Below are 288,358 nucleotides of genomic sequence, written 5' to 3' on the forward strand. Positions count from 1 at the left end.
GGTGAACCGCCTTTCAAAGCGACCACTTCATCGACAAGCACATTTTTTGTCTACTCTTACAGGTAACATGAAGATGATAAAATAACTGTTAAATGTTGTTTTGTTTGGGGTAAAATAATGAATAAATAAAAGAAAACTTGACATGATACCTACCCCAGATGCAGATACTGCATAACCACCACAGTTAATCACTTTTATATGATCACATAAGAGTTATTTTATACTGTTGCATCACATCACGCAATACACAAGGAATTTATGTGCATTAACACACATGTAACTGTGTATAGTATAATATGCATGCTCTATTAAATTTCATCCCTGCACTCTTTACTGCTGTTTTGCCATCCGAAACAAATTCATAGGGCCAAGCACAGTTCATGTTTCACACTCGTCACTCAATAAACTGGTGTCCCTGGGAACTCACTCTAATCTCCAGATCATATCGCAGAGAGAGAGAGAGAGGGGGGGGGGGGGGGAGAAAGCGCCATAGACGGGAAATGGTCGCAATACTAACTCCTACAGTAACGTTAGCATTGTCCCCTCCGGAATCCCTCACAATGCTTGAAGTTATTACGATCTCTTTATCAACCTTGCACATTAAACACTAACCACAACGTACGCCGTGTCGTAATATCCCCATGACAACTTAGCATCATCTCCGTGTGATGTGGAGTTATATCTTTCCTCGTTTTTAATGGCTTTCGAGAAATGGCAACCAACGATATCCGTACAAACTTTGAGATTTCCGTGGGTACCCTGTCATGGTGAGGTATGCAGCGTACTACGTATCCTTTTCAAACAAAAATTAATAAAAACCCAACAACATAAATTCTGTAGATATCAAAACGGAACCATTAGGAAAACAAACAGTTTTTAAGGCACAGTTTGATTTTCTGAGTCTTGCAAGCTACTGTTGGTAAAGATGATGAATGTATCATGATAACAGGTGTCAATTTATGGGCATTGTCTTAGACTTAATAAAACACAGCAACCCAAATTAGGAGCAATATGTTAAGTACACTTCATCCTACATACCTGAGGGTACGCTTGAATTAACATTCTAATACCACAAGCATTGTATTTTTTTCTTTCATTCAAACAAAGAAATGAGCATGCGATTTGCATATCACGCTTTCAATTTTGATAATACTACACGACATTTCTTTGTTCCAACGCCTATTTGAGACCGAGATTGTAGCATGATAATTTTTCAGGATGTTCTTTGGTTGCAAACACTTCTTTGTTTCCTTTTTACTTTTAACCACATGAACATTCAATGAATTAAATCAGTTGATGTATGATTGCTTTCTAAACAAGCGTATATGCGCATAGATTGGTCTGCAGGCATGAACGTGCATGTGCACGCGTCACGTTCTTACACTTTATTCTAAAGCGAGATAAAACGAAATAAACACTTTAGTTTTACCATTGATTTCAATGTCATTGATATGTAAAACAGTCAAGACATTGGAACTCTTCATCATTACCATACACAGTGCTTCCATTTACCATTAAGATCTGAGGAAATATCTATTTAGTAGACCATGAACTGCGCACGTGGCACGTGTCGTAACAGGTTTGGATGCAACGCGTTTTATGGAGCAAGCTAAGGTGCAAAAGGTAGCACAATTCAGTATAAAGCGGGTCACATGAAATCTACTCTGTAGCAATGGTCATCACACATTTACAAAACTACCGGCAATCTGTATTTCTCTATTAAAACGCTATAACACCTGAATTGTACGTAGAAGTAGTCATGAGGTGACCCCGCGTACTATAGATAAAGGTTCCGTAAAAAACAATAATGTAGGATAACACAACAGTGCAAAATGTTCAAATTCCATTAATCACAAGTATTCTATTTGGGAAGCGCTACAATTAAACAACTCGAATCTATCCGATGTCAAAGCAACAACGCCCGTAAATTCAGCTGGAGTTGAATTTTACCCTGCGGGTTAAAGAAACACACCCTGTATTTATTTAGCGAATGGCTTCATTCAAAGTTGGTTTTTTTTTTTCATCTTGTCACTTTACTGGAACAATACAATCAGGCGGGGTCATTTGCATATCAATAACGTTCTGGACCTCTGTATTGTTCTCTCGTTAACTCTGTCTTTCTCTCTCCTCTTTCTAATAACCATCAAGTTCTGGGCAATTTCTTCCTGCAGAAATGATCATTTCCCACTTATCCTATCATATTGGGGAAATACCACATACAATATTTTGAATTATTGCAACAATCTGTACTTAATCAGAAAGTAATTTACTAAAAATGTCAGAGAAATAGAGGGAGAGAGGAGGCAGGAACGTCTTTCTAATTTTGAATGCACTGCAAATTCAGCAATCAATCAAAATTTTTAAAGCGTTTACAGTGATTGTATAGCTTTTGAGATGGGGGATTAAGTATTTAACTTTTTGCGAGTTAATTACAGATCATTTTTGAAATATTACAGAGCATACAATTCTAAGAAGATTTCAAAGATTATATGGCTGAGGTATCGAAAAACAAATTAAACAGAGTCGTCGAAAAAAAAGATGGGTTCCATCTGTTATTAAGATCTCTTTATTTTTGATAACTCAGCCATTTCAAAGCCGATTTTCATCAAATAAACATTGAACTCTTCTTAGAATTTTATACGAATTTAATATCTTATAAGTGGTCTCTAATTATCTCGTAGATAGCTAAAAACTGAATCCCTCATCTCAACGAAAACTTACCATCCCTTTAAAATGTTTTAAAAAACATGCAACTGAAACAATGTACTATACTTTATGGCTTTTGTAACTCTTTACTTCTTCACTTGTATACGTTTAATTATGTATTACCTTTGAAAATAAAGTAATTGAATTGATGTGATGTGATATAGTGGAAATGCTTAAATATTTTTTTTTCTTCTTTTGCTTTACCGTATTAAAATACTAACTTGGAAACAAATCTTGTGAATAAAAATAGCACCAAATAACAGCAATGTGTTTTCTGGGACTGGATGAGTTAATGCATAGCTTCCAATGCATAATCGTTGTGTACCAGCAACTTGGAGAGAAAAGAAAGAAGCACCATGAGGTGAATCAGCCTGCTGGATATATAACGGTCCAAAGGTTGAAGAGGAATAACATAGCACCCATTCATACCCAGGCATATCCTGTCTACGTGCTTAATTATTCCATCACGATTTCGTATCACCTTCGAAAGTCGTACGCCCCCGCGTCTGATCCTGCTGCACATCGTTCTTGCGCATGATCGTGGTTGGAATGCCCTCCATACTACGAACGAACTTCTCCGAGTCCTTGAGCCGGAGTTGGGTGTAGACTTGTAGAGATCCACACATACACGCTTGTATCGTTCCGACGGTGGTTTGTGGATGACACTCAAATGTCACCGCGCGTGATTCAAGAGTGACCACCTGCTCCATGAATAAATCTTGGCACATCCTGCTATGTTGCCAGTTGACGTCATACACTTCAGTCGATGGATATATGTATATACTCATATACATCTTTCTTCTTTTTTTTTTCATCCGTCGTTCGACTCCAAATTCACTACACTGAAAGGAATAAGGGAAGAGAATCGAGAAGTTTCAGCTCAGGGAGGAAATCCCGGAGGAAGTGAAAAATCGACTTTCGAATATTTGTAGAGAATATCTCAGTTGAGTTCGTTTGAAAGTGCGCACACACTGCACATACACACACACATACACACAAACAAGAAAACAAATAATCGAATCATTATTTCACAATTCAAAGGTATCGTAATCCCCATCATTATATCTTAAAGATTTTTAGAGAAAAATATCCGACATAATAATATTTTAAGTTGTGTACATTCAATCGCTGCAGAGTCCTCTGAGAATTAAAAATAACATTTATTGTCATGTAAGAAACTGGCAATCATTCAATATTCAATGTAATTTTTAACTTGATTTCTTTTCTAAGCTTCATGACCACAGTTATAAAAAGTTTTAATTTGTTGTCAAACAGCATGCACGTTCGAAGATAATACTAAAGCTGGTCAACACTTTAATCTGAAAAGCGACATGGAGGGAGGGAGGTTAATACTTAAGTGAAATAAAAAATAGAAGTTTCCTCTTAAATTATGCAATCATAGATTTTTCAAAGATTCACACAACTTATTGAAAAAACTCGACATTTGCCATGGTAGCGTAATACGTTTGTGCAAGTATCATACACGTCAAGTCTTACCAATGAAATTAGTCAGTTCAATTTGATTAAAAAAATAGAATGCGTGTGCAAGCTTATGGAAATTCTCACATTATGAGATTTGCTTTTGTAAAAAAAAAATATCAAAATTGAAATTACCACACCATACTTCACTCTGCTCGTAACCATCGTCTTGCAACAATCGCTACATCGTAAAGTGTTCATATTTCACGCTGTATCTGTTCCTGCAGATATTGCTGGACACAGACTTTATCTGCACGTATGTTTCAAATACTTCAATCATATACAATAAACACAATTAGCAACAAGGAGATTCTGTCATACACTCTTAAAACATCCGAGTCAGAACTGACCCGGAACTGGGTCCGTTGGGGTCATACACCTTTCCGGGTCAAAAATGACTCGGAATTTGGTCATGAAGACCCCTAATGGGGTCACCCTTAGCCATTTCATGACTGGGTCATATCTGACCCCATTCCTTGTTTCCGTCCGTGAGGCTCATTTTACTGAATTTTTAGGTCAGCGTAATTCTGATTCTATATTTTTCATACCAACTAATAGATTTGAAATCATTTATATAGTTTCCTCTTTTGAAAATAAGCGAAGTTCTGGTTATGATGAGATAGATAATTTTATACTTAAGGGTGTTCAATTGCTGATCCACTTGCTCATATATTTAATTTGTCAATTTTTAATGGTGTGTTCCCTGATAAAATGAAATTAGCTAAAGTAATCCCAATATCTAAGACAGGCGATAAGTTTGAAGTCAGCAATTATCGCCCAATTTCATTATCATCGTCATTGTCTAAGGTCTTTGAAAAACTTATTTACAAGAGAATGATCAATTTTTTGAAGGTACATGACGTTTTTACGAATTCTCAGTTTGGTTTTCGTGAGAAACATAGTACTACGCATGCTCTTTTGCATTTTGTTGATAGAGTTGTTCACGCAATCGATAACCATTCTCATTTAGTTAGTATTTTCTTGGACTTCTCCAAGGCCTTCGACACTATCAATCATGATATTTTACTTTATAAGTTATCGCATAATGGAATACGTGGGAAGGCCTTGGAGTGGTTCAAGAGTTATTTAGTTGATAGAAAACAATTTGTTACAATTAAAAACAATGATTCCGTTGTCAGAGAAGTTAAATGTGGCGTCCCACAGGGAAGTCTTTTAGGGCCATTATTATTCATTATTTATATCAATAATTTCTGTCGCGTATCCGACGACCTCTCTTTTATTCATTTTGCAGATGACACTAATGTATTTTGTGCCCATAATGATATTGATTTTCTCGTTTACAAAATTAACATTGAATTGAAAAAAGTGACAAACTGGGTCAGAGCCAATAGGCTATCACTTAATGCACAAAAACGAAATATATGCTTTTTAGTAATACTGTTGATAGTTTAAGTACAAATATAGTATTAGATGACTCTCACCTAATACCGAATTAACCATTTGGCCTTTTTCTTATATACTGATCTGCGCACTTTGTACCCTCTTCGTAGAATTAATGGTATTTTTTTCCTGGATGTTCGCAATGTAGTCATCTATGCCTCTTCGTAGAATTAATGGTATTTTTTTCCTGGATGTTCGCAATGTTGTCATCTATGCCATTTTGCCCATAGCGTCTTGAAGTTGACTTTCCGTATGTTACTCCTGTTCATACGTCCCTCTATTTTCCATTTCCTTGTCTTTTCTTCAGGCGTCAAAATATTACTTTTTCCCCACAACTATCTTCTGTTTTTCTTGGCATGCTTCTGCCGAAGATCGCTGTTTCTGTTGTTCTGTTTCTGTTTCTGTTGTGCATTCTTGTCTGCTATTTTGTCTTCAGTTTGTCAGCCTTGTCCATCCCGTTTTGTCCTGTACAACCTTTTCTTCAGTAGTTATCTTGTTGTCTAGTCCTGTTTCATGTTCATTCGCGTCTATGAAAGTGTATATCTGGTAATCTAATTTTCAGTGGGCTTCCAGACTTCTTCCACTTTGTTATTTTTTGTATCTGCGATGATTCAATTTATCTTTCCATCGATGTTCTTTTTCAGAGGGGCCCACATACTACAAACTCTGTCTTTTTAGTGGGTCCCTCCATTTTTCGCACTTTATGCAACGCTATACATGTACTTCACTTTGATCACTTCTGTTTCTTTTGTACTATACTATGTATGATTACTATAGGTCCTCAATTGTTGTACAGTCTTTTCACTTCACTATGTTCTATTTACCTCATTCTCTGTTATCAAAAGAAGTGAAACATATGTTTTGTCGAAAAATGAAATAAACTTTGAATTGAATTGAATTGAATATATGTGAATTGGTCGATTGCAGCACTACTAGTAGAACACTTCACCAAAGAGTTATTACCTTATACTTTTAATGATTATTTCATTTATAATTTTGATGTGAATATGTATGTTACTAGAAATTCCCATAAAATGTATATTCCTTTTTTATAGATATAAATTCTCAAGAACAGTGATTTCTTATAAAGGTCCTGTACTTTGGAATGATATGTTAGATAAGTTTAAACAGTGTTCCACTTTAAGTGATTTTAAAAGGAAGTATAAACTTTATTTATTACAGAAAAAATAATATGCAATATACTATGAGGTATCTTTAAGTTTTATTGATTGCCTGTTGTTTGTTCATATATTGTTTGTTATTGTTGTTGTAGCTCATTAGCTTGTTTGTATTTGTCTTTTGAGTTTAGTACATGTAAATCTTGTCATTGCTTCTCTCTATCCTATTCTTACCATGTTCTCTCCTGTCTTTCTTTTTGGCTCCGTTTATGTTCTGTGATTTAAACACAATTTTTAAAACGCAAACTTGTAAGATGCAGTCCATCAAGGGTTTGACCTTTGACAGGCCAATGGCCTTTTGTCATTCCCACACATCTGCTACAGATCTTACTGTTTTTACTGCGTTTATACTCCATTGTAACTGTCCTTGTACTGCTTATGCTTTGTTTTGTGTATATTTCTGTGTTCTGTTCTGTACATTTTATACATACATGTATGTCTATCATTGTGGTTTTTTTTGAAAGATGTGAAATAGATTGAATTGAATTGAATTGAATTGAATTGAATTGAATTGAACACACCAATGAATTTTGAGAAAAAAAATCGGACACTCAGTTCAAAAGTCATGACGTTTTAAAGTTTCGGTGCCGCTGGATGCGAAAATTACAACAATTCACTGCAGGACAACAAGGATAATACAAAGAGAACTACTGAACAAATATTCACAAAAAAATATAAATTCCTTCGTTTTCTTACTGTCATAATTATGTATATAAGTATAAAAGTGTATAGTTATTCCCTCTGCTTTCAAAAGAGGTTAAAAGCGCTTTCATCGTGTTCGGGAAATGAAAATAATTATGTAAATTCTCTTTCATTTTCTTTATTTCTAGACGAGCTTTTCGATAACTTTACGTATTTGTTTGCTATTAATATTTTTGAATTCTCTCAATTATTTACTTGGGTATAATTTCCCTTTATCATAGAAATACACACATATACGCACACTCGCACACACGCAAACACATATACACGCAAACACATATACACGCTTGTAAGGCATGAATATATGCAGGGATCTAATTTCGGCTTCGCCGAGACACCAGCAAACACGCTAATACCATGTAGATTGTTTTACTTTATTTAAAGTGTTGCGTTGAGTTTCGTTAAATGTAACCAATCCTTTCTTTTTATACATTCCTTTTACTTTTACCTTTACCAAAATGGTGCGTGTTGTTTACCTAATACGCATCATTTGGGTATTCATAATAATAATAATAATAAGGTCTTATTTACCCAGGGTAGCCTCTTCAGTGTTGCCACTGCTCTACCAGAGGGCCCTGCTATTATTATTACCCTAGCGTCGCCAGGTACCCATTTATACACCTGGGTCGAGAGGGACATTGTGGGTAAAAACATCTTGTCCAAGGATGTAAGCACTGGGCGGGATTCGAACTCACGGTCCTCCGTTCGGGAGTCGGAAGTCTTATCCACTATGCCAACTTGATTCATAATCAAGTTATTCTAATAATTGGGAGGTTCCAGCTGCAGCATGTATAAGGAAACAAAATTTAAATGTCTAAGCTTAGAATTTTAAACTCTGAAGGTTTCAAGAGAAAAGTAAGCGGGCAGCATTATAAAACAATGTAATAAGGCAGCTGCTGAATTATGCGTGAGAACGTTATATGCATGAGCAAGCCATGCAAGACTTTAATTGTCAGTTTGTAATTGAAAGTACCCTGTTTACAGAAGATTTGGTAACTACCAAACCGACTAACTGAACAAATAGATAGATAAATACAAATATAAGTAAATATGAGAAAAAATAATGATAATAAATAAAATACATAAATAAAGATAATGTTTCCGCATTGTTTGAACGTTATAAAAAAGACGATCTCTTCTTAAGGTTTTATATTTTTACATGTTCGTTTATTCTCGTGTCTTCTTCATCAATTACTTTTGTTTATTGACTCTTATGTACCTGGTAAGATATCCCTACCGCTCCTGCCTCCGGGCTTATCATCTCCAGCACTGGTCCGATGAATCACGGGGATCCCGGCCCCACAAGCCCCGCGCGTACCGGCCGTCAGGTGTCCCGACATGTCGTAGTTGGTAGTCGGTCGTCGACCTGCACTCGGCAGTCTGATATCAGCTCGACCTCCCTGTTTGAGGAGGGGGATTGTATAATTACTTTCCTGAATTATTTTTTCTTTCTCGATTTTTTTCTTTTACTTACCATGTAAATATATGTGTAATTTGCGTCATCTACTGACACGTATACAATACACAGAAATATAAAATGATTATGAACATTGAGACATGTGTATTTAATATGAAAATCATAATTTGAGGTCTATGTCATTGTAAGCATTTATACACGGTACAATTGAAAGGCACAATCAGCAATCTTGTATGCTTATCACAGACGCTTTGATCTTTTTGCTTACCATTGCCTATATTAATTTTATATGATTAGGTGTTTTTTAACACCTTTATCAAGAGCTCGGCGTGCAACATTTCATATAATTTTGTTATTTTTATGATACGACTTTTAAAGCACGACTGTTTCCTTTTTCGGTAATATGTGAAATCTTTAACCAAAATCAAATAGTATTAGGTTACCTACAGTATTTCAATTCTGAAAACGTCTATTCATTACCTACGAAATATTTCCACAATATATTTTCCCCAATACCATTTAAGTATTCAACTTTCGATAGTCATTCCATGTAATGGAATATGCCTTCTTTCTCATGTTACACACACAAACACCCCCCCCCCCCCCCCCGCCCACACACACACACGTCCCCGGTCGCCGACAAGCGACGATAACTCCTGTGTGTGTTTAGCTGTTCATGGTTTTGGCGGTACCGAGTTGCATATTATACAGTGCATGTATCTCTTCAGCTGTGTAAAAAAGTGAATGCATGCATTGCAAAAAGCACATGGCCATTCACCCCGAGATCTCAATTTCCGCCATCAACAGCCCAACACATTGCCCTCCCCTAGGCTATATAGTTCTTGCGCGGAAGATTTAGTGCTGGGACTCCGAAAGCTCCTTACGACTGATGGATACGTTCACTCCATCAAACTCTGCGCACGCATGATTGAAGGGCATTTTGCAACAATTAATTTCTGAAGCGGCGAACGGCAAAGCTCACAACATGGCTCGGCTCCGCGCTAAGGCTCCTTAACTCAAGGGAAATTCATACATCAGTGTGTCGTCTGGTCTGTGGAAAGAAATACGGCGGGGGATAATATTAACGCGCGTTGCGTCTTCTATAGTCACCTCCTTTAACTCGCTGTATGACACAGGAGTTATACTCAATCAACATAGAGTCTGTATCATGCCCATGTGCCTAAATATGAATCGAAGGTAGGTATATAACGGGCATAGTGATGAGCACTCTCGTATGTAGACCTCTACTAGAGGTTCACAGAATGAACTGTATTTTTGTGAGTCACGGCGCATCACAATCACAACATGTTCATTGCTACACATAATATTTTCCTTTGAAGAGGTATCACTCCCTGTGATATCTGTCTCTCCCCCCCCCCCCACCTCTCTCTCCCTCTTCGTTGCCAAGCAAATTGGAAATGGTCATCTCGAGCTTTAAATGATGTCTAAGCAACCAAACCTCGCTCAAGTTTCCATTAATGACCGAAGGGAGGTACTTAAGTGTAAAACACGCCCTGTGTTATCCTTCTTAGTTATTTAGTTATTTATTCAAGATTCCATGCGTGTTCACAAAATAGGAATGCATACAAATGTATGCAAGTACATCTCATATAGCCAAGACAGAATATATACAATAAGTATACATTGATAAGAAGCAGTTACAGGATAGTATACAACTCCACTAAGAGAGCTACATTATTCAAGGTAACGATCACGCAAAGGAATCGCAACATAAGCTTAAAGCTTGAAAATCTCTCTTCCTCTTTCGCTCTCTATCTCAATTCATAGTTAAAAAACCCTTTTTATTATCTAAAGAAATTGCTATGAGATATGCACTCTCGTGTTCTGTCGTTCAGCCAAAAACGTTAAAAGACAGAACAGGTGACTTTCCATTAATTTTTCAGAGAGTGATATTGTTTATTTTGTTTGCCTGTTATAGGCTACATATTTACGTCAGAGGGGCAGTAGCCATCGGATGCACGCGTCTTGTAACTTTAAAGGGACTGTATAGTACTGGTGAGGTGAGGATTCAGGTTTATAACATTTTTTCTTCTTTTTGTGAGATTATGACAAACCTCTTATGGAATGTAAAAGCGGGTTAATTTTCAAGAAGGATTCAACGTTTATTTGATGAAAATTTACCTTGAAATGACGGAGAAATCCAAAAAAGCGATCCTAATAAAATTGACAGGCCACGACTTTTAGTAGGATCTCTTTGTTTTTCCTTGTTTTTAGATATATCAGTCATTTCAAAACCGATTTTCATCAAATAAACTTTTGATTCCCCTAAGAATTGTATGCTCTTTAACATTTCACAGAGTGGTTTCTAAATATCTCACAAAACGTTACAAGCTGAATTCTCACCTCAACCAGTACTGTACAGTCCCTTTAATACTGAGAAATTATGGTGCTTTCTACAATGCAAGTTGAACCACACGAGTCAGACAGTATATTATACATGCATAGTCACGACTAATGTGACTCATAATCACACTTAAGGGTAATTGCCAATAGTAGTATGGACATTGTAGTTGTCAGCAGATCCAAAAGTCCAAACAGTATGCAATAACATAATTGAGGAAATGAGGCAATATGAATGGACATGTCAATCTTATGAGTACATAATAGGTATACAAAGCCTTTTGACTGTTTGCTGCATTACTGCAAGACCCGCTATTTCCGTTCGTGAAGTTATTTCCTTTATTGCAATGTTGTACTGAGTTTGCATAACTGTGCCTATGCCAATGGATTGCTGTAATTGATCACTATACCTTCATCTTCCTTGGTCAGTTGTTGGTGGAGGTAATGCAAATTCCAAACATGTTGCTAATCAACCCATATTTTTTTTTTTCGGTTTAAATGTCATGATGAATATCTGTGACGTTAAAAACAGGACGGGCATGTCCTCGTACATAGATGTAAATGTGTAATTATATACCGAAAATAGTTGTGTGTGTGTGTGTGTGTGTGAGAGAGAGAGAGAGAGAGAGAGAGAGAGAGAGTTTAGCGAGAGAGAAAAAAACATTACTTATAATTATACACTTTCATATGCTAGCGCATTTCCTCTATGGACTGGTCCTATTGTTTCATTCGTGAATACAATCTCGATGTGATGTAACATTCGAAATACAACACGAAACAAATGTAAAATAAAAAATGAGTTTGAGAAGAGATCCTAGGGGAATGCCTTTAGCTGTCAGGACGAAAGCTATAGTAGGCCTATTTGAAAGTTCGCACACTCTGGTCCTCATTAGTCATCAGTCGCACCAACATTTTAAGATCCAATGTCCGCCGATGACGGTGAAGATATTGATGATGGATGCATTGGAGGGGCATACTAGTATACCATCTGCTTACTTCCATTACGCACCAAGGAGGTTACCCCGGCTGCTCCCTCGCTATACCACTTACGAGAGGAAAACCAAGGTGAGGTCATTTACATACCAAATGATGCCCGAATATAGACAATGCTATGTGATGGAGGGACTCGTCCTCTTGTTTTGATCGGAACTGCGGGAGCGAGGCATACTGGTAGCAATCCTCCTCTGTGTGATTACTGTTTAACTTTCACGACAGAGGAGTCGAACAGCTAGCAAAAGGCGATGCAAACTATACCACGTGGTGTCTTTTGAAGATGTCATTTATCAATATACAGACCAGCCTATCACTGTTTTCAAGAACCGTTTCATTCTCGCAGAAACATGATTATTGCACAAACATTGGGATAACATGCAAGGCTGTCAATATTATATGATTTGTCTCAAGACGTTTGCTTGTTCTGATAATTTTCTCAACAACATGTACATAACCAACACTATGGATCGCAAACAAATTGGTTATGTGAATGAACGTCGTTAGTGTGAAATAATTCATGATTTGGAATTTATGGTGGGTAAAATCTTTAAAAAAATCTCTGGATGCAGTAATATTGATTGGATCACAGCAAATCTAATGCATCTTACTAACGATGAACAAAAAGAATGGAGGACACATCACGAGGATTATGAGCATGCATTGGCATGACGATCACGATGGCTTTGGGAAAAAAAAGTACACGAGAAAATTCATTAGGTGTAGAATAACCTGTTTGAAACATTTTTTTTTCCTCTCTCTCTTTCCCGAAATTCGTTGCCCTGTACTGAGACAAGTCGAATTGTTGATTCATTGAATGCAGTATTTTTTTTTTTTTTTTGGGGGGGGGGGGGGGGGGAGGGGGAGATTAACCTTAAAGCTCCCCATTAAACACTGTCCGATGAATAAACAAGGTTGATGACACACGACACACCTGACACACATCCCATAATTATCTCGTTTGACACCTTAAATATTCCAACATACACAGACGCTGTAAATAAGTTGATTTCTGTCGTGTCACATGAGTTATACAGCCAAAAAAAAAAAATCATCATAAAAAAACAAACAATAAAAAGCATGTATGTGACCTGAAGAGTAAGTGTTGAATCTTTCGTTGACACATTTTGTTTGATCTAGAACCCTTCACTTCAAAATCCTCTTGGGCAATTCCGCTTCTCGTCGTAGATACCGGAAGATCTACCGGTATCTACTGATTCATCAAAACATTCAGTAATGACGTTTGGTGCAGACTTTTCAAAAGGGGAAAAAACCCTTGAGTCCGAATTCAAATGCAAAAACCATGAAAGCAGGGAATTGACGGTGTCCATTATTTTTGTCTGTTATGTTTTCAAAGTCATTCTACATTTTTACCAAACCTGGAGAGAATGATGATGCGCAGTTTACTTGCGTGCATTCTATGTGCAAGGAAAAACTACACTATAAAAGGGCGGAGAGATAGAAATGGGTAACTTTAAAATTGTATCACTGACTTGCAGTGGCGGAAGAATCTACCTGCATGTACCAGTGACACAAAAGAACCCAACTTTTTCTTTCCATTGCAATGGCAAGAAATATCTTGATATTTTTGATTATATAGTTCAACAGATAAATTTACATACATATCTTATGTCACATACTTCTCAATTTAAAAAAGAAATGACATGTATATTGAATTGAAATGGTTTATTGATATCAACATCGTCGCAGCCAAAGGCCGAATTGTGATGCTTTACAGCAAATGATATAAAAGAATACATAAAAAAGCTCAAAAGAGGAATACATGTACAAACAGATGAACTATACACAGAAATATCCATAACAAACTCAAATGAAGTGTACGACTTATTCTATAAAATATAAAATATTACAGTTGAAAAAAGAATCGCGAGATTAATATTGCACAATATCATGATATACATTTCAGATTGCAAAAAAAAATCAATCTTTTTGTTATCTTACTTCCCATTTCTCTCTCTCTCTCTCTTTCTGTCTTTCTCCCTCACTCCCTCCCTATCCCTCTTTCCTAGGTATGTTTCACTGTGTCTATGTTTCCCTCCTTTTCTCCCTCTCTCCCTCTCCTCTCATCTCCCTCTCTCTCTCTCCCTCTCTCTCTCTATAAATAACTCAATATTCATATCAAATTAAAATCATTCGATATCAGCCAATATGGTAATTCTTCTAATACCTACATATATATAACAATAAAAAATATTTTCTATATTATATACATTATCATAGATATCTTATAACTTTGGATATTTCAAAAGATACACAAGCCATTATCAAAATCAGTGACAAGGACCCGAAAGTGTGAAATAATTAAAAAAAAACCCAAGGATACCACTATTACATGTGTACAAAATGATGTCTTAACCCGTGTATATCATTATATCTATCAATTACACACAAAAAAAGCACAGTATACATTAAAAAAAATGCTAGGTATTGACCTCTATTCTCCTTCAATATCCTATGATATCGTCGAATTCATATAGGATACAACATATTCTTTTAAACAAACACAAAATACAATACAATACAATACAATATACAATCATACAAAACTGATAAACAAAATTCACTGTAATTGTAGCCATACAAAAGATTTGCCGTGATCAAAAAGAAAGAACAAAAAGGAGAAAGAAAGAAAAAAAAAAGAGGGAAAAGACGGGAAAAAATGAGGGAAAAATATGTAAAATCAAAACATTATTATACCCTGAATAATCTCAAATCACTAAATAACCAAAAAGATTAATCAATATTGTTGGTATGGGTAGCCCTCCTGTGAAATCCATAACATAACATATACATGTATAATCTTACGCATAGAAAACTCTTGCTGAATTCAAAATGCGTGTGAAGTGTGGTATCGGACTGTTTCTGAATCTGCTTGTTCTCACCGGGGCTCTGAGCGTTGGGTGCCGCTCCTAGTGTTGTGATCATGAGTTTTGATGGGTGGCAGGAGATGATGCAGTTTGGATGTTGGGCGTTGCAATGAATTGGCAAAAGTCGTACACAGCTGCTGTCTGCGGTCGGCCAAGGATGACAGGGTGCACTTTGCCAACGATTCAGAATATCGGGTATATGTGTTCCCAAGAATGATGCGACATGCTCTCTTTTGGATTTGCTCGATCACCTGGCGTTGCCGCTCTGTGTATTACTCATGCATACACCAAACTCTGGTATAGCCTCATTGATGACATCACAGCGTTTATGACATGTGACTTCTAAAAAAAGAATAACAACATTGTTGTTCTTTTTTTAATTTTGCTGTGTATTTATGAGCACTCTGAGCATATTGAGCTCTCTAAAGAGTTGATTTCATTATCATTATTATTGTTATTATCATTATCATTAATATGATTAGTATTATTATCATTATTACTATTATAATGCATACACGTGGAGAAAAAGGGAGATTACGTTTTGTTACTTTTGAATTAGTTCTAGCACTTGCATTATCTCATTAAAAGCTGACTGTTGACTGAAATGGAATATTTCATTGAAACTACGCATAACCTACTTTTCTTTTCTTTTCTTTTCCGGATCGCCTACATCACTCTCTCACTCTATCTGTCTCTCTCTCTCGTCCTTTCGTTTAGAATCAAAGTGCATCGTTACTAGAAAGCTGAAGTTGCTGTAGGTAGTCCGGCATTCAATCCATGGCACCCCTCCCCCCCCCCCCCCCCAAAAAAAAAAAAGGCCTACCGGCAGCTGACCGAGGTAATTATTATTGGTCGACCCTGGTAGCAAACTTGACAAATGAGAGCAACTCCCTTTAAAGGGATAAAGGGATAGTATAGTATTGGTTGAGGTGAGGATTCAGCTTTAAACTTTTTGCGAGATACTTAGTAACCACTTTATGAAATGTTAAAAAGCATACAATTCCAAGAGGATTTCAGAGTTTCGATGATGAAAATCGGTTTGAAAATAGCTGACATATCCAAAAACAAAGTAAAACAAAGTGATCCAAATAAAAGGTGAGTTCCACCTTTTATTAGGATTGCTTTGTTTTGGATATCTTCACCATTTCAAAACCAATTTTCATCAAATAAACATTGAATTACTTTTAGAATCATATGCTCTTTCATATTTCATATGAGGTTTCTCATTATCTTTAAAAAAATCCTCTTAAAATGTTGGAAACCTGAAACGCCATCTCAGCCGAAACTGTACCATCCCTTTAAGTCTGAAAACCCAAATATTTATGTTGAAAGATCCCAACGCTATCACCGGTTCGCTATGTTAAAGATTGATGATATGCGACTCCCTCATGTCATATCTTATAATTTCTAACCTCCACGTTGAGTTCATTATACACCATTATAATGCATGTCTGTCCTGTTTGACATTTGTATAATGTGTGTTATACGTATGTACATGTATATGTGCCTGAGTGTATGTGCGTATCTTTGCAACGCAATGACTAATAAGTAATAGTGTAATAATATCCAAGATGACAGTGCTTCATTGTGTTATAGAGTGTGGGTGATAAAATCAGTCATTATTGATCGTTTCGCCTGCGTAGTTCATTAGGCATGAGAGATTCGAAAAAGATATTTACTGGTATGTTCAGAAAATGTTCCTAATAACACCTTTGATTAAAAAAGTAAAAAAAATCATGAAGAATATTTCCCCTATCATATGAAATGGGTTGCGTTCATTTTGTATAAGCAAATGTGATACTGTAATTACACTTTTGTTGGAAATTAATAATGAATAAAACAAAAAATGAAATAAATGAAGGGTGTGTGTGCGTTTGTGCGCGTGTGAAAGAGAAAGAGAATTGCGTACTCGTGGATGCTCGACAGCAAAGCCAGAAAAGGAAGGAAATGATGGCACAGACGTTTGTGTTTAAATCCATCTGTCACAATGTGGAAGCTGAGCCGCGGGCCGAGCCGACTTCCACATTTTTGTAACAAAAATCAACAAAAACGTGTTGTGTTCCTGATGTTAATCACAACTTACTGCCTTCCGACGTATAGTTTCAGCAGATGTTAAATAGTTCAGCTACGCAGCGGAGTTCAGTAGTTGATAATATGTTACATACTAATATACCTAGCACTTTTTCAAGAGAATACATTCACTCTCTGGCCTTTATTTCTGTGTTTAGTCCTCCTCCCTCCCCCCCCCCCCCCTATGCTCTAAAAATGTACCACTCGAAATTTAAACGGAAGCTTAGCCCTTTTCGCAATGATAAAAAATGTCAAGTTATGTTTCACTTGCACTACAACAATGCGATCAAGAGACATCTCGCTTATTTGTGTTTTATGTTATTATCATTGTTATTTTTTATGCTGTCATGATTCACTAAAGCAATATTTAAAGACACTTTATAAGACGGATTATTAAACGGGAAATGAGTACACATTATTCATTATACACAACTAATATATATATATATATATATATATATATATATATATATACATATATATACATATATACACTCAGCAAAAAAAAAAATCTTTTCAAGTTTATATTTCTCATAGAAGATTTGACTAAAAATTAAGGCATTACATACCATATGAAAGTTGATTTAATTGGCTTTCAACCGGAAGGTCAATAAAAAGGGAAACTTTACGCATGAATGAATGAATACCTTTGTTTTTCTCTTCCAAGGCACAAAAGTAAAAATTGCAAAAATTGAACAAGGTATACTTCATTTGTAAGTGCTCTTCCATGTAATATTAAGAATAAAATACGAAATTAACACCCCCTCAGGAAACAAAACAAAACAAAACATGAATTACGTTGCACAAGTAAAACAGTGATCTGTGTAATATTTTTGAAGCCCAAAGATCAATAAAAGCTAAAAATAATGGAAGAACATGACGAATCTTCAATCAAATCCAAATTCATATGAAATCAAATCAAATCAATTCAAAGAGAAAAAGCTATATTTGCAAAAAACGATAAAAATTTCAACGAATTTTTCAAAATTAGGAAAATTTTGAATAATATTTGGTTGCTCGACTTTTCTCATGAATTCTTAGATTACTAAATAAAATGAATGAATTGAAGATATCCTGTTCATTTAATAATCTTGATGCATTTATTCCCTGTGTCATTTGAAGCTTGAGTTGACAGAACATTCTTATTTTGCCTCTTTAGTTTTCCCCTAGAGTTTAGTTTGATTTTGTTTGAGGTCAATTATAAAGAACCAAAGAGATTCCATTAATGTTTCTTATTGTGCTAAATTGGTCTTTTGTTATCATTGTTATCTTGAAGGGCATATTATGCAAATGAAAGACAACATATCAAGTTTTGCAATTTTGACTTTTGTGCCTTGGAGGACAAAAACGAATGTGTTCACTCAGGCGTAAAGTTGTCATTAATATTGACCTACTAGGTTGATATCCAATTAAATTACATTTGATATGGCATATAATACATTGATTTTCATCACTATCTTCTATGAAAAATATGAACTCATAAAACATGTTTACTTTTTTTTTGGCTGAGTGTATATGCACACATATGTACAAACATATTCACAATTGTATAATTATTTTGTATCTATGTGAAAATATTTTATATGGTGCATGAATAGTGAAAATATATATTGTGTGTATATTTGTATATGAAAATATATATGCATGATATACAATTGTATTGAAAGAGAAAAGACGATAGAGAGAAGAGAACAAGTACGTATCATTTCCCTTTAATTGGTTCCATCACCTGCAAACATCCCATTGAAAAATTGGAAGTCTTTGGCAGATTTACTATAAACAGAACATGATGCACCAGACCTTAATTGTTGAATGCTAGTTCCAACCAAAATCATCAACTTAATGGGACGGTACAGTACCGGTTGAGGTGAGGATTCAGCGTGTAATGTTTTGCGAGATATTTAGAAATCACTCTCTGAAATGTTAAAGAGCATACAATTTAAGGGGAATCAAAAGTTTCTTTGATGAAAATCGGTTTTTGATCGGTTTTGAAATGACCTAGGTATCTAAAAACAACAGAAAACAAAGAGATCCTAAGAAAAGTCGTGGCCTATTTTATTTTATTAGAATCTCGGCTATTTCAAGACAAATTTTCATCAATAAACGATGAATCCTTCTTGAAATTACATGCTCTTTCATATTTCATAGGAAGTTTCTCATTATCTCACAACAAAAAACTTATGCTATGAACATGAATCCTTACCTCAACCAGTATACTGTACAGTCCCCCCTTGAGGTGAGCTGGAAATAACGTCTTCCAAACTGTCTGGAATAGGTTATTCATCCGCAAGCGACTAACAAGCTGGCCACACTGACAAGCTGGCCAACAGGTCAAAGGATTTGTTTTGTTTTGTTTTGTTTTGTTTTGTTTTGTTTAAACTTATCTTCCCTCAGTTCTAATGTCGAAGTGCTATGACCTCTAGATGCTTTCTCCTGTCAGACTTAAATTATTGAATTGAATTAAAGAAAAAAAAAAAAAATTAAAAACCAGACATTCGACTTCATGATAATAATTATGAACTCATGACACCTTTTTCCTCATTGACCTCATCATTTATTTCACTCGTTCTCTACAAAACTGTTTCTGCTATCTACATTTTTCTATATTATGTTTACATTTTCTGCACATCATATCTCTCTATCTCTCTCTCTATCTCTATCTATCTATCTATCTTTACCCTCGTCATTGTCAGCACACCCCATTTTTCAGTTGCCGAGCGCATCATGTCCCCCCCCCCCCCCCTCATCTCACCCACGTCCTGACTGCAGCGTGTGGAAGATGGCGCCCACGGAAGCAGCCTACGTAAGCATGGCGGCCCACGAGTCATACTGACTGAATGACACACGGGTCAAGGTTTGTATAAGCGCCCGGGGACCCTGGGAATATCATTAGCCGTTATTATTATACAATATGTCACCAACCACGCAAGTGCTCTCTGCAAACCACGAGTTTTGTAAAGAGGTACTCACACTATCACTCTTGACTGTCTGTCTTCATTGACGTATGCAGGCCCCCTGGAATTCGCACAGGGGGAGGATGGCAAATTGCATTTGCTCCTTAAGTAAACTATACAAGAAGAGCCCTCTGTTTATTGATATAGATCTCATTATACGAACAAAGGGTCCATAGTTACATTTTAATCCAAGTATAAGCATAAGCACGCGCACCCATATTGTAATATTCAATTTTTTTTTCTTCAATTCGATCTATCATACATACACGTGATTTCATTGCCCTGAGGTCACTCTGTCACAAAAAGAAAATCGTTTAAGCCATCTTTATGGCTGCATTTTCATAATTGTGGTGTAAATGTCATAACATAGGCCTACATAAGAAGTACTGAATTACATAGCAATATTATGTTATACAATACAGAATTTTGAGTGAGCCTAAGAGACAATACATTGCAAAATCTGTTCTACACGATGCATCATGCAAACCGTGAGCTTCACCAATTAAAGGGATGGTACAGTATTGGTGGAGATGAGAATTTGGCTTTTAACTTTTTGCGAGATACCAAGGAAACACTTATGATACAGAGCATACCATTATAAGAGGAATTCAAAGTTTATTTGATGAAAATCGGGTTTGGAATGACTGAAACATCCAAAAACAAAGTAAAACAAAGCGATCGTAATAAAGTGTGGGTCCCACACTTTATTAGAATCGCACTTTTTTGGATATCTCAGTCATTTTAAAACCAATTTTCATCAAATAAAAGTTGAATTCCTCATAGAATTACATGCTATTTCATATTTCAGAAGAAGTTTCTCATTATCTCACAAAAAATGTTAGAAACCTGAAATTAGGTCTCAACCAAAACTATACGATCCCTTTAATATAACGATAATACATGCATACACGAATCTTTACATGACGAAAATGTGTACACAAAACATTGCAGATGATTCACCAAATCCGATATGACATGGCAAAAAAAAAATAACATTCTGATCTTTTGACCAAGCTAACATTCAAATTACATTGACTTGATGACATTACGGTACAATTCATTACAGGCAACAGATATTTGAATAGTATTTGCTTTCAAACCGGATGTGTGCCTTCCAACTCATTGTGACAATCCTTTGTTTTTGCACTCGTTTTCCGAGTCTGCTATCCTCAAAGCAAGTTCGTCCGTGATTACAAAGTTATACGAGCACTCATTTATCGATTTGTGCAAAAACAGAAATTAGTGGTATTCAACACAAGTTTATCACAATCACTCACTCAATGATTATTTATTCATTTTAGTTTTCATTGATTTCCACACAATATACATGCATATTACAAACAGTATACGGTCAATGTAACGTAATGATATACGAAGACTGAACATGAACACGAACGGGCTGCAGTGCTAAAAAGCGAACTTGTGAGATGCAAAATGTAACTTCGATACAAATACAAAACTTACGAAGAAAGTTGACATAAAGCACGTCAAACAATACAAAACTACACGGTCCTATAATCATACAATCATAGGTACCTTGATGGAAGTACAAGCACACACACACACACACACACTAGCGCAGAGCAAATAAGAAAAAAAAATACATTTTGGACAGTTCATTATTCATAAGAGTAATCAAGTCTCAATAATTACAAGAAGCACAGTAAATACACGTTTTGTCTGTAAAACATTTTTCCCAGTAGCATTTGAAACAGTACCATTGATGAAATTCGCTAGAAAATAACAAAATAGTTGTCTCATAAACAAAACGCTACCTGCAGATGGGGTTGCTCTGGCACACTACAAAACAGGTAACAAAACAGTTTAATTCCTACACAAACAAAACAGAGGGCAAAGCTCTTGCCACTTTTCAGTCATCCAAAACATGATTTGCAATAACGGCATGATGATTAAACTTATTTCCAAAGCTTAAGAAAAATACATCTTTTTAAAAGGAGCTCACGACAATGCGTGATATCTTTCTACACAATTTAGCCTTGTTGATTTATCGCTTTAGATTTTACCGGTGAAACACCTCACACATCCTTATACAGCAGACACTTGCTAAAATCATATCCATGTGGCATTTTGAATCTCATCAAGTACAAGATGAAAAACATAATATGATTCAACTAAACATTCGGCTTAACTTTACTGACATGATAGCATACAGTTTATTCTAATATCATATCCACAATCCCTTTAGGGCTGCATGACTTTGTATGCATCTACCATGGAGAAAGTCACACGCGACTTCAGCGTCGGATTCTGTGAGGATCTCTGATCAGTGCGCAAGTTAGTCCGGAAGTGTGCTACAAAAGTAAAATTGAATTTTCACTTCGGTATTTGTCAGCTGTATTTCTATTGACCATGAGAACGATGACAGTCACAAAAATCTAACAACACATAAGACAAAACAATACACAAAATGGTACAGAGGAGACAAGTTAACAGTTGGACAAAACAAAAACGACGAAATCCAACGGAAAAAAGTTAGTGTGCCATAGATCTAAATGTCACACGTAAAATACTAAGGCTCAAGTGTTATTATTCAAAAGGTCTGATGAAACGTCAAATCTTTAGTAGGATGACAATTCAAAATTACTTCTTCTATCTATCTAAATTTCTTTTTAAACAGCAAAGAGGTCAAATGTCATGGGGCACATTGCATCTCCCGGAAACTCTTGGATGATATGCTGAGTCACGCAAGATAAAATTCAATCTCTCCTTATCCATATCTTTGCCATTTCAACCCTCTTGCATACCTCCTTAAGCCTCTATCGAGCGGCCTTAATCGCAATAAGCACTGACAGTTCATTTGGCCATTGATAATATAACGTCCATATAAATTAGTTTTCCCTCGTTTATAATGTGTTTATCACGTATGTATGTGTGTGTGTGTGTGTGTGTGTGCGCGCGCGCGCGCGTGCGTTGAGGGAGTGGGCTGGATCTAGTCATCGCGTCACACAGGAAGAAAAACCTCTTAAAAGTGCATAAACCTTCCAAACCTTCCAACAACTATTCATTAACCCATTGTCCACATGAACCGGGTGCCCCCTGCTTTGAAGCAATGGGAAATCGAGTAATCTCGGAAGCAACGGGTTAAAGATGGATGAGAGTAGCCATTAAACAGCGTTTAACAAGTCTTTGTCACTGCAGTCTCGCATCTTGTGATATAGGTTTGCGGTGCACGGATGGCAAGCAGCATAAGGCTATTAGCTCAAACAATTTTTTTTCTGTTCATCATGATCATCTCCGAGAAGAAGATCCAAAATCTAAAGCGTTTGGAACCAGTGCAATCAGAACGTCGCAATCACTCAGGACCTAAGGGAGGTGAAATAAGTAGGAGAGGCCTGCAGCTACTTACCCGCTGGTTGAGATTCCGTTCCGTGAGCATGAATAACTTTTTGCTGATGTCGCTGCCGATAAGGTTGTCGAAGACCTGTTTGAGGTACGGTTCGGTGTCGAGGAAGTCCTGCAGCTGGTCTCTATGCCACGTGATGTACCGACAGTAAGTGGTGGCAGTCAGGGTTACCTAATGCAGACACATACACAAAAGAAAGTTTCCTACTCTTTAGGACAATTTTGACGATGATGATATGTATCATGCGCATTCGAATATAGTTTAGTATAGTTGTCTGGTTGATTGGATCTGAAGTAGGAGGTTTCTTTTGATCGACAATGCTGAATTCACGAGATTTTGACAAGACCATTTTAAAAAATGTATATTGATATACGTTGATATATTAATGGGTCAAAGTTAGCGAAAGTAAAAGAAACATAGTAGAACCTACGCGTGGGCTAAATTGTAGACCAATATGAGAATATGAAAAGAAATAACAAACAGTAATATGACTATATCATAGTTACCTAAAATATATAGTTAAATAATTATCTATAATTCTCTCAGCAAAAAAAAAAAGAAGAAGAAATAGATGAGCACTTTTTCTAGAGCATATTTTTCATAGAAGATTTTGATTAAAAATAATTATTGTCATAAAGCATAAAAGGGTTTTTCACGCATGAGTGAACACACTCTTTTTGTCCTCCAATGCACTAAAAGGAAAAATTGCAGAAATTCACATTTCGCCATCCATATGCAAATGCCCTTCGTGATATGATAGTAATGATAACAAAAGAATTCAACACAATGACAGACATGAATGCAATAGCAAAAATAAGTTTTCTTTCCCTTGTATCTCTTTATATATTCAATCAAAAACAAAGTGGGAAGCTAAAGGGGGAAAAAATTGTCAGTTAACTCAAACTTCAAATGACACACAGAGTAAGCCACAAATGTGATAAAACGGACAGAACGTCTTTGTTTAATTCCTTTAGTTTAGGAATTTAAGAATTAATGAGACAAATTCAAGAATCAAATATTATTTTGAAGTGTCTTAATTTTAAATAACATTTTAAATTTTTACCTTTTCTTTTAACATTGCATGTTCTCTAATGCCATTTGAATTTGGATTTGAAAGAAAATTCCTCATTTTCTTCCATTATTATCATTATTATTTTTATTATCTTTATTATTCATTATCTTTTTTTTTGGGGGGGGGGGCTTTTTTATCTTTGGTGCTACAAACACAATATACTAGATATCATAGGTTGATTTTTGCAAATTGATTTGTGTTTCTTGTGTGAAACATATCTGTTGTTCTGATTGATATGCGGAAGAGCACATACGCATGAATGACAACTTGTCCATTTTTGCAATTTTTGTGTTTACTTCTTTTTTGCTGAGGAATATGTGATAAAAAAAGTTTTAGGATGTCTTAATAGACAAGAAAGGGACATTTAAATAATGAAGTAAAAGATTGATCTTCAATCATACCATTCATGATGGATGTGGGGGGGGGGGGGGGGGACCATGACAAATATGATCACCGCTTTGAATTCAGGAGAATGAAACCCAAACTACATGTTGATTGAGTGAATTCTAGCCTTATTAGTAGAATACGTCAGTTTGAGGAAAATCGGACAATCCGTTTAAGAGTTATTAATCTTTTAAATGTTAGTGATGAGACCGCTGGATCAGAAAACTGTACAACGGATCATGACATCTTTTATGGACTATACCATTGAAGAAAATATAAAGAAAATGTAAAATTTGTTTTACTTTGATCTAAGAACACAAGCAGGGGAATAATATTACCCTTGACATAATGTTATGTCAGTAACAAGTCCAGGGAATATGTAGGCCTACTTTTCATATGACAAAATAATTTGTGGAATTTACTGTATAGTATTTTCTTTATATAATTTTATATTATTTCTTAAACTTTCACTGATGTGTTCTACTAATATTGCTGCATTCACTCAATCCACATGTATATTTGTTGTTTGTTTAATCATGACTTTATTCAAGTTCAAGGCAGTGTTAGAACAACATGTATACAAAAAACCAGGTCCACCGTTTCATTCAAAACCAATGGCAGGTTAAGACACGTACATGGGGTACAAAAAAAAAAAAACCTATTGAAGTCTACATTACCGCAACACAAATTCCCATTTAATACCTGAAAGACCTCTGTGCCCTCCGTCTTCTCGTAGGAATCCCACTCCGGCGAGTCTAGGAACTGTCTTTCCATTATGTGATGCAGGAACTCGCCTTCACAGAACACCTTCACCCTATATCGAGATAATCATGATTATGGTTGGTGAATTTCCATAATCAATGGGCCTTTAGCGATCTTGTATCTGTTCAGTGCGTAAAACGAAATTCTAGATGATATTGCTATGTTTATATTCATATGTAATTATGATTTTGTGGATCAGGTACTCTTTGACTATACAATCCCGTTGTTTGATTTTCAGTATTGAATAAATGTTGCTAGTTTCTCTGTCTTCATATCTTGACACGAAATTATAAGGGAGTCGGATATCAACATGCGGAGATTATGCACTTATCATTTTATCTAATTTTGCATGCACACACACACACAAAATAAAACAACATTGATAAGATAAGAGGACTGTAATTCATTTTAAGTATTATCTGCTGCTTGTTTGTCATAGGACGTAAAGCTGTTTCAATCAACTATTCCTTTTGGCCCTATAACGTTTTTCGAAGTCACATCACTTCTTTTGATGAAACTTTTATCCAAAGAATGACAAACATATTCCTTCCGAGTTTCATGAACAATGTCATATGGAGCGTTGTATGTTAATATATATATTCATATAGAGAAAAAAGTAAAACTATACAACCAGTTAGCTGAAATCAGCGAGTCATCTTTGTCATTCCAGTTTTTCTATCAGAAATTGTTTATTGACAAACTTAAATATACTACTATATTGATTTTAACGGTTTTTATTTTTTTTTTTGTGAGGAAATCCAGTCCAAATATTATTTAGTCTGATAAAAAAAGAGTAAAATCTTATTAGTTCAACAGTAAAAATTTGACTGAAATCAGATAAAAAATAAGAAAGTTATGACATTTTGAAGTTTTGCTAATTTCTGCAAAACAGTTCATGTACAGTGGATCTGAATTTGCAAATGAATGAGCTAACCATGTCATACCCTCACAATTTTCCATTGATCGTGTGCAAAAAATGACGAAAATTCAATGTTTCTGTCATTGAAGTTTGAAGCATAATGTTATTCTTGGTTGAATAATTAAGAATAGTGGAAAACTGGAAATTTCAAAATTTCATGTACAAACTATATGGTAAGTTGTGAGGGAATGACATGCTCACTTTGCCATTTACATAAACATATTTACTGTTCAAGAACTGTTTGCCCAAAAATTAATGAAACTTCAGAATGTCATAACTTCCTTATTTTTTCATCCGATTTCGATCAAATTTATACCATTGAACTCGTAATATTTTATTCTTTCTTATCAGACTAACTTACATTTGGACTGGATTTCCCCTTTAATGGGAAAATGTACTTTTATTAATGCATTTGTTCTTACGTATAGACATTATAATCTTTATAGCAACCTGCTTATGGAACATTAAATGAATATCAGAAGAAAATGTATTGAATAAAACTGTGAATTAGGAAATATGAACCCTTTCTTATCCTCAGCTCTTCTAACACTTACTTTCCGAATAAAAGTATGGACAGTCTGGTGCACTGAGTTTTACCCTCTTCCGAGTAATGTTCCCCGATCTTCAGGGATGTAATCTTACTGTAGTAGCAGAGTTTCTTGAACACGTGGCGTGGCACTTTAAAAGGTTTGAACACCTTTTCATACAGGTCGCGCTCCTCTCGGGTCAAGTTCACGGGTCTCATGGTGACAGCGAGGTACACCATGTGGAAGAGATTTAAAGCGGCAAAGGCGAGGCACCAGCCGAATATGTCATGAGCACAGATGTACACCCAGGCCCAGGCTGCCATCACGGCGAAGCCAACAACAAGCAGCGAGTGGGTTAGCAGCATGGCGGCGCCGCTGGTCGACGGCGCGGCGAAGGCGAGAAGGAGGACGAGCGACGCTAGCTGGAAGACAACACCCTGGGCAGGCTGCCATGGCGGGCATGACGAGTAGCTCGGACTGGGGGCCGACGATGAGGAAATTGTATTCATCAGTTGCGTGGCGGTGATCAGCCCGTCGGTTACCAGCGTCGGACCAGCCGTCGGCTGACCAGGAAGGGTTGTGGCCATGTCTACCGCCCGCTACTTACGACAAATGTGGGGTGAATATTTCCTCTGACTGTTCTTAGCTCTCAGTCCCACACAGATCCATCAGGTTCCATTTAGAAATCACTGATTTCTGCATGTGAAGACAAAATGACATCAAATCTTTAATAATTATCTTAAGTTTGTGATTCTCGTTAGCTGCAAAATACGACAGAGAAGATGTAATATTAAAAACCTGGGCGGTGTTTAGACGCATTCAGTAGAGAGTATGCCGTGATTACCGGAAGTGACGTTACCAGGTAATAAAATATAATGGAAATTTAGATCACGTGACTTGGCCATGAATTGGTAATGAGGCTTCCTAGAAAGAGAAAAATTAAAGAGCCAACAGTGTGATTACATGGGCTCATTATATTGATGTTAGTAAGAAAAAAACTGTTGTACTTATCTCCCGGTAATTCGGACATGTTCTGAATTAATGATTCATTCATGCACAAAATGCGGTTGTGGTTGCTGATGGGTGTGTTTGTTTTGTTGTTTGTTTGTTTGTTTGTTTTTGACAATGTGTGTGTCATTCGCAATAAATTCAGCAGCACAAGTACCTTCCAGTACTGGAACAATAATTGCAGCACGTCATGAAAGAATGGTGTTAATATTGATGTAGGAACTACCAGGTGAATGAGAGTACATTTTCATTATTAAATTCAATTTATACCATCATTGTCATTAGCATTAAACTAGAAACTTATTATTGTTATTGGTTTGTTTTTAACCATTGATTCTCATGAATGAAAACATGCCTAGAGGGAGCAATGGGGGGGGGGGGGGGCGCTTCAATCACAGTGCTTGTTCAGAACATCTGTCCATATAGGCGCCGCCATTTTTTATCAGTATATCTTTAGGAAACATTATACAGTGTATTCCGTTATGAACAGACTGATTTGGTTCCAATTGAACAGATGCAGACAGACTATACGGAGTTGTTTCACAGGTGATAATTCCCTGTATACGTAGGCCTATACTCTGCCGTTACTCTTCATTATAGTAGGACTTAATAAGTAGCGAAACAAATCATAATTCTGACACCTAGGTTACTAATGACTTTACTATACTATTCATCGACGATTTTCTCTTCACTATTTTGTTCATCCATGCGTCTTAAAGGTCAGTACACTTCAAAATTGTGTACAACTGGATAGTTGTAAGTGTAGAGCCTACTTGCAAGATTGGTACAGTGCCTATTCCAATCACTCTGTATGTTGTTAATGTTCAGTACGCCGTCTATCGAAACGAATGAGAGCATCAAACAAACTAGCACCCTGCAGGGTAATATAGCTGACGGTCGATATCATACACGTCATGAATTTTTTTTTTTTCAAGACGGGGGCAGGTAGAGCCATAGTGTAAATAACGTAGATAGCGGCGCGCTGGTGGCACATGTCAAAAGCCATGAAGTGTGATAACATCAATCAAGGAATTTGTTTATAATAAATGGACACACCGTTCTCGTGGCCTCTTATGGGCCTCCACACTCCTGATAGCCCTGAGTGTACTCGGCAGATTAACGGGATTCACTCGTATAAACACCCCTGACAGAAGATGTAGAGAAGTCGTATTGATTAAAACTGGTACGGGACTGTCTAGTGTTACAGGTAATTGCACTATTTTAAAGCAAAGCAATAAAGCAACCTTTCCTTATTCAAATTCATGAAATTCTTCGGTCGAGATGTTTTTATTGCAACTGATAGACAAATTGCCCTACATCGACGTAAATAAGGCTGCAAAGCAACCTTTGTTCACCTGTCGAAAGTGTATACAGTTATCTTTAGTTGTAAGTGAAAGTTGTTGTCAGGTTGTATTGCTGAAAGACAAGCCCCATTTGGTTGTGTCTACTTCCGCAGGGTATTACCACCATTAAACTAAACACAACAACAATAACAGCAACATACATGAACACGCAGAAAGACATGAGCGAACAAACAAGGTAACCACAAAAAAAAAAAACAGGGACAAGGACTTTAGCTGTAGTATCTTTGTTAGACGTTTACACGAAAGTTTGAATAATCATTTGTTTTCCAGGGTGTGGCCAGGCATGCCATTTTGGAGACATGCTGTATATATTTTGCCTCGTTTAAGATATACATGCAGGAGACAATAATCAGGAGTCTACGAATCCCTCTTGGGAGCACCCCGCCAAGATGGCGAGATGAGAATTCTGCTCCTGGTAATGAAACTGTACCAAGTTATTATCTTTTTTTTTTGTCATCTAGTTTTCCATCCCCTTTTTATTAATCGAAATGGGGAAAGTCCAGGAAAGTAATAACATCATTCAAGCGAAGATAAAACAAAAAATAGATCTATTAAAGATGACTATTCTTTGTATGTTCCGGCAAGTTCGACTTTATAATTACCTTTCAGATGTCTTCAAATTATCCCCTTCATTCGGTTTGTATTATTTTGTTGAAAGATTCCTGGTATCAATCTCAGCGAATGGCTATAGACTATTTTGTTAGGACGGAATATACGCGTTCCTCTCTGCCTCCGAATGAAAGATATGAGAATGGATTTTCATCTTTTTCGTTCTTAAGATCTCAGTACAGCAGATATGATCTAGATTACCTTTTTTTGTTCAATCTATTTTTCTTTCCTTCCTTATATCACTTCTTACTCTTGTCAGCTCCTTCTTCTCTTACCTTCCTCTCTTTGCTTTCATTTCGTTTGATATATCACTTGGCCATAGTATACAAACAATGAACCAGCTTTGCAAAGCATTAAAGGGATGGTATAGTATTGGTGGAAATGAGGATTGAGCTCATAACTTTTCGAGAGACACTAAGAAACCACTTATTAAATGTTAACGAGCATACCATTCTTCTAAGAGGAATTTGATATTCATTTAATGAAAATCGGTTTTAAAATGGCTGAGATATCTACAAACAAAGGGTGCGTTTATCAACTCCTTTTCTCGGCAGAAACAGGTTTTCCAAACAGCTTTCAAGGAATTTTTACGAGTTGATAAACGCAAAGCTGTTTTGAAAGCCCTTTCGGAAAGCCTTTTCGAAAGCTGCAAATTTGTGGCTTTCCAAACAGGTTTCCTAAACAGGTTTTCAGAAACCTGTTTGTAAAAGCCTTTTGAAGTTGATAAACGCAATGCTGTTTTGAAACGGCTTTGTAGTATTGTTCTGCAGTTACGAACAATGCACGCCTCATTATGACCTCTTCTCCTCGGGTCGAATTGCACAATGTAGCTGTGCAGTGACAGGCCAATTATCGTGTTCGCGAAGAGAGTTGATAAACGCAACTATTTTGGAAGCCGTTTCTAAAGGGCTTTGGAAAGGGCTTTGGAAAGGGCTTTGGAAAGCCGTTTAAACAGGGGAAAGTTGATAAACGCAGCCAATGTCTCATGCCGCCACTCAGAAATATTTGAAATATGTGCTAAACTGGAGCTGCCTCACAGATAGGAAGACAATTGATTCATGTGACATTGCATCATGACTCGTCACTCTCAAAGGAAGATATGTCTTTATGATGGTAATTGCTTTTCGCCGTCCCTTCTTAGAAAACAAGCGGCACATTAATAGTACAGGGCTTTGGAAAGGGCTTTCAAAAGACCTTTAAACAGGGGAAAGTTGATAAACGCAGCCTAGGTAAAACAAGAAAATCCTATTTAAAGGTGAGTAACACCTTTTATTCGTATAACTTGGTATAAATGATGAACACTGCGTTTTGATTGTTGATAGTGACACTGTGGAATATAATCTCTAAACTTTTAACAGGATGTCCCAACATCGAGTCCTGCCGTGTGTTAAGAAATTGGGCGAGATGGTTTTACCTACGATATGCCTTTTTCCAAATGTAAATGATAAGGCACCTGGTAGCGCAAGAGTTGAGATAATGGCAAGGGCTTCTAGAAGAGCAGAAATAAATCTGGAGAGGTAATTCCCTGGGTATTAAGACCTTGCATTATAGTAATATGTCTTTTACTACACTGTATTTTTTTATTTCCATAATAAGATTCCATGTCTCTTCTTTATTACAGCAGTGAGAGCCAAACCAGTACCCGTATTCCTGCAAACGCTTTGCTCGCAGCAATGGTATGACAGAGTCCTCTAAGATTCCATAAGTGTGTCTGAGCGTTCAAATTTAAATGGATTTACCCATTTACTGTTTTGAATGCTACTTGCTTTCAGTATAAATATTCTTATGCATATAGATGCAATATCACAGTGCACTGTGAGTATATCGTCATCATTCTGTACATACCGATGATGTGACAGACGTCTCCGTAAAGGTCACGAGAACTTTAAACGGGCCATTCAGCCCCCGGGGAACCTTTACACAAAGCGACAGGACAACACGATTGTTTTGCTACGATTGACGCTGTACAGAGAGTAGTCGTACTTGGCACTGTTTAGAGAAAACAGGTCGACCAAACAACCAGCCAAGCAAGTAAACAAAAACAGTCGTCTCTGTACATCTAGAGACGCAATCGAAATTAAACTGTTCTAGGCATTTACTTTTCTTGCTGAATGTTGAGCAAAGTTGTGAGAGGGAGGGAGCAAGAGGGGATGGGAAGGTTGGAGGTTCGTATTGTTTTCGGGTTACATGTGCATAATCATGTATTCCGTTCGATTTTGCATGTGTGTTGTCATGTGACCATGTGAGTGATCATGTGACAAGAATTCGCTAATGAACGACCTCGCGAATGGCTTTAGAGAATGTTACACCCACACAGCCAAAGTGACCTAAATCTTCCCACGCATGTAAATAATGTTTAGATGGAAACCGGAGATGGTGAGATAGATCGTATCTGAGAGAGAAAGTGAGAGAGAGAGAGAGAGAGAGAGAGAAAGAGAAAAATCAGACAAATTGCGACAAGGAGACAGACATTAATTGCAAAACAATAATTGTATTTGCAAAGCGCTTTACAAACTATAACTTGTTTCACAACGCTTTACATCACATCACCAGCTATAGCACAGCTGCCTACAAAATATTTTTATGATCTAAGCCGACTTGATTTCCTTTTGAATTGTAGTTATCCAAAATGTTTTCCAAGCTAAATCAGATACAACTTATCAGAATGAATACACCATTACAAACGAACGAACAAACAAACGAACATGCAAACAAACATAGACTGTAGGCCCTGCTCCATAGAGACGAAGGAAACAGGAGCCTCCCACCAACCCCCCCCCCCCCCACACACACACACCAGCGCCCTTACCGCAGTGCAGAAATACAATGTACGTCTGTTCCTTCGACATGGAGAACTGCATGTGTGAACAATGCCCCACGTCAACGTCAGTGAGATCAGACAGGCAGACAGGCAGACAGACAGACAGACAGACAGACAGGCAGATCAAAAAAAAATAGAAAATTGAAAGCGAGAGAGATCAAAGGAGAGTGTGATATTTCAGGGAAAGAGAGGGAGGTCCAAAAAAAAAAAAAACGGAACGAGAGGAAAAATCAGGAGGAAAAATGAAGTCTACAGAGCGTGGATACGCAGGAAATGTTTATGAGGAAGAAGGTAAGTTTAGTGATGTTTGAGAGAAACCGAGAAGAAGAAGCAAATTCGTCATCATATTACCACCTCGTTTCCTCAACAACTCAACCTTTTTCAAAGTGCAACAGTCCTATGAATGCCCGGCTATTATTATGAAAAGGTTAAAGACATTTTCACGCGCTTGTATACTTTACGACAGACAGCACATTTCGTTTGCACTGTTGGCACACGTGCGTATAGTATATAACACGAAGCCGTCATAGATATCATGTTCTGAAAGCGCACCACCACCAACAACAACACCATAAACAAGGCAAGTGCCAAAATGTGTCTAGCCCATTCGCGTAGAGGAAATTAATGTTTTTCTAACTCCCGGAAGTTCATTGACCCTGCCTATGACCTCTGATCTTGTGGTGACCTTTAACTCCCGAAGGGACATTTACCAGCCAAGTTTGGTCACAAACGGACATAGGGATCAAAAGTTATTAGCCATAATCGAAACGCGCCATAAAAATTTAACATCGGGCCCTAAAAATTCGGTGACCCCTGTCTGTGACCTTTGACCTTGTGATGACCTTCAACTCCCCAAGGGACATCCACTATCCAAGTTTGGTCAAAAACAGACATAGGGATCAAAAGTTATGAGCCATAATCGAAACGCGCCATAAAAATTTAACATCGGGCCCTAAAAGTTCGTTGACCCCTGTCTGTGACCTTTGATCTTGTGATGAACTTCAACTCCCCAAGGGACATCTACATGTACCATCCAAGTTTGGTCACAAACAGAAATAGGGATCAAAAGTTATTAGCCATAATCGAAACGCATCGTAAAAACTTAACATCGGGCCCTAAAAGTTCGGTGACCCCTGTCTGTGACCTTTGACCTTGTGATGACCTTCAACTCCCCAAGGGACATCCACTATCCAAGTTTGGTCAAAAACAGACATAGGGATCAAAAGTTATGAGCCATAATTGAAACGCGCCATAGAAAATTAACATTGGGCCTTAAAAGTTTGTTGACCCCTGTCTGTGAGATTTGACCTTGTGGTGACCTTCAACTTCCCAAGGGACATCAACCATCCAACTTTGGTCACAAATGGATATAGGGATCAAAAGTTTTGAGCCATAATCAAAACGTGCCCTAAAAATGTAACATTCCGCCCTAAAGTTCATTGACCCCTGCCTGTGACCTTTGACCTTGTGATGAACTTCAACTCCCCAAGGGACATCTACATGTACCATCCAAGTTTGGTCACAAACAGAAATAGGGATCAAAAGTTATTAGCCATAATCGAAACGCGCCATAAAAACTTAACATCGGGCCCTAAAAGTTCGTTGACCCCTGTCTGTGACCTTTGACCTTGTGATGACCTTCAACTCCCCAAGGGACATCTACTTTCCAAGTTTAGTCAAAAACAGACATAGGGATCAAAAGTTATGAGCCATAATTGAAACGCGCAGTAGAAACTTAACATTGGGCCTAAAAAAGTTAGTTGACCCCTGTCTGTGAGCTTTGACCTTGTGGTGACCTTCAACTCCCCAAGGGACATCAACCATCCAACTTTGGTCACAAATGGATATAGGGATCAAAAGTTTTGAGCCATAATCAAAACGTGCCCTAAAAACTTAACATTCCGCCCTAAAGTTCATTGACCCCTGCCTGTGACCTTTGACCTTGAGGTAACCTTCATGTTTGGTAAAATCTGTAACTTTGCATAACCACTCTTCCCTCAAAGTTTGATTGAAATTGAAGTCCTCAGTAGAGAGTTATTCAAGTTTTTGTAGCGTTACGGACGGACGACGGACGGACAGACGCCGCAGGCGATCCCTTAGTCTCTCCGCACTTCCGGTGGGCTCGACAAAAAACCAGGAATCACATTCAGGAGAACGCAACTATCTCGTTCGTGCTCGTTGATTTTGCGTATGTGTGCTCGGAATATACGCGATACCTTGTCAATCTGTGAATGTTACTGAGTATAGAAATTAACGTTCCCTTTTTGTTTTAATATAACCTTACCCTGAGATTGAAAATAAGCTTAATCTTAACTATCCATGGCAGACACTAAGTATTGATGTAACAATAATCTTTTTTCCATTTGATCTTATTGATTTAAAGTGTAGGATTCTTTTTCTTGTTTCTTGATGTGGAGAGCATTGTTTTCTTGGTTTTATGTATGCGTAAATGCAGACAAAGTAACAAAATGAAATCTTTCCAATTTCATAGTTGTCTGAAGCATTGCGTGTATTTTAGTTATACATAAATATTGGCCCGATATTCCGAGATTTATTTGCCTTTTTCAAGCATTTATTTTCTTTTTTAGACAGTGAATAAGTTCCAAGAAGGACTATCATAAAATGATATTCCTCAGACTATTTATAGAGTAATAGAGGATGTAATGATGGTGGGTAATAGAAAGTGTGGTATCAGAAAGAGGAAGGAAGTATCTGGATAGCACCAGGGTATTCAGCTTTCCCTTGCTCATCTAGATACAGAGTTGGCACAGGTTGCAACATGCTTGAATACACCTCGAGTTTTCTTTAATTCTAGTTTGGTCGATTCATAACAATTCGTGGGTGAAGATGAGGGTGCAGATATATGTATTACATAATAGGATATAATGTTTATACAATCATAAAATCATTCATCCGTTTGCTTTGTATTACGTTCTTACAGCTACTATGTAACTCATAGTGCAATTTTCTTTAGTGATAACAGTTCCTGTCATGAAAATAAATCATAAATCATATCACGAAATGAACACTGAATACACTTTTTTTAACATTGCGATGGCTAAAATACCCTGGAAATTAACAAACTTTGCCGACTGAGCTTTACAATTGTGTTCAACTCAATAAAAAACAAACAAATAAAACACTACAACACTAAACAACTTACACAAATTTCGAGAATTGCATGCTGTCTTTATCAAGATATATACAGTGCGTATCAACAAAACGGTAAACGAAATTGGAGGGCCACTATTTCATATTGTCAGCTATGGACAGCACAGTGTTGGTTGTAAGGAAAGGGGAGTTCTTCTTCTTTCCATTGACACCTATTATGATGACAAATTACATGTATGACTGATTACATTAACTTTAAAGACAACCATGACATTTGCACTTTTTCCAAGTTTGAGTGCCACATGAAGGAACAATGAATGCCTCACTGAATGGATGAGAACATGTCAAAGAAAGTAGTACGAATGCAGGTTTGTGTTAAGGGTTTGTGTTAAGAGTGTTTTCGAACATTGTATGGTCCATAACTTTTAACACTGTCACGCTGTCGATAACTTGATCACTCCCATTCAGGCCAACCCACACAGGCCATTTTCACTTTTCATATTTCACACGTAGCTCGCAGCGACAAACCATGACTTGAATATGAAGAGAGAAAAATTGATAATGGGTCAACCTTTGTGGGAGCGACAAAGTCATCAACAACGTGGCCCTGAAAAGTTAATGGACCATAAAAGGTTAGAAGAAACCCTCAACACAAACCTGCAGTCGTGTATGCTGGCCTGTTTATTTGATTATGTTCATTGACAGATCATAGCCATTCAGTGAGACATTCATTGTTCCTTTACGATACACTCAAAGTTGGAAAAAGTGCAAATTGTCACTGTTGTCTTCAAAGTTCATGTGCTCAGTCATGCATGTCATTTGTCAGCATAATTAGGTACCAATGGAAAGAGGAAAAGTTCCTCTTTCCTCACAACCAACATTGCGCTCTACATACATTAAGTTGACAACTATGAAATAGTAGCCCTCCTAAGTTGGATTAACTTTTTTCAAACGCACTGCCTATCAGCATGTTACCAACCCTTTTCATTAACGGCACTGTCTTTGGGAAATACTCAATAAGTTTTATCTAATCACTCACAGAATGTTACTTTATCGAAGAATTTAGTGCGTATATCTAGATCTACATAATCCAGTCTTCACTCATATTCACACTATTACAGTATCGTATTGAAAGGTTGGTCCATACAACCAAGATACTTTAAATTGGCAATTTTGTTACGTTTTGCATAGGAAGATAATCAATTAGGAGAAAAAATCGATATCAATTTTTTTCTTCTTCCACTAGTGTTATGTCCCTCCCCCAGAGTTTACTCGAAGTACTATAACCCGAAGTACTCGCACTCCCCACAAAAAATAATAAAGAGACAGACAACCAACCAACCAACCAAACAAACAAACAAACAAACAAAATGCGTTGGACTTATGTCATAAAAGGGGTAGCTTTGATGGGTAGTCGCATGTCTAAAGATGACTGTTTGAATGACTATATCGATGCCTTTAATCCTGGATTTGAAGGCTTCAAGTAAATGTGAGCTCGGGGCACTTCAGGGTACAGACTGTTCCAGAGATGGATGGAACGCCGTCTGGGAAGAACGTACCCCTTAGCATTGCGGTTCCTGTTTACATGGGGAAGACAAACCATCTGATATGTCCTCTGGCTGGTGCATTGAAGGAAATCGAGTTGGTCATCTGGAATGCCAATGAGGTGGTTGGTAATGGCATACATCATGCATAACATTTGCCTGAGGATCTTCGATGTTTGCATGTTGAGAGTGTCTTTATGGGTATTAGGCCCCGTAAGCAGCGTAGGAAGGCATACTCAACTGTTTTGGGTGTGTTTGTTTGTTTGTTTCATGTTCCATCTGAGAAGATGGCTGGATATAGCCCACATTCAGCTCCGCTAACTGGTTTTCCATGGGGTCCCATTGGATGTGAGGTGGGACCACTTCACCAGGTTACGCACCCTGCTCCTTGCGATGATGAATGAATGAATGAAGCGGGATTTTTTTTTTTTTTTTTTTTTTTTTTTTTACGTGCATGAGTTGCTACTGTCTCGCACACGGTACCTCCATTTTCTGTCTCATCCAACGGGCAGAATGGAGTGTCTTTTACTACAGGGGACGGCATGATCAGGGTATCACGGATACACGCACAAAACATTGCTCAGTGAGACTCAGGAATCGAGCCCGGATCCTTTAGGTCTGGAGGCAGACGCGCTATACCGACCGAGCTAAATCACCTCCGAACAAATGTGTTTTAGCATTTGTAATAGCAGGGAGGACTCGCCTGGGTTGCGACGGAGGATGCTGATACATTTTGTTCCTTTCTTGACGATATTGTCCACGCGTTGGGTCCTTGTAAATGACGAAGCAGCTCTAAAGTACTCTAAAGAGTATATTTTTTTTCCCAACCTTACATGTCTCTGTAGTGCGGTCCCTCTGAAGAAGCTGTGTGGCGTCAAAAGGATTGTTGATGGCTCTGCACATACACAGACGTAACGCAGTCATCGGCAAATAGCCCGATATGGAAGGACATTGTGTATGCAACCTTTGCGGTGCCACAAGGCACCCCGGATAACACAGGGGAAACGTCTGGTTACTAACCCCTGGGACTACTCCCTGGAATCACTTTCAGAAAATGCTTACCAAGGTGAGAAGGTTGCCTTGAATGCCACGGTACTTGACTTTGTGCAGTAGACAAGTCAATGAGTATCCACTAATGGTAACAGTTATTCGTTAGGATTCTTATGAGTGTCCTTTTATATGGAATCCATTCTGCACCTCAGGAAGGACGTTGCATGATTCTACGTGGCGCATTCATGAGCTAAAGATGATGTGCTCCAGTAGTTTGCAGCATTTGACTGTGAGTTGGGTCGGTACGTATATTTGGTTTGATCCTGTCTACTTTCTTGCAGATTGGTGTAACTGTAGCCGACTTCCAAATCTCTTGTACTGTGCCTCTGTCTGTATAGATCGAGCTCTTTGGTCGTGGATGGACCGATCGAGGCTGCCTGCAAGTTCTTTGAGAAGGCGTGCTTGAATGCTATCTGGTCCTGGTTCTTTGTGTGGGTCGAAATTCTTAAGTCTTTGGTCAAGATCAGACAGAGTGTCTGGATCTTCGCCCTTGTTAAACATAGAACACAACTGATCATTCAGTTCGTTTGCTTTGTGTCTTTACTTCCGGTGTAAAGTGGCGCGGTGACGAACTCAAAGGAGGGGGTGGGGCAACACCATTGTTGTTGCTACATTTACTTAAAATATGGCTCCGGAAGCCCTTGAAATTAGACTTGAGATCTGGGACAATTTTATATTTGATATAGATTTCATAGGCTTCCCTATACGGTTTTTGCATGCGTTTCTTGTGTGCTGTGTATTGGGTACAAATCTTGGCTTTCTTTCTTCTTCTTTTTTTTAGACGGTGACAAAAGTGGTCTCTGATAAAGGCGTGCGGTTTCTGTCAGCATAATTGTTTTATTTTATGATTAATCCACTGTTTGTTGACGCGGGAAGAGGTAATCGCAGAAGGTACTTCGTATTTTTGTCGGCTAGATTCAACTGCAGACCACATGGCAGGGCTTGCACAATCGCAGTTGTTGACTAATCCTTCTGGCACCTTGTTATCCTCTCTCTAAATGATGTCCATGTTACCTTCATCTGAAGGGAGTTGGGGCAGGGTAGTTTAGTGGATAAAAGTCTTGACTTCAAACGCAGGTACCGGGTTCGATTCCCATGCTTAGTGCTCACGTCCTTGCACGAGATGTTTTAACCCATGATGTCCCTCTCGACTCAGGTGAAAATATGGGTACCTGGCCAATGATGGGCCAGGTACCCATGAATGATGATTAAACGCAGAGTTCTCTGAAAGAACAGTGCTGACACTGAAAAGATATACTCTGGGTTAAGATTGCGACCATGACGTCATCATTATTATCCTTGTTATCCCAGAAATATGTTTTCCGTTTCACTTGTGTCCGCCGTGAAGGTTGGATGTCTCATATCCCACACACCCCTCATGTTATTCATTAATTGCACTGTCTTCATCTCCAACAGTGAATACTCCACAAGCTTTTGATCCTATAGTTCTTCGTTCCTTATACCCAAGCCACCTTCAGCTCCGTGAATACAATCCAACTCGATATCATCATTGCTGTCACCCTGAGAGTACCCTGTATTACATCATTCATGGGGGAAACATCCTTCACCATAGTCTGGATATCTTCTTCTTGGAATCCGCTGCCTGTGAAACTGAGAATGGAGACCCCTTTCCTAACATTCAAGAATAAGCTCACCTCCTATTTGCTTTAGTCCCGAACTCTATCGCTTTGGTTTAATGTTAATTGTACCTCTTCAAAAAGGAGAAATGTTATAAAGAAAAGATAACAACTCTCTTTTAGCTGCACCGGCTGTCCGGAAGTAACACTGACACTGACAGACACGGTACATTGTGAATACATCATTGTTGATATTACATCTGTAATTATAAATGCGATTTCATAATGACGAATATCTGTAGGCGCCTACAGGCGGGATTTGTTGACATAGTGTGGGCATGAGTTTGCGAGGGACATGCCAAGGAAATTTCCCTGTCTAGTGGGGAACATGGCAACGAGGTCAATTTCCTGTTCATACACGGAAGTGAACAACTTATTGCTGATGCTATATTCAATTCAGAAAACTATTCATAAATGTTATTTCTTCTTTCATTATATCTGTTCCATCTATAAATGATATTTCCTATGAAGATACATTATCATTATTACTGTTATTACTATTATTATTATTATTATTATTACTATTATTATTATCAGTATTACTGTTACTACACTACTATATACATTTATGTAATACGTTTATGTATTATATATATATATACATATATACATATATATATATATATATATATATATATATATATATATACATATATATAGTTATAGGGCCTTATTTATGCAGGCCTATACATGTCTGTGTGTGTGTGTGTGTCTGTCTGCGTGTCTGGTGTTAGCTGTTAATGTGTACATTATTATCTATTCACACGGCGGAAAAAAAGTCAATGGTTACTTTTTACTTCACTGAATGACTTTTCTGAATGACTTTTACTTCACTGAAAGACTCTTTAGATATGCTAACTCGTCCCAAACAAAACACTTCAAAACAGATAACTTTATACAGTCACATAGAAAGTTTCTATTCTCCATGAATATTGCGTGTGTCTTTAAAGCGAGCATGGAATGAGTGGTATCAAAGCATTATGTGCCTTATTTATCTTTCTTTTTCTTTCTCCTTCGATAAAGACTTGACGGAGGAGACATGACTGGACCGATGACTAGATGAACATTTATACACACTAACATACATACATCATTCACACCATAAACACGGCAGAGATACACAAATAGGCCTACATACGCATGTTAATGAATGAATGACTACATACATGTGCAGGCAAACACAAAAATGAATGCGTTGATGAAAAACTAGACAAGCTCTCGGCATTGGTTAGGCTTTATTTTCACGCCTGAAACGTGGGTGCTCTCCAAACAAATCACGTCTGTCCAGGAGACCTGTTATAGAAGGAAGATCAAATTCAAGTGTCTGTCTGAACTCCTTGCATTGATTCCTCCGTGACTGAGGGAATCCCAAGTAGTTTGAAGACCAAGGAATAAAACGCCTTCCTACCATGCCTACCGTCAATTCCTAGTTGCTATGGTTATGTATAAGAATACAATCCATTTGTACTTAATTGAAGAAACCATTGCCCACACCCTTCCTAGCCCATTTACTATAGAAATATTAGGTTCCATTCTTTCATTTTTCGATGCTCGATTCCTGACCGATTTTTTTTTCTCCAGCCTTTTCACCAATATTATTTATGCACCGAGATTGTTCTTTGTTTCACACTCACACTTTACTATTGTTTAATCTGATCAGTGACTGTCTACTCACCAATTAATTTCTGCACGTAGACTTCATCAAATTAGCAGCATTCTTCATAAGACTGCACTACTGACTCAGACACTACGTAGATTATCAATGGTCAGTCAACGTCTTTCCGATTTTTACATCATGATGCATAATGAACAGATAATGTGTCACCACTATTGGCGTGACATACTTCCTGTTGATATTTCCTTTAACATTTAAAGCAGACTTCATTAATGTGCCTCACCCTCATAAGTTCAAGGACGAGTTTACGAAAGGAGGCGGAGGGGGGGGGGGGGGGACGGGGGCGGTGGGCACACTAACATCATAACGTAAGGGGTATATACAAGTTTCTGCTATATACTTGTTTGCCTGGTCATCGTTTGGCATTCGAATTCGCCACACAGTGTACATAACAGCAACACTATACTACATATGGTTCACGGCGGCTTGGTCGCACAAGGTAGGCCTATTACCATTTGATTAACAATTTGCCGGAGGTGTGATATCGTTGGGAACATATTTATGAACTTATGAGTATCATTAGGTTTGTAATTCACCGCTGCTTCAGAGGTCAGCCCTATCACGAAAATTCATGTCCCTACAAAATGAGATTAAACAAGTGTGGATTTTGGAGTGAACATGCAAATCCGTGCATAATAATACAACAACAACAACAATGAGGGAGGATGTTACATAAGTTACATATCCTATTAAATACATGTATTTCATCAACGGTACGGTCATATTTGACGGAAAAACAGATAGTGTAAACAGCAAAAACACTACCATTTTTTTTTCAATTTTGGCCTTCTTACCACAGTGTAGAGTACTGTCGGGTAGAACCTCTGTGTTGTAAGTACAGGGGGGTGCTAGAGAGAAAGAGGTACGGGTGATGAACCGATTACTTTCCGCAACAATGTCTGCACGTGTTAGTCCGCATAACTTGTCATATCCGACGGTCTCAGAGAGAATTTACTGCGCACATCACCCCGTGCTGGAAGTTCATATGCCTCGCCGTCGTCACACAGCAAATATATGAATACTTCCAAGAGCAGGTATCTCTGAAGCCTGCGTGTATTACACAATCATGGTATTTCCCAACGAAGACATTACTCATTCAAAATAGATAATACGAAAGCTCTACTGATAACCCGACCAGCGGAGCTATATGCGACGAACGCTTTGGCGTTCTCCCAGTAGTTAAATGCCTGTAGTCCATCGTCTGCTCGTGAAGATGTACGTCGTATTTTTTTCCTGCGAGTCGACAAGCCTTCGTGCCCGCTTTGAACAGCGGCTTTAAGAGGAGAAAAATGTTTTGAAAATGAGGAAGAACTATAGGCGCTGCAGCGCGAGATGTCTTTTGCATACAGACGATGCGAGATGGAACCACACATACATATGTCGTGAGCAACGTACAGACATTGTGGCCGTGGCGTACAGCTTAGGAACGGTCGGTATGTCAAGAACGCCACACAGACTGCTCGGTCGTTACCAGCTGATACGTCGGATACTTAAACGTGCGGCTTTTTCCAACGCCCCCCCCCCCCCTTCTCCTCCTCCTCCTCCTCCTCTCTCTCTCTCTCTCCCCTTTCACAATTCAAACAAATATTCACTATCTCCCTCCCTCATTCCAAACTACTCAACTGCTTGTTAGATAGCTACAATAAAAAGCTGCAGGGATCCCCAAATCTTATCGCCCAATGCATGATGGTATTTTTCCATGTTTATTAAAATTTATGTTTTTAATACAGCATGATTGCATCAAAGACCCATTCATGCTATTTATTTCTCATATCGCAAAGGTAGAACAGTCGATGTCGTGTTGCCGTGATGGGTATCCGAACTATACCGAGCTCCAGTGTGCTTTCTATACCTTTAAACGATCCTCCGCTCGAATTAAAAGCGTCGGCTGCGCTTCTCATTAATCCATACATCTTCACGTCAGAACAATTAGCGACTGAGATGGCATATTGCTGCTTTTGATGTATATACCACTGCGCAGGCGACATGTTGGTATACCCAGGCACGCGGTAAGAGGTTCCATTGTAAAGCTACAACATAGAATTTGAAGCTATACAACACCAACATAGACGCTGGACAGAGTTTATACATTAACCCTGTGGCGTTAACGCCCTTATTTTTCTCAACCGACCATACGGTGATTTGTTTCATACATAAAAGTATTTCTTATATCGTGAGTAGCTGTTATGACTCTCTCACACATGGGACCTCCATTTTAATGAATAAACAAGTAAAGAAAAATATGTATGCATGTACAATAATGATGATGATAATAATAGTAATCATCATCACCATCATCATCATCATCATTATCAACATAATACCAATTATTATTAGTGTTATTATCATTATTATTATACACATTATAAACGCTTATTACATTAAAAAGTCTCTAAGCGCTGAGAAATAAAAAAAAGGAAAGAAGAAGGAACACAAACTGAACTGTAATGAACAGTTGCAAATGTTCAGATATAATCCATTATTATGACTATTGTGATTACTACATCCTAAGGCATGAGATCATTAAATGAACAGATAAGTTTCACAGAGATTTGAATTTTTCTGTTGAGTTAGTTTATTTTACACGTACATGTAGATTATTCCACAGCTGAGGGGATACTGACTGAAAAGATCATGAACCGCAAGATTTGGTATTGGTAGAAGGAACTATAAGGAGTGATTTGTTGTTAGATTACAAATTCTCTGGCAAGGTGAGTATAATTATTCCGTTATTTGTTGTTGAGGGTAGATCGGTGCAATTTCTCAAACTTTATTTCAAAAGTTGACAAAAGATTCTTAAAGGGATTGTATAGTTTTGGTTGAGACCTAATTTCAGGTTTCTAACATTTTTTGGTGAGATAATGAGAAACCTCTTTGAAATATGAAAGAACATGTAATTCCATGAGGAATTCAACGTTTATTTGATGAAAATTGCAATGCCTGAGATACCCATAACAGAGCGATTCAATAAAGTGTGGGACCCACATTTTATTACGATCGCTTTGTTTTACTTTGTTTTGTTTTTTGTGGATGTTTTAGTTATTTCAAACCCGATTTTCATCCAATAAACTATGAATTCATCTGCAATGGTAGTCTCTGTACTATTTCATACGTGTTTTCTTGGTCTCTCACAAAGAGTTAAAAGCCCAATTCTCATCTCCACCAATACTGTACTATCCCTTAATAGTGTAATCGCTGACGATTTCTTAGCATAATATCCAAGTCCCTCAGCAGTGGGAGTAACAGACTCACGTGAACGAAATTTAGCAATAAGCCTGGTAGCGTCAATGTGCACTCCCTGCATTTCATTGATTTCAAGTCCTATCCCATGGACAGAGTGTTTACTTCTTAATCGCGACTGAACCCAATCACCACAGTCGTGACAGTCAAATAGTATTGGTTGAGATGAGGATTAGGCTTCTAACTTTTTGCAAGATATCAAGAAAATACTAGTGAAATAGTACAGAGCATACCATTCTAAGAGAATTCATTTGATTATTTCTTTTTATTTGATGAAAATCTGTTTAAGAATAGCTGAAATCTAAAAAGAAACAAAAAAGTAAAACATAACAATCTTTATAAAAGTTGAACCTTACCCTTTATTAGGATCGCGTTGTTCTGGCTATCTCATCCATTTCAAAACCAATTTTCATCAAATAAACATTGAATTCCCCTTGAAATTACAAGCTCTTAGACATTTCATAAGAGCTTTTTCATTATTCCACCTAAAAATGTTAATAACCTGAAATTAGGTCTCAGCCAAAACTGTTGGGTCCCTTTAAAGTAGAATGGCACGTGAACGCGGACACTAAAAAAAAAAAAAGATGTTAATTATATGATATTGACTGGCCTCGAGGGAGATACCAGAAAATATTCTTTCAGTGCGGGCAATATTCATCTGGTATCTCCCTCAAGGCCACTCAATATCATGATTATTACTCAGTACCTTTCCCCTAGGTAAATTAAGAAAATATGTGAATAGGGCTATACACTATGATATAGATCAAACCACATTTGACTACCTGTAGATCATCACCTACATGTCGAATAATTGAAAAATTGTTCATCAATGTATATCATTCAACTCCAACTTCCAAGAAACATATGTAGTTGTAACATGCGAACTTCAAACATCTGAATGGTTTTACACTTTATTTTTGCTTCTGTTTCAATTTGGAGAGTTGTCATAACTGATGGTCACTGTGCACAAATGGACTAGTCATTATTTGACAATAGTGCTGCTGGAAGTGGTCGACCTTGTATGAATTGATTTATCGGCGTTCTTCTGCGGTGCGTGTAACTGACACTCAGCGACGTCCTTGAATGTTTTCTCTTTGTGGTCGACCGGAATGTTTAAATGTAAAGTGAATGGCGAAACCCGGAAGAAGCAAAATTCCAACGAATATTGACTGCTGACCTCCACGACCCTGCAAGATACCAACTGCAATTGCCTCGCAAAACTACCTCGTATAGGTAATAATTGTTGTCATAATCTAGTCGGCGACCATTAGCAAATTGTTGGGTAATTCTAGAGTCGGTAACTTTTTATCGACTATTAAAGGATCTTCATGTCAAGACACAGAAATCACTGAACACTAGGTCAAAAGAGTATGTTATAGAAAATCTAAAGATTAAAGATAGCTGACCAGGTATTTTTACGCTACATTTACATCATGTTCCCGGCGGCCATGGCAGTCTCGATTGCCCGTAACGTAGTGCCGTGAACAGGCATTTTTTATTCTCTGTCGAACCTCATTTCTTATGGTCCTTCCATGATAGTCTACAATCCAGACATACTCCAAGAAATGTTGCTACATCAACACTGGAAGATTAACACCAGTCAATGTAAAACCGAATTCCGTTAGATCAGCAGATCGTAGACGATTACTGAATAACATACAATCACGTCTGCCAATTTTAACGGAAAGTCTATCTCCATTCAACCACATGTTAACGTGATTAATTTCAACTTTACTTGATCACATGATGAGAGTAAATCATAGTCCGAGCAAAGGATGGTTGTGTCATCTGCACATTATACGATATAAGAAAATGCGACAACAACATTACTTATGTCACTTTTGCCACTGAGTGGTCCTGATTTTTTTTTAGTTTTTTAATTCAAATAGACATATATTCAGTATACTGAAGGCGGTTGGACAGATAATTGCGAACCAGACATTTGCGACTCCAAGTATTCCATAATGGTTTAATTCATATAACAAAATATTGTGATTAATGGTGTAAATGTCTTTGACGTAGAGGTTGATAAATACATCAGCTAGAAATAATTTCTCTTCAGCAAAGGAATCACCAACTTTGTTCGAATTGTGCATTAGAGCAAAAGAAATTAAGTAATATTCCGGAATCCATTTTTATGATCATCTAAAATAGGATTATCATTTATTTTGACTCGGTTATAATATACTGTATGTTTTCAGTTCTTTGATCAACAAGAAAGCACCGAGGTAGGGCTATAATCTGTCACCTCTATACTAGGGACGTTTGTCACTGTGCTGAAATATACGAGTTACACATGCATTTTCCATTGGTTTGGGAATAAGCCAGTCCACAATTTATGGTTGAAAATAAAACAAAGCGGCTTTAAATGTAAGGAATATTCTTGTTTCATCATCTTTACAGATATATTATAAACCCCAGGAGCTATTCTATTTTTTCCCACTTACAATATAAAAAATATCACCTTTTTTTTTTGGGGGGGGGGACCCAGATTTCAGAAAAGGAAATCATTACAAAAAGATTAGTAATGTATATGACCTGCAGCAGTTACAAATCCCTTGTAGTTCATGACCCTGTCAGTACTTTTCTTTTTATTCAACAGTTTAACTCAAATTTTATTCAAATGGAATCTCCTAATACCTATCTATATATTGGAAAGAAAGTACACGCTCTGGAAAAGTGTGGAAAGTGTATTCAAGGGTTACAGCTCGTTATTCCGAAGGTTCGTTATTCCGAAGGCTCTTTATTCCTAAGATTCGTTATTCCGAAGGTTCATCGTTCCGAATTTCATTTTCGGATTAACCGATCTTTGGAATAACGAACCTTCGGAATAACGCCACAAATTTTCGGATTAACGAAACCTTTTTCATTTTCGGATTAACGAACCTCTAGGCATAGGGAATTTGCGTGTTTCGGATTAACGACCCTTCGGAACAACGAACCTTCGGAATAGCGAACCTTCGGAATAACGAACAGCACCCGTATTGAAGTGCTTTCTAATAATCTGTACCAAGCCTTGCTAGCTGTGATATAAATAAGACACAAAACAGATGTAAACCACCTGAGCAACAATGAAGGGATGACCAGATTACGATGATATCAAGCATGCACAATTAACACATTCTGACCATGATTAATGCCAACTTTCAAAGCAGTAGCATTATCTCTTCAAAAGTTATTAGATTTGAAAGCGAAGAGCGTGCAAAGGATTTTCAAGAAATGAAATGGGGCCTCTAAAACGTAACTGGTCTCACTACTCTACAAAAAGAAAGTTGTAGAAAATCCTCTTAAAACATATCTTTTCATTCATTTTATGATTCTAAACTTAGAAATAATGTAAAAGAAGGACAGCTTATACTGAAAATATCTTAAAAAGAACAGCAACTCAAGATTGACTTGGTTGTCCTTTTTAGAGTTCGCACGTAAAATCAAGGGGTGCGACCTTTCTTGTTTTGTTTTGTGATGTGATGTTATGACACAGTTTACTTCTTCAGGAAATTGTGTCATCAGGAAACATGTCATGTTGTTGTCACTTGTAAGGATGTACCCTTACTGAATGAAAACTGTTTTAGTTTGCGTTTGACAGCTGATTGCAGGAAAATGACGATATTCCATTGTATTCAGAGAAAGGAATTTCTGGGTGAAGCAGACGTCATTGTAGCATCACGGTCCAGTTTTGTTTTGTTTTTTTTGTCGGAAAGGTGGTACCAGTAAGTGGAAGGTAATGTGCATCTTTATAGGTTAGGTAAAAGGTCAAACATTTATAGCCGACTGCTATTATATCTTTGTTTGTCCCTTTTTCCACAAGGAGAGACTACTGCATTTACCAAGTAGCTTGACGGCCAGTAGACCAAGTGCATTACATATGGCCAAACTATTCAATTCAGCAAATGCTTGCCATTTGAAAAAAAAAATAGCCAAATTTGTCAGAATTATAATGTTTCAGTTGTTTTCAAAACCAAAGAAGAAAGACAGTAGTTTTGTAGAAAGTAAAGTAGATGTGAATGTGTGTACACGTAGTGGTAGAATAGTTAAACGTCCTTTACGCCTTGTTTTGTAAACATGTTTATTTATATCTGTTATTCTAACATGTACATGCACATTAATCATTCATATTTTTGTATTCATATATTGTAAATATGTTTATACTCTCATACCCCACGAGGGTGTCGATAGAGTCAAAAATATCTTACAATCTTACAATCTTACAATAAAAGCACACACACACACATACTCAAACAAACAAAATAAGCGCAAAAATTGTATTACTCCTTTGCATTTCCCTCTCCCATGTTTCCATCCATGGGCATTATTTTAGTTGTATTAGTCGTGTCTTATCTTTAAAAATCTCCTCAATTACACGACACGTATCATGTGACTTCCCTTTCCAGATGTTCCCATTTCGGTGCACTCATTAAAGTGCAAGCTATTGTCAGTTTCATCAGCGAGGTTCAAGAAGATGGACTTCCTATTTCTTTTGTTCGATGTTCGATGCCGCCCTTCGGAAATATCTGTGAAGCATGTGCCAAACTGGACATGTCTGCCAGACGGAAAGACAATCGACTCGTGTCTCATTGCAAAATCACCAGCAACTTTACAGGGAAAACATATTTTACGTCATCCCTATACCTATAAAAGATAGATAATAATATGGTAAAGACATGGGGATGCGCGAATAGAAATTGCCCCCCCCCCAAAAAAAAAAATGAAATAGCAATAAGAATTACCCCACTGGGTATATGCTCTGTCACTAATCTTATATTGTATGTAAATGCATACGTACATACAGCTACATACATACACACACACACACACACACACACACACACACACACACATATATATATATATATATATATATATATATACATAATACAGCTTGATTTGCACTTATGTACAAATTTCTTCAAGGGATAGACATTTGTTTTATGTTGTTTATTAGTGAGATTTCATTATAATTGATACATAAACAAGAGATATTCAAAGAGAGAAATTCAAGAGAGATTCAAAATGACTGGCTGGTTGTTAACGAGTTAGAATAAGAAGCTTAACCTATTTTGGGGAACATATCTATAATACAGAACAACTAAAAGATATGAATATATAATGATTATGATAATGTTCACATCATTAAATCAAATGCTTATTACGATACATTCGTTTACCCTTTCTTTAGTTTCAGACTCGAAACAATATCACACTACACGAGATTTTGTGGACATTTTTGTAAAATAAAGCATAAAAAATTGTCAAATTTACTCAATCTGCCCCAAAATACGAAAAACAAAGTTACTAAAATTGGCCAAATTGACAAGGAAAATTACTTCAATAATTTCAAAAAGGTGTCGCTTTTTATAAAGACTATAAGGCTCAGCCACAACTTAAGCCATTGAGGGGCTCAACGGTAAATCTTCAACCGAATTGGGGCAATTACATAAGAACAGCAACAGGTTGAAGTGAAAAAAAAGTATATTTACTTAACTCTCTAAAACACTAATATGAATGGGATAGTTATTAATTTGGAGAGATTGATTATGTACAACAGCAATCAATATGTGATTTCTCCTACTCGATGAGTTAAACAGGCTGTGGGAAATGAGGTAGTCACAGCAGGACACACATCCTTGCCCTTTGGAATCAATCCGACTCAAAGAGCAGATCATTTATAAGAGAGGACCACATTTTAGCACTTGTCCATGGCTAAACATCTGCATGAGTTGTGACAGGGGGAAGGGGTAGGGGAGCCTGAGCATGCAATTATGCCAGATTGAAATTTAGGACAATGTCAATGCTTAAGACATACAAACATATTTATGTCTGAATAGGTACAAGAACTTCAGCCATGGCAGTTGCATTGCATTGATAAGATGTGGGGCCCTAGTTACTGTGTATAGCAATGGTCAATGTGAGTTGTCCTTCTCCTGCAAACTATGCGACATAGAAGTTAAAATTATAGTCTGAACAGAAATAAAGAAATATATTATCTTTAATATAATACAAATTATATATATATGTGATACAAAAGAAATAAGAGGAATTACAGATAAAGTATGAAGGCAAAGGAGGAGTAGGAGTGACTCTGAAGGAGCAGATTTTTATAGGAGCAGCTGCATTACAGCATTAGCATTTACAATAGTAGTAGTAGTAGCAGCAGCAGGAGAAGTAGTAGCGGTCGTAGTCGTGGTAGTGATAGTAAAGTAGTTGTAGTAGGAGGAGGAAGAGTGTAGTAGTTGTAGTAGTATTAGAAGAGTAACCGTAGCTCAGCGGTAAAAGTAAAAATCAACATTAGTGACAACACACTTATTAGTAATTGATGTGGCCGTCAAAAGAAGAAGAACTTTCGTGAATACAACGGAGAAGAAATGGAAGCAAAACAATGAATTTATTCAGACAAAATTAATTTGAAATGGGAGTGAGTTTCAACGTAAAGCATAAACAAGGTTACACCTTCGTCTCCTCCCTGAGAAAGATTCACCCCTGTAGATCATACTTCAGGCTTTAAAAATACGGCTTACATGTCAAATTATGAGTAGCAGCAGTAAAAATCACAAGGGTAGAAGTAACAGTACTGGCGACATCGTTAGGATGATTTACAATTGTAGAGTGTTTAAGATAGCAAAATTGAGCTGGATATAATAATTTCGAAAAATAGAAGGAAAAATACATTCTGGAAGTCTATGCTGCTGCAGCCTTATTGTTAACACGTATTTCCCTGAGGGGAAAGATATGTATACAGGGCATCATGCGTGACTGGATAATTTCGATTTCACATTTTCTTTTTCTCCGTGTAGTCTCCTTAATAGTGACAACGTGAGTACGAAGTAACCGCAAGTTTCTGCATATATATATATATATATATATATACATATGTATATAATATATATATATATATATCTATATATATATATATATGCAAACATATATATACTTTTGTAAATAATATTATACATATATATATATATATATATATATATATATATATATATATATATATAAGTAACAAAGCTGCAACAAAGTTCATGCTGTATCCACCAACGGTTTATTTCTTCACACAAATTTTTGGGCGTCTCGCCGCCCTTTCTCAAGTGTTGATACTGTTGAGTATCAACACTTGAGAAAGGGCGGCGAGACGCCCGAAAATTTGTGTGAAGAAATAAACCGTTGGTGAATACAGCATGAACTTTGTTGCAGCTTTGTTACTTATCTTTTTATCTTGCCAACACGTGGACTACCTTATCAACATATATATATATATATATATATATATATATATATATATATGATGTGATAAAAACCTAAAATGGCATTAGACTTAAAACGCTTTACCCTGGCGAGGAAAGCGCATGATTTAGAAACAAGACACCAAAAAGGAGTATACACATATTTAGGAGTATGTTTTGTATACACACATTTATATGCCTGTATACATAACATAATCCTATGCATATAAGACATAACAAGGAAAAGTAGAAATTACGCGGTGCGTAACATATGTCCCCGCCGGAAGTAGCATTTTGTAACAAAATGTGCAATATAGGTAAAAAATCAAGGTCAAAGGTCAAAGAAGTCAAAGGTCAAAATTCTGTGTAGAAGTTTTGAAGCCCTCACCTAGTGCCATCACATAAAGCAAATGGAATCGAAATTGGGTTAGAAATGGCGAAGGAGTAGCATTTTGTAGCCAATGTACAATATAGGTCAAAAATCAAGGTCAAAGGTCAAAGAAGACAAAGGTCAAAATTCTGTGCAGAAGTTTTGAAGCCCTCACCTAGTGCTATCACATAAAGCAAACGGAATCGAAATCGGGTTAGAAATGGCGAAGGAGTAGCTATCTGTAGCAAAATGCACATTATAGGTCGAAAATCAAGGTCAAAGGTCAAAGAGGTCAAAGGTCAAAATTCTGTGTAGAAGTTTTAAAGCCCTCAACTAGTGCCATCATATAAAGCAAACGGAATCGAAATCGGGTTAAAAATGGAGAAGGAGTAGCATTTCGTAGCAAAATGTACAATATGGGTCAAAAATCAAGGTCAAAGGTCAAAGAAGTCAAAGGTCAAAATTCTGTGTAGAAGTTTTGAAGCCCTCACATAGTGCCATCACATAAAGCAAACGGAATCGAAATCGGGTTAGAAATGGCGAAGGAGTAGCATTTTGTAGCAAAATGTACAATATAGGTCAAAAAATCAAGGTCAAAGGTCAAAGAAGTCAAAGGTCAAAATTCTGTGTAGAAGTTTTGAAGCCCTCACCTAGTGCCATCACATAAAGCAAACGGAATCGAAATCGGGTTAGAAATGGCGAAGGAGTAGCATTTTGTAGCAAAATGTACAATATAGGTCAAAGGTCAAGGTCAAAGGTCACGACTGAAATTCTGTGTAGAAGTTTCAAAGCTCCCATGTAGTGCTATCATATAAAGCAAACAGAATCAAAATTGGCTCATAAATGACAGAGAAGTAGCAAATTGAAGATTTTGATCACACACGGACGCACACACGGACACACGGACGGACGGACGGACGGACGGACGGACGGACACACGGACGGACACACGGACACACACACGTACTGAGCCCGTTTCATAGTCCCCTGCTCGAACTCGTTCGGCGGGGACAAAAATAGTCAACGGATACAATAAATGTCAGAATGTAATGTCTTCGTCACCCCATTCCCCCCCCCCCCCCCCCACCCCATAATGAACATCTGCATTTAATAGTATATCTTCAGTCGGGGCTACCACACACTGGACGTATATACTCGTGCACACCATTACATTACGTAATGCAGCAATGTAACAGTCGTTAGGAAGCAAACAAACATATAGATAGATAGATATACACTCACACATACATAGTTGGCATAGCAGAAAGATAAGGGTAGAGATGAATATTTCATAATTATGTTCGTTCTTGTGTCACTGATTGCAGACAGTGTAAGAGGCAGAGAAGAAGACAGAAAAAAGAAGAAGAATAAAAGCATGGGGATTGTAAGGCGTAAAATACCCCCTTCCCCCCCCCCCCCCCACCCGAAGATTCTTTCTGCAGGCTTTTAAGATTCACTTTGAAGGTGTTGGCTGCTGCGTAATTAAAAGTTGAAAGCTGACCATCGCCCGATTAGCCGCTGATGGTTAAGAAGACACGAATCACTACAATGACATGTGTAGTATAAAAAGGAAGCATAGATACGAATGAAGGAATAGAAGTTCTTACTCCAATAACGACAGTTGTTGCGAGTAGCTGTAAGGTAGACACATGATTGTAATGATATGTATCGAACATGTGTACAAACACGCATATATATATATTTGTACAATCACAACTACAACGATAGGAAATAGAAAATTATATATTTCCTCAGTTTCTAAACAATACATGATTTTTGTAACAATATTAAGACTTACATTGCAAAAAGCTGAGAATTTTTTTCTCCAGATGACGTCGTAGTTTATAGTGTAATGTATATCCTCGCCTTTTTTGTGCTTTATTTTCTAATAATATTATCACAACGTATATTGACTTTATTAACGAGTCAGCAGGTCGTTACCCTTCTTTGTAATCTTGGTCGCCATCACGAACACCCACCCACACGTCATTTTTCACCATCATGTAAACACGCTCGGCTGTGTAGGCCATGGTGCAAAGATATACCACACGGCGGCTGCAAAACATTCGCACGGCAGGGCATGTTTCCATGGCAACCAGAAGTAATTTGTCTCCCTACTCCCTCATGGCCACTCCATGGTTATCTTCATGTGCGATGATGAACATGGTCGGGAACTGTTTGTGATCTATATCGCTATACGGCCTCTTAAAGAGAAAGTGTAAAATACTAAGTACATTGGTCAACGTTATACGTGATATTAAAGCAAAAAACCCATCTAGAAGGCACTCGAGTAGGAATCTATACCAGGTATCGCTTTCTGAAACAATTTCAAGAAAAGCTGTTGAATTTATATATTTATTTATCTATTTATTGTCTTCGGTTTTCCCTTGACTTATTGAAAATTTCCAGTCATTTTTACAGACAAAATGCATATCATTTGGACATACAAATATCACACGAAATCGAGTTGTGCTGAGTTGGTATTGGGCTGAGATGGAATATCTATTCCAGCTCAGACAAACAGATAAACGGACAGACGGATGGTCATGCACACACTAACACAGACACACTTTATCTCATACGCACACATATTATGCATAATACTTTAATTCGTAAACTTCAGGAGGTGTGATAATTGGACGAACAATACGTTGATTTACTGGATTTATTGTCTGGACGTTATGATCTTTTATCTTTTTAATCCATAATTATGGGTTAACAAAGATATAGAACACAAGACAAGAACTTTTTACAGAAAGGCTTGCAACTAGATAATCACAAAAGTACGACTATCAGCTTCGCAGTTTAAAAATGCAATGTGGATAGCTAGATTGGCAGGAGATACATATGTTAACGTACAGTGTCTCTGGCTTTACTAGAGTAGTCCTTTAATAATAATAAAAAATCCAGAAAAATCCAGTGTGTGCGCGTGTGTGCGTGTGTGCTATTTTGTTATGGTTATTTTGTACAGGGGGTATATAGGTTGATAGGTTAAAAAATGATGGGCTTTGTTCGGTGAATTTAAGCATGATTTTTCTCTCAGTTCATGACAAGTTTTGGAGGAAGTTTATGTATAAATGAAACGGATATTGATTAATTTGATCAAGTTGATAAAGATTGTTTTTTTTTTCTTTAAGGGTTATGCTTAATTTGATATATTTTTTTTTGTATATAGCGTGTGTTATGCAAAAAGTGATTAAGCAGCACATTTTGTGTGAGTGTTTGTGTGTGTAGTGTGTGTGTAATATAAAAGGCAGATATGGACTGGCCTTCATTTGCCTTTTGCATTCATAGGCCTACATATTTTAACCCCCTTTTTAACCCAAATGTTTCTTACTTCGGTCAGCTTAGACGGAGTGCCTTACCAGCTTTTAATCGGTCAGGGCTCAATTCCAATTTTGAGGATGTGTTAGAACATCAAGGACGAGAAAAGGACACATGATGGCGTGCTTCGTTTTGGGCAAGCAGTTAGCATGGTACTGTCCTGACAATGTTAAATACGAAACCGAGACAATTACAAGAACCCAGTCAAACCCTCTACTACATAATTATTAAGAACAAGCCCAAATGTTTCATTAAATCTGTTTTTGAATCATTTTCTCATAACTCGAAGAAATCATATTTCATTGGTGTCTTTTATTGATCAACTGAAGATATCACCGTGTAGTATGATCTTATGAATTTCTATTTTCTTGTTTTTTTTGTGTTCTTCTATATGCATGCGTGTTATGTTCTACTAATATGGTTGTATTAATTTATATATATATAGCAATGTCTAATTCATTTTCCCTTTGATTTCACAAAGGCAAAAAGTGAAACCACATTCAACTTCTTAGTTGCTCTTTCTCAGATTAGAATAGGATACTTCACGTTAAATACAATGTTTTACTAAAAAATGACAAAGCGGTGAAGCTTCAATATCTTTTTTTTTTCAGAACATTGAAACTTAAATGTCAATGTCCATCACATCTTATAAGCAACCTACAAAACATATTGTTATGTGTTTTATCACACTTCTATTGAACATATTTAGATTAACACCATGATTGTAGTGATGAACATACTCGCGATTACTCGCATTAGGGAATTGAAATTCCTATTGGTTTGAAACGCATAACGTCCTTGAACACTTTTTATTCATCCATAAATGTTGTCATTGTGCCTGGAAAAAAAGGGGAAATGGAGAAAAAGAAAGGAAACTTTGAAGCAAAAGAAGACAAATCATGGAAATGAAAATGTAGCGATACGAACTGTGTAAAAAGTAAGAAACATGATAAAGGGAAAAAACAACAATCAAATTTGTCCTACTGTACATCGTCACCCCCCCCCCCCCAAAAAAAAAAGTTCCTTAAGAGTGTAGTATATTTTCGCACTTGGAAATAAATCATTACGGAGGTTATAAATGGAAACACACATTTCATTTTTACAATGAAAAAAGTGCAACAAAATTACCAACATGAAAAAATGGAAGTATATCATAATAAACCTATCAACCCATCACCAAAACTATTCCCCTCTTTACCTTTCCTTACAAATTCTACCTTTACAACTATCCTACTGCAAAAACCCTCCATACTTACATTTCCCCTCCCTCTTTCAATCCGCCAATTGCCAGATAGACGTATGTTATTCCTCCTCTCCCCCCGCCAATTTCCAAGTCCTAACATCCCCATCCTCTCGCCCCATATAACATCCATAACATCCTCTCGTACCTTTCCTTCCACAATTCACTCCCAACCCCATATTTTTCAAGTGACACAATATTCTCTGTACTCACTCTCAAACCACCTACCCCTGGTACGATGTATTTTGAATATATGCCGTGAATGGGGAGAGGCGTTTGACTTTATTCTATATCAAATTAGATTCAACTTAAATGGATTTAATTTTTTTAACCAATTCTGAAATTGGGATTCCATACGGTTTTTTTTTTCCTGTTCTCTTCATATTGGCATATACATTATATATAATTGTGTATATATATATATATATATATATACACACACATATATGTGTGTGTGTGTGTGTGTGCGTGCGCGCGCGCGCCTATGATTTCAACAATTCTAATTTATCAAATAGTACCATAAGGATTAGTGAAAACAGAGCTGAAAATGCTGATGTTTGAGAAAGTTCATGCGCCAACGTAATATTGCCTCTAACGTTCTGAAATATTGGACGCAAAAAAAAAAACCACACACACACTCACACACAAAAACCCGCCATGGATGTAATTAAGAAAGTTAAGAAAATTAGGTCAAATGGCTCAAAGGGATATTTTAATATGCGTGTATGTGTTGCGTGTTTGTGAGAGAGAAATTTGTGTGTGCATGTGTTAGTGTTTTTGTGTCTCTCTGAACATTGTTCTGTGGTTGACGACGAGTTTTTGTATGTGAGAAAAAGGTTTCCTGAAGAATGTTTGGAAGAATAAGGTATGATGTTATCTCATATCTAAGATTTTTGTCTAGGTTTGATCGACATATCAACGCACGTCAAACCTGAATGAAATCATGCATAGTTTGCATGAAATCCGTTCGATTAAAGGCATGGCACATTTAGGGGCTGCAATTATGTTGAGTTGTGTGCATAGTTTCATAATTATATACGTATGCATGTCCTAAATCAAACTGCGTCGTAGCTTAAATAATCCACGTTATGTGCTTGTCTTGCATGCTTGTTGTGTAATATCATAATGTTTGTTCCATTTTCCTATTCTCGATGCAAGTCTTTTATAGTGAAACAAAGGTATCATCAAGGCTGTTGTTTTTATTGTTCTTGTTGGTTACGGAAAAAATCATTAAGGCTGCAGGTCATTTCGCAGGTAATTTGTTTTCCTATATATCTATATAGGCATGATAAAGGGAACATGTTACCTAATCCTATAGTTTGGCACTTTTTGATACTTACCTAAAATATCTGTTTTCACCTATCTGTTCTATTTCTAAAAAGTATACCAAAATCAATGCACACACACACACGCACACATAAATGTTTCTTTTGTCTCCAAAGAAGACAATACCATATTCTGAAAATGTGTAGCGGCACGACAATCTGCAGATAAACAGCGCGGCACCCATAAAGGTGGTAGAGTGAGAACAACCAAGAGAAAAAGAAGGAAAAGAAAGAGAGGAAGGAGAAGAGAAATAACAGTCAAACCGACAAACTATACGCAAAAAAAATACAGCCAAATAAGTTTATAACTCGGAACCTAATTTGTTTGAAGTGAAAAGGAAAACTGGTTCATGACATGATGTTAGGAGGATCTCGTATAGTTGGAGGTGAAATTTAGCGCATGGTTGCGCTAGGGGGTTAAACATGACAAGCATTTTACAAGTGTCACGAAATATATAGCGAGTAACATCCAATCTCCCCTAGAAATATATTTCTTACCTCGCAGCTACATGTAATGGCTGGCAATCGGTAAATCACGTGGTCTGGATTAGATTAGACGAAAAAGGGGCGAGGGAATTGATTGAGTACAAACAGGTCGGAGCGAGGATTCGCGAGGGGTAAACGCCTGGAGAATTTTGACATTTCCAGTAATTTGACATCACCCTGCGTCTTCTAATTCAATTTAACTGAATATCAGCAGGTGATTCGATGTTTGTTGGGAAGTTGTTCAGATTTATGAAAGGGAAAAGAAATATATGACTTCAAATTTTGTACCACGACGTTATGATTTCAAATATTTGTAAAACGTTTTGATACTCAAATGGCTTGCTGTTGGATTGAACAATTAATCAGTTTAAAGGTTAGAATTCAGATATCTTTCAGAGCTCACACGTTAAACAAAAATCACGATAAATTGTACTTCAGTTTTGAATGTTCTTCAATTGAAATATTATGTTCAAACAATAGCACTTGAATATTGATGCATAAATCACTTAGTTGGACAAATGCCGCTTAATCATACACAATGTCCTCCATGCAGTATAATTTACCTATAACATTAAGATTATCATCTTCAACTTTGATGCGTCAGACATTTTACATTTTAGGTGAGTGCTGAATGTCTGAATTAAAATGAGAAGAAAACAGAAGAAAAATATACTTCTATGATATACGTGTTATGACATCATTTCTCATCTTATAGAGCTCTCCACAAAAACTCTCTCTTTAAAGGTGCAATTGCTTAGATTTAATTTGTTTTTTTCTCTATATTCCATTGCTTTGCACTTCCATCAATTTCCATCAATTCCATCAAACATTACAGTATATATACATTGTGTGGTACTTAACCGTGTGGTAATTTTCTACAATTTCAGCAATTTTCATTACACATTATAAATATTTAATGTAATTATATGTGTTAATTTTCATAATTTATCATCCAAAACTCTAACATAGATTTGATTTAATTATTGCGGTTGGACTCTAATAAAATAATACAAATAATCTACAGAACCATCTTTAAGCGCAAACTTTCTTTCTTTTGGACAAATATTTCCCCTGAACTGTGTTCAATTTGTTTTTGCTTGTGCTGTTTTTATTCTTGTCTATTCTCTCCCTCTCTCTCTCTCTCTCTCTCTCTCTATCTATCTATCTATCTCTTTCATTACTCAATGCCGTTTTCTGGGGGAGTAGGTATCACAAAAATCGGCAGAATTTCATATTTCTTCCTTGCTTGTGAACGATTTGTCGTGATCTTTGTCGCTCGTAAAGCTTCTTATTTCCTTTTTCAAGGTTGTTTCTTTGTCGTAAATAATTTATATTAAAAACTTCACTCGAAAAACGATACTCATATATTGTTAGAGGTATCTACAGCTTTTGAAGAAGAGCGCAAGGTAATAACATTTCACAAGTTTCAAAGTTCAAAGTTCAAATTCATTTTCATTTTCATCAAATAAACAGACAAAATTAGATACAAAGTATAAACAGAACATGTTTTGAAATAATTGCAAAAACGTATATTAACAAAACACAATAGTCATCTGATAACAGTAACAATATGAAGACAACTCAATTGTATTTTTTAAATATATATATGCATAAGGATGGGAATGGAAATTGAGGATCCCACTTAAAAGCAAAGCTTGTACGATATGGGACCCTCAGAAAATACATAAGGGAACGAAAAATGAATTAATGAAACTACAAATAGATATAAAACAAAATCAAAGGAACCGATGTCAACTGACATGAGTTGTCACATACGTCATTATCGTAGATTAAGACGAAAAGAAGAAAGGACACGTCCAAGAACCTGGAAGATAAGTCTTGTCCATAGCTCCATAGCAAGAGAATAAAACAACAACAATGTAAAATAATTCTATACTGATTGAAGACACCTGAGAAAGAGTATGCCTTGGTAGTATGGACACATACCTAAATAGCGCCACCATCGACAGATTGAGATTTGGAGATGGGGGAGAAAAGTTTGTGGCCCATACTTACCAGGCTTGTGTGGTGATAACATTCTATCTAGGATACGCTCTTCAGAGCTGTCAACGAAATGCTCCTTTTAAGAATAACGTTCACCAAGCAGTGGCAAGTATCCATTTTTCTTGATGAAGAGAGACGTTGTTGGTGAAAGACTTGAAGAGTTTGATCGCAAAAACAGCTTGAACGTCATTTCAAAACATCTTAAAGTAAGACCACCACCATGTAGCAAAACAAAGCGTTTCAACGGAAATGAAAGTTCACTTGAATCTTAACAAGGAAAACCGTTGAAATTATCGTTGAAGTTATAACTGCAAATATCACATTATTCGTATTATTTTCATTTTTTGCATCATTTTCTGTTTTTAGGAGGTTTCATCTCTAAGATCTCAAATTGACAAGAACGGAGTTAATTCCTTTTGCAAAGAAACTCTCTACTGATTGTTCATGGATGCACAGGGAGCATCTATAAAGAAATCGAACGAAGGATTCATGATAAGTTGCATGATACCCTCAGACAATTTTTGTTGGTTTCGTCGTTTGCTGTAATTTATTGTTCATCGTTTCGTGGTCGCTTCTGCTCAGCTTTAAGTAGTCCTTCTTCTGAGTCTCTTAAGAGAGAGGGAGGGAGAGAGCGAAGTTTTCTCACGAGGAAGGAAACATCATCATAGCTACGTGGCTACTAATCAATCTAATCTTAATGTGATCCATCGCGGAGCAGTAAAGTGTGTTATCAAAACACAGGGACAAGTGTTACTAGTAAAGGAATCCCTACTATGAACCCTTGGAGGTAGGAATTATCCACCTCCGACAGTGATCTAGGAACGGTCCAAAGCACACTATCCCATTTGCTCCCTTTCGTAGGTATCTCATCGTGCGAGTTCACCTCAAGTTGATTACCCCTACTTACGTCCTCAACATCGTGCATTCATCGATGACATCATCAATTGCGAAACATATCGGGTGTGATCGGCAGTTCACAATGTTATTTCTTCCTTCTTTGGGTGGGAAAGGGAGAATACGAAAGCACGTGACAGAGCTTTAAATACTGGTCCATGGAGCAAGAATACAGATAAATCAAACTACAAACTAACGATCGATTTCCCTTTTGATATCGATTACTTCTCAATATAGACGATAGTATGTCTGTATAAGAGTCAGTATACACAACTAGGTAAACAACAAAGCTGGATTTAGAAGAAACATAAAAAATAACATAAATAGAATTAACTCGCAGGCAATGTGCATGCGCCAATCTTTATAAGCTCTTAGTTCTATGTATACTTGAATTACCACCAACTATTCATATTTCTCTTTGAAAATAATGTTACGACCAAAATCACACTGAGAATGATCGCACAAAAGAAACCATCAACTAATGTTCAGGCGGTTTATTAACAGTGATATTGAGGGTACAGACTCGTAATCGGTTTCACATCAGTACAATAATGATCAATACAAACAATTACAAATCGGTAGTGGAATCACTTACATGCATCCAAATCTTAGATCACAAAGTCCCTACAGTTCCCTGGTAGGGTCCAGATACGATGTTCGATGCACAGATGAATGATCCGCGATGCACCGATGAATGATACCTCCGACGTGAATCCAGAGGCGCAGTTTACGATAGTCCACGGTAAAGATCCGGGGTAAAATCCACGATATATGTCCACGGCGAAATGTGCAGAATCCAACCATTATGACGATCACGTTCAGTTGATGCGTTGAATGATGATTCACTTAATAATGTTTAGCTAGGAATCCAGCCCGTCACAGCTTTGCTGTAGTAATGTCCATTGACATAAAAATGGAGTCTTTCTCCAATGTAGGCAAATTAATTATCTGCAGGCAAAATGTCTCCCAGGCCTTATCTCCACAAACATAACAGGTCAGCAGGTAACACAGGACTGACTATAACAAGTCGCTTCAGAGCCAGAAGTGACGTAACTCTCAGAGCAGAGGTGTTGGGTACTCTGCCTACTGCAGAATTTCTTTGGCTTATATACTATCCATTCACCCCCTTCTAGCACATTCTGTAACTCTCTCCAACCTGGGGCCACACACCTGAACATACTGGCAAGTCCAAGTTCCAGGAATCCTGGATGACTCACTGCATAACATCACTGCCAAAATTAACTACCAATCACATTGGGCTACAGGGACAGTGCCTCACTCAGCCAAACGTGTAAGCACTTCCTAGAACATTCTGGAATGGGTGAAATCATTCTAGATTGAGTGAGCTATAATGTATTTCCGGTTACATGCATGTACTGTATAGCTACATTGTATACCACCTAGAAAATTCTCCACTGTTCTGGTCAGCCTGTATGTACTATATTTATACCACATAGAATGTTCTCCATTAATCTGGTCAACCTGTGTACATACACATTAAAACAACCATGCATACAGTACATCATACATACTAGTGTGCACATATGTGACAATAAAAATAAGTTAAAAAAGGACTAAGTACGTCCGAATTCATTATCGGATACAAATTTGGACAATTTAAGATTAGCTTTAACTATTATAGAGATATACACACTATGTCGTCGCGTTCTTAAACAATTTACACTGATTAAGAACATTTAATTCAACACTACTGCTTATGTAAAATAGTTTTGGTAAAGGTTTGAGAACCCGTCTGGCACCATTTCATATTTGCTTGTAATAAATCGAAACAGTCTACCAAGAAACTTTCCTGGGTGACGCGATTTGCCAGGATGACGAGTTGTTTCGGAGTATTTTGAGATCATAAGTAAAAGTCGGTATATTATATTTATTCCAGAAGGACCAGGTTAACTCGGTCTCAGGGACAACTCGGCCCTATTTCTGACAATTTAAACGCAGTTCGTGATCGCCTTCTGTATCTGTACGGATTCTTTCTTCTTCTTCTTCTTCTTTCTTTCTTTCTTTCTTTATTTATTTCTCCTGAAATTTTGTGCAGAGGTTAACTCAAAAAGTTCTCCGACTACCAATTTTAAACTTATACCATAATAATTATTATAATCATGTCCCAAAGACGACAGATCTAATGTATCATTGTGATTGGTCGACCGTGACGTCACTATGACGTCATTATCTAAAATCACAACGAATATCTTGTCATTACAGTGTTATTCTACACATTTCTTAGGCAAACGTGTACATTTGGGGCGAAATTTGACAATTTTGCAGGCTTACCGGAACTATGTTTTGGCTTTAAAGCATAACGTCAAATCCTAAATCCGGTAAGGCATGTAAACAGTACAGTTTACCTTAAACCGTACGAGTATTCGACGCTCGAGCATTCTGCACATCTGTAGACTAGAAGCCCGCCTCCACCGAAGATCCTGAGAGATGAATGTTAGTTATTCAAGCTTGGCATGGTGGTTGGTATCTCTCTTTCTTGCAAGCATCGCCTCCGGCAACCCTCTCTCGATTAGTCTCTCTCATGTTACTGGATGTGATATTTCTGAAGTTGTCCTTGTACAAGATGTTTTATCCACTCTGTTTTTAGCCATCTTGGTGTAAAAGAAAACAAAAAATAAAATGATGGGTTCTTGGTAATGTTGGGATTTGGATAATGAGAATGAGTGCTTCATGTAGGTGTACTTCTTCCGACCTGGTATATCTCTCCCCTTTTAATGCTCTGTCGATTGTTGTCAGCCAGTTTATTGGATGTCTGCCCCGTTTCTTTCCGCCCTTTCTTGGTTTCCATCTGAGTGCTACTTAATGGGATGATGGGAGACGATGCGTTTTGTTTATTTTAGTCTCCCCTCTCCCCTCCCCCTCCTTCTCTATGTTCTTCGAAGAACCCATCCAAACCATGTCAGCCTGAACATTGCCTGTATGAACAAGGTTCGGGTGGCACTGATTGGATCGAAATTTCTAAGTTCTGCCGTCGTGATGTCAGCTTTCCAAAAGATGCTAAATTTTCTATTCCGGCATTTGCGGTGAAATATATCGAGTCATTGTTTTTCCCCGTGTTGTTATTTCTATATTTCAGAGGGGTATTTCGACTGGAGAGCCGACAAAACTGACCAACTTTAATGCCGTGAATAGTAACTATATTATGGTTGATTTTATACATATATATTTTGTTCTTTATGAAGGTGACAGAGACACAAAAATCACGACCCTAAACTTCAGCGCATATTTATTGTTCTTCTGTTGAAGATAACAATATCGTCATAATGTAAAAAAAAAAGCGCACTGGATTGCTCAGGTTTTTAACAGTAGCCATGACAACAGAAATCATGGGCATAAATACTCGGGCAGGATTAAAACCTACCACCATTTATTTCTACTTCTTCTTCTTCTACTTGTACTGTATTTCTACTGCAGGTTACCATATCACACATGTAGGCCTGCTGTTACGTTGATTATCATTACTATACTTTTGCTACTACTACTTCTACTTCTGCTTCTACTACATCTACTGTATTGGTATTTGCATATTGGGCACTTCGCATCGAGAACGTATGAGATGTGCATACAACAGTATTTGGTTTCACTGCTTGTGCAATATCATTCCTATTTGGCCTTGTCTGTTTGTTTGTTTTTTCCCCAGCTTTAATAAGCAGCACTTTTACCAAGTTTTTTTTTTTCGATAATGATTTGTCGAAGTTATGACCTTCATTACTTCTTTACTTTTTCTATGACGACCCTTAGTTTTGCTGAGAGATGAAGCATTATTTGTTCATATTTGTTCAGAATCAGCAAGAATCCAGTAGAATAAGCTGGATTGTAAGATTTTCCAGATTCGCTGACAGCTTGGTAAGAATGCCGTTCAAATACTTAGGAAACGCTTTGAACCGGTCTAGAATCATTCATTCATGCACACTCCAGGTGTATCAACTCTCGAATGCGCTTAGCATGTAGTTAGAACATTTATAGGGAATATTAAGAATGCTCTTAGCGTGCAGTCAAGCTGTGTAGAAAGCACTTCGAATGTCGCACGAGTGCGGTTCGATTGCCTGGTCGGAAGCCTGGTCGGAAGATACTCTGCAAATTCACCTCGAATGCAGTCAGTTAAGGCTCCCGGAATGGCTTCCAACTATGTTTGAATGTTCAAGAATGCAAACAGAATGCAGCGTTTAGAAAGTTCAAGGTACTTTTAATGCCTAACACGAATGTGCCGAGTGTGTATGCCGCCAGAACGGTCCTCAATAGGATATGGAATGCCGATAAATCTATAACATTTTTATCAGTCTAGGTACAGCTGCCATGGAGTATGGACCCCTGGACGATATCACTTTGCTTCAGACTGCTGTTCTCAAGCAAGACCAGAACGAGATACTAATTATGGAGGACACCAGATACGTCATAGACAACAGCCGTCTCTTGCAATCAGCCCATGGTTGCTATAGAACCCGAGGGAGTCTGGTTCAGTTTGCCAAACCTTGATCTTATATTGGCGTACCACTTTTTTTTTTTCAGCTGGTCGCTAGTCTTGCTCATCTCCCTGGCCTTCTGCTCCCACTATGAATCCTTTAGGCTCTTTTTCCCGTAGATGGCGTGATGATTCTTGTTGAGAAAGCAATCTTGCTTGGTGGCTTGAAGCCAGTCAACGATCTCCTGCTCCTTCTCCTCGGTGAAACCAGCCGCGCCACCAGCTCCGTCTTGCCCCCGCTTCTTATAGGACTTGGCAGCGTCACTGGGAGGAAGCTCATCAACATTTACCAGAGGGTGGCTCTGCTGCCGGATGGTGAGCCTGGACCACTGTGTCCATCTGAAAAGCGGGGAGAGGGGCAGTATGCACTCAGCCTCGGACTCTGAAGGTGCTGGAGCACCTTCACAGGAATTGGAGCTAGCTCTTAAGAGGCTTCTTGGGTTGCAGCGTCTCTGCTCTGTCCATGGCAGTGGCCTGTAGTGGAGATCTTGACTTTGGCTCCTTTGTTGTTGTTGGTTTTTTCCTGGCTGTATGACGTGATATTGTCCAAGTGACTCTTCAGTTCCGGCTGGTGTACAATTAGCGGTAACTGGCCTCGTGCATAATAGTTCGGCCGTGTTCCGAATTTAGACCTTCGGACTCATTCTAGAACTAATCTGGTGGTTCAGACTGCATTCGAGGCTCATTCGAGGCGTATTTGAGCGGCAGTCGAAAATTCTAACTCCGTTCGAAGTGCATTTCATCTGAATATTTTTAATGTCAAAACAGATTCTAGCAACAGTAATGGTTGAGATACGTTCCAGGTGCATTCCAGCTCATTCGAGGAGCATTTGGGATGTTCTAGCAAAATTTGAAGTAGCTTGCCGTATCGGTTCTCCTTCAAATGCGATCAGAGTGTTTCAAATTCTGTTGGAATAAGAATCATAGAATGCAGCCAAAGTGCAGTTAGAGTATCCCTCAAATGCCGTTCGATATTTTCCCACTTTGAATGCACTTAAAATGCTATAGCATGATAAAAAAAAAAATGAGTCGGCCAGAAGAATGCAAGAATGGGCCAGAATATTTTGAAGTCACTTTAGAAGGCAATCAGAGTTTTTCAGAATGTTCTTCAAATATCCAGGAATATACAAAGAATTTTGTGATGGCATTCCGGCTCATGCCGCTCTAGTGTGACCAGGGTATAAGTTAGCTGGTTGAAACAACGGGGTGCAAATCTGTGCCCTGGAACCCACCCTTGATTAAAGATGAAAACAGAATGATTCCTAATCTGCTAGAGATGGTGTATCTTTTTTATCTTGCAAGAAGGTAAACATTATTATATACTGAACTTTTATGAGTGCTACGCTGTGAACCCGCTGTGTGCCACATTATTATGAGATCGCGACACACGGCTGTTTTTGGAAAACATTCTGTTTTTCAAAGCCGCGTCACTTTTTAGGGAAATGTTTATGGCGGACATGCGATGAGGAAAGTTGTAGAGAAAACTCCCAACTCTGAAGTGATGTATGTTTATGACAAATTAGTTATTTTTTTTTTCAAATGACCAGTATAGTTACCTTATTGTCCAGGTCTGGGATGCATGCCTTTTGCACACACAACCAAAATAGAAACAGAAAGAATATACTCGAAAAAAAAAAGTTAAATCGAGAAAACCGTTCATCAGTCATCACGAAATACAAGCTACATGTGAGAGGAATGGAAGCGCCAGTGAGGCTTTCATTGTCCTGTGGTCTTTTGTGATTTTTCGATTTGTTTTAGTGGGTCTGTGCGTTTGAGCAAAATATGCGAACTTGGCACGCCGTCGACTGAATTGGGCGCAGCACATTAAGAGAGAAACATACATTCTGAAGATAAAATGAAATTTTAACATAGAATGTGGATGTAATTTTCATGTACATGTATGTGTATAATGCATGTATAATATATAAATTATGTATTTTCTATTTTGTCTGGGGCAAATTATTTTTTTCATATGGCCCCAGTTGCTCTCTTTTCGTTTCTTTTCTATTTAAAGCAGCAACAACATATTTTTATGAATGTGGGTGCGACGTTCGTGTATACAGTATATATAAATCATGTATATTTCTGTGCTGTTTGTACATATTACCGCCAAATTGGCCAGATTGACGTCAGTACATGTAAGGCCTTTCATTTTCCCGACCATGCGTCATAATATTCGCACCAATTAAATGAATCCATCACCAAGAAACGAGAAAAGATATGGAATTTGGAATCGTATCAATGAATCCTAGGTGGCAGCAGAAATTCCCGTAGTCATGAACCAGTGATAGCGGATTAACCCCGCCAGTACAAAGATGTTTCATGGCCTCCATTTACGAACAAGAAGATGTGAGGCAGTGGTTTTGAAGGGGTTAATGCCAATTTTGTTGTCAAGGATGTGAGGAGTGAGATAAGTGGCCAAAGAGAATGATAGAGCAGGGAGAGGCACGGAGACGCATTTCCGTAGCACAGCAAATTCTATAACCAAAAAAAAAAGAATAAAAAACAAACGAAACAAGCATGATAATTATATTACTGTAAGGGATATTGAGACTATTTTGAAATTCGTTGACAATATTTTAATCGTCTTTAGATACGTCGTTTTGATTAAGCATCCGGCTGATCTTTAAGAGGAAGGGCTCTCTTGCGATGTGCACACGTAAGTATTTAATTCCGCTCTCAGACAAGGACATTTGGCTGAAGAGCACAAGTCTGAACTTTGGAATTACACAGAATGGCAAAACTAATTATCTGGCTGAGATCATCCTTTCAGCTACACTACAATCTCTTTCTCTCCCACAGAGCCCCATCCACTATGTTTTTCTTGCCTTCTGCCTTCGCCTTTCCCTATCTCTTTTCTTGTAAGCTCACATGTTGTACTTGTTGTACATAATTCTTGCCTTGTCTTGTATTCTCTACGTCCTTTTGTTTTCACCTTGCTCTTCCGTTTACCATTTATTGCTCCCGTTCCACTCCACCCCACTTCCCCTCCCATCTCCTCCTTTCTCCCGTTTGTTTTCTTTATATATTTATCTCTATAGGCCCCTTATCTATCTATTTAGCTATCTATACTAAACAAATAAATGAATATATATATATATATAATATATATATATATATATATATACACACTTATGAAGTAGTTATGTAATGAAACTAAAATGAATAAGAAGATCCAGCAAAAACCAAGCTTACAAGAAAACTGGAAACTTGTTTAAACGTGTTTGTTTTGTGTGTTCGGTTTTGGGTTTTGTTTTTTGTTTTGATTTGTAAAAATGACCATGCCTAATCTGGAAGCGATCCGAATGAGTAATTACGATATGAAGGTACACACGCATATATATATATATATATATATATATATATATATATATATAAACATGTTGCGAATTCACGTATTGGCTCCAATGTAACGAAGAATAAACCGGTAATGCAATATTTCGCCAATATAGAGTTTATTGAGCAACTCAAATTTTCGGTGGCTTCCATCCACCTTCTTCAGGAGTCTCGACGCGGAATATTGGCGAAATATTGCATTACCGGTTTATTCTTCGTTATATATATATATATATATATATATATATATATATATATATAAAGAAGTTCCACCAGCAATAAGAAGGGTGTACGTTGGACATGCAACAACCTGGCGTGAGCGCACTCGTCAGTAAGTCAGATGACATAATTTTCAAAGACTATTGAAATCTTCTTCAAGAGATTTCATAATAGTCACTGTATCGCTTGTTGCATTATTTCTTTTTCCAGTTTTTTTTTTTCGCACTATTTATCTTATTGTTCATTCCATGTATTTCCAGAGAGTATCTACATTGAAGCCATCTGAATAGCTGGTATTCGCCGCATTGTTCCTGAATTATCATTCTCTTCAGCTAAACATCAGCCGCTTATCCTTAATTTAGGGTCTACAGAAAGTTTTGCAATTTTTTAATGATATTTTGCATTACCTAAATCTGTTTGAGTACAATATGACTGAAAAAAATCATAATAATAAACATTTGAGAATAATCCTACTAAACTTGTCACTGTCAGATACTGATTCATCTAAACAATGATGTCTATTCCTCTTATTAGCCTTTCTAATTATTTCTCCATTATCTCCGCCGTAGTGTAAAATTGATTGTATTTCTTTGTAACACATATAAAAATTATCTAACCTGACTGCTAACAATTGTCGTTATTATTGTTGTTAATCGTTGCGATAATGTGCCCTTATAATGTACCCTTAATAAAACGTATACTCAGAGGAATAGTAATGGCTACAATGGTAACAACAACAAAAACGGCTACGTTTCAATTTTATTGTACATTGGACTTTTTCTCGATATGTTTCTACTTTGACACGTATTGCCTTCTGCCCATTCCCTTCGCATTATTCAACTATTTCTGTGTAATGTTTCAAGCGAAAAAGATGAATAAATGCATTTTAATGACTATATGAATATACAAATATGTATTGTACGGACGAATTAGTTATCCCGCGTCATCCAGAAGCGACCCGCATGCGATTATTCAATAATTCGGGATTACAGATCATTCCCCCCCAAAAAAAAAAAAAAAAAAATGGCACGGTCATGATGGTTGACTCGATGAGATTTAAAAAGGACTTTCTCAGAAGCAATTTTGGCCCAGAATGAGAAGCTATCCACTTGTACTAGACACGTTGAGTGAACGAACCATGTAATGCCCACATTTTTAACAGCGTTTTTATATTAACAGTTACCCTCATCCATGTCCATATACACATTCAAAGATGGTTTCGAATAAACTTGGAGTTATTATCAGATATTAGTGTGCTTTCTCTGGTTGCTTTTCTTTTTGCTGCATGTCATACTCATTATACAAATGATGCACAGGACAGAGTGGATCGGTGAGAACTGGATGCGTGAGTTTAACTTTGAAATTTGTTTAAAGATTGTTTTAGACTGTTTTAGACTGTTTCCAAAGTTAAACGCGAGCATCCAATTCTCATCGATCCACGAACTAGGCCTGTGCATCATCGGCGTTCTATAAAATGGGCCCATAGATTCATGAAATTCAACCTTTTTCCCCATCATGCGTCCGCTACACCTTCAACACTGTACAAGGCTTGAGCCATTTGGATTTTACCGGACGCATGGCTCTGTGTGGATCGCATGATAATTGACCAACAGTTTGCAGATATTCTATATACCATTTTATAATTGTTGTTGTTGATATGTGTTTGGTACATTTTTATCGTTCTTTTTTTCTTTGCGTGGAAACTTGGGAACCACTTTAATATCTATAAGGAACTACCACAAGACCGACTGCTTAAAGTCCCCTTGTCAGAGGAGTGGGCAGCAAAGATTGGAGTGTCTTGCCTGGGGGCACAACCGCTGCTTCCAGCGGATTTGTACCAGGAGCATCAAGACTGAAGGTGTGCGGTCTTACCCCCGCCAAGCTACAAAAGCCACTCTAGAGATAGAAATACAAAACATAAAGCAAAGTGGGTGTGCGTGCGTGTGTGTTAGCGTTCATCAGGTCAAGAGCAGAGTGGTATGAAGAGGGAGAACAGAAAACACAGTATTTTGAACAGTTGTTGAAATCTAAGAAAAGGAAAAGTGTTATCAAAGAAGCATACAATGAAAAGAAAGAAATAGTGTCAGATAAAAATGAGATTTTGAAAATCATTAGAACATTTTATGAAAAATTGTATTCTGCTTGTGATACTCTTGAAGATGAAAAGTTGATGTTTTTATCTGGTATTCCCAAATTAAATGAAGAAAGTAGAAATTTATGTGAAGGTGAAGTAACTAAAAATGAATGTTATGAAGTTTTGAAGGAAATGAAAGTTAATAAGTCTCCGGGAAATGATGGATTCACTGTGGAGTTCTATAATGAGGCATATAATAGGGGGGAACTGTCTACATCTCAAAAGCAAGGAGTAATTACATTTATAGAGAAGGAAGGTAAAGATGGTATGTATGTTCAAAATTATAGACCTATTACTTTGTTAGATGTTGACTATAAGATTTTATCGAAAATATTAGCCAAAAGGATTCAAAAGGTGTTACCGGAAATTATTCATCATGATCAAGTAGGCTATATGAAAAACAGAAATATCGGAGAAGCTGTAAGAATAATAGATGACATTCTTTTTCATGCATTGGAACATCCTTGCGGTTATCTAGTTGCGGTGGACTTTGAGAAAGCATTCGATTCGGTAGCGCATATCTTTTTATTTAAAATTCTGCAATTATTTGGTTTCGGGAATTCATTTCAATTTTGGGTTAAAGTCTTGTACACAGATATCAGTAGCTGTGTTATGAACGGTGGAAACTCAACGGGGTACTTAAATATCAAACGGGGTGTGAGGCAGGGTGATCCTCTGTCTCCATATATATTTTTATTAGCTATGGAAACTTTAGCTGGAGTTATTAGAAAAGATAAGGATATTAATGGAATTCAATTTGGTCAAAATGAAATAAAACAAATTTTATACGCGGATGATATTTCTTTGTTTGTGAAAGATGAGGGTTCAATTAAAAGGTTACAATTTTTATTTGATGAATTTGGGAAAATAAGTGGTCTCAAAATAAATAAAGGGAAGACTAATTTCTTATGGTTTGGGGAGGAAAAAGATAGGCCAAATATTCATTTGTTTGGGAATCTTGTCCAAGAAATCAAAATATTAGGAATTTATTTTTCTTTAGATGTCAAGGTGAAAGAGAATTTAAATTTTAAAGAAATATTAAGTAAGATAAAAAGCTTTTAGGATGGTGGAAAGAAAGAGATTTAACACTTATGGGAAAAATACATCTGATGAAAACATTCGCCTTGTCAAAATTAAATTATGTAGCATCACTTATTGTTGTTCCTCAGCGGGTATTTTCAGAAGTCGAAAAAATTACCTTTGATTTCTTATGGCATGGCAAAGACCGTATAAAGAGAAATATTATGTATCAAGATTATGAGTTTGGGGGTTTAAGAATGACGAACTTTCGGTTATTTGTTAAGGCACAACGTATTATGTGGCTAAAACGCCTTCTATATGGAGAAAAAGAAGTTGGGTGGAAATTATTTTTTGACTTCTGTTTTAGTACAGTAGGAGGTAGATTCCTGTTTATGTGTGACTTTGATTCATCTATTATGACAGATAATGTACCACCTTTTTATTCGGAAATATTGAAGGTTTGGCTTGATATTTATAAATATAGACAATTGGAAAATGAGGTTGTAAATCCAATAATATTTAATGATAGGAGTGTACGCATAGCAGGTAGGATGTTTTTTCATAGAGACTTATTTGATGCAGGAATAATTACAATACAAGATATATTAGATAACGGTCATTTGAGATCTCAGTCACATTTTCAAAGTTTGGGTCTTGGTTTTAAGGTAGAAGAATTGCTTAAACTGAATGATATAATTATTTAATGCTATACCCCAGGAATGGAAGGACTCTATGAGAGCAGGTACACTTCAGCAAGTTGATTCCACAAACTTTGACTTAAAATTGATTTTTTTCTGGTCAGAGAGTAAATTTGTAAGTTTTAAAATCGAGAAAAATATATGAGGCTATGGTGGAAGATTTACAGTCATCTTATGTTTTACAAATTAAAGATGACCACAGTAGCTATGATTATACAAACAAAGAAATAAAAGATCTTTTTATTAAACCGAGTAAGTGTACATTGATAAGAAAATATAGAGAATTTCAATTTATGATGTTACATGGTGTAGTTTGGTTTTGTAACAGACAGCCTTTGTTCCTTCTGCCAACATGAGCCTGAAACTTATCTGCACTTATTCTTACAATGTGTTAAAGTGAAACCGTTATGGGAATTTATAATTAATTATTTTGATATAAATGAGTTAAGGAATATGGATTGGAGAGATATATTTGGGGGAATCTCGGGTTATTCAAATAGATCAAAATGTGTAAATACTTTGATTATCTTAATAAAATACATCATTTTTAAATCTAGAACGGGAAATAAGTTACCCACTGGAGAAAAGATGCAAAAGATTATTGTTGAATTAATAAATGAGGAAAAAATCCTTGCGACCAAGGCTGGGAAGCTACATGTACATTTACAAAAATGGGAATATTTTGAGACTTCGTTGAATAAACCAGTCTGAAGCTACGTGCAACGTCTGTGACTTTTATGAAAATAGTAATGTTTCCATAGTATTCCACTCTTTCTTTTCTTCATTTTTTTTCCTTTCCTTCATTCCTCCTCTTCTTCTTCTTCTTTTTTTTTCTCTTGTGTTGTTTTGTATTTTCTCCCCCTCCTTTCCCATGTGTTCCTGTCAGCCTGTTGGCGGGCTGATTATATAACTATATTTACTATATTGTGATGTGTAGGCAAGAGCAGTTAACCAAATTAGGTGCATGTGTATGTGTGTGTGTGTGTATGGGTGTGTTTGTGTGTGTTTGAGTGTTGCATGTGTACAGATAGGGGTGGGGGAGGAAACAGGAAGGGAGGGAACTGGTGGGGGTGGTCATAGGGACTCAGGAAAGGATATGAGTTAGTAGGTGGGCGGGTATTGGTTGATAAATAATATGGTTCCATTATTTATTACTGTATAATTTTGCTGCATAATTCATTTGGATGATTATTAAGATTAATGCTAGAAGAATTGAATCATCACTGTTAAATTTAAGCAATTTTTGAGAGCATAGGGGAAGTGACTGTATATAAATTGATAATTGTTCATGAAAATGTAATTTTTGTTATGTCATTATGTACAGCAATAGCAAATTTGCTATTATGATCACAAATGTATATTTTCGTCATTTCAATTGTAGCAAATGAAAATTGTTATTTTTTTCTATTACTTTGAATGGAACAGAATAAACATCGTAAAAAAAAAACTGCGTGTGTGTGTGTGAGAGAGTGTTGGTGTGTGTGTGTGTGTGTGTGTGTGTGTGTGTGTGGTGTGGTGTTAAAGATATACTGGACTTGTGATTACCAGAAGGAGCAAAACGCCGCTCTTTTGTAGTTTATTGTGACGAACATACATTTCTTCTCTTCACTCCATCGTCATACTGGAGATATGAAAACGGCGGTGATTTGGCTCAGTCGATAGCTCGCCTGCCGCCAGATCCAAAACGGCCCGGGCTCAAATCTCGAGTCTAACTGAGAAATGTTGTGTGTAACCATACCGTCCCCTCTATCAGTAAGAGGCAGAAGCTCTTTTCCTCGGATAGCATAATATGAGATGGAGGTCCCGTGTGTGAAGGAGTCACAACTTATGCACATAAATGATCCCCCTTTATCATATTCATCGCCAAGAGCAGGGTGCATACTAGTAACCCGATGAAGTGGTCCCATCTCACATTTCACCTGGATCCATGGAAGACCAGCAAGTGCAGCTGAATATGGGCTATCCAGCCATCGTCTCGGATGAAAAAAGAAACAAACAAACAAAACACATAACTTGATAAGAGGTTAATCAATAAACGTCTATCACAGGAGAGGATATGTTCAGATGTTGCGTCATCTCATTTATAGATGTACATAAATAAATCAATAGTTAACATGTAAAAAATGTACACAAATAAATCAATAGATAGCAAGTAAAGAAAATATAATATGGAAACTAATGGATATCTCCTGTCCCCGGCAAAATCTCCAGATAAGCGTGCCCAAAGTGACGACCACATTATACATATATATAATTTTAATCAAACTTGTCAGCGTATATAGTTAATCACAACCCACTCTCGTAATCAGTAGCTGATTCCTGGTCGGTAAACCTAATACCCATAGATATCCGCACTTGCGGGCAGGAAAGGAAACCAAGTCTGAAACACGCGTCGCCATGACAACCCATCTCTAAATCAAGAAAAAGAGTAAGAGAGATAAGAGAAGAAGAAGAAGAAGAAGAAGAAGAAGAAGCTAAAATGAGATTTTATGAAACCGTCCTATCATGTCGATGCAGTTTGGCTCTCCTGGGATTTCGCTTATTGTCTTTAAAGAAATCTTCGGCCCTGGTGTAGCTACTCGGAGGAAGGGCACAGGGCAGATCTGAAGCTGGGGAGTGTTTGACTTTGATGCATTCAAGTGGTACGTTCCCATGACAACCTGTGGAAACTAATTGTGTTGAGTACACGGTCGCCCACTTGTCTCTTTACCAACGGTGCAGGCATAAACCAAGCGCTTTGTCAATATAGCACGGGATGAGTAGCCAGGATTTAAAAGAATGAAATTAATTCAGTAAGTCAATATTAGGAAAGCATTTTCATCAAATTCATTTTATCTCTGAACAGTTTGTGCATCCCACACGTGAATAATGATTACATATATGCGAGTATAGATATATATATATATATATATATATATATATGTTGCGAATTCACGTATTGGCTCCAATGTAACGAAGAATAAACCGGTAATGCAATATTTCGCCAATATAGAGTTTATTGAGCAACTCAAATTTTCGGTGGCTTCCATCCACCTTCTTCAGGAGTCTCGACGCGGAATGTCAATGTCAAAACAATGTCAAAATGTTTTGACATTGACATTCCGCGTCGAGACTCCTGAAGAAGGTGGATGGAAGCCACCGAAAATTTGAGTTGCTCAATAGACTCTATATTGGCGAAATATTGCATTACCGGTTTATTCTTCATTTATATATATATATATATATATATATATATATATATATATATATATACATATATACATACATAAGGTGAAGCGGGCTTGGCCTCGTACGTTGTGGGTGCTGCATTATCTTTAGGTATATGTTTGACGGAGGAATGACTCGCAGACGTTGCAGTAACGTTCACTATGGCCTTTTATTCTCCCAAGCTTTCGACTGTGTAACCAGTCTTTTTACAGCGTGTGTGTGTGTGTGTGTGTGTGTGTGTGTGTGTGTGTGTGTGTATGTACATTAGGCCTATAAACATCTCATCAGGGGGCACTTGGAAGGGAGGGTAGATGAAAACAAAATGACTCCACCCCGGATTCCTGAACCTTCCACCATTTGAAAACAAAGGGTATCACGCCCCTCTCTAGGCGATAGATTAACTCAAATTATTAAAAGAAATGCATCAAAACTCTTTATAAAGTAAACCGATCTGGGCCCGACACATCATGATCCACGGTAAAAAAAAGAAAAGAAAAGAAATGTCTTCTGTATGTGCTTCAATGTGTTTTCATGTGGAAACAAATGGAATGAAATTATGGGTAGCCAGTTTACTGTGCGTAAAATACAGCTTTTGCAGCTTTTTTCAGATTACATTCTTCTTCTTCTTCTGATGATGATGATGATAATGATAATAAACGTTTGGACAGTAAAACAAATTTCATTTACAGTTTCCAGCTGTTGCTCTCCCTTGTTAAAAAACAAAACAAAATGGCATTATAGTCTTTTGGCTTTTCACAGGGCGCTCATTACTGCGCTGAAATGATTCCAGAACGAAGACAGAGAGGAGATTTTTTTTCTATTCCTATACTAGTACAAAAACAAACAAACACGAATTTGTTTGTTTCTGTTTTCTCTCTCCCACGCCATCCCACCCTCTCTTCGGTGAACAGTATTTGGAAAGGACAATATAAAGACACCCAGAGCTTACAGGCTGTATCTAATATGGCATTACCCATTCTTTAATATCCTTCATTTCACAAGACATGACGAGTAAGGTGCGCATGAGCATGATGAGGATGTACATTGCGGATGTTTTTATGTGGATATCACCTAGAGTTCATGATGTGTTGTTTGAAATCAAATGAGTAAAAGGGGACGAATCGTTCAATTCCGATGCTCTAGAGAAAGACAAAATGTCGTCGCCCTTTGCAGGTAATGTATTGATTTGTTGTTGTCGTTGTTGTTGTTGTTGTTATTGTTAATGTCGTTGTTGTTTTCGTTCATCCACGTATAGTCGTACATAATCACACTGACGGAGAAATACGTGTGTATCGTATAATCATGATAATAGGTATTGCATTATGTCAAATAAAAAAGGATATATTATTCTCATTACGAAGGAGATGCACGCGGATACATTTTGCTGTTGTTGTTGTTGTCGATATTTTGGTTTGGTAATCGCTTTGGCAGTGACTACATTTTGATAAACATTTCACACGGGTGATAAAAAATAAGCGTTAAAGTTTCTTTCGTAATTTTTGTCATCATTTTATTCGATTTTTAAAAATGTGCTTCCAAGTTTGTATCGGACTCCCTGGAATAAGCGAATGCTCGTCTAAATTTCGTATTTTGTCGATCAATTCTGAAACATTGTCCTTCAATTCCGTGCGTTGCCACCTGTTTTAGTTAATTGTAAAATACAGATTCGTCCATCACGGTAGCTGAGTGCGAGTTCGTTTATATATTGGCATTCATTTTCGCCAAGTACAGTCAAAATGACCCCCAGATACCTTGCTATGAGTGTTACCTTAATCAAACCGTTTACTCAACACAATCAAATCGTCTTGATAACACATCAAAACAAATGTTCTTTCACACTCACCACTCACTCAAGTTATGCATAGATGATATGTCCACCCACTGGCACACAGAAATAATTGTGCTAACGCTTACATATTCAGTGGTGACACAGTGATATAGATAGATAGATTATAAACATCATATAAGTGAGAAATAAGCTAACATGTGACTAGTATTAGAGTAGAAATGTGTTCTCATATTCCAGAAGGGGGGATGTATTGAAATACAGCAATAATCACTGGGAAGGCGGTTCACAACTACTGCAGGAGTTTAGGTCTGAGTGTGTGCACTTCTGTTATATAGACAAACACGATAAAAATTTGCGTGTTGGTGTGTACAGTGTGAATACGGAAACATGAACACAGCCCCAAATGCCCCCAAATCATTAAGTTTGCAGTTTTAATTTCACGTTTGTCATGTTTGAGCATATTAACGGTTGACCATAAATTCTTATGACGACGGATTAACTCCTATTAACCATTATTGCTCAATTTGTCACTTTTAATATGAAGTCTAAGTCTAACCGTTATGCATACAAAAACTTATAGCAGAAACAGAGTCAAACATCGGATAAACGAAACAGAAGTCAAGTATAGAATGGATGGCGTCTATCAAGCAAAGTATTCATTACGTAGATATAAACGCAGCTACCCTTAAATCTATCCAATAAACATTTCCGTATATGGATCCCTTTCAATAAAAATGTTCCGGCCTTGTTGTTCATTGTATATTTTTTCTTCTGACTCGACTTCTCTGACTTGTTTTCAAGGACTATGAGAACGAAAACTCAAGTAAATCATAGATCTAAAAGTAGAAGAGAGCATATTGAGCCAGAATAGGTCTTTCTTGAGACAAGATTGATGAAGAGTATATAGCTAATTGTAAGTTCACACAGACAAAGGGCCCTCCCTGATAATCATACTATCTGACACATCAAAGTGACGTTGAGTTTGATATTAAGCTATCGCTTGATCAAAATATGGAAATCGCGAATTTAGCCCGCGACAAGATAATCTATATAATCACCGGAGAAATACTCTCAAAATCAATTCATTTTGAACTCAACTTGGTGCATCCTCAAGCCAACAAATGTATTAATAAAAACAACGAAAATCTTTTTAACGTAGATAAGGTGAAAACGTTATACTGCTTAAAATGCCCATAAGAGGCCTCTCCAAATCAAGAATATGGAAAATAGATAGAAACCTGCAACTGACGCGCTCTCAAAGTAAAATGAAAAGAGAGTACTTCGGAATAACACTGAATCGAAAGTGAGTCTTTGTAGTGTAAATTCCCGTAACAGCCATTTGAAAACATAGTTTGGTAATTTTGATGATATTAAAGAGGATCAAAATGCATTCCTTAAGAATTTTCTTGTATCGTTTTCTGTATTTTGTTTGAGTGTAACTTTTTTTCCTTCCCAAACGAAGCGTATCTATGCGAGATAATTATGTTTTTTTTTTCTAAAACCAGAGAAGCTTTACTAGCACCTTCTCCCAGCATGAAAGTTGTTATGTTAAGTAAAATTTAGAAATCACCCAAACGATCTTCGAGATCAAGCAAGCTTCGTTTTGTCGTCCGAGAGCTAGGTGATTTTGCTGGTTGCCATGGAAATCACAATGCGCGTCGACTGGCAACAAATTCGTCAAATTCTAACGACTTGACGGAAGAGACAGACGAATCTAGGGTTGGCGACAAAAGTGTTTTCAAGATAATCGTATTAATGAGAAAATGGCTGAGAGCAACAATGAATACATAAGCAGCTATATGTATTTTCTGTTTTACTTATCCACCTTCTCATGCAGTGAAATGTTCCAAACATGTATTTTCATATATGAATTGTTGTAAAACATTTTTTTATTCTTTCTGTATATATGTGATAGAAACCTCAAGCGTGTTAATGCCATTTTCGGTTTTTATCACATATATCATACAGAAGGAAGAAAACAAATGTTTTACAACATTCACGTGGTGATGTATACGGTCGTACAGAAGATATAATCATCTTTGGATAAAAGAGTAAGATATTTGCAAATGCTGCTATGAGAAGAGGAAGGTCACGAAAAGAAGGTTGATAATAACACCAGCCTTGACCATGTTGACAGACCGATGAAAACAGCAATGAGATGGTTTAGAATAAATCCTAGTTGTCAAACATTGTTGCAAATACGATGATTTTCAATATTGGTATATTTAAGGGAGAGAATCACTGAAAGACAGAATTCAAATACTACTATACGCTTAACAGGCCATCATTCTTCAAGGGGATAACTTATAATAATAACTGTCATTGTTTTCCATTTATGCAAAATAGTATTCATCCAACGTCTCGATTATTGATGACGTTTGACTTGATTACTCACTAATGTAATTTTCATTCCGTAATACCCCGCCGCTCCATTCTTTAGCCATCGCTGTGCAGACATATGTACATAACCTTCCAAGACTGACTCTGCTGCCAAGGCTGTCGCAAGATTTAAGCTGCATCATTTCCATCCCAATTTAAGTGTGCATCATTGCTCGCATTCGACAGGCCTCTCAGTCTACTACGACTTTTTCTGTTGGTCGTTCGCATCATCTCTGGCGTGAACAATTCCTTTACGCGTTCCCCAAGATATTCTTAATCTCAATGTAATTTGACCTCGAGTTTCTAAGGGCGTCGTAGTAACATTTAAAGAGCCATCAGGGAATGAAGTGTCGCGCGAACGTCAGTGGCGTACGTGCGTGTGACCGTAAATATTGAATTGGATAGAGTGAGTACGTCTCCTTGCCACAGATTGCTGCTGCAGCCGTCTGCTATGAAAGTCAGAGCGCAATTTGTATCTGTGCGCGCTCTGGGAACGCAAATCGGGAACGCGGCGTTCACAGATATAACACTGTCGCCACAATCTGTCAAATAGGAGGAACATCCGCCTGCATATCGAGAGAGTCTCGGTTGTCCTAAGATATAAAGGGTAAGGATTGGACATTATTACCTGATGACTTATTTGGGAGTTTTATGTGTGCTATGGTCAGTGGGGACAGCTTTTTCGTTGTTGTTGTTGTTGGTGGTGGTGGTGGTGTTGGTGTTGGTGTTTTTGATGTTGTTTCTTTTGTTGTTCAGAGTTTTTTTTGTTTCCTGTTATTTTTTTTTACAAGAAATTGCATATTTGTCATCTTTCATTGTTCAGGATTTTTTTGTTTGTTGTTTCTTGTCGCTTTTTTTTCTAACAAGAAATTGCATAATCATTATCTAAATCTCCGCTATACGCGGAATTGCAGAATGCAATAATAACTGCAACACGAGACATTTCTCATAATTTTCCTTTCGTTCTCGGATTGCTCCCGATGTTATCGACAACCCAGGGCCATGAAAAGAAAAAAAAAACCCTCACAAATGCAAAACACACACACACACACACACACACACACACACACACACTCCTTCTCTCTTTATTTTCTCTCTCTACATAATCAGCAGTAGCAGGTCTCTTGCCTTGCCGACAACCCTTTATCTGTCTTGGGCCTTCCCTCTTCAATCCGATTCGTAGGTTTACAGAAGACAGCTCCTGAACATCGTCGTCACCGTGCCACTAATTGGGTGGGTCGTGCCTCGTAAGAGCCACCTTCCGCCGTGCCGTCCGGGAGATATCGGGGGAACAGAGAAAAAGAGAACAATCGGGAAAGGTGCTTTAGGCCATCGACGAAGTCGTACCGTCATTGTCCCCTTCTTGCCTCCTGGAGGGATGTGATTAGTCTTGTTCAAGGTAAGGAGAGCTTTTTTTCCCTTAATCGTGCGTGTGATCGCTTTCTTGTGTTGAACGCGCAGAAATATTTGAACTTGACACAGTATGACATTTCGAGGTGAGAGTCTGATGGAAACTGTACATTGCCCTTTGTTTACAATCTTTGACCTCTCACGCCAAAGCGGTCTTAATAAAACTGCTCAACATCTATCTGATGTGATGTAATGTCACAGTTACAATCTGAGAACGTGCAGATAAAGGTTAATACAGACCATCTCCTAAACCCTTTGAACACCATAGTCTCGAGTCTAATCTGCGGGCTGGCGTCAGTGGGAAAGGTGTCATAATAGCAAAATTGTCGTCAACGGGTTAGTTAAAATTGGTACCTTAAGCTGTTGTTTTTGACAAATGCGATAAATCTTCATGACAGCCATGCTTCATAAACTTAGTACCGAAGCATTAATCTACAGGTTAATCTGTGTTCTTATCAACCAAATTATCAGAACTTATTCATGCAGCGATTACATATTACAATATCAAACTTAAAATCACCACGTTCTCCTTAGCTGTTTTGAACTGCTCTTCTGATTAGAAATATTGTTTTGACAAATCTGTAATTCACACGTCATTGCAGACTACTGTGAACTGGCTTATTCATTACCAGCGGTGCAGACAGGAATGCCGCTGTGTTGATCATTGCTAATTACTACATGAATGAGGAACAGGACTGGTTTTCTTCAATTAGCTATCCGGTATCTGATCTTAACCTAACATCTGTCATCTATACTCTCCTTCCCGTTTCTCTGCTATGGATATTGAAATGATTTTCTGTGATGTGCTGCAATATCGCTAGTTTATTTGTTTGTGTGTGGTCATGTGAAAATATAAACAAGACGCAAATTGTATCACGCTGTTGCCAATATTGTCTGCAATGAGCCACTTTGAAAAAAGAAATCAAACGAAAATAGTCTTAGGATGGAAAATAATTTGTAATTTCTTGATATGAGTTGCGGTTGCTATTTCGGTTTAGAGAATGATTGTGCGTACATGAGTAATTTGCACTGACATATTTTTTCCCCACTGTCTATGCATTTCTCAACTTCGTACGGCGACAATAAGTGGGACCATTCTGACATACATTCTGCCATAGTGGAATCACCACAAATTATCAGTGCATGTTTTGCTGATCTTACTTTGACGAATTACTCTCACACGAACATCTGGTGAAGATGTGGACATGGTGCGGACTCCTGAGTCAGAGCTTAAAGGGACTGTACAGTACTGGTTGAGGTGGGGATTCATGTTCTGAACATTCCTAAGCGAGATAATGAGAAACATCTTATGAAATAATAATGAAAGAGCATGTAATTTTAAGAAGGATTCAACGTTTATTTGAGGAAAATTGGTTTTCATATGGCTGAGATATCCAACAAAGTGATGATAATAATAAAAGGCGACAGGCCACGCCTTTCATTAGGATCTCTTTGTTTCACCTTGTTTTTGGATATCTCAGCCATTTCAAAACAGATTTTCATCAAATAAACTTTTGATACACCTTAGAATTGCATGCTCTTTGACATCTCATAGAGTGGTTTCTGAATATCTCGCAAAACGTTAAAAGCTAAATCCTCACCTCAACCAGAACTGTACACAGCTTTTAAACTGTGGAAACAATTTACAACCCTATTATTCCGTCATTGCAATCATAGACCTATGATGGGAGGGGAGAAAATCGATCAATCAAGTTCCTTTTTCTGTCGCATTATGTCTCGTTTTCTATGTATTTGCGTCATTTGCGACAGAAATCTGAGCATTAATCGCGTGGCTCACACAATACGGACATTACAATAGACTTCCTCATCTCGCAGAATGCTGAGATTTACAAAATTCTATTTTCGTCCTCGCAATGTTTGTGTAGCCTATTCAGAGGGTACATTATTGAGCGAAGGTTAGTGTTGCCATTTTCCTTTCTGTACGACGAATTGAGAAGCGGGGGGAAAAGCCAGGCAAGACGTAAGCAATTTGTTCAGTGTGTGTTTCTTTGTACGAGATCCTTACACACGTCCACGTGCCTTTTTATCGCTGATTTCCTCTCAACAGTAAAAGCGGAAACCTTCGTCCATGTCGTCACTTTATCCGTAAAGCAATGATACAGTGTATATCCTGTCGTCACTGGAATTTCAGCACAATGATGCGAAATTATTTCGTTGCCAATGAAATACTGTAAGCGTCGTAAAATCTATACATGAAAGATAGAGTTGAATACTAGTAGGTTGATTATGTTTGAATTCCGCATTTCGTGTGATTGCAGAAGAGGGAAGGAGTTGTCATTGTTTCTCTATTCCGGAATCGTCATTTTTCCGTGTAAAAATGAATAATGTGTGTGTGTGTGTGTGTGTGTGTGTGTGTGTGTGAATGTGTGTGTGTGTGTGTGTGCGTGTGTGTGAGTGTGTGTGTGTATGTGTGTAATGCATATCGTAGGTTAAATCCACGAAATCGTATACCCGATTTTATCATGCATATCTCACATGCTGCGACTGACATTAGGAACATGATGAAAATTGCGTGTTTTCAAAGTAAGTCTATTCTACAATCTTCTGCATGTATCTTTTAGATTGGGTCCCATAGAGTTTTGTAGTATAATATGAATGATATATGATATCTCAGTTTACCAAGAGTAGAAGACAGATCTTTAGTAATGATTCACATCTACTATGAACATGTCACATAGTGTCTCCATAGGTAAAGAATTGTTATGTGTATGTTTTCCCCCAAATGTTTCTCTTGTTATTTTTCAAATTGTTGCCATTTATGTATGAATAATGTGATTTCGATTTGATTTAATAAAACATACAAATATAAAAGATAATAATTTCCCTAACTGTCCTTAAAATAGATAATATGGATAACACAGACAACCCCAAAAACTCACACAGACGCACACAAATTTTATTAGGATTCAAAACGAAATTGATAAGCAGAAACTATATTATGCATATTGCAGTTTTGGCTTGTTATGATTTGTATCATCTTTCTCACAATCTGTAGCCATCACTTTTTATTACCAAAGCTGCTGATAGGATGATAGGCATCATGGTGTACAGAATGATATCTCAAGCATTTATACGCTGCCCATTACGCGAGAAAGTCAATTAACGCGAAGGTAAGATTTTCTGGTTTGCGTCATACTGTCACAGTCAAAGTGCTCTCTTGAAGCCCCTAGAAGGTTGTACGCATGTCCGGTCCCCTTTGAGGCAAAGGACCGTTTATCGTTATGGTAATAATGACGATGATAATGATAACAATAACAATCTGATTATGATTACTATATTCTATCATCATCATCATCATCATCACCATCACCATCATTATTTCATATTATAGGGTTGGCATAGTATTGGTGGAGATGGGGATTGGGCTTTAACTTTTTGAGATGTCAAGAAACCACTTATCAAATAATAAAAAAGCAAACTATTCTCAGAGGAATTTATGGCTTTTTAGATAAAGAATTGGTTTTGGAATTCCTGAAACATCCAAAAGCACAGTAAAACAAAGCAATCACTACAATCGTTATGTTTTGGACATCTCATCCATTTAAAAACCAATATTCATCATATAAAAGTTGAATCCCTCTAATAATTACATGCTCTTTCATATTTCATAAGAGGTTCCTCATTATCTCACCAAAAACTGTATAAAAAAAAACCAACCACCTGATGTTAGGTCTCAACCAAAACTCTACTTTTCCTTTAAAGTAATATAAGTCTTAATAGTCAGTGAGTCTTGCCGAGCTGTGCTGTGTGTTATCATGCCGTCCCTTCCAGAAAGAAGCAACACAATTTGTCCCGTGGATAGGGGATAAAGTGGAAGCCTCGTTTGTCAGACTCCCACACGTATTAGATCCCGCTTCATTCATCTATCGGAAAGAGCAGGGTGCATAACCCACAGAAGTGGTCCCCCCCCCCAAAAAAAAAAAAAAAAAAAACAACAAAAAAAAAACACGATAGTACAATTACTGGTCCCCATGGAAGAGCCCCGCAGCAGCACTATATTCCTATCCATATTCAAATTAACTCTTGTTGAACCTTTTTTTTCAAAATTGAAAGCTACTTTCCCAAGGGTTATTATCACTCAGCGATCATTTTGACACTTATAGTACTTGTATATTGAATTCTTTATCATGTTATCGGAGGTAGTCATCCAGTCAAGCACATTGCTTATTTATGACGGTCTCCTTCACTTGTACTTCCAAATAATTATATAACTGTTCACACGTATGTCCTTTTGCACCTATTTTGTGTACCTGCATGTATATCTATATTATGTTACGAGTAAGATTAGTAACTCCTAGATTTTGTCATTTTCATCGTGTATTTGTGTGTATTTCTGTATATTTGTACGAGTGGACGAACGAAATCAAACTGAAACTGAAACTGAACATAATGAATCCAGATCTAGTGTGTCAAAGAGACGATACATGTAATACACATGAGTGAGGGCATGAGTAAGAGTTATCGACACAAGATGCCTTTGGAACAGTATAACGTCGGACTAGTTCGAAGGTGTGGGTAATCATACCAAGGAGTTTGCTCATACTAATTCCTGATCATAATTATGTGTAGTATAGCATGCTCTATTAAATCAAAGCGAAGAAGACCCCTGTTGTTTGATAAATCACCCTCATCACGAGTAAATGAATCAATTAATGAAATCTCGATCGGTCACCATTACGACTTAAACACGGTAAAAGAGCTAATTACCGGTCATTATACTTTAATGACCATGAGCAAAATTATGTGGTAGGCAAAATAGATGCCTTGTCACGTGAAAGCTCTCCACAAATTGTATGATTAGGATCTGCTTTTGTAAATAGTGATAATACACGGCACTTCAAATCAGTGAGTCGGCTATAAATATAGTTCAGGAGATATGCACTCTAAAGTGGGTCTTTGCAATTGCCTGTTGCATACATTTATGTGTTTGTTTGTTTTTTTACTTCCTGTTGTACCAGAGCATTTGGTTGGTTCACCAGGATCCTGTTTCACTATCATGACTATAAGCTCTAAATCATCCCTCAGTTCAATTAAAATGATCTTACAGACAATACTGTACGATCAGAAAGTCCTCAAGAAGTTGGGAACTGTTTTATTGAGCCATTTGAGAACACTATCTTGTCCCATCTTAGCCATATTTTAGAATCATGCATCTTGAATGTCTATGCATTCTTCCCAACTATAGATCTGATGGGAATGTGTCCTATAACCTTGGGTTCATTGTTTGGCTCGTTATAGATCCCATGTTTGTGAGTCAGGGCCCGGATGTCCAACCTGTTCAAGCCAATTAGCCAATTCTGTCCCTATGATGCACCGTCGACTTCTCCCACAGTCGAGCTACCAAGGAGACCGATATTTAGGGTCAGAATGAGGCGTAGTCCCGGTATGAGATATGACGTTAAGGCTCTCTGTCAATCTCGTGTCACCTGGCAAGATTAAAAGGGAAAAAGAGAGATTGAGAGAGAGATGAGTGAGATAGAAAAATAGAAAGAGAAATAGAGGAGGAGAGAGAGAAAGAGAGAGAGGGGGAGGGACAGAAAGAGAGAGAGGAGGAGGGACAATGAGAGAGAAGTAACCTAATAACGCCAGTTCAATCACTTATTGCATTAAATTTTCTTCAAGCTTTGAGGTCGTCAACTTGGTGGACCGCACCCTTTTATGTATTCATTCATTGTAACGTAAGGTCTGTTGTAGATCAAAGCTAAACAAGCGTCTTATATCATATAAATGTTTGAATGTGTGTGTGTGTGTGTGTGTGCGTGTGTGTGCATGTCATTGTATCGCTGTTGTTTTGATGAAGTGATTTCCACGTCCATAAACTATTTTAAACCACAAAACTGATCATTGATGATTGTATCTACACTGTCAAAGCAACCAATATGGGGAAATACGGCATTGTTGAACGGGAGAAATGATGAGGTGTTATGGAAAATTCAGTTTCACAACAGTTCTTTTCGTCTCTCTCTCTCTCTCTCTCTCTCTCTCTCTATATATATATATATATATATATATATATATATACATCGTCCTTTTCTCTTTCTCTCTCTCTTTCTATGCTTCTTCTTTTCTCTTGTACACAGCCTCAATCTACATTTATGTAATATGAAATATATGTACATACACACGTCTTTCCGCGAACAAATTGATTCCTGTTTGGATCACAAAAGAAGAATTAGAGGCAATCGATTTGTCTGAAAGGCACATTTCCTCCAGTGCTGTCTCGTTGAGATGAAGTACAATGAAAGCGTCCCTCAACTCAGTTCGTCGTCCATTAAAAGATCTTTACATCTAAAATTGGTTGTAGTTCCTCTACTTCTCTCCTCTCTTTCTTTTCAAATGAATTCAGAAAATGCATGTGTGTATACAATGTATAGGAAAGCCCTGTATATATATATATATATATATATATATATATATATATATAAACAAGAAAGGGAAAACTGACCAGAAAAAAGTAATAAATAGTGAAAACTTTGAGCAAAGAAAATGGGTTTTCATCGGGATTCGAACCCGAGACCTCCGGATTAGTAGACCGGTGCTCTATCGACAGAGCTATTGAAAGCCCTAGATCGGTGTTCTTCCCAAACCCCTAACTCTCTTTGCTCGTGTGGTCAGAAGATATAGTGTGTGTATGTGTGCCACACACACACACACACACAGGTTAATGTGAGTGTGTGTGGCACACATACGCACACACACATACACACACACACAAATCTGAAACAGGCATCTTGTTGAAAACAGAATACTTTATGCCCATTTTTCCAAAATTAACCATGACCTAAAACTTCCATCAGAGATGTCTTAAATGCATTAGATTCATGTTACGGCGGCAGAGGAAAGTGTGGATATCAAATCAATTCAGTCATAATTTCTTTTACGTGACCGCAACGAAAACAACATCGGAAAAGAAAGACTTTAAGGTTCTCTTCTGAAGGTCTAAACAATGAGGATAAAAGACACCCACTGCTGCCGGCGGGGACTCGAACTATAATATAGACTTCGGGATGGATAGTCCATGGTCTTAATCCACCAAGCCACATTAAAGCCACAACAACTCGTTAATGTTTCCAATACCACAGTAAAAGAGCAAATACTGCAGAATGCTTATCTATATGAGTGAAACGTTGACTCTCAGTGCTTTGATTCATCATTAAAGAGCTCTATCAATAACCAGAAATAATCTCCCGGCTTTAGTATCAACTCTGACATGCCATTTCTTCATATCTATATACCACAACCTTTCAGTGTACATATTACGTTTAAAGGGAAACAAACTTTAAAGATCTCACTTTCTTCCTTATCCAAGAGTTGACATTAACTTTCATATAAACCCGTGGGTGTATTATAAAGTACGTATGTGGGTGCGTTTAAAGAAAAATCATCTGTAGTGGGTAGAAACTTGGTTTTGAAACTGTGTTTTGGAGTTTCTATTTTGCACTGTTTTACTATAGGAATGAAAAATTTTAAAGTCTAATAAACGCAACTGTGAATTGTAACACGTCATGGTTGCGCGCGCCCCGTATGACCAATCTAATTGGCAGAGTACAAGCTGCGCATAATAAAGCGCACAATGGCATAGCCCGAGCGGCCCAGAAATACGCTGAGCTTCAGGTTCCAGGTTCAATGACATTTATTCCCAGCAAATATTAGTGATTATTATCCATATAGAGGATTTTTAGAGCCCAAATACAAGTGTTATTTTGTCGTTGCACCTCATAACCTCCAGCCCACTTACAAAGTTTGTTGAACTCGACCAATAATTTTTGCCGAGGCGACCAATATTTAAAATATTGGACGGCAAGACGGGGATTCCCCAAAGTTTTTTTTTTTTTTATAAGCTGCACCGTGATTGGCTGAGATATATACGAGATGACCTGAAATATGAAGTAAAAACGTCTCTGGTTGGTCAATCACGAATTAATTAAAATATCGCTTCTTCTAAAATTCTGTGTTTATACAAACAAATTTCATATATCAACTAGTTGAAATTGTTTTGCATACAATTTTCAAAATATCACTTTCATACCAGGAAATTAGATTTAGGTTTAATGAAAACAAATTGCATTTTTGTGTGCAGGCTTCGATTAATCAGTTCAGCGCTACTGCTAGATAGCCCGCGCGCGATATACATGTAGCCGCGGCCGCCGCCGCCGCTTGCATTTGCATACATGTTACGTTATGTGTTACTAAAGTAGGCCTACATATACAGTATGTGGACTACAGTACTAACGGCGTTTATAGTAATTTGATCTTTCACGATCTACGGTAGATGTGACGTGAATTGTGTCTCAGATCTTGGATACAAGAACATCTAATTCTGGTCTAAATTAACTAGATCTCGTCCTAACAGTAACATGACGGCTACCATTGATACATAGATCACTGTTTTATCAGGGAATGAAGTAGATTAACTTGCACTGAAGAGTGTACCATACCCCATGTCAGGATCAAGTACAGTAGATATGAGACCATACAGCACTCGGAGACAGAAAGGGTAAGTGAAAATATTCTTTGCTAAAATCCTCTGTAGGATAATAATGATAGTATTGGATGTCCTATTTTCGATTAATACCAGGAAATATTGGACTCGGTAAGCAAAATATTGGACTCGTCTTCGACTCGTCCAATATTTGTGCGTAGCTCGTCCAATATTTCCTTGTATTAATCTCAAGGCCATCCAATATTATATAAATATAAATACAAGCAACATGCGACCTATTTGAAAATGCTCGGAGCACATCTCTAGAAGTACCAAAACTTGTGACGATTGTGCCCTTAACATTATAAAGATGATGACTGGCGGGGGAGGGAACATACCGAATGTTCCAACCGAAGGGTTTGAAATGCTACTGAGGGAGGTTATAAGTCCCGAGACGACGTCGAGGGACTTAGAGTCTCCCGAAATAGCATTTCAAACCCTGAGGGTGGAACGTTTGGTACATGTTCCCGACAACAAAAGTCATCATCTGTTATATTATATGGGTTAGTCAAATACGTCAAATACGTCAATGTCAACCACCACCAGCACAACGCACTCGATCGCTCTGCGCGGGTCCTTCTGTCATTTTGTTCCGTGAAAATGTTTTCCCATGGGAGAACATTACGAAGATGTTCTGCCCATGGGCGAACATAACGAATGTGCCTCCATCACCATTGATCACGTGACTGTGTTTAGCCAATCACTAACCGGTATTTGACTTACCCATTTAATATAAATGAGTATGGCATTCCATTTATGCAATACAGTTGTATCATAGTACATGGAAATACAAAACTGAGGTAAGAACAAGGACGAAGACTGAGACAGAGATATAAACAGACAAAAAACAGAAACAAGGACAGGGGCATACAAACAGACACTGCCATAGGCAGGGACATCAACCTGGACTTGATATGATTATCCTATGACAATGATAATAAGAACATGGGACCCAACATACATGTAAGTGTAATAACGGGGGATTGTCGAGGGTATATAGAGAATGGAAAATGGGAGACAGCCGTCAGGCAGTAAAGCGATACATGAAGCTAGAGTAATGGCAAGAATTAAAGAACGGGACAATTTAATCTATTCTTATTGAACCATGCTTTAAAACGGTGTTTCTCAGTTCGCAAAATCTTATAAACGCAGCCTGTAAGTCTATATAGATAGATCGATAGAATAATAGATAGATAGATAGATATCATGGATAGATACTCAGTATTGTAGATTGATGGATAGATAGATAGATAGATAGATAGATAGATATCATAGACAGATATTATAGATAGAAAAATAGATAAATAAATATCGTGGATAGATATTGTAGTATGATGGATAGATAGGTAGATAGATAGATAAATGAATAGATAAATGAATGAATAGATATCCTAGTTAGATAGATAGATATCATAGATAGACGAATTGATAGATATCACGGGCATATAGATATATAAATAGATAAAAAGGGAGAAAGAGAGAGATTCAGAGAAGGCGGGGATACCTGGATAGATGGATAGATAGAAGAGAGGTAGATATTTTAAAATAGACAGAGATACACAGACGGATAGATAGAAGGAGAGGGGGAGGGAGAAAGTGAGGGAAAGAGGGAGGTGCACTGCGTAACAAAGTTCATCCCATAGGCTGCTCTGATATCAGAACAAAATTTGATTAAAAGAAATCGATCAGATTATTCCAGGGCCTCAGATGGCTGCATATGTTATTGATGGAATGTTTATTTTTTCTTATTTTATATACCCTCGATCCCTTTCTTGTCTTGTCCTCCCACATCTCACGTTTCACGGTCTTTGTGCTTTGTTTGTTTTATTCTGTTTTACCGTGAACTTGTGCAAGTATGATATTTCTACATGTTATTATATAAACATGTATACATACGTCATTGTTAAATCAACTTTTTTTTTTCATGGTATACGAATTTCAATCGTGAACAAACTCACGGTAGATACTTCCCTCATCGAATTTGCGTTTGTGTATTTTATATTTCAGTATCACTGTAACTTCGTGACGCATTTGACTCACAATTTAAACAAAAATTCCATTGCTCTGTTTGAAGCCTATTCCCTATCATTCTAAGTTAACTTATCACAAGAAATTGAGTAAATGCTGTTGCAACAAAATACCGTACAGCTGATGTGCTGCAGTTAAATTAAACCGGTCTTCCGATCGTGCTGTGAATGAGGTTTGAACAGCCTTACCCGGATGCCTGGGCTCTTCTAACACCGATTTCTCGCTGCATCGTCCCGCCAACTGGTTCGAATTTCATTTCATTTCGAATTTCATTTTATTGTTTCTGTATGGCACAATATAATCAACTCTGATCACTTTCAGAAATAAACATATGATTCACAATAATTCATGGCTGATTTTGCACATGACAGGTAATCAAATCTTAGTGACAAAGAACAAAGACATAATGATAATAAACAAAAAGTCAAGGTACCATACAGGAGGATCCCCAGTAAGCCGAGCTTGATATTGGGGCCTCATACACAGATAAATGAATAAACAGTTTCAACCAACTGTCGGTTCACTTAACTACAACAAGACAAACTAGTTTTACACAACAAAAACAGTTACATAACAAAACATACACGGACATGTACGCAGGTGATGCTAAGAAAGAAAAATAAAGAAGAAGGGGACAGCGATAATGAAAGATGGTGAGAAAGAACAGGAGACAGAGAGAAATAGAAAGACTCCTCGTTCGCTGTACAATAACACACTGTGCAAATACAACACTATTGCAGGTGCATACACCCTGTTGCCAGGTAACGGCTGGGTGTAGCAACGTACGGACCAGTTACATCTGTATATAAAAATAGAGAAACATTCCATGGCATGCCTACAACAGAAGGCAGAGTACAACATAGAATGAAGATGCTTCAAGTAACAAAAGAAATTCATGTTCTGGATATGTTAATTAAGTCACTGATATTTAGCAACAAGCATATGTTTAACAAATCTTTTGAAGGAACCAATCGTGCGAATTGCACGGGACTGAGATGGTAAAGAATTCCATACGTCTGGGCCAGTGTGCCGAATTGATTTTTTAGCTAAACAAGTTCTGGGATTTATAAGATATTGGAGGCATTTCTCGTAGGGTAGGAGTGGATTTGTTTATTGAGTTGGAAAATATTCATGAAATAAGAAGGTAAACACTGAATGTTGTAGCGAAACATGAAGGCAGCAGTCTGTAAAAATTAATGTCATCAATTTTCAGAATTGGGGTTGGGGCAGCAATATAGCATACTTATGTCCTATGAATGTAAACATAATATATCTATTTTTTTTTTCATTCTCTGTCCCTCTCATGTAAACTCATTAACAGCAAATAACACTCATTTTTGTCATTTGCATTAAATTTGCCTTTAACCCTACTTCCACAATATAAGGGGAAAAAACATATCTGTAAATAGCTACAGAGATAGGCGTGGGTATAGCATCAGTGATGTCGAAGATCACTTAACATGCTTAAAGCTAAATGAACAATCTGTGTTAATGATATGTATTATGACAAACAAGAAAAATTAAAAAAAGTAGATGAGCAATCTCCCAACAACTGATCTGTAGTGAGACAATTATCATGCTTCTCTGAGAAATACCTTCCTCATATTATTTATCAAAGTTGAAAAAAAGGAAGAAATTATGCGCTACCCTTGGTCTTAATTGCTTTAATGCATGGGCGAAGATCCGCATGTCAACGCGTGTCTATGGTGGCCTAATTATCAGCATTTCATTCCAATGTTTTCTGGCATCACACCTCGCCATGATCTTGCCGATACTACCCACGCCTATCCCTGGAGGTGTTTATAGAGATCCCCCTCCCCCCTTGATGTCGTGGAAGTAGAGTTAAAAGGAAATTAGTGCAAACTATGAATGTAGACTTAGTGAATGCATAAACATCAGTAGACCACGTCAGGAAGTTTGAGGATGAGTACCATCGTTGTAATCTGTGTGCACTACCGTCAAATTATTTTAAAAAAAGCCCCTATAGCACCTTGTGACGTCACAGAAGTGGAATGATTTAAAGATTTCGATGAAGAGAACTTCACAGATTTGTGTAAAGGATAATAAAAGAGCGCTTACCTTTTTCATGCTGCCCCTAGATTATACTAGTTACAAGTCGTGGAATTCATATATGCCCCTACGTTCACACAAAAACATAATTTTGTTGAATTCTTTTAACACTTATCTTTTTTATCGTTCCACTATACCGTAACTACTGTGACATCACTGATTATAGCATTTTTATCTAGCGATGACGGCACGTGGATTTAAGAAAAAATTCTTGAATTTTCAAAGGATTGACCGATTTTCTTCAAACATGAGTGATAAGTTCTACTATATTCCTGCAATTACTATTAGGTTCACGCACATTTTGTTTGGAGAAGATTTCCATTTTACAGTTCAATAAATGTAATACAAGTACGCCTTAAATGTCTAGTAGACAAATGTCGAATATCTTGAAATAAAGGAGAGGAGGATTGAGCTATCATTCTTTGATTCTATTTCTATTTTAAGGCATAAGGATAGCATTTACAAAATTCAAAATACATTTGTCGTTTAATCTTCAATGGTAGGGTATATAATAGAAGGAGACGTGTTGGGAATGATCCCTTATAAACACTTCTTATTACATTCCAACGCGGGGCAATCATCGGACTTATGACACATTATAAAACAAAGGTAGAAGATACAGTGAAAAAAAAAATTAAAAAAGAGAAAGAGAAGGAAACTTGCATATTCATACACGTATCTTCAGGTTCACTTCATTCAGACGATTGGAAGATAAGAAAGACACAAAAAGGAGGAGTATGTTGCGTAGTAAGAGAAAATATGGGAAGGGGAAGATCAGAGTGACAGAGCATGTTGCATAAAGATAAGTGAGTTCGGTGCCAGTTGGCCTAATTCGCCGTCTAGATTCCTTTTAGAAATAACGACTATAATCGATACTGCGAGTACTACAAAAAAGGGTAATTCAACTGTAGAGGGCTACTCAACGGTACATAATTGTCAACAATGGAGAGCGCACTGTCGATTGTGAGGAAAGGAGAACTCGGACCTCGTCTTTCCATCGGTACCTAACTGTGTTGGCAACTTTAATGTCATGCATGACTGGGCACATTTAACTTTGAAAGCAATGAAGAGTTGCGCTTTTTCCAAGTTTTAGCGTTATCGTAAAGGAAAATTGAATGTCTTACTGAAATGGACGAGATCTGTCAATGAAAGTGGTCAAATTAACAGGCCCAGTCCGCACGAGTGCAGGTATGTGTTTGAGGTTTCCTCTTAACACTTTACGGTCCATAACCTTCAACATGATGGTCACATATTACCGATAACTTGGTCACTCCCACAAAGGCCAGCCCACACAGTCAATTTTTCTCTGTTCGTATTCAACACAAAGCTCGCAGTCACAGACCATGAATTGAATATGAAGAGAGAAAAGGGGATTGTGTGGGCTGGCCTTTGCGGGAGTCGCCAAGTTATCGGATATGTGGCCGTGTTGAAGGTTATGGACCATTAAAGGTTATAGGGAACCCTAAAAATAAACCTGCTGTCGTGGAGGCTGGCCTTATAGTTTGATGACAACATTCATTGACAGATCTCATCCATTTCAGTGAAACGTTCAACCTTTCTTCATGATAACACTAAAACTTGGAATAAGTGCAACAGTACAATTAAATCGTTTGTCGGTTTTAAATGATCTCACAAAGTTACTGATTTAACATAAGTTAACGTACTCACCATTCCTTTGACTCCCTAAAGAGAGCTTTTGACTAAATTAGTAATAGTAATGAACATTGATACAGGTTAGAATAACATTATGTTCGTTTAAGAAAGACTAAAAAAGAAATCACGATGACGCCAGTAGTCAAGCTCACTATGCCTAAAATAACCTCAAACACTGATGAAAATGGACTCTGCGAAGATGCCATTAATGTTCCTGTCTTCCGAAGGAGCAGTCGTCGATCGATATCACTCACTCAACTAAATTGGGATTAAGTGGACGCCCATCGTTAGCAAACAATGTCAACACTTCCTGAAGGCAATACCCATCTCTCGATATTAATCGATACATGAAAAACGACGTGAGCTGCATAAACAGGTCAATAAATCTTCATCAATATGGAAGGGCAACACAGGGGACATGCCAATTGCTAAACTAGGTTGTGATTAATCGATCGTTTATTTTTCGCATAATTCCCGAACAAAGGCCTGGCGGATGAGCTCATTTTGTGCCTTCTGGTTTCGCAAGACGGTTTCATGTTTTTATACATAGATGCTTAGCCTATTTGCATGAAACAAAATATTTAAGAAAATAGCATGTGACCTTTACAAGAGCAGCAGCAGCAACAGCAACAACAACAACAACAAAGCTTTATTAGCCGTATAATCATATCCTGGAAAGGGAAGTGAAGCGCTGAATATTATCTTGAAAGGCTGCATGTGTATGCCCTCAGACTTGAATACTAATCAGCACTGGCGTTGAAATTAAACAAAAAAAAAAAGACCTTCACGTTCGTTTAGAGAGAGGAAAACCTGTGGCTAATTAATGGTGAAGAACGGGGGCCGTTAGCATTCAGAGTCATTTTAGTGGAAGCGCAATTCACGGGCTTTACGTCGTTGAAGTAAATTAGGCCACAAATAAAGGGGAAATAACATCTCCATTGTCAGAAACTTTGCTTAATTGATGAGTGCCACTGCATTTTGATGACAAGATCTAGGGTACAGAATTTGAATTATGCACTCTAAACAGCTTCGTGACAAAAATATGATCAAAGCATATAAACTAGAATCGACATGACAAAAATAGATAGCGCTCATACATTATTTTGTTCAGGGGTTCAACTCGTTGCACACTGTAATACGTTGTATGTCTTGGGATCATTTTTTTATGTAACGTTTAATGAAATTCAATGTCCGTTATTGACAACTTCAGATGCCGTCCTTCAGGTGCTAATAAAGTACAATATTTGACCATGCTATCAAAGTAAGAACGTCTATACCTGCAGCATGAAGCGATTACTTAGTCTAACTTATCATCTTTAATCACCATCTATCATAATAATTATTATTCGATTCTTGTTAACTTTAAATAAATTAAGTACATCATCATTAGACTGTGTATAGATGTAGATATAGACCTACTGACCACTAGTTCTTTTTTTTTCTTCAAATTTACAAGAAATAAAAGGGTTATCACTGTAAGGATTTTTATTTAAGTACTTTTGGAGCCTGCAAAATGAAGAAGAAAAAAACCTGTGTACAGTCATTTCGTGCATGATTTTTAATTCGTTTATAACCTTCAGTTTTTTTCTTTTTTTTTTTCAAGCGGAAGTCCATCTCTTTTGCAACCCTCAGTTTTTCCATGCAGCGAAAGTCTTCCTTTTTCTTCTAAACTCCACACCTCCCCTTGGCCATAAGACAGCAAGATTCTTGAAATCTCATGGAGCAACCTCCCACTCCCTAAACAACAACAACAAAACAACAAACATAAAAGCAAAAAATCACACACACACACACACACACACACACAAACCAAGATCACGCTTCCTCTTGTCCTTTCTTACCTCAAGGCAAGGCCATCATTGAAGTGTTTCTCAGTCCCACAGTCCCTCCCCACACCTAGCTAATAGAAAGAGAGAAAAAACGAATGAGAAATGAAAAGACAAATCAAGCAAATTGCCTTTTGGCTGTTCTTACGTGTCGTGCGCCTACGTGATTATGAAACGTCCACACTGTCAGTATTGCATATCCTTTTTCCATCTCCCTCTACCTCTTAAACAAAGGCAAAGAGAAAAGAAGGAAATGAATACGGAGAAAACTTGTAAAGCGAAACAACAAAAAGTTATGCTTAAGCTCTACTGAATGAACAAGTTAAAATCTATTTTTGCCGTAACAGGATTTATTGATTTTTTTTTATAGTACTTTGTGAGTTTCTTTGTTGGTTTTGTTGGCCTTGTACATGGACAAGTTAGTATCAAAAGAATCGAGTCTGGATGATGAAAATATACAACTATAAGAAGTGTATTGACGGGCAAAGGAGAGACGAGCAGTAAGGTGTAAAGAAGATATTAACCCTGCTCGGCCTCACCCTTCCTGATAGTTTGCATGTTGAAGGTATGATTTTTCCGGGATTGAGCTCTTGTTTGTCTTAAGATCTAAAGACCAAGATGGCATAGCATTCAATTTTGTCTTTTATGTAATCGTTAGGTTGCGTACCGTCCGTGCCATTGACCGGAATACTGTGAAAATAGGGGGACCATGCATGTGCAAAGATTGCAAACAAACAAACACAGAACATCAGACAAACAAAAGACACAAAGAGCAAACGAAACGTCATCGACACATCACAGCCTCCCCGCCATCGATCTCTCCCATTTATACAAGGGGGTGGGTGAAATCAATCTTAACCAGTCACCGACGAAATGTTCACATCCCAACACGTTTTATACACGACGTACAACCTTCCCGCAGGGATGGGGTTAAAGAGAGAGTGGTCCGGGGATGTTCGAGCGATGTCAGGACAGTACCTTCGAATGACCCTCCATCGCGTACATCACTCGTCGCGCTTGACTTCGCAGCCAACCATGCAGCAACTCGCTCCAACATATAACAGCTATCATCGTGATTCCATCATATCGATTGTTTTCCCTCGCAATATCCCTCACCCTAATCAAATTCGGAGAGGCATCGGGTTGTGACGACGAAATAGTAGATTGATTAAAGAGTGAGGTTTTTGAGGGGCCTCTTCTTCTTCTTCTTCTTCTTCTTCTTCTTCTGATACTACTTCTTCGTCTTCTGATGACGAGTAAGTAGTAAGAGAAAGTCAAATCGCAAATGTGAAATATGAACGGACGCTATCAGGCGCGCATCACATTGCAGACAGCAGGAAGCAGGCCCTCCCCTGCAGTCAGTATAATCATCCATAATGGTTGTAATCATGGATATAGAGTCGATAATAGCGTTTATAGACTCAATGAGAGACTCGATGTTAGCGTTTTAATCTGCCTTAATGGAATGTGTTCTGGCGCGGGTACGAATCCCAGTGATTCTTACTGAGCTTATTGTTTGTGTAATCATGCCTTCCTCTTTTCACAAGCAAAATATGCCGTCCCTCGGATAATGGTACATAAAATGGAGTTCCCACATGTGAGAGAGTCACAAACCCACGCAAGTAAAAAATTCCGCTTCATCCATTCATTCATAGCAACCAGCAGGGTGCATAACCCGGTGAAGTTGTGGTTTAACCAATTTAGGTACATACAACTAGACCCCATGGACCCCTAATGCAGCTGAATGTGGGCTATCCAGCCATATAGTCACATGGAAAAATGAAAACAAACAAATAAAAAACAAACAAACAAACAAACAAAGTGGCATAGGGGCGTTGCAGCACGTTTTCATGTAGGTATCTGTACGTGGATGCTTATTTTCATACCATATTTATACGTAAATGCATACATATAAATATTTTGTTTACACGTACATAATTAGTTTATTTATACATAGATTTTTGCAAAATGTTTGTATTCATGCATTTATGTATGTACGTATGTACCACGCACACACACACAATCACAGTGAAAGGATGGATGTATTGAAAAAGTGTGTATACGTGCAAGTTTCAATGCCAATGCTTATCGAAATTTCGAAGGCAGGCGATACATCTATCAATATTCCAGATAAAGATTTTTTTTTTTTCCATTCTCCGTAAATTTCCCTGGAACAAATCCCTTTCCTCTTCCTGGTCTTCTGATTGACGTTTTCCCATTTACACTCCCTTTAATAATGTAACATCCTACTTTTCTTCGTGTGTATTTTCACATTAGAATTACATTAAAGATAAATCTCGACTCGAAGGTGATTTGATATGGGTATTCAACCTGTTACTGTTGTTATTACCAACAGCATTTTCGTGTCAGTGCTAAAAGCATTCATCTCAGCTTTTCCTGACTTTGCGCCACAAAGAAGATAATGCGAATGTACGCAGGGTGTCACGAATTGATGCGCACAAAAAGGAGGTAACAAAATGCTGGCGAATCCTTGCCTGCGGGGTGATGGGAAAATTGGCTCAGAAGTGGTTCCTAGAAGTCCTGCTCTATGAATACTTAATCGCAATGCCATTTGGATTGAATTGCAGATACCTCGTAAATATTCTATTCACATCTCTTCCATCAAGGGAGCACGGGTACAGATGGCTTCTGACTCGTGGATTTAAAATGGATTGCATTTAGTCAATTCTTACTCTCCTTTTTTTTTCCTTCTCTCTTTTTCATCTGCCTAATTTTATCTTCTTCGATCTTTCTCTCTCTCTCTCTCTATCTCCCTCTGTCTCAGACTCTCTTAATCTATATTATATGTTTGACTCTTTTTCTGTCTTATGAATTTCCAGTTTCTGTTTCTTTCTGCATTTCTCTCCTCCCCCCCCCCCTCTCTCTGTCTTAATTAACGATCTCATTATTCCTTTGAGTTTTGCTATTTGTCATCTCTTTCTATCTCTCTTAAATTTCGAAATCGTAAATTGCCCATATTTTCTGCTTCTCTCTTTCTCTCTTTCTTAAAATGTCACACTTCTGTCTGTTTGTCTGTCTGTATATCTGTCTGTCTGTCTGTCTGTATTTCCCCCCCCCTCTCTCTCTTTACTGCTTGATTTTGCTCACCAGATATTCTGCACATATAGTGTATGTTGATAAGCTCTGTTGATTTGTGTATCATAGTTTAGAAACATACGAAGTAAAAATCCTTTTTTGTGCATTTTCACTTCCAAGAGTCAATTATGTTTTTCTCAGAAAGAACAACAATAGAAAATTTTGTATTGACACGCAGAAGACTTGAGCATGGTTTCTGCTTCTTTAAACTTGGGAGAAATCCGTAACATTTTGTGATGCTATCACGATGTTGCTCTCATTTTGTTTGCTGAATATTTCTTTTTTAACTTACTCTACTTACTCTAGCAAAGTCTACCATAGTTACAATTATGCCAGTCGTATACATGTACACTCACTCCTCTTTCCGTGCAAGATACTTCAGCACTGGTAATATAATGATCTTGAATATGACGGTTTTCTCTATGTCATAATTATTCATTATCATTGTTCACACTTCATTTTCATTATCAAGTCATGTATCATATATGGTGCACTTATTTGAAAGCACAGGCCAATAGAATTATCCACTTACTCTTTAAAGGTTTTGTTAAAGCTGACAATTATCACTTATAAAGTTATAAAAAAAAACTATTTCTTGGTGAACATATGAGGAGGGACAATTAGAAGTGTGGACGTTTGTAAGAAAATCCACTAATTGTAATTCTGCCATCCATAAATTGATCATAAAGTTGACTTTAATATATTTGAATGGTAGCTTGCCCTCATGGGGCTGAGGCGCCACTGGAAAAAGAAAAGAAAATGTCGTTGACATTCACTGCCTTGTAGCTGCCCCAGTGATAATATCAGAGTTTAAACCAACATTCCATCCTCTCTAATCGTCAACTCCTCCTCCTCCTCCACCACCACCTACCCCCCCCCCCCCTCGAAAAATAGTTCTTTCAACTGCAACTACAAAGGGAGGAAAGGTTCATCGCAGGTTAACTAGCATCCGTATCGGCATCGAATAAGATGGCTGGTATAAACCCGTTTACATTTGCCGCAGCGTGTCTAATGCGTAGTAATCAATGTGTAAACATTTTTCGTCGGCAGCTCTGGAGGGTATTTGTGTACTGGACAAAGGAGAGGAGAAGGAAACCCACGTGACAATATATTATTTAAAGTGATGCGACCATGTGTGTGTGTGTGTGTATGTGTGTGTGTGTTTGTGTGTGTGTGTTTGTGTGTGTGCAAGCGCGCTTTGTTTTCATACTATATACTTTCTCTTTATACCAAAATAATCTGACGGCCCCATGCATGATCAAGCAATAAAAGATAATATTGGAGCCAAAGATTGCTTTCTTTCTCTAGGAAGTATTCTTCTCTCTTCTCTTTATTTCTTTTTTTTTGTAGTAATGTTTTTCTTTAATTTTCTATTTTCATTTTGGTATAAAAAAGAGTAATAACAGGCAACTACCAGCTACAAAATACCCAATTCATTATCCAATAGAACGTGACTTGGTTAACACGACACAGCAATAATGTCGCAGATATTAAGAAGCGCAGAAAACCGCAATACACGTATATGGATTAGTAAAAAAAAATCAAGAATCTGATATTTACGTCTACATGTCAAATTCCGAGATGTTAATGAATTCCCATCAGAATTTCATTGCATGACAATATTATTTGCGTCAAAACCTCTCAGTGTCAATGCAACAGGCTGGTCTAGTGAACGACCGCTTGACTGCAGCTAAATTTGAAAGCCGTTTTTCCTGAAACTGGGTATGTTTTGACGGCTAAATTTATTTTTTTGATTATATCTGTAGTAGATTTATTTTATAACACTGCACAAAATGTTCACCTTTGGAATCTCAGAGTCTACAGAACGTAGAAAATGCTAAATTTAACAGTGACATACGTGGGGTTGAGATCTAAAACTTTATCTTCTTAAAGTAATACAAATAACTTTTGGGTTGTTGTTGTTGTTGTTGTTGTTGTTGTTGTTGTTGTTGTTGTTGTTGTTGTTGGGTTTTTTTTTCAGCCAGATCATAGGTTTGACCGTGAAGTCTTCTGAGGCGTGACAAGACATTTCCTCCTGGGAGCACTGCTCCGGTCTTATTTTTTCCAAGGATTTAGGGCTAGGGGTATAAGGGTTGTGAAAGGGTCTTAGTTTGAGTTTGATGTGATGATAATAACGGTGAGAGTTTTATGTTTTCGGGTAGAATTTAATATGTTTGGCATTGCATGCAGATATTTCATGGAAGCTATATCGTCGCAGGGGTAAATTTCATGGAACCGTTCAGAGCGTGTCTGCTTTTATAGCTAATCAGGAAATAGAGGTAACTATTCATGGGATTCTACGAAAGTGTTGTGTTGACAAGTTGGTATAGCACACAGAATCACAATATGCTTCTCTCTACCGCATGATATTCCAATGAATATTTTTCCAATTTGTTTACCCTTTTCAATTTAATTTGATTAGATTTGACTCAATCCCGTTTTTAAACAGAACAAGTAACTATACAGGACGCAAACATACACGTGTTGAAAGAAACCACAACTGAATTGAATAATATAAACCATATATTTTTGCTTTTGTTAGATTTAACTCTAACCCTAGCACTCAACCAATTCCCACTCCCACAGCCCCCATAGTTTGCGTAATAGATTTTTACCGAAGGCAAATTCCAAAAACAATAATTATGATAATACAGAATATGATCTTGATGCGCCTTGTTTCCCAGCAAATGGGCTTATACGATCGAGTAACTGAAAAACAACCTAAAGGGGTCACCAGTCTCTTATTCCTGTATAGGTGAAGATGTATTTTGTGGTCAGAGCAAAAATAGCACTGACATAAAAGGCTAACGTTGGAAAACATGCTTTCATCTGAAATTTACGTCATGCAAAGCAGAATTAAAGAAAAGAATAGATCTACGACCAACACCACCCCAACAACATCTGAGCCTTTCTTCAAAAGTTTGGTTACACAAGTGCGTACGCTTCGTAGATCGTGTTGTTTTTAATCAAGCATGGCCGAGAAAACTGTAACTTTAAACATGTTTTGTACCATCACGAACTAATGGGATTGTCTATGATGGTGTTGAAGAGGCGGCTTAACTTTCCCTGCCACATGACACCTTCGGCATGAGAAAGTAAACATTCGCTGATGAGAATGTGTGTGTGTTTAATCAATATACTTATTTTCTTTTCTTTCTGACGCACAGTACTTCATAAGTTGAGTAAACACAGGAAAAAAAAAAAGAATGATGATAATGTAGTGGGCTTTTGTACAAGCAGTACCCGCCTTACTATTAAGGTGTAACATACACGGCAAAGCTGCCGACAGCATACTATTGGAAGATATCGCCTTTGTGTCTTCCTATGTCAACTGACATTTCAGGTGTTTTTTCCTCATTCTGTTTCTTTTTTAATTCTTTGTTCAACGATTGTTCCTTTTTGTATATTCTGTCCTCATAGTCTCTATACGCGGTCCCATGTGTATAAGGAACTCATGATTTAATTATACACAGCCATCGATGAGTATGCATTTCAAGTAAATAGCGCCAAATTTAAGACGGTGAAATGGTGTACAGAGAGTTCGATCACACAAAGAATATTGAAGAAGGTAGAAATTGCCAACTAAAACAAAATACAATAAGCAAACAAGAGAGAGAGAGAGAGAGATAGAGAGACAGAGAGACAGACAGAGAGAGAGAGAGAGAGAGAGAGAGATGACAGCACAAAAATAAGGAGAAAATTAATATTTCTAAAGGTTTATCTCCCCAGTGCTCCATTTCTTCAAAGTCACGACCAACAAAGATTCTTTTAGAAGTTAATAGAGAGGAGAAAGTTTGTAGAGGGAGGGGATATGGGATGCTGAACATTGGAAGAAAATGGGTAGCATAAAGGAAGAACGCTGGCGTGAAGAAAGATACCATGGGGGTTACAAAAATAACAACTACAGCTGACGACAGTTTTGGATACACAACCGAAACTAACTTCCTTACTTTAATGCAGCGCGATTTACGACCTTTTTAGGTGAGCCTTTGAAGTTTCACACAAAAAATCAACGAATCCCACTCCGGTCCCATTAGGAATTTCTCTTGCAGCAATTTAACCATAGGCGAACTCTCAAAGTAAACCTAAAAGCTGCCGCTGCTATACGGACAGTATATGGCTTGTTCCCAAATTCTCCGAAAGGGAAAATAAGTCCTTGAACAAACTGTTCTATAGCTGCCGGTGAGAAGGCTTCTTCATTCTCCACGGGAGGTGAATAAAATATAAGACGAAAGTAAAACGAAACATCAGCAGACAGTCGATGCTTGAAATGTCAAGAAACGCAACCTCCTTTCCGCGTTCCGGGTATGAGTACAAAAAAGGTATCGATCGCGAACCAGGGCACTACATCGTTACATGTCACGTAAGATCTCAAGAGGACGGAGAATTCGATTTTGCCAAAAAACTAAAACTAAACAAAAAACTAAAACAAAACAAAGCGGAATGAAACAAAGAATATTATACAAATAAAGATGAATAAATCACGTATGCACAAATCATTGCAGTTTGTCAATTACAACGATTACTGCAAGCAAAAAAAAAAAGAAGAAAACAAGCAAGAAAAGCAAGAAATGGATGAATACAAGGTTGATAATGTTTATAAAATGCAATCTTCTGAATTGTCTGCAAATCGTTTCTTCCAACTCTGAGCTTGAAGAACTGTTGCTTATACATTGAATGCAAATTTGGGAAGTAGAATTAACCTCAATCCAGTTTAGAAAAAAAAAACAACGGTAAGATAATGTTTGTTTCTGTGCTGGAAAACACTTTGCTTACTATCGATTTATGAACTTACTTGACCTCTTTTTTGTTTGTTTTACAACGGTTATGTTTTTGTCCCTCCTTGCTGGAAACTTTTATTTGCGAGAGAAAAAAAATACAGTCCAATTCCGAAGGTTTTGCAATTCCAAAGGTTCGATAAAATCCGCAATGTACGCACCTTCTTTTCATGTTTGGACGAACCTTTTTGCATTTTTGGATTTACAAACCTTTGAAATAACGAACCTTATTTCATTTTGTGATTAAAGAACATCTAGGTATATAGGGAATTTGGTGTGTTTCGAAATAACGAACGCCACCCGGGAAAAATAAAGTTCCCATAAGCTTTGTGAAGGGTGAAACAGTTTTTGTGATTAAAACTCATACCATGAGTAAAGAAACAGGATTGATTGATTGATTGATTTTATTTCCGCAAAATAAGATATGTACATCACTTCTTATTATCTATTCGCATATTTAGGCCCTATTCTTAGGTTGAGCAAAATGGCATCGAAGATTGAGTAGGTGTATGGATTCATTATTGTAATATATATATATATATATATATATATATATATATATATATATATATATACAGAAGCGGTTGACTGCAGGTTCATCCGTATTCATTGCAACTCTGAGTTTCATGCAACCTCCATGAGGTGCAATCATCAGGCAATTGCCTGATGATTGCACCTCATGGGTGCACCTGCAGTCAACCGCGTGAACTTGTTTCATTACTTCTGTCTGAAGCTCTTCCGTTGAGGATATCGAGCACTCTTCATAGTAGGATAGAATCACCAAGTGTATATATATATACATGTATATATATATATATATATATATATATGTATACATATATAAACATGTTGCGAATTCACGTATTGGCTCCAATATAACGAAGAATCAAGAAATAAACTATAGTAATGCATTATTTTGCCAACAAAGAATGAGTTTATTATACTCAAATTCGCGGTGGCCTCCACCTTCTTCAGGAGTTTCGAGTCTCCCGTCAAGGCTCCTGAAGAAGGTGGAGGCCACCGAAAATTTGAGTACAATAAACTCATTGTTTATTGGCAAAATAATGCATTACTAGTTTATTTCTTAATTCTTCGTTATATATATATATATATATATATATATATATATATATATATATATACACATCATATACGTATATATATATATACATCATATACGTGTCTACTTAATACTTCGATTTATTAGTACACTGCAGCAAAATAGCATTAAGAAGCTCTTGCAATATAGAATACTGATATGTATACATTATTATATACAGACATTAAAGAAGCTTAATAAATGATTTTATTATTTAATTATTACTGCTTTATGATTATTTATGTACCGTGTTCCCACATAAACCCTTGATTTCTCTGGTACTGTATATTATAATCATTGATAGAAAATCTGTATGCACAGAGGGATTAGGCGAGGTCTACTAGCACTCTTCGACATTATTATTGTTGTTACACAACATGTTTTGAAACATCATTATACATCCACCAATTAAGGTGACTATATGTTTTGCCGGAAATGGTTTGTTTCTCTGTCTGTCTGTCTGTCTGTCTGTCTGTTTGTTTGTTTGTTTGTTCTTTGTTTGCAAAACAACTCAAAATGCTATAAATGGATTTGATTGGAAGTTGATAATGACAAAAGGAGCAGATGAATACAATTTTGGTAGTGATCAGGAACACCGTCTGGATTCTGGGGATGCCAATGAGTTGCTTAGATGACGCCCAGTTTTGTTTTGTTTTTATTTTTTTTAATGACATTCGAAATTTGGTGATTTCATTCTTCATCCTGGCAAGATGAACATTTTTCATTTTGTAATCTTTAATCGTAATTCTTCGTTTTTCTTTACGTGTCGCAGTACTGTTTCTTGTGTATACCAACTGTTCAAATGGCGACAATGTGATTTGCAAAGCGTGTAATCGATATAGCTTTCGTTTTCATAGTTTCATGGCTTCAATGCGAATCGCCGGAGGAACCAAACGGACGTGTAGCAGTCTTGTAAACACCAAGATGTATCCATCGTGGTTACATGTTGGTCCCTTCTGGCACAACATGCTAAGAATTGATTGAACACCTAATAGGTATGGTAGAGTTTAGGTTGAGATGAGGCTTCAGGTTACCACTTTTTTTAAAAAAACATGAGTTTTTGAGATGCTTAGACACCTCTTATGAAATATGAAATTAGGCATACAATTCGAAGAGGATTAAAAGTTTATGGGATGAATATACGTTTTGAAATGGTTGAGATATCCAAAACAAAGTAATCTTGATAAAAGGTAGTGCCCGTCTTCCATTAGGATTGCTTTGTTTGTCTCTGTTTTTCGGATATCTCAGCTATTTCATATTGACAAAATGTTCAGAATACAAAAACGTGCCGTACGGCTTGTAACAAAAAGTGATTTTCGAACTCCGAGTCTACCTCTTTTCATTAAAAATATTATTATTCCTATATTTGAACTTGTGCAACTTAATGTATTGGTATTCGTGTTTAAGTATCATAAAGGGATACTCCCTTCCATTTTTCAAAACATGTTTTCCATTGCATACCATGCATACTCAACCCGTTTTAAAGATAATCTTCGAGTTCCAAGTTGTCGCTTAACAACAAGGTCTCATTCTATGCGATTCACAGGGGCGCATGAATGGAATTTAATTTCTTCTGATCTTAAATCTAGTACTACACTTACTAGTTTCAGAACCCTATTCAAACGCATTACATTAAAAAAATATCATTTTTGACTGAGTAGACTTCAACAGCTGTACTTTTTCTTATTTCTTTATCTTCGTTTCTTCACCCTCTTACCAATTTCTTGCATTTCATTTTTTTTACTGAGTGTATGCTTGCGTATGTCTGTGTGTATATTGTAACGTAATTCTGTATTTTTAATTTACTTTTTACAACAGAAATTTCGATATACTTAATATATGCTTAATTGCATTTTTGTTATTGATTGTTTAATTGCTGCAAAGGGGCCCCAAAACAAGCACCAGTTGCTTACAAGGGGTCCCGGCCTTTGAATGTCATGTCTTTCATAATGTGCAATTTCTTATGTTGTATCATACAGTTGCTGAATGAATTGAATTGAATTGAATTGAATTTTCAAAACCAATTTTCATCAAATATACTTTGAATTCCTTTTATAGAATTGCAATTTTTTTAACATTTCATCATTTTAGTGGTTTCAAAATTTCTAGCAAAAAGTTAAAAAAGCTGAATCCTAACCTCAACCAATAATATACCACTCCCTTCAAAGACGCACGCACACACACACACACACACACACACATTTTCAAACACAAACGGAATGATGAGATGTCGATATCATTATCTCTGATATTCGACCATTAAATTGAATCACTAAAAGCAGACATTGTACATTGAGGACAACTCACGACTCATAAACTTGCCAAAGAAAAAAAAAATGAAGTCATTCTCAACAACACAGACATTACAGGACATGCACAACAAAAAGAACGAACAAACATTGAAACGCAATAATAAAATCACAAAACCATCTATGATATGAATGTATAATGTCTATACAAGCTGCTATTAAGGTATCGGGACGGGGTAATCAAGACCCTTTTAGCTTGAATAGCTGTAAAGCTGTGCTGATAAAATAAAATATGCATTTCATCATCTGAGAATGGTTATAGTCAAATTTATTATAGTTTAATGAGAAACGTTGCCTCGGAAGAACTCCAACGAACAAAATTTCACACGAGCAGTTCACGCACACACGCACACACACAGACACACAGACACACACATGTTACAATGAGAGAGCATTTTTTAATTTTTAATTTCATGATCCAAAGAATTCTAAGGGCCTGTGTAGAGCTTGCATGCATGTAATTTTGAGCTATATAAGAACGTCCTTCAGAGGTAAATGAAAATGATTAGACTGCCTCTTGGAATACTTGTGAGTTGATTCGTTTCTTGGAAACATGGAGTCAAATGTCAATACTTGGAAAATGTATTATCACTGTAATTACAAATAAATTGTCCCAGCTGAAACAAATGTAAAAATGTTCAATTATCAGTATTCTATGACTAAAAAAACATGCATTTGAACGCCTTCTTTATCGAACAAATTTTGATGAGTGTTTCCCGATGCAAAAATCCCATAATTTATCAAAGTAATGTGAAATCAAGAAAGAATACGACTTCCACAATATTGAAGAGTGTCTTCAATTTGGGGAAGCTACGAGTAAAGGTGTATGAGCATCGAGTAATCACAAAAAAAAAGAATAAATAACTTTCAGATGCGAGTTTCTTCACTTTGTCTCCCTCTACAAATTGAATTTGTTAAGATCGCAAATGCTGATCTGTAAATTAGCAAACATGTCGGAAAAGGAACCAGTGGGACTCGAATCTGTCATCTACTGCTTTCCGGGCAGCGACACTATACCACCAGGCTGTCCCTGGTTGCCGGCAGTGACACGATGAACATGGAACAAATACCCAAGCTCCGAGATTCCGACAATGTTATGTTAAGGAGTCCAAGGCGGACAAGGCATATTAAATGGAATAACTTGGACAACTAAAATATCAAACGCAATCTTACAAATTTGTTTCTTAGTATACAAATGATGCACAGGATAGAGTGCGTTAGTGGAGATGTAGCGCACTCGAGGGTATTTACAATAATTGTGAAACATGCACGAGGCGAAGCAGAGTCCATGTTGCACTACATTGTAAATACCCGAGAGTGAACTGCATCTCCACTAACGCCACGAAATAATCCCGTGCATCATTTGTTTTATAAGATGGGTCGAAAACTAACAGCATTTTTCACGTACCTTTGTGAGTCAATACCAGTCAGCTACATGTAGCACTCGCTCAAGAATCGATGTCCGAAGATGTTCGTCCCAAACATTTACGCACGTCGCACTCGGAAATCCCGCACAAATAAGTACTGTACGTATAAGAGTATACGTACGCCACACATGTTATGCACACAAGAAAGGCCGGCCGGCAGCCCGAACTAGAACTTGTTTGCAGGATTGACAGCGCGTATAGTAGCGCGCGACGCACTTGTAACAACTGATTGAGTGCGCACTGCTAGTGTAAACATTGTGACGTCAGGCCGTTTATGTTAGTGAGAAGTTAATGCACGCACACGTGACTCATTTCAGCGCTTCCAATTGGCTACATTCTTGAACCCATTTTATAAACCGTGATGATATGACTGGCTCTCACTGCTACCCTATTTTCATTTCATTTTTATGATAATTTTAGTCTCATCAGTGTTATGCATTTCTAACAGAGAACTCGTCGAATGCAGTGTACACAGAACATTTAATATGTGATACACAGAGTCACGATTAAACAGGACAGGACCTGCTTTATTCAAAATTAGAAAAAAAAAGCGGAGGAGGAGTAAAAAAACAACAGAAACAAAAACGAAAAAAGAACTGCCTCTGTTATTTCACTGTTATCATGGGGATTAATAAACATATAGCGTATTAGTTGTAATGTCATTAAATGACGTGCTATTACACGACAATAAGGAATACTAATAGACGGACGTAATTGTGTTGAGAACTGAACTGGGGCAAGCGTCGCTTTTCGATGACACCGGGTAAACAGGACCTATTGTGTATGCAGTGGCTGTCTCTTGACGAAATGAGATGGATTTTGACGCACATGGCACAAAAGGATGACTGATCGCTTCAGAGCGAAACAAGACAACCATGAATCATTTGTTTCAGCTCCACTTCTTCTTCCTTATTTTCTTGATCACGTTGCAGTTTTGTATGACTTGTTTGAGAGGTGATTGTTATGGAGGGGGGTGGGTGGGATGGAGAGGGGGGCGAAACGACGTGAAAGTGCATCTTTTATTTGCATTTCGTGTCCATAATTCTTCCCCTGCAATATTCATGCTAGATGAAATATCACGATCGAAGGTACATTGTGTATTTCGTCTCATTCGACGCCGTGCCTGTGGCTAAAATATCTGCCTTGTCTAGCTCCATTCGAATTAAACAAAACAAAAAAATGTGACTAGAAGGGTGTATTTTGTTTGTGCGTATAGTCAATGATGCTGAGCATTGATTTGCTGCCTCCTTCTTGGTTTGTACAATAACAATCTGTGAACCTGTTGAAGAATGGTTGTATTTTCGTATTTTAATAAGGGTCTGCATTCTAGCACTCCCCTCTATCACCGTCCATTTCCAATAATGACTCTCTCCGTATACATGAGACTTACCACATTGTATCTCAGTTCAGAGTTTGCTTGTTTTTCATTACGCTGTCGTGATATTATGTGTATGTAATTATGTTATTATGATGTAATTATGTTTGTTAGAAATGAAATAAACAAAATAAGATGAAACAATATTTAAGATATCTAATATTTAGATATTCTAAATATTCTAAATGAGCACAATGACAAAGTAAATTCGGTAATACCATTGTCATAGTTGAACATCCCTCAGTGAAGACCCTTGAAAGGCGCCCTATATAGCAGCCCTTTGAAGAGGCGACGCCATGCATGAATGTTGAAAGCTGTCGGAAGGTGGGGGGGGGGGGGGTTAGACACGGGAAAAAAAAGTATTGTGGAATTCACCTGCCAGTCAAGTTGTCAGGTCATTTCCTCTCTTACTATTTTTTCCCCGTGGTGTTTTCGGTTCCGTTTGAGTGCATGGCTGTCTCCTATACATGTCATTGCAGTGTATTATCAAGGAGTGTGATACCTCCCTGGTATTATCATCCTCAGCAGGTGTTTCGCCGCGTGGAGTCTCGCGAGTGCATAGGAAGGAGCATTATCCTCCAGATTCAACCCCGAACAGCCGGCGGGCATAGGCTCTATCTGTCCCCTTCGATTACACGGTACACCCGCCACCGTTTTTTTTTTATTTATTATTATTATACCCTGTTGCGGGGTGCCTGGTATGAAACAGAGACGGGATGGAAATTTTAGACGGGAAAATGTGGAGATATACGGAGAGAACACACTCAAAGGAGTAATAATACTCTATAATATGCAAGCGAATACACATACAAGACACAATACGCACGAAGGAGGAGCGGGCTGTGAAAAGAAAAAAGTGATTCAACAATACCCTAGCAAACATATATCATTATACCAAAAAATACAAAGTCCAAATGAGGGGTAGATACAGAGAAGTATGTATGTATATAAAACACGCTATTTCCAGCCATAAGGGGAAATGCGGAATAAATGGTAGTTTGGGGGAATTTTGATAAAAAGCATGAAAATATTCAGAAAAACTGCAAATATTGTCCTTTTGAAAAATCATGCATTAATATGGGTTCAATGCAGAATTACACTGACAAGATCACAAAATGCATCTTATACCACTAAATTATTATGTCAATGAGAAAATACAACTCTTTTTTTGCAAAAAGCAGATATACCTAAATTCCCCCAATGACCCGTTTTCTATGCACATCCAATATATACACCAGTTTTTTTTTTTTGTTTTTTTTTTGCATCCTTGCCAATCTCTCCTAAATTGTGTTGATGGTACAGTCCTCAACCTATACACACTATGCCATCTGTGCCTTCCTGTGGAGTAGTCCTGAGGCCCCAGATCAACGATAAGGCTTTGGAAAAACATTGTCAAAACCTTAAGGGGAATCAAACATTTCCCCTCTGGAACGAATTCCCCTTAAGATACCTAGTTTTAAGACGTGTACTCCCCTATGGACGCTTTTATACTTATTTGCTTATCAAATCTCATATCTTATTCATGTTATTGTCAATATCAGTTAGGTTCAGGTGTGAGTTTCTTCAGTTGCGATCTTAACAAATCTAATTTGTAGAGGGAGACAAACTGAAGAAACTCACACCTGAACATTCACCCCTCTGAATAATATCTTTCTTTCATTTATCAGTTAGGTTGTTTTAATTCTTTGTCAGTTCGTTCAGCATGGCCCCTCAACATCAGAGAATGATAACAAGTACATTTCACTCTTAATTGCAAAGGCACCAGATATTTACCGTTGTGATTATTCATCGGGAACATTATATCTCTGTCTTAATATATACATTTCAGAGGAAATTCTCTACAACGTCATGTAACGTGTGAAACGCACACATTTACAAATTGCGTGCACGAGCAGCCTGTCTACTCGACACCGCCACTGTGTTTCGCTGTGCCCTCCTATCACAACCAAATTACCGGTCAACACGAGAGCAGCACATCCTCTTATTACGCTCCTGTCAATTGTCATTGAAACCGTGCTCCCCAGAGTAGCTTCATGGTCCGCTTTTCCCCTATAGCAAACTGCCGTTTGTTACAGAAAACCCCAGGAGGCGCCACCAATGCGACCAAGAGAAAATAAGCATTGAGGTGCTGTGGACGTGATCTGCCATCAACTCCGAAAATGATCACGGACGAATGCGAGAAAACATCATTAGTGAGAGGTCTCAGCGTCATTGCTATCCATGCTAAAACGGGATGGGCAACAGCCAGCGGGGAACATCAGATGATATCGGTATAATGATGTTTGAATATCATCCGAGCTAGTAAGCTACAAATGCTAGCAGAGGTCCGCTCTTCTGATGAGTTTCAATGGCATTTTTTTTTACCTCACGGTAAATGCTTGTTCGCTCCGTGGCTGAAAAAATAGTGGCGATATGTTTGTAATCATTGTCTCTGCAAATTACTGGATGCATCTTGATCTGGGTAGAAATTAGCCAAAAACGAGGAATAGAAGTATTGAATAAAGTTTACATCGCCATCGACTATTTTTTCCAGACTAGTACAAAATGCGAGTAGATATTCAGAACAGATCTATAACACAATGTAGTTAAAGGACAACTGCCGGTTCTGGGAATGGTGGTAGATGTGTGCGAATACATTACAATGTTTCATTAAACTTTTATTTTCAATAGGCATCATCTAAGCATTAAAGAAACGTCCTCTATTGAAATGAGGTCATTCTAGAAATTGATATAAAACACTTTTTTCACGAGTGGTAACACTGAGCTGTTGCAAACGTGATCAGCTGATGGACGTTCTAATATCAAGTCATTCAAGCAATTACACGGAATAATGGACAAAAATGATATCACATCACTGTTTCCGTTGACTGTGCTAATTTTAGTATGGTATTTCAACGAAAAACTGTAAGATGGCATTGGAATCGTATTAAGCACTGGCGTAATCGACGCTTTAATTCTTTTCAAGTGTGATACAGGGGCGCCTGAAAAGACCCATTGCGACTTCCTATACTCCAAAATCTTATCTGACTTTTGTTTGTTTTGTTCTCTTTTTTTTTTTTTTGGTTTGGGGTAGGTTAAAATCCAATTATCTACAAGGGTTAAAAAGGGAATCATTTTCTTCTTGTTAAGTCGCGTGATGGATTAAGAAAGGTTTTCATGAAGTACATCACACCTCTGCAGACGGATGTCAGAACTAGTATTCCTTCCTTTCAAAGACTCTGCATGTTCTTCCGCCTCCTTCCCCCCCCCCCCCCCCATCGCTTCCTCCCTTCTCCTTAATATCCACCTGCTCGTCTTCCGTCCTCTAGGCCTCTTCCCCGGTTTTCATCCGTATCAGTCACGGGGAGTTCCTAATCATGATGTCAACGTGCAGATGACGGCACTTGTCTTTCTCTGTCCCCTTCTGAGAACAGGACGGACTACGTCAATATGTGCTGGAAATATCATTCAGCAGTTTAATAACTGTGCCGCTAGTTGATTTATTGCTCGCCCTGAGCGTCAAGTGCGCGGGTATTAAGAGCAACATCTCGTGTCAATACCAGTAACCAAGGAATACTTAAAATGAGCATTACGTCTTCGGGCGTGAATGGGCGACGAATCATAATAGATCTGGCAAACTCCGCATGTCATTCATCCCATTTTTTCTGGTCCGCTCGATATCGCTCCTCGCACGTAACACCGCGCCACTGGGCAAGCACTCATAAACGGCGGGGTACGTTTACTGATTTCTCGCAGTCATGCAGAGCAGCGCGCCGGGTGCTCTTCACATCCGACCACGAGGCCCACTTGTGACCGAGATCGCGTCACATCCGCGTGGGTGGGTTTTAATACAATCGCATCAGTATACGCTTATCTATCGTGTCTATACTTCGGGATAAGAGTGTGACCACTGTTCCTTAAAGCTCCATGCTCCCTTATACCCCCCCCCCCCGCACTCTTGTCTCTCCCCTCTCTATCAAAACGTCTCTCTATCACGGATTATCACTTCATCGGTGCGACATATCTGTGTCACGCCAATGTTCTGCGGGTTCCGTTGACAGAAAACGATCTAGGATGAGCGCCCAGTGGCCACCACCTGCGGACGCGCGCGTCTCAGCAGAGGAATCCATTCGGTCCCAGACAACTCTGTACTAAACCACTATTAACAGCGCCCATGAAATCAATTACGTCCGTGCGTACCCCCATGGCTACCTCTTAGGTTTCAAATTCAAGAACGAATGACGAAATGCTGCTGCCTGGGGTGATGATGAAACTATGGCTCTGATTATTATTATGCTTAGGTAATATCTCGACAGTGCTAACACCGGAACTGTTAGTCATGAAAGATGTATAGACAATGTTACCCGTAATGATTAAACTTATGGTGAGAATAGTGATTAGGACAAGCCATGTCAATCAAATTTGGTACCGTCCATTGTTTATAAAAAAGACAAGCGTTATTACCATAAGCGAAGAAATGAAATGATCTTCTGTTGTCGCTCTGCGACTCATTAGCTCTGTTGTCGTTGCTTTCTTATGTAATATTGTTCATGTATTACGAGAAAATCAGTTTTAAGTAACCAGATTATTCGGAAGATTCCCTATTCAAGGAAACCCAGTAGGCTAAGGATGACATACTTTTCATGACTTCGCCTTCGCTCTCCTCCTTTTTGTATGTAGATAATATCTTATGTATACTATTCCTTACATGAGATCGTATATAGATTGATCTCGTCCACCATCTTTACCTAAACTACCCTCTATTAAACAAGATTGCACCTTGAGCTCTGCCCCCAATAAAGATCTTTCCTCTTCAGATACAAGTCTCAGGGGAATTATTTTCTTCGAAAATTATCGTCTTGTCATCACATTAGTATGAAATCTGCACAGACTAGAAAGAAAGTAGAAAAACATTACCGATTTGAAGCAAAAACATGAACTTAAATCTTCCTGCGTATGTTACTGATTTAGAAATCGTAAAGATTTCGCTATTTTTACTGTACAGACTCAACAATCAAATATGGAAAACAAGAGGCTGAAATCTAATTATTTTTTTTACCCCACCATATGAAATACTTCAAACAAAAAGTTTAAAAAAGAGAAAATCATTATAACTAGAAATAACAGTTCTAGTGAAATGATGAAATCAAATACCATGATTGTTAATTGATACCTCAGTGCTATTATTAATATGACCCCTACGGAACTTCAGAGGATGATGAAATCCCTGAGCTCTTCCGTTAGCTCCTTCACTATTATGTTGCATCTGTCGTCACACCGAAGGTGAAGCTTGTCGCATTTTGTAATGCCCTCTTATGCAGTGAGAAAACAGCCAAACGGACGACTTCCCTTTTAAGTGCTACAACTTTTTATGGCCTTTCCTCTTTTCTCCTTCCCCAACTCCTTTTAACATCGGAACAAGTGAGATGTGCTGTGCATGCGTTTCCCACCTCCTCCTCCTTTCTTCTTCTCCTTCTCCGTTTTCTTCCATTCGAGAACTCAAAGAAAGAGGACAGAGTCACATCCATCTCAACCATGCGCGACATATTCCCTCCTCCTCCACCGCGATCCCCACCCCCCCCCCTCCTCCTCTACGTCCCACCCCCTCCCTTGATTCTTCCTCGCCCAGGAGCACCACCACCCGATTGTGGAGAGAGAGAGAGAGAGAAGTAAAACGCGTCATGAATGCCGCACGGAATCAATTCATCGATTTGTGACTGACATGAGGATTTCGCTGCTGTTTGCACAGCTGACAATGTACCCCTTCCTTCTCTTAAATTGCAGATGCTATATATGTCATGAATCTTACGTGTATTTGAGATGTTTTGTTCCCATCTCTCTCCCTGTCTCTCCATCTCTAATCTCTATTTTATACTCTCTCCCTCGCGCGTTCCCTCAAAATTCTTCTCACTTTTTCTTTTCTCGAGAAGTAGATCACGCCAGCTTCGATCAGACGCGCAAATTACATTCTCTGCTCATCGGGTCAATACTTGCTCTCCCTGTTGCGTTGATAACGACTTTTACCTAGTGGGCAGATGGTAAATAATCAAATCAGTTTTGAAGCATCTCCACTTTTGATACACAATGATATACAAATGGCATGGCATGGTCATGAGAGTGATATTACTACTTCTATAGCAATCATCAGAATCATAAGAAATGCCGTGCTACTCATATCTATATTTTATTGAAGAGAACGATGACATAAAAGAGTTCATAATAACGGCTGGTACAGCCAGATAAATCGATCGGTAGACCGGGGTAGAAGATAGAGACAATGAGCTTAACTTTTAAAAAGGACCAGAGTGCTTGAAAAAAATTAAACCTCTTTCAAATAGTGAACTGTTTCTTAAGTATCAATAAACGGCAATATTACTTATTTGATGAGCAGTGGAGTACATTCATAAAGTAGTGCTTGCGCGATATAAATGACTATAAGTTTCACATTACCTTTTTTTTGTGTGTGTTCCGTAGACGATGGTTACACATACAGGTGTACATGTCACGATTCCGACGTTTTATCTCGTTATTACAAAAATAACCCGTCTCCTTTATACCACTCAAACTCTCTAATTAGGTTCATAGAGTTTTCGTCCTTTGTATTGTTATTGGTATATTTGGTATTCTTCGAATGAAACTCTCCGACTTCCTCAAACATGTCAAATTTGGCAGCAAATCAGAGTTCAGATTGCCGTGGCGTAGACGAAAACCTTCACTTTCCAAGTTCAAGCTCAAGTTTCAGTTTATTTCCATTTTTCGACAACACGATACATATCTCACCTTCTTTGGTGACAGAAATAACGTGAATAAGACAATGTTGATTGAACAGAGTGAAAAAAAAACAATATTTGTAGTTAAAACCTTATAGTAACGATACATTGTAACGAGTACTGAAGTAATCAAAGTGAAGTGTTAATGTGTATTATGTGTTAATGTGTATGTAAAATATAGGGATCGACACACTGAAAAGGAAATGCCTCTAGAGTGTGGGCTCCTCTTGGAATAAAAGATCGATGAAGAAATGTTTGAAACAGTAACAACAACAACAATAACAGTGGGACAAACAGATACCCACATAAAAAAAAAAAAACAACTGACAAACAAAACACGAACAATTACGAAACCTAGACTGGGACAACAACAAGACTACTTGTACGCTTATAGGGACAAGACTTGTCATGTGAAGACGCAATATGACCACGAGTCCAATGAAATTAGGAATTTGCGATAATTTTGCCAGACAAACATGTGTTTAAGACCTTCAAGATACCCATTTGCTTTTTCTTTCTGTCTTATAATTTTTATGCCACCGAGTCCTCGTAAACGAGTCTCTCTCTCTCTCTCTCTCTCTCTCTCTCTCTCTCTCTCTCTCTCTCTCTCTCTTTCTGTGTTTGTGTGTGTGTGTGAGGAGGGGGAGGGGGCGAGCTGCGCGCCTCTTTTTTTTCCGATTTAATTGCACGGGCCCCTTCGTGCTATAGAATCTCACTTGTCGTTGTTGAAGCAACTCGAGCGAATATAATATAGAATGACAGTGACTAAAATGAAAGACTGAAAAGCTCCGAGCCATATACATTTTCCACACTGCTTTTGCTCAAAGTGTGGATGGTGGGCAGGCATGATCCTCCTCGGCATTAATGTTAATTTTTTCTAGACCTCACACCTAAAACAACCCCTCGCTGTTCAGTACCTCCTATCATGTTCTCCGTACGAAGACTTATTAGGACACTAAAACGTTGTTTTACTCGCATGGTGGGCTTAGTTTTCTCGCAATTTAGCTACGGAGCCCGAGGCCGTAAATTTGCGCGAGAGATCGTGAACTTCAAGCAAGAGCGTGCAATCACACCAGGGACCCATGTCAGAACCATTTTGTGGGTAAATTACGATCGTCTGTGGGCCGATTCGACAACCGTGCATGTCCATGATGTCCGTGGTTATAGTGCACTCACGTCCGTGCATAAATTAACTTGTATCAATGCCATGTCCACTTTGTAATATCATGTGGTAATGCATCAGTACACACACGTACTAACTCATTTGTATCAGACCGATCCACTCTTTCTGAGATTGCAGTGGTATGAGAAAACAAACATCCAACAACCTCCTCGCCGTTCGCGACTTATAACGAAATGGGGGCACAAACAAACAATACTGGGCAATCAAACAGAAGTTAACTCTATAAACATGATAGAAGCCCTGCCTACCAGCGAGAATATGTCATCGGGACATTTATAGCTGAACTCTCGTGCAGTTTCATGTGAACAAACCGACACGTACACGCCGCAAGCATAAGTTGATTACCCAGTGTTTTGCGTCCATGTGAATGTGACGCTGTCACAGAGTTGCCTTTTCATAAATGGGATGCCTCTCCCCTCCCCGCACTCGAAAACATCAAGAAAGTATTGTAATCACAACGCAATTCCCCCGTCTGCTTCCACTGAAACTCTGCCCTTGAGTGTTTCTTGCCTGCATCGATTTATCAACAAAACAGACAGTCCTCATCACACACAGAGGTCGTTCTGCCTATAGCCCTTTTCCGCCTCTTCTGGTGTATGGGACGGTAACCTCAGGCACAAACATCTCGCGTTACGAGCTCGCTCTGAGATGACAAGAGAAAGGGGAAAAATTATCCTCATACTTTACCCTTCCTCAATCTTCCCCTCCCCCCCCCCCCCCCTCCTTCCACCTTACCCATGGTCAGACAAAATGCCAGTGAACTGTAGACAAAGTGCAAGTACCCAATGGATAAACACACTGAAGAACGAGTACACGCTCGTAAACTGTTGACATTTTGTTGACGGCGCTTCTTGGAAAGAAAAAATAACAAGGATATTCACTGCTGTCATGGTAATGGGGGGAAAAATTACAAAGCTGACAGATATTTCTATCTTCCTCCTAAATGCCGTGAAAACTTCAATGGGGATGAGCGCTTAACGTGGTGTCATGAAAGCCAGGCAAAGACGCATCTTTTATTATCAGCGAAGAAAAGCACTCAATTTCCTCTGAATTGTTTAAACACCATTTTAAGTGTCGATGCTTTCACTGCTATCATGGTGATTATATATGGCATCCGTGCTGAAAAAGGACCGGTTTATCATCTTTACAATTATTATCGTCTTTATGCTTAAAAGTATGATCATATTCATTTGCCGCGATGGCCATATCATTATCAAGTGTCAATAAAAACTTCGACCACAGCACAAAAAAAAGAAGACATTGGATACCCAAAGGGACACGAATGTGTCAGCGGTGATTTTTGTATCTCCACTGCGCTATTGGCTGATGCCGCCAATATTCAACAATACAATGGTTAATTGGATACATGCTTCTGAGAGATATACTTGGAGATCTTGTTGACTGACGATGCAAAAATACGCATTGCATCACGTTTTCCACTCTCAGGAGATAAAAACAGCTATTTGATTTGATTTGATTTAATTTGATTTGATTTTGGTTTATGTATTATCATTGTACATGCACTTACATGTACATGTAAATATGCATACATAAACAAGTTGTTCACAGAATATTTTTTCTTCATTGCCTGTACACAATGTACAGCAAAAGCTATAAAACAGCTCAATGTAATTTGCTTTGATAAGGCAAAAGAACCCTATCTTTTCATCTGCAACAGACCATAACAGTTTTTGAAAATGACTAAAACAGAAGAGAAAAGAAAGTAATGTGAAAACATGGGGGCGGAGGGACTATAGTCTAATTTCAGCGAACACTTTGGAATGACAGCTTACACTTGATTTCGAAGAACAAGGTTGTTACAATTACCTGAAACCCTCGCATGTGTCTTGGTCGGTCTGGACATTAATGTTTGAACGAGCAAGCGTAGTGATATTTTCGTAACATTTTGAAGGCGATATATCTTAAGGATAAAAAGACGGAAAGATTGACAGAAGAAGAAAAAAAAACATGTGTGGTTATCTCACTCACGCTTTTGAGCAATTTAAAAACACGAGGTCAGTCAAGCATTTTGATGATTTGAATCAATTTGCCTCGCTCTTGTAAAAAGTAGTAACAAAGTTTTAATCCGTTAAAGAATCCATCTTAACATTTAAGAATCCATCTTAGCATGCAAGCAGAATGCAATATTCCAGGTCTAACCCTTTTGTCTCATCCTTCGTCATCAGATATTCCATCTCTATTGCTCAAAATGCAGGAAATACACCCAGTGTATTGCCATTGTCTTTGTGCGGTCTCATATCCAGTCGCCTTTTAGATTCATATAAATAATGGATTACATTCTTCTTCTTCTTCTTCTTTCTTTCCCAACCATGATCAAGGTACATGTATACGCTCTCGACGCCTCGGGCACGCATTAATTCGATATCATAATTCATTCAGTTCCTGTTTGTTGCGTGGTTTTTAATTGTTACTCGATATCTCACTTTCAGCGCTCTTCGATCCACGTCTGTATAGTCGCATGTATACGGAGGAGGGCACCAGTTTTTAGTTGCACCTTATAATAGCTGACAAGAAAAGAAAGACATTATAGCTGCATATAAAAGATTTTCGTCCCAGTCAAGAATAGGACAGTGAGTAACTCCATAGTCTCAGTGCACAGTCTTTTATCTAGCGGCTGTGAATTTATCTTACATACAAGTTGTGTGTGTGTGTGTGTGTGTGTGTGTGTGTGTGTGTGTGTGTGTGTGAGTGCGATTGTTTGTGTGTGCGTATAAGTGTTTTTGCAGATAGTCTTTAAAAACAGACAGTCCACAAGTTGCTTCGGCTCTTCATTCCTTCTCGCGTAGCGGTCAGGTGTTGTGTGCAAAAGTAAGGACTAAACTTCAGCTTGCAAAGAGAAAAAAAAAACAACAGAATTGTAGCTGTAAATTAGTTTAATTCCCCTTTCGCGACGCTTAACCATCAGTTGAAATGAAAATCTGAAAATACAGCTTACGTGTGTATTTCTTGTTAATTTTCTTATAGTTTTATGAGAAAAAGAAGTGCAGGGTTCACGTAGACTTCATTCATCCATCCATTCATTCATTTTATTTTCATTTTCAACAAACCACATCGGTGTAATACAGAACATATAGCATGAAGAAAAACCATATGCAAAATTATCTTACATCGAAATATGATATAAACGCAATAAATTGAGAAGGCTGTGGATGTAGGCTTTACTTACTACATGATGTTAAAAATGAATTGCATTTGAATCTTGAGAAGATTCTTGCAAACTTTAGGCAAATGACCCACGCGGTGATTTCAAATCAAGCCTGAAAAAAACAACAACAACAACAACAACCAAGAACAAAGAAGCGAGTAGAATACAGGAGGGAGAAGTCTGCGGGGGGAAAAGAGTATTTTAGCGAAAATGCTTGAACGCTCAAAAATGGCTTTGACGGGAAAGAAGCAGTGAGAGATTTGCTGCGATTTCTGCAGATGACGCATGGAGCGTCTTCCGAATTGCAGATCGAATGCAAATTAATCGCAGTCAATCCCAGTATTAACTACAAGAACGGTCTTTCGGATCTCATCTAATTTCTTGGATGTACAAACAGACATTCTGTCTTTCTTCTTCTTCTCTTTTCCCCTCTTTCTTTTCAGCATGTAAAGGATTGTTTTGTCGTTAAACATGAGATGCAAACAAAGTGGAGCTTTGGAACAGTTTTTTTTTTTGTTTGGAAATAAGGCAAGTCTATTCAGAACGCTTTCTCCAGTCCCTGAAAATAACTTCTTTCTCTGACTTCTCTCTTTATTAATGTGATACATAATGATCATGTAGTGTACGAGTAGAGTGTTTATGAGTGATAGTATACACCATAAGCAATAATCTTAATCACACAAAGCACAACATTATTTTGTGTAATACGTGAACTTTGATAGAGAATTTACATTATTCTTGAAGATTTACATTTAGGCATATATTCATTGTGTATTTTTATATGTGGAGAGAGAGAGAGAGAAAGAGAAAGAGAGAGAAGTTTTCCTCTTTTTGCTCCACTTTTCATTCCAAATAAACTGAGTCAAATCAGTGAAGTGCCTTTGTAATAATAGAGATGGCATTAAAATGGAATATTATACAGATATTACCTTGGTGTAAGATGTTGGCGTGATATAACACTTCACGGGCAACATTGACGGGACTTGTATATATCCTCCTATAGATTCTCTCGAGGGAAATATTTTACTCTCAAGGGACTGTCAAGTGTTATATCACAACGAAAGAAAAGGCAATATTTGTTATATCACATTCATTCTAGCTCCGTCGACAGCCGGAAAAAATTCTGGAATAAAATTACTTGACAATGACGTCACTGCTCTCAATATAACATTGTGGATCCTCACTGCATTAGTCACATGATTGCATTATAACCAATGAACAATTACCAAAACCAGCACTTATGTAGAATATTGGCGATTCGATTTAGTTTGCATATTATGCAATTTCAGTGGCCTCCGGTCACCGGGCCACCGCTCTTTGTCGGGCCCTAATATGAAGGGCTTGCTTCCAAAAGGCGCGAAATCCATTGAAAAATGATGGATTTAGCGCCTTTTGGAAGCAAGCTCTTCATATATACAATTATATATAGATTCACTGAAACAGAGCTTAGCCGCCACCTCCTGTATACGGCTACTGAATCCCAACCCAAGAAAAGCCAAGTTAACGTTAAAGAACTTGTGCATAGCGGCCACTTGCCTAAAGCGGCCCGGGGCCATCAATACCGTTTCCCTCGGTAGATTTGAACCTGTCTGTATCGGCTAGATCCATGACGGAGACTCAGCCTCACCGATAATTCAACGTGTTTTTCTGTTTTGCTGCCGTGTCGGATCATTCATGGTTGACACTCCAGTGATCGCCATCGCTGCATTCATCCGTCATTCAATCATAGTAATGCATTTTATGTAACAACTTGATCATTGTTCATTGCTTGAAACACGCGGATATAATACACATGTACAGCGGTATACAGCGGTTATACTACATCGTAGGCAATACAGTCAAAATGTCGGACAACCTGTCTATAGCGGCCACCTATCTAAAATGGCCACTTTCTATAGGTCTTCCTTGGGAATATGTACATATATATATATATATATATATATATATATATATCCGGAATAAACAGGTGTGCGTGTTTTCAAGGTACGCATAGTAGATATGCAAGTTGTGACACAAGTTTCATATCTAACGTAGATAAATTTGACGTCTGTGTCTGTTGGATGCGATTGTAACTTCAGATTATGTGGGCAGCAGAGTTGAGAGCGTGCATGTTTGTAGTGTCATTGTCCTGCAATGTCACACAAACACATAAATGTCGAAATGAATGGCACTCAATTTGGGTTAAATATTCCTACAGGTATTCATCTTGGCATGAAAATTTAATACCGCAGTATAGAGTTTCATATCTACTGTGGATTGGATACACTTAGGTCACGTAGGTGACGTATTTTAATTTTACAACCGCAGGAACACAAGACACAGGACTGTGGAAGACAGCATTGAATTCAAATACGGTAGACAAAAGGAAATAGAGAGACAATGCGAGAGAGAGAGAGAGAGAGAGGGGAAGAGACAGAATAAAAGAGGCAAATCAGGAATATGAAAACGGTTGGGGTTGAGTAGGAATATTTGGCTTTGCAAAGTTATCGTTGTGTCTGTGTGGCCATTTTGTTTTTAACCATGAAATTTGTCATCTCGCCATCATAACCCTTAATATTGAAAACGAGTTGATGATAGTGTTATGTTTGGCATGTACTTGGCTTCTGTGTCTGCGTGAGAATACTACCTCAAAAGTTCGTTAACTTTGCCGCTTTAATATAATTATGTATGTCCATCGTAGAGTCTTTATGTTCTGAAGCTTCATAACCACACAGATCAAATCGTAAGGTTTCCACACCCCCACACCTTTAAAAGAATAATCATAATAGAGAAAATCAACTTCCCAATTGTAAGGACAGTACAAAACGAACCCATCATCCCCTCCCCCACCCCCAAAAAGTCAGCATTACGCATAAAAAAAAACATTGATAGTTGGATTTGACATACGCATTTCACCTAGATTTTTGTTTTAAAGATTATGAACGACGTGCCAGTCGTCTCACTCCCACGTATCCGATTTTATTAAAACTCAAGTGACAGGAAATAATGAAAGAACGCGTCTGCCTTACCACATGGGGTTATAAACAATCATGGTGTCGATTCGTAAATCATGTGCCGTTTGCATATTCGTCCTCGGGATGTGGTGTGAGCTGTACAGTGTGGCACACTTCGCTGTTCATCTCTTTTGCTTCTATATTATTTAAGTTAACCCGGGAGAACATGGGGTCTGTGAAGCAAAGAGTATGGAGTTTTCAGCATTTTGTATAGAAAATGGGACGGAAGGAATATTTTGCCAACCAGATGTACCGTATGTCCCCCCCAAAAAATTACAACGGGACCCTCCGAAATAATATCTTTAAAAATAGTGAATCAATCTAAATACAAATTCAGGGTATGAAACTACAACTCTTTGCCCATTTGATTTGCTTCAATGGTCAAAGAGAAATAAGGATTTTTGCAGAGGATGTCAGGAATCTCTTCCCTCCAAGTTCTGTCTATTGTATTCACATACAAATGCATCGAAGTGCTAAACTTGGAAGAAACAGACTCATGACGTGCTTTACAACAATCCACATTAAATTTTCTCTGTGACCGCTTAACCAAATGGAATGGGGTTTTCTGCAAAATAGAGCTAAGATGTTATACTTTAAGACCTTGAAGTAGCATTTAGACAATTTAATCATATTGGGTGTTATCAATGTGAAAATCTGATTGTAATTTTTCGGGGGGACATACTGTACTCTGTGTTTTCCGATTCGTTGCATGTATTGAAACACAGAGGCAACGTGTAGGCCTATACATTGTGACTACAATTTATATGGACGGGAATGTGCGGACAAACACAAATAACAATTGATGCCCACATCTTGTATATGCAACGTTGATACTGCATGATAGGCATGGCATACATTGAGCACGTGGAGAACACTAATCTTTGTTTATAGATATCATGGCATAGTCGGCTCTTATTGACTTTTTGTTGTCTATTAGGGACATGGTAATCAAACGCTCTCATTAAATGGGTGGTATACATCGGATACTTCGCCTTTAATCTGCTGCTCTTTCTCCACGAGCAGGCTTACATCATTGCGTATCTGCTTCCTTATTGATAATCGGCTATCGCCGAGAGGGGAACGACTTCATCGGAGGATGTTGCCATGGCAACTACTGATAACCAAGAACAATCCGGACGATCTTTGGATATTACTAAGGGGTATATAAAAGGCACGGTTCTATAGCGAATAGGAATTGAAATCATGTTCCCTCCCACCAGGTGAAGAATACACAACGCAATCGTTTCCATGCATGATCTTTCGTGTGATTATATACCGTAATGGTCATATCGACATATCCATATGCACTGCCATTATTCTGTGACGTCGGCATGTTAGATAACACAAAGGCACTCATGTTTGCGGTTTGGAGTCTTAGCGACATAAGTCTGCGTGGCACATATTACATGGCTGTGAATTGCAGTAAATGACAAGACGTTATATACATGACACTTTTAGACTATAATCTCTGCTCCCTGGAAGAACATGGAAAGTGCAATAGAAGAGTGAATGACCCCAATTTGGGAAAAGTAATAATCTCCTACTTCTTCAAAGAAAAGGGGGGAAATGTTGCACTCCAAAAATACAGGCAAAACTATCAATAGCGGCCCACCAAGGGAGAAAAAGTGGTTGTTATAGATAGATGACCGTTGAGACAGGTTCAACTAACATGCTCTTTCTCTCGAAGGGAATTGTTTTTAGTGGCCGTATACGGAAGGTGGCCGCTATATACAGGTGGTCACTAAGACAGGTTTCACAGGCTGATATCCTTAATTCTGAAGCTCTCATGATAGTGTAACTTTCATCGACGTGGCATTATAACTCACAAGAAAGGCATCAATGAATAGTCTTTGAGAAAAAAAAAAATCAGTTATTTTTAGAGAGGGCCTCAGCATGTCAAAGTGGCCGGAAGAGGCCTTAAAACTAAACGCCTTAAAGTAGTTCTTCAACGCCGCATGTTAAAATTACAGTGGACCTTTTGTTTTTTAGCTCTTCCCCTAATTGCACATATCGACAGAATGATCGATTTACGCACCTCATCGCTGTATATACACTGACTAAAAGACTTATCCAGGTAAACTTTCATCAATCATGATAACAGAGTCCCTAAAACAAGGACGTTCCATGTGTTTAACAATTTGGAATGACGCACATCACCTCCTTGTTCTCAAAATATTTTTATTCACGGACTCCTGATACTGATATTTTCCCTTCAGATATAACACCTTGTTTTTCTTTTTTTTAATTTTGTTTTTTGTTCACGTATATTGAGAAAGTAATTACCGGCAGAATTCCTTTAAAAAGGTAAAATATTTTCAAAACAATCCAATTCGTATCGTCCAGTGTAGTTATTAAAGAGAAATGGGATATACGGGTATATAATACTATGCGTATGGACTTCAGATTGGATTTAGCACTCATCTCTTTGTTTGAGTGTTATCTCCTCTTTAGAGTATCTTTGAAATTTAATTACCTGACCCTGAATCCCCCTGACCCTGATTGTGGTGAAATTTGGAAGATTTCAGAGAATTTCAAGATGTAATGAATGATCAGAATTGGATGAATTGAAAAAAAAAGAATTTCTAAAATTTCAGACATGACGGGTATCAACAATCTTAAATCCATACCCCTGCAGCAATTTTTTTTTGTCTTGTCGTTGCATTAATGAGCAAAAAATCTTGTAACCAAACGCGAACGAATCGACAGTTATTATCGTGTACAGCACACCAACAAAGAGAGCATCATAATCATGACAAATCAAAGTGTGTACAGTTTTCTATTACATTTATCCCTTTACAGTTCATTCTGTCGTATAGTTTACAATATGTACGCCTATTTGCTTATGTGTTGGATTCTAAAACTGACACAGGCCTTTGATAAAGGAATGGTATAATTTTGGTTGAGGTGAGGGATTCAGATTCAAAAATAAAGTAAAACAATAGTGGTCCTAATGAAAAAGTGGGTCCCACCTTTTGTTCGGACCGTTTTGTTTTTGGATATCCCAGCCATTTCAAAACCAATCATTTTCATCAAATAAACTCCAAATAAACTGAATTCCTTTTAGAACTATATGCTCTTTCGTATTTCATAAGAGTTGTTGTTTTGTTTTGTTTGGGGTCATCTCAACCAAAACTATACCATCCTTTTAACCTTGGATTCTAAATAAAAACACTGTTGTCGTTGTTGGCTTTTTTTCGAGGCACTGAAATCAGAGACAGTGACTGTTGCGATCCTGAGAGACACAGGATGTGTAAGGACTGTTAGTGATTTCTGTCCCAACTATGCATATCCTTGTCCTCCTACATCTGTCGTTGCAACAGTTGATGTTATACAAGACCTGACTTGTTGGTTTGTTTTTCTTGCTCACATTTCAAAAGTGGTAAACAACATTTATGTATAGGAGCTCAGTCTGTGGAGTGTTTCGTTTCTTTTTGTTGTTGTTTTTTCTTTCCTCAAGAGGTTTACAAAACGTGGTTTTGTAAGTGCTATCATATTGCATTTCGACCGGCCCTTCTTTTTTTGTTTTTGATAGTTCCTTCTAAAATGGGGAAGATCGCCCAAAGCTTACCAGACCTTGATGGTCCATTAGCTCTCGAACTCTGAAGTGTCTTGTATATCTCGCCATGATGATATTGTGTTCTCATCGAGTATGGACAGCCATGAGTTAATAAATGATAAAGCCCTTTCGCAAGAGTGTACACTTCCCGTTCTTTATGTCTTTGCATTGTTTTCCCCCTTTTATTCTTTCTTGGTTATTTTTTTTCTTCATATTTTTCATGTACTGAAAAGAGCATACAATGGCTTTGGAAGATCTCCCTAGTGGGTTTTAGAGTGGGGTCGAAATCTGAATGGAATTCTGCCCGAACTTGCTAGCAGCTTTTTGCAGTTAGCGATCAATTCTTGTCGTGCCCCATGCACGTTAAACACCTTATTCATCGCTAACTTCTCTAAAGTTCCTCCCTTTCTTTCCTCTCCATTACTCTTCTTCAACTCGTCGTGTTCGACTGGATTTTTCTTCCTTCCATACTGCCCTCGTTTCTCGCCATCTTCGCCGAAAATAGAACAAGGCAATATGACGCGAGCATGCAGGCATTGATTAGCTGGATGGGCACAAAATTCGCTTCATGATTAATCGCCACTGTCGAAAACAACGTGTTATTTTGAGGCAGCCCAATGAACCAGAATAACTTGCTCTCTTGAAAAAGATTATCGTGGTCATATCTATTTTACCTGACATTAAGAAACGCGAGTGATCAATAACTAATAGGAGTGCATTAAGAAATCCTCCCTTAATAAAGTACGTAGATGAAAACTTTGAGAAGACTGGAGGGGAGGGGGAGTGGGGATTGGGTAGGGAGATTTAGTTGATGGTGGGTGGTATTTTAAGGCTACAAAAAGGAGTAGGATCTTGAACCCATCATGGTCCAAAAACAACATTTCCGCGATTTGATGCTTTTTCTTGTAATCATAACATTTTTTATTCACTTGCGGTATTTCAATTTTGATAGGGCCTATACCCTTCTCTTTTATTCGATCCCTAAATTGGTAATACCATTGTTTATTTCTCTTGTAGAATTATGACAATCTTTATGATAAGTTATTCAATTTCAAACTGATCATTTAATTGGCAATATATTCTAGAAAATTCAGTGTATGTTGTGAATTGGCATTTCTACATTTTTTTTAGGGGGGGGGGGAGGGGAGATGAAAGTCTTGTAAAGATTCATTGAATTTAATCTGCTTCATGTAATCTTTCTTCAATACTGCAGGATACATAGGAAGATCCAGCGATGCCAATTTAAGGAGCCAAACTGATCATTCTTATGGTAGAATTACCCCAGTAAAGGGACGGTTATAGGCTCCGATTCGTACACTTACAGAGGAATTCCAGTCCAGCTATAAGTTAATTTTTGTTTCATTCCCATCTGAGAAGATGGCTGGATAACCCATATTCTGCTGCAAAGCTGGTCTTCCAAGGGGTCCAGTTGGATGTAAGGCAGGACCACTTCACCGGGTTAAACACCCTGCTTTTTGCGATTGATAAATGAAGCGGGATCTTTTACGCAAATGAGTTGTGACTCTCTCACACACGGGACCTCAATTTTATGTCTTATCCGAGGGACCGAGTGTTTTGCCTCTAACTAGACGGGACAATATGATTATACACAACATTGCTCAAATAGACCCGGGAATCGAACCGGATCATAAGCCAGACGCGCTACCTGAGCTAAACTCACCGCCCATCGGATAAGAAATAGTAAACGTTTACGAGTACAACGATGAAATTTTGTTCAAAATCGGATGAAAATTAAAGAAATTATGAAAATATAAAGCTTCACTAATTTCCGCAGAACAGAACTCGTATAGTTGATATGAATATGCAAATGAGTGAACTGATGATGTCATCACCTAACAATTTTCTGTTGATCGTGTGCAGAAGAAAAATGACAAAATTCAATGTTTCTGTTATCAGAGTATAAAACATGATGTTATTCATTTTTGAAAGTGTTCTTGTAGGGCATGAATCACGTGACTTGGAAGATCTGATATAATGCATTTGTAAGGTCAGTAAGAGAAATAAAGAAGAAATCTACCCCCCCCCCTCCCAAAAAAAGGAAACAATCCGGTTTTTTTTTAATTTTGGAAAACTTTTCTTGACCAGTCCTTATAAAAGTTCAGATGAGCGAGTTGATGATGTCATACCCTCACAATTTGTCATGTATTTTATACATGAAATTGGGAAAATTGTTATTTTTAGCTATTACAAGTAACAGTATGTTCCTATACGAAGGTATATTGGAGTTGGAATTTGTTCTTTTTCATATTTGGTGGTTTTAAGACAATTTTTATGTTTATAGAGCTGAAATATGAGAGTTTTGTGATTTCTGTACATGAAATGAATAAGAAATTGTGAGAACATGACATTATCAACTAGCTGATTTGAATAGGACTGGTTAAGAAATGTTTTCCAAAAAAATGTGAAATGTAAAAATGTCATATCTTCCTCATTTCTTCTCAGATTTTGCCATTTTTGTATCATTCTATTTGGAATATTTTTTCTTTCTTTTCAATTTTGATTATTTTGGGAGATGGATTTTCTCTTTAAGGACTTGGTTGTGAAAATGTACGACTTTCCCAGCTGTGTTTAATTCCTGTAGTATGTTATCATTTGTTGTTGTTGTTGTTGAAAGATAAAGCCGTGATTAAAGCACTTAAAGTGACATATACGTATATCAAAAAGCGTGAAGTGTGATTGCTATCATTTACTGCTTGTAATGATAACTAGCACTATAGGGGAACCATGGTTGTAGTAATAGTCGAAAAAGAGTAATATAGTAATCTAAACCCCACAATTAGGTTTACATACTGAAAGGTCGCGTAGAAAGCAGTAAATAAATGTAACAGCACAATATTCATATTCTGATACAGGTGGATTGAACCTCCTTTGTTGTTGTTGTTGTTTTTTTTAGCTCAATCAGTACCCGTTAAGGCCATGGTTTTGTGCGTTCGTATCGTGTCGGTAGCATTCTTTATTTCATTTTGTGAATCCCTGTGCTGTACAAATTTTGAGTTTGTACCTGGAGTTTTACCTCGTACACAGGGTGACGATATGACAATGTTCCACTCCCTCTATTCTTTAGTGATAGCAATTTACTTTGTAATGTATGAATCCTTCTCACTGGTAAATGACCGAGTACCATTTCTCGCACCTGTTATACGATATGTAAATGTCGTGCGCCGTAACCAAATTTCATGTATTCACATTAAGCCCGAGTCACCCGAGCAACCTACCTTCCTTTTCATCAGCATTCGATTACGTAACACTGATTGTAAGCAAGCATTGATATTACTCATGCACACTGAGTACTTGTTGATAGTGTTCTTTGCTATTCGTGAATTGCGTGGTAGTCATGGAGATGGAATTCTCTACACTTTTGCAATCCGTTGTGTTGATTCCCCGATAGTTCATCGTAATGGATAGTCTTCCAATGCAGTCACTGTCAAACGATGATTTTGTAGAAGCAGTTCTTGCCAGTAATTATACTACGTCTCACAAAACAAATGAGGTGTATTTTCAGTCTGATGTTATTCATCGTTTACATGAGCAAATGCCTGACTTACATTTAATATATGACGAAAATGATGCAGCTGTACCTCATATAACCACTGAATATGTTTTACCACAACAACTGGTACACCGCGAAACTTTTTCTTCACGTAATAGTTTTTCTGTAATGCATCATAATGTGAGAAGTTTAAGTAAAAATTTTGATCAATTAAAATTACTTTTAAATCTTTCATCAGTTACTTTTTCAGTTATTGGTCTTTGCGAAACTTGGTTGCATGATCCGCTTCATTCGCTGGTATGTATTGACGGTTACACTTTAGTTTCAAAGGATAGAACACGTAAGCATGGTGGTGGTGTGGCCTTGTTTGTTAAAGATGATGTCAAGTTTAATGTTATGGAAACATTTTGCCAAGTTTCTGATATGATTGAATGTGTCTTTATAGAAATTGTTATACCGAATGCGAAAAACCTTATAGTTGGAGAAATTTACAGGCCACCAAATAGTAATTTTAACGATTTTGTCGGTGTACTGCAAACTATACTTGACTCTCCCTCTCTTATGAACAAGCATTGTATATTGATGGGAGACTTTAATGTTAATTTATTTTGTTATAATGAAAAGCCCCAGTGTCAGGAATTCTTAGATACAATGATGTACAATTCATTTATACCTTGTATCACGAAACCAACAAGGGTTTCTGATACAACTTCGTCACTAATTGACAACATATTTACAAATTTATCTCACGTTGCTGATCAAGGAATCATTGTTTCTGATATATCGGATCACTTCCCTATATTTGTGACGTTACACGATATTTTTGAAAAAGGTAAAACAAATTATAATAAAAAGGGATTTCGAGTAATGTCACAACAACGTATAGAAAGTTTTAAAATGAGTCTTGATCATACCGACTGGTCTGCTGTTTATAATATGAATGACGCTGATATAGCGTTTGATATATTCAATGAAATTGTTTTGCGTTTATATGATGCTCATTTCCCAGTTTCATCGATCAAATTGAATTATAAAAAAATCCCAAGAAGTCCTTGGATCACCAAATCAATTTTGAGATCTATAAATCGTAAAAACAATTTATTTTATAGATATAAGTCTAGTGGTACAGAAGAAGCAAAACGTAAATACTCAGCTTACCGAAATACTTTGACTTCTGTGCTACGTAAAGCAAAAAAAGATTATTTTTCTGCACAATTTCAAATCCATAAAAATGATATCAAGTCTACTTGGAAAGTTATAAATGATGTATTAAAAAAGAATGATGGAAAGAAACTGGGAATTGATAAAATAATACAAAATGGAACGATAATTGATGACTCCCGTGGTATTGCTGAAGCATTCAACACGTATTTTGTAAATATTGGGTCAAATTTGGCCAGAAATATTCCTTTAACGGAAAAAACATTTCATTCATTTCTTGTGAATCCCAATCCTAGTTCTATATTTTTCACGCCCGTAGATGCATTGGATGTCATAGATATTGTAAATAATTTTAAAGCTAAACAAAGCTCAGGCTATGATGGTATTTCAATGTTTCTTCTTAAACAAATCATTTATGAAGTAGCCGCACCTTTGACCCATGTATTCAATTTGTCTTTAATGACTGGTGTTTTTCCTAGTAAAATGAAAGTTGCCAAGATTATTCCTGTTTTTAAGAAAGGCAGACAGGACGACCTGGGCAATTATAGACCTATATCTCTTTTATCATCATTCTCCAAAGTACTTGAAAAAGTTGTCTACTCCCGAACTATCAAGTTTTTAAATGACCATGATATTTTAGTAGACACTCAATTTGGTTTTCGCAAAAAACATTCGACTACTCACGCTGTTTTGTTGTTAATAGATAAAGTTGTTCAAGCTATCGAAGCTAAATCTCACACTGTTGGAGTTTTTCTGGACCACTCCAAGGCGTTCGACACAATTGACCATGAAATATTACTGTACAAACTGTCTCATAACGGGATTCGTGGCAGCGCCTTGGAGTGGTTCAGAGATTACCTCACAAATCGGTCACAATTTGTACACATTAATGATTCTGATTCAAGCACAGCAAATATAACGTGTGGTGTTCCACAAGGCTCCCTTTTGGGACCACTTCTTTTTATTGTGTACATAAATGATTTACCCAGGTCGTCAGCACTCCTTTCTTTCCTCTTGTTTGCGGATGATTCAAGTCTTTTTTTGACGCACAAAAATCCTACTGAGTTACTTGATATGCTTAACTCTGAGTTGAATCACGTCAATGATTGGATTCAAAGTAACAAACTATCTCTAAATCTAAACAAAACTAATTTTATGGTGTTTAGTAATACAATCACTTGTTTACCTGGCTCAATTTCAATCACAGGAGTAAACTTACAACAGACAAATTCAGTTAAATTTCTTGGTCTTTTAATTGATTGTAAATTATCTTGGCAGGAACAAACAAATCATTTATGTAAGTTATTATCAAGAAATTTGGGTGTTATACAGAAGCTTAAGCATGTTTTCCCCACATATATATTACGTACCTTATATTCGACTTTGTTATTGCCGTATCTTCATTATAGCATACTGGCCTGGGGGAATTGTTCCAAAATACGCCTGGAGTCTATCTTTAGAATACAAAAGCGAGCTGTAAGGATTATCAATTGTACCAATTATTTAGCACCGACAAGCCCTCTGTTCAAAAGTAATAACCTCTTAAAGATTTTTGATATACATTCTTACTCCCTTGGGATATTTATGTACCAGTTAACTAAAGACGAATTACCTTATGCTTTCACTCCCATGTTTGTAAAAAATAAAGTTATACATTCCTACCCTACAAGACAGGAAAATTCATTTCACTTTTCTCCCGTGAGAACTGCATTTGCTCTTAAAACAATAGTACATACAGGTCCAACATTCTGGAATAGCCTTGACTCCGACATTATTGAATCGTTGTCATTGAACTGTTTTAAACGTAAACTAAAAAAATCCCTTGTGCAGGCTTATATCTAATAATACAACATGCAATTTTATTTGAACTCCCTCTTCTTTATCAGATTCGTTGTTTATCATATGTATTCCATGGTTGCCTTTTGGTTTTTTTTTACTGAGTCATTTATGTCAAGGCCTTCCTGAATTAATGAATCATTATGTATCATGTGCGTTTTTGCGCATTCTTACAGTTACGTAACTGTGTTGCTCGGGTGACAAGGAGTCTTGTTAACGCGTTACAGGTGGCTACTTTGTATTTCGCTATGCTTTCGTATATTTTATTCCTTTCCTTTGCTCTTTTTGCTCTCTTTTCTTTTACGTCCCTTTCCTTCCTTTCATAGTTTTCGTTTCTAGGTTGTTTAAGAAGACCAACACTTTCATATATACAGGGACCTATACATTACAAGCTTTGCTTTTTAGTAGGTCCCCACATTTCATGTTTGTTAAATTGTCTTCTCTTGTATTTTTTGTAATTTACGACGCTATGTTCAATCTTATGTTCAATCGATCGTATCATGTTTGATGTTTTGAAATGTGGAACAATAAAATCAAATCAAATCAAATCAAGAATGACGTAACAATGACATCAATGCGACACATTGATAATGATTAACTGTAATCTCTCTTAAAAGAATGGTAATGTTATTCATGATTACAGTAATAATGATAATTATGATATGTTAGCAAAATATGTGACAGAGCTGCGTCATATGACATAAATATATCATTTATTTTGAAATTCTCCCACTGCTGTTGTGTAAAGTATTAGAGTTGCCGCAGTTTTTGCACGGGTCAGGAAAAGAGCACGTATTCCCGACTGGTTATCATTATTTCCTACTTGTCACCCTAAACGTGTTTGACGGCTAGCCTTCGCTCGTTATATTGGGATCATTTAATTCATTAAATCCGACCCATTGATCACCCACCCTTTTTTTCCCTGTATTTCACACTGACTTTTCATTACGTCGTGAAACATCAGTCTGACATGGACTCAAAACACACACACATACACACACACACACACACACACACACACACGCACACACGCACAACAGATACAATGACGTCATGCCCTGACGTGCTCTTGCGCCGAGTACATACATTCCAGTTCAAATATTTATGGCAGGAACACAAGGGTATTGCCTGGATGAGTCGGATGTGATATTTTAATTCTACTTTAATGTTTGCTTACTCACGTATAATACTTTAAGTTATCTCTCGATATCGTAATTATTGTCTTGAATGTTGTCGTTTGACTGGGGGGGGGGGAGGTCGCGTGCTGTTGACCCTCAAGTTTATCAAAACGTTCATCGTATACTGGTAGACTGGTTGATGTGATCTTGGGTGATATCCTTCGTTTTTTGCTTGTGCATGTACGTCTCTATCGTTAGGGGAAAAATAACAAAGGAAGAAAAAAAAAGAAAAATAAAAAAGGAAGAAAAAAGCGTATAACAGCCTCGTTGCACAGGTGGCTTTGCGAGCAATAGGTACACTGTGCTTCGCATAAGAATGTCGCATTTTGCGAGTATAATGTGATGATTTTGTTTTTCTTTTGCTGTCGTGGCTTTGGTGTAGTTACACTTGCCCCATCTCTTTCTTTTTTCCCCTAAGAAGAGCTACAAATGAGACGCAGAGTGTATACAAACACAATAATAGATGAGATTAATCAGTATCGATTCATCCAGTTGTTGAATGGTCCCATTTTATCCCAATGAACAAGGATGATGACATGGCAGTCTCACCATAAGAATGCATGGGATGGTGCTCAAGCGTCAAGGAAGCAGAACAAAAGAAAAAGGCATGCATAGATTTTACACAGGTGAACTTATAAGCAAGCAGTATTGTAATGGAATTACACTGCTATATTTATGAAATTTCTTTCTTTTTTGTCTTTTCAGAATCTTCACCGAGCTGTTAATATCACAGTTACAAAACGTTTGTAATCTTCCCTTCTTAACTTTGCTTATTGCTCTATGATATTTGCGAAATTTCCAAATCCGATATTGTTGGCCAAGGTACAATTTGTACGATGCGTGTAACCAGGCTTGTTCATTTTTGGTCACTCTCCCAGACATGCCAGATGTTTTTGCACGCCTACTCTCTATCTCAGTCTTACGTCCATTGAGGAGAAGGCTGTATATTATATATATTTCAGTCTCAGTTTCAGTTTGACTTTATTTCTGCATTTTCCCGTGGAAATCACACATAAATGATGGGTACATGTATTTTGAGCAAAATAATAATAAATTTACAGTATATCGATCGCGATACTCTTTAAAGTATTTAAAAGTATAATAAAAATCCAATAAAGAAACGATACACTTATTTCCATGTTACAGCACTGGGACTATGTCAGCCCCCCCCCCCCCCTCTCTCTCTCTCTCTCTCTCTTTCCAGTGAAGATGTCATTCATAAGATATTACTGTCTGCGGTAATTGTGTTTTGCCCTTTATTTTGTACCGTCTTACCCTTCTCCCGCGATGCAGTGGTGTTAAATCGTGTGCGAGGCGACATACCAGTAATTAAGTTTTCTACGGATTGATCTCCATCCAGTCGAAGATTGAGTGAAACGTATGAAAGGCCAACAGTGATTTAGCCCAAATCATTTGCAAGTCGATGACTTCACGGTGCTATTACATCAGATGGGTCATGAGGGATCACCGCGCTCTGTGAGACTTGATGCCTTGTGCAGAGTCGCCGCATTGCAAATTGCATCACCCGAATTATACGTTCGCATTTAAAATAGGGCGCGGAAATATTGGATGACGGAGGGATGCGCGTATCGTAATGGGCTTAGGGGATAACCGCGTCGCGGATGTTAAACCTCCCGTGAGAGAGTACCGCCAAAATGTGCTCCGACCACCCATCGATTTCTCTCTTCTAATTCCTCTCTGTTTCATATAGTCAGTTATCAACAGATACTCGTGTGTAATACAGAATAGCTGAACCAACAGTCCAACGAAGCATGTGTGTGTGTGTGTGTGTGTGTGTGTGTGTGTGTGTGTGTGTGTGTGTGTGTGTGTTTGGGGGGGAGGGAAGGGGTTTGAGGAATCTACTTGCAAATCGGCAATGTTTTTTTTTCCTCGTGCGATATAGGTCACGTTACAATAATTATGATACAGACGTGGAGTATAGATCGGAGATTGATGCAAACATTAACATCCAATGTACGTCGCGTGATGCATTTGTCTTGCCTCAGCAATCGCCAGGGAGTACTTATAGATGAATAAGAGAGAGATGGAGGGGGGTGGGGGTGGATGGAGAGAGAAATGGAGGGAGCAACAGTGCGATTTACTTGACTTTGCTATATGGAAACGGGAAGGACTCGCTGCTAGGAAGCGTCCGAGTGCCCGCGCGCATAATGGGGGAGAGGGGGTAGAGACGGTGAAGACAGTGAATGAACAAGGGGCCTCATCGGGGGAACCTCCAGTGGGGGTAAAAACCAAATACCTCGCTTCCGTTCTGCGGTGTGCGAGAAGTGGGCACGGACAAGTCACCAAGGGAGTGCAACCTGCCGCAGAGTGGAGTGAGCGATTGAAACGCGATGAAGGAAAAGTATAAGTAGAGAAAAGTGGGCAGATAAGATTCCAAGATGGGTAATCATAAAGAGATAGATAAATATAATCATAAAGACGAGGTGAATGATAATGTATATAAATCGCATGCGTACTATATGATAATGCAGCCTTCTCATTTCTTGAGGTATACTTGAGGGAACTATATAGGCCCATTTATGGGTATTATATATATATATATATATATATATATATATATATATATATATATATATACATGTACATATATATAGTACATGATAATAGATACTTGTATATACATTCATATAAAACGCACACTAACAAGTACATATATATATATATATATATATATATATATATATATATAAACACCATGCATCATAACACCAACAAAAAGTAAAACAACATTTTTAAAAGGAGGACTCTATATACGTAAAATGGGTCAACCAATTAAGTTTTTAGTTTGTATATTTTCTGATAAACCAATTCATATTCAGTTGTCATTGTGATTCTAAAGTTTGGGATCATGGAACGAGCTGGAATTATTTCTTCCCTGGTTCTTCTGGAATACTTTTTTTCCCTTCCGTCTGTGTGATTAGGTATTTCATGGAGGTCCCTTTTCATTTCTTAAAAACCCTTCACACATCCTTCACTTTCAAGTCTGATAAGCTTTGAAAGGATGATGCCATTGCATTGACAGTTGGCATTTGTCATGAATAGAATATTGCTAAAAGGGTGGGTAAATTTCAGCTTAAGATGATAATCCCTTCGTGGTGGATACTCGGGAGGTTTGTTTGTTAGTTTGCTTTTTCTCTCATCATGTGATTTGTTCCATTCATTGCACAAAGCACATCTGGGTGAGATAAAGCAATTGAATAGATCCATAACTTCAAAGCGTCTTTCCACACTCAACACTTTTCCAGAGGGTATATTTTCTTTTCATAATTTAGATGTGCTTGGAAAGTCAATTTGTAACGAGTTATATGCCATTTTGAAGCTTATAGTCTGCAGCTCTTACTGCAGAATCCGCCCCCAGCTACAAATCAATGCATGGCGACTTTTGGGAGATGGTGTGATCCAGGGTCACACACACACACACGCCCACACACACACACGCCCACACACACACACACACACACACACACACACACACAAACACGTATGCACTTGTAAATTATTTTATACATAAATACATGTATACTCCTGCAAGGAAAGAGAAAGAGGGCGTATATAGCATTATTTTGTATTTGCACAAGATGTTGGGTCCCACTTGAAACTTTAGGGTATCAGGGTAAAATGATAGTCAAGAGCAACACTATACATGCATTTAGTTATAATAGCGCATTATGTTCTAAATTTGTATTGACAGTTTAATCCATAATATCATTTTTATGATTGTAATTATTTCAATAGCTTCAGGGTGAAAAAAGAAAAACCACGCAAAAATTTCCTTCAAATGCACACAGATATGTCGGCTTTCGATCCATTTTATATTCAGTGGGATGAAAAATTAGAAAAAGAGAATAAAAATAATAGGCAAGAAGATTGCTTTCAAATTAGTTTATTTTCATAAAGATCATTCGTCTTCAAACGTCTTTACAGGCACTTTGTACGATGAAAAGAGAAACCAGGATAAAAAGAAATGATCATGATTAGATTTACAATGTCTCTATAAGTAATTCATGAAATTCGAGACAGAAATAAATTCCTTTAAAAAAGAAGAAAGAATCTTGAAGTGAGATCGACGCAACCAACTCCCCTGTGAAATCAGTTATGTTTTATTTATGGGGAAAATACAGAATATCTCAGACGCCATAATATCATTTTCAATTTCACTTCCGTCCATATTACAGGAGTTGTTGAACTTTTCATAGAGTAGGCGAAGGCAATTAAGCCTATAGACCCCAAAGGTAGGACTATCATGCACACCGTGGTTCGAATAGGTTAAGCACTAAAGTGTGTTGCGAATTTGTTTATTGAATCGTTCTCCGGAAATTGCCCTACAACGTTGTATAGAAACACTATAATAGTGATAATAGAATGTGAAAATGAGAATGAGGAGGAATAGTTAGAGGAGGAAAAAGAAGAAGAAGAAGAAAATAAGAAGAAGAAGAAAAAGGAAAAGTAGAAGAAGGGGGAAGAAAAAGAAAAGAAAGAGGAAGGAAAAGAAAAAGAAGAAAAAAAGACACGAGGAACAACAACGAAGAAGAGACACATGTTTTAAGTACTGACGTCCAACGTCCAAGGCTGTGTTTGTTTTGTTCGAAAACTTTATTGTGTGCAAATGAATAACACATTTCTTTTTTTCAGTATGCACTTTGGCAATCTATTCCATGGCCTGTTTGATTTCCTTCTTCATTCCTTCTTCCTTCTCCTTTTCTTTCTCCTTTCTTGTGGGGGCAATAAAGCTAGATGAAGTAGACCCTTTGCAGTTTCTCTGTAGACAATATCCGTATCAAATTGCTTGGCTTTGGAGTGGCGGCGCTTCTTGCCAATTTATGTCAAGTGCATTTTCATGGACGTCTCCATCTTTTTTTTTTCAAGAATGAAAGTTCACGTTTTGGACTTTTTTTAACCATTCTGACGTTTTTTCCCAGAATATCTCTTCGTCAATGTTCTCGCTCTGTCCTTCTTACAAAATCGGCAAAATGCAAGAGCGTGGCGCTGATACACTTGAAATGAATTAACTCTTCCAAAGGTTATACGCAGGAAAGGTGATGAACGAGTTGATAAAGGGTCTTCTATAATGATGAGTGTGAATTTAGGGCATTCATACTCGTAATATAATATATATAATATATATATATATATATATATATATATATATATATACACACACACAGACATATATATATATATATATATATACACATATATATGTTTATAAACATTGTAACTGCTGCGCGTATTGGCAGTACTAGATATAGCAATAGTATTGTGACATTATATATGTTTATATTTACATATAAGTATCGCAAAAGTAGCGAAATTTCGCAATTTCATAACTTCCCTACAGTTCTTATCCGTTTTTTATCAAATTTTCAGTGGTGTGCAGATAAATGTTTACTCTTCTTTTCAGACTAATCCTATTATAACCCGATGTGGAATTCCTCACTGTAAAGACCTTTGCTGGAACAGGACTATAATCATTAGGTAAAGCATTCAAGTGGTGTTGATTGGGACATCCCACTTTAATTTATGTTGCATCTATCCTGTAACAAAGGAGCAATGACACGGAAGTATACAGTGACCTGTCAACGACAATACTAGTCATGAATAGAAGCATCCGCAAACACGGCCCTTGCAGGTATGAGATAAAGTGAAATAATGTTCTTTGCTTTCTTTCATCCGAAATGAGTGCACGAATTTAACGCCGTCGCACAAACCTTTAAAAACTGAGAGCTGCAGCGCGCACGCATGCATCACACGCGTGAACGTTCACTTTATCACGTTGACGTTTACTTTGAAAAATTGAGTAAACTCAAACGAATGAGATGGTAAAAGCTTCGTGAGACAGCCATGAATCTATAGAGTTTAGTGAGTGGAATCGCATTTTGAATTCCTTTATAGGTTGATAAGCGCAACAAAAAAAAGATATTGGTTTTCAGGCTTTGTATTCGGGAAGAGGAATTTCAGCGACACAAAATTGCAAAGAAATATTGGATCTGAGAGAGAATGAAGCCACAGAGAGAGAGAGGGGGGAGGGGAGGGTGAGGGAGAGAGAGAGAAAGAGAGAGAGAGAGAGAGAGAGAGAGATGGAAGTGGAGTGGTACCAATTAAACACCAATTATGACCGTCTGGAAACTGGTGCCCTCATGGGACGAATAGAAGTGAATCGGTTTGCTTATAGTGATACGTTTTGCGGCAGTGTGATGTGTCTCGATCGTAATCCACAATAGCCTTCCGGTCTTTCTATTTTTACTTCTTTTCTTTAGTCTTTTCATCATAAAAACACACACATGACGTTAGATCAGCTATACTCTCTAAAAAAATCGAGTGAAAATATTCACTCTTAAAGGGGTGAATACAAAAAAGAGTGAATTTAGAGTGAAATTGGAGTGAATTTTGAGCGAAATTGTTCATTTTTACTCATTTTGGAGTGACCTCAGGGATCACTCGAAGATTTAGGAGTGATCCCTGAGGTCACTCCAAAACGAGTGAAAATGAACATTTTCACTCAAAATTCACTCCAATTTCACTCTAAATTCACTTTTTTTTTGTATTCACTCCTTTAAGAGTGAATATTTTCACTCGATTTTTTTCAGAGAGTAGATAACACTCCCTGATGCTTTATTCTTTTATTCCTATTACATAGTGTGAACTGAATAGCTGTTATTAAATGAATTCTTTTCTTACATAACATTATGTTCCATTATTAGACGCTTTAAGATTATGTCACTTATGAACCCATGTTTATGAGGGAGATACAGAAATCATATAAATGGAAGTAAAAGCCACGAATTGAAAACAAGACCTAAACATTACGGCTTGCTCATTTGAGTTTCCAAAAACGTAACTATCACGCCCTTTCACAATCATGAACATTGCGTACTTCGACAGTTTCTACAGTTAATTTTCCTGTCGTTTCGTCAGTGCCTTAAACGTCAAAACACCTTTGCTTTTTGTTTTTCCTGTTTTGAATACAAACATTGCAGACATAGTGCTTCATTAGAACTCCACTCCTGGTCTTCAAAATATTTTGCCGGCATCGCTCTGAATGGGATGAGAGCTTTGTCTCTCTTATTTTCCATTGACATTTGAGGATTCCTTCTCTTCCGTTTCACTCCGACTATACACTAGTATTAAAGCCAACACACGCTAGATAAAAGGAAAAAGAAATCAAGGTTAATCACGTACGGCAGTAAAGAAAAAGATAGTCAGGTAATTTCACTGTTGTTCTGTTCCTCCAAGGTGAACTCGTAACTGCTGATCTGTTATTACTGTTTATCAAATGTCTGTTACATTTCGAGTTGCTGTCACGACTATTTATGGTTGTCGAGAAGTAAATATATTTCTCTATTTGGGAGCAGAAAACTACCTAACATAGAACCTGTATATAACTTCCACCCGTCTATAACGGTCACTCTCTGTGTATCCCTTAGTTTGCCGCTAGGCACAGGTTTGACTTCGGCATCTTATTTGGCCGTACTGGCGAAAGCAATAATCAAAGATGCAGATGACTAGTATGGCAACTTCGACAAGAAATAGCCCCCTAAGACCGTTCACTGATTGAGCTAAAGGACGCAACTGCCGCAGCGATATCCTATAATCTTGTTTATCAGCTGCCACGTTTTGGTTATTAAGAGTTGATGATTTGATTTGCATGAACCGATTTGGTTGATACTTACACGAGACCCCGTAAACGCCCGATTCTGACTTAACATCAGGCCATACTAGTAGGCAGGAAAGTCCCCGGGGCTTGGACTGAACTGGATCTGAGTCAAAACGACAACAAATGGCTGGAGGGTATTCAGTTAAATAATATCTGCGAGATTATTGTTTGGAATCCTGTTTTGAAATATCATCATGTACACTCATATTAGGCCTATATTCAACCGCGAAATTCTTATTAAACGGAGGGCAGGAGGGGCCGGGAGAGGGTAGCACCACTCGTAGTGGACAATGGACATTTTCCTCATTACTACTCGCAACAGGTGTCCAGAGAAGAAAACAAGGGCATTGAACGGAAGTATCGATCCATTCAGAGAAAGCACGGAACGCTATAATGTAACCAAGGAATATAAACATCACATCTCTCTTACCTGAAAGTTCCCCGACAAGAAAGCAGCAGTTGATCATGTAGTTTGCTTAAAAGCATTCATTTAAAGGTTCCCTGAATGAAATACAAATGCATGTTGATTTTTGTTGAGTTATGATACCCTCAACATCACTTTTGCGGTGAAACGAATATCTAGAAGGAATATTGGTTTGGAAGAATTTCTTTTGAGCGTATCCAAGTTATTTAAAGTAAAATAGAAGAAAAATCAGTTAAAAGGTAAATGGAATGTTTCTGGATATTCGTTTCACCGCAAAATTGATGTTGAGGGTATCATAAATCAACACAAATCAACATGCATTTGTATTTCAGGGAACCTTTAACTGTAACTGGTACATACGACTTATTGAATAGTATCTGTGCCGGATGGATATCTCATTTCAAGTTTGTATTTCCTCCGTACTTTAAAACAAAATATCGCCTACAATACGTTATGTATTGCCTCCATCAAAATCATGATTTTGTGTGTATGCCAGTCATCAAATGCTCTAAGCCTACATAGGTCTAGATAAATTTTGGGTGTGTACATTATTGGCGTATACGAGCTCCGCCTTACATGCAGGTCAGGAGGATGCACGTTTAGTCATAACTCCATTGTTTGAGACCGAAGTGTATCTTCGTGGTTTGCTTTTGTTTTCAAGGCAATCTTTAAGTCTGGCCATGCCTCCCCGTGTATGGTTTCCTCTGATGGACAAGAACAAAATATATTTGTCATCTCCTTTTTGCTGCGCTAAATATCTTTGAATGCCAACTTCATATATCATGGTCCTAGTAATCTTACAAAGACGATAACAATGTGCTTTGTTCTACTGCTGCTTCAAGGTCCTTGGACAATCACGTTCTTGCGTCCTTATAGCAAGACGAACGAGAGGATCAGAAAAGTTTTTTTTTCTGTTTGTTTGTTTGTTCCTTTGCTTTTATGCCTATTTTTAAGTTAAGCAAAGTCAAACACTGTGCTATATGCTGAAATTGGTCCTTTTTGTATTTCATATTTTCAAATAATCTTACCAGATATGAATGGACTAGTTATTAGCAAACTGTTAGGATAAGAGGTATTACACTGCCAAAAATAACGCGATAACGATTATCGCGTTATAGCTATTATCGCGTTATGTTACAGCGTTTAGCACCAAAAAATTCCCGCGAAATAACACGTACGGGAATGCGAACAGAATCATTGTCTGGTCAACAGGATGTTTTCAACCGAACGAAATATTTTGGTAGATTTTTGGCAATCCAAAACAGCGAGTGGAAATTGTGTGCAGTACTATTCTCACGCGCACGGCCGGCTTGCATACACACGTGACGTCGGCGCGACCGTCAAACTACGTACGTCCACATAAAAAAAAAAAAAAAAAAACACACACACACACACACACAAAAATGATAAATTGATTATTATCATCATTTAGTTCTACTAGTATTCATTTATTAACGTCAGCAGCTACCATGGACAAAAAACAAATACAAAAACAAAAACAAAAACAAAATTTTTGCACTCGAGTGTTAGGAAAAAGCACATTTATTTGCTAATAGATTACTTATGGAGTAGCCTAATTTGTGCCCCTAACAAAAGAAACACTGATGCACGAGGATTTAAGTCGCAAAAAGGATGCTTAGAGGCATGGGAGATCTGGGTAGCGTACCTGCATTTCAAGTTAGTACGATATTTCAGAGCAGTCTAGAAACCAACTTTAGATAAGAACTCACTAATTTTGGGGTCGGCAAAAGCAATCCCAAATTGTAGTGCTGTTTTTGAAAATAAAATGCAGTGCAGCAGTGTGTGTGTGTTTGTTTGTTGTTTGTTTGTTTGTTTGTTTTTTAGTGTGTTTTTCAGTAAGTCCTGTCTGGTCAGAATGAAATCTGGGGGCATTTCACTTATGAAGCGTTTTGCCAGATTTGTCTTTTTTTTTCTCTGACAAACTGTTATAAGCTACTGAAATCCATGCATGTGATTGGCTGAGAGCAAAAACGCTTCATGAAATGCCCTCAAGGTAATCCATACTTTAGCTTTCAGTGATAGAGCAAAATTTTAATCTATGTTATAAGATAATAACCTCCCATGCACATTGTTCATCCTACATAAGCACGATAAGAGTACGAATTCGTCTGAAAATGGAGTTGGGAGTGAGATATCACGTATTAAATTACAAATATCCTACTAAAAGATTACAGTCTCTGCAAAAGAAAAGAATACAAACACAGAGCTCGCCATTATTTAGCTTTTCTCGATTCAGGTGCTTATCGAATTTCAAATACAGATCATCAACTCATTTGAAGAACAAAACAAAAACAAGACAAATAACAGACAAACAAACAAACAAATGCATAGCACTTGAAACAACACATGAGTGCTTCATCGTATCCTAAGACTTCTGGGGAAAACGTTTTCATATTTGAAAAAGAAAAGTGTTTTCGCTGCTATCGAATACTCCCCCTTCTACCATTCTACTTATGTTTTATGTCATGTTGACGAAATGATTGCTGCCAGGGGCCCAATTTTTGTGTATAGTTGGTAAATCTTGATGGAAGAAGAATCCTCATCACACTCCCGGAAACTAGATCAAGTGTGAGTAACGCGAACCCGACTCATATCCGGTTTGTTTCCCCACAGGCTACAATGCATGCCGGTATTTCATGAAAGTCTTCTGGTTAAAACAAACAAACAAAACTAAGGAAACAAATATGAAAAACGAAAACAAAAACCGAAACAAAGAGCAAGGAAAGAGGCGGGTCTCATTTGGAACAGATTACGAACTTTAATCCCTCCCCCCCCCCCCCCCCAAAAAAAAAAAACAACAACAACAACCAAACAAACACTATACATTGAAGACAATTGGAACATGATACAACAACATTATCATCGAGTATCATCCCATGAACGTATGGAGAAAAATAGCCTTCCATAGCTTTGCGCACATAACTGTACCACTATGACATTCTCAGAATACTAGTATAAAGCAGTAAAGAGCCTACTCGAATTCTTAGTGTATAAACAAGACACAATTATATGTCTACTTTGGTGTTCCTTTATCATATTTCTGTCAAATCTATCAGATCGATATTTGCAATTTCACGTAGAGCAGTGAGATTGATTTCGCTATGTTAAATGGACTGCTGAGTAGACACAGTGGTCGACAACGTCAGGAGTTGATTCCGACTGATCGAGGTAAACGTATACCATCAAAGTATGTATAATCAGAAATATATCTACGATCTTGTGAAAACATTGTTTATTGTTGGCATACAGGAAGAGCAACAACAGCAGAAAAGAGAAAAGTCCCATTCTACTGTGGCAAACAGAAAAGAATGAAAAGAAACCACAACTCCTAAAAATACACAAACAAAACAAACAACGGATAAGCCTGCACTTTCTCAGTCAATGCCAATGTTCAAAATTAGAAGCGACTGGACTGCACGAAGGCGGTTACTGGAAATGATATTGAACAGTACTTGTTTGTTTGTCTGGGCAAAAACAATTGACTAGAATCACAGACACTCAATTTCATTGAGCTTATGCCTCAGCATAGGTAGAGGAAAAACTATAGTCGGGCGACGAATTCGACATTTTCAAGGATAGACACAAAAACACGTACAGGTAAAAATAGTCTGGCAATTGAAGGTAACGAAGACAGGTATAAAAGAAAATGTACACCGGCAGAGAAAATGGAACATGCGGGAAAGCACTGCGCATGTCCATAGAATAACATAACGACAGTACTACAAAGGATCTCGTATAATTTGATGGGTGAAATTGGTATGAGGTTGGTTATGTGAGTTGTCCTACAGTAGATACTTGTAATATTCTAGGAGCGGTAATCAAGATTATCTGAGATGTCATTTCAGAAGTATCTTGATGTTTCCTTGTTTTACTTGTGTACTCAACAATAAGCAATTTCTGCAGCCCAACTAATGATACGACCATAAACAACATGTTGATTTTGTTACTCGCCATCACAAAAAAAAAAAAAATTAGGTCTATACTTGCTTCACCAAACCCGATAACTGTCAAATTTCAACAGAGTTTAGGACTTTGACACTCCTAAAAGAAGTACCTAACCTCAACCTATCGATTTATATGATATAACGGAAAGATTCTTGGTTTTCTAGGAATATTGTTTTCCTATCTCATCAACCTTTCGACAGAAATTCGCAACAGTAACTTCAAGACGAAGGAATAGAAGCGGGGTGATGTTTCACCAAGTCGTTCTTAATGTTAGGAACAACGTTAAGAACGACTTGAACACGTTCTGATGTGCTACAGCATTTCAATAATTCAGCACAAGAACTGATCACCAGTCGTTGTCAAAGTCGTTCTTAATATAGCCTAAGAACAGCTTGATGAAACACCACCCTGGTCTGTGAAATGTACTACTTTGTTTAGCAGATGTTAACCATCTTTTTGTGGATCCTTACGGTGCTTTTACTCGCTCTCGCTGCTTTAAGCATATTTCCTTACGATCAGCCATTGTTTTGATAAATGGATTGTCCTTTGTGGTCGTGCCTGATTCCAATGCTTGAGTTAATGTCCAACCATCCCATATTTATTTATTTTCCTTTAAGTACGACTTGTGCTGGAGTGAAGTTACCGCTGTCTTAAAGGGATGGTATAGTTCTGGTTGAGATGGGAATTCAGATTTTAACTTTTTCCGAGATAATTAGAAACCACTTAGGCCTACATGAAATATTATAGAGTATACAATTCCGAAAGGAATTGAAAGTTTGTTTGATCAAGATTAGTTCTGAAATGACTGACATATCCAAAAACAAACAGGTCCTAATAAAAGGCGGGACGTACGTTTTATTAGGATCGCTTTGTTTTTCTTTATTTTTTGATTTATCAGCCATTTCAAACTTTTAAACGTTAAAGCTTATAACACAACGGAAAATCATAATGATAAATATGGAACAGAAGATTAATGACTTAGCACTACCTAAAACTCAGTGGTAATAAAGTTGTTAGAAAGAAGTTCGCATAACGGAAAAAGAAGAGGAAAAAAGACAGAAGAGGGAGGGCGTACCAATCAAAACATTTTTTTAATGTGCATTCAATTTCATTGAAGACGTGTTGATGTTGTTTTTCCAACATGTTTATGTACTTGAAAAGGTATTATTGATGTTTGATTTTTGATGTCAGTTACAGCGTACTGTCAATAGACAAGAGTGAGTTGTGGGCACATGTACACGTAGATGGCACGAAACGCGAAGTGCTATCTTTACAACGTGCGTTGTCAGCTACCCGGTCGTGTTTCTCCTTGAAGGAGATGAAGATGGAAAAGGATCATAAATGACTGGTCCAAATTCTGCCATATTCCTGGCTTGCTTCGATTGAATCTCGTCCTCTCTCTCTCTCTCTCTCCCCACACCGACCAGCAACATCAACAACGAAGGAGACATTTAAAAAACCCACGAGAAAAATAACAACAAACAAACCAAATATAAAACAAAAAACAAACATGGCGAGGATGCGGAAACTTTTGACGTCATCTGCGTCTTTTAACAACATCGACTTGAATACAAGGAAAGCTCTCCATTTGGAGGAGAGATGTACCACATATCACGTGACTAGTACCAGTGACGTAGATATGGCGTGCATGATGAAAACAGACTGTTGTTCGTTCTTGGAGGGAGCTCCACGTTGAAGGAGAGACAAGGGGATTTGTGTTTGCTCGGTACCCCACCCCATCCATTTGCTCATAAAATTTTGATCGCTTAATCATTTTGTTTTGCCAGACTTGATGGGGCTCAATGTACACTTGGGACTCTCTATATGAATTAGAAGTTTGGTTGCTGTTAACTATAGGCTACTTTGCAGTTTGCAGTGCATGCGGCCAAAAATTTATGACTGTGAATGACAACTTTTTTTGCTTTGTTGCTATTGTTTTATTTCTTCTTTCATACAACGAAATGCCCTTGATCATAAAGAAGTTTTCCACGTTTTGATACAGCTGTTTGCTTCGTTCCACGTGCGAACTTGTGGATTTAGGCAATGCCTGGCAATGCCATTTGACAATTCTTTTAAAATCGGACAGAAAGAGGGGGAGAGGGATAAATGACAGACTTATATCAAATTATATGTTTTCCTAGTGCATGTATTTCATTGATATTGTTGTTGTGTTTGAAAGAAAGGAGAGAGAGAGAAAAAAAATGGGGCCCTATATTACAACAAATAATTTGCCCCATGATTTTACCCACGCTGCGAATTGGTCGACATCGGACTCTATTAACAATCGAAGTGTAAGCACTGTACTGAAACAGGTGTTTGACATCGAATTGACATACCGGCGATATCGCCGACTCACGGAATCAACGTTCACAACGTTCTAGTGCCATCGTGTGACCATAATTATTTGAGTAACAGTTGCCGACCTAATGGAGCTGGTATCTATCCATGATTTACCTGATATTGAATACAGAAAATGAATAAGGGGACCATGAGTCACTGGCCTTGGAAAGTTTTGAGTACTGACTCATATTTCAATTTCAATTTTAATCTCAATTTTAAATCCATGCGACAAAAATGCAGGACTTTATAGATGTCTTATTCGTATTGCAGAGTTGTATGTGTATGAAAATACACACACAGGCACACGCAAATACCTACATTGTCATGGGTATATTATGACATACAAAGGTGTACATGAATTTTGTTGATAAATGCATTTTCTATGGCTGAACCATATATTATGTGTAATGTGATACATATTGCATATTATACATTGTATGTGCAGTTCTTCATGTCTTTCTTTCGTTTTATACTGTTACTGCTTTACATGCTGAACTCGGCTGGCAAAAGCAATATGAATTGCTGTTGCTTGGGAGCATATCAAACCAAACATGTAGCATGAAAAAAAAAATACATTCAATGATCAAAAGAGATCAAAAGAGAGTTGCTGTAAGTTTGTAATGCATACTTTTAAACGGACACACAAACAACTTTGATGCCTTACAGCATACAATATGCCGCAATAAAAAAGGCAGCCATTTTTTCCCTGCAAGGAATAATTAACAAGTTATGAATGGACATGACGCTCACAGCCACAAATCGATTACCTGTCACAAATTTTTTCTACCACTTTTAATTCATCGAAATGGCCCATTAGTTCTTTTCTCCTACGAAATCATATTACAAGATCATCATATTTCTGTCATCTATAGAATATAATTCACATTATGGAATAGAATAGGAATAAAACTTACGTTACATTACATACAACTTTATTGATGATACGGATACTGGTACAGTATTTTAAGCTTCGTATAACATTTTCGACACTGTGAAGGGAATACGTATTAGGGAAAATATCAGATATGGGGAAAACTTTGCACAATTCTGAGTTTGTCCAGACAATTTTTGTCAACAGACTTTGCTTTATCATGTGTAAACTTGTCCATTTTGCTTCCAACTACGCTGTCGAGGATTGGATTCTATGTCAATATGCATGTCCATGTTTGTACATATCATCTTGTGTATCTTTAATTCATATAATATCATTTGATAAGGAAACCCCGTGATAGGGTGAAGCAAACCCAAATCAAATATTCAGTGAGCAACATCGTAATTATAGCTTCTAGCAGCTCCGCAGCGCTGTCTTTTAAGAGTAAAGATGACATTGCAGATGATGAATGGGAATAACAGGACGTGCTATTAAAGGATTTTAGTACCCATCAGCAGACTCTGTGAGTATAGAACAGCGAGATCTGTATCAATGGGTACTTGACGCGAATAGAGAACCCCGCTAGCACATCTCTCCAACGAAGAAGAGGGCGGGAGGAGGGGTGGATTAAAACGGATTCAACAACCGTTATTTCTTTTTTCGACTTTCCCTCTTTCTCGTCATATCATCTCCCGATACGATTCCACGTCTACTTTGTTTTTTCGATAATCATTGGTTTGACTCGATTTTCTTAATTTCTGTGTCATAATCTTATCTCATTTGTTCTGCTTATTTTCTCTCTCTCTCTCTCTCTCTCTTTTTGAGTTCTTGTTTTGGGAGTGATTAGTTTTGTTCTTGTTGATGTTGTTGTTGTTGCTTTCATTGCTTTTTATCTCGGTCTGCCTCTTTCCTTGTCATAGGGAAACGAGAACGCGACGAAAATAAGAGAAGGGGGGAATTATAGTCTGAGGAAGAAGGGGGTGATTGTGCAGGGGAGGAGATATCTCTATAGAGTTGGAAGGCGGAGCCCTGATTTATTGTGTGTTAAATCCTCGTGACCCCATGCACTGCCACAGGCTTCATGTTTACTTGGCAATCGAATGCATGCAGGGCAATAACGGTGCAAGTGAAATCCCGCAGGATTCCATGATGAAGAAACCTTTTGGACGACAGCAGTCGCATAATTTTGACTATATACAGTAAGAATGGCGGTACTGCTGATTATCCTACCAGGATCAACGCAAAAAGCGTCACCCTCCCAGACAGGAACGGGACAAAAATTACTGGTTTGACTCGATTTTCTTAATTTCTGTGTCATAATCTTATCTCATTTGTTCTGCTTATTTTCTCTCTCTCTCTCTCTCTCTCTTTTTGAGTTCTTGTTTTGGGAGTGATTAGTTTTGTTCTTGTTGATGTTGTTGTTGTTGCTTTCATTGCTTTTTATCTCGGTCTGCCTCTTTCCTTGTCATTCGAATTTTCCTCTTTCTCTGTTCTTGTCATAATCTCACCTTTTCCTCATCATCTGCAGCCTATACTCCCACGCCATCTCCCTCAAGTAAATCCGCGCTCGGCCGTCGCGCACCGGGAGCAATTTTTGACACTTCAGGGGTATACCCCTGAGATCCCCGGCTCCGGACTGCGGAGTGTTGACCCAGCGCGCGCTGGAAAGAGGGAGGAGGAGACTTAAGGCCCTTGCAGATAACGGCTGGGCTTTGCGGGGGGAAACAAACACCCCTCACGTCCGCTCCGGAGCGGGGGATTTTTTTTTTTCATAGGGAAACGAGAACGCGACGAAAATAAGAGAAGGGGGGAATTATAGTCTGAGGAAGAAGGGGGTGATTGTGCAGGGGAGGAGATATCTCTATAGAGTTGGAAGGCGGAGCCCTGATTTATTGTGTGTTAAATCCTCGTGACCCCATGCACTGCCACAGGCTTCATGTTTACTTGGCAATCGAATGCATGCAGGGCAATAACGGTGCAAGTGAAATCCCGCAGGATTCCATGATGAAGAAACCTTTTGGACGACAGCAGTCGCATAATTTTGACTATATACAGTAAGAATGGCGGTACTGCTGATTATCCTACCAGGATCAACGCAAAAAGCGTCACCCTCCCAGACAGGAACGGGACAAAAATTACTGTTATATAAATTATGATGAAAGAAAAACCACAACACCAGTAGTAACCATTGTGATGACGAACGATTCAGATAGACAGGGGGGGGGGTGGGGTGATTAGGTAATCGATGTCGATTTTCACGACTGCGGTATCTCTGAAGTATTATCAACATGGCATAATAATCATAATCGTAGTTACCTCCACAGCGCCTGTCATCGACCGTTGTAATTATGAGAAAACATCCAACTGAAGGACTCGATTGCCTATAAAAAATAAAGATCCCACTTACACACATATACACACACACACATACATACAAATTTTTTTGTTGTTATTTTCAAATTAAATTCAAAAACGCTTGAACATTCACAAAATTTTCAAGGGTATGGCATGTAATTCCATGCTTTCTAATGGCGCCCTGCAGTGTTAATCGCTGTTTAAGTATTGATTTCAACCAGCGGTATTTGCAAATCATAAATTCTATCCATGTCTTTGCCTAACCTAAATGTGAGGGGAAAAAAGCCTATTATCTCGTGACGAAAAGCTGATGATTGACTAGTGTACTGTTAACGTCAATTCTCACTGACGTCACTGTTTGTTGGTATTGTGTGCTTGTTTGTTTTTATAGTCAAACTTTGTCCGGTCGCTTTGCCACGCGAGAACAGTAATGACGTTGAACGTGTGCAAAGCCTGTTTCATAAATAATTCTTTACTTGCTAAGTGTTAACAGAAAGTCGATAAGTAGACACGCAGACGCAAACACGGACAGACATCTATATAATGTTATCCATCTAGTCGCATAATCATATTAGTTTCTTTCATCTCTTAATGAATATAGAGTTTTATTGCATGTCGAGCACATGGAAAAATAAGAACAAGTTGCATTTACAAAGGAGCATAGTATTGAATAAATGGAATAATGAGATAAAAAATCGATTTTCGAAAGCTGACAGTCTCTGTGTATTGATGAATCTCGAGTTTTCCATTTTAATTTGTACAGGAAGGAACTCCTCTAAAAACACACACACACACAAAAAAAAACCCAGTGGCAGTATTTGGAGGATTAGAGAGGTTCTGCGCAAGAGTGTGGGACTTAACTTCCCATCTAATTCAGTTAAATTTCTATAAGGACTTAACTTCCCATTTAATTCTGTTAAATTGTCATATTATAAAGTTACCACATTCGTGAAAACGAAAGACTTAAAATAAACGAGGCAGGCAAAGAAATACACAAGGTTCTAGAATGAACACTTACGGAATTTTGAATGCCCGACTAATAATCAACTCCCATAACAATAAAAGCAAAAAAACAAAACAAAACAAAACAGAACAAAACAAAAAACAAAACGAACAAATAAACAAACAAGCAAAGAAAGAAATAATGCAAACCAAAAGCAGCAACAACAAAAGCAGAACCGACCTGAATGTATTACTGTTTGTCTTCTTGGGCAATGGGACTGCCTAAAGAAGAAAAAAAAACAGTATGAAAATTGTAATGATGTATTCTCTTCTACTCCCATGTAGGTACCTATATAGCTAACCGCTAATGGCTTGACACATGAGATTCATGTAGTGTAAATACCCCCGAGTTATGTAGATAGATCAATGTGAAATCAAATATGGATAGGGACATCAGAATATTGGCATTGTGAAAGAGCGTAACTTGGATTATTCTTGAAAATGTGAATCGCTTTGGATAGAAAGAATTCTTAAGTTCTATAGCATACACTTTGTACTTTGACTTCAATCTGATGCCATTTGTTATCAGTACAAAAAAAAAATGTTTGAAGGGATATGTTTTACTTCAATGCCAGTCCTATACCAGCTCTGCGATTTGGATTAATATTCCACCACTGTCAGTGGTCTTAGTACGCCAAATGCCCTACGTTTATGGTCGGGTGTTTTTGTGTTTTTTAATTTCCTATTTTTCCTCTCTTTTTTTTTTCTTTTTGATTGTGAAAGAAATTGAATTCTTAAATTTTGCTCAAAATACACGAGCTCACTCTCGTGGTTAATCATGAAATGTTCCGAGGGCACTTTCAGCGCCTCCGGGGGGACATTGTTTGCCGGTAATTTCCCCATCCCATGACTGCTAATTGCTGATAATGACCAAAATCAAAGGGGACTTCTTTAGTTCTCAACCACGATGCACCATTCTGACCTTCTGGCAATACGAAATGTACGATTCCCAAGGTGGAATTATGCATTTATGCCCTAAACTTGTATTGTTTTTAAGTCATGTTTGAATTAGAAGAAGATGATTGACTTGATGAAGATCGAATATATTATCCGCGGTTTGATTTCGCATTGTCTTCTCTCTCTCTCCCTCTCTCTCTCTCTCTGTCTGTCTGTCTGTCTATTTTCATATATCTCTTACTTTAAACATAGACGAGGAAAGTTCAATGTCCCATTTTTACAGGCTTTCTTTGTCTTGATGTTCTTAAATTCTGATTTTCTTACAACTACCTTGAATAGCAGAGAACAATATTCATGCATTTCTCATAAAATTGAATACAATAAAACATAAAAACATAAAAATTGAAATTCAATCTGTGGATTAAAATATATCAATATACAGGTCGGTCGATATGTGGTATTATAATCCTTTTAAGACATTATTAACCATTTGCCCTCTCATTAATATTTTTGGCTTCATTGCGATTTTTTTTCCGTATAGTAAGATGTTTTGTGGTACAACTGGCCTACACATATGCATCAAATGAGATAATTCAAATAGTTGTTAAATCACTGCTCCCAATGGTAAACAATATCTGTGATCCTGACAAGTATTCTCTTCATCTTATCGATCTTAAAAAAAAGAAAAAATAGTCTTCAAGGTTTTCTTCTAAGGTGACTCTTATAGTAATGAGCAGTATCTAGGGCTCATTAGAATCATGCAGTCAATCTGACCATATGACATCTTGACTCTATAGTGACGATAGCAAATGAGATTTGAGTACGGCAGTATAAGTATCTCCGCAAAAAAACAAATCAAACAAAACCCCAAAACACAATGTTGATTTTATTTTTATTTTGTTTTCAACTGTGACTTTTTTTATCTTTCGTCTCCCCCCCCCCCCCACTTCCTCGTTCTCCACAATCCTGCAGATCATTAATCGCAGACCCGATATCTCGATGACGCGCTGGTAATCGGTGGGAAAACAAAAAGGAAGCCATATGTGAGTACACACACGCGTGCAAAGTATTCGTCAACAAATAACGAAGAGCAAAACACCCGCTCTTCCAGTTCATTTGTTTTTTAAAGACCTAATAAAATGCTTACAAAATGTTTTGATATGCAAAAGAAATGTAAAATATTTGTCATAATTATCAATGTAAATATGTTGTCAGTGTCGTTCCGGTTTTTATCGCTTCTAGAAACTCCCCCAAATATCACATTTTTGGAGGACCTCGTTGCAGCTTTTGCGAAAAAGATAGTCACGTGACGAACACCCCTGAACCGATTGATGACGTATAAGCACGGAGTTGTGCTCAGTTAGCAGACGCCGCTCAGCACAAGCACTCAGATTACTAGCTTGGTACACGCGCGTACACGTTAGCTAGCCCGGCCAGGCCCGGGCCCCGCGGGATGTGCGCTCCCGGTCGACCCACTGACTGTCGACACATACACGCATTAGTACCACGTACATTATCACTAAGTTAGCTTGCACAAATACCTGGTACCTCGAGCATAATGTCTTCCCCTATATGGGTAAACTTCGACATTGATGATGATGATGATGATCAAGACTGCAGCTCTGACGATAGCGGAGAAGAAGAGGAGGCACATGAAGTTGAAGGGGAAGATATGGAGGGAGAGGCAGCCGATGAACCAGAACGTTATCGTGGGGTTGCACCTTACCGATATGAACCAGCTGCATCTCACCCGCTGCCAGTGCAAGAGCGTATGAAAATGGCACCAAGTCCGAGAATAGACCTCACGGAAACGATCGCCTGGGAAATACAGAGTGGTATGTCTGGTATGCCCCCATATAGTTTAACGTTAGAAAGGATATAATGTATTCTACATGATTGACATTGTAAGTTGTAACTGTTTGTCTAGTAAGTAGTAGAACTAGAAGAACAGACCCAGCTCGCTCACAAAGTGAGCGGCTACTCCGGCCGCAGCAAGCGGGAGCGTCCCGGCCGTGGCCTGGCCCGTCGGCCGGCGCTAACAGTAACAGTAACAAGTTAAACTACTAGTAGTAGTCTAGTAGTAGATCTAGTAGTAGCAGTCTACTTGTAGTAGTAGTCTACTAGTACTACTACTAGTAGTAGTACTATTATCACTAGGTCTAGTAGACTAGTAAGTAGTAGGCCTAATAGCAGAATCTTTGGTAGTAGTACAGAGGCTACATTCTAGGGGGATGTGTTACAGGGTGGGTCGTGGCTCAAAAAAAAGAAGGAAAAAAAAGGGCCAAACCAGTTTCCCATGGTCAGTTTCTGCAATATTTGTTATCAGTAATTTAGATGCGCCATTTTCTAAGAAAAACGATACCAAGAATGATCGTCAATTTTTGGTCGAGTAGCTTTTGTTTTATGCTAGCAAATCATACAGTGGAAGAAAGCCCCAACGCCGTGCTTATCTAGGCCTACCTATGAACGCCACGGTTGGGCTGGATTCACGAGTAGGTCTAGGCCTATAAAGAAGGCGAGTCGCCGTAGTATTGAATACAAACACGCAGTGGTGGTGGGGCTATCGTTAAATAGGCCCCACCGTAGTGCGCGTGCACCGTACCCGTGCGTTTATAGCAAGCAAGGGTAGGTCCTCCTAGGGTTTAGGGTTAGGTAGGGTTGTTTTTATGATTAAATTGGCCGTTAAATTAGTCGAGGGACATATTAGGAAGTCATTTTCGCCGCATTCACGAGTATTGATCGTGGAAGGCAGTCCCACCGCCGTGCTTACCTACCGATGAACGCCACACGGTGGGGCTGAATTCACGAGTACTGTATTCAAACAGGCGAGTCGCCGTAGTATTATTACTAGTTCAGACACGCAGTGGTGGGACCCATTTCACGAGTTTGCCGAAAATAATGGACATCCAAGCGTACCACAGTTGTAATCTGTATTATTGGCAGTATTAAATCCGATACAATTCATTAAATATTCTTTTGTCTAAAGGCTTAGCCAATGACAATAGTGCAGCGCAGCACCTGCTATGCGCTCGCTAGCTCTCTCCCCCGCCAGCGCTAGCCGCCGGCCGGCTGTCGCTCGCTGCGCTAGCATAGCCTTGCCAGGTCGCTGCGCTGGCTATGGCTATGCTGGTCGGACAATCAATATCGACGACTCCGTTCTTAGACGTCATCACAATTTAGAAGTGATAGTGCGCCGCATGCGGCGAAAGTATAGACAGTTTTCCAAAACCGAGGAAATTGCATCCATTATGTTAACAAATATAGAACAAAATTCAGAACAGTAGAAAACCCCGCACTGCCATAGAATTACTTAGAATTTAACATTTCATAATGTTACATCTTTGAGAAAAAAAAAGCCTAAACCATTTTATTAGGTCTTAAATTGTTACTGTTACTGTTGTTGTTGTTCATGACGTCACAGCCGTTATTGTTTGGTCGTCTTGGTGCCAAAGGAGATCTCCGGATGATTTCAGACTTTTACATTTGAACAAATATAAATTAGTTATATCATTAAGTAGGCCTACACAGTCTTAGAATTTATAGTTATTGGGATGAGGAATAAGCATGTTTTCAAAATTTATAACAGATTGCAATGAACAAGGATGCTGACATGGCATGCATGAGTTGGGGCTCAAAGAAGCAGAACAAAACAAGAAGACATGCATAGATTCTACACAGGTGAAGCGGTACTGTAATGGAATTACACTGCTACATTTCTGAAATAATATTGTATGTGAGGCTCCTATATGTCATCGCTGTTCAGTGTAATTTGTTTAAGATTTTTTCATCGATTTCTCTGCTCAAGGACACAATAAATTCCACAAATCTATACATGGAGCTGTCATGATGTGAAATTATGAAAATCGTCTGGAATGCCCCTTTAAAGACTCGGTGAATTGGGGATTCATTGGTGGGTTCCAAACCACGATGATTTTAGGCACTGTTACATTCCCTGTTGAACAACTGTGTCGTAAAAGCTGTTATCCATGGATAGCACCGGTATGCAAATATTGTGCATCGAAGCGTATACGCTCATCGGTAAGGGTCGATTCCATTCGAGAATCTTCGGCTGTGTATGTACTTTATACAGAGGTCAGTGATAAAGCTGTACATAAGTCGTTACGGGGATTGTCGAACATATCCGATCCGGGCCAGCCTTCCCACTCGAGATGGTGTCCCCTTACTACCCGGTGTGAAGTAGGTTTTTAATGATTCGTTGGCGACATACTTAGCTGTCATTTTCAGGTGACACATGTACACCGTATCATGAGTTAAACTCCATGACATGATGTAAATCGTCTTTCTGCTCCACCATTTTTTTTTTTTTTTTTAGGTTTCCACGAAAATCTTGATGTGTTGTTCACTTTTTTTTCTTGAATAAATAAATAAAAAAATAAATAACAAATAAGTTGATGTTTTGAACACAGTTGATACATATATTAATTTCATTTCATATCATTGCATTTCATCTATCAAGTTTTCCATATAAGTTGCTTTTGTTGTTTTAACTAACTCCACCTATAATTGCATCAACTCGTTCTATTATCTCCCACCCTGACCGCCTATATGTATCTATCATATGGGACGATGATTTTTTTTTAATCCATTTTGTATATTTCTGGTCAGTTACCCTATCGTTTGAATCTGTTGTATTTGTGGTCTGAATCAGGAGAAGAAGCTTCCTCTGGTGTGTGCGAATACGCATTTTCAAAATAGATAATATCATTAATTTTCAAGTACAAATCTTTCCCAAGTCATAGATAAAACTACAGCTATCATATTGCATTTCTAGAGCTGAGAAGAAGATTTTGTTGCACGTCGCATGTGTAGATATTACAAACTGCGATATAAATCTTCTTCCAACCTACGTATCCCTCCCCACCCACCACCCCCGTATTTGCCATGTTGTAAGTACCTCTGAAAAAAAAGAAACCACCCAAAACACGTGTTATTTTTTGATATCAGCCGAAAGCATTAAGTCGTTTATTGTCCATAAATTTCCAATCTGGAAAACGATCATGACAGGATAATAAATAAATAAAAAACAAACAAACATGCAGATGAGAAGGGAAAAGGGCCGACAGCTAGAATAAATAAGGGAAAGAGAGAAGGTAATTGTGAATGCCGTTTTCTAGAATAGCAATTTCCTCGAAATGGGAACTTATTTTTGACTCTACCATTAACACTTCCTTTATCCGCTACCATAAAAGACTCGGCCTCCCACTCAGCCCAGGAGAGAAAAATGATTGCTCTTTTCAAGGAGGTTCCATACCCTAGCTTTCCAAGGTATTCCCTGGTTATTGAAGTGACGTACTGCTGGATCTTACTGCTCCTACTTCCAGTGCTTTCTTAAATATTACTTGTATCAAAAGAAAAAGAAATGATGTATGATATATACATATACTGACTACCAGCAGACTGACGGTGAAAGTAGCATACAATGGACATAGATAGATTCAACGTCGTTTATTGACCCATGCAGTTATCGGTTTTTCTGTAGACCTTCATCGGGGTTGTGCAAAAGTGAAGTCTGTGTATTTAATGTATAATAGGTGCATATATCGTTCATAGCAATAATAATGTTACAATAGAGGGATGCATTAAATGCCAATTGCCTTGATTTTAATTCAAAATCCGAATTTTCGGGGGCCTCCCCCTTCGTCAGGGATGAAAGTGCTTAGCACTTTCATCCCTGACGAAGGGGGAGGCCCCCGAATATATATATATATATATATATAATATATATATATATATATATATATATAGTGCTTAGCACATTCATCCCTGACGAAGGGAGAGGCCCCCGAAAATTCGGATTTTGAAACAAAATCAAAGCAATTGGCCTTTAATGCATTCCTCTATTGTGACATTATTATTGTTATTTCTAGTACTGCCAATACGTGGAGCAATTACAATATATATATATTACAAAAAGATATATACATATATATACCTCAAATTGTCTTTCATCATACCTGGATTGAAAAATGGAATTTATTGATGATTTACTTACTAGCAGAGTACACAAGCTAAAGTGATCTTAATTCTTCTCTGGACCAATCATCAGGTGATCAATTGTTGCAAACACGTGCTTCTTCCTCTATGAAATGTCCATGACATTGAACTACATGCTTTCTCTCTAATCTAGTCCTTCGTCTGTCTGTCTGTCTGTCTGTCTGTCTCTCTCTGTCTCTCTCTCTCTTGTCTTATTATATACACATTGTCACAAGAAACTTAATACATTCCATTTACCGTATTCCTTCCCTTGATTCAGTGTGTTGTACTTTCATCGTAAACACTCGTGTATTCATAAAAAAAAAAGCTAATTTTTTTTTCCTATTCATTACCCATGAATTCCAAGGCCACGAAAGAGTGCTAAATATATCTTCTTTTTCTTTGAATGAAGAATTATCACGTACAATAGCAAAGTTTAATTGATTGCTATGCCATCGACTACAAGAAAAGCCTGCACACCATCATTGTTGACAACGTTTAGATATCATTGTCGACATCTCTTTATTTGATATTCAAAAATGTCCTAAAACAAAGAGACGGGGTAGGAATAAACCATGATTCTGACGAAAATACATCATCAAATTACATTTTTCAACGTTGAACATGATAAAATCTGAGCTGTATATATTAGTGTGATTTCGTCGTTTGGTTGTTTTGTTTCCAAAGTCGCACATTTAAATAGCGACAAGAATGCGAATGCATGGAATACAGAAGGCGTGTACATAAACAAGGAATGTGTGATAGCTGAACCTACTGGCTCAAAATTATTCAAGTACACATCTGGATCTTTGTATACACACAAGGATTTTCGTGAGAGATAAAAATCTCTTTAAACCGCTCTGTTGCTGCTGAACTTCTTTTTTGTTTTGTTTTTGTTCTGGTTTTTTTTTTCACTCATGGTTAAAGGTCTTTCCAATCATGAAGGACGCAAAATGGAGTTATGCCGCTCTAAAGAGTGTATGTGTGCTATACTCTTCTTACTGTTTTCTATTGAAAATCATTATCTCTGATCTCCACGAGTAACACTTGACTCGAATCCATTAAAAACCTCTTCATTTCCCCCTCCTTTCTAACGAAATATAGATGCAGATACTAATCAGCTTCAAGCGAAAAGATATTGGGAAACCATGTACTCTATCTCTCCCACCTTGCCTCTACCAACATTTTTATGCAGATGCTCGCCAGCATCCAACGATGTAAAAAACATAAAAATAAATCCATGTGCATTCATTGCCAGCGGCCGCTGTTAATGTTTCAGACACATAAATTTATACGAGCATCTCAAGTTCCACACTGATGGCTCTTAATCATCTGCATGCCACTTAAATTTCTTCTCCATAAACATGTGTTCAAAGTTTGTTCTAAATTGACACTCTTGCACAGATTAGGTTAATAAGGCAATCCGCAGAATGACGACAAAGACACCCTATATAGGAACCTCCCATTTGTAATCCTCGTGTACGAGATTTTCCCTTGTACTGTACAATGAATAACATGTTTGTCTTACTCAGTGCAGACTGGATGATTCTGAGTCCCAATCCATCAATCTAAAGTTTTAGGAGAGAATGTAATCCGAAAAAAAAAGAAACTTATTTTCCATGTGATTGCAATACACACAACAGACCGGTCGAAAATTTAAGTTGATTTGACCAATTGATAGAGTACGCGGCATTTGAATTGAATATCGATAAGTCATTGCATACGATGCGCGCTGGGCACCCTCGAAAGTCACGTGACCATGGAGCGGTATCTTTCTGGATGTTTGCTCAATTTCCGTTGCTGTATCACTTTGGTTTCACCAATTTCATTCAAAGCATGTTATCGTTGGGTTCAAGCTCCCCTCGTAGCCCTTTCAAATCACAAACATACGGCATGGGTTCAAAACGGTTCATACTGTATTTCTCCTAAACTTCTCTTGATCTAGTTTCAATGGAGACTGCCGGTGGTGTGGGCTTCTAGCCCTGAGATCGACTGGCTCAATACCAGTCGTGTTGCGCGTGTCCTTGATTCATGCATGGCGGCCGTTGGAGGCTTCGCTGTCTTATGTTGCCAAGGCGGTTTCCACGGAAACATAATGACTCCATACTTCTCGCTATAATGTAGCAAAAAATATAGTAATATGCATAATATAAGCTACACTTTCTAGGACAGAAACACACTTCAAACCGGAACAGATGCCTTCGACTGTTTGTTACCGTAGAAGTAGGATGAAAACTTGCGTGAATCCGTATGCACTCTGGGACTGGGTCATTAGTTCCACAGCTCTTGACGGGAGAGATCAAAGAACACAAGAGGTACTCTTACATTTTACGCAGGAGCGAGACATAAACAGTATAGAAATGTTTGAAATAGTCCCCGCGTTCCCTGTCCTAGATATCTCATTCCCACTTTTCTGTCTTCATTTTTTTTTCTTTCTCTCTCTCTATCTCTCTTACTCCCGGGCTCTCTCTCTCTCGTCATCTATATCCATATGATTCGTCCCAATCTTTTGGGCTCTACGAGACTTTCTCATTTTACACGCGCTCTAATTCTTGTGTCACAACAACGCATGCGCAATGTGGTGTCACAAATTTTTCAAACGGGCATACATTCTCTAACAGGAATAAAAATGGAATAAAAAAAAGAAAGAAAGGAAAGAAGTGGATAATCTTACCGTGCAAGAGAGAAGTGCTCCCTACCTTATGTTGTACTTTTCAGACTCATGTCGTTGATAAATTAGCCTTCCATAAGTCTCCCACGCGCAATAACGCCCACTTGTGATAATTTTCATGTGGGATGCGCACGACCATTTGAATGCAAATATCTGTGTGTTTTTAGACGTGTATGTTTCTGTCAGGTCTGGTGTGTCATGCATATTGACAGTAAATGTGCGTTTGTATGTCATTTAGATTTAAGGGCGTCTTGTCACAATGCTTGAATAATGCTTTGAATAATCTGTGTGTGAGTATAGCTGCACTGTCCCTCATTTTTTTACAAAAACACCATACTAAAGTGATCATTTACTGCTTTAAAAAGGAAACGATGAACATTTCTGGGTAACCAAATTTAAATACCGCACACATTCATTTCCCTGTTACACAATAGTGTATAATAGAATAAAGATTTTCGGACGAAGCTTACTACAACGGCAGAATTTGTGATTTCATTCATGGTCAACTACTGGCAGCAAACTTTGCTAAATATTGTGTCCTTGACTGTTCGCAATCCAGCGAGCATCGTCTGTACAGCTAACTCTGACAGTGGGATAAATTTCAGGTGCAACAAGTGAATAAATCTTATCTTGATTCCCAGTGACCGACACCGTAAGAAAAGCCAACAGTTGTCATGCTTTTGATAATAATTCATAATTGCTTCGGGAAAAATAACTGAAAACTATTCTGCCAAACTGCTCTATAAGCGATAGATAATCTAGATATATCAATAAAAGGAAAAAAGGGATAAAGTTCCACATAGCAACAACTTTGTGCGTTCTTCTGCAACGTTCTCGCTCGAAGCAGGAGTTATAATCCTTCAGTTTATTTCGTACATTTTCAGTTTGTATTGTCCCTAATGCCGGCAACAACCCATAACGTTGTATTAGTAGTATCATCTACATTTTCATAATACGTTATCATAATATGTACATAATGCTGTATAACGTTATATATATATTATTTTCTCCGGATTGATGCGCTTAGACACATCAGTATTAAGCGCTATATAAATGTTATTCATTATCATTATCATTATCATTTCATTTCCTCATTAATAGTAACATTTACAAATATTAATATCATCGCGTGTATCTCAGTCATGTCAGTATAGATACTGTTGTCCTCACAATTTCTAGGATAATTTCTAATGGATTATGATACAACTATATGAAAAAGTTCATGAATATGTTTACATACACGGCTGAATGGAAGGGAAGAGTAAAATTATATGGATACACGGACATGACGTGCCCTACATTTTTGTTTTCAGGAAGACGATCTATGGAATTAGACAAAATAAGCAAATAGATTGTCGTGTCCGTTATCATTGTGCAACCAAAAGCAGTGCAAGCTTGGAAGTACAACTGTAACTGCCTTCTCTTCGGTCCCTAATTCATTCTGGTTGTGCTCAGCACACCTAGTGTGTGCATCTCCTCAGCTGGCCGTAGAAATGAGATGGACCGTGCGGCGTGCTGTGCATTTTTCCACAACCCGCACACTATACGGTTTCCCCCCGTATTCTCTGTTTTGCGCACTCGCATTCCGCCATTCGCTGGGGGACAATCAAACAAAAACAACATCAGCGGGAGATGCTTCCTCCGCACTCCCGTCAGTATGATATGCTAAAGAGCAAGACTGGTGACGTATGAGACAACTTCATCGGTCGTCTGTCGGAGTGGCGGATATCTCCCTCCCGCTCTCACACACAATCTCACTTTTCGTCCGGAGATCTCATTCTTACTGCGTCGCATGGTTGAGAGTAATATTCTTCTGTTGTAACTGACGCTCCGTACGTTTCCCCCGTGCAGGATACAATTCCCCAGCACATGAGGTGAGTTTTAGCCGCCGCCGCCGCTCCTAGTGAGTTTATTTTGGCATACTGACACCTGTTCTTTAATCCGAACTTGGTTGCATTTTTTTTTCTTCCTGTGTCTAAAAGACGCTGACGACAAGATGCTGATGACTTTTACTTGTGTACCCCGGATATCTGATGCTGCATTATTAGAGAGTTTAGTACATGAGTGCCAGTCTTCTGATAATCCGTTTGTTGTGCTTTTCCCAAATGGTGTATAACCGCCGTCGGTTCACGCATCGATTGCATGCTGGGTGAACACACTCGCGTTGACTTTTTCCTTTCAGGTTTTTCTCGTCTTGAAAATAACTTCCAGCACGTGGTTCGTATCAAAATAACAAGAATAACAATGATGTGGTTCGTATCAAAATAATAAGAATAACAAAGATAATGATAAGGATAAGGATGATTAGTGTAGTAATAGTATTAAAGACACGTAGTTATCATTGTTATTATCATTATCATTATCCTTATCATTATTATCATCATCATCATCATAATTTGTGTACTATTATGTAAGTTAGGAATCCCTCGACAGTTTTGATAAAAGGAATACACAAATTACCATTTAAGGTATTTCATCTCGGTAAGATTGTTTGTGTTTCCTTTCAGCCTTTTAACACAAGAAGGCAAGTACCACGACACTGCGCTATTACTGTAGATTATCCTAGAGCTGATGTCAGAGAGTCATGCCGTATAGTTGTCATTTCAAGCTGAGCTGTAACCATCCACTCCCCCACCCCCCCCCCCCCCCCGCCGAAAATTTTGCGTAAGTCTGCAACAATGCCTCCGCGTTTGCAACTTGTAACGTCTATTGAAATCTCTTGCCTATCTGTGGGAGGCGGTGGGGGTCCGTCTAATGGAAAAATGAAACGTGGTAGAATATACTACATCACTATGTCATCTGTTTAGGGCCATAACACCTTTTGAGATGATTTTTAGCACTTCGCTCTCTCTCTCTCTCTCTCTCTCTCTCTCTCTCAAAAGAAAAAGAGTATGTTTATCAATCTACTTCCATACACAACTCTTTATATTCCTTCATCATCTCTCTTTCGTTTTGAATCTCCCTCTCCCCTTTCCTCTCCGTCCCCACACTATTGGATGCCTGCAGTAGGCTTTGTATAAACCCCTTATTTGAAATTGTTAATTTCATATACAAGGACAGGCGCGGTATTAGTCACACAATAGCAGTTTTTCTCAGTTCTTTACCTTGCGAGCATTCCGTTCTCATGACTTGCAGAGTTATTGTTCCTCTGAGGCCTGCTTGCACTGGTCGAAGGTCGTGATGCGAATAGATGTTGAGTCAAGCTACACCCTCCGTCAGTATAGTCACGCCAAACGCAACTTATTAAAGGCATAATTGATCATTTGCAGATGAAATAAAAACCCAGCTTTAGTGCTTCAAAATAGTTCTAAAATGTGAGTTAGAGATAGAAACAACCGATGTAAAAATTTGAATCAGTATGATTAATGTTAAGTATTGTTAAATATACAAAATATGAATAATAGTTATAATGAAAATATTTCTAGACTAACCGTCTACAGTTCTTGTTCATTGAGAAAAATAGTGATATCTCTTTTTATCTTAGGCTTTATTGCAAAATTTTTACATGGTAGGATGTTCTATAATACAACTTACCTACACATAGGCATCAATTGTGATATCTCGAACATTTTTTTAAACAATGCTCCCAAAGGTAAACTGTGCCTTTAACAGATACAATTCATTGTAATTGAAAGTAATAAAAAAAGGATATACAAAGCATTACACAACGGCGGATTTTGTAATAGGGAATAACATTTTCTTTTCTCTTGTCATTGTGGCGATTCCTTGGTTTGTTCAATATCAAGATCATTATGAGATTTAGTGAATCAATTAGAATCATGAGGACAATTGCTAATGACTTGTTGCGTGTAATTGTGGAAAAGGGAAAATTGCTAGAAGAATGATTTCCAATTTTAAGAGGATTTTGTCGATATTTGCGGATGTTAATGTAATCTCTGGGGGTTTTGCTTTTCTTTTTGGCAAGAATGAGCCCCTGAACTGAAGTCAGCGTTACGTTGACCATGTCACCCGTACACGCAAAATTCGATCTTTAAAAAACTGATTAGCCTTGCTGAAGGGAAATGGACAAGGTACTATCATCAGAATGAAATAACAAACAAACAAACAATAATCTTCTTCCTGTTTCATAAAGTCAAAGATCGAGCGTAAGTTGCAATCAATCGCAAATTGCTTTTCATAAACAACTTTGTGATTGATCACAAGTAACTCAATCTACTGAAAGTTGCTCTTGACTTTTCTTGAAATCAAGCGTGTCTTTACGAAACAAAAGTTACCCTCAATGCTGAACTTCACACTCGATTTACCGAGTTACGCTCAATATACTGATCAGTATATAAGATCAATTGCAACTCTTTATGAAACAGGCCCCTTGTCATATTACTCGTCTCATTTCTGTCGTCAGAGACATGAGTATTCATTTGCAAACGACTGGCGTGAAATTTAGCTGCTTGATAGCTGTCCTTTGGTAGTAGTGATCAATTTCAACAAAATGTTTCACTTCTTTGGTGTTGGCGCCAAACTCCTCCAAAAAATTTGGAATCTGATATTGTGATCTATTATTTCTCCATTCTCTTAAGAGAATGGAGAAATAATCGATCACAAACTCAGATTCCAACCTAAAAAAAGTTTGGAATCTTGATAGCTGTCCTTTGGTAGCAGTGATCAATTTCAACAAAATGTTTCACTTCTTTGGTGCTGGCGCCAAACTCCTCAAAATATGTTGGAATCTGATTTTGTGATCGATTATTTCTTCATTCTCTTAAGGGAATGGAGATATAATCAATCACGAACTCAGATGTTAAAATTTTGGTAATGATAAATTGATGCTTGTATCATCAATAATATCACTCAATCTTCTTTCAAATACTACCCTGTTTGGTTTGTTTGATTACGCTATCGGAAAAAGGGCAGTATTGTAAAATATAGGTTGAGGTCCGATGGAAAGTTGCTTGATGAATATCAGTGGTCAGAAAGAATCAATAAAGAACATGTTTGTTGTTGTTGTTGTTGTTGCTGCTGTTGTTGTTGTTGTATAGAGTCGTTGACTTGTTTTCGGTTGGCCAGCCGTGAATGCCAATTTTAATGGAATTTGGAATGAATTAAACAGTCAAGCTTGTAGTGGTGTCATGACAAGCAAGGTTGATAGCTCACTTCGTAGGGCCTATGTTCGATTGTTGTTCATCGTGCCACGTGGAAGCAATGTTCAAAAAGCCCACGTCACAAGACAAATCGGAGCTGTAAATCAAGCCCCTGCCACTTCACTTCTTCATAACTTTGTTGTGTGACTGTTGTGAAGGTTCTGTGAGATTTTATGGCTTGAATTCCTGTCTTTAAATGACCGCACATGTTCGTGTGTTTGTTTGTGCATACTTTTTGTTTTAATCCATCTTTATCACTCACTTATCAACAAGGAAAAAAAATTGTGTCAATTACCAAACTTGGGTCATTTTGCAACTTTTCAATTTTGATCTTATCCCATATTGTAAGCCACAAACATGACAAGTTCGCTATTGATTTACGAAACATTTAGCAATCTTTCTATGGTTACCAAGCATACTTCAATTAGTACTAAGATAAGATAGAACTAATTGATCAAATTCTGATTTCCAAACTTTTTTTGCGGAGTTTTAGATAGATAGCTGAACGGGACGCGCACAATTTATTTACCATATTTGTAGAATTGGCTTGTATTGTACGGCCTATTGTATTTGTTTGTATTTCATCTACAAGCACGTGTGTGTTCGACTTTAGTACTGGTGATTGGTGTTACAATGATTCAAGGGGTTGGGTTTGAACGAGTACAATGAAATATTTTTGTTTGTTCAATTCAGTTTGGCAACAGAACATGACCATGATAGTATAGTTATTCGTATGAATGTTAAAGGCGTGAATATGTGTGTACGAATGTTTTATTTCCCCCGTTCAACGACCATGAAATCATATCATCCCATCAACTGGTTGGAAAATGGAAGCCATGATAAGGGATACGATTGTCAAAAGTCCTTGTCGCTTTTCCTCTCCATTTACAATAAAAAAAGATGATTTCATCAACTGGTCGGTAATAAATTATAATAATGGATGCAGTTAAAAACCTCCAAAATACCCCCGCATATTAAAGTAGTACCATTACAAAATATTATCTTCCGTAATGTCTTTCATATGAGTGGCCAGGGTCCGTCGTTTAAACATTGTGGTGCGGATTAAATGATCACCACGGTGTACAAAATTCGATATGTTGCGCGAGATCAAGCATAGATGGTTGCACATTTCCCCCACGACTCCCCAAGGCCCTCCCCAAAATGTCAGGAGTGGTTCAGCGGCATGTGCCACAAATTATGCGCTGTAAATGGCCCGCATTGACGTGTAAAAATGACGTGCAGCGAACCGTAACGCCAATTGCCATGCCTCGGGAATTTAGCGGAGGCAGTGGCACAAAAAGAAAGCGGTGGCACAAGGAAGTATTGGATGAGAAGGGGGCAGAAATTAGTCCCGGAAAAACTACATCAGTAGGATTCGAGAGGGGAAAACACATACACACACACACACAAACACACACACACACACACACACACACACACACACACACACACACACACAAACGCTTACCGTAAATAAAAAGAAAAAAAAGACACGCAAACACACACACACAAAGTCGAATCTATAGATTTGGAAGAACAGCCGCAGTTAATATTTTGATTCAAATGTGTAGAAAGTGAAGAAGAAAAAATCACTTCGTTGTGTGTGAAATTCAATCTACATTATGACACGATGACAAAGTATAAAGGACAATGTTGACGAAGCCTGTTTTAATGCACTCATTCTGTGTTTTAAATCAATTTCTGAGACCAAATCATATTAATTCATCTGTCTTAGATTGAGCTATCTACGGGAGATATGAACACACCGAGGAGAGAGAGAGAGAGGGGGGGGGGGGAGAGATGGAGAGAGAGAGGAAGAATCCTGACTGCCTGAAACAACAATGGCGGGAAAAAGAAAACAGGGCCAAGTTCCGTTTTGCATGCTGACAAAATTTGTCAAAACTATACCCTGAAAAGTAATATGCCCTTAATTCTTCTGTGGTTACTGTTTTACATTTACTCTTCTCTCTGTATTTCTCTTCCTTTTTTCATTGTCCATCGCTAAAGTCTACATTTTGTCATTTTATTAACAATGAATTGAACCAATGTAACGGTAAGATATTCTTCTGCAGTACTTACGCACCAGTTTATAAACCCTGCATACCATTATCCTTTTTCCGCGCACGATCAGATGCCCCAATATACACACCACGTTGTTGTCCAAGATCTAGTCAGGCATGATAGTTAAAAACTCGAGAGTCCCTACAGCTTTTGGTACCCATGAATGTGAAGTTTATCATCAATACTCTTGAAAACATTCTTTTTCTTCTTTTCTTTTACCCCAATACCGCCAATACTACATCAAAGACACGTGAATTTAGAATTTCTACGCTTATCTTACACCTTGACATTCGTACACACATACGTTCTTACATCAATATAACAGCAGCAATGTAAAACACAACCCAACACTTTGCTGCACACAAATAAACAAGACATTGTGCCGTTTTTTCCCACTTGGAGTAATGTTTGGTTTTGAAATGCAAATGTGAACAGAATTAGTGTTTTTGTTTAAGGGGTCGATTCAAATTAAATTCTCCTTCTAATGGCAGTCTCCTGTAACGCTTTGTCCCTCTCCTCCTTTGACTATACAATACAGTATCGCTACTTTACTATTGTGTATGTCCTGTTAAGATACAGAATTTACAATTCCTGTCTTCTACTTTCTTCTACTGTTAAAGTAGCAGTATTTAAAATTCCTGTATTGATTCGTGTTTTCTGTTTTCTATGAATCGTATACTTTGCATCTATTTGTTTCAAAATGTGCATAAATAAAAGATACATCAAACCTCACCAAATCAAAACCGAGTCGAATTTGTCGACCCCCCCCCCCCAAAAAAAATAGAGAGAAAAGAAAAAGTATGTATTTTCTCTATTAAAAAGCATCTGTTAATTTTCTTTTCAAAATGCATAGCTCCTGAGGGAATTTAATCATGATGTACAGTACTACATTGTATATCATGATCATGACGATAAAGCAACCCTCATTCCACACGAGGCACAAAACTGAATGAAATAAAAAAATAAAATAAAACGAAGCAAAAAAGGACTAATTTCAAATGAAACTTGACGAAAGAACAATTAATTTCTTTATCTGTTATTTGATGCCGAGAATAATATTGTCAAATTGAAAAAAAAAACAGATTATGATTCTTGCAGTTATCATTCTTCATTTTCTTCATCATCTTAATGTCATCTTTTGCTTCTTTGAGCCTTAAAAGTTTCACAAGTGCATGTGCTTATGCCTGAAGCATATGCAAAAAATATTCTCCAGTAAACAAGCATAATTATTCAACGTAAACAAAGTTCACAGACAAACACGAACATATCAATGCACAAATCTCTGTGATAAGTTACAAGGAACAATCAAGGGGTGAAAGCAAACATGGGGTTGTACACGAATACTGTTGAGGTTTTGCTTTTCTTTTGCATATTCCTTTATTGTTGATGTTCTTGGTTTTTTTTTCTAGAGGGACACGTGTTACCGAGCGTGTAGCGGTCTCTAGGTGTCGATTTGCAAAAGTGACTATTTATCACGGTTTTACTTGATCTTTTTTTCTCATTAATATTCATGAATTGACGGTCAGAGGTGATGATTAAACCGTCGGAAGATAAAAGGAAAGAAGAAAGAGAAAAAAGGAAAAGAGGAATACAAAATATAAAGTGTCACTGCCATCGACGTCAAGGACGATTCACTTGGGACAAATTGTGGCGCGCTTCCAAGCTGAGATTTTTTTTTGCTTCTGTTCTTCTTCCCTTTTCCCCCCTGCTTGGTGTATATCTGGCATTGATCGCATGATTTCTTAATGTGCTCTACCATCGCATCGCTCTCACCCCGCGATGTGTTACGGAACCTAATGTGAACCCTTTTCAGAGACGTAGCGAATTTCACTCGGAGCGATTTTATCTGCGAAGCTTTGTTGCCCATAGTATTGCAGATTCTTTACGACGTTTAACGGCACGTTAACCCGATGCACCAGCGGTAAGGATTATGAAGCTAGGTTTAAAGGGATGGTATAGTTTTGGTTCAGATAGGGATGCAGGTTTCAAACTTTGTGTGTGCATGTGTGTTTGTGAGATAATGAGAAACCTCTCATGAAATATGAAAGAACATGCAATTCATAAAGTAATTCTTAGTTTATTTGATGAAATTTGGTCTTTAAATGGCTGAGATATCAAAAAAATAAAAAAAAACAGGGCAGTCCTAATAAAATGCAACAGGCCACGACTTTTGTTAGGATATCTTTGTTTTACCTTATTTTTTGATATCTCAGTCATTTCAAAACCGATTTTCATCAAATAAAATGTCAATCGCCCTTAGAATAATTATTATATGCTCTTTAACATTTCATAGAGTAGTTTCTAAATATCTCGCAAAACTTTCAAAGCTAAATCCTCACCTCAGCCAAGACAACACAATCCCTTTAACTGCAGGGGAGGGCCAAATATAAGTATAGATTGGAAGAGACCCTAAGAAATGAACAGAGAAAAAAACAACAATATGGACGGAATGAAACCATACGACAAAAAGACGAGGAGAGGATAAATATATCTGTATTTAATTTGAATACGTTTGATTAATTCTCTGACGAGCATTTAGATATGGACTGTGCGTAACTATAAACATTGCATATATCAGAAAATTGATACATTTTACCCCTTATTGCCTGAAGTGGGCTTTGTGATCCAGAATGACTTGATAGGTGAACACACACGCACACACACACACACACATTCCAATATGTATCTTTCAATATGGTCTTACCAGAAAAACAGAATCATTTATATTTTAAGGGGTAGCCGCTCCTGAGGCTCCCAACTGTAGCCGTGACCTTATTTTTATTAAGTTCGGTAATACGCATGTTCAAAAAGGAGAGAGAGATAAAAAAAAGAATAGACTTGGTCGTACTGATCTTAGTGAATGTCCGTGTACTCGTATACCTAATAAATACAGCCCCGATATGCATTGGTTGCTTTTATTGTAAATTGCGAACATAAGCTAGATTGACTTACATATTCTTTTTGTTCATTTTGGTGACGTAATATATATATATATATATATGTAAATTCCATGACATATGAAAAATGAGGCATTCTCCTCAAAGTTATTTTGTCACCATCTGTTGCCGTCAGATTTCCCTTTCGTTTAACTATATCATTAGCCATCATCAACAACACGTAATTAAACAATCGATTTCTCACATATATTTTAAAATAATGTGATGCTGTCTTGATTATGAATTCAATAAGAATAGATTTCTTAAGAGCCTTAAAGTTTTAGATCTGGTATGATAGCCATAGAAAACAAATGATTTTTCGGGACTGGCGCTCATAGGAAAGTGCTTTGTATAGTGTAGGAAGGTAAATTAAATTGGCAATGAATGAATAAATGAGTAAATGCGTGGATACTGAATACCATGTGAGTGGGTGGGAGAGACTTGATTATCAAAAACGAAAATAAACTAACCTAGAATGAATGCATATCTGTGGTCGGTTCAGATTAATACAATGACCCAGAACATTTAGCGATAACGTACGATTGTGGAATCGTGATAAGCAAACAAACGGAAATCAAGGAACAGAGAAAATCTGTACTCACTGTCATACACAATACCACGATCCATCAAATACCAATTTACTGGGAGGAAGATTGTTGTTGTTGTCTTTTACAGAGTAAAAACAAAACCAGTGCTTAAAAAAAAAACCGCGAGTGTCATGTAGAAGAAGTGGGGAAATTGACCTAAAGTACACCCCCTTCTACGGATCGACGAGTGAAGAGAGAGAGAGAGAGAGAGAGAGAGAGAAATAAAAGAACAGTCACGTCAAATCGTTATCCAGCTACTGTCTATCCCGAAACCCGCAAAATAAAAAAAAGGGAGAATAATTAAAATGTCAGAATCTCTATATTCTTACTCCCATTATCCCATATTTTCTCTCCCTTCCCCTCCTCCTTCCGATGTCGTTGGTCTTTCAGGTTGGTTGTCACCACTGATTGTAGTAAAAGTCGATTTCGGTTTCATGCATCGTATCTTTCTTTCAGTTTTATTCATCTGTTTCTCCGCACACAAAAATAGCCTAAAAAGTAACGATGTTTTTTTTTTACGGCACCGAAGAGTATCTTTTATTGCCATTGCACTGCATTTCCCTTCTATTTCTTCTAGCGGATGTTGTGAACATTTGACAATTATATATTTCAAAAATATTGTCTGTGTCGCTCCGACTTCTCTGGGGGTTGTACGTGCTGATTTCCCCCTAATTTTAATCATGCTAAGTTTGACTGCTCATTATGGTGACAGTGTTACTATACATAAACATTAACGCCAAGGATTTTAACACGAATGATGGATTGCATGTAGGCGTCCTAGGGCTATAAAGTGATGAGCCCTGTCTGGATCTGGCTTTTCTTCGTTGTGTGAACGTGCTTCTCATAGAGAATTTTTAAGGTTTTATATACTGAGTCAGTTGCCTTCCAGTAGTCAAGACCGGGCCCGGGGTACATCGTCCATGTGAATGGAGTCAAATCATCAGAATGCGGGTCATATATGACTGTGGTTGTCTTCTCGTCACTCTCGTATGCGCTAAATAAGCACGCTATATAGGAAACAGATCCTTAACAGAATACAGAAAACTTTCGTCGGTTATGAAATAATCATACAACGGGAGGTTTCACGGCTGTTACCTACCGTTAGCAACTTTGTGGGAGAGCTAAAGGTACGGGAGGTGCCCTAACCCTATAAGATAAAAGCACATTCCCATACCAGAATATATCAGAGTTAACATTTATTTTTTATTTTGGGTGGCTTAAAAGCAAGATTCATATCTAGATACAGCTGAAATACAAAATTTTTGTTACTTCTATTAAAGGTGAAACGAATTAGAAATTGTGAGAGCAAGACAACATCAACTTGCTCATCTAAATGTTCATAACGACTGGTCAAGACATGTTTTCCGAAAAGGTTTGAAATCAAAAAATGTCATAACTTCTTTATTTCTTATCCGATTTTGATAATTTTTGCCCTTTTTTACCCTATTAAATGAAATTGATACAATTTGGGAGTGGATTTCTTCTTCTTCTTCTTTTTTGTGGACATGAAGATATTAGCGGCGTCCATAACTTGTTTATGTTGCTGCATTTTTGTGGTGTAATATGATAACAATGATAACATTGGAAGCCTTTTGACCCTCCGTACCGCTTCCCATTTTTGTCATAATTGCCTGTCTTACCCTGCTAGTGGAGCAGTCGTGATTGCTTCCAACGTATGACAACAAGTACTACAATGTATAACCAAGGAGGCATACCTCCTTGGTAATGGCTTGCCTTAAGCGGTAGCACACTGCGGATGTAAGGCTGACGTCACTACTATACGGGCAAGGACACTCATTTCTCTGTACATGCACAATCATGTTGATGGTATCGAATTTTTAGTTAGGAACAATCTACTTCCTCTGCCTGTATTTTATTGATTCAGCACATTAGCAGCTGCAGCCTTTCTTGTCCGAAACAGTGACAAAATCTTTCTTTTTTCTCAGAGGCGAAAATACTTCCTATCGAATTTTCAATCAGCAATATCATGTGGGTCATTCTTAGGCTATAATCATCTTAACGCGCCATCACGTGTCCACTATAAAAAAAAAAATAATAATTACGTCATGGATCCATCAGCCAAATCAATTAGAGCGATTGTCCCGCAGGTTAAGGATAATGAATAGCTTGAAGAGCTGGCTGTTTTCGTTAGGCCATTGTTCGTCGTGGCCATACAAGAACGGCAAAATTATTGACAGCGGCGGAAAGAGAGAGAGAGGGGGGGGGGGGGGATGGGGGGGGGGTACAGCATTCCGAGAGGAAATAACGGAATGGAGAATATTGTCACCGAAAATGCTTATTAATGGGATCAATTAGCCCTGCGCGTGCTTTGAGTACTGATTGTAATATACAGAAAATCCCATAGCAGTGTGTGTTTGTTTCAAGTCCATCTGAGAAGATGGCTGGATAGCCCATATTCTGCTGCACTAGCTGGTCTTCCTTGGGGTCCAGTTGGATGTGAAGAGGGACCACTTCACTGGGTTAAACACCCTGCCCTTTGCGGTGAATGAATGAAGCGGGATCTTTTACGTGCACGAGTTGTGACTCTCTCACACATACGGGACCTCAATTTTATGTCCTATCCGAGGGACCATGGACCTACAGTCTGTAACATCTGTTAGGTCCATGGAGGGACAGAGTGTTTTGCCTCTTACTAGAGAGGACGGTAAAAGTACACACAACATTGCTCAGTGGGACCCGGGTATCGATCTGGGGTCCTTTGGATCTTGAGGCAGACGCGCTACCGACTGAGCTAACTCTCCGCCCTCATGATGTAGGCCTACTCACTGTCCAAATTCCTTGACACAGAAAATATTGAAGGACATCGTGAAGGATGTGGTGTGGAGGTGATGGAGGTTGAGGCCTGTCGGCAAAATCCGTAGAACACAAAGAAACACAAACTGTAGGTCTAGAGATTGCCTATTTTTATATCATACAGTTATTTAAAGTCTATAAGTGCATTTGATGAGTTGGGGGTAGCTTGATATTGCCCTAGCATATAGCGATTTGAGTAGTGAAGGCTTGGCGGGAAAAGAGATTGAGCTTCCACCGAGTGAGCTGCGTGCAAGTATGTGATACCTTCTTGGTATAACGATGTCAAACTCGTTTGATTAGCGTGTTTTTCTCCATGACACCACTGCAAGCACATGATGGATTCCTCCGTTGTCACGCTTCATTTAAACCCATCGTTCACCACCTCCCAACGCATCATTCATTTACTCCCCGTGATTATTATATCTACTTCGGACGTCAAATTAGGAGGGGGGGGGTCACACTTCCGAGAGGAACTGGTAAAACTCCACCTAACGTTCAAGCTGTCTTTAATGAGAGCAAACGAACAGAATGGAAAAAGAAAATCATGAAGACTTGACAGAAAAATTATGACATAGGCCCTATCTATAAAGTCGTTGATAGTTGTGTGCTCAAAAAGAGTGACATTACGCTTTAAATACTAGTATGACTTTGCATGGAGGAGAGGAAAAGTTTTACAAACTTTTAAAAAAGAAAATGAGTAAGTGCGAGGGAATTTGTTTCTGCAATGATTATGGGTGCAGTAAGCAGTACCACCAAGTAGCCTACAATTACATTGAACAAAATGCAGTGGCGATGTTGCTGATACCAGAATTTTCACTCACCCACACTTCTAAAAGCTGCAGAGTAATCATGTCTTTTATGTGACAATATTCAAAATGAAGAGACCATTCTGAAATTACTCTACATGCAGATGTAATGGACCGAGATTGATTCCCTTTTGATAGCGGAGCTGAAAATCCTTGCTTAATTATGATTAAGAGAGAGAGAGAAAGAGAACTGCTTTCGTGATTTTGATATGTAAATATGAAAGTTATGCGGCGGTGAAGTCATCATGGGTTGATTCATTTGTACAATAGTGTAAATTGCAACCAGTTTCGCTATTTGCGTAGACATGTTCAAGCTTAAGACTATATCACTTGCCTATTTTCTCTAATTTTAGCGAAGCTTGTATACTGCTCTGTTCGCGTTCATTTTTCGCATAAAGCAAACGTTAACATTCTATGTAGTTTCCCTTTAAAATGGCCTCCAAAATGGTCTGCTTGATGAGGAGGTTGCTCCATCAAGCGCTAGGCTTCTTTTTTTTTTCTTCTTCTTCTTCTTGCGTGGGCAGGCAGGCGAAGAAGAAGCAATATTCGACAAAAGCCCCTTCCCCAGCCTCCCACCCCCCCCCCCCCCCCCCCTCAAATCAGCCCCCTCCTTTAGATCCATTTTTGTCGTCCCGCCGTCCCGCCGGCGAAGATGACAGTTGTTGAGCTGCGATATTACGCGGTGACAGCATCATTTTTTTTTTCCTAGGTGGAGTCCGGTGACGTCCACAAAGCGAATGGCTTCCTGCCTTTATTTCCGGTCCCGTTTCATTCAAACAGTCATCCATTTCCGCACTGTTGCGTCGTCGCATGGTCCCCGAGGCTCTTGTTATTATTCCAGTACTCTGTCTCCCTGTTGGCAGGCAAGGCCTTTCTGTCAGCCCATCCTCTTCCCTATATATATATATATATATATATATATATATATATATATATATATATTTCTCTATTTTCTATCTATCTTTCTATCTATCTATCTATCTATCTATCTATCTATCAATCTATCTATCTGATATATATCTAGCGATCGATTTGTCACTCTATTCATCTATTATCAATCTATCCATCGATAAATTTATTTTCATATATCATATTCATCTATACATTATACTTCTATTTATCTATTTTTATATCTTTCCATCTACATAAACTTATGTTTCTACCTATGTCTTTATATCTATTCATCTACATTTTTGTTTGTATCTATTATTTTGGTCATTTTTATATCCATCTATATTTATGTGTCTATCAAGATATCTTCATATCTATCAATCTATATTCACGGGTTTTTTTTTGTATCTTGATATCTACTTCTCTGTTTAACTATTTGCCTACCTGCCCATAGACTCAATTATTGAGAACACTTGTATCACTCTAGGGGCTACATTCTCCAATTGCAAGTGGTATTCCCCGCTGAATTGAAGTCACATAATTACAATAAGAGATAAGGTCAATAAAAATCATCAATAAAAAAGCACTATACAATAAATCTAAAGAAGCTTCAACTTATCACCTTATCATTTTATAATCATAATATGAAAAAAAGCACCATACAATAACTCTCTATGTATTTTTTTCTCTTGCTTCCATATTGGAGCCTCGTGCCCATTGGCAACCTTTGATAATGTTCGCAAAATGATAGTGTTGTTCTGTGAAATAACGAAGAGCCGGGTCACCACAGGTCTGTGTCGCAACAAACACAATCCACTTTCAAAAAGAGTTCAAAGGCAAGTCCAAGTACGCTCCGAACGCGTATCGAGTACCATCCTTCAATTCATCAGTACTGATGGAAACGTATTGTGCCGTTCATGCTGCATCATGTCGCGAGTTTTTGTGTGCATTCTGTGTGTAGACTTTTATTGTCATGAAGACTGATAGGTTTTGTGGCTCTTAAGTGGACACAGATGACGGTGGAACACGATTATAATCAGCCTCCTTAACGTACAAAAGGACAGAGCAGGAAACGAAATAAGAAACAAATTAGAACAAACTAAAAGCGAGCTTTATAATCACCCACAAAGAACACCTCCCATCACTACGTTCCATCAGTGGGGTTTCCCATTTTGATTTTGTATGTCTTACTGTTGAAACATGCGTTGATTAAAATTAAAGCTTCCTGCCATTCTTAGGCCAAGACTCAACATCAGCGGCGACTCAGGGCCACCCAGCAGAAATACATGTCGAGTTACCATTACCTAAGAAATAGCGTGTTTTTGTGCCCACTAAACATTTGCGTGCATATCTATTAAAATGTTTTTCATCATCCAGCTGATAGGGAAGAATGACTCACTGGGCTTGAATTTTGATGCACGCATTTCAGTTACCTGCCAGATCCCTGCTATAGTCTTCATGCATGGCTATTAAAACTGGAAAAGAGAAAACAAACAAATATATCTTTTTTTTTTTCAAATTTTATCTTTCCAACAATAGACCTATATTTCTATGTTAGCAGTAATTATTTCATGAATATGTAATGTCACTGAAAAATCATGTTCATGTCTAATATCCAATATGTAATACTGACATCATAATATCTGGGTTTAGTGACCATAGTCACAGTATGTGGTATTTGAAGCACTGCATCATACGACCTGCCAATTTTCACGTTTTCATGGTTTATCTTATCATTTAAATATTGTATTAAATGATTTCATCTTTTTATGTTTTTCGCATGTTTTCAAATTTCATTGTCGGGCCACCACAGAAAAACAGCAACAACACATAAAATTTGATAATTTTGGTCGACGAACGGGGGAAAAACGTTGGTGAGGAGTCCAACCTATAAAAGCTCATTAGGCCGTGCATCCCCCGCAATGCACTCAAACTAGTCCCCCTTACATACCAAGTGAGTCTTCCAACTGTCAATTTTCCTTTTTAATTTATATCTAATCCAGCCAGGCTTACCCTCCTCACTAAATATAACCATTATTTGATCCCGGCACTTGATTTCTTGGTTAACATTAGCATGACACTTTGGTGCCCCGCAGGCGCCTCCACTGATAACAAAGTGTAAAAAAAAAAAAAGCCTTGATATTTCCCATTCCAGAGCAACTTACAAAATTGCGTCTATACGACGATACCCATCAAACATACGTTTACATTCACTCACACAAACAGACATACACCCAGACAGACAACACACACTCACAGACAAACAGACACAGACACAGACAGACAGACAAAGACACATACACACACACACACACACACACACACATACACACACACACGCACACACACACACACACACATACAAATCTCAAATTGCTTACATTGCACTGTTAAACGTGTTATATCGCAAGACAATCCCAAGATTCCCGACAATCAGCATCTCACAGAGCAATCGACGTCACAGTCTCAAGCATGTATTAGGGATGCTATAATGCTCTACAAATGAGTTCGCACGATTACATAAATGTGTATGAATCGAGGGGGGGGGGGGGGGGGGGTAGGAGGCACGCTCTTACTTTCTCGCTCGGAGAATGCCCTGTATCCGCAACCCTTACGCACTTTCCCAAAGAACATAACCATGAAACAAAGTCATGAACATAAATCTGTAAATGTGTTTCCGTCCATAACGATAATTGAAAAACAAAGCAACCAACAAAACCAACCAACCAACAAACAAACAACCAGAAAGCGCTATTAACAACTGAAAATAGATGCAACTATGATAGACGACAGTAGGTTACATTGTTGGCTACAAGTCTGTTTTCGTCGTTGGATATAGAAAGTAAGCGATTGGTTGGTTGTTCATGATGTTTTGTAAATAGGTTACGGAAATCGATGCATGCAGGATTATCCACAGTGGTCTGTGTAGAGTACATAAATGTTATAGGGCATCACTAGGTCTAATTGCACTGGTGGTGTTTAGAAAGTATGAACTTTAAAAATATACCGATGAATTTTAAATATCTAACCTTTTAGAAAAGAGAGCACATAGATCTGGATCTGAATCTGGATTTTAATACTGACAACGATAACAGTGATCCTAACAGTGATATTGATTATTATGTCAAATAATCCTCATCAAATTTTATAAAGTGCGTGCAAATATCCACACTCACAAATATCCCAACCACGAGAACAACAATAATAGTGATGATGATAAGGATAATGATAATAATAGTAAAAATAACAATAAGAATAATAATAGTAATGAAAACATTGGATAGCGTGATAACACTTAATTATAACCATATTATAGTGAAAATTATCAACCTTCCACCCAATTGATATTCATTTCATTCATGGCAACGTGACATCGATGGACTGTTGAATGAACGACTGATGAATTATCTATCCCTTCCGCTCGTTGTGTTCCGTCACATATACGGCCGAGAATGCAGATCTTGACTTCGCTGGTGACATGACCTATAATTGATTGGAAGCGATACCTCCCATCGACTCTTGCGCTCCATCGTACCGTCGATGACACTCTCTTTGCCGCTGGACTTATTCATGCCGCGCTGGCGCGGGAAATTGATACCCAAGCAACAGTGTTTGTTCCACGTCATCACAGGCCATGGTACTATTTTGGGAGAGTATGACCTACGCAGTGATACGTGGAACTCTTAATCAGAAGGGGGGGGGGGGAGGGAGAAAAAAAATCGTTTTGGGGCATTTGAAAAAGCTTTGACCACGAAAACATTCACCGCGAACTCCGATACTCCTACTCAAGCACTGGGGAGAACATTCTGCAACACGAAGAGACAGGGTGTCTAGATATAGCAAATGTAGGATGAACGGGAAATTGAATTAGTTAATCATGGAATGACTTTAAGCAAATGGAGAAGGGAAAACAAACACACACTGGATTTCGCACTACACTCTTTTTTCCCAGCATGGCGCCCAACCTGCGTGACATCAATAATTAACCGCATGCTTTACGCGCCGCAATCATGGTGCACAAACCGAGTGCATATTTGCTACTGTATTGATTCAGGAAGAGACGATAGATTTAACCACTCGATAATCAGCATCGACGTCTGTAACAATCCGATATCACCCTAGCGGCTTGGAATTAATACATTTGAATTAGATAGCGAAATGTAAGTAACATTGAATTCAACTAATCAATCACGTGCCATCAAGGGACAGAATACTTTATTCCATACGCCATTTAGAGTATTAAGGTGATGTAAATACATGTCACTTAAGGAAGAAAATTGTCCTTGAAATGCGTTATTCTTTGATGGAAAAGTTATTACTTTACATTTAAGTTGACGTGAATAAGTAAAGTTAAATCAAACAATAATTGATGCATTACATTCCAACATGATAAACGATCTTTTATGAAACTCAATCTTCTAAATTCGACTTTAGTGGTGATTAACTCTTTGGAGTAGAGAATAGCTATGCAACTTGTAACATAATCAATATAATCGTGATTGAAGACTACTAAGTTATAAATCATCATCACTAACTGATCACATGCAAAAACATGTTTCAAAGGCGATCCGCCTTCTAGCATTTCAAGGAAAATGGAGACTGATTTCCAGATCCAATCAAGATCTCAAATTAGTCACTGATTATATAAGAGGATTTTGAATTTCATTTGCATGATGTGACGGTTCAATACGTAATCACTGTGCCAAGAAAACGGCTTTACGCTTTACGTTGTTATTCCGAAGGGTCATTAATCCGCCAATGATATACGGTTCGCTATTCCAAAGAGTCCTCATTCCGAAGGTTCGTTAATCTGAAAAAGAAATTAGGGTCATAACTCCCAAGGTTCGTTTTCATCATTGGATTATTAACGAACATCAAGACAAACGGAATTTGTGTATTTCAGAATAACCTTCGTTATAACTGATCTTCAGAATACAGTGGATACCTTGTAGATTGTGACTTGTTTTGTGGTATACATTGTCAAGATTAAGCCGAAACTTTGACTCTTACGTTAATTTTTTTTTTAGTCACCTATAAAACCAGCATAAAAATAATTCTATGAGTAGGGAGGTGTAAAAAAGAATGACATCTCATTGAATGACATCTCATTCACATTGTTCGTGACATTTCATTTCATTAGTTCCATTTCCAACGACACAAAACATTCATACACACACAGTAACACGAAATCAGTACAGTATTATAATTAAGGAAAATACTGACAAGAAGTACAGAAGATACTGTGACTTTTGTGATTGTACCAAACCAAAATCGTTGCAAATGAAAGGGATTGCCGAAAAGAGGGACTTCTAAACTGCTGTCTTGTGAGCAATAACTGATTAATGAACTAATAATACTAAGGCAGATTGCGTAGAAAAAAAGTAATGAAAGGCAAAACGAAGGAAATAATTATACACATGCACAAAGAAACAAACATGACAGTGCACGAAGTAGCTCTCCAGTAAAAAAAGAAATAAAAATGGAATAATATGGGAGGAATAACAGGAAGAGACTAGAGGGGACACGGAAAAGGGGTGGAAGAGGATAGCAGCTGTATGAGTTTGTTTGCGATTAATTGTCGATAGAGTTCAATGAATTGAATCTTAGCCTACAGCAGTTGTAAGTAATTGGCGGTTATCCTCAATCAATCAAGGGAACCAACCAACACACAGCGCATCCCCTGTCAACAAACCGGATAAATGATTTCCATTCGCATGAGCATGCGATCAAAATAATACGCATAACGGCACCGAAACGGAATACTGCTTCATATTACCATTGCTGTTCTTATACAATGCCATTAATCTTACGATAAAAAAAGCTCGATATGCGTGCAGAGGAGCCCCTTTTGTGAGCGCTATTTTCCCCAGAGGGCCTAGATGCGCTGATCACTCCAGCATCGCCCGGTAACCATTACTCACTGGGATGTAAAAGGGGTCGTGATCAATACATCTCGTCCAAGATGTGTGCGCCACGCGTGATTCGAATCCACGAGCCATAGTTTTTTTCCAGTGTACCACAGTGCTCTTCATCACTTGATATTTAGAATGTTAGATTACAACCCATTCTGTAAACGCAGTTCCGCAAGAGATTGCACTGAGTAATCTGCACATCAACGTGTCCGTGGTTACTGCCTTTTGATATAAAAACTACATGTATTTCCTTTCATGTGCTGCACTGATGGTTTTCAGTGTCTGTTATTAAAATACAGATCGTCAATCCCTCGCCATCAAACAGCAATCTCAAAACGTTCACACATCAATATCACCTGATTTCGACAGTTCGCATCTTCCGGGCGCGTATGTCAAGGGTCTCTCTTTCTGACGTTAGAATTCAAAGAAGCAAAGCAAAACAACAACCAAAGAAAAAGAAGCATTTTTGACAGCATGTCGTCCGCCATCATGCGAACGCACGTGTAGTGAATAGTCAAGTGGTTGTTTTTTTTTTCCCGTTCCCATTTGGCGCGCTCTGCGCATCCCTTGTTAACTCCACCGGGTCGTAAATCAAGTCCCGACGCCGAGGGCGCAAATTTAGAAACTTCTCTGCAAATGACGTTCAGTACTTAAAAGACTTACAGATAGCAGCAGCAGCAGCATTATGCATGAGAGGTCATCGGCAGATTGACAATAATATAGCTCTAAGGGGGGGGGGGAGGATGCTATAATACAAGCGGGATCCACACAAAGGAGGATGAAAGAAAAGTTAAAAGAATAAGAGAGAGAGAGAGAGAGAGAGAGAGAGAGAACACACGTTTTGTTGCCTCTCGGTGCATTGTTGTTCGTCGTCTTACCTATAAATACACATGGGAATTGTCACATACTCAGTATGTCAAGCGTGGCGTGTCTTAATGGTACAACATGCTTTAGGCATTCTCAAGCGAAGCACTTTACTTCAAAATGACCACTCAGCTAAGATTGCACAACCCTGTATATGTCTATATATATTTATATATATGCAGTGTTTGTCTAACTGCGTATATGTTGTATGTAAATTTACATATACTTGTATTATCATGCGGGCCCTCTCTTTGTTTTTGTTATGTTGCCGTGCATTGAACATTCAACTTGTATTTGTTTTCTTTCAAGACGTTATTACTGTCCCCACCCCCTATTTTGTTTTTTTTTTAAAGTATTTACTGTAGCTATTTACAAACTTTCCCTTAGCTCAAGGAAGACACTGTGTAGGTCTGAATTAACTTTAAATTCTGCAGTTGTAATCGTAGGTCTAGACCTAATAGTGAAAGATGCCTCCTTCCACCAGCGTTGTAGGTGAAAACTTAAGAAATAGTTTGCTTAGGCCCCCAACTCACTAGGAAGGCGACCATGGCGACTTTGGCGATCTGCGTCGATTTAACAAATCGTGCCGCGATCGCCATCCGTCTCCACTTTTGGCCTCCGAGGCGATTACACTACGAACGCTACTGCACGTTTTTGCCGCTTTTCCAAGCCGACGAGACGCGCTGCTTCTGCAATCAAAGCGATCGTGTTGCGATATTCGTACGCTTATAAAGACCTCGCTACAACAGTGATACGATTGGAGCGACAGTGATACGTTTACGCCGAGCTCATGCTACGATCTCAAGCGATCGGGGTATAAAATGGGTTTCATGATTTAATTTCTTCAGGCAGATGTCAGTGTCAAACCAACATGGATATACAGAATATAGATTTACTCTTACATCTTAGCATTCTAGAACACACCAATTAGAACCTGATGTGAAATTCCACTATTGGTTAAGTCTTCCATTCAGATAAAAGGGTAAAATGTGTATATAATATTCAACATGTTAAAGAACCGGCTTACGAGCAAACTACCAATCGTATCCCTCAACGAGACAATTTTATGAAGATATGTTTGAAAAAAATACAACTTAATTTACATTCATTGACTTGCAATGGATTATCACAAACAATCAATTTGATAAACAGAGTAGATTCGTACTGAGTGTACGTGAAAAATGAATTTTATACGCTTTTCTCCATATCAACCTTCCTGGTCTGTTCATCACTTTTTTTCGTTCATGGTTGGTTCCTGCTGTAAAAGTGGTAATCTTCATGGGCGATGGGGGCCGCTTTCGATGCGCTTGAGTTACGCCTAACGCGTTGCTACCCCGTCAGAGTTACGAATGTGGCGCTTTTAATGCGCTCTTGAGGCGATTCTGATACGCTCTAAAACGACGGCGAGCTCGCTACGGAAGTTTTGGACATGTTCAAAACTTCCGTAGCGAGGTCGCCGACCATGGCGATGGTGACGACCCTCCGCGCTTCTGAACCGCTCAAGATACGATGGAGAAGATTTAAAGCGATGAAGCCACGATCCGCCGCGCTTTGTCGATTTTTGATAATCGTAGCTGAATCGCCGTGTAGTGAGATGGGGGTATTATAAAGAGCCGGCAGGATGAATATTAGTAGATTTTGTATTCATCTGTCAATCACTCACTTATTTTGTTGAAGTCGTCCCTTGACAACATATTTAAAAAAGACGATATCGCTTTTCTATGGCGATAGCGATGATGACATAAGTGACTATTTTGTCTTTGGTAGTCCATATACTTTCGTAATTGTGTTTTCGTGATGAGAAAAACAACACTCTGTAAAAGTTCCTTGTTAGCCGATACGTCGTACGTGGGATGCAACCTCGCGCTGACCGTAATATTGTAGCCCTCTATTATCGGCTTATCTCTTCCGTCTTTTGTTTCGAGCATAAAAGGAGGCAAAAGAAGACGCCAAGAAAAATGACAAAGTTGAGAATACGGCTGTGTATATCTTATGAAACGAACAAAGAAAACAAATCCTTGTTTAAGGCGCTGTTCTTCTTTCTGCGATTTTCCGCCAATTACCTATATACACTTTCTTGGCATCGCCATGAATTCCCCAGGTATTGGCGGCAGAAAGCGGCCTCAAGGCGACGTCACCAGAAGAAGACTCTTCCCCTTTTCAAGCATATAATCTTTCATTAGTCTCAAGGAATAAGGGACAAAATAGATGAATACAGGGACACCTGAAGAAAAGAGAAATTGATGCAGGGATTAATTATTGGAGAATGCGACGAAAAGAAGGAAACTAGTTGTTACGTGAGAATGGCCGATATAAAAGGAAAAAGCAGAAAGACAGGAAATGCCAGATAAAGTCGTTTCTCCGAAGAGGAGAGGAAACGTTAAGAAGAGATCGCACTACATTCAAATTTAGCACTCGCGCACTAAGTTACGTGCGTACATTAGCCTGGCGAAGAATAAGTTATTAACGAGATATTCATAATGCAGCTTCTCACGCGGCTAAAAAAAAAAGGAAAGAAAAGAAAAAAGAAACCTACAAGAGTTTGCCAAGAGTACGCGCGGATTTTCGCAGAAAGAGACCTTGAGCGATAGAACCAGATAAAACTTAATAGAGTGAAGGGGTCTCGTATACAACGGTGTACAAAGAAGTCTTGCCGGAGTGGAAAGAAGGTGCTAAGTTGATTAAATTTTAAACCAAATCCTATAAAGCAGAGATAAGTATCAAAGAAAGATAGAAAGATAACAGCAAACGAAACTGACTGACAGGCGCCTGATGCGCCTGAGAGGTTGGTGTTGATTGGAAATTAATCGTCGGGGATTTGAAATCAGAACAATCATTTTGATTTCTTTGATTAAAAAATCAGAGCACTCTTAGCTTCCGAAGGCCTGATACCAATCTTTGAGCCCGCCTACGCATCATGATACATTAGTATGTATTTTTTCCGTCAATAGCGAACACTTCAGTAATACTTCACTATAGACGTGCTAGGAGGTAATATGATTAACGTAACCTTTATCTATTTTTACATTCGTCATTGGGTTTCGCGTCGAAAGACTAAGCGCGCAGCATCCTGATAATCACTTGCAAAATGGAGTTTGAATTACGTCTGATGGCATGTCATATTCTTAATCTTAATAGGCGCTATGTCACCGGGGCGAACGTATCAGGTAAGACATAATTTTGTCACCGGTAGGAAGGATTACACGATTGCACGAGGACTTTCCACATGTTCAGTGATATGGAAAATATCTAAAAATATGAAAATGAAATCAAACACACAGAAAGTAGGAATGTAAAAACTTGTGTACTTCCGAGATTTGATGAATCTTCTCAAAAGAGATATTACAACTATTTATACCCATATCCATGTACTTATTTGTGCAAGTCAACAGACGCACTGGCGTTTTAATTGCAACAAGCCTATTTTTATTGTCATTACAAAAAAATAGAACGAATTAGTGAGAACGTAACGGAATGTCGAAGTTTTGTCGTCTCGCCACAAATTAGTGATTTCTGTCACATTTTATATGTTATAGCTTTCTTTGGAATTGTGTCTACTAAATATTGAGAACGGTATATCTTGCTCGTACCATACTTTTACATTACGAGGTGAATGTTTGTAATAAGCCAGTTCGTATAGGTTCGCTTTCGGCAAGAGCAGAAAAAGGTATAATTTGTGATAACAGACATGCTGGTTTTGAAATAAAATAAGATATATCATAAGCATCTGAAAAGAAAATGAATATTCATGACGTGAAACCCTTGGAAATGGTGCTTGCCAGTACATCCACCTGACAACAACAAAGTGTTAATAATTAAAGCCTATGGTATTTGGGGATTAAGATAAAAGGCTTATTGATGCATTCTTTGTTTGAACATGACTTCCATAAATTGTTACGTCAAGCGAGGTTATGCAATATGTTGCTTTGTTATATTAGTGAATGAGAGAGACAGAGAGAGAGAAAAAAAGGGAAAGTTTGAAAAAAAAATCGCCCAAATTTGCGCGTGAGCTAATCACGAAGTGGCTTATTAGCATGGCCGTAAAGTATGACGCGTCTTTGAAAAGACTGCAAGTTATGAACATCGCTGCATTTAGAAGCAGTTTCGATATCATCGCGATGCCACCCCGCCACTTTGCTAGTGGTGCCAGGGATTCTTTTTCATCCCTCTCCTTCAACACAAACAAGCTATATTGGGATTTCGCCGAGCCTCTCGAAGAGGGTTGCGTCCTCGCCGTGTAGACGTATTCATACAGGACTGCAGCGAAATGGCGACTTGTTTGTTGAGAGATTTCCGACGGAACGTATCAAATAGCTAGTATTTCACCTCCTGCGCTGGAAGCCATACTCGTCCTTCAATGCCGCCGCCCGTAAAACAAAAAACGAAGCAAAAAAAAAAAAAAAAAAAAAAAAAAAAGACTTCTAATTCATCCCAAAAAAGAAGATGTTTGACTCGGGCAATGACGTTATACCATTCCCGCCACGAAAATGTCTGAGGGAATGAGAATTTAGTCTATTTACCTGGATAGCTCAAAGCGCTCAAAACTAATCGTTTTATCCACCAGTGTTTGCATTCTCTCTGCAATCAAAACAACTAACAGCACAAACTAACATCAAATCTAAAAATTCGCGCATCACCAGCAACTATACAAACAACAAGAAAAGCAGCATCAGTGCACGGTTTATTATTCACAATGATCTGCAGATTTAATTATTAGGTGTATAAGGTGACGGCAAAAACCAAATACTCTCCGCCTTATCGTTTATTAGCTTATTAGTCAACAAGCCTGACACGAAGGACCTCTTTCGGCTAAGTATTATTTGAAATAGTACTTTCCACCTTTTTAGTCATCATTTTTAGAGAAAAAAAAATGTCTCAGTTTAAACATGCCCAATCTAATATGAATAATATGATATAATATATACATATGAAGAGAGAAAGAAAGAATGAAGGAGAGACAAAGAAGTTCCCCGTTGTACTTAGGCAAACTGATAGTAGCGCTCGAGCAATAAATACCTCTAACGACATTAGATCTCGATCTTCAAAGCGCAATATGTTGACTGATAAAGCTAAAAAAGACCACTGCAAATCATATCGGGATTTTACAATATCTTACTTGGTGTCATGCGGGTGTGAGAGGCAGGGCGATACATAAGTGTTTGACTATACCATCACGGTGGCACGTCGCATTAAACTCGATCCTGCTGTGTGTTCAGTCTTTGAAGACTCATCGCCATCATTGCGCTGCCAATATTTTCGTTGTAGCTTGTAAAGAAAATGAGGCAACATCATGTTAGGAATTGTTTATGTTTCTGCAAATCTCTTGCTTTTATTCATATTCGTTGTTAGCATTCGACTACTAAACAGAACTAGGTAGGAATTTAAGAGCCTGGGTATTCATTCGAAATTCATCGTGTCTCTGCCTGCAAACAAGGACAGCCTGCGGTGGAAGTGTCGCTCCAAAAGCAGTAGATGACAGGTTTGTTTCCTACTGGTCGCTCTCCGATATGTTTAGATCAGTAGTTGCTATCTTACAAATTCATTTCTACAGAGGGTGACAATTGATTTTAAAAAAAAATATGTCACAGCTCATCTCCATCGCCCTTCTGCATAAACATTCATTTCTAGAACTGTTTGAGCTGTTTAACATTTAACAATATTCGCAATGTGAATAATATGTACGTTCCACGAAAAAGGTCGCTGACAAGGGGAATCACGGTGGAAAATTCACGGACAGTATAAACAATATAGATGAGTAATGGAAAGATTAAAAAACGGAAAACAACAAAAAAGACTGTCGTTGTTTCAGGCATTCTACAGGAATATGCTGACATCACATGAGCTCTTTTTCGACATATCCGATCAAGTCATTCATAAACGCGACTTTTTTTTTGTCCGTGAGGAAACGGCATCACTCATCAGTAAAAGCAAGAAAAATAAAGAGAAGAAAACATATAACATTTTCATCTCTCTCATATTTGCCATTTTAATGCATCGACACGTGCAGTACTAGTATAGTAGATTTTGTCCATTCACGCGTTCGGGAATATGGAGCCCGACAGCTCACTCGAAACATAAGAATGTATCATTAAGGATACTATTATAATGAGTTCTTTCATGAGACGGCTTTAGGGGAGTATCAGCTATGGTGTCAAATCTAGATGCATGCAAGGAGAAGCGGCCAACTACTCGCAATTCATGCTTCACATAAAGCGTCGCTGCTTCCACGACAAAACCCATGAGCAGGTGTATCATTTGACGCACGGTGATTATCCGTTTGGACGTTTCCTTGGCGCTGCAGCTGCTTCTCGGGGCAGAGAAAGAGAAAGAGAGATAGATAGACAGCCAGAGACAGAGAGATAGAGAGAAAGAGGGAAGTGGGGGGGGGGGGGGGGGTCGAGACAGACAGACAGACAGACATGAAAACCAGCGCATACTGAAAGAGAGAAGACTGATTTTTCTTCACTCACACATCCTATTTTTTTCCACGATGATCAGTATGGTGTAAATAATTATTTTCATCTTTGTCTCTTCTATTATTCAGAATGATGTCATTATAATCATTCTTTATCTCTCTGTGTTTGTCAATATACATGTATATATATATATATATATATATATATATATATATATATGTATATATGAATTATATGTATATATATATATGCGTGTGTGTGTGTGTGTGTTTATGTGTAATATATACAGTATTACACAAAAGTAATACAGAGAGGAGAAGTACTTGTAAGAGGATGTGCGTTTTCATTTACAAGTCAGGGAAAATGGCCCATAATCCTTCTCATCATTCCAAGAAAAGGAAATAGAGTACAGCGTCATAATGAACCCATTTACGATCAAATGTAGTTAATCAGTAACCAAACTCTACGGACAGTTTTTTTTTTCTTCTCTTTTTCCCTTTTGTTTTCAAAGTTAAAAGAGTGCCCTCTTACAATTAGTTTTTCTCATTTATCATCTAAATTTTCCACATACACCAGAACACAAGGGGAAAAAACACAAGGAAATTATGTCTGATATCGTTCTATGTGAATATGTATATCACTGTAATCTAATAATGAATATTCTCTCCAAGAAAATTGAAATGCTGTGCAAGACGGTCTAAAAAAAGAAAAGCAAGAAAAATTAAGGCATACATCTCGCACTGTTTCTTTCTTTCTTTCTTTCTTTCTTTTTTACATCATGGACGGGCTCTCCTTTCATCTATCTGACAAGCGTGATTTTATTAGCCTGAGTAGCACTCCCACACGCAGTTGAAGTATCGGAGGTGGGTGCATTTATCGCCCCGGCTTATTGATTTATTTTCGTCAGGTCGGGTAGGGAGTAATCAAGCCTATCCCCGACGCCACCCGGAGAAGCTCTGGTGGGTGGGTGGGTGGCATCAGGAGACTGAACGTCATTTCATGTTCCTTTCCATATGTTGAATACATAGAAGAAAAAGGGATAAACAGTCAAGGCATCACAAAGTTATGACACATGACATTTTGACAAGATCAGTGTGGATGATCGCGCAGATTGCCATACAATGACACATTATCATACTATAAGAGTCCTTCGCATTTATTGTGTTATGATGTATGTATGTATGTATGTATGAATGTTTGTATGTACGTATGTATGTAAGTATGTGTGTGTGTGTGTATGTTTGCATGACGATGTGTGTATACAGTATCATTATGTTTGCATGTAAGCGTGTATATTCTGTATGGCTCGAATTCACGAAGGTGGTACAATATTTGTCCATTGACAAAGACCGCAGTTTTGTATGGGGCGCCAAGTGTCGCAGGGCCTATTTCGTTAACGAAATGACTGATTTCGTAACGAAGTAGGCCATGCGACACTTGGCTCCTCCTATGAAAAAAAACCTACGTTCTTTGTCCATGTCGTGGTTTAAAGCATGGACAAAAATTGTACCACTTTCTTGAATTGGGGCCCATATGTTTGTACGTATGCTTTTATGTTTGTATGCATGTATATGTATGGAAATATGTCAAATATTTCTACGTGCCGACTTTCGAATCAAACATCATTCGTGACTCGTTCATTACTCGTTCTTCTATGTCTTTTTATGATTAAAATAGTAACAATCTGATAGACCCATGTCCTAAGCTCACATTGTAATGTGCATGGGAGTTGATTGATGACGGACCAAATTTCTCTTTTCAAGAACGATTCCCCCATGCCCACATGAAATCTGAAAAAGAAAGTGGAGAATAGCCTTTAATGAAGAAAAAAAAAAGATGAAAATGACCTACTAACACGAAATGTTTTGAGTATGGAGAATTTTGTATATCTTTAAAGAGTATATTTTATTTTTAAAGTTGTCGTTTGATTATGAAAAGAACAGATCATTCCAGACATTTGATGACGAAACGTTTCGTCACAAAGAACATGATCTGATCCATTGCTTTGATACTCGATATATCATCACGCGAAAGCAAGGGAAAGACCATTGTATTAAAGAATTCAATACACTAATCATGTATTACATGAACGTGTTAAGATAACTTAAAAAACATATTGGTATTCCATATCACATGTTTAAAACTCCAACAATTCTTACTTTCATTAAAGGGTGACGTATCCAACGGCTTCGAATGGCACAGCCCCTCTCAACCCAAGAATCCATGCTGATAAGCATGATATATAGTTATATCTATAAATCTCAAACTTATACAGTATTCTATTACACCTGGAGATGTGTTAAACCATGTCAATCATTTGACGATTTATTACTGTAAATACCACCCTCGTAAAGGCATATTGCTCTAGTTTAAACATCGACAACAACAACAAATCATTCGGGAGATAGTGAAAGACAGTATTTATTATTTCCCCTCACAGAACATGTCAGTGGTAGATGCTTCCGGTCATTATGCCGACTAACTTCAGTACTTCCACAATTTTCCACGCTTATCAATGTTAACGTGTGGAAGATCAACATTTGCCAGTAGAATTTTACGGCATGCAATTTGTGTATTCGTGTGTGTGTGTGTGTGTGTGGTGTGTGTGTGTGTGTGTGTGTGTGTGTGTGTGTGTATGTGTGTATGTTTTACTAAGTATTTAAAGGTCGCTATTAGTCATTCTCATATACCAGTATTCCAACGTCTCATGCATCTTGGAAATGCAACGACGGCTATTTCAACCAAGCATAGAGCATGTAGACTACCTCCCAAGCGTAGATCAAAATATTCTTATGTTAGGAACCTAATTTGTCCAAACATTTTGCTATTTTCATATGTCCGATGCTCATATGGCACAATGAAAAACAAAAATGAAGCCATACATTCGTTGACGCACATTTCCACCGTGAAAGTACGGAAGATGTTCTTATGACACCGACATAACAGAAGCCTCTGCACATTCGCCATCAATTCCTTCCTTCACCCCCACCTCCCCCCCCCCATAAAAAAGAAATAAAGAACCTTCCATCTAAAAGTACAGAAACACATTTTATTCTCTGACGCAAGAAAATAGCAATGGCTAATGATGATTAAAACGAAACCTACGGAGCTTGGGACGCAATCCCCTCATATTAAAGGACTGTCAAAGCCAATAAAATTTGTTATTATCTTCAATATCAATAACGAATCCAGAAGGAGGACTCATTAATTCGAGGGAGCCAATTTGCTTCCTCCAAATACACGCATAGCTTCTCTAAAATAACTGGACCACTGAGATAAATACAATATCTTTTCCCTATTTAGATTGGAACGATGGAAGTACTTTGAGAGATACAGTAGTTCTTCAGAGTTGATCCATGATTAAAGTTGAATGTTCTGTATTATCATTTGTCTGTTTCATCTGAGTCGTTACTGCAAAACGTGATCGTGTTGGCTAAAACGTTGTTGATGAAATACGTACATAAGCACACATACACACTCACAAACACACACATACACACATATAAAATGCATATTTAGATATGTATAAGTCTATGAATATATATACAGATAGTTTATATGTACGTATGTTTTTTGTTCGTTTGTTTGCATGTGGAAAATCTGAATTTGTTTATTTTCATGTATCATCTGAATTAACAAGACAAGACTTCTGAGTAGACCTCTGTGAGTCGGCTGCACTGTCATAGTGCTACCGGTTTCCATAGAGACTAGTTGTATGCACTGCGTAGGCTTGGGACCGACCACCTCATCAGGTTATGCACCCTGCATCTATAACCGATGATGAGCCTGAAACGCATTGTTGTCCCTTTTCGCAACATTTATGACTGCACAAGGAAATCGAAACTCACAACCGCACATCAACACAAACGACAAGTTAAAGAAAAGAACAGAACTAATTTGGACTTTGAATTAACTGATTAAGGGACATCAAATTTCAAAAACTTGTTGCGTGTTGCAAACTTGAATCTAGAAGGTTCTATAGAACACGCTTTCGCGCCTCCCTCGTATGTAAGCTGGGTCGTAATCTACCTTCATTTTGAACATGGACAGAAGGAGGTCATCTCAATTTATGTCACGTATATAATACAACTCATCGTGATGAGTACAAGAATTATCTTTGATATGATCGTCATATAGGTAATTTCAGTTTCTTGTCAAGAGAAATGAAATCAGAAACAAAGTATGAAATAGAAATAAATGAATAACGCGCGCCTCCGATTCAAAATAGGCAAAGGGTAGGCACTTTCATATAAAATGTACTAGACAAAATGGATCCACGAGAAGTGCCAGACAGAGAAATGAAACTATTTCTTTTCAATTCTTGACATTTCATGGATACCAGAACAAGTCGTTAATCTTATGCTGCGTTTATCAACTTTCCCCTGTTTAAACTGCTTTCAAAAGCCGTTTCCAAAGCCCTTTCGAAAGCCGTTTCCAAAGCCCTTTAGAAACGGCTTCCAAAATAGTTGCGTTTATCAACTCTTCGCGAACACGATAACTGGCCTGTCACTGCACAGCTGCATTGCGCAAGTCGACCCGAGGAGAAGAGGTCATAATTAAGGCGTGCATTGTTCGTAACTGCAGTACAATACTACAAAGCCGTTTCAAAACAGCTTTGCGCTTATCAACTTCAAAAGGCTTTTACAAACAGGTTTCTGAAAACCTGTTTAGGAAACCTGTTTGGAAAGCCACAAATTTGCGGCTTTCGAAAAGCCTTCTCGAAAGGGCTTTCAAAACAGCTTTGCGTTTATCAACTCGTAAAAATTCCTTGAAAGCTGTTTGGAAAACCTGTTTCTGCCGAGAAAAGGAGTTGATAAACGCACCCAAAGTCTCATGATCACTTAAAGAATCTTAAAGCTGCTGTTTCATAGCTCCTGTGTCTTCCCCTGCCACTCGATACACAGTTATGATAGTGTACGACTGATTGTTTGATTGATATATTATTGCTGGTATATGATAGTGAAAACTGGGCAGTGAAATTGGGTCTTACAGAAGTTTTCATGCGTTGTACGTCGCGCCTGACATTTTCTACTACATGTTGGATTTAAGCCTGCAGACCACCGTTAAAAACAAGGTTTCGTCTCAAAATGAAGTCACGTTAAATCATTGGATTGGGGGAATTCCAGTGTATTTCTATTTGACGAAGATAATGCCTGTGTCGTGTAAACTAATGCCTTGACCTTGGACATAATCCAGGAGGAGGGACATTACCCTCAAAGTAAAAAGAAAAAGAAGAAGAAAAAGACAGATATATTTAACAGGAATCAAGTTGCGACTTCCACAAGAGTATCACCTTTCTTCTGCATTGCAGATAAATGAAAATGCGTCTCGCAATTTCCTGAGTACACTTTAAGAGACCGTCATTTCCTGATTGGAGTTCCTGTTGTTGTTGTATTACTTTTTCTTCGTTTTAAGTGATTGGTTATTGAAATATGTCTTATTTAAACTTCCTTATTCTAGGAGGTAGATATGGTTTATTTTTTACCACTACCAGAGACTGTTTCATCCATAGCTTTACTATCATAAACACACACAAAAACACCCACACACAACCACACACACACACACACACACACACACACACACCTGCTGTCAAACATTGTTCATTTATTGACATCTATTTGACAGTGTGAAAATCGTTCAGCTGATGATGCGAATTCATGTAGAAATTATGCGATTAAATATTCTTTTATACATGTAACGCTGTTGACGTAGGAATGTATTTCTCTTCCGCATTCAAATATGGAATACTTATGTTTCATGTATTTAGTATTACTTTTGAGCTTCTTGGTACTATTGCACTTGGAAAGAATTTGTGTCATCTTGGAAGCAAAATCTAGGCTGAATTTAACGGAACTGAATTGAACAGAACTGTTAGCATTTTCGAATAATTTTTGTCACTGTTTTGTCAGCCCAAAAGCCATGCCTCGCTTCGACAAAACTGTAGCTATTAGTCATTTTGAAAGAAAAACAATGGCAGATTTTTCATAAAGATCACATCAAAGTAACGCGTTGAATTTTCTTTACAACTTTACTTGTTTCATGCCCAGCAAAACAATTCGGGGGGGGGGGGGCGCCCCTCTTTATTTTTTGTTAAGCCAAAAGAAGGGCGCGTGCGCCCCCTTAAATTTTTTTATAAAGGCGCCTCCCCTTGACGGAATTCCTGGATCCACCCCTGTAGTTACATGGAGAGGAAAGCAGTATGTTTAAGCATGCCTAAGTTGCAGTCTCTGAGTAATGTGGCACACAGGGGTTTACACTGTGACGCATCGTAAGAGTTAAAGGCACTCATACTCTTTCCTTGCAGTCGCTTCCAAGGCTCTCGTTCCTCTTTAGTTTCAAATATGATACTCCATTTGGCCATTCAGCCATCATTGCCCAAAGCGCTATATGTGCTCCATTGCCTGCATTGATTTGGTGTTATTATAACCCTGTTCATGGACAGACTCCCAAGAAATGGCTTTCTCTGTTTTCTTTTCATTTTGTGCTTTGACGTCCTTCAGAAAATATTATCTTTCTGCTTACGTAACAATCCTGCAATACGCTCTTACTATTAAATTTATATTACTACAATGTTTATCAAGAAAATGAAATGATACCATTATGACCTATTCTAATTCATACATAAAAGAGAGAACAAGAAACTAGGACGTGGATCGATTTTTTCATATAAGCTATAATTTGAGGACATTGTCTGTTCTGCGAATAAAAAACAAAAACAAGAAACAAACACATGGCCTTACTGGCCGATGTATCTCAATCTTCCATCTGAGGATATTTAAGTAAGATATGGTACCCAATACCAATGCCTCACTCACTCAGACGCTACAAAAATGTTTGCCAACGTTCTTTTCCCTACACTAATGTGTGTTTGTGCATAGAGCCTTGGTGTGTAGAATTTCGCTTATTCAATCAAGTTTCGTCATTTTGCAACGTCTGAATGAAAAACACTAATGGACTCGTATCTCTGTTTTTCTTCTTCCTTTTATCTCTGTTTTTCTCAGTCACAGAGTATGAAGTGTTTTCGAGCGCTCCTCCCCTTCTTGGCCTTGCTTGCCGGGGTGAAGGGCGCCCCCACCGATGCTCCTGACTCGTCTAAAGCTAATGTTATCCCAGCCGGAGTAAGTGTCAAAGGTATGTGTATGTAGTTCTCTAGAGAGAGGGGAAAAACAAGAAGAAGAAGAAGACGAATTTACTGCCGTTCTTCCCTAAGGGGGAGCATTCCAGGTCAACGAAAGAGAAACATATTTTTTTTTTACATCAGCTCAATAACATTAGAAGGTCCTCAAAAAAAAATTGCCGACATTTGAAAAACGCCAAGTTTAGTAGCGTATTCCGTGATCAGAATGTAAAACAACTCTTTCAGGTATAAATCATCAATGGAGATAACATTATCAGGCTGTTGATAAGCGAACAAGGTTAAAACGAAGACCAAGAATAGATAACATTTGAATAAAAGATTCAATGTTGTGATATAAAGTATTACGAAGAAATCTTCAAAAGGTAAACGCTGTATCGAGGACGTTGAATTACACTCTGTTATGCATTTAGATATGCCCTTTCTATTTTGCCCCAATGATTCTGGCCTATGGATTGCACGACATTGTTTGCAAAATCGACACACAGTAATCATTGTCTTCAACGTTGCTCTGCAGATGACAAGGTCCTGGCTGATACTTTACCAGCGGGCGCAAGAGAAACGGAGTTAGATTCTCTGACTGAGTATAAGTCAGACCCGAGAAGCTTTGAGGGAGGCAACGGAGAGGACGATGACGCTGGTAACCAGCCGAGTACCTCTTCCAACGTCGCTGGCGACAGCACTGACACGTCGGCGTACTCCGCTTCATTGCCTTCGTGGGTGGTTGACGAGTATTACGAAAACGCAGACAGCGTCAATGGCGCGGATGATTCTGGAAACGAGGTGTCTCTGGAAAGCTTGGAATCAAAACTCATCAGCGAAAAGTTGGAGCCCCTCTACCAGTCGATATCACATCTTAAGTCGCTCCTATCTCAACTACGTGAGAAGGCGAGCAAAGATCTGCAACAGCTGGCCGAATCTCTGCCGAGTGACCAGGAGGAGTACAGCTATGAATACTCGGCCGGAACCTCCTACATCTCATTGGCCAAACAGGACGAGGGTCAGCTCTTAGATCTTGAAAACAGTGATGATGTAAAGCATGAACTTGATGGTCAGCGAGAAAGTTCAAACCGCTCCCAAAGTGGTGTCGACAAGAATAAAGCTATCGAAGCAGGAATGACGGACTTCCGACAGCAACCGAGACAGGGTCTTACTCCCGGACGTAGATTTAAACGAGACCTCGGGTGGGGTCCTCGAAATATGGACACATCTGATGGTCCCTCCTTGTTTGACGAAAATGAAACTGAAGCATCTTGGAGCAGTTCCTCGGCAGTCGAATCTTCGGTTGGTGACGGCGAGGAAGACACAATCCCTCTCCGAATCCTGAAACTGAGACAAAATCTCGAGACGGAATCCAAACCTCGGGTATCATGGCTGGATCTTCTCTACGACTTGAGTCGGCAAGGGTATTCACCATCGGAGAAATTTTACAGGAAACGGAGATATCGGGAAGATTTACGCACATTTGCGAATAGCTTACCAACTCTTGAAGGCCTGCGAAAACGCACAGGTGATGCTTTAAGCGATATCGAAATATACTGGCACAATGCACTGTAACTTTGCACTCTTATTTCTCAATGCATAAGCACCTACAACAGGTTCGATTAACCTGTGTTTACTCTTTAAATGCGAGGGTCGTGGCTATGAGGACTTTATTGAAATCAAATATAAACCAACAAAGAATACAAATTCGTTTCAGAACTTAGTTAAAGTTATCTTAGAACTCGTGCATCTTACCGTTGTAAAGAGCAAACTCTGTGATATTATCGACCTCGCTTGTCATATGCGTATTGCTACTTTTTGTTTGGTACTGCTTTCCTAAATTACATTTCTTCACGCGTTTCAGGGTATTGTTTTCTCAGTGCTTAACATTCATTGCACAGAATGCGACAATTAACTTTGCTGATCGTTCTGTCGTTGTAATCATTGCCATTAATTGAAGAGCTTGCTTCCAAAAGGCACTAAATCCATTGAAAAATGATGGATTTAGCGCCTTTTGGAAGCAAGCTCTTCAATTGTAAATCCGATTAAAAGAAAACATTCACTATGACACGTGAACATTGTGTTACCATTCGTAACTGTTACTTGACCACCCTATATAAAATGATATCATTAAGCGTTGAAATGTAATCAAAATTTCTGTGTACACAAGTATTTATAGTCATGCACATTTTAGCAGAACTTTTATGTACAGTGGCGTCATTTTCTCAGAGACCTTTACTTAGTATTACGTTTCTTTGGACAAATGCGGTCTCGAGGTTTATTATTGCTACTGTCATACAATACAACTGCCGAATGGAGTTTTCTTTTAGATGCACTGTCATTTTCATCTTGGCTTGTGATGTTTACTATGAATTGAAGAGTCAGCGGACGACAGGGGTACATTAACTATTCATACTGTCGTATTCTTGCCCTCTAGATTCCACTGACGACGATTCCGACAACGGGGTCTTTGTTCCAAGTCCCGGAACGCCGTATCCTGCTCCGCCGAACCTGCCTCCTCCTAGCAACGTCATTTATCCTTTTCTGTCACCAGAGGGGGCGTTGCCGTGGGAGCCCCCACCAGACTTCGAAGAAAATAATGCGAAGCTGGAAGAGCAGACGAACAGCATAGACATGAGCAACGCATACCAGAAGCGAGTTGCGTACCTCAAGGACATAGAGCGTTCCATCATAAGGGAACCACTTCAGAGCCTTGCGATGCAACTGGCTGGCCGAGACCCGGTGAGGCCTGAAATGGCCATGAGGGTTAGGCGAGTGATGCAGATTCCTCCTCCGCCGCCGTACGGGAGGAAAGTGGTGAAGTCCCTGTACAGGAAGAAAGCGTTCGGCTTCCCTTTTAACGATCTGGACAACAAGCTCTTACAGGATTCATGGGATGCGTCAGCGGAGGAAGATGTTAACGGCCCTCTAGACAGGTACGAGATCGAGGACCCAGTTTCTTTCAGCCAGTACTTGCGGCGTGACCAATTGGCAGATCGCCGCAGTCATTACCTGAAGGAACAGCTGAGGCGACTATTTACTTATCTAGCAACAAAGGAGGCAGAAGATCAACTCTTAGAGCGTCTTCTGTCCTCAAAGGACATTCCGAGAGTACTTCAGACGTCGTTAGCAGAAGCCGACTCTGCCAGCGAAGCTGACTCAGACGCAGAGAGTTCAGCTGCGTTTCAAAGCGATGATGCGGACAACAAGCAGTGGGGAACCTTTGAAGACAACGAATCAACAGGAGATGTAGACTTGGCCGACTTCGAGAGCAAAGAGGAAGCGGGCGACGCAGAGTGGGAGAGTTCCGATTCTCAGGGAGATGCTGAATTTTTCTCGAATGGATCAGAGTCGGAGGCGTCGATCCCATTAGAGTGGGCCTTCAACACAGACGAAGATATCCAAACGAACGTAAGTGGTAAGGGACTGTACAAAGACCATTTTCATACTTTTACCAAGTTTAGACGTAGCTATAGAGGAGCAATGGGGGATATAGTGGACAGGGCAATTACACCCTGGACAATTACCCCGGACCCTTCCGCTGACCCTAACCCAAATTTTAATCCTGAACCTTATCCTAATCCTAACCAAAACTCTAACCCTAAACCTAACCTTAACCATAATCTTTACTCTAACCTTATCACTAGCCAATATTTAGCCAGGGGATAACTGCCCTGATACAATAGTGGACAACGTTCGGTCCTCTGATACAGTAGACTCCCATTATAACGAAGTCCTTTGGACCGACAGTTTTTTCGTTATATCGAAATTTCGTTATAACAGAACAAAATTAACAATAGAAGAAAAACCATAGAGCGGATAATGTTGAGGCCTGAATTTTTACTTCATTGTAACCGGAATTTCGTTATTATCTTGTTCGTTATAACGGGAGTGCACTGTACTGCGAATCATGCCAGTGCGAGGACATCCATCATCATTCCGTGTGAACAAATTGCAAAAATTAGTTCCTGACAATGCCGGACTAATGATACTTGCTGATGCCTCTAGAATAGTAGTAATAACTCTGTATCAGAGGCGACCTTATTTGCTAGAAAAATTCACATTATCGTTTTCATCATTATCTTCGTTATTTCCATTTAAATATCCAAAGATCTTTTCCGGAAACATGACTTTATGACATGATAATTATCTCGGGCTGAATATTTGTGAGAGTGTAATCTGCATCTAACGTGGATGCGAAACTGATGGATAAGAGTCAATTTATTCATGTAAATTCAAAGAAAATAATGAAATACCCACGTCAGAGAATGTTCGTTTCTCAAGGCAGAAATAAAACCAAACCAAATAAAAAAAAATTGTACTGGTGAGTCTGTAGGAGCCTCATGTGGCATATTGATACAAAGTTGTTTAATGATAGCATTTACAATATTGTTATAAGATACTTGCTGGGTTGATTTTTAAAAAAAAAAACCATACTAGCTAACTAGAACAGATTGAGAATGTTTGGCATACAATTTCATTTCCCACATGTTTCACTACATGAAAGTTGCAAATATTATATATCGGCAAAACTATGTGACTCTACAGGTAAAAGTTACTCGTTTCATTGGACACTTATTCCTTACACCTTATAATCTAAGGAGAATCTTCCGACGTTGCCAATCTAGCCATTATCCTTGAAATATGTTAACTCATATTTCCAAACCAACTGCTCGTCATTTCTGACGTGGAGACAATTTTGGTGAGTTAAAAGGCAGCAAAAATTTACGGGAAAAAATCTGTTATAAATCGTTAATTTGTGTCTTTTTCTTTTCATTACTTTGCATATTCTTTAGATTTTTTTCAACCCATCGTCACTGATCATTATAGTTAAAATGATGATGCATGACCTAGATTTGAAAGACACATTGCAGGAGCTCTGCCTGCTTGCACCACAGTTTTGTCTGAAAGTGACATTTGAGGCAAAATTGCATTTTATAATTGCATCACGCTTCAAGCGAACCTTTCCCCGTCACGTTGTCCATAACTCGGACATAAGAAATGTTGTTAATTCCCCACTGAACGCTCTTCGCGTTCATTGAATGCTGATGGCGTGAGTCCTCTTCCAGGACGGAATCTTCCAAGCGTGGTAATATAGCGTCTCACCGTGACTAAAAGTCGTAACGTTATCATTTCGAGTCCAATTTTATTTTTTTTTTCCCCTTCAGAACTGCGGCGGTAATTTACAAAATGGGAGATTCAGTAAGAGAATGGTAGAAAATGCCCTAAAACAACCACAACAGCAACGACCACAAAAACAACAACCAATGAAACCTGGAATGAATACACTATGTGTAAGAATAGCTGAAAAATAGGTGAAAAATTTACAAATGGGTAGTTAGGCGTTTTAAAACATGCAGGCAAAGCGCCTTAAAGACTTGTTTAACCAAAATCACACACTTACAACCTATCGTTCTCGTTTGCCGATCATTTGAATTTGTCCGTCCGTATTACTTTTCTTTTGCGTCATATAGTGTGTACCACTTTTTTATCTCATCTTTGAGTATTTTTTGTGGTATCTCCGTATATTTCTTTGTCTCTTCTGTTTTACAGATTCTAAAGGTCATTGACGAAATGAAGCAGCATATACTACTTCGGAAGCTCGCCGAAATCTTAGAACGCGCGACGGAGGATGAAACATAGAAAGTCTACAGCGGGCGGACATCTCATATGCCTTCTTGAAGTCTCGTATCTCACTTTCACGTCTCGCGTTGGCCGCAAGGTCGTCACCACATGCAATTCTCAAGTGCTTGTCATCTGTATTTGTGACTTTGTAGCATACCTCTGTCTGTGAAATTACACGATCACCGTTGTTCTCTCTCACCGGAAGTCAACGTACCGCTCCCAATCCCAGAACGATTTAAAATAGATTTTTAAAAAGTCAAATAATCAAGAGGTCCTGCCATGTTTTTTGACACGTATCTCGATAAAGAACATCTTTCTTGCCGTAATAGATGTCAGCATCATTGAATGATTTGTATCTGTGAAGAATTTAAAATGGATATTTTACCTCTGCAAATTTTAGGAGACTCGGACGCATGACACCACGATGGTAATATCAATATTTGATGGTTATGTAACTGTGGCGTTAACTTGTAGCTTTAACGATTTTGTCACTCAAAACATGCCTAATAGTTCAGGTTAGTAACCCGTTTGCACAGTTCATGACTGGTGTGTACGTTTAAATGTTGTATGTAGCACAGCTGTTTCAGTTTTTTATAACTTTTCTCCATGAAAACATCGATTGAAAGACGACTTGTGATCAATCACTTGTCTGTAGTAAAGATTGCTCCCTATATATATTTGAAGATTTTGCTTGCAAAACGAATTAACTCCATCTTATCTGATTTTAGATATTTGCCATTAAAGCTGCAAAAAAGGTAAAGAAAAAAATAAGAGAATATGGATATATTCAATCATAACTTCCAGCATATTCGTTATAATGTTGCAAATGAGGTATCACTGAAAAGGTTTAATTTTGCTCTATCTGATAATGGACTTACTTTAAAATGTTTAAAGATGGCGCTTAATCCCTTTTTGCGATCAAATTCTTCACTTCTTGATCACGATATGACGTCAAACTTGCTCTCTGTTGGACTAATATATACCCGTGTTTGTTTCAAGGATTGCTTTCTTCCTTGCGACCTTACATGATGTTGACTTGCGGACAACGTTTGACTGTGAGGAAAGCAAAATGCCAACTCGATTGCATTTGAATTCTGTAAGGTGACTAGTCGCAACTGTTCGACTCATTGCATCCGTTCCACTTGCATAAATAATACAGGCGTATACTCCCATGACTCAATCGGTCATTTTTGTTGTTGTTCATCATTCTTGTGTATGTTTCTTTCCTTGACATTGCTCCTCCTTCTGAGAAATGAACTGAAGGTAGAGGTAGAGTTTATTTACATCGAAGCAAACATAAATATATCTGTTTATCGACATGTTTCCCATGCATGCAATATGGAGGGGCACGTTTTCTTACTGCTTACTTAAGTCTTCAATTACTATTCAATGTTACACAGTGGTATTCGTAACTAATAAGTTTCTCATGCAAAATATCAGGTACACTCACCTTACATTTCATTTTATCAATTTACTGTACAATAATGTACTTTACGGTGAGTTATGGTAATTTAGTGCATTTTTCATCATACACTGTCATGACTGTGCAACTACATGGGGTAATCGCACACACTTTTTTTTTTCATTACGATAATCAAAATGGCAGTATTCCCCTTAACTAAATGGCGCACACATAACTTGAAAGCTTACAAGCGTGTAACAATTATCCAACTTCGTGTGTATACCTTACGGAAAGGTGCAATAGCAAATTATACTTAAACTGCTTTTTTGTTTTCCGCTAGAATATTGCCAAACTTAAGAGTGACTAATTAGCATCGAATGACTAATTGACTCGTCATATTTGTTTCCGATAGAAATCTCCTGACAGTAACGTTGCTTCGTAAAATCCTTTTTTTTTTACGATATAGTGCGGTCGAATTATACATGCACTTGATGTTGGATTTATAAATGTCAATACCTCTCACTGTCGTTGAATTTTTCATTGTTCATTCTATTATTTTGCTTTGATGGATATTCCTCACATTCTCTGCATTTACATTTTGATTATTTTTCACAACTGCTCTCCAAGGATGAATTCCATGCCGTGTTCCTAAAGGTTGATAATGCATAAATTACTATTCAGTTCCATCCATCCAGACATAAAAATCAAAGGCAAAATCAAAAGAAACATCTACTCTCCATGTTGTGTCCCCCCCCCCCCCCCCAGTGGCAATGTCTCCTTTTTTTTTTTTTGTCTGTTCTTCAGTCTTTTTGTCCCTGTCTCTCTCGCTCATCTAAAGCAATCACTAATTTTTACTGTGTTCAAATTCAAGCATTGCCAACAAAGAAGGGAACTCCCTGGCCCGAATTTACGAAGTAGGTACAATCTTTGTCCATGGTTTAAACCATGGACAAAGACCGTAGTTTTGTATGGGGCGCCAAGTATTGCATGTTTCGTTACGAAATCAGTCATTTCGTCGACGAAATGTTCATTTCGTTACGAAATGTTGTCATTTCGTTACGGATCATTGATCAATCTTAGTAGCCCAATTGGATGACTAAAAGATAAATTTGGTGGCTCGGTACCAATTTTTACCACCACTAATGTTGAGCCCTGGTTATAGAAATGCATGGTAGGCCGTTATTATAAGCAAATGCTTGACAAGGATAATGGCTTCATGATAACGGCGGTGATGACGAGGAAGAACAAAAAGAAGGAGGAGGAGGAGGAAGGTGAAGAGAAGAAGAGTATTAGTAGATTGAGTTTTCAGCGGCTACAGAGAACGTAAAAATGGAATATTATCAAGTAACGAACCAAAAATATCATCGACAGCTCAATGTCTTGTCCCAAGAGATTATTTTCATCCTTTCCGCCGTGTGCGTTGCAATGCACATTCAATAATTCTATATGCTCTTTCATTTTCAACAGATCATGATGTTTTGAGAGAGGGAGAACCCCCCCCCCCTAAAAAAAATAAATTAGATCGAATTAGAGCATTTATTCTAAGCAAATGTATATTTTTTCGGCTAAGGAGAGGTAAATAAGTACATCTATTTCTAACTTGCGCGATGTGAATTAGGTAAATTACACAAGACCCAACCAGATGCGTTCATACCACCCACCAATGTCTTAAAAGCTCATAAGGCTATTCATCAACTGCCAGTTCTGGAAAAAATGGCGGGCATTGCCGCCAATCCTTTGTCCCATTAGAAGAGCTAGAAAATCCTTTCTCGGGATGTAATGTAAGCTCCTTAAGTCCGATACCGTTAGGCAAAGTCTGATGATGATTCAGACAATGTCGACATCATGCAGCAGTTGTTGCTACTTAATATGACCTTTTATGCTAAATTAGTATTTTGCTCGTGTGTCGCACGTCCTCTCAGTATAAAGCACAGCGCTGTGTACAATCACGAGAGCTTGTAAATCTTCACTGAAGGTGGACACTTGACTACCTGCAACAAGCGAGAAGACAATGGAACGCCTTTATACCGTTGCATTTAGGTCCATTTCTTGCTTCTCTACGAAAACAATTGTCCGTTTGATATTATTGCAGTCAGTTTCAAGAGATTTGATGTGTTTAATGACGCTCATTGATTGTTCCATTGTCTTTAATCGTAGATAAGAGATCATAGACCAACAGTATACACACGCAATGACTTAAAGCACATACACATACATACACATCAGACACACATGCATGCAAGCACTGAGAAATGGAATCTTTGTATTCGTTTGCTATCCGCCAAGAGAAAAATTCACCTGTAAACCCTGGGTCGATTCGATCAGAACTTAGTATCATGTTATAGAGCATTATGTGGGTGTCCAATGTGTGGGTGTATCAGGGTGCGTGTGTGTGTGTGCGTAAAACAGCGAGATTCAGTAAATTCAACACACGCACACCACTCAAAAGATTACTTTGCAAAAGCGAAGCACGTATTGTATACTGTCGTTCTTGCTCTTGTTTCATCCAACGCTTTAATAATGTTTTCGACTCACGGCGATTTGGTTTCAGAAGTAGCGTGAAAGTGGTTTGTCAAGAATCGATTTAATCGTAGGTCACTCTTGTTACAGTCTATACGTGTGCTGTTTGAGTGGTGTAGTCATGTCTGTAAGTATATCGCTGACATTGCTTCGGACGAATCCACCATAAGTTGTTGAAAAAAAAATTACAGAAAAAAAAATAAATGAATGCTTTCTTCTTCTCAGATCTTTGTGAGAAAATTGATATTCTGTCTCTTTCATTGCAAAATTCTACCTGATAATTGTACCAGAGGTGAAATGACCTTTGACCTTGTAGTCGTATTTTGTGTTGTTGACTTTTTTTTTCTTGATTTTTTTTTTCTGTGTTAGGTTTCTTCGACGCGCATGATTCGCCGGCAGTCTCATGACATTCGCGAAGCATGATTTGTGGTATATAATTGAATGTTGGAACACAATTGATCCAGAAAATAAATCGACAGTGAGTTGAGTCTATTCTGAGACATTGCCTCTTACTTTCATTAATATGAGTGATATTTACCAAATCGAAGAAATATCATCGTTACACGTATATTTTACTGTTATATGTATATATATATATATATATATATATATGAATATAAACAGTATATATACATATATATATACTTATATACATATGTACAGTATATATATGTATATATATATATATATATATATATATATATATATATATATGAAATATGATGCTGATACTTTCACCGAACGCTTTTGTCATCTTGGGAAGAATGATATAGTTGAGACAATGAAGACAGAAGATGTCGCACGATGCCGGCTTGTGGTAGAAGCTTTCGACCTTAGGTCTTCGTCAGCTTCATATTGTCTGTTACTGAAAAGAAGTTTTGAGCATAGTGTATGGAGTAATGGACATAATAAACTGAGCGTAGTTTCGGCATGAGTTAACGACTTCAGGAATACTTAGCAACATATTTGGCAATCATTTTCCTCCTGAATTGCGTTGATGTTCGTTTGGTTACCAAGATGCCGATGTCGCGCAGCTCTCCTGATGAATCGTGAAGAGTCGACTGCCATTTTCTTTGAATATCCTCAGTTCCGTTTAGGCAGCACATTTTCTTGATGTCGACACCTCTGGGAGTGAGGCCTTCTTCCTTGTATAACTGAAGAAAATCCCTGTGCAATGGAGACGATAATTCATGAGCTTAGTGTATTCGCGATGCAGTCGTTGATTTTATCTGGGTGCAGGTCATTGGAAAGTGTGTCTCGGGTGTGTGTGACAACATTTCTGCATGCGATACCGGGTGCACGCTGGTTGATGGTCGTTGTGTCGGTCGTAGTTCTTGTTGCCATTGTGGTGAACGTGGTGTTGTTTGTTGTGTGGTGTTGTAATGACCATAAACTGTGCATTCCTCCGTATGGTTTGCTATGCTCAAAACTTCTATTCTATTTTGTATAAACGAACAATATAGCCGGCATCGTGCGACATCTGCTGTCTTCATTGTCTATATATATATATATATATATATATATATATATATATATATACATATATATATATATATATATATATATATATACATGTATATGTATATATATATATATACATATATATAATATATATATTTAATGTACAATGATATACAATAAAATCGAATTGAGTTGAATTGCACATATATATATATATACATATATATATATATATATATAATTAACATAAACTGGCGGGGTGTTTTTTTTGTTCTCTCTCTCCCTCTCTGGAAGCCCGTTCGAGCCACTAAAATCTTTAAATCTCCCAAATAATATTAAGCAGTGTGTCTCTATATCTGCATTCAATAGAAAATATAAAGAATATGTTGTAAAATCATATACGTGCAATAATGCCTTCCTGTAATAATTCCCTTTATGCTGATATATGTATATATCAGTAGTTTTCGTTTTGTCTTGTTTTGATTTGTTTTGTTCTTTTTTTTTGTATATTGTGTCATAATTGTTGCTGTTTACTAGGGAGAAGCCTTGACAGGTCAATGGCCTTTGCTTCTTCCTCCACACCCTGTATTGCATATGATTGACATGTTGTCCTGCATTGTTCATTCTTTTTTTTTAACCAGTTGTGCAAGTTGTGGAAATAAATTGAAATGAAAAAAAAGATCTGAGATTTGGTGGTCCGAAAAAGAACTGATGCTCGAAATAAGCGGAAACATAGCAAGGTAAGATAACATGAAAATGGTTTTGAAATGGCTGAGATATCCAAAAATGAAGTAAAACAAAGCGATCCTAATAAGGTGGGCCCCACCTTTTATTAGGCTCCTTGGTTTTGGATATCAGTCATTTGAAAACGATTTTCATCAAACAAACTTTGAGTCCCTCTTAGAATTACATGCTCTTTCATGTTTCATATGAGGTCTCTCATTATCTCGTTAAAAAGAAAGTTGGAAACCTGAAGCCCCATCTCAACCAAAACTGAATCATCCCTTAAGCCATGCTAGGCCTACCCAGTCATAACTCGGGGAGCGCAGAAAATAATGTGCAGTATTTTATAAGCTTCTCATACTTTTGGAGCAAGTTGCGCTTTGTAATAACAAAGCAAAGACGACGAGAAGGGGTTGGGAATCGGGAAGGTACTTAATGTTATTGTTATTGTTGTTGTCGTTGTTGTTGTTGTTGTTGCTGTTGTTGTTGTTGTATAGCAAACAGTCCCGAGTTATATATCTCCTACCATGTCAGAGCGTTCTTCTCTTCATCTCTCCGTCCCCATCGCCTCCTCCACTGCTTTTCCTCCCTCATCTAATTCGTTAAAATGTATTCTCCTGGACGTCTTTCTGCAATATGGGTTAAGTGATCGATCATTCATTTGGTTTCTCAAGTAAAAGATTGAACGCGTGAACGCAAGTAGCAGAATGATACTGAAGCTTCAAATCTGTTCCCGTTCTGTTGCGTTGGTTTTCGCATCGTCGTCTACAGACAGAACACAATACACGTGCTTTCACGCCTCCATTTATTATATGAAGACCTGAATATAAGAACGACCCAAGTCCAATTTTTGGCCAAATTCAGTTTGACATGAGAAATTTTAGCTTATGCAAGGACTCATCTTGTGTATATAAATGATAAATCCTAATTACCCCCGGAAGTGCCTGAAAAGAATGAGTTAAATCTTATATTAATGTAAGAATGAAGGAATTGGGTCATTCTTACATTCATATAATAGCGCCCTCTCTCATCCTTCTCTCATCTCTATAGCAGAATATCATGCATGTATATGAATCAAAGAACGACCCAAGTCCACCACACAAAATGGCATAAGTGTCATAATAATATATGTTTAATTTGTATATACAATGTTGCCTTCCCATCACAGTTAAATAGAATATTATTGGACAAATAAAAAAGATTTAAAGTTTTTTTAGTTTACTCGAAATGGTCTTCCATGGACTTGGGTCGTTCTTATATTCATATACTCATATACATTCACAACAAATGATTAGCTAAGAGTATAAAACAACAACAACAAACAAACAGAGGAGAAAATAAATAGGGCCTAATTCTTTCCGCATTATTCTCTCACCCCCCCCCCCCAAAAAAAAAACCCCAACAACAACAGTAATCCTATGAATTGAGAAAGAGGCAATGCATTCTTTTCATGCTCGAGAATCCACAATCATAAGATATTTGCCATATTTCTCACGATAATTCACCCAAAACAAGTTGTTTTCAGTGAAATAGACGGAATGAGATTGGTTAAGCTGTAAAAAAAAGTGAATAGAAATTGGACGAATCTCTACAACCTAACGTTTGGACACCAGCGCGTCACCCGTGGCACGTCGTCCCACGAGAAGCGTCGAAATGACCGTGTCACCTTTAAATGCCACTTGCTTGTATATTTGCCACTTGTTGGGAGCTACGAAACATCAAACATTTACCAATTTGCAGGAAAGCAATCGAATTCCCCTGTCCGGTGAGGACGTGATATCAGATATCTCATTCCAGAGAGAGGCAGAGTTTATCACAAACAGAAAAATTAATGTTACCTGTCCTCGCAGTGGACTTGTAAAATCAGTGACATTTCAGGCACGAAGTAGTTACTGCATTGTACTGAGTACGTTGAGTCCATTGACCGAGGCAAGCATTACCCCGTTGAGGCCTCACGCTCCTTTTCCGGGCTCCCATTAGAAACCTGTGTTGAATGCAGCATATTCCATAAATCATAAAAAATCAATCGAATCATAGAACTTTTTTAAATTGAAGCAGATGAAGGGAAATTTTCTCTGCTTTCAAGGAAACAACATAGTTTGGGATGTTTTTCAGCTCTAAAAAAAGTTAAGCGCCTCCATACGAGACTAGTCATCCAGTCACTCTCAAAAACGATAAAAATAGCAAATTACCTCTTATATCAATAAAAATTCATTAAAAATATAAAAACACTGATTCATTCAACTTCTTTATAGCCTGCAGAAGCTCCTGTCCTCAAGTAATGTCAAACACTACCAAAGGTGGCAATTTTCCACTTGACTGATTTTTTAATGATTTTTTTGGGTAAAAAATAGCATTACCTCATCTTTGTACTGATGCCTTCCCTGTAGGCAATGTGCGAGTTGAATTAGGAGCGTGAGGCCTTGAGGACGAGCTGCTTATGCTACAAGATGCGATCCCAATAGACACTTGTCCGAGTGTACTCGGGACTATTGTCTTTAACGGGTCAAAGGGAAATTCCAGGCCAGTTACAAGTTGTTTGAAAGAAAAGTAAAATATTGATTGCATATCAGTAAAACTTTGATCACAATTAAGGGTTGAGAATTTATGAAATTTTAATGATTTCCTGATTTATGCAAAACAGTTCTCGAACAGTTGATATGAATATCATGCAAATGGTGAGCAGGTGATGTCATCGCCTCGCAATTTTCCATTGTCCATTTTCCAAGAATGACAAAAATTCTGATCTTCTTCAATAAGAATGTCAATCATTGTTATTCCTGGCTGGATTACATAAAAACAACGATCAGTTAGATATAAAAAGGATAAGGATTTGAAACTGTGGCATAATCGCGCTTTTAACAATCAAAAAATAAAACATTTAGCATGGATACAAAACCACATTGAATGAACATTAATGTCTCTCATATACAGATTTACTATGGTAACGACGAATAAGATGTCATGCGTACGACGTGGTAGCGACGCCTGTCTACACATTGGAATTTGATGTTAGTAATAAGTACTGAACGTAAGTCTTAGAGAGTAGTAACGCCTTTCAGCATGTTCAGTAGTCTATTGCTTGTGACAGAGAATATGATTATGCCACAACCTTTTTCACTTGGATGATCGAGTGTTCTATTGTTCTGGACCTGTTACAAAAATGATATTCTCTGTCAAAAAGAGGAAATGTGGATTATTTTCGAATACCTTCCCGCAAGTTAGTGATGCCGTGGTCCTTTGACAGAGGCGCTTTATCCTGGATACCCATGGACAACTATGTGATTACCTACATGCAAGTGATCATGTGACCATACTAATTTCCGTCCCATTTCACCCGAACCGTCACATTATTGCTGTTAGTATTTTTGATCCAATCAGTACAAATAGTCTTCTAAAATACTCAAATTTATCCCAGCTTTCACAAGATGTAAAGCTCTTTGTCAAATTTTGAAGCCTACTCCAGTATCTGAGAATTCCCCATGGCTTTTGTAATGCAGCAGCAACTATTGTGGATAATTGACGTGCAGGTATAGAAGTGAAAAGATGTGAGACGGCGCGTTGCTCACACACATGTTACACAGTTTTAGTCAGACACTGTTGTCAGTACCCATTGCCGAAAAAAAAAAGAGAAGTTTAGTCACTGACATGAAGACTATTACGTGAAACCGTCATAGATGTGATTGACAAAAGTTTTAAAAGAAGACATTTCATCATCACTTTAGGCTTGATTGATAAAACAATTACATATTATTCAGTCTTTATCCGGACCGATAGGATTGTCATTGTAAAAGCATATCACTTAGTGAGGACTTGCTGCATCGTGTATGAAAAGAATAACAAACAAATACCAAAATGAATACAATTCCCTAACACTCCTTTCTTTCCTTTTCGTACACAAAAAGGCACTCATCAGTGCTCATAGACGTCTCAATATGGCCTATATCCATTACACGTGTATACGAAACGTAGATTTATGGGCCATGGAATAATTGTATTTTAATCATCATACGCCGGGACTGCAATCAGTAGGCCTACATATGAATTATCGGCATGAAATTCTAATATGTGTACTCAATCTGCGTAATAGTTCGTTGCTGTGGATACTTCATCACTGATAATTAGAACGCACGGTAATATAACTCTCTATAACTCTCATTGAATCTGAACAGCGCATGCATTATAACAACTGATTCAGCAGTTAAAAAAAAAAAAACTATTCCCTATGATTTAGCAACTTAATTAAAAATTTGACCCCCCCCCCCCCCCATTAAGGAAGGAAATATAACAAAAAGAAGAGAGAGATAGTGAAACAGTTTGCAATGTGAAATTGTTGGTGGCATGTCCATGACCTCCATTGGCATTATTACGGGTCATGGGGAGTATAGATAAAGTTGATAAACAATGCTCTTGTGGCATCACTATCATTGTATATACTCATTGTTTATACACAAAGAAAACAACAGCAATAACAACAAAGACAACAGCTTCCGAGATCGAACAGCCATGGCCTGCAATATCCTGTAAATGATATATTACACCGCATATTATGATGACAAAAAAAAAAAAAAAAATACAACGGGACCCTCCACAACGATAACTTTTAAAACAGTGAATCAATCAAAATACAATTTCAGGGTATGAAACTAGGCCTATAACTTATTACCCACATCTTCCAGAAAACCCCATCCGATCGGCTTCATTGGTTAAACAGAAACGAGGATCTCTGTAGAGCATGCATGTCAGGAATCCCTTCCCTCCAAGTTGTGTCCATTGTGTTCACACATAATTATGCAGTATACCGGCAGTATACCGAGAGCATCCAAGTGCTAAACTTGAAGAAAAAAAAACCCATCAGACCCATGACATGATTTACAACGATCCAAATTTCTCTGTGACCACTTAACTACTGAATGGGGTTTGCAGCAGAATATAGGTAAGATGTAATATTTTTAGACCATGAAATATCAATCAGACAATTAAATCATATTTAAAGCATTTTCAATATTTCAGCTTTTAATCATATCGCATTCTGTATTAATGTTTGTTTCAATCCAATTACAGATGATTATAAATGAATACACATTTGAAATTATTTACATTATGATATTATTTGCTTTGGGATCATTTTTAATAAGCCTACTTTGTGCTTCTCATGATTCCACTACTATCATTATTATTTGATACCATGCATTCTTGTTTGTTTGTTTGTTTGTTTTTTCAATCTAAATTTTGTAAGCCAGTTATGAAAGTGGAAATTAATGAAATGAAATGAAATGAAATGAAATGAAAGTTATGAATGCGGAAATCCGATTGTATCTTTTTGTTTTTGTTTTTGTTTTTTTGTTTGTTTGTTTGTTTTTTTTTGGGGGGGGGACATACTGTATTGAAGTCTAGTATGGAGCTATCACACACTCATTTATAGGGAACAGGTGACTATATAACTGGACATACATGCAGTTAAACAAAACAAAAACAAAAACAAACCGAACAGACCGGATCTCCTCTGTTGATAGGCCTCGGAAGCGACGACGTGATTGCGTCCTCGAAACAATCGGCTCGAATGTTATTCCACGATTGTTTTCACAGTCCTGTATCACAACACATATTAAGATTATCGTGCTTATTATGTCGACGAGAAGTAATAGCGAGAGAGAGAGAGAGAGAGAGAGAGAGAGAGAGAGAGAGAGAGAGAGAGAGAAACAGACTGAGGGTGAATGAGACAAGGGTGATTCATGCATGTCAGTGTAATTCAGTTCATCATTACATCATCATATCCTAAAAATTCCTATCAAAAATGATTATGAATATACAAAACTAAAACATCTTTAAATCATTAGTAGAATGTATAATAGGGATTCTAGAATAATATACTTATAGAATCACAGAAAGGGAGTACTTGTAAAGAATATAATATATACATATATATATATATATATATATATATATATATATATATATATCTATATCTATCTATATATATATATACATATACATATGTGTGTGTGTGTGTGTGAGTGTGTGTGTGTGTGTGTGGGTGTTTACATGTAATATGTATATTGTAGGCCGTATGTTATCTACATGTTTCATTCATGGCTTATCTTACTTCCAAGTAACGATCAAAATTTAAACATGTAAAAGCTCCTACAATGTATAGCGTCATGAAATTTAATTTCAATTCATTTAAGTTTCCCGAAACTTACATTTGCAAGAAACACCCAGAGATCTATGAATAGAAACAAAATTGAAAATTAAGTATTTATTGACAGACTTAGAATGATATTTCATGATATACCGAATGGATTTAAATCAATCTATGGTACGGTGCGTCATATTCATATGGGATGATTAAGATTATGTGCGGGGGAACCTATAAAGAAAAGAGCATGCTAATAGTGCGGGTAGGTCCCCCCCCCCCCCCCCCCCAAAAAAAAAAAAAAAAAAAAAAAAGTCAAGCAGAAAATAATTTAAGTGCCTGCAGCAGCGAGAGAAAAGGAAATATGAAAAAAATAAAAATAAAAATGAGACCATCGTGTGGGCCTATTCAACAACCGTGCTGAGGAGTCTAAATCAATGATCAATGTTGTTTATTTTAAATCATTATTGATTTGTGTTGTCACCATTCAAGCAGAGAAGTGCGGAATGAGAGTTTACTGTTGCTGTTCATAGCCTGATATAACGTGGACCGTGTTCGTTGCATTTCAGTACTTACAGAGTTCCAAAGTTTATATGGCCATTACACATAACAGTATTTTGTAATATTCGCAGTCTATTTTTTGATAGGTATATACATAGTGTTCTCTGTCTAGATGAATGTTTATGTATTTCTTAATTTTTCTTAAGTAAAGGACTCCAAAACTCCTAAGTTCAATATCATCTATTCTCAAAACATTACGTTCTAAGAAAATGGAGAAGTTTATGGCGCACATGAATTCCTGCCATAAATCCATCTTACAACTCTCTTTTGTGTTATCAATATTACATCATATTATAATCTTAGAGCAAGTTCTATTTCTCCACTTGTATAGAACAAAAATCAGTATGACAATATCAAACATATGAAACTCATGGACATACACAGTGCATAATAATGTAAATAATACATATGTTTCATGACGACAAATCTTTAAGTATACAGGTGGAGGAGACCGTTTGTCAATAAGAAAATCGCTTGACGGACAACGGCCTCTAAGCATTACGGCTTGGAACAATTCTACTTTTTTTTTAACCGAAAGAACAGAACACATGCACATATATAGAATAAAAAACTTTTAATTATTTAGAATTTCGTTTAACAAGAAAGGATAACACAAGATGGAATAATACAAAAGGACAAAAAAAAAAAAAAGAGAAGAGAATAAGGACCGAGGGTACCCGAATAGGAAAAATACAGAGAAGAGAAGAGCTAGACTAGAAGATGGATGAGCTTGGATGACCTTCCCCACGGAATGATAAAAGCATAGTTGAATGTAACATTACAAGAAGCGGGTCGCTTGAAAAAAAAAAAATGTTTTAACTTATAAATAACCACTTAAAATCAGTTTATTCAAATAAATGAGATAGGTGATAAAACGATGTCAATCAATACATCAAAAGTTCTCAAAATTTCGTGAAATGTACACAATTAACGGATATTTACAATTTGACAAGAAAGGTTGTCTAAAAAAATACTGAGTAACATATCATGAGATGATTTTTATTCTGTTGAAAATCTAAAGATAAAATATTTGCTTGAATCCATCTATTCAAAAGAAGAAGAAGATATCAAAAAGTACCTAGGCCTATTTTGAGATCTCGGAGAGGAAACGAAACAGTAAAAACAGTATCTGTCATCGGCGAATGAAATAAAAGTCAGATGTTTGAATGAAGCATTGGTGAACACCATATGAAATGTTTTAAAGAGAAGACTCGCAATATTCAAGTATTATTCAAATATAGGCCGAGTTATTGCTGCCTGCCACTGACAAATTAGGCCTACTTCGTGAACCACCATGTTGAACCCACAAATGTAAAATCGCCTCATGGGAAACTACAATAAGAAAATAAAAGTTTGTCGACAATGCTGCCCTACTTTGTCAAAAGGAAGCAAGTGACATTTTTATGGATATTGACTTTTTTATTGATTTGGCATTTTTGAGGCATGCTCTATTTAAATGAAAAATCCAAAAGTTACAATTTTGACCCATTTCTGAGATATTCGGGTGGCAAAAGGAAGCAAGTGCACAAAATTGCATGAAAAATTGGCAAAAGGAAGCAAGTTACAACCTCGTGATATGATTGCCACTTGCTTCCCTTTGCCAAATCATTTGTATTTACACACAATCTAAAATACTTTGGCAAAAGGGAGCAAGTAACATCCTTATGATATGATTGTCACTTGCTTACTTTTGCCATTTTTTTTATGTTTGCTACCAATCTATAATACTTTGGCAAAAGGACATAAGTAACATTCTCATGATATGATTGTCATTTGCTTCCTTTTGCCAGATTTTTCAAGTTTGCTAAAAATCTGAAATACTTTGGCAAAAGGAAGCAAGTTACAACAGTACGGCTCAGATTATGATTGTCACTTGCTTCCTTTTGCCAATTTTTTATGTTTGCTACAAATCTATGATACTTTGGCCAAAGGGAGCAAGTTACATGATAATGAGTTTCTATGGGAATATCAAAATTCTTCGAGTTGTCGTAAATGCATCACCATATGACTTGCACGAATACCGACATTATTTCTCATCACAAAATTTTCATGTTGAAGGGCCTATCTTACCCAAAAACATATTTTCTTCATTTGTAACATTTGTACTCGATGTCACTTGCTTCCTTTTGCCAAAGTAAGGCAGAATGATACAACTAACATACAAACATTCTAACTTGCTAACTTACACACGTATTCATTCATGCATAAACATGAAATACAATTGATTTTTGTGTGTTTTTTTTTTATTTTTTATTCATTTATTTTTTCCTCTGCCGATACTATAGTCTAGGTGTGTGTGTTTACAGCTCACACTGGCTGGGCCGTGTAGTCAAGTAGCAGTAAAATCTCTACCGGAAGTACATAGTTGATTGCAAAGGTCATGCATACGTGAATGCTTTCGCTGCAGAGAATTTACGTCAACCGGAGACAGAAATCATCCCACGGTGTGAAGTATGGGGGACTTTTTGAGACAGCTTGAAGAGGCCTCCAATATCATCATGGTATGATCTAGTCCAAGGCTTTTCTGCCAATTGTATCGTCCTAATATCTCAACAAATGAAGTTTGTTCGATGTGGTAGATGTGCTATCGGCCGTGAATGAACGTGCGCGAATTGCGTGTTCTAGCGCGCCTGTTTACGGTCACTATTTGTACTGTAGCTGTATTGTCATTCATTGGGCCTGCATGCATTCATTCCGTGTGCGGTGCTACTCACACTCGGTCTATTCGATGTTCTATCCTGTAGAGTTCTAACGTTATAAAGATTCTGACCAATGTCTGGCATGTGCTTGTCCGGAATATTAAAATGGGCAGCCATTTTATGATGAAAAATTTGTTGATCTTGTAACGTGAGTTGCCCAGGCCAGGGAAGATAAGAAGAAGAAGATAAACTTGAGTCTGACTTTAGATCAAAAGATATAAATCTCATTCCCTCTTTTTTCAGGCCCGCCGTCTTGGCGATGAACGGAATGGGTCATTATAACGTTACAGTGCGTATCACACACACACAAAAAAAAAAGGAAAAAGAAAAAAGAAAGAAAGAAAGAAAGAAAGAAAGAAAAAAGAGTGAATTTAAACCAGCGTTGATTGTGAGGAAAGAAGAGTCATTCTGTTCTTTTCATTGGTATGAATGATGGGGGGTTGGGTTTCTGGACACTTAAGTTCCTTTGCCTCAAAGACTTGATAGACTCCTCATATACTAGACAACATACTCTGAAAACTGCGTGAGAATTAACCTGCTAAATCGTTGGATTTCCCCTTCGAAGTGACTCCATGTACGCGTCCGGTCCCACAACGCTTGGTCATACATGAACGTGTACCTGATTTAATTAAACTAATGTTGACAATCATCATGCATGACTGAGCTGAGAACATCCTCATGAGTTTGGAGTTTTAAAAATGGCAATGGCAAAGTCAAAGTGAACTTTTTCCAAGTTTGAGTGTCATCACAAAGGAATAATGAATGTCTCACTTGAATGGTTGAGATTGTCAATGAAAGTGGCCAAATAAAATGACCAGCCTTTATGAATGCAGGTTTGTGTTAAGGCCAATAAGGGTTTCTTAAACATTTTATGGTCCATACAATTGCCTGTAAAATGGCCACCTGTACGATAACTTGTTTACCCCCACAAAGGCCAACCCACAAAGTCTGTTTTTCTCTGTTCACTCACAGAAACAAACCATGCCTTGAATATGAAGAGAGAGGATGGGTTAGCCTTTGTGGGAGTGACCAAGTTTAATGTTTACAACATACAGCTGTACATGGCCATTGCATGTTCAAGGTTATGGACCAAACCCTAAACACAAATCAACAGTCATGCAGGCTGGCCTGTTAATTTGTCCACTTTCATCGACAGATCTCATCCATTCAATGAGACATTCATTTTTCTTTCATAACACTCCAACTTGGAAGAAGTGAAAATTTTCGGAACTGTCTTTAAAGTTCATGTGCTCAGTCATGCATGTACCACTACCAGTCAGCCTCTGAAGCATGCAGTCATTGTGATGTACATTGTAGTGTGTGTATTGTTGCGTCACGATCACTAGCTGTCAGACAGAGCGCTCTTTCTTCTTTCTTGCGCAAGTGCACCAGTGACCCAAACTTTGAGAATGTAAAGATCAAGAAGTTTGGCTGCCAGTATGGACAGATGAACGAACATCGCGAAGACTTCGCGATCTTAGAAGTTAAACTTCGCGATCTTTTGCCAGTGTGTCTGCAGCAAATTACACATTATCCCCATTTCCTTTTTATCGCACATCAATATGACTCTAGTGATAGAAAATCACTACAGCTGTAAACAATTGATCAGCATTGGAAATATGATACCTTACTAACATCACAGGACAAGTTCAGTATGTACAGTAGACAGCCAACCATGAAGATTCCCATTATTTTCCCGTAATGAGTCAAGTTTTATAAACACACGTTAGGGAAGGGAGTCATTAGTCCAATGACTATATATCCTCAACTGTAGTGTAGCCTGACTTCTTCTCAGCTACACAAATGTGTTTGGTAATGTTTCATCAGCTGTATCACTATCAGGAATGGTGGTATTCCGTTCATGCTTTGACCTGATGTTATACCTGAAGTATTCCATGCTGCATTTATACACAAATGTACAGTAGGCAGTCAAGCTTAAAACATAGGCAGCAACCACCTGCTATGCGTATTGTGTGCTATCTGGGTGGTGAAATGGCTCAGTCTGTAGCACTTCTGCTGTGGCAGTTAAACGAATTCGTGTCCGAGTCTCACTGAGTTGATTTTGTGTGTACTCACGAATGCCATTCCCTCTTGCTGTAGTATCAGGCAAAATTACTTTTTTCCTAGGATCTTTAGGACATTAAATGATGATAATAATGATAATGATCATGAATGCTTGTAATACACCAACATCCATTATGAATAGATATTGTGCAGAGAAAAGTAGGCAGTAAATACCTGTAAAGAGAGATATGAAAAAAGGGATCATAAAGAAAATATTTACAAAACTGCATGTCTGCAATTTGAATAAACACATTTAGAGTGCAATCTTGAAGTGACTGTTTAGGAGAAGATAGATTACAAATATCTTGTGGGAGCTTAAATTCCTTTGGAATAGACCTCGATTACCCCAAGAATTATGAGTTTGTAGCACAGCAAGTAGAGATGAGCTTGAAGGCCTAAGATTCCTAGAAGGATTGTTGGAGATTTATCAATTTACAGTGTACATTTGTAACAAGGGGCGGTTCCATGTATTGAATGAAAGACAAATGGCAACAACTTAAACATGATATGATACTGAACAGGCAACAATGCTGAGGGAGTGAAGTGAAGGTGTTATCAAATGAGTTTTCTCTTTGGTGACAGTGAAAGCAAATAGCAGCAACCTAAAAAACATGATACATTTGTATGGTATTGAACGGGCAACCAGTGTTGAGAGATAAGTGAAGGTGAAGATGTTATGGGTTTTCTCATTGGTGAGGATGAAATACTTTTTTGTTTTGCAAGTGTTATTACCTCCGCCAAGGGAGGAGGTTATGTTTTCGTTACCATTGGTTTGTTAGTTAGTTTGTCTGTGTGCAAAATAGCTCAAAAAGTGGTTAACGGATTGGGATGAAAGTTGCAGGAAAGGTTGAGAATGACACAAGTAACAAACGATTAACTTTTGGTAGTGATCTGAGAATTTTGGGGGAATTTATGAAGGATTTTTGATATTATGGCAGATAGGGTCAATGAACTTGGGAGTTCAGGCTGCGCGTATTTGAGGTTTGCATGCGCGCGCTAAAGTGCGTGCTCCACTTTCTGCTAGGGCGAGGGGCGCTGCGCAACTGAGGGTTTATGACGTAACAAGGCTTCTATATTGGGAAATTGGGCAATTTTTCAGCATGTACATGTATACCTATGGATGGAAATCATTGATCTCTATGGAAGATTACCCAAAGAACTTTCCCCCAGTGGTGGAGAGAAGAAAAAAACAATCTCTTTGGGAAGAGCAAGATCATCGGTGGAAAGTAACTGCTTGGCGGAAGTCTGCGCTCTCAGAGTGCTTTTCTAGTTTTTGTTATTATTATGATTTATTATTATTATTATTATTATTATTATTATTATCATTATTATTATTATCATTATTATTATTGTTATTATTATTATCATTATTATTATTATTATCATTATTTCTTTATGAATTATTAAGATTGTTATTATTATTATCATTATTATTATTATTATCATTATTTCTTTATGAATTATTAAGATTGTTATTATTATATTATTTTAATTTCTATCATTATATGCATGTATTTTTTCTTTTTTGTTTGTTCATTTTTTTTCATGCATTTATTAATGTAACTTGTAATCTATTTATATTCTTGTTGCATTGACATTGCATGTATTCATTCTTTCATTGATTTGTCCATACACTGTACATCTATTCATTCATGCATTGATGCATTCCTGTGTTCCATTGCCAGGCCCCTCCTCACACAGTGAACCAGGAACAGCGACAAGCTGCAGAGCATACCATCCTAGCCTTCAGACGAGCATCCAACCCATTGCAGGCATGCCAGTTTATCCTCGGTATGTGCAGCAAGTTAACCCGTTCTGTACTGAATTCTGAAGTGCCCATAGACTTAATACGCAGGCCACCAGGTTACCGTACACAACAGGGTAACAGTCCTTTACAAACACTGTTTACATGAACATTAAACAATAGATATAAAGCAACCAACAACAAAAACAAATAAAACTTCAAATCTATGGAAATAGACCTATAGATCCACTGAGTCTTCAAAAGGACGAGGTACGAATTTATTAGGAATTATTTATAATGCAGACCCAAAGAACAATACCGGTACACTGTAGATCATAAAAAACAAACAAATACCAAAACCATGGTTTAACTTAAGTGTACTAGCAAGGCTACTGTTTGCTTCCTACACTGTAGTGTGTGTTTGAATATGAACAGCCATCACTTGATGAGTGTTCATAGAACTTTGTTATGCACATGGAAGATTTATTGGTGTGGCTGTCTGTTGTGTGTGAAATTTTGTAGGTAGGCCTGTGGCTGCATATATATATCTGTACCGAGATGAAAACTTACTGTTTTGCGTCATTGCTTCATGAGATTAATTGTGTGTGTACAAATTGACTCTATGCCGTAGGGGCTAGGTCAGTCATGTTCTAAGGCGTATTTTGAGACTGAGCAAGTTAATGACAACAACAAGAACAACAAGAACAAGAACAACAAGAACAACAACAACAGGAACAACAGCAACAACAACAACAATAGCAACAAACAAAAGAGTTAATGGTCCCATCCTCAGTGCGAGATTGTTTTGGTTCTTTCTTTTATGCTAAGTTTGAAGTGTATACATATGTGTATAATTTGATTGATGAACAGTGTTGTCGTGATCACCCGATATCACTTTATGTAGTACATTCATGTACAATGTATGCTTCTCTCATCTTGTCTCATTCCTGTGCCTTCATCCTGTTTAGAACACAGCAATGTAGACTACATCCTATTCCAGGCAGCATCTACCGTGAAGGAAGCAGTGATCAGGGACTGGGCACTGCTTGACCACTCGCAGGTGGACAGCGTCCGGAGTTTCCTGCTGAAGTTTGTCACTCACAAACCAGGGTAAGCATTTACAGGGTCATTTGTATTTGATTTTCATGCATAATGATTATTGTCATTTCTGGTTTGAAGTTTTTTGTGATTCTTTTTTTCTTTACATACCGTAAACCGGGGGGACATTGGACAGGCGGGTGACTTTGGACAGTTCAGAAAAAAAAGATTGTTTCACTTACATTTGTTTTGCTGTTGGTTCTTCTGAAAATATTTTTGGAGGTTATGAAAGGGGAATATGTGAATATTTGAATGACTGCACTTCTCTTGTATATTGCATTACCTTATATGTTTTTGGGGCTTTTCTTTGCAGGGTCCATGGAATGCTTGATTTTTGTGGCTGTCAAACTTTTGGTACTCTAGGAATACAGAACTATGGAAGCTCAAGCCTATTTGTTGGATAGTGAACATGAAGTGGTCATGAACCCACCTGTATGATACTCAGGATACCTGACCACCCATACAAATTTCAAAATAGGTCATGTCCAATTTCACCCCTGGATTTGGGGTCACTTACGGGGTGACTTTGGACACCACAAAAGTACCAAATGTTTGACAGCTATGCAATGTTTTTTCTTTCTTTTACAGGTAAAATAGTTAGTTAGGATGGGGAGATCATGTAAAAGACAATCTGGGTCAAGAGACTATAGAAACTCTTCAGAAGAAAGCATGAAAGATGCTGTGAAAGCTTGCAAAAATGGAGTGTCGATCAGGAAAGCATGCGCAGAATTTAACGTTAAAAGAGGGACTTTGTGTAACAGACTGAACAGTTGGCACACAGGCACTCAAGATTTCCAGTAGACATTGGGTTTTCATTTTGTGAACCTAGGTCCAAGAATTTAAGCAAATATTTCTTGTATTTGGTTCTACTTTTGTGATTCCTAGGGCAAGGAAAACCTTGTATTTCCAGTGGACATTGGTTTTAGATTTGTGATAACTAGGGCCAAATAAAGTATAAAAACCTTGTGTTTCCAGTAGACACAGTTTTGTTCTTTCTTTCCAAAGGCATTTAAAAAAAAATAAAGATGTGTTATTTTGCAAACATTTCAAACTGACCTAAAGTTACAATGAACAACATTCAAAGAAAATTACGAAACTACATTGTACATACCCCGGTACTTGAATCTAGCCAACCTCATGTGTGCATGCATTTCTTGGGGTAAAACCCCAAATTATTCTTTAAAATGACGTGAAAATGATCCATGACCCATTTAAATACATGTAGTAGTTTACCTTATTAACATATGTCGAATTTGACAACTCCATGATGGTACATGTGCATTGTACAATACCTCACTTATTTATGTGATCAAAGTTGCTTACTACAATGTATCCTAATTGCAAGAAAATTCATGCAGTGCCTTGTTTAAGTAGCATCCTTTTTCATTTTTGTTCTTAACTATAATGAATATCTAGGTTTTTTGAAAATTCAAATTTTCAAATGTAGGGGTACCAGTAATTCTAGTACTAGTATCTTGGAAAAATTGTGCAAGCAAATATCTGTGAATGCCTCTTTAAACTGAAATTCTTCACATGTTAATTAGTGCAGAATTTTGCTTGTAAAAACCACCGTACACAATGTATAATTCATTAATGTGTATTTTGTAAATTGTATTTGCTGGTTGTTATGAAACATTTCAACATGTTAGAGTTTTTAAAACTTTTTAAAAAAACTTGTTAGTAGTCAAAACTACCCCCATAGGGAGTTTATTCTTGGACACTCAACAATCCTGCAGGGTATATTGACAAGGTGTCTATAGTTGTCCAAAGTTGCCCCGAACCCCGGGGGCACTTTGGACAAACTTTGACCAAAAAAAATTAAGATAAAATAGAATAAACTGAAGAAGTCTCTATATGGCATGATATCCTCTTTATTAGTACTTGTTAACCCCCACATTAACCCCAGAATTCCTTTGTTCCAAATGAAGATATTAATAAAAATAGTTCAAATTTGTCCAAAGCCACCCCGGTTTACGGTAGTGAAAGTGTCTTTAAATACATATGTGGAAAAGTGAGCAAAGAAAATGGGATTCCATCGGGATTCGAACCCGAGACCTCCGGATTGCTAGACCGGTGCTCTACCGACTGAGCTATAGAAAGCCCTAGTACAGTGTTCGTCCCAGAAACCCTTAATTCTCAATGCTCGGGTGGTCAGAAGCTATAGCAGTGTGTTTGTGTGTAACACACACGCACACACTTGAACCTGGCATAAACCCGAAGGATAATTCAACTTGGGGATAAATGCGAGGGATCACCGAAGTGATGCAGCTTTTTTGAGTTTGTAACAAATAAAGACAGAATAAACTGACCAGAAAGAATATAAATTATTAGTGGAAAAGTGAGCAAAGAAAATGGGATTCCATCGGGATTCGAACCCGAGACCTCCGGATTGCTAGACCGGTGCTCTACCGACTGAGCTATAGAAAGCCCTAGTACAGTGTTCGTCCCAGAAACCCTTAATTCTCAATGCTCGGGTGGTCAGAAGCTATAGCAGTGTGTTTGTGTGTAACACACACGCACACACTTGAACCTGGCATAAACCCGAAGGATAATTCAACTTGGGGATAAATGCGAGGGATCACCGAAGTGATGCAGCTTTTTTGAGTTTGTAACAAATAAAGACAGAATAAACTGACCAGAAAGAATATAAATTATTAGTGGAAAAGTGAGCAAAGAAAATGGGATTCCATCGGGATTCGAACCCGAGACCTCCGGATTGCTAGACCGGTGCTCTACCGACTGAGCTATAGAAAGCCCTAGTACAGTGTTCGTCCCAGAAACCCTTAATTCTAAATGCTCGGGTGGTCAGAAGCTATAGCAGTGTGTTTGTGTGTAACACACACGCACACACTTGAACCTGGCATAAACCCGAAGGATAATTCAACTTGGGGATAAATGCGAGGGATCACCGAAGTGATGCAGCTTTTTTGAGTTTGTAACAAATAAAGACAGAATAAACTGACCAGAAAGAATATAAATTATTAGTGGAAAAGTGAGCAAAGAAAATGGGATTCCATGGGGATTCGAACCCGAGACCTCCGGATTGCTAGACCGGTGCTCTACCGACTGAGCTATAGAAAGCCCTAGTACAGTGTTCGTCCCAGAAACCCTTAATTCTCAATGCTCGGGTGGTCAGAAGCTATAGCAGTGTGTTTGTGTGTAACACACACGCACACACTTGAACCTGGCATAAACCCGAAGGATAATTCAACTTGGGGATAAATGCGAGGGATCACCGAAGTGATGCAGCTTTTTTGAGTTTGTAACAAATAAAGACAGAATAAACTGACCAGAAAGAATATAAATTATTAGTGGAAAAGTGAGCAAAGAAAATGGGATTCCATCGGGATTCGAACCCGAGACCTCCGGATTGCTAGACCGGTGCTCTACCGACTTAATTCTAAATTTATCCCCAAGTTGAATTATCCTTCGGGTTTATGCCAGGTTCAAGTGTGTGCGTGTGTGTTACACACAAACACACTGCTATAGCTTCTGACCACCCGAGCATTGAGAATTAAGGGTTTCTGGGACGAACACTGTACTAGGGCTTTCTATAGCTCAGTCGGTAGAGCACCGGTCTAGCAATCCGGAGGTCTCGGGTTCGAATCCCGATGGAATCCCATTTTCTTTGCTCACTTTTCCACTAATAATTTATATTCTTTCTGGTCAGTTTATTCTGTCTTTATTTGTTACAAACTCAAAAAAGCTGCATCACTTCGGTGATCCCTCGCATTTATCCCCAAGTTGAATTATCCTTCGGGTTTATGCCAGGTTCAAGTGTGTGCGTGTGTGTTACACACAAACACACTGCTATAGCTTCTGACCACCCGAGCATTGAGAATTAAGGGTTTCTGGGACGAACACTGTACTAGGGCTTTCTATAGCTCAGTCGGTAGAGCACCGGTCTAGCAATCCGGAGGTCTCGGGTTCGAATCCCGATGGAATCCCATTTTCTTTGCTCACTTTTCCACTAATAATTTATATTCTTTCTGGTCAGTTTATTCTGTCTTTATTTGTTACAAACTCAAAAAAGCTGCATCACTTCGGTGATCCCTCGCATTTATCCCCAAGTTGAATTATCCTTCGGGTTTATGCCAGGTTCAAGTGTGTGCGTGTGTGTTACACACAAACACACTGCTATAGCTTCTGACCACCCGAGCATTGAGAATTAAGGGTTTCTGGGACGAACACTGTACTAGGGCTTTCTATAGCTCAGTCGGTAGAGCACCGGTCTAGCAATCCGGAGGTCTCGGGTTCGAATCCCGATGGAATCCCATTTTCTTTGCTCACTTTTCCACTAATAATTTATATTCTTTCTGGTCAGTTTATTCTGTCTTTATTTGTTACAAACTCAAAAAAGCTGCATCACTTCGGTGATCCCTCGCATTTATCCCCAAGTTGAATTATCCTTCGGGTTTATGCCAGGTTCAAGTGTGTGCGTGTGTGTTACACACAAACACACTGCTATAGCTTCTGACCACCCGAGCATTGAGAATTAAGGGTTTCTGGGACGAACACTGTACTAGGGCTTTCTATAGCTCAGTCGGTAGAGCACCGGTCTAGCAATCCGGAGGTCTCGGGTTCGAATCCCGATGGAATCCCATTTTCTTTGCTCACTTTTCCACTAATAATTTATATTCTTTCTGGTCAGTTTATTCTGTCTTTATTTGTTACAAACTCAAAAAAGCTGCATCACTTCGGTGATCCCTCGCATTTATCCCCAAGTTGAATTATCCTTCGGGTTTATGCCAGGTTCAAGTGTGTGCGTGTGTGTTACACACAAACACACTGCTATAGCTTCTGACCACCCGAGCATTGAGAATTAAGGGTTTCTGGGACGAACACTGTACTAGGGCTTTCTATAGCTCAGTCGGTAGAGCACCGGTCTAGCAATCCGGAGGTCTCGGGTTCGAATCCCGATGGAATCCCATTTTCTTTGCTCACTTTTCCACTAATAATTTATATTCTTTCTGGTCAGTTTATTCTGTCTTTATTTGTTACAAACTCAAAAAAGCTGCATCACTTCGGTGATCCCTCGCATTTATCCCCAAGTTGAATTATCCTTCGGGTTTATGCCAGGTTCAAGTGTGTGCGTGTGTGTTACACACAAACACACTGCTATAGCTTCTGACCACCCGAGCATTGAGAATTAAGGGTTTCTGGGACGAACACTGTACTAGGGCTTTCTATAGCTCAGTCGGTAGAGCACCGGTCTAGCAATCCGGAGGTCTCGGGTTCGAATCCCGATGGAATCCCATTTTCTTTGCTCACTTTTCCACTAATAATTTATATTCTTTCTGGTCAGTTTATTCTGTCTTTATTTGTTACAAACTCAAAAAAGCTGCATCACTTCGGTGATCCCTCGCATTTATCCCCAAGTTGAATTATCCTTCGGGTTTATGCCAGGTTCAAGTGTGTGCGTGTGTGTTACACACAAACACACTGCTATAGCTTCTGACCACCCGAGCATTGAGAATTAAGGGTTTCTGGGACGAACACTGTACTAGGGCTTTCTATAGCTCAGTCGGTAGAGCACCGGTCTAGCAATCCGGAGGTCTCGGGTTCGAATCCCGATGGAATCCCATTTTCTTTGCTCACTTTTCCACTAATAATTTATATTCTTTCTGGTCAGTTTATTCTGTCTTTATTTGTTACAAACTCAAAAAAGCTGCATCACTTCGGTGATCCCTCGCATTTATCCCCAAGTTGAATTATCCTTCGGGTTTATGCCAGGTTCAAGTGTGTGCGTGTGTGTTACACACAAACACACTGCTATAGCTTCTGACCACCCGAGCATTGAGAATTAAGGGTTTCTGGGACGAACACTGTACTAGGGCTTTCTATAGCTCAGTCGGTAGAGCACCGGTCTAGCAATCCGGAGGTCTCGGGTTCGAATCCCGATGGAATCCCATTTTCTTTGCTCACTTTTCCACTAATAATTTATATTCTTTCTGGTCAGTTTATTCTGTCTTTATTTGTTACAAACTCAAAAAAGCTGCATCACTTCGGTGATCCCTCGCATTTATCCCCAAGTTGAATTATCCTTCGGGTTTATGCCAGGTTCAAGTGTGTGCGTGTGTGTTACACACAAACACACTGCTATAGCTTCTGACCACCCGAGCATTGAGAATTAAGGGTTTCTGGGACGAACACTGTACTAGGGCTTTCTATAGCTCAGTCGGTAGAGCACCGGTCTAGCAATCCGGAGGTCTCGGGTTCGAATCCCGATGGAATCCCATTTTCTTTGCTCACTTTTCCACTAATAATTTATATTCTTTCTGGTCAGTTTATTCTGTCTTTATTTGTTACAAACTCAAAAAAGCTGCATCACTTCGGTGATCCCTCGCATTTATCCCCAAGTTGAATTATCCTTCGGGTTTATGCCAGGTTCAAGTGTGTGCGTGTGTGTTACACACAAACACACTGCTATAGCTTCTGACCACCCGAGCATTGAGAATTAAGGGTTTCTGGGACGAACACTGTACTAGGGCTTTCTATAGCTCAGTCGGTAGAGCACCGGTCTAGCAATCCGGAGGTCTCGGGTTCGAATCCCGATGGAATCCCATTTTCTTTGCTCACTTTTCCACTAATAATTTATATTCTTTCTGGTCAGTTTATTCTGTCTTTATTTGTTACAAACTCAAAAAAGCTGCATCACTTCGGTGATCCCTCGCATTTATCCCCAAGTTGAATTATCCTTCGGGTTTATGCCAGGTTCAAGTGTGTGCGTGTGTGTTACACACAAACACACTGCTATAGCTTCTGACCACCCGAGCATTGAGAATTAAGGGTTTCTGGGACGAACACTGTACTAGGGCTTTCTATAGCTCAGTCGGTAGAGCACCGGTCTAGCAATCCGGAGGTCTCGGGTTCGAATCCCGATGGAATCCCATTTTCTTTGCTCACTTTTCCACTAATAATTTATATTCTTTCTGGTCAGTTTATTCTGTCTTTATTTGTTACAAACTCAAAAAAGCTGCATCACTTCGGTGATCCCTCGCATTTATCCCCAAGTTGAATTATCCTTCGGGTTTATGCCAGGTTCAAGTGTGTGCGTGTGTGTTACACACAAACACACTGCTATAGCTTCTGACCACCCGAGCATTGAGAATTAAGGGTTTCTGGGACGAACACTGTACTAGGGCTTTCTATAGCTCAGTCGGTAGAGCACCGGTCTAGCAATCCGGAGGTCTCGGGTTCGAATCCCGATGGAATCCCATTTTCTTTGCTCACTTTTCCACTAATAATTTATATTCTTTCTGGTCAGTTTATTCTGTCTTTATTTGTTACAAACTCAAAAAAGCTGCATCACTTCGGTGATCCCTCGCATTTATCCCCAAGTTGAATTATCCTTCGGGTTTATGCCAGGTTCAAGTGTGTGCGTGTGTGTTACACACAAACACACTGCTATAGCTTCTGACCACCCGAGCATTGAGAATTAAGGGTTTCTGGGACGAACACTGTACTAGGGCTTTCTATAGCTCAGTCGGTAGAGCACCGGTCTAGCAATCCGGAGGTCTCGGGTTCGAATCCCGATGGAATCCCATTTTCTTTGCTCACTTTTCCACTAATAATTTATATTCTTTCTGGTCAGTTTATTCTGTCTTTATTTGTTACAAACTCAAAAAAGCTGCATCACTTCGGTGATCCCTCGCATTTATCCCCAAGTTGAATTATCCTTCGGGTTTATGCCAGGTTCAAGTGTGTGCGTGTGTGTTACACACAAACACACTGCTATAGCTTCTGACCACCCGAGCATTGAGAATTAAGGGTTTCTGGGACGAACACTGTACTAGGGCTTTCTATAGCTCAGTCGGTAGAGCACCGGTCTAGCAATCCGGAGGTCTCGGGTTCGAATCCCGATGGAATCCCATTTTCTTTGCTCACTTTTCCACTAATAATTTATATTCTTTCTGGTCAGTTTATTCTGTCTTTATTTGTTACAAACTCAAAAAAGCTGCATCACTTCGGTGATCCCTCGCATTTATCCCCAAGTTGAATTATCCTTCGGGTTTATGCCAGGTTCAAGTGTGTGCGTGTGTGTTACACACAAACACACTGCTATAGCTTCTGACCACCCGAGCATTGAGAATTAAGGGTTTCTGGGACGAACACTGTACTAGGGCTTTCTATAGCTCAGTCGGTAGAGCACCGGTCTAGCAATCCGGAGGTCTCGGGTTCGAATCCCGATGGAATCCCATTTTCTTTGCTCACTTTTCCACTAATAATTTATATTCTTTCTGGTCAGTTTATTCTGTCTTTATTTGTTATAAATACATATGTATACGAATGATGTACCTGCACTCATCACATGACTCAGGCATTGTAAGATGCGCATTCGGCATTGTAACAGTCATTGAAAGAAATGTAAGACAAACCAAATTTATTCTCTCATTGTAGAAGTATATGAATCTAGGGCATTGGTATTTGATCGACTTCTAACAATTACAATGTACCTCCTGTCTTGTGATAAAGAAGAACATGTGTTTGTGGAAGACATATTTGTAAAAACTTTTTGTCTTTTTTGTTGTTGAAAAGCAAAGCTTTACACTAACCAATTTTTCTACTCGTCCAACTTGTCTGTTGGACCAGTAGGTACCCATTTTTATTTATTTATTTATTATTATTATTTTTTTTTAACTGATCCATTCTTGAAAAAGTTACTGGTCCAACAGTGATTTTACTGGTCCTGGACCGTCGGACCAGTGCCAGTGTGCAGCATTGCGTATATTTAAAGTGAAGAGCCTGTTGATATCTGTCAAGCTTGTAGGGCAGTGGCAACTCGCACTACAACTACTGATCATAATTTGGTGCTGGCGTGGAGTACAAGTGCCATGGACTATTACTGAAAGTTCCTTTTATTTACACATTGTTTTGAGCAACTGCCAATGTATGTTTTATCATATTTCACCCTTGTTGAAATATATGAGTCAAGGGCATCCAATTTGGTGTTTGATTGACTTCTCACAATTAAGCCTTCCTCCTGTTTTGACTGAAAGAGAAACATGTCTATGGAAGATGCATTTTCAAAAATCTGTCGGTCGGTCTTCTTTTTTTTGTGTGTGTCGAAAGGTGAAGCTGTCACCATTCTAGGTCATTTTGCAATGTTGACTCCTTCTACCACTGCTTATTAAATGCAATTTGTCACTGGCCTGGAGTAAACTAATGCTGGGACTGTTGTTGAAAGTTACTTGTTTTATTCAATGTACATGTGTGTTTTGAGCAGGCTGCCAAGTTACGTGCGAGAACAGATCCTGCAAGCTGTTGCCGTCATCTTCAAACGAGGGACGGTGGAGAGCAAAGAGGCGGGGAGGGAGGGACTCTTCTCCGATATATCACAACTCATCGCCAGCGGCGACCCCACCATGGTAAGTCTAGCCCTTGTCTCACACCCCACACCCCCCTCCCCATTTTTCTGTCGGAAGATCCCGGAGTGGTACTGTTGCGTCACTTGAAAGAGCAGTAAAATGCTGACACACATGTAGCCTGCAATGGTTATCGTCTCGTACATTGTAGTATAATACTGTCTATGATTGTTTGTCTCATTTCCATCTGAGAAGACGGCTGGATAGCCCATATTCAGCTGCAATAGCTGGTCTTCCATGGGGTCCAGTTGGATGTACAAAGTGTAAGGCAGGACCACCTCACCGGTTTAAATACCCTGCTCTTTGTGATGAATAAATGAAGCTGTTTTCAAGAGAAAAAGAGAAAGAGAGTTTTCTCTTGAAAACAGCAAGAACATGCTTGCCGAAACGTCAGGAGTGAGAGCGCCCTTTTTAGGGCCACATACATAACCAAGAAAGAATGTTAATGTGGTACACCGTTAAAGCCTTCTACCACCCACCCTTCTGCCGCCATGGAAACCTTCAAAGATTTTACTGATCTTAGGGATGGTGGCTTTCTCATGAAACCTTTGCTCTTTGCCCGAAATTTCCTGCCACTCAAAAGGGCTACAACATCATACAAAGCAGTGGGGCACTGTACAGTGCGTATCAAAAAAGAAAAGAAAAAAGGTAATCCACCTTTTTGGTGATATCTAATTATGTTGACAAATGTCATGCATGACTGAGCACATGAACTTTAAAGACAACAATGACAAATTGCACTTTTTCCAAGTTTGAGTGTTACGTGAAGAAACACTGAATGTCTCACAAGATCTGTCAATGAAAGTGGCCAAATAAATAGGCCAGCTTGCATGACTGCAGGTTTGTATTTCACATTCCCAGACGTTAGTTCACTCTCGGCTCATTGTTTGCCTCCTTCTCGTTTTCAGCAAACTATAGCCTGCTCTATGCTGACTGCTCTGCTGAATGAATACTCGGGATCCACTCGTACAAGTGACATCGGTCTCAGCTGGGAATTCCATATACAATGCAAGCGCATATTTGAGGTAAGGCCGTATTTTCATGCTTGTTGATGTTGTTCTTTTCACACAATACAGTAGGTCGTTTGAGTGACTACGAGTCGTATATTTACTGATTGTAACAGTTAAGCTCGGCAGCTAGGAAAAAGAAAAAGAAAACAAAAGAGGAAAAAAAATGAACACCTTAACAAGAAAAATTATAAACACAAAAAGTTGGTATTCCTCTCCCCCACTCTCTATCTCTTTAGGGAATAGTCTTTATTTTCAAAAGGAACTGCAGAAAGGCCTCAATTTAAAAAAGTATCCGTAATCAATCAAGAAAAACGAGTAAATGTGTATAAGAGAAGTAATGTAAACAGAGGGACTTCAAAAAACAGAAACAGATGCTGGCATACCTGTGCAATTGATAGCTTTGATTGTCAGACCTTCAGAAAAAAAAAAAACCCTCTGTACTTATTTATTCATTTATTATTATTGTTATTTTATTTTTTTATTTTTTTACTTATCTGTCATGGGCAGAAGTTGGTAAGGCTATTGTCTGACTGTGCTTCTTTTTCTTGTATGCTGGAAAACAAAGAACAAACTGCACCCCTGGCTACACTTGTATGTTCTAAAGATTTACTACTATATGTAAAGTAGATGTAGGAGGACGAATTTAGTACTATGCAAGATTATACTCTAAATATTATAGATAAGCCCACTCATTGTTTGTAAGATCTATGAAGATTGATACTGGTGATCATTGACCTGTCCATAATTTAGATTATGCTGCCTAGCCTGACTATAAACCTTCATTTTTTTATATTTTTTTAAAATACTTTTATTCTTTTTTGTGGGAAGGGGGAGGGGGCTGGCCAACTGAAAGATGACTCATTACTGATTGCTAGCTATACATGTATTACAGTAGTGCATAGAATAGTGCTCTGAAAAGGTATGGTTCTTTACCATGTGCTGCCGTAAAGGTCTTGAGACAGGCATTGGTCATACATTGTACATTTGCATACATTGGAGTAGACCATGATGCCCACATGGTACATTGTAAATAGTATAATGAATGTTACGTTTTATAGCACTTATATTTGTGAAGTAAAAGATTTAGAAGTGATCATACCATGAAGCATAAGTCACAAATGTATGAATTTTAGAACAGTTAATAGTGAAATACATGACATTGTATTATCAAAAGAGGCACGGATCAGCTAAGACCTTTGGTCAATTAGACAATAGTCATAGACATCTCTGCACAGCTGTAGCTACAATGTACCACCTGTGTCTAACAGCCGCCCACTTACAGTGCTGATTAACCCATTATGGTACGCAAACAACGTCTGCCTGTACAAACCTGTTCTTCTGGGTCTTTCATTCTTTCTCGGATGAACAGATACTACACTATAAAACAGGTTTGATTGTACTTTCAAGTTGTCGCATCGTGGCCTCTTGCTTTGTCTCAGCCATGTCTGTGTTTTTAAGCTTGGGTTGCAATTCTTGTCATGTGATAAAAGGGAAAAAAAGGCTCTTTTAGATTTGCATCTAATAAAACTAATTTGATAGTTTTGTATTTTCTCAGACCATTTTGCAATGACTTTGACCTATAAAATGTCACTACTTGACAAGTTATATTACAGATCAGTGGCAGTACATTTTTTTTTCAGCATTGTAAAGTACATGTATTTATGATAATCCTTTCTTTCATAACTGGAGTGAAGTTTCAAAACCATTTGCATACTGTTACTGCTAATTTGAGGGTGTCTCACTACCACCCTGCTGGATAAACCCCAGCATATCCTTTAACTCTTTTCCAAGAATCTTGTTTTTTGTTTGTTTGGTTGTTTGTTTTTTTAGGGGGGGGGGGAATGGGGAATTCTGTCATGTTACAAAGAACTTTTAGTAAGCTGTGAATATCGATTCACCTTTCCATACAAGTGCTCTCGATGTGAAATATGTATGCAAGTCTGCACATGTTTTCAACCCTCGCCTACACTTTCTGGCAAAATTCTTTGATGGATTTCTCCATGTACACTTGTACTTGCTCATGTGATGAGAGTAGTCTTCTCCAAAAGAGAAACCGCTGTTCACATGATGTCCGCTTAACTGCACAAATTCTACCCGGATCACACCCACAGTGGTATTACATACGGATTTCAAAATCTACTTGTGATAAATGATATACAGTCATGTATAATTCCCTATGTTCCTTCTATTAAAATGGTAATTCTGTATTATATTTAGACATGTGACATTTCCCATTTGGAACAGGAGCATTAAAGATCCATCTATTCAATCAGCAAAATGTGGTCATGGGGGAATTTGTTATATTAGTTTTCTGTTATCTCTCACCTCCCCCTTCCATCTTTCTACCATTTCCTTCCTCCCAGAAGGCAAATTAAGCCAAATTACTCTCAGTTATTGGAAATAAAAAGAACATCACTACAAAAAGCTAGTCAGTATTGTAGGCATGTAATAATATGTTTTGTACCTTTGTGTGTTGTGAAGGAAAGTCATTGTAATCAAATATTCATGTACATGCCGAAATATCTGTATCTTTGTTATCTTCTTATATTGAAATTAGATAGATTTTAGAGTTTTAGGGGTTTAGGGGGAAGTATTTGGAGTTTTCGCATTAAAATTCTGTTAGAAAAAAAAATGTGTCATAGTCAGTCACATTCTGTTGTCAGTCATGGAGCAGAGCTTGACACAGCTATTATGTAATATTTCCTGTCAATTTAGTCCTTGTTTTTATTTGGCCATGGAAGCCTTGACTTGACATCTGAAAGAACACCCCCACTTTTCCCAATTAGTCATACTAAGTAGATGAAATGATTACTCAAGATCTTTCGTTCTATTTTTGTCAGTCTTGGCAATTATAATGCCATTCCATCCATACTATTGTATATTTCCTGAGGCAATGAAGAAATAATATAAAGTAAAAAAAGAAAAGAAAGAGAAGGGTACACTGTATGTGTTTGGTTATTTCTTGTCTAGGAAAAATCTCACATATAAGTGATTTTATCTCATAATTGTCCACACTTCCCCCAATTAGTCGTACCACAGTAGGTGGGGAAATGATAACTCAAGATCTTTCATCATGTCTATTTTAGTCAGTCTTTAATAGCAATTATATGCCATTCCATCTACACTACAGTATACATGTATGTTATGAGGCAGTGAAGAAATACAAAGTGCAAAAATAAAACAAAAAGGTACACTGTATGGCTACAGTTATTTTTTGTCTGTTAAAATTCTCACATGTAAGTGATTTTATCTCACAATTATTGTGTATCTACATTAATGAGTATTCTAAATGACTCCCACACAGAAAGATTCACCCACTGGTATTAAGAATATAGAGGGTCATGTATATACATCTAAGTTATATGGGAATATTACAGGGAAGGAGTTAATGAAATGCACTGATAGCAAGGGCAGTGCATAGAATGTGCAGTACACTCACGTACCCAGCTCTGTTACACCGTCTTTCAGTTTGCTTTGATGCGCTTTGCTGATTGTAGATTAATTTCTTCTTATTTTGCAGGCCCACGACTTGAAGAAGGTGTTCTTGTTCGCCCTACAGATCATGCAACAGCTCATGTCCACGGAGGGCCCCTTGAGCGGCGCCCGGGGCAGTGTCTTCAGCCGCTTTCTGAATATATGTGAACAGGTCCTCAGCTGGGAGTTCATGCTCATTAGACATATCCTTGCACTGTGTGAAAAAAAAAAGAAAACAAGAGAAAGAAATAGAAACAGAAGTGGCATTGTTTCTTTGATGTCAGTTTGCAATTCATAGACTGGAGATATTCATTCTTAGAAAACCATTAGTCAACAGATTTGGTATTTAAGGTAAGGTATTTAAGGTAAGGATATTGCTATGACTGATGGAAAACTTTTTAGTGCTTCTAGAAAACACTGTTCTGTTTTTATAGTCAATGCTGTCTCTTTTTTTTTGTGGGGGGGGGGGGGAGGGAACAGGTTATATCTTGGTTATCTTTCAAAACCTGACAACTTCTTAGACTTCTAAGTCTTCTAAACCTTAGACTTCTAAGGCCATATGTGTCTCATTGATTTTAGTTTTGTTTTCATTTATTTTCATTTCTTTTTTAAACACACAGAGGAATTACTTGATAGAAATGTGAGCCATGCATGTGTAGGAACACTCCAGCCCCCCCCCCCCCCCCCCCCCCATTAAAGTATGTCACAGAGCTTGATGTTATAATATCATACAAAACATCATTAAGGCTCATAATTGGCTCTTGAGAAGCTTTATCCCACCACCTCCAGAGTACTGTCATCCATCTTCGGTTGACATGTGGCACACACTTCCTCCATAATACCCCCATCCTACTAGGAAGATGACCATGGCAATCTGTGAAAAATTCACATAGCGTGACAGAATTGCCCTTGTTCAGCATTTTGTGTTTGTGGGGCAATTACCATAGGGCTTCTTTGTGATGGTCAACCTAGTTATGCTAAGGGAAATGGTGCTATAATGATCACGTTCTTGCCAATTTTTCCGGGTAGACGAAATGTGCTGCTTTTGCGATGAAAGTGATTGTATTGCGATATTCCAATGCTTATCAAGACCTCGCTACAACGTTGCTATGAGCGGAGCTCCTGCCACGATCTCAGTTGATTTGGGGTAAAAATTGGGGTCCATAATTGAATTTCTTCAGTCAGATGCCATTGTCAAACCGAAGTAGATGATGTGCATTTCATAGTTTCACTCATTTTATAATAGCATTATTCTCCAACACCAATCAGAACATGATATTAGGAGTGTGAAACTTATGTATACTATTACAAAACCATGATCCTTAGTGCTTCGGAAATGCTCAGGATACAATGGAGAAGATTTAAAGCAGACCTCCCAGCCATTCTCAATTCCAGTGTGCCAATTTTTCTTGACGCACTCCTATGGGAACTGCTCTTTCTTCTTTCCTACTTTTGAGCCAAAACATCCCTATTCTTCAGTCGGAAAGATTGGGACGTCTGCTGGAAGAGATCTAACCATGATATGTAGCGCTTTGTCAGTTTTTGAGGATCGTGGTGGAATTGCTGTCTAGTGAGATGGGGATATAAGAAGTGGGTTAACTAGACTGTGATGTGGCATGTTAGGATGCTCATGAGTTTTTGATGGAGACAGTCGAACTGCAATGTATTTTATTTTATGCTCCAGAGAGAGAAACAGACAAAGTATAGAAGTGATTGGCAATGATTTTTGAATAATGAGATCCCTGGTGGTTCATTAGTGAATGAGCTTTATAAAGCAAACAAAAGATGAGAAACGTCAAAGAAAGGGAAAACATTATTGTCTTGCAATAGCTACTAACTCTCCCTCTATTTTGTAGCATATTATAATTCTATCTTCTTTTTTTTTGTGAGGTAGGCTATTTCAGATATTCTCTCTGTCTTATTTTTCTCTCCCTGCAAATATCAGCCTTGAGTATAAGTGGTTCGTAATGCTCTAATTAGTCACCTTCTGCTGTGTAGTATTCAGTATCACACTGTAAGGAGACATCAACGTAGGAATGTCATTCTGGATAGAGACAAGGATATCAAAACGAGAGGCCATCCATAATTTTGACCTAATTGGACAGGCACAAGGGAAAGTATAGCAGTTCGAATATCCTCAAGTCCTCTAATTTTTTTTGTCATCCCATGAGTACATGTAAATGTGGAAAACAGTCTCCATCATAGGGATGTATGTAAAGTTGCCCATGTATAAATTTTCACATAACTTGGAAGGAAGGGGGAAAATGAGATAGTGTCATTTTATCGTGAAGGACCTGTTTAGCATAATTATACCCCCGCCAAACGAAGTTTGAAGGGGGTACATGTATATAGGAATCAGCGGACGGTCGGGCGGTCGGGCGGTCGGGCGGTCGGTCGGGCGGTCGGGCGGTCGGGCGGTCGGTCGGGCGGTCGGTCCGTTGCAAATCTTGCGTCGCGAACTACTTCCTCAGTTTTCAACCGATTCCCATAAAACTTGGGACAGATGTGTGCCTTGGGTTGTAGATGTGCAAGACATATTTTTTGACAGTACCCAAAAGTACGTTGCCATGGTAACGGCATATTATGGGCAAAAATGGGTACAAATCTTGCGTCGCGAACTCCTCCCACAGTTTTTGATCAATTTTTATGAAATTAGGTACAGATGTTCATCTGAATATGTTAATGTGCAAGACACATATTTCCGCAGTGGCAAAAAGTGCGTTGCCATGGTAACGGCATGTTATTAGTAAAATATAGGGCAAAATGCTTCATGGCAAAACTGCTTCATCAGTGTTCTTCCAATTCTCATGGAATTCATATTGAATGTTTGTCTTAGGATATAGGTCAGCATGACACATTTCTTGACAGTGACAAAAAGTATGTTGCCATGGTAACAGCTCACATATTATGAGCCAAAATGATGGAAAATTTTGTGTTGCAAACTACTTCCTCAGTTTTTGCCCAATTTCCATGAAACTTGGTACAGATGTGTGCCTTTGGTTGTAGATGTGCAAGATGCATTTTTTGAAAGTACCCGAAAGTACGTTGCCATGGTAACGGCATATTAATGGCAGAAGATCAAGGAAAGATCTTGCGGATTTAACTACTTCCTCAGTTTTTTGACCAAAGCTTATGAAATGTGGCACACACCTTGATCTTGGTGGGAAGATGTGGAAGACATATTTTTCGGACGTGTCGGAAGCTGCGTTGCCATGGTAACGGCATATAAATGGCAGAAGATCAAGGAAAGATCTTGGGGATTGAACTACTTCCTCTGTATTCGACTGAAGCTCATGAAATGTGGCACACACATTGGTCTTGGTGGGAAGATGTGCAAGACATATTTTTTGGACGTGTCGGAAGCTGCGTTGCCATGTTAATGGCATATTAATGGCGGAAGATCAAGGAAAGATCTTGTGGATTGAACTACTTCCTCAGTTTTTGACAAAAGCTTATGAAATGTGGCACACACAATAGTCTTGGTGGGAAGATGTGCAAGACATATTTTTTGGACGTGTCGGAAGCTGCGTTGCCAAGGTAACGGCATTTAAATGGCAGAAGATCAAGGAAAGATCATTCCTTGGGTAAGACTGTTGTCACGGGGCGGGGGTATTAATCACCTTAAGTGATATTTTGTTTCTGGGGTGAAATGTCTGAGCTGCATGGCCCTACTTGCGACCTGACATTTTTGGTATTCTGTTAAAGGGGCATAGTCCCGGTAGTGTAGATGGCGCTGTTGATGATACTGCCGATCATCGTTAGCATTGATACGAAGATTACCGAAGTAGAGCTGTCATCAAGAGTAAAGTGCGTAGGTGTTGCTAAGTAACGTTGCCTTTGTTGTCTTCTCTGCGCATCGCGCAGTCTGTAGTAATGCCAGGGTGCGTGCATATGTGCTTCTTATTATGACATCACAAAAGAAGTTTGCTAAAGCTGTCATCCCCCTCAGCCGAATCATGAGCCGAACTGTGATCGGACCACTGACTACAGTGAATCGGACTTCTTCGGACTCGGGAAAGTGGGCCAAAGCGTAAGCGCCAAAGAGAAGTCGAGAGCGTAGGTCTCTATAGGAAACTTGCGCCGTGCGCCCGCGTACGCATTTGACTAAAACACGGGGACCATGCACCTTTAATATAAAGATTAAAAAAACAACAACTGAAATTTAGAATGAAAATAAAAATACAACTACAACATACTTTAAACAAAGGGTATATTTATGCGTGACAGGATTTACCATTGTCAACATTTTGTGCAGACAGGAGAAATAGAACTATTCAGCAAGCAGTTACATATGTTTAATAGGGCGACAGTGCTTACTTATACAGTCTGTAGGTCTCATGACAGTGGCAGGATATTACGCGATATTTCTGAAAACTTGCATATACTGGTGTGTGTGTGTGGTTTTTTTTTTCCCATGGATCTTTATCATCCACCATTGTACGAAGTGTGAATAGTCAAGAGTGCCATGGTACAAGATTCTTCACAGGATGAAAGATAGAGGTGCCCTGTTCAACAAGGCAAAGCCGAATTGAATAATGCGTCTCATCTTTCACCAAGTGTGAAATCTTGTTCGACCGCAACACTATTTGTTTCGTGCAACACCTCAGATGTCAACGGATGTGGCCCACTCCACTTGTGGAATTTAGTGCAGAAATGGCAACTATGTAACAATTTTCATGAAAGGCGAATGGATGGCACAGTAGAGTCAGCCTTACACAAATGACAGCAATGTGTTGAAGTTGTTGACAGTAAAATGAGTGACTGAATGCCTAATTATAACCGATTTAAGTGTGCTACTTGGAAGCTACATTATTGTCTTGGTTATATGGTCCAGTCATTAATGCTATTGGCTAGGACTCGAAATAAGATGTGCTTTATAAATAAAGAAATAATGAATTTAAAAAAGATTAAAAAAAGCAAACATAAACAAACAAACCAAAACAAAGACACTTAAAACGAGAGCAGCAATAATTTTATTGTGGATGGAAGTATTGCATACTATTAACAGATACCATTCAGAGAGTACTAACAATTAAAGCTATTTTTCCCCCACACCTAACTTTACCATACAATGAAACTCCTTGACTAAATCCCTCCTTACCGGCGAGACGGAGAGTAGGATCCTTTCAGCCAGTGGACACGCCCCCTTTGAAGCCCGATTCCAAGTGGAGGGACCCGCTTCTGGAGCACGGCCTCCTTGACCTGTTCTTTAAGGTATCCTCAGCTCTTGGTGCACACAAGGAGGTGCATGTGTGTAATACCTCCTTTATTTATGGTACATGAAATGCACAGTGTATGTCAGCATGTTACAAATGTACTGTTTCAAGGTAGCTAACAGAATCTGTTTGGTAGTCTTGTTTCAGACGGGGATCCTGTTAGCATCATGAAACAGGCCAGAGAAATGTGCAGTTTGAAGCACTTTTCTTTGTGACAAAGCTATCGCCTGTGCAAAGAGGGCTCCAGCAGTGGCGGATCCAGAAGGGGATGTTCCGAGCACGTATCCCCACTTATTTTGTTCAAATGAAAGAAAGAAGAAAAAAATGATGGAGGGTGCGTGCACCCCCCTTTAATTTTGTAAAGGCGTTATTGAATTCCTGGATCCACCCCTGTCTAGGGTGGGTTTAGAAAATGCAAAAGTCTTAATAGAAAAAAAGAATAACTAAAATCATCATTAATCTTTTGGTTTCAAGTTGCATTTCTAATCTATCTTTGCCTATTAATTGTATGAGGGTTTGTTAAGCCCTTTCATTTTATGTGAATATCTGAGAGTTTTTCCATTCATTTCTCGTAGAATAAACCAGCCAGAAAAATGAGGTATATGGGTATTTGCATGTCACCATAAATGAAATATTGGTATACATATTATCAAATGACTTATCATTCATTAAAACTGTCATCAGCCTATTTTCAAGATGTCAGTGACATTTAACAAATGAAGACCTGTAACTTTGATTGAACCAGAAATACACTCGGCATGGAGAAGTCTAGTCGTTACCACTGAGGTGCTGAAGTGAATGCCTTTCTATTCTATCCTATCTGCTTGTAAAAACTTTTATTTTGTTGTTGTTGTGAATTACAGTAGGTCCCAGACATTATCATGAGATGTTGTTTTTGCGATAGGACACTGAGGCTATTGTGAGTACACTAAAGCTTGTCCGTTCAATCCGCTTGTGTGTTAGGTGGTGATATTTCTGTGTTGTTAATCAATTCATAGCCATTTGCGAAATTTGCGAAAAATTAAACCCTCGAGAATATTTCAGCTTTTCACTGTATGTTACTCCTGATCCCCATCATGTTTTATTTTTCGTTGTTCGCTCGTGTGCACAGATCCATTCCCGAACCAGATTGAACCCTGACCTCTGCCACCATGCCATGCAGTGCCTTTCCCAGCTAGCCACTCTCGATGGGCCAGTGTTTGCCAATGACAAGGCCAAGAGCGAGTACCTGACTCACTTTGTACGCTCCCTTCTGCAGTGCCTCAACAGGTAAATTATGGAGCATTTCAGTTTGACCTGAAGCATTTAATGAGTATTTTATTTTGAATTGTTAAGTTCATGATTACAATTCTAAAAATGCCCAAAATATCCATCCTCCATTGAAATGTACTCTAGTGTCACAATCTTCCAGTTTTTATAATGTTTCATCCCTGTAGAATAAATTGTCAAATTCAGTGGTGTGTAGTATTAAAAGCTGTTTAATAAATGCAAGATAAATTATGGGGAAAAAACAATTACATGACAAACTCTTATTAAGAATCAGTATAATTTATGAATGTTATAGTGGAAATTCCCTTCTATCCCATTTCATTTACCCTTTGTATTTTGTATGTATTTAGGAAATATGGAATTGTTTGAAATGGAAATGGATTTGTTCACCATGAGTGTATCCTTGAGTAGGGGCACTGTGGCACAGTGAATAAGACTCTTGACTTTTAATCGGAGGTCCTGAGTTCGAATCCTGTCATGTGTATAGGTCTTTTGACAAGATACTTTTTTCCATCATGTCCCTCTCATTCCAGGTTTGGAAATGGGTACCCTGTAGAAAAGTAGAAATTCATTTTGGCCTACTTTTTTTTTTTTTTTTTTTTTTTTTTTTTTGGGGGGGGGGAGCTTTGAGTCTATGGTCACATATTGTCATGCATATGGCAGGATGTTGTTAGCACACTTCCCTGTGCATGCCAGAATGTTGTTAACCCTATGCATACTCCCACAGCCTAGCGATAATCTGCCATGCGCGGAGAAGCGCGCTAACAACAGTCTGCCATTTGACGACAACTTATAAGTACATGTACATGAATTACATTTGGATTGGCTGCAGCATGCCAAATCACAATGTGTTATACCTGCAAACCAAAGCCCCTATGCTACTGCCATTACAAATGTATATGACACCATTTTCATCTCCTGGATGTTTGACTCCCCAGTTCGGAGGTCCAAGATCACGAGGCGCTGGGCTTCGCCAACATCATCAACCACCTCATCACCAAGTTCCCCATCGAGCTCCTGGCCGGACTGCCCAGCGCCCTGCTCAGCTCCTTCGTCACAACTCTCACAACTTTCACCTGCCTCTGTGGTCGCCAGGCTGCTCTGGAGGAGGCGGTAAGTTATCAACCAAATTCAAGTCTTGATACAGTGATGATTGCTTGTGACTGTGTATCTGAGTGTGTGCATGTTTGTTTTTTTTTCAACGTTTGCCTCTTTTTTTGTGTGCATAGTGAATATAAAAACTCTTTACGTTCAATTAGAGGTCCCGTAAAGTTTGATGTCTTTGGACAATAGGTTTCTACCTACCATCTCCCTCTCTACCCAGGTGTATAAAATGAGTACCTGGCAAAGCAAGGGTAATAATGATGGCAAGGCCCCCTAGAAGAGCAGTGGCTGTGCTGAAGGGGCTTCTCTGGATAAAGAAGACCATATTGTTATTATTTTAGAATGGATGGTGAAACTCTTGCTATCTCATTGGTCCAGAGCTGTGTGTTCATTTGTACTAGTTGTACGCTGCCTCACAGAAGACAGCCACCCTGTAAACATGTTATCACACACTTGTAACAAGAGTTGGCGCACTTGTAGCAAATGTTCACGCTCTACGCAAGTGTTTGTAATGTGCTCAGTAAGGGACGCCTACACTATATTCGCTGGAAAACCTTGCATCCAGTACTTTTGCCATGCAATTACTGGATGCATGGTTTTGTAGTACTGGATGCATAGCTTTAGTCTATGGCAAGCCAAAAGGAAATGCATCTAGTCAATTTGCCATCAGGTATTAAAAGATTATTTTAAAAAATGGATTTCTGGAAAGAAGATTGTCCCCATTCTACGCGTGTATGAAACAGAGAACACACATGTCTTATCGTGCATCAGTAGGAGTAGTGTGCATGCAGTAACTACAGTATCATGGAATTTAGCTTAAACCCACCTGGCTTGGCCTCATGGATTAAGCATTCAAGCTATCAACTTCAGCGTTTGCATGCGCTCAGGTGCTATTGAAATCATACATTAATATCTGTGGTTGCCGACTAACCATGGATAAAGTTGAAGTGCAGTTAGAGTGCGTTCCTCCAGCCGTGATGACAAGACTTCCCAAAGATAGTGTACAAGATCCAGGGTTTCGTTATATTGTATATTTTGTTCCTATTTTGACTGCCTCATCTAGTTCATCCATGTTTCTTTGATCGTCTCTGAGTGTAATTGTGTGTGCATGTGTGTGTGTCTGTGTATGTGTTTGTGTTTGTGTTTATACTGATGTATCTTACAATGTTGTTCGGATTTTCTCACCCAGGATGCTGTTCCACGCGTGTGTCAGAAGTTGCTGGATTGCTTTGTTGTTGCTTCTGTATTGTTGTTCTATGAAGAATACTGTAAATTTATCAATATGTGTTTGGATGCAACAAAGATCACCTGCATTCTCATGATTTTTGTGTGATTGCCTGTAATGCCAGTTAAAGCTTTTATATGCGTCATGTCACTAGTACTGTCCCTCAATTCAGTCCCCTCAAATGTATTGTGCAAGTGGTGGCGAGTGGTTTTCTCATACCAAAATGACATCAGATACTAGTCAGTGTGTTATTGTGATGGTTTTTCACACAGCAAACATTTGAGGCTGCTGTGTGAACAACCGTCTCAACTGAATAGATATCCAATATTGCAAGAGCGCCCCCATGTGCCCTATTTTGCAACAGTTGTCTTACTTCAGTACACGTATGATGTCATGGTACATAATCATATTTAGTCTCTCTCTCTGATTTGTATCTCGGATGGTTTTGCTTTGATTTTGATTTTTCTTTTCTGACATTTGTGTACCAGATTTATTGATTCTTGACGATAAAGATAAAGTCCCATAAGAACAGTTTTGCTGGTGGTATCACCTACGTATCATTTCCCAAGATTGCAAGTGATTGCAGAGAATGCATAAATTTCTTAATTAATTCAAGCATTAACTCTGGAATGAAAGAAACGAGCCTGGATATATTACGACATGATACTGGATGCTACAGTGTGGGCATACACCGAGGTACATTGTAGCTGTGGTGACTGCAATACGGTATAGTCTTGTCGTCATTGTGTCTATTAAGGGGGATTATAGAGGATGCTCTTTTCCTGGAAGGGCCTGGGCTTGTTTGCTACTGATGGGCTTAGAGGAAGACATCTTGTACCTTATCAAAGTCAGATGATGGGGTCAGGGATAGGGAGGGGGGGGGGGGGGTTAAGAAAGATTCAGGCGATGATCATGATGTCCATCTGTGGCTTTGTGTACATAGGAGAGTGTGGATCCATTGACCTCTGATTATAAAGTGTATCTATACCCACGGGGGGGGGGGGGGGGGGGGGTTGGGGTTGATGATGATGATGATGATGATGATGGTGATGATGATGGTGGTGATGATGATGAAGATATCGACAATTTGTAATGGTCTGCACTTGAGAGCACAGCTAGGCATTGAAGTCTCTTGCTTATTTTTCACTTACAGTCTTTCCTATGCAATATTGCAAAAGAAAGAAGGGGGGGGGGTCAGATGGAGAGAGAGGAGGGAGTGTGTTGGTCTGTAGGTCTGATCGAGCATGTTTACAGGTGCTGTGGCACCATTGAACTCTTGACTGTCCATGGACCACTGAAAGAGCATGGAGGCATTGGGCCCTACTCAGTCAAGATGAACTTGACAAACCAAGGTGAACTTGACATACTCTAGAAGAGTCTTACAGTTGACATTTGATTTGATTGTTTGTAAAGCACTCTTAAGTATTTTGCTGTAAAGAACAACAGGATAGGTCAGGGCATGCCATCTTTTTAAAATAATTTGATAGTGTTTATTGATGTGCAATGCAGTAAGCTTCTATGTATTGACAAGGAAAAAAAAAATATACAGTGGAAATTAGGTGTGTCATTAGTTTGATACTTACAGCACTGAACTTCATAACCTTCCGCAAGAATGGAATAAGCGTCCCAGATAACGATATTCACTTTCACTTGGTGTTCGATTACAAAAAATGTGCATATGTGTCATGTACACTTACAGTGTACATCATTTATAATCAAACAAAGAAGTAAAAGCAGATTGAAAATACATGCAAAAGAAGAAACAAAGAAACAAACCTGGAACTTATCTACCAAAAAGTGAACATGAGACTGGTTTTGAGTCACTTTTGACCAGCTGCAGACATGAGATTCAAGGCTTTAAGATATCAAACTATTTTTTTCCCCAACGATTTTTGCCTTGACACTGTCATTAATAATGGAAATGAATGCAAGAACATGTGGGGCTGATGTGCTCCAGTAAGCAGCACCCAAACTTGTGTTGTCATGGTTTCTGCTCTTCTGAAAAGAAGGCCACCAGTTCAGTGCCAGGGATTATTAAAGGAGACCTCCGGATGATTTCAGACTTTTGCACTTTTTGAGTATCTAGATAAATTGGTCATACTGGGTACAGAATTTCAGAATTTATAGTGGCTGGGATGAGGAATGAGAGTATTTTCAAAATTCATAACAAATCACAATGAACGGGGATAAAGACTTGGCAGCTTCATATTAAACAATGCATAGTTGGGTTCTCAAGGAAGAGGAACTAAAGAAGAAGACATGCATAAATTCTACACAGATGAACTTGTTACATATTTTATATTGGAATATATGTGAGCCTCCAATGTCATCATCCTTGTTCAGTGTATTTTTAATATTTTTTTCAGAGTTTTTGTTTATCTGTTCATGGACTAGAATAAATTCCACAGATCTATACATTACACTATCAATTTAAAATTTGTGCAACTGTATTATTGCATGTTGTGAAATTTTTATGCAAAATGTAAATTGGAATACGCCTTTAACTAAGGTTGCCCTGCGCAGACTCGAGACAGTGGCGTTCTGATGTGCGTTACAATCATGCCGGGTTGTACTGGGTGGCAAATTAATGTCAGGACATGTGTCCATGTGGAGAATGATGATCTGAAGCAACAGCTAATGAAATTTTAATGTAATACATCTTGGTAAAGATCTTTGGAAGAGTAAAATACTAGTCACCAATGGTGAAAAAGAAATGAAGGTAATCAATCTAAAACTGTCACATTGTCTGAGTGAATCAAGGTTGATGATGTACATTGCTGCTGTAGAATCTAATTCAGTAATTCTTTCACTTTGAAAGAAGAAACATTAGACAAAGAAAAAAAAAGGAAGAAGATGGAAACATGAAGAGGAGGAAAAAAAGGCAGAGAGAAAGATGGATGGATAGATCGCCCGTAGACAGATATATACATTTTACACTGTATTGATAGATAGATAGATAAATAGATAGATAGATCGATAGATTGATACAAGTTGTGTAGATAGATAGATAGATAGATAGATAGATAAATAGATAAATAGATGGATAGATGGATAGATAGATAGATAAATGGATAGATGAATAGATAGATAAATAAATGAATAAATAAATAGATAGATAGATTGATAGATAAATAAATGGATAGACAGATAGATTGATAGATAGATAAATGGATAGACAGATAGATAAATAAATGGATAGATAGAGAGATAGATAGATAAATAAATGGATAGATAGCAAGAGATAGATAGATAAATGAATAAATGGATAGATAGATAGATAGATAGATAGATAGAGGGAAAGATAGAAGGGGGAAGAGAGGGAGGAGTAGGGGGTAAGGGGAGAGAACTTCTTCAGCATGTCTTTAATATTTGGCCTGATGCAAGACCCATGCACTAATAACTTGGAAGTCCCTTTAACCTAATCAGCGTCATTGGCAACTTCTTTATCTACTATGTCAGTGCTACTGTGAAGTGGTGGGGTTTAGAGGGTTTATTTGTCTAGAACTCCAGAAATAATGAAGGGGTATGTGACAAAACAGTAACTGAAGAAAACACAGGCCTTCACTTTTCAGGAGAAGCTCACAAGAGTTTGAAAAAAAAAAGGAGAAGTGAAAGTGTATTGATATTCAGCTTTATGTTATTGGATTTCATTTCTTGCTTCTCGTTTGATTCTTTGAAAGCAACTCCTTTTATTGGTCTGTCATTATTTCTCTACAAATTGTAGCAATCATTCACCTGTCTGCTCTGGTCTATGAGCTCTTTAATCATAACCTAGATAGCCTGTAGGTGTCGGATCACAAGTTGACAACCTTGTTTGGATTTGTAGTTTGGTGTGGTCTTGTGTAAGATCCACTTGCAACGCTTCAACAAAGAGAGCTTGTTCATTGTCGCATTACTCATATAAGGGTACATGCATGTATTACACACACACACACACAAAAGAAAGGGGGGGGGTACCATGCTATAAATCTCATGCCATGTTAAGTGGTCTCTTTTTAGGGGGGTCTTGGCCTTCTACCTGTGCTTGACAGATCATCCACCGCAAAGTCACACCTTTATTAAGGGCAGAGCAAATTACTGGAACAACAGTCCCACACATTTGTTCTCCTGCTGGCATTGCCAGGGTAAGGTTACACTAACCCTCCTCGGCCAACAATGTAGGTCATTGTTCATGCTGTCAGGGTAATGGCATCTCTGAATTGCCTTACAAAATCCCTCCGCTCCCCCCAGGGCAATGAGACGCTTGTACGGAGTTGGCCCTGTCTATCAAGGAACCAGTATCCAGTGCTAAGGGTGCGTAAATCGTGTCCTCTCTGGGGCTGCGATGCACTTTAATACTCCAAAGGAGACCCACTTCACTGAACCAAATCCTTTAACTCCTCTTAGCCTTTGGATCACTTCTTTTAAAATAATAAATTGTTGTCTAATGCAGGGCAGTTGTCAGAGGTTAAATGAGATGGTTGAATAAAAAATATACTAGTGGTTGGAAGAAGCTTTCTCTTGAGCCAAGCTGTTTAATTTTTCCCAGAGCATCGTTTCTGAAAAATGTAATTTAAACATGTACAGTGCTGTGTATCCCTCTGCAGTGTTCAGTCTGGTTTTTATTTCACATTTGTAATTTTTATGATATGTAGCCCCATGCTCTTTACCTAGTTGAATAAATGATAATAATAGTAATTGTAATAGTAATATAAATAGTAATAGTAATAGTAATGAATAATGATAATGATGATGATGATGATGATGATAATAATAGTAATAATAATACTAATAGTAATGATAATAATAATAATGATAATAATAATTATATAATAGTGATAATAATAATGATAAGAGTTATTATTATCATTATTATTATTATTATTATTATTACTATTACTATTAATATATTATTATTAGTATTATTATTATTATTAGTAGTAGTAATAGTATTATAATGAGATACATGTATAACTATCACATTTAAATCAATACCTACATTTCACAAGCATGTGGGAATCAGTCAGATGGACGCTGTTAGTACAAACCAAGAAGATATGCCGAAATCGCACAAAAGCCTACAACAGACAGATTACTGGGGGAGAGTGACCACAAAAGCTCTGGCAGAATGTGGCTCTTGATGTTGATGGGCTACATTCATACACAGTAAACAGGTCACTTCTTTGTAAAAACTTTTTATGAATGCATTTCTTAAATTGGAAAAAGAAAAAAAAAAGTTTGTAAAGCAATAAAAGTCAGGCTGTTATTATTATAAATGACTTCATACTATTGCCACTGTGCCAAACTGAAATGTCTGATGTACATGTATTGTACAAGTAGTTGTGAAATGTTTGGCTGCTCTTTATGATGTTGACACAGCTTGTGGTCACTGTGGAAATACTGTGAGAGTCATTGTTGGACAATGATCTACAGGTGTCCAAAACTGTATCACTGGGTTGTTAGCAAGTGAGTGTAGTAATGAGAAATTAGAGCTGGTGTTGTCATGTCATCTTGTATTTCTCATCAGATTTCTGGAAGGAGGATTCCCTTTTCCCTACACCTAACATCATAGCTTGCGACATGTTTGCAAATTGTTAAATGGGGAGTACACCTCAATACTCTCACGAAAAGCCAGGACATGCTTATAACAATCCAGAATATCATATAATATGTGGGATATTGGCTCTGGTTAAAATATATTCAGTCACATGCACACGCACATCATTTGCACATTGACAAATGCATACACATTTACAAATGCACACATTTACACACAAGTAGGCACACACACACACACACACACACACACACACACACACACACACACACACACACATACACTTATACAGTACAAACACATGCACTCACAAATTAATATCAACACATTGGTTGTATGCCCACTTGGACATATTTGGTCAGCACCGTTCAATTAGTTTCTGTAAAGCACCTATCATGTACATTTAACTGCACAGCTGTATTCTTTCATCTTCCTCCACTCTAAACCATGCATCATGGTCAGCCAAAAGGATACCTCATAATTACACTCTTTCTCTTTGTTCGACTACAAATCTTGATCTTTATTTACAACCAGGCATGCATAAAATGGCATAACAGATATCTTTGGCAGAAGTGAGTATTTACATACAAAACTTGGGAAAGTGTGAGAGAGAAAGAGGAAAAAAATAAAAAATAAAACAGGTAGAGAATATCAGAGAATGCACTCTGATGACTTCATCCATGATATTCAGCCTGACACACTTCACAATCAACTTTGTGCTCTTCAAGTCAAAGTACATCAAGTTGTAGTCTGCCAGAGTCAAAATAAAATTTTTCCCAAACCAAATATGAAAATGAGCTAGATGTGAAAACCAAAATATTACCTTTATATTGATGCACATTCTCTGGTCTTAGTAGCCTTCAAATATGCAAAGTGACCTTTATTCAAAGTTGGCTGTGATGCTGAGGACTCCCGTCATAAAGAACAGTAATTCTTTCAATAAAACTACAGGGGAAACTCGGTATAACGAACACTGCTATAACGAGATATCGGTTATAACGAGGACATTTTCTCGGTCCCAAATTTCCTTCCACACAAGTCTATGTAAAATGCTACTCTTATAGCGAGATCGGCTATAACGAAATAACTGCTATAACGAGATAAATTTTGTGACTTCCAAACAAAGAAAAACATAGTAAATCAACCCTGCTATAGCGAGGTAAAGCAAGATGCCTTCGGTAAAGCTTTACTTCGCCTGTGCTATCATCTTCCGAGATTGTAAAGCTTGATGCGCCAAAAACTGTCTTGTATACACATAATCATTTTCTTCAATGCACTCAAGCTAGCACTGCATGTTGTAGGTGTGAAGTGTGTGTGTGCACGCACACTGATACATGCAGAAAATGTGGTGGGACGGCCATATGTATACATGACATCATCATGATGTTTGGCAGGTGTGAGGCAATCTGATGCTGTGATTGGCCTTCTACTTAGGGAATTCCCCGTCTTCACACACACGCAGTCATAATGTACATACAGAATGTGTCACATACACACACAGCATTGTGCAGATCATATTCAAGCTTTCCACACAACACACACCCATACGATAACCATGCACATACCAATCCACAGACGATCTTGATACAATCGCAAGCTATATAAATTTACAAATTCAAACATCTACAATTAATAAGAAACACATTCTTGATATTGGATTTCCTTGGCAAAAACATCTTCTTACCCATCCCATAAAGGTGAGTAATTCCCTCACACACAATATCAAGTTTTCAGTATTGATTGAAATATGATGGGTAGTCCCACATGTGCAAATTAATGTCATTATTTTATGCCTTCTTTTATGCCTACTGATATAACGAGATATCGGCTATAACGAGGAAAATGACTCGGTCCCGACCATCTCGTTATATCGAGTTTCCACTGTATTAGGTAATTTCTCCTGCCCCAACATTCAGCTTATCTTTCTGTCTAACTTGGTGGGGTTTTTTTTCTCACACATTAGAACAAAATTCTACAAAGTGATTTCACTGCTCCCAACATATTTTTTTCCCTCCCTATATTGAGAGTCCACTTTTTAACTAACTTTGTCAGGTGAGTGCCTGTATTTCTTGTACAGTAGTGTTTGTGAAGTTGACTACAATGCGCTGATAGGCACACTACAAATAGACAATGCATTATTCAAATCAACGCTTGCATCCAGGAAAAAAAAAAAAGACTCTTGGAGAATGCAAAAGGATGCATTTTTATAAGACACAAAATTAATAATTATTTGAGTCAATAAATTATACACATTAATATACAGAATTAAAGAATGTACAATATCTATTTCACTCACTTGCAGGATTTCAAAACCCATGTCAAAAAGATGATAACTCGTGACAGTCTTGCAATGTGACCAAAACAAATAATAGAACTTTAGGTGAACTTAGCAGTGAGCAACATAGCTTATTTGCAGAGGTATGATGAACCCGTAAATGAGCCCATTATAAAAATTATTTAGGGATGATACATTTCCTGTGAGATGAATACAAATGTGTACATAATTGTTCAATGAAATAGTGCACTGATTACAGAAAAAAAAAATCAGACAAACATGAAACAAATATTTTACAACTTCTCCGATGGTACAATTCATTTCCCTAAATCTGCTTTCTTCTTCTTCTTTTTTTTTTTCAAAAGCATTCTTAATCCTTAAAAATTTATCTTACACTTTTCAAAAAAATTATCGATTGTAATACATAAATACATTCGGTTGAGAAGCATCAATTTATCGCAAGCTTTCAAACTCAGATATGGAGGCAGCAATATCAGAACAAACTGATCATAACACATTCAATAAAAAATCCATTACTTCTCTATTGTAGATGTATAATTCAGCACATTTGCTGCCCTGATTTAAATCCTGAATGAAGTGAAATTCGCCTGATAATGAAAGACAGCTGTGAAACCTTTTTTTTTGGGGGGGGGGAAGGGGGAGGGGAAGGGGATACAAATCAACAGGAAAGTGAACAAGAAGTTGTCACTAAAAGTTAGTAAAATATGAACACGTCATTCTTAGAGCAAACATGTGACACTTGTTAGCCGACAGAACTTGGGGAAAATTAGGAGGAATTAGACATATGCATCATGTGCCGTGTATGGAAAAAGAACCTTTAAAATTGTCTCCCGCACCATTTGATATGAAATGTACCCCCAGAGTTACCTGAACTTAATAGCTGTCCACAATGTCCAACAACTGTTGCTGCCCACAAAACAAAGGATGACTGACCTTTTACAACATTGCCAAGTGAGGTTGTAACCTCAAAACCCACACCCCCTAATCCGAGTGGGGGACGAAGCTCGAGTAACATGGGGTCAATGATCACTGATTCAAACATCTGTCATTGCTGACACAGTCCTGACAGAATGAGCGGGTCTATAAGACCTTGGATGTGGCTTAAATCAGTGTCAACAGCTAGTGTATTGTTACATATAAACTTTCCTCCAGGAATGGGCCTCCACCATTTACATAAAAATGTATTGAAGATGTCCAATACAATGCTACATCTGCTATGACCAATACCTTCCTTAATAGACCCAACAAGAAAAACAAATTCTTTTGTTCCCTATTACAGTCGACCTCGCACAAGTCAAAAAATTGCTACTGAAAGTTGACTAAAGTTTCTACCCTGGATAGTTATAAACATACATTGGTACAACGTATGTCTTCAAGTTTAATTTACGTAAGTTGGAAGGATTTTCACATTTAAAATACACATCATAATCAGTGTAAATTATTCGTGAAAGCACCATCAGTATGGAACTTACATAATTTAAAACAAAAATAGTCTGCATCCTGCCATTCCCTGTTTCTCCTGTATAGATTTAAGACCTTGGCCTTACAATTACATTTTAACACACTGTACATCAGGGTGGTCCACGAGGGGTTTTAGCATGTCGCTGCAACATGCTAAAATTCTTGTGCAACATCCTAAAAAGCCAGCAACATGCTATGCAACATCCTTAAGAATTTGCAACAAGCTCAAAGTAAAAGTATTCAAAAATGTGCAAAACATGTGCATAACATAAGAAACATCAAACTACCAGGTACTTTAGATATTTGAGTGCAAAACATGAGAGAGAACATTGAATGTAAGCAGCACAAAGAGAGATAAGCAGCAAAATATTGCGTACTACGTACTCATCATGTGCGCTCCGCGCATATTCAATTTCTGCAATATTCTCAGATTCTGAGCTTACAACATGCTAAAATTTCAAGTTGTGGACCACCCTGGTACATGCAATAGACTCGGGCAGGCCAAAGTTATCTTCGCTCCTATACCCAGCGTAACATATTCTTTTGTATACGATTATTCTTCCAAGATGCCCTACATAGCATGGTTTGGATGCAGTCAAAATGTGCAATTACAGATATTGCAATGATTTTCACTATGAGTTTGGAATACCTCATGTTACGTCATCTTCAATTTCTGTGTGAAGAATTTAGTACGGACATTTGAATCAAAATTTTAGTTGATTCACAAATGGGTTATGCTAGGAAACCAGATTGCTCCTTTAAGTTTTATACAATACTAACTGATCAGTCTTTATGCCATATGTGACACTGAAACACTGTATTTCTGTGGAAGTGTGCATATGGATGGCTCTGACATGATATTCTGTATACGCCATATATTTCGTGAGTCTAAATTTTCACGAATCGGGACTTCCCGACAATTTCGCGAGTGGTTTAAAAATTCGTGATCGTGGAGGCCTGTATTGAACGGAGAGATGTACACGTGTACGTCACTTTCGCATCGGGATCAGAGTCAATTTTTTCGCATGTCTTTAATTTCGCGAATAGCACCTGACTCGCGAAATTCGCGAAAATAAAAACCTCACAAAATTTTTGGCGTAGGCCTATACAGTATTATCGTCAGCTGAGAACCAGAAGGCCTTTATCACAATTTTTTGGGGTAGTAAATTATTGGTACATCACATTTTGGAGCTTCATATCTCCTATACATCATGGTGTTATCAATTTTGAATTATTTTCATTTTTAGTAGATTTTTAAAATCCTTACCACACTGAGCACTATATAACCCTGTAATGGATATTTTGAACATTGCATAATATATAAATCTACCCACTTTTGATTTACTACACTTTTTTTTTTAAATTTCATGACAATTAATTGTTTCCTTTTTATCCAAACTCAAATCTTAGAGCCCAATAGCACCCTTCTGCTTCTCAGCTGATGATAAGTTGGTGATTATCCACCCCATTGCTTGATTCCTGTCAGTGCAGCGAGGGCAAAGAAAATTAAATTCTGACTAATGAACACACAAACAGACAGACAGATGCTGCCATCCCTTTTGGACCTCAAAGTAATTAACGATATGAACTCGGGGATTCGTCTTTGATCCACCTTATCCCTACAGTCTGAATGGTCGTGTCTGAATGGTCGTCTTGATGTCTAGTGAGTGCAAGGAACTCTTGGGTATTTGGACACACCAGACTAACTATCCCCTCACAAAAAAACTACAACAAACAAACAAACAAAATAACCAAAATATGAATACCTTGTCTAAATAGTTGATGCAGTTCATCTTACACCCATATTCAACCCAGGGTGTATATGGACCAACACTTTCTTCAACATCTGCTGACAAACTTTTTGAAATAGTTGATGATACACGTCCATATTGTTTTACATTACCCACAGATGGAACTAAAAGGTCCAAATTTGATATATGTAGTATCTATGTGGATACTAATTCTGAAATTACCCCATAGTAGTAATAATGGCTGATGATAACAAGTAACATTAGACAGATCTTGACCAGTATATACATATACTGTACTTAGAATATATTCATGTAAGAGTAATAGTTAGCACCTGTAATATGAATATGAAAGCATACAGATATTCATTGAGTATAGAACATTGCAACACTTGTGATACACAATTACTGAATTGTGAAAATTTGAGTTATAACACAGATCACAACAAATACTACTGGTTGCAACAGAAAGAAAAAAAACACGAAGAGAATCACATACTCGTAAATGAGTGATATGCCACATCAAATATGTCATACAAGTGTATGTTTGTTGACATGATCGTCCTCCCCTGCTATATTTTCGTAAATATTGTCTGGATCGTAGATATTGTCCGGGTCCTCTACAGGGAGTTCAGCACAGACTTTCCCATTTCCATTTTGATCTCTTGAGCCACCCTCAACATACACCAATCTAGCTTGCTTCACCTCGTTCGGTGGATGCGGCAGTGTTCTGATGTAGCACCCCTCCGTCACGTCGGGCTGCGAAGATAGCGTTGCCGAGGCGAGGCGACAGACCGGTGTCCCATGCCGCATGTTGTGTCCCCATGTCTGGTTCATGCAGCACGTGTGCGATCGCGGGTGCTGGTAGTGCGGCTCCAGCGAGTCCTTGCGCTGGGGCGGCTGGGGTTTGGGCGAGGCCGGCACGGAGGAGATGCAATTCGCGGGGCGGGCCCCGGGCCGCACCTTTTGGTAGTGACTGAGATCCGGGTGGTAGTAGTTGCTCACAGCCTGAGGGGACGACGTCGCTAGGCAGTTCTCGGTGCCGTAATCAGATGAAACAATCGTCTCGGCAGTCGATATGACGGGCTGCTCATTGACCACGTGATTGGCGGAGTGGTTGGCGGAGTGAACCACAACATGCAAGGTTGCTTGCACCTGTTGCCTCTGCTGATCAGGCACCCCTCGCTCGCTGTCCGGCAATTCGTAGACATTGAGAGTTTCACTGGAGGTGCGCAAGGTGCTACATCCCTGGGAGTGAGTGTAGTGAAATTCTGAGATCCGGGCCCCAGACTTGGTGGTCGTGTGGTGGCATTGGGCGTGGGCTTTCTTGGCTTTCTTTCGGCAGCCGCAAATGACAGGTGCATATATCGCGAGGAGAATGAGCAAGAACAGGGACATGAGAACGCAGATGATCAGCAGCCATATTGGCCACATTCGCCTCTTGTTCGGGTGTTTGTGAACAAAAATATCGGGCTCCTCTGGCTTGATGCGAACAGGACCCGTTGTTACGGTTGTTGGTCCAGACTCTGTGGGTGGGGCAATGCCATTACCCCCCAAACTAACAACAGTGCTGCTGTTAGTGACAGCCCAGCCATTGTTTGACAGTTCACACACAATTTCAACGTCCAATGAACTTTGGAGGATGGATAGATCTGTCACACGAAGTGTTCGTCCATTGTTCTCCAGTACAAAGCCCAACATGCCTGGCCGCACAGGGTTGTTATTTACATACCAGGTAAAATTGCTTACTTCACGCGTCAAATTAACACTGGGTCCGCATGTGAAACTGAGTTCGATCATATCTTGGGATGTGTGCTGGCCCTCAGTCAGTGGCAGTGTTCCTCCCTGGATGTCCTGCCAATTTGCTGGCATGCTTGAATCCATCTTGACAGGTGGCAGAGTTGCGACAGCAACAGGCTCCACCGAACATTTGCGAGCAACGACTAACGCTTCTCCGCTAGCTTTGCAATAGTAGTTGGACAGATTCTTCCCAGGGTGCATGATAGTTTTATGCCTGGCGATTGTCCTCTGATTCCAGGACATCTCTGAAGCCAGCCCCATTTCCCCATCAAACCACTGTAACTGCACGCTGGGTAAACCGCCGTTCGAAGTACACACAAGCTCAACCTCATCCCCAGGCAGAAGCAGGCCGTGCCTTTTCCTCAGCTCACATAGCGGGTATTCCTCGGGAGGGGCAACGAGCACACGGACGACTGCTGGAGGCGACGTGTATGAATTTGTGTAGGTGCTCGCGTAGCATGCGCACTGGTACTTGCCCGCGTCCCAGGAGCTGGCGTTCGAAATCCTGAGCGTGAAATCACCAACCGAGGTGTCTCCCACAATTTCGTAACGCTCTCCGGCCGGCTCCGGTATGCCCCTCATGCGCTCCCCGTTCTTGGTGAAGTACGTCTGCAGATCCATGCGGTACCAGTACACAGTGCAGAAGTCCGATTCTCGCAAGATGCATGGCAGGAGGACTGCGTCCCCTGCTCTGACAGTCCTGTTTGAAGGGAGAGTGGCGATTGGGATAGCCTGCCCACTTGCCACATGAGATGACATCACAAACAGTATAAGAGTGGGCAGAAATATGGTGCAGTGGAGAAGCGACATTTTTTATCCTTTTCCGCCTTCTCTTTTGCACTACAGTCTTTGTCTCTATAACAGACAGTTAATCCTCACCACTGGCAATTGAATGTAAAGAGAGTGTCAGTTAAAAATATATTCCATTGGAAAAAAAAAGAAGAAGAGAAAAATGCAACTCAGTCATCACAGTATTTCACTGATGTTAGAACTGAACACACAAGGAAGACTAACACAAAATCTCCTTTTTCATGCTGTAGCCAGCTTGCTAGCTCAGAGGTTTTGTAATCCAGATATGAGCAGTTAATCCAGATATCATGTTAATCCAGTTTGGTTGCACAGCACAGTAGACCACCCCCTTTGCAAACTGACTGAGGTGACAGGAGCCTGCAAAGCACAGAGGGCCCTTATCAATTGTCCAGTTATCCAAACACAGTGATGACTTCCGTCCACATGGAAACACTCCCAAGTCTTGTCAGAGAAAAAAAAAAGAGGGGGGGGGGGGGGGGCTGGAGAGAATTGCCCTGACCAGGATGCTGATGCAAAAATATTGTGTCTGAGAGACCCTAATTCCAACAGATGCTCTTTTTAGTTTTATGAAGTGGTGTTGTGTTGCAACTTCAAATTTCTATTGTACAAGTTGGCATAATATTCCATGGCTTGAATCCTCCAATGATATTTTTATAAGCTCACAGAAATTTAAAGAAAAGAAAGAATATGTTGAAGGTCTACGAGTACAAAAAAGATCTCTGTAAATCACTTAAAAAAAAAATCAAACCATTTCAAAGAATGCCACTGACAGGACTATTTGACTCAACACTAAATATTTTTGATGGAATTTAGTTTACACTTATTATTTTTAGACAGCTATTGGGATTCTCTCGGAAAATATCAATTTTGTGTCATTCATATGTTGCTTGGAAATTCATTAAACACCTATTTGGTGATCAGAGCATGCTAGAAATTATTGGACTCTTTGGCCGTTGCCAAAATAACTTTCGAGTGTTCGGCAGGAATTATTCCAAGAATGTTTCAAGTGTTTGCTCCAAGGCACAGCAATGATAATCCTTCCCTCCAGTGAAGGGGAAAATCGACGATAGCTTTATCCGCACACACACGAGAGTTCAAGTTGAAAAATGTCTTCCGTGCCTTCCAGCACGGGAAGGCTGTATTGGCTCAATGACGCACAAGTTTATTCCAAGTAATTACACCTGTACTCCATAAAATGATAATCTCCGAACATCCATCCCTCCGTACATCAACCCCCGCATCGAGTAGCACAAACTGTAGAAGTTTTGTACGTTTGTGGTCCTTACATGCAAATATTGAATCTGGGGGTCACACCGTCAAAAATAAGATTGTTGGAAGTCAGCAGAAGAAGAACAGTACTAGCAGTTTGTATACATCAGCTCTTGTCGGACCATTACTCCAAATTTGAAGAGTTATTTCTGCTGTATTTTTGCTTGAAATTTCAGCAAGAAATGAGTGATGACATCTGATCGAGATGTATAGCCGGGATGGGGAAAGATTAAGATCAGTCAGCTCGGCGATGCACGAAAGTTCAAGGCTGCATCCCAATGTCCGTGATGGAAACTAATTAGTTGTGGCTCCAAACTGATTCATAACCATTTGGGACAAATGTCTGTTTTAGAAATATATCAGAATGGGATACATCTACATCCATAAGGAGGTTGACAAGAAGTCACTGTAGGGTGGTCATCTGTCTCTGCAGCAACGATTCAAAAATCAAAAGTCCAGACATCTGCCTTTCTCCTCGGGTCATACTCCCATTTTCCGCTCTCGCCCTATCTCTCTGTCAAACTGATGATGCAATTTCTCTCAAATTGCGGATGCCTTTCTCTCCCCTCTCCCTGCTCAGGATTCAAAATCAGACATGGGATGGTACAATTGTAGATGGTATGATAGGATATGCAGGCATGAGAGAATCACTTTCACAGCTTCCCAGCACAAGTTACTGGGCAGAATGTGGAAGCTACTCTGAAGAAATAGCCACCAGTCCTGGTACTCTACTGGCCACCCCCCTTTACTACAACTTTACAAGCTGGGATATATCTTTTCTTCTCCCCAACCCCCTTTTTTTTCCCCTCTCTCTCCCTCTCTTTCCTTGTCGTGTAATATGATACAAGATGTCGTACATATTTGCCCTGCATATGCATGAGTGTCTGTGTGTGCGTGTGTGTGTGTGTGTGTGTGTGTGTGTGTGTGTGTTTGAGTGTGTTAGATGGACCAGAGAGTTCCCTGCTCTCCCATTGGCTGCTTGCTGAAACTTTTCATCACTGTTAGACTCCTCCCACTTTTGCCAGCTACAGAGCTACAGTACTTGTGGTGTAGTCTGGGTCACAGACCCAAAAACATTATGTTTTTGTTGCTTTTGTCTTGCAAGAGGGTTTTATTATCCTGATGAATGCAACATTTCAACTCGAGAACCAACAGTTGAGACTTGTAGCATAATATGTCCATTTTACTTTAGCAATCGTTTTCCCTTGAACCATGCTATTGATTGTGTAACATGTTGCTAAATAAAGTTCAGTAACTTCAGAGGTAGAAAAAGATATTTACCTATAAAAAGGCCTTTGTATAATACTCTTACAATGTCACCATTGCCTTCCAAGTGTGTGTTTGTATTAAATCAAATAATTTCAAATTTCATTGAGACCTTGATGAAAAAGCAAAGCAGAACAAAACAAAACTTACATTGACACATACCTGTATAATATTCTGTCTCTCAATGTAATGATAAGTACTGAGAGTACAGTAGTTCATATGATAATAGAAAAAAAAAATTATTTCAGTAATGCACTTACTGAACTCAAAATCATGTCTATTATAATGGCAAGAATGATAATTATCATTATCAGTCTGTTTTGGCTTCAGTCCTGATGGTACATCAAGTTGAAATGGATCAATCGCTATGTAGCGGGGTATGGCAGCATAAATGTAGAAGTCTACTATCTTCAGCCACATCTGTATGTGATGTCAGTGGTGTCCGAAAGAATGGGGATGGGGCTGCCCCAGTTGGTCAGTGTGTGGTCTTGGATGGACCAGCTGTTCAGGAAGGAAGAGGGCATTTCTGGCCAAATAGACCTGGTAGCTGTCACCAATTCATGTGTCCTGATGAACAAATTAGGATCTGTCCAACCCACTTTATTCAGCAACCAAAGTCTGGATGGATCCATTTGTCAATTGGAAGAATGGTACACAAAGAGCCTCCAATACATCTCCCTCCACCCCTCCCCCCCCCCCCCCCCCCCCCCCAGTCTTTCTATGCTCAGAATGGATGAATGGCCTACTTTGTGGCCATTCACTTACGGGTAGTTCCATGAAGTTGGGGCAGTGTCCATGTAGCATCGTGATATTTGAAAAATACATTTCAGCATAACTCAATATTAATTATGCTATACATTTATTGTTTGTAGGCTTTACATTTGCATTGAGGCCACACATTTTCCTGGAAATTTTGTGCCATTCAGACTCAATTTTGATGAAGTTATTAAACAATATGTAACGGTGTCCTGTAGCATCGTGACGTGTCCATGTAGCATCGTGAAATTTTAACATTTGGTCCTAAGAGACAAATTATGGCAATTAGCTTGACCAAAATTTGATGCAATATGCATATTTACTAGATTAGTCAGATAGCTAAATATATCAAATTTCCTGTACACAGTTTTAATTTTAAAAGAAAATTACAAAATGTATCACGATGCTACGCGGTGTCCTTTTTTGTTACATTTGGTGGACACCGCGTAGCATAGTGACACATTGTGTAATTTTCTTGTAAAAGTAAAACTGGAAAATGAAGTTAAGATATTTAGCTATCTGACTAATCTAGTAATTATGCATATTATATCAAATTTTGGTCAAGCTAATTGCATTAATTTGTCTTTTAGGACCAGATTTTAACTATCACGATGCTACATGGACACATCACGATGCTACAGGACACCGTTACATTTTTTTTTGATAACTACATCAAAATTGAGTCTGAACGGCACAAAATTTCCAGGAAAATGTACGGTCTCAATACAAATGTAAAGCCTATAAAGAATATATGTATAGCATGATTAGCATTGAGTTATGCTACAATGTAACACTTTGTGCCCCAACTTCATGGAATTACCCTTATACAAGAACTTTTATAAATGTGTCAGTCCTGCAGTCATGGGTGGGTACTGTGATAGTGTTCTATGATAATGATAGTGAATGAGTAAATTGTGCTTTCAAGAACTTTTCAGAGGGTTTTCCATGTAGTTACAGTTGAGTTGTCTGATGCTATGAGCAGTGTGTGCTTTGGTCAAGCTGTCTTCATCATGCAGAGATACTGGTAATTAAAGGGATAATATAGTTTTGGTTAAGATTAAGATTTAGGTTTATAATTTTTTCCTTTTTTTGCGAGGTAATTAGAAACCACTTTATATGAAATATCCAAAGATCATTTAGGCCTAATTTTAAGAGAAATTAAGTGTTTATTTGATGAAAATTCTTTCGAAATAGCTGAAATATCCAAAAACAAAGTTGTCATAATAAAAAATTGGGCCCACTTTTTATGAGGACCTCTTTGTTTTAATTTGTTTGTGGATTCAGATGTGAACAGGGGCCTGTAACTTTTCAGTCCGTTTCCACCTCCCTGATAAAACTATACATGGTTTGCTGTCATGCATTTATCTCAATATAATGATGTAATTATTGTATGAAGGTTTTTCAATTTCAGATTTCAAATTCATTTTTTGTTAAATTTTTATAGTGCTGAACTCACAAAATTAGTGGATATAGTCTGCGTTGCCATGACCCTTTTACCTATGAATTTCGTTGCTGTAAATCCTAGTAAGTATCTGGTCGTCCTTTGGTTTTGACAGAGTTGATTTTTGTCCCCCCCCCCCCCCCCCCCAGTTTTTAAAGGGATGGTACAGTATTGGTGGAGATGAGAATTGGGCTTTTATATTTTTGTGAGATACCAAGAAAACACTTATGATATAGTACAGAACATACCACATTAAGAGGAATTCAGTTTATTTGATGAAAATCGGGTTTGGAATGCCTGAAACATCAAAAAAAAAATGAATAAAGAATAAAAACAAAGCAATTGTAATAAAGTGTGGGTCCCACACTTTATTAGAATCGCTCTTTTTTTGATATCTCAGCCATTTTGAAACCAATCTTCATCAAATAAACGTTGAATTCCTCATAGAATTACATGCTCTTTCATATTTCTTAAGAGGTTTCTCAGTATCTCACCAAAAAAAAGTTAGAAACCTGAAATTAGGTCTCAACCAAAACTACATTTGTATACAATCCCTTTAGATCAAAGATTTGGATGCAAACAAGGAGAGGGGGATGGGAGTGATACTAGGGCTGATGACTAGACCCCTAAATGGCTCACTGAACACACAGTATCATAGCACTTTAAAGGGACTGTACAGTACTGGTTGAGGTGGAGATTCATGTTTTGAACATTCCTAAGTGAGATAATGAAAAGCCTTTTATGAAATATGAAAGAGCATGTAATTTCAAGAAGGATTCAATGTTTATTTGATGAAAATTGGTTTTCAAATGCCTGAGATATCCACAAAAGTGCTAATGATAAAACTAAAGGCGACATGCTACAACTTTATTAGGATCTCTTTGTTTCACCTTGTTTTTGGATATCTCAGCCATTTCAAAACCGATTTTCATCGAATAAACTTTTGATACGCCTTAGAACTGCATGCTCTTTGACATATCATAGGGTGGTTTCTGAATATCTCACAAAACGTTAAAAGCTAAATCCTCACCTCGACCAGAACTGTACACACCCTTTAATCCCTCAGTAGACTGAAGACCACCTCTTTGTTTACAGTCCCTTGGGAACAAGTGTAGAGTGACTGATGTTGGCCAAATAAATCCCGCTGGAGAAACATTTTGCTCTGGACCTAAATTGAAGGCATCCTCTGCCACTACTATAATCACAAACAGTGTTATCTGTGAGGTCCGCTGAGGAGGAAATTGCCTTGTGTAATGGGCTCTTCAGAACACTATCTTGCTTCAAAGTGTGGAGTAGATTGAGTTTTAAAGGTATAATTTACCTTTGGGAGCTGTGATTTAAAAAGAAATGTTTGAGATATCACATTTGATGCATATGTGTAGGTCAGTTGTATTACAAAACATCCTACCATGTAAAAAATTTGCAATAAAGCCTAAATTATAATGAGATATCACCATATTTCTCAATGAGCCATAACTTTGTAGACGATTTAGTCTAGAAACATTTTTATTATAACTATTGTTCACATTTTGTATATTTAACGATAATTAACTATACTGATTCAAAGTTTTACATTGGTTATTTCTATCCCCAACTCACATTTTAAAACCATTTTAAAGCACTAAAGCTGGGTTTTTGTTTCATCTGCAAATGGTAAATTATGCCTTTAAAGTAGGAAGCCTGGTGGAATAGCAATGGTATGCCCTGCAAGTGAACATGTTCCTTCACATCACTCAACTTTTGATAGAATGTGAAAATCATACCTCTTTTCACAATTTTTTTCTGCCTTAGACATTAGTTTTCTATGAAATGTTAAATGGATAGTTAAGTTTTGGTTGAGATGGGGATTCAGCTTTTCCTTACCTGATTTCTCTCTTTCCATTTTCTTTTATGTTTTCAATGAGGGGTGGGGCTGTTCTCCTTTATCTAAATAGGGCCTACAGTGCGTGAACTTACATGCATGAATGAATTCTTTGACATGCATTTCCACAAACTTGTCCACTTTATTTTAGTCCTTAATTGTATACCACAGTCATCGTGATCTGTACTTATATCAAATTTGATATTACTTCATTTTTTGTGGTTGCTTGTGGATACTCCCCCCTTTCATCCGTAATGAGAGTGAATAAAGAATGAGTATCTAATTCACAAATGTGAAAATTCCAATCACTGCATTCTCTACAAATGTATGAAACATGCAAAAATGCAATGATTTCTAAAGTGTAACTGTAAGACTTGATCTAATGACAAGAATTGTCTCATGCAGTTACACAAATAAATGTGCGAGATAGTTGTGAAGTATCAATACTGAATAGAAGCTTCCAATGTCTCTTTCCAAAGAATGCAATATTCCAAGACCCCAGCTCCAAACAAAATCTTTCAAGTGTAACAACACGATGATTGCAAATTTCATTATGGTACTTGAAGTTGCAGCAAATTAGGCCTACAATGTATGATGTTGAATGCAGTGCTGACCAAAATGAAAATATCATTCTTCGTAGATCTTTCTGAGGAAAGATTTTAAGGATGTCCATGGTGTGTGGATGAAGAATATTCAATAAGCAAGTTTGATTATTCTTGACAAAAGCTGTGCTTCAAAAATATTGCAAGTCAAGCCATTTTAAATTCCATGCTCCATGACATGTTTGATAGATTCCACATCCACAGGACCTACTTGTAAGCTCAGGACAACGAAAGTGCAAGTTTATTGCAGAGTGTCATCTCTTCAGTGGCAGTGCTGGCTAGGATGATGCGGATATAGGGGAAGGAATGTAAACAATTGGTAGCAGGCCAAATAAACAGAGGAGGGGGTATTCTGTTTGGCCAATAAAGCTGAACTTATGGTGGTAGGCAGGAAATGATATAAAGGGAGGCCTTTATATTGGAGTTTGTTTATCTGTTTAGCCCCACATTATGTCACTTACAGAAGAGGTATAGACATTCCCTTGATGGAAGAAATGATGTCATTGGGTTATGTGGGTTTCCTGTATTAATAAGAGTGACTACTGACACAACAGGCAGGAAAATTTCACCGATTTATGGTTGACAGTGACCTGTCATAGCCCCCTATAATTCCTTTCACCCAATGAAGGTGAAGGTTTGTTGTAGTCACTTGAGCTTTTTAGCCAATGATATACACTTGCCTCGTACTTGCACATTGATTTTCTCCAGGTCCCTGTTTATAGAGGAACAGTTTTATGCTTTGAGTAACATAGGGCCTACAGGGATACAGACATATTTTTTTTTTTGGTTTTTTTTTTGTAAGTGCTGCTGCCATTCCATCTTCATATTAATTTTTATACCCATCGTATATTGATATCAAGCATATGGAATGGTGGATGTTCCATCTCAAGCTTATGAATGCGAGAAAGTGAGGGAATGCAACATTTCATGTATTTTCAATCACATTATTCCAGCAAGATGAGGGGGATGATCCTCATCTCTCTCATTGCTCTGTCCTGTCCTATCCTGTCCCTTCATCTTTAGTTCTTCTTCATACTACCCAAGCTATCAATGTATGCATTCCCCCCCCCCCCCCCCGTTTCTGACCCCCCCCCCCCCCTTCCCCATCCTGGGAAAGTGCTACCCCCCCCCCCCCCCCCCCCCATCTCCAGCCCTATGGTTCTTTGCTCTGGATGCATGAGTAATAGGGATTTACTAACATTACTTTGTTAATAGGCCTCCTTGAGAACCACTTGGGTGGGTCCCAACATGAATGTCCTCGAAGAGAGCCCCCCTGTCCTTTTCATGTCCTCCGCTGCCTGAAATAACACACAGGGTGCTCATTAGGACCAGTGCTTCCCTTTCCCCCTCCTTTCTGTTGTGCAGTTAAAGTGCCCTTATGATGGACCCTATAGGCCTATCATGGAAAAACATTCTAAGATACTGCTAGATAGTTTAATGTCCCCTTCCCTAGTCTGATCACTTCCATAATGGGATTTATATACAAGCATTTTGTTTGGACATCATAATATACAGACCTACAATGTATAGAACACTATATATAGGCCTACAACTTGTAGCATGGTTTGTTCTACTGCATATATGGCCCTAGACTTTAGGATATTTGCTTTGTACACAGTTATGTTTTCAATACATAACAGTAAGTAGAAAATGAACTGTGGTAATGCCATACAGGCCTAAACATTGTTTTGTGTGTTCTTTTTTTAAAATGTAATAACTCTGAAATACAAGGGATGCAGATGACAGTTGTAAGATATTTTGAAATGTTTCTTTTGAAGGTCAAACCTCATGTAGACTCTATTGGTTTTGTCTTTCATTAGGGAACTCATCCAGAAATTATCATTTCCTCTCGTCATGATTATTAATATTGATAATAATATAAGTTTATAAAGTGCAATATAGTCTTTCAGATTTTCCTTTGGTATCTCATCTGGCTGAAAAAAAGTGATACCAATGATACTATCACAGTTTAGTCTGGAATGCATCGGATAGAGAATATGAACATCTACCCCAAGATGTTGAAAGTAGTGAAACCTAGTGCTCATGGCTGAGTCAGTCGGGCACTCCTTTGCACCTCCCCCACTCACTCCATACATGTTTGTAGGATTCTTGTGTCCTGTTTTTGTTTTTGTTTTTTTTAAATTAAGGAATAATATCAATTGAAGGACAATGCCCCCTAAATACTATCAAAGGATTGAAAGATCTATGATCTATAGATATGAATAGGAAAAAGGTATTGATAAAAGATAGCAGAAAAGCAGACCATATATTATGCATACAGGTTTTAGTCAGTGTTGAGATTCACTCCCTCCTGTTCTACATTTTTGAGTTCTTCATGATAGATGTTTCATGTTTGGGCCCGGTTTCAAGCGCACCTCTCACAAGGTTCTTCGTGAGAGCCCTGATTTTTCACCTTCATTGATGCGGTCATAGGCCCACCTGCTTCAACGTGAGGACAACTTGTATGCTTCTGTTCCCTGGAAGTCCTCCAGTCTTCCTTGCATTTGTCCTCTGGATGCCTGCCATGAAACTGATCAGACTCCGGATACAGACTCTTCAAAGAATTCAATTCACAGACAAGATCACAGATGGACTCACACACGATATCATGTCGGTGTTTGTACATTTATGTACAACATTTTGATGCCACCATTGAGAGACAACAAAATGACACGCAGGCACTGATCATGTTGGCCAAAGTTGCACCTTGATATTGATGTTTTTAGTAACAAAGTTGTATTTCAAAATTACCTTTCCCAACAAATATAATACAATACCCAGCTCTTCACTCTGTTAAGTATTCATGCTGATTGAAAATGATTTCCTAGCAAATGGCATATAATTTTTTTTTTTCACATGTATTATACTGAGAAATCAATTTCCCTCCCCATCTCTGGAGATTGAACTGCCCTACGGGATTGTTTTTTTATTCACCACTCACTCCCCAAATCACACTCATACAAATGTACTAGGTACTTTTGATAGTAGGCTGCTCACTGAAACTGATTCTCTTTAACAGTAATTTTTATGTCATTTTGACTCTCCACCCCCCCCCCCCAAATAAAAAAGGAACTTTAAAAATGTTTAGTCTTGCCGTGTGAATAATTCAAATATCATTCTGTCAGACTTCTTGAAGTGAAACTTGTAGAAATTATGCTGTCTGCCTCGCTCTGTCTTTGATTTCCCCAAACCCTGCCAAACCAGACCACGATTTTCCTGTCTGCCACAACAAGCCACAAGAGTTTCCCAAACAAACGCCCACAAGACTTTCATTCCTGGGGCCTCCTGTTCCCTCCAAGATTCTCATAGAGCCGAGCAGGTTATTTGCAACAGATGGCCTTGAAATTGAATCTTATGCTGTCTGAATTTTGAAATGATGTTGTTGCCAAACTGGAAGGAAACTGAATATATTCCTCAAACATGCTTCCCCATGCATACTGTACATCTGACTTTACACTGCTATGGGGTCCCCCCCCCCTGTAAAAAACAGCACAAAATCTCCTTTCTTGGATGCTATGATTTGTAATCTTCCTTGATTTTGTTTTCTTTTGTTTTACTATATTAGTCACAATCACAAAGACAAAATAGCAGGATAATGATCGCGATCTAAATACTGAGATTTTTTTCCCCCATCCGTTGGATCATATGGGCAAAAATATCCTAACTACCGATTATGATGATTCATCAACCAAATGTCATTGATCATTTCAAATGTGTAATACAGCGATTGAAAGTTTGGAATTTTCGTTTGTTTGAAAATTCAAACTTGTCTGAGCTTAAAACAGTGTTATGCTCTTTGATGAGTTTAGGTGAAAGTGACCTGGGAACAAATTGATTTGTAATACGATGGGCATGATAAAATATGGAAAGGTCTCGGGCCATCGGAAACTATTTTTGCACTGATGGACAGCCCTGTAATAACTGTAATTCTGGATGAATGACTGTCATTATCAGTGAAGACACCCAGTGAAGTATGGGTGGTGTCTGCTTCAGTTCCTCACCCGTCTGGCAAGGGGGCAAGGGTCGGCCTCATACCAGAGGTGAGGTGACGAACCATCGATGAAACGTCCATGGACAGCTTTCGCACCAGAACAGATGTAGACCTCTTCTTCATACATGATAGAATGGGACCCAATAGTTATCTACAATGTAGAAAATAGACTAGATTCTAGCTGAATTTGATAAACAGAATACCCACTTTCTGTATCATGAATATCGAAATGTGTCATGATAAAGTGTCTTGAGATGTGGGAGGGGGTAATATCACAAGCGGATAAATGCAGTCAAAATATGACTGATTGAAGTTGAATGTCAGAATTATTGGAAATGTGTTTCCTGTGAAAATTCAAAATGTCCATTTTTTTTTCTTCTTCAAATAGAATGTGAATGGCAAGTGAGTACTAGTATATATGATACCCTCTATATCATATTCGTATACCCATTCAGAAATCACTATGAAATGTATAAAACATGCAACAAAGTGTAGAGCTTGAGATAGAGTGTAAACACACTTTCGTGTATGCATTTTCAAGCAAAGCATGGTCATTATATGTGTGTACAAAAGCAATTACAAGAAAAAGGAAAAGATTTTTATTAATTATGGGGAGCTTTGGTTGTTGAAGCAATTTTTAAAAATGATACCCCAAAACTTCACACATTGTGTTACTTTCTTACTTCTCCTTTTTTTTTTCTTTTTTTTTTTGCAGATGAATTCTCATGCATGTGCATAAAACTGTCCATGCGTTGATGTCCTGTTGATAATGTTTTATATCGTGCATGGGATGGATAAGGAATAGATGTATTCCTTGAACTTCAAATCCCTTTTTATGATCCCTTGTCTCTCGTGTGAGATAAACTTGAGCAGAATAAAACGAGCAACAGGAATTCTCTTTGTTAATATATCATTAGCACTTCCTCGTCACATATCAGTTATGGAAGGAAATGGAGTGATATCTGTATCGGTCAAAACATCGGCTGACAAACTCTGATTGCACAAAAGCATTTGGCCGTGCTTTACCATCAAGAGAGAGAGAGAGAAGAGAGAGAGAGAAGTGAGAGAGGGAGAGATTTATGCGCATTAAAGAACATACTTGTGATGTTGTCTTGGTGCAGATGTAAACAGCCTTCTATCGACTTCCTCTCCATCTGCTATCTGAAACTGTGCTCTGTCACTCGGCAACACCAGGAAGGAAGCAGAAATTACCGCATTTCATTGCGCATCATCTTATCTCTATATTTTTACGATAGAAAAATTAAAGCCCTGTCTGGAGTTATGAAAAGTTCCTAATGCGAGTGCCATACATACACATAGTTTTATCTTTTAAGAAAAGAAGAAACTATCATAGACTACAGAGATTAGACATAGGAATGGTTTTTAGAGGAAAATCGCTCAAACTATAGCAATGATTTTAGATCATAGAAGACCTTGTTGAAAGTCAGTAACATTGGAAGACATGGGTGGCCTTACCGAAATGATTTTCATTCACTGCCCACTGGCATGCGTTCGTAAACCGTAACCAGAACAGGCCCGTCGGTGTTAGCAAATATGTGCACTGAAGCATGCACTTATCGGCGACAGTCAAGTCCGCTTGAGATTTTTCAGCCGTGTGTATACTTACGTCAAGATCAGTGATAAAGCTGCGCACAATTCGTTCTAGGGATCCTTAAGTATATATTTGTTATATCCAATATTGGAGCTGGGCCACCTTCCCAATTCATAGTATCCCCTTTGCTACCAGGTCTTTAACCCACTTCAGGCTAGTCTGAGTTATGTTTGAGCTCAACTTTAATGCAACAGGACCCTGGGAGGACTTGAGATGGGTTAAGTAATATTTTGTGGTTATTTCATGTGCCTCTACGCTGACCACAGAATGATCTTCATATTTGCAACATTCTCAATCAAACCTTGTTGAAATTGTAAAGTGATATTCAAAGGGATTATCTTATAAAAAGAGAGAGAAAAGAAAACCAAGCATCATGTCAGTCTGTCAGTACTAGTGGCTAAAGTCAACCATTAGACAACTTTTCACAAGTGCTGCATTTGAGATAGTTTCCCATGAATTTCCTCTAAATTTGAACAAGAGTTTCCATGCCAAAGCTTTGAGAATCAATTCCCCGAGAAATATCTCCCATAAATGCACTTTTATTTCTGAATTACCTCCTATCACCCGATTTCCCTCTTCCTGCCAAGTTTTAATGTCACCAGATAGGTACATCAGGTGGAACTCCCTTGAAATAAGGATATCCTGAATAAGGCAGCATTCAGACGGAAATGTGTTGGCCTGTGATACAGTACATGATGTGAGCTTCATTTATTAAAAAAAAATATGAAAAGGTAAAACAAAAGGAAATAAAAGATTCTCCCACCCCTCCCCTTTCAAAATTTGTAATATACATGTGTGAAATATGATCAAGCCTTTGATTGATTTGGTCATTAGTGAGTCCTGAGCAGCGGATGTTGATACTTGCTAGAATTCAGCCTTTTAAGCAGCAGACGGTGTAGGAGGCCCAGGGACAGTTTGATATTTTTTGGACAATGACGAAATTTTGAAAATATATGGCACCAGGGAAAGAAATAATGTCTAGCATGTGCTCTTTGCAGCTTTTTCTTGTTCTTCTTCTTTTTTTCTTCTACTTCTTGGACAGGGAGGAAGAGAGTTGTTCTAGAACAATTGTTTTTTTTTTCAGTGTGCCTTGTTTTTTTTTTTCCTCTCCTTTGTTTCTTGTTCTCGAATGATTTGCTGGATCTTCACTTCATCTTGGTAAATACAGTGTTTTTGAAATCAAACAGGCTGTAAAATTGACTTGAAAATTTTGTGGCATTTCGCTCTTCTTGACTGTGTAGTGTTCAGTAGTGGACTGCGTGAACGGTCAGCCGGATGGTAGCACTGCCCAAAGTAAAAGTCAGCATTCATCCGAGTGATTCAGGAAATCCTCCAGACAGTCTAAGTCTTGAAATACATGGAAGTATCTATCTCCCAGGCATGGGAAAGTTATCACCATTTATTCTTCTTGATACCACTTCTAACCTGAGGTCCATCTCCAGTTGGAAATAATAATAACAACAACAACAACAGCAACAACAACGAAATCAATCTCTAAGCTTCCATTCACACCAAACGAATAATTCGAGTTAAAAATACATTCACTATCACAAGATTTTGCCAAACTTCAATGCACAATTGGCTCAGCAGTTCAGCTGCTCCACACAACATCATTCTAATGATATAACGACAGCCAAGCAAGCATTGGGTAAAATGTCAAGTTGTAGATTCCAAACAATTTCTCCAGAATGCATTATCACAGCAAAATTTAAACAACATTTGAAAAAGCAAACACTGCTCTTTTATTTGATCAGCAGTGTTTTGAGTATCACAGTTTGGCACACTTACCCAGTAAACTTTTGCAGAAAATGTCATAATTTTTCACTAGCAGTATAAAAGACCCTACTACCAAGGAGCTAAGCTCCTTGCTACTACCAACTACTATGTAGACAACTTGTTCCTTTTCCTCTCTTTCTCACTCTCCACAGAGGGGTTTTGCTTGTGGTCCAGGAGTGACCGGCTGATCTTGACCTCCCTGGTCACACCCTCAAACCCATCCCATCCTTTTCAGAGCAAAGTTATTTTCCAGCCTTACTTCCCTTGACCCTCAGTTGTCCACCGGTTGATGTATATCGTGTTTGTGTTTGACACTTGATGAAACTGTGAAAACTTTCAGAATTATATAGCATGTCGAGCCATGACTTTTTCCTGCATAGCCTTTCTGTCTTTAAATGTTGTAAATGGAGATGGTTTGAAATAACATCAGATGAAATATAATATTTATCTATTTGTTTAGTCATTTATGTGTTTTTGTATTCATTTATTTAACTATTTATCTTTTCATTCATTCATTCATTCATTCATTCATTCATTCATTCATTCATTCATTCATTCATTCATTCATTCATTCATTCATTCATTCATTCATTCATTCATTCATTCATTCATTCATTCATTCATTCATTCATTCATTCATTCATTCATTCATTCATTCATTGAAGGAAATTACAAGAAACAAAACAGAATCCAAAGCTTACACCCTTTTAGCAGCAGTTCCATTATCTCTTTCCAACTTACGTTCCAGGCCTCACTGTTATCCAAGGTATGTATCGGGAGTCAATATTTAGAAAGTCTTCTTGGCATCGCGAAGTATATTTCTCGCACTAGCCTGAATTGGCAAGAACCCCATACGGCTGGCAAGCATCCCTGCATATAGATTGCCTAAAAGTGACTTTAAGGTGCCTTTGGCAAGTAAAGACAAGGTTGATTTTGTAGTATCCTGTTCTTTTAAGTTTTTTTCTCACCCCATTGATCAGTTATGGTTAGCCAAGAATTCCCTGCTGCTCAGAGATATTAAAGAGAAGTCTTTGAGCAAGACTAATTGCAGTTGAATGACTCTCTTTCCACCTTCAATGTCAGACGGATGCGTCAGTTGAAGTTGTTCCTTTGCCAAGAAGATTTTAAGAGACAAATTCAAGTGAAACACCACACTGTATTCAAGATGGATTTCATAGACATACATTGTAGGTAAAGCCAAGCAAAGAAAAGAGGAAAAGCTTCGTGTGGCAATTTCATTTGTGCTCATGGTTCCACCACCTTTGTGTCTGCGTGTGTTAGACTAACTAGCCCCAATTTTTGAGCTGAGGAGGAGCAACCATTTGAAGTTGAACCTGGAGCCCTAAGAGCCATTTAAGACCGTCAAGATCCTATGGCACCAAACACAAGCCAGCATTGTTGTACGGCGATGTCCTACCAAGAGGGTTACAGCGCCCTGAGGGAGAACGGTTTACAATCCCAAGAACAAGGCCTCAATTTTTATGCCGAGGACAAGCCTATATTGATTTTTTTTTTTTTATAGCACGAGGGGAGGTAAAAAAAAATGAATTATGAAATGGAGCAAAAAGTCAAACAGAAAAAGGAAATTAAGGAAAGAAAAAGAAACTGAAGCTTTCACCCTCTTCAAAGGTATTGGGCTTGGGAGAAGACTTTGGGGGGGGGGGGTGGTTACATGGCAGTTGTCTGCAGATCATGAATTATCATGATAATCATATTTTTTCTATGTTGTTGTTGATAGGCTCCACAATCCAAATCTTTGTTTTCACATTGATACAGAGTCAGATAAGGTATCATACAATAACTCCCCAGGGTATCAGCAAATTGATTTATTTTTCAAAAGAAAGATTTTTGTTGTTGTTGTTGATATGTCCCATAAAATGAAATAAAATAGGGAAATTATTGAAATTTAATTTCAGCAAGTTTCATGAAAGCTAGTGATAGAAATTGCAGCCAAATACTCTGAGATGCATTGAAGTACTGTGGCATTCCAAGTACCATGGTAATTTGTTGGCATCTATTTCTTTGGTGAAAAACCAGAGTAATTTCCCACATTGATTCCTTTTTTTATCATTTTCTTTCATGAAATACTATTGTATTTCTTGTAAGCACTTGGCATGCATACATCTTCATATGGGTTGAATCAACCTTGTACTGCCCTGATCAAGGATCATTTGATGTTTAATATTGTCTATTAACCCGTTGAGGAGGTTACCCGAGTATACTCGGGCAAGGGTCTATGAGAAATGTGTTTTCTATAGCAAAATCAGCCCGTCCTCAACGGGTTAAAATAAAAAATCATGTTTGAAATGAAAGGGGAATGGAGCTGGAGACTAGACTGCCCTGTTCTGTCTCATCTCAGCAAGACGTTCTTCAAGCTGAAGATGGACTGGGTGTTTACGCCACTCTCAAGAAGAAGTGCACCAGTATCCAATGGAGAAGACTGGGCAGAAGAGGGGATTTATGAGTTGAACTTCAGATCCCATCTAAATAGCTGTCCAAGTTGAATAACACAGTTACAGTGTACACCCCCTTACTCTATCTCCCCATACCCCCTCACCCTCCCCCTTGCAGAATGCAGATGGTTTTCATTCCTTGTTTTGATATCTTTTTCTATTTTTCTATTTTTTTTTTTGGGGGGGGGGGTTGGGGTTGGAGAAGCATCCTGATATTACTTATGGCTTGTCTGAGCATCAAAGCAAGAGTAGACTTTTTGGCTGGCGCGTTGACACCGTAAGGAAATAGTTTATGATTGTTGTTTACATTTGATAAAAGCACTAAGTGTGGCCATTACCTTGTGCCTGATTGATTTAAGTCTTAGAATATCATCCCCACCCACCCCTTTCCTTTTTTACTTTAATTCATTGATATGCTCATATTTCATGTTTTCGGCTTGTGCTTTCTACATAGCCTAGACACGGTTAGGGTGAATATCATGCACTCAGGGGGTCAAATCACAATTCTGCCAGCATTTGTCAAACAAAAAAAAAGGAGCACCAATCATGCTCTGATAAATTTGAAACAGAATCCAGAGCAACAACAATAAGTAAAAAGAACATCAAACTTATACATTTGTGTTTATATGTGTCTGTGTCTGTATGTGTGTGTGTGTGGGGGGGGGGGGGGGTGGGGGAGTGGATGGGATAATAGTTCCGACATTTTCTGACATTTGCTGTCAGATTATGTAACATCATATTAAGCCATCATCTTGAGTTAGGGAGCATCACATTGAGATTGTTTGTTGGTTGTTTTTGCTTTCTTTTAAACATGGATTGAATTGAAATACTTGCGCTTGACCGTCTACCTGGCTGTTGTTCATCAACTCTGATGTTTTTTTACAAGAACAATAACAATCATCATAAAGATGTTCATATACATTGTGACATCACAAAGAAACAAAAAGTGGGAAAATATTGAAAGGAAATTGCTGTTCTATTATTGACCTTATCACTGGTACCCTTTCTGTATAAAAGGTGGTTATTCCAGAAAAAAAAAAATAGGTTAACAACTATGTGTACACACAAGTCTCTGAAATTAATATAGTAATGACATTTATGGTACCATTATTATTATACCCTTTATGAAACTAGACATGAGGGGAGAAAAGACGAGGGCTTGCATATCTGTAATGTTAGGAAAGTCTAGAATTCAACCCAGATTTTCAGCTCACCAACTTCTCTGTTTGCATCTTTGTAAATAAGAGATTTCATACAAGTGACTCTGAATACCCAACAGCAAAGAACTAGCAGGCACTGTTTGTGGATACAAGAGTTCTGTACAAATTGCCCTTGACACCAGCCTAAATATTCGGCCATTTTTTTTTTTTTTTGGGGGGGGGGTGGGGGGTTGGGGAGCAGGGGTGGATGAGAGATGGAGGGTACTGGAGGCTAGACCTTTCTGAATGGAGTCGATGAATGAAGAGGATTGTTTCAGGCCTGAAATCCTCTTCGCTCCTCCAGGGTCTTGGGGTACAAGGGGAGAAGTTGTGCATCGCCAAAGTTTTGAGATGTATCAATGCTGAACGGCAGCGATATGAAATGACAGGCAGTTTATTGCTTGTCTCTTCCTTGACTTTTTCTGCTCCATTAAACCTCGGAACATTTCATTCTTCTTTGTTCTCCGTCTGTCCCTTTTGTTTTGCCCTCTTTTTCTCCACGGATTACATACTCAAGAAGATCACTTCCCTCTCACAAGAAACACATTGTCCTCACATACTTTTTCTTGTAAAGCACAGTATTTTTTTTTCTTTTTGTCAAGCGGAAATCGTGACATACCCAGTTCTGTTCATATAAAAGCCAGCTGAAAGTGCCTGTAACAGGCACATTGAATTCTTTCACTCTTTAAAAATCTTATTCTGAAATCTCAATCAAAGACTGATGCATAATTCAGTTCTTTTGTTTTTTCATGCTACTTTTGTCTCAGTTTGTTATGGGTGGATTTTACATGATGGTAACAGCAATTTTAATGATCGAAACCAAGTTTGATATTGGTTGAAATGATACTTGCATGATTAAGATTTGATACAAATCTGATCAGTTCGATATTGGTTGAAATGATAATTGTATGATTAAGATTTGATACAAATCTGATCATTGATAATGCACCATTATGCACAACTGTACACCATCATACACACCCCCACAGACATTTACGTTGTGCACACACACACACAAAAGCCAAAGTCATGATTAGGGGAACAAAACACACCAAAAATTTTCCCTGCTAATTTCTCATCTATGAGGTCTACTAAATATAACTTTGATGATTTCTTGGAAATTTGAATGACTTCAAATGAATTCTTTTCTCTGACTCTCCTTGTATGTTTCATTCATTGATTTAACACAGCAGGGCTTTATGCCAACGCTGAACTGGTATAAGCCTATGGGCTGATCCTGATTTGAATACTGTCAGCTGGAAACCGCCAAATATATGTCATGTATTAGATACGCAGTTGCAGAAAGTAACAGGCTTGGTAATGCTGTCGTATCTCTTCTCATTTGAAACTCACTAATATCTGTCAAACCAGTTAGTGCCATGTTTAAAAACGGCGTTCCTGACCTGTTTCCGCGAGCAGGGTAAATAGAAACATCTGGTTGCAATGATGACGACCTGGAAAGACTTTAAAAAAATTAGTCGAAAACTTTATTAAGATAGGCACATGGGATCTATTACACTGTCTGTTGTTGTTGTTCCTTTTTTTTTTTGAGGGGGGGGGGGGGGAGGAGACCTGAGGTCCTGTATCAATATTCTTATGGTGGTGTCTGGCCTAAACAGGTAACTACTTCTTTATAGTAGTCTATTGACACAATATTACAGAGAAATTTATTGGAAGAAATGATTGCTCCCTAATTTTATTGCATTAGCACAATAATCTCCCCTAGATGGTAGATGGATCATATCCATCAGCCGCACCCTAATTGGGGTCACTCTTCTTCATTGTGCCAAGCCCCCCCCCCCCCCCCCCACCCCTCCCTCCACTTGATAGCTAAAGGATGTGTTCATGGACTCGATGGAGAGCCAGTGGAGGTTAACAAGACAGGAATTGTGTTCTTAAACGGTGTAAAATGTGCTTTCTCATGGGATTGCAGAGGAAAAAGTGACAGAATAAGACACAGTAGGCTTGTCTTTATCAGACCGAAGTTTCAAAACAGCGCGCTATTTTGCAGTAAGGAAATTAACCTGATGTCAAAATAAGCCACTATTTGTGCAAAATAGCATGCTACAATGTATTTGATTAGGAAAATTTTCCCCCAAATCTTGATCTAGTTTGTGAAATAGCACACTGATTCACGAAGTAGCCCGCTGTTTGGGTTGCATCTTCATCAGCCTGAATTCTTCTTGACCCTGTTCTGATTGAATCACGCTCGAGCCCACACAGCTTGGGTGCTGCGGTCTGTCTGCACAGAACTTTCCAAAGAGTTCTGTAGAGTTTTGCAGCTGAGCTAGCGAGCCAAGTAACGATGCAAAGTACGCATGCGTCAACTTCAAGCTAATTTCCTAGACGGGCTGGTTTCAAGCTGATGATGACACACATTCGTAATATCGGGCTATTTTCCTAAAAAGTAAACAGCAAAACAGCCCACTAGTTTGAACTTCGGTTTGATGTGGACATGCCCTAGAGAGAGAGAGAGAGAGAGGGAGAGAAATGGGAGTAGAGAGAAGGGGGGGGGGGTTGGAGATGAAAGAAGTGAACATCAAATGAATAAATGTATAAGAGGGAGGTATAGAACAAGAAGCGTAGGGGGGGGGGGTACTAGAATGGGAGAGATGGGGGGGGGGAGGGGTAGGGGAAAAACATCCTGTGCCATTGAACCTGAATTGTCAAAAAGCCTTATTCTTCAGAATAGAGGAACCAGTACATATGGCATCCTATTTCTTGAATTGAGAGCTGATCTTCATGAAGGATCCATTGGACAGCGATCCACTGGACAGTGCTGGTGTACACGCATGACTAACAAAGAAGGGCATTTTTGTGGTTTTTATTCCAGCCTGAAATTAATCATCCACACAGATTGAGAAATCTGAGAACTTCCAGATTTGTGGGCAATGGAACAGGTGCTATAATCTTATAAACCCAAAGATTAACAAGAAGAAAGGAAAAAGAAAACAAAAAGAAAACAAAGAAAGACAGACAGAAAACAATATTGCATAAAGAAATTTATGGGCATTCTATCAGCCATTACACACCTGTATAATCACTGATCATATGATGACATACTTGCTGCTGTATATCCAGACACATTTGTGTTGTTCATGTACTACATGTTTTCTGCAGTCTTTAATTCACATCCTTCTGCCCCCCCTTTTTTTTTGGGGGGGGGGGAGGGAGTGTTCATTATTTACACATAACAAAATTGATAGTTGGGTATGTGCTTGATAGGGAGGTTTTACATTCCCTTTCTGTAAGATTAAATGTCACATGCTATGATGCAACTTGCCCATTTCTGAGCATCTTGTATGGGTGGTAATAATTCAAAGGCTCTAAAACGTAGCTAGACCTAGCAAGTTCAGAAGTGTTCTGCAGTAAAATGAAGAGAATAATAAATGGCTGACGGAATGTATTTCACCTGCCGCGGAATACAACCCGAGGACAGAGAAACGGTTGTCAGCACATGATTTTACCCAGCCGAAGGTGAAGGATGGAGATGTTACAGGTGAATCTGACGGTGTGAGGTCCGGAGCTAATGGGGTTGAAGAGGGTGCAGTGCAGCGTGATGAAGGACCTCCAAGAATAAAGTGAGGCTAGGAGTGAGATGGTTGGAGGTGAGAGCAAGAGAGATAGGTACATGTAGATAGCAATAGATCATAGCAATAGATAGTTAGATAGAGAGCGCAAGTGTGATGACAAAACGCTGCCCACTTCACAATGCGCATGCTTGCTGATGTTCTGAAGAGAGGGAAACAATAAAGTGAGACTACAGTGGCTGTGTCACTCATGGTCTGTCAGAATCTCATCCTAGATAATGACAAAGCTTAACCTGAGAGAGACAATATGAAAACATAAAGAGACAAAGCAGAACTAAAGACTTCACATGGAAGACTTTATGAAATAGGAAAAATAGCAATTCAATTCAATTCAATTCAATTCAATTCAATTCAGTATAGGTTTATTGTCCCCGCCGAACGAGTTCGAGCAGGGGACTATGAAACAGGCTCCGTACGTGTGTGTGTCCGTGTGTCCGTCCGTCCGTCTGTCTGTCCGTCCGTCTGTCTGTGCGTCCGTGTGTGATCAAAATGTTCAATTTGCTACTTCTCTGTCATTTATGAGCCAATTTTGATTCTGTTTGCTTTATATGATAGCACTACATGGGAGCTTTGAAACTTCTACACAGAATTTCAGTTGTGACCTTTGACCTTGACCTTTGACCTATATTGTACATTTTGCTTCAAAATGCTACTCCTTCGCCATTTCTAACCCGATTTTGATTCCGTTTGCTTTATGTGATGGCACTAGGTGAGGGCTTCAAAACTTCTACACAGAATTTTGACCTTTGACTTCTTTGACCTTTGACCTTGATTTTTGACCTATATTGTACATTGGCTACAAAATGCTACTCCTTCGCCATTTCTAACCCGATTTCGATTCCGTTTGCTTTATGTGATGGCACTAGGTGAGGGCTTCAAAACTTCTACACAGAATTTTGACCTTTGACTTCTTTGACCTTTGACCTTGATTTTTGACCTATATTGTACATTGGCTACAAAATGCTACTCCTTCGCCATTTCTAACCCGATTTCGATTCCGTTTGCTTTATGTGATGGCACTAGGTGAGGGCTTCAAAACTTCTGCACAGAATTTTGACCTTTGACTTCTTTGACCTTTGACCTTGATTTTTGACCTATATTGTACATTTTGCTACAAAATGCTACTCCTTCGCCATTTCTAACCTGATTTCGATTCCGTTTGCTTTATGTGATGGCACTAGGTGAGGGCTTCAAAACTTCTACACAGAATTTTGACCTTTGACTTCTTTGACCTTTGACCTTGATTTTTGACCTGCATTGTACATTTTGCTACAAAATGCTACTCCTTTGCCATTTCTAACCCAATTTCATTTCCGTTTTCTTTATATGATGGCACTAGGTGAGGGCTAAAACTTCTACACAGAATTTTGACCTTTGACTTCTTTGACCTTTGACCTTGATTTTTGACCTATATTGTACATTGGCTACAAAATGCTACTCCTTCGCCATTTCTAACCCGATTTCGATTCCGTTTGCTTTATGTGATGGCACTAGGTGAGGGCTTCAAAACTTCTACACAGAATTTTGACCTTTGACTTCTTTGACCTTTGACCTTGATTTTTTACCGATATCGTACATTTTGCTACTAAATGCTACTTCCGGCGGGGACATATTTTACGCACCGCGTAATTTCTACTTTTCCTTGTTCACTTTAAAACAAGAACATGCAGCTCAAAAGCTGAAGTTGTTCATTTTACAAAATGCATATGACATAAAAAAGTACATATGAAATTAGCTATCAAAAAGCAACAACAAATTGAGGAAACATGGTGAAATTGGGGAAAAAAGATACAGGTGTCTGGTTTTCTGAAAAAAAAATATATTGCTTTGACTTGAGCAAATGGTGTGGTAAGGGGAAAGTTTATCTTATGGTCAATTTGAGGAAAGGCTATTATTCTCCAGTACAAGTACCATCATCATTTGTAATATAACAAATTTTGAGTTTTTTTGAAATGATGCTTCAAAACACGGGGACTGGACTCGCTGAGAAATCTACAATAGAGGCCTTACAAATGATTTGTGCTGATACATTGTAATATATGTCTGGAGAAAAAAAGAAGTGTAGCGAAAAAAAAGCTGCTGAAAACTGCTTATCCAAACGGAAAAAAGTATCACACCAAAGTGGTCCTGAAGGAATTTCCCCCACGTAGCCTGCGGCGTGTAAACATTAGCTGGTATGACTCATGAAGAGAGGTGCTCAAGTTTACCCTAGCTGACTCTCTGCCA

General features: G+C 38.2%; 4 protein-coding genes across 8 annotated transcripts; 2 read left to right on the top strand and 2 right to left on the bottom strand.

Moving 5' to 3' along the window:
- Window positions 1-2,670: 2,670 nt before the first annotated feature.
- LOC139740301 (popeye domain-containing protein 3-like) lies at window positions 2,671-43,153 on the bottom strand. The gene is made up of 6 exons (XM_071650883.1): window positions 42,788-43,153; window positions 27,202-27,870; window positions 25,669-25,780; window positions 23,514-23,681; window positions 8,686-8,866; window positions 2,671-3,548 (listed from the first exon to the last, which is right to left on the bottom strand). The coding sequence occupies exons 2-6, from the start codon at window positions 27,759-27,761 to the stop codon at window positions 3,544-3,546; spliced, it is 1,026 nt and encodes a 341-aa protein (XP_071506984.1). The 5' UTR covers window positions 27,762-27,870; window positions 42,788-43,153; the 3' UTR covers window positions 2,671-3,543.
- Window positions 43,154-81,916: 38,763 nt separating this feature from the next.
- LOC139740302 (uncharacterized) lies at window positions 81,917-209,424 on the top strand. Of its 5 annotated transcripts, none has more exons than XM_071650888.1 (7): window positions 81,917-81,968; window positions 82,472-82,760; window positions 158,771-158,841; window positions 201,854-201,983; window positions 202,505-203,497; window positions 204,407-205,387; window positions 207,523-209,424. In XM_071650888.1, exons 4-7 carry the CDS (start codon window positions 201,863-201,865, stop codon window positions 207,537-207,539), a joined length of 2,112 nt encoding a protein of 703 aa, XP_071506989.1. In that variant the 5' UTR covers window positions 81,917-81,968; window positions 82,472-82,760; window positions 158,771-158,841; window positions 201,854-201,862; the 3' UTR covers window positions 207,540-209,424. The 5 variants fall into 5 exon arrangements, with proteins under 5 accessions (XP_071506989.1, XP_071506985.1, XP_071506986.1 ...); XM_071650884.1 differs by having other exon boundaries at window positions 204,407-205,380; XM_071650885.1 differs by having other exon boundaries at window positions 82,545-82,760; window positions 204,407-205,380.
- Window positions 209,425-222,792: 13,368 nt separating this feature from the next.
- On the top strand, window positions 222,793-249,717 carry LOC139740275 (exportin-4-like). The gene is made up of 10 exons (XM_071650857.1): window positions 222,793-222,898; window positions 226,846-226,951; window positions 227,873-228,014; window positions 237,229-237,370; window positions 238,276-238,392; window positions 241,898-242,054; window positions 246,953-247,065; window positions 248,179-248,336; window positions 249,275-249,449; window positions 249,661-249,717. Exons 1-10 carry the CDS (start codon window positions 222,851-222,853, stop codon window positions 249,715-249,717), a joined length of 1,215 nt encoding a protein of 404 aa, XP_071506958.1. The 5' UTR covers window positions 222,793-222,850.
- A 12,520-nt stretch (window positions 249,718-262,237) lies between these two features.
- LOC139740304 (uncharacterized) lies at window positions 262,238-264,435 on the bottom strand. The gene has a single exon (XM_071650889.1). The coding sequence runs from the start codon at window positions 264,314-264,316 to the stop codon at window positions 262,238-262,240; it is 2,079 nt and encodes a 692-aa protein (XP_071506990.1). The 5' UTR covers window positions 264,317-264,435.
- Between the last annotated feature and the right edge of the window lie 23,923 nt (window positions 264,436-288,358).

The sequence above is a fragment of the Diadema antillarum genome, unplaced genomic scaffold, assembly GCF_040938485.1.
Source record: "Diadema antillarum isolate AM-2024a unplaced genomic scaffold, OU_Dant_1.0 seq00000846_RagTag, whole genome shotgun sequence".
Classification (NCBI taxonomy): Eukaryota; Metazoa; Echinodermata; class Echinoidea; order Diadematoida; family Diadematidae; genus Diadema; species Diadema antillarum.

Bases quoted from the DNA above. Each gene is read 5' to 3' on its own strand.
- LOC139740301 (XM_071650883.1), bottom strand. From the start codon at position 27,761: ATGGCCACAACCCTTCCTGGTCAGCCGACGGCTGGTCCGACGCTGGTA. The intron at 25,781-27,201 runs GTAAGTGTTAGA...ATCTCGATATAG, and splicing joins TCCATACTTTTATTCGGAAA to GGTGAAGGTGTTCTGTGAAG. The intron at 8,867-23,513 runs GTAAGTAGCTGC...CTCCTCAAACAG, and splicing joins AACGGAATCTCAACCAGCGG to GGAGGTCGAGCTGATATCAG.
- LOC139740302 (XM_071650884.1), top strand. From the start codon at position 201,863: ATGAAGTGTTTTCGAGCGCTCCTCCCCTTCTTGGCCTTGCTTGCCGGG. The intron at 203,498-204,406 runs GTGATGCTTTAA...CTTGCCCTCTAG, and splicing joins AGGCCTGCGAAAACGCACAG to ATTCCACTGACGACGATTCC. The intron at 205,381-207,522 runs GTAAGTGGTAAG...TCTGTTTTACAG, and splicing joins ACGAAGATATCCAAACGAAC to ATTCTAAAGGTCATTGACGA.
- LOC139740275 (XM_071650857.1), top strand. From the start codon at position 222,851: ATGGGGGACTTTTTGAGACAGCTTGAAGAGGCCTCCAATATCATCATG. The intron at 226,952-227,872 runs GTATGTGCAGCA...CATCCTGTTTAG, and splicing joins GGCATGCCAGTTTATCCTCG to AACACAGCAATGTAGACTAC. The intron at 247,066-248,178 runs GTATCCTCAGCT...TCGTGTGCACAG, and splicing joins TCCTTGACCTGTTCTTTAAG to ATCCATTCCCGAACCAGATT.
- LOC139740304 (XM_071650889.1), bottom strand. From the start codon at position 264,316: ATGTCGCTTCTCCACTGCACCATATTTCTGCCCACTCTTATACTGTTT.